Source organism: Apteryx mantelli, chromosome 21 (genome assembly GCF_036417845.1).
Source record: "Apteryx mantelli isolate bAptMan1 chromosome 21, bAptMan1.hap1, whole genome shotgun sequence".
Taxonomy (NCBI): Eukaryota; Metazoa; Chordata; class Aves; order Apterygiformes; family Apterygidae; genus Apteryx; species Apteryx mantelli.
The window spans coordinates 11,206,580-11,467,471 of record NC_089998.1 but is presented as its reverse complement, the minus strand read 5'-3'; the positions used below and the strand labels follow the sequence as shown (position 1 = coordinate 11,467,471).

General features: G+C 49.4%; 5 protein-coding genes and 1 long non-coding RNA gene across 14 annotated transcripts; 5 read left to right on the top strand and 1 right to left on the bottom strand.

Moving 5' to 3' along the window:
* Nucleotides 1-682: 682 nt before the first annotated feature.
* NELFB (negative elongation factor complex member B) lies at nucleotides 683-12,852 on the top strand. The gene is made up of 13 exons (XM_067308934.1): nucleotides 683-814; nucleotides 1,014-1,177; nucleotides 1,370-1,469; nucleotides 2,273-2,503; nucleotides 3,958-4,143; nucleotides 5,553-5,665; nucleotides 6,374-6,476; nucleotides 7,461-7,556; nucleotides 8,932-9,074; nucleotides 10,038-10,144; nucleotides 11,084-11,225; nucleotides 12,047-12,155; nucleotides 12,412-12,852. Exons 1-13 carry the CDS (start codon nucleotides 713-715, stop codon nucleotides 12,547-12,549), a joined length of 1,734 nt encoding a protein of 577 aa, XP_067165035.1. The 5' UTR covers nucleotides 683-712; the 3' UTR covers nucleotides 12,550-12,852.
* Nucleotides 12,853-41,815: 28,963 nt separating this feature from the next.
* On the top strand, nucleotides 41,816-42,853 carry LOC106493024 (P2Y purinoceptor 2-like). Its single transcript, XM_013952981.2, has one exon. It carries the CDS (start codon nucleotides 41,867-41,869, stop codon nucleotides 42,851-42,853), a length of 987 nt encoding a protein of 328 aa, XP_013808435.1. The 5' UTR covers nucleotides 41,816-41,866.
* Nucleotides 42,854-59,193: 16,340 nt separating this feature from the next.
* LOC106493025 (glutamine synthetase) lies at nucleotides 59,194-66,719 on the top strand. Of its 2 annotated transcripts, XM_067308893.1 has the most exons (7): nucleotides 59,194-59,269; nucleotides 59,564-59,739; nucleotides 60,100-60,261; nucleotides 62,422-62,568; nucleotides 63,727-63,854; nucleotides 65,452-65,651; nucleotides 65,984-66,719. In XM_067308893.1, the coding sequence occupies exons 2-7, from the start codon at nucleotides 59,574-59,576 to the stop codon at nucleotides 66,300-66,302; spliced, it is 1,122 nt and encodes a 373-aa protein (XP_067164994.1). In that variant the 5' UTR covers nucleotides 59,194-59,269; nucleotides 59,564-59,573; the 3' UTR covers nucleotides 66,303-66,719. The 2 variants fall into 2 exon arrangements, with proteins under 2 accessions (XP_067164994.1, XP_013808436.2); XM_013952982.2 differs by lacking the exon at nucleotides 59,194-59,269 and having other exon boundaries at nucleotides 59,473-59,739.
* Nucleotides 66,720-77,261: 10,542 nt separating this feature from the next.
* LOC106493030 (uncharacterized) lies at nucleotides 77,262-81,516 on the bottom strand. Its single transcript, XR_010886148.1, has 3 exons — nucleotides 81,449-81,516; nucleotides 80,330-80,430; nucleotides 77,262-78,596 (listed from the first exon to the last, which is right to left on the bottom strand). It is a non-coding gene; the product is annotated as an uncharacterized lncRNA (long non-coding RNA).
* A 175-nt stretch (nucleotides 81,517-81,691) lies between these two features.
* On the top strand, nucleotides 81,692-122,308 carry ARRDC1 (arrestin domain containing 1). The gene is made up of 8 exons (XM_067309132.1): nucleotides 81,692-81,898; nucleotides 102,271-102,381; nucleotides 116,732-116,782; nucleotides 117,338-117,492; nucleotides 117,980-118,162; nucleotides 118,535-118,711; nucleotides 119,017-119,428; nucleotides 120,406-122,308. The coding sequence occupies exons 1-8, from the start codon at nucleotides 81,781-81,783 to the stop codon at nucleotides 120,468-120,470; spliced, it is 1,272 nt and encodes a 423-aa protein (XP_067165233.1). The 5' UTR covers nucleotides 81,692-81,780; the 3' UTR covers nucleotides 120,471-122,308.
* A 4,613-nt stretch (nucleotides 122,309-126,921) lies between these two features.
* Nucleotides 126,922-260,479, top strand: EHMT1 (euchromatic histone lysine methyltransferase 1). 8 transcript variants are annotated; one of them, XM_067308863.1, is made up of 29 exons: nucleotides 132,469-132,490; nucleotides 188,281-188,408; nucleotides 192,985-193,072; nucleotides 203,850-204,406; nucleotides 207,023-207,064; nucleotides 214,453-214,630; nucleotides 216,183-216,319; nucleotides 217,215-217,403; nucleotides 218,078-218,158; nucleotides 220,284-220,404; nucleotides 222,296-222,424; nucleotides 224,535-224,680; nucleotides 227,459-227,602; nucleotides 229,183-229,409; nucleotides 230,186-230,350; nucleotides 230,863-230,945; nucleotides 232,365-232,471; nucleotides 234,433-234,555; nucleotides 236,921-237,022; nucleotides 237,837-237,941; nucleotides 240,710-240,864; nucleotides 241,775-241,942; nucleotides 242,332-242,476; nucleotides 243,875-243,952; nucleotides 245,118-245,233; nucleotides 247,602-247,688; nucleotides 252,086-252,164; nucleotides 256,337-256,512; nucleotides 258,523-260,479. In XM_067308863.1, exons 3-29 carry the CDS (start codon nucleotides 193,027-193,029, stop codon nucleotides 258,704-258,706), a joined length of 3,870 nt encoding a protein of 1,289 aa, XP_067164964.1. In that variant the 5' UTR covers nucleotides 132,469-132,490; nucleotides 188,281-188,408; nucleotides 192,985-193,026; the 3' UTR covers nucleotides 258,707-260,479. The 8 variants fall into 8 exon arrangements, with proteins under 8 accessions (XP_067164966.1, XP_067164962.1, XP_067164961.1 ...); XM_067308865.1 differs by lacking the exons at nucleotides 132,469-132,490; nucleotides 188,281-188,408 and adding an exon at nucleotides 126,922-126,938; XM_067308861.1 differs by lacking the exon at nucleotides 188,281-188,408 and having other exon boundaries at nucleotides 132,455-132,490; nucleotides 220,284-220,395.
* The last annotated feature ends 413 nt before the right edge of the window (nucleotides 260,480-260,892 follow it).

Sequence of the window (260,892 nt, the reverse complement as noted above, 5' to 3'; positions counted from 1 at the left end):
TACGTGCAGAGCAGAGAGTCCAAATTCCAGAGACTTAAACTTTCCCATGCTGTCAGGAGGGAAAGTATTGCAGCCCGGTTCTGTGCTTAATGGACAGTGTGTAAAAATGAGTTGAAATTTCGGAGTGAATTTAGCCAGAGATTCCAGCCAGATGAGGAAGAGAAGGACCAAGTCTGGAGCACGGCTGCAGATCTTAGGAAGGCTGAAGTAGCCTAGCAGGAATTTCGTATCCGTTTTGTAACAAATACCCTGAAGTATGGGCTCGTGAAGGTCCAACGATGGAAGAGGAGAAGCTGCTTCGCCTCTCTGAGGGTTTGCTTGCATTTCCTGTTCTCATCAGCTTCTGCCGGAGATCAGCCAAGGGCAGCCCACCCTGAGCACCGGGCTAATACAGCAACAGCAGTACTAACGTTTGCGTGTCATACTCTCTGGCTAGCGCTGCCCGCCGGCTGGAGTCGCGGACCCAGGACGGGAGCACTGCAAGCACGAATCGTTCCCTGGGGGGGACGGGAACAAACTGTTCCCTGCGACGGGGGGCCCGGGCGCCGCCGCCGCCGCGGAACCTTCGTGCGGCGCAGCGGGTTCCGCGGCCGGGCCCGGGCGGGCGGAGAAGAGCGCGGGACCGGCTCGAGCCGGGGGACCCGAGAGCGCGACGGACCGCGGCGGCCCCGGCGAGCGGGGGGAGCCGGTGGCGGGAGCGGGCCCGGCTGCCATGTACGCGGGGCTGCAGGAGCTGGGGGTGGCCAACGGCGAGGACCTCAAGGAGACGCTGACCAACTGCACGGAGCCGCTGAAGGCCATCGAGCAGTTCCAGGTGGGCCGGGGGCAGCGGGCGGGCCGCGTGGGGGAGAGGGCCGCGGGAGGCCCGAAGGGGATTCCTGGTTTCTTTTCTCCCTTCCTTGTTTGTTTTGCTTTCCCGTAACCAGCACGGCTGTAGCGCTCCGTGCTGTCGTTTGCGGCCGGCGGAGCGAGCTAACGGAGCCCTCTGCCCCGCCCGGTGTTTGTGTTGGCAGACGGAGAATGGAGTCCTGCTGCCGTCGCTGCAGTCGGCGCTGCCCTTCCTGGACCTGCACGGCACCCCGCGGCTCGAGTTCCACCAGTCCGTGTTCGACGAGCTGAGGGAGAAGCTGCTGGAGAGAGTCTCGGCCATTGCTTTGGAGGGGAAAGTTGAGGAAAGGTGCGTCAGCAGTCCGGTCGGTTCTTTGGGCTGAGTTAGAAATTTCATTTAAAATCACTTACCGCAGGCGAGTGACTTCCGAGTGAGAGCTAGGTTCCTGGGAGCACAAGTTCCGGTGGCTTTGAGATGAGTCACTTTGGTCCTTTCCTGCTAAACATTGCTTAGAGTCTTTTTAAATGTACCCATTTTCAGGTACAAGAAGCTGGAAGATCTCCTAGAGAAGAGCTTTTCCCTGGTCAAGATGCCTTCCATACAGCCTGTAGTAATGTGCGTCATGAAGCATTTGCCCAAGGTAAAAGCACTCCTGTAGTTGGCCTGTTCCGTCACATCTCCGCTGGGTAGCTCCCCTTAGCTGTGCTCTTGGCTGGGCTGCATCTCCAGACGTGCTATAAGTTTGTCGTTCGCTGTTAGGAAATGAGTGAAGATTTATTTCATTCTTGTATCTGTTAGTAATTTAATAGACCAATTCAAAAAGCATTTTATGTTTTCATAATTGGAGAAGACTGTTTCTCTTTTTTATTCAATACATGGAGCTTCCTAAAAGTAGTCAAGTTCAGCAATAGGAGAATTTTTCCATAGCTGACTTAAATACTTGTCTATGGCAAATGGAAAATAAGAGTTGAAGAATGCAACTAGAAGTGGACAGGAGTGAGATAAAGGTCTATGAAGCAAGACTCCTAGAAGGAGCAGCTTTGTTAAAAGCATCATATTGTACCTAAGGCAATGGATTCAAAACTGCTACTAGAATTTTTAAAGCTACTGAGATTTTAATCATCACCCTAAAACTCAGTTTCCTAGTTTTAAATCAAGCCCTTTATCCTCTTTGGAGAGAAAAAAAAAAAAAAAGATGAAAAATTTGGTGCATTATCTGGTTGTATAAGAAACTAAGTGTCTTAGGACTGGCTTACTGCTACAGGAGTAGGGAAGGCAAAAGACGAGTCTGTGATATTTCCTTTTATTAAATTGCATTGTTGTGTAAATTATGAGACTGTCTCAGACTGTGATTTAGATGTCTTCTGTAGTCAGTTACCTGTCGCTTGGACAGTCAGGCAGCTCAGCTGCTCTACGCTTTGGTAACTGCTCTATTGATTATAGGTCCCTGAAAAGAAGCTGAAGTTAGTAATGGCAGATAAGGATTTGTATAAAGCGTGTGCTGTGGAGGTAAAGCGCCAGATCTGGCAGGATAACCAAGCCCTGTTTGGTGATGAAGTATCTCCGCTGCTGAAGCAATACATCCTGGAGAAAGAAAATATTCTCTTCAGCAATGATATTTCTGTCTTGCACAACTTCTTCAGCCCATCTCCCAAAACAAGACGTCAGGGAGAGGTAAGGACAAGGAAACCTCTTACAACATGTTCACGAATGGAATTTGTTAGCTTTATTGTCAACTTCATCAAATAATCGAGAGTCCATTTCACCTCCCCAACTTTGCTACTAACTTCAAGTTGATTGAGTAGACAAATTATTTACAAGAAATGCCAGCTCATTTTTGTCTCACATCTTGATCAAAGCAGCAGGAATTATTTTAATAGTTACTCAGTGCTGTGCGATAATTGGATAATGTTCTAAGCTTCCTTTATCCCTCAGTCTGGCTTTAATATCCCTCAGCTATTCTGAAGACTGAACATCTCTATCAAATCAGTTTGGATATTTTAAATTTCTTTTTTTTTTCTTTAGCAGGACATAGCCCAACAATTTTTTTTTTTTTTTTTTTTTTTTTGTAAAAATGATTGGAAAGAAGCATTGAAAGTTGTAGCTAAGCTGGCCTTCAGAAAAGATGGATAGAATTACATGAGGTGGCTGAGCTGATCCAACGCTTTCTGCCACTGGAAGGGCAGATCCTGCTCCTCTCCTCCCTACTTCTAGCTCTAGCAATTATCAGACCCTTCCATGAGCTCATTCAGCTCAGTAAATGCCATAGAAACCTTAGCAAATAAGAACAGAAAGTAGTTTTACAAGTTAGTGAGTTGAACCTGCTCAACGAAGAGATCAGCAAGCACCAAATCTGTTGCAAGGAGGTGGGCTAGATCACGCAGGTGGGCGTGAGGTGGGGTGGAACAGTGTCACAGGTGTTAGGAGGAGTGGGTCTCTCCCCTTTCTGGCAATAGCAAACTATTAGATTGGCTCAACTATAATATGTCCCATTACCTCAGGGGGCTTTTGCTCCAAAAGGGAAATGCTAGTGTTTCTGTAAGGACCTTCAGGATGCTAAGAAATCACCGTGATAAGACAGTGTAAAGCTCTAATTTCAGAGAAGGTAACGCATCTGTTATTTGAGAGATTTGGGTTGGATCTGGTTTGCTTTCAAAAGCCTACCTTGAATATAAGTTCACTGGCGCAATTGCTTGAGATTTTTATGCTGCAGATTTCACCTTCATTCTCATGATCATCATCTAAAGGTAGATAGAAATACAAAAAGCCTTCCAATGAAAGTGAGTTTCTTTCCATGTTATAATAATTGTAAATTTTATTATTCAGTGACAAGTATTGCTGCTTACCCTTTTACATAGCTGAACACTTTACTAAAAGAAATTGAAGCACTTGTAAAGAGAGACATTTTTTTTTTAAATTTGTTCATTCATAATGGCCGTGAAATATCTGGTGAACATCTCTTGAACAAACGCTCTTGGAAATTCTGGTGTAAAATATCCTTTTAAGGAACTCATTTCAGTGTGGAAGTTTCAAACTCAATAAATCACATAGAAGAACTAACTTCAAGATTTTTGTGAAATAGCAGTGTCTCTTGGTACTGAGTGCACTTTTTTCCACTTTGGGTTTAGGTGGTTCAGAAGCTGACCCAGATGATTGGGAAGAATGTGAAGCTCTACGATATGGTGTTACAGTTTCTGAGAACTTTGTTCCTTCGGACAAGGAATGTTCATTACTGCACGCTACGGGCAGAGCTCCTGATGTCGCTGCATGACCTGGATATCAGTGAAATCTGCACCGTTGACCCATGTCATAAGGTATTAAGCATGTGGGACAGATAGGAGTATTACCGGACAATTTTCTGTTTCGCCCACTGTTGTGCATGCCTGCTGCCCTGCAGGTCTTCAGCTCAGAGAAGATGACTCCTCTCTGTGAAGAGAGTTCAGAACTTGAATCCAAAAGTCATCTTATATTCCTTGGAACTTCAGGTGAAAATTTCATCTTGGTTAACCAGCAGCTTGCTTTCATTTCATAACCCATAAATCATTCAAATTTTGGGTACTTGCACAGTGTTTAAAATAGTGTCTAATCTGACCTATGTAGATGCTGCAAAAATAATCAAAATCATTAGCTAGTCCCAGGTTCTTAATCAAAGTTTGCTTCCCTCCCTGTTTTGCCTAGTGTGATATACTCTATCTGTCAATAGACTGTGTGTAACTGATTAAATACTTTGGATCTTGAATTATAAGAAATATTAAACTATTAAAATATTGGGGGACGGGGAATTAATTTGACATCAGGATCTTGTTACTGATCCTTTGTCCATAGTCAGTGTCATTCTGATCTGCAAGAAGGCTTTTTCTTTAAGTAATTTTGCTAAGTTTTGTGTGTATTCTACTTATAGAGAATAGGTACTAAAGTGATGATAAATGTTATTGCCTGCTCTTTAATGTTCTCTGGTCAAGAGTCTCAAAACTAGTACACGCACCCTGACTGCGTAGAAGAGGGCAGTTCTTGTTCAATTTACAGATCATTTTCAGTGACCTCATTTTTCCACTGCAAAATGCAGTGACTGATGTGAGGAAAGTAGGCCATGATGAAAGCATTTCAGAAAACTCAGCAAGGTTTTTGTTTGTCTTTTTTTTTAATTTTAAAATGACAGCTGAAATGTTGGGGAATGTGTGTTGTTTTCTTTAAGGGAAAACACTTAATTTTAGGCTGAATAAAATGTTTCGCTCAACTGTCTTTTTCCATTTTGATAATGAAGTTATAAAGCAGAGGCAGCTCTGCTTTCAATATCCCCTTCTTAAAGGGTAGGAGTGGTATTGCCATGGCTAAAATATCCCGCGTTCTTATTGCTAAATGATGCTGCTTCTGTATGAGCCTCCTCCTTGTGTAACTCCTCACTGATCAGATGTACTGGGCAGTTGTATATTTTATAGATGCCTGTTCCTTAATTGCCAGGGAATGCCTGTTTTGGGAGGGGAGAAAGTGATACCAGTTGAACTTACATCTCGATCTCTGACCTTCTTTTGGGAGGCTTGTATTTTTGACCTCCTCTGTATTTGTGATCAGCTTGCTACCATACTTTAGTATACTAATAAAGTGTACTAATTCTGGAGATTTGGAGGTCATTCTGAGCCTGTTTTCTGTGACATTATGTGTTTTATGCCAGTTTAGATGAGTTTTTGTGGTTATTGTAAAGCTTTCTCTTTTTTTGTAACAGTTCACCTGGTGCCTTGATGCCTGCATTCGGGAGAAGTTTGTGGACAACAAGAGAGCTCGGGAGTTGCAAGGGTTTCTGGACGGAGTGAAGAAAGGACAAGAACAAGTGTTGGGGTAAACTATTCTAGGCTGTTTATTGAGAAATCGAAAATGGATTCCCAACAGCCACAACATCTGACGGGTATTTTAGGTGTTAGTTCTTCCTTAAAGCCAAGTAACAGCCAGTAGTTCTTCCACGTGGTCCGATTCAGTACATTCATCAGCATTACTGTGCTAGGCACACTCGGGTGATGTAGTTTGTACTGCTTACGTTACCACCCTTGAGTGATTGTTGCAGTTTCCCTCATGACCTGGCAACTGACTGTGTGAGGTCTCCTGTTTCATTTCAGTGCAAAAGACCTTTAGTGGTTGTTTTCAGAGAGCTTCCTCCTTCAAGTCAAAAGAAGTAATATTCATGGTGTTTTTTGAAGATTGGAGAGGTTTCATCAGGTTGATACCTAACAGAAGACAGAAATTCACATTTTTGCATTATTACAGTGAGGTTATTGCTACAATATTTGCCCTGTGTCTACCTCCCTTCTTTAACACAGCAGTGTACTCTCTCTCTCTCTATATGTACTATAACTATATGTATATAGTTGTAAAAATAGAAAACACACACACACACACTGCTTGCTACTCCATCTGATACTTGACAGACTCACAGTTCTCATGCTGGTGTAAACATTTTCTCTAGAAGCTGGTGTCCTACAGCTGGATACAGAACTGGATTGTAAGGTTAGTTGCTGTGCGTGACATGTATTTGATTTTGCTTCTTTTTAGGGACTTATCTATGATTTTGTGTGATCCCTTTGCCATTAACACCTTAGCCTTGAGTACCATAAGGCACCTACAAGACCTGGTTGGGCAGGACACCTTACCCAGGGTGAGTATGGGCAGCCTGTGTGCTTAATGGGATACTGCTAGAGTCTTAATTGAATGGCTTTCATCAGCAAAGCCGGAGACTGGCGCAATGGAGGTAGTACAGCTAAGCTCTCAAATGCATGTGTGAACTGAAATAGGGGAAAGGTAATACTGCCTTTGCATTCGTAGCACTTCCCTTAGAGCTCTGCAGGTGTGCTCTTCAGAGACAGGCATTTTGGAGCTTTCCAGATTGACAGCGACTTCTTTGTCTGGCTCGTTCTGTCCTAAGAGTTGTCTATATGCATATCCCTGCTTTGTCCTTACAGCAGTTTGCCTTACAGCAGCAGCACTTCTTCCCTGCCGCGGTAAACGTGATGGGTTAATTTACACTGTTCTGGTCTGTTGGCTCTGGTATGGTACAGTTTCTGCGAGTAGTATCTGCAGGAGGTACTTAAATGTTAGAGGAATGAGCCTTACAGGAGCCTGAACAGTATGAGGCATTTGCTGTTTTTCATCCCTGAGGTTTCTAAATTTCATTGTTGGATTAAATAATTTCTTCATGACAGTTTAAGATTGAAAATTGTTTTGGTTTCAGGGCACGATATAAATGCTAAACCGTTATCATTCTTGCTCACTCTTTCTGTTACTTGCTTCTGCTGAGATGCCGTGATTCATCCTGTCACACATTGTATTTCATTATGCTGATTTGGCTGGACACCTTTAAAAACAGTGTCATGATCAGATTGGCTGCGTACCTCGTGGCACATTATAAAATCTTATGAAAAAAAAACCTCAGGTGTGTCTGGTTGTGCTTGCAGCTATTTGAATTGCTTTGAGCAATCAGTTGTCAATTAAATCGGAGAACTGGTTGCCTCTAGCAATCTTTGACAAAGCAGTTAATCCAGGAGAACTTTGAATCTAAACCACTACTTCCAAATAAATGTCCATATATGCAACTTGTAGAAGATGAAAAATAGCTGTTTTTTTCTTCCTCTTAAAATTCGAGGAAAGCCCAGATCTGCTGCTGCTCCTTAGGATGCTGTCTTTGGGACAGGGGGCTTGGGACATGATTGACAGCCAAGTCTTCAAGGAACCAAAAATGGTGAGTCTTCTTTAGATTTGTTTCTTGTTTTCTTTGTATTATGTTTCAATTTTCAAGTCAGTTTTCTGCATACCTCTCATCATAGCTTTCCTGGAAAAAATATGCAAATTTTCACAGAGCAACAGGTCAACTGGACACACTGTACGCTTTGCTTACGTGCTTTTTCATTTCCATGAACATCTGGCCCTCACTGTTTTTAATCTGATCTCTCACTCTATTAAAATTCTCACTGGTTGCTTGTTATTCCTGGGACATTCTACCCAAATGACAGGTTTGTAAAGCAGATTTGATATGGGAAAGCAGGATTTCAGAGGCTGGTGTGAAGCTTTGGTAAGAGTGTAGCAACTTCTCATGGACAGGAAGAATATTTTTGCCTTCCAGATCTCTGTGACAATAAATTTATGTGTCACATTCAGCTGCTGAATTACTGAATGACAATTTTTCTGTACTGTTCCTTTGGTCAATATTATAGGCAGCCCTAGTGAGCTCTGGGAGCGGATATATTCAGCTGATAGCAGGGAGGCTAACCTCAATGTTGCACAGTAGGACAGTTTCTCAAGAGAAATTTGGTGTTTCTGTTCTGGACTGTAAAGCATCAAATGTCTACCTCGGGGGACAGTTGAAGTCCCCAAGATGTATGTTACTGGCTGATGGCACATTGAAATTTACCACGGGAGGAGTGTGCGTTAATACTCAGATTGTAACGGTAAAGGTGACTGACACTCCAGGAGTTAGTGCTATGATTATCTTGCAGCTTGTTGGAAGTGTTCCCATGAATCTTTTGGAAAGAAATTTTGAAGCTTTCTTCTAAAGGAAATCACATCTGTGTTTAAAATCTGTTCTATCTGTGATTTCACAAGCAGTAGCCTCCCATTCTGTGAATTTGGTACAACACAGGCTGATCTGCCTCTTACAGAGCCAGTGTGTGTGGAGGGGAGATGCACACAAACTTTCTTTTGTTGCTACTCCAGCTGTGTGTTGGCCCCTGTCGGTTTAGGGAATGAGCAAAAGAATTTACAATTGTTGATAAAAGCAGTTTGGTACCATCCTTTATATGCAGTGCTTGCAGAAATATTGGAAAAGATGTCTCAGAAGAAATACACGTTATGTAATTGTCAGTTCAAAGAATTTGAGCAGGAGTACATCGTAGATGAGGTGATGTGCAGTTTTCCTAATTACCACTGGAGCATGTGGAAATGAAGTTTTCAAGCAGGTTGAAAGGAACTGGATGTCTGAAAGGTTGTTTTCCTAAGTTTAGAATGGGGATCATAATATTGGCTCAATATTTGTTACAGTGCTCTGGGACCTTTAGATGGCATGAACTGATTGATGCAAATGTTTTTTTTTCCCCCCTCTGTTCTTCCCTCCTTCTAAGGAAGCCGAGCTGATCACGAAGTTCTTGCCTATGTTGATGTCTTTCGTGGTGGACGACCACACGTTCAATGTAGATCAGAAGCTGCCCTCAGAAGAGAAGGGGCCAATTCCCTACCCCAGCACGATCCCTGAAGCTTTCACCAAGTACGTGATCTGCCTTACCAATTTGGTACATATTAGTCATGTCGCCAAAGCAAAACATCAAAGAGCCAGCTGACGCTGACAGGAAATAACAGTGGATGTGGTAAAATGCAGATTTTCTTGGGGTATGATTTTAGCTCTAGCTAATCAAGGCTGAAATTATCCATTAGCAGAACAATTTTCCACCATTATTTACATAAAATAATAATGTCTCTTGATATGACTGTTGTTTCTGCATGGTGTGTATGAAAGTATTTGGTACTACTGCTTTCAAATATGCTGCTTGTGTAGCTTCCCAAGCAGTGCATGTTGAATGTTTGAGTGATATCGTTTAACTTGGGTGCAGCTTCCAGTGCTTGCTATCTAATGAGTGCTAGTGTAGATTGTAAGATTTGCATTTTATCACAGAGACTAATTCTCTGTTGATAACCTATCACTCCAGGGACTTCAAAAAGATAAACAAACATCCTCTGTATGCTCAGCTGTATTCAGCTCTTGCACTAATTTCCAGCAAAATCCTTATCTGTACGTCAGAATCCAGAATATTGTATCCCGGTAGAGTCGTACTTACAACTGTTTTATTGCAGCGTTGGTATTAGACCTTTGGTAAACTTTAGAACAAAACAAAATTGGAATTTGTATCATGTTTGAGTTTTTGGGCCTCTTTTAAATCTCATTTTGAATGAGAGCTTTTATCATTAATACTATCTTAAATGCTCATAATCAAATCTGATTGTTTGATTATGAGACAGCGTGATGTTTGTTGAATAGTAGATTTTTTTGGACCATGATAGTGGATATAGTGATCTACTCAGTCACCAAGTAGCTGCTTCTCATGAGGTTTGAGGTTAGCTGTTGCAGAAACTGTTTGATTCCTATCCAGTACTGGATTTTAAACCTTTTTAAAATTTGTTTTTGGATCCATACTTGCTTTATTGACTAAGAACCTTTTTTGGATCGTAACAGATTCTTGCAGGAGAACAGAATAGCTTGTGAGATTGGGCTATATTACATCCTTCACATCACTAAACAGAGGAACAAGAATGCTTTCCTTAGGCTTCTGCCAGCACTAGGTGAGTTTTGTTCTTGTCTTCTATTCTATAGCTGTTTGCCTTGTGTTGGAGAGCTAGGAGGCGGCAAATAAGAACCTGAGGTGAATGTGATTTTAGAGTCAAAGAGATTACGTTCTGGTTTTTGGCTCTTCTGGTAACTTAGTTGTAAGGCCCTGTAGAAGGATGTGCTTATTTCTGGCTGCAATTGGGATTTTTCTGCCGTTCCAAGAATTTAGGCATATTGATTGAAGGTCAGTAATTCTTTATATCAAAAAATGTTTTAACAATGGGATTAGCTGAGAGCTATTTGAAGTGAAGCTGAAAGATAAAACAGCAGGTGGCTTAATTCTTCTGCACCTCACAGTAGTTGCACACGGCCTGAAATTCTTGGGACTCAGCAGTGCGGTGAAAAAACTTGTAACAAAACAAGACCAAACACAGCTCTAAACTTCTCCCTGGGGTTACCTTCCTCACAGACTTCTGTGGGTTAAGTTTAATAAGAACTCTGAATTAATCTTAAGAATTGTTGCTGCCAGTAATGGGGGGTTTCACTTCCCCACTCCCTGCCTTGCCCCAGCTCTGGTGTTCTTTTGACCCTTTGCTGAGCTCACTTGTGCTGGTGAGTTTTCCACCAGGTAAGTGGTTTGCATCTGCTCACTATGGGGTCTGAGGAGCACAAGGAGGTGGACGTGGCTATGAACAGAGGATTGTGGAGAAGGTTATTAGTGATTAGTTATTTGTGATTTTTGGCAGCAGCAAGCTATTGTGTGAGACTTCAGTCTTGGTGGAGACATGGGTTTTCCACAAACTCTTCTCACGCCCTTTGCTCTTAATGTTTTATGTCTGGAAGGTCATAGCCACCTGCATGGATTACCTCTTGCAAAAGCCAGTGAAGGAAATTTCACTGCAAAGTTTTTGGCAGGAACCCAGTCTTAATCTCTTTCTTTTTGTGTTGTATAGTTGAGACGTTCAGTGACTTGGCCTTCAGTGATATTTTTCTGCATTTGCTCACCGGTAACCTCACGCTGCTGGGTGATGAATTTGCACTTGAGGAGTTCTGCACCAGTCTCTTTGACGGCTTCTTTCTCACTGCCTGCTCAAGGTAAATCTGATGTTCTTCAACAGAAGTGAGTTTACAAGACAGCTGAGAGAGGCTGTGCTGCTTTGATCTATTGTTTAATCTTTCAGCATATAGTGGAAATATTAGCCCGATAATAATTTCGCAGTAAAAAAATAAATAAATCACAAAACATAAGCCTTTTCTTAAAGAAAAAATATTAAGTGTTGATTATAAATTATTACCTAAACTGTAAATTCCTTGTTTGCAAACTGGAGTTGCAAAAGATAATAGTCTTTATGGTTTGTACTAGCTGTGAATAGGAAGAGTTAACATCAGCTCTTTGCACTATCAGCTGCACACAGAAAACCTGTTTTTATCTGTTAATTCTGTTAAGTCGTGTGGTTCAGCTGGTGGCCTTCAGAGTAAATCTAACCTCCAGAATGCTTCCCCAAAGGTGACTAGAACTGCTGTTCAAGCATAGCAGCATCTGCTGCTGCTACCACTTCCTCCACATGTGCTGAGGAACAAACATTCTCCTGAATGTGCATATGGCCTGGCCAACAGAGAGACCAGCTGCTGCCACTTGCTACAGTCTGTGCTCAAAATCTCTCCTTCCTTTCTCATAGCTGCTATAGTTAGTCCACCCCTGTTGAATGATTATATGAATTGCTTGGAAATCTAAGGCAGGCTTAGCATTTTGTAGCGTGCAGGCAATTTTGAGGTGTTTTGCCAAATTATAACAAAGCTCTCAGTCTCTGGGTGTGTAAGGTATCCTCATGATACTATTGCTGTAGCTTTCTCTTTCTCAAGTAAGACTATGTTTGTTTATATCAGTTACTCTGCTTTGAAATTGCTCTTTGCAGAAAGGAGAATGTACATAGACATGTCCTAAGACTGCTGCTTCATCTCCATCACAAAGTGGCTCCTGCCAAGTTAGAGTCTCTCCAGAAGGCTTTGGAACCCACCAAGCAGGTAAGAAGAGAAGCATGAGAAAGGGAAAATTAATTACAAATGAAGCAGCTGCCTTCCCAGACCTTACTTAATGGATCATGTGCTCTGCTCGGATAGCAGCTTTCCAAGTATTCCAAGTTATGTCTTAATTACCTTGTAACTTCCTCTTTGTACATTGGTTTGTGTTAAAACGTTTGTGGTAATTGCATATTTAGTGCTTTAGCTAGAATGAAGTATGACTCTTCAGTTTCTCCCCTCCCTGTTTCTCATTCTACAGAGCGGAGAAGCTGTGAAGGAGCTTTATAACCAACTCACTGAGAAACTGGAGCTTCGCAAGCCTAGTCCAGCTGAAGTGACTGAGACTCCCTCCATGGAACTGCCCTTGCCCACTGTGCCCACACCAGCCTCACGCTGAGCTCTGGCTGGAGCGCAAGAGTGAGACAGAAGAACTAACCTAGTGCCCTGCAGCGTGGAGGCATTGCACTGCCTTGTCAAGTGTCTCTGCCTACAGGGTGGAAACTAAAAAAAGCCACTGAAGCTCTTTCAGGAAACACTGCAAATTGCCCTGCTCACTGGCTCTGGCTGGTTAGAAAACTTTGTATGCAGTGCGTTGCAAAGGTTTACTTTTCTTAAAGATAGCTGAGTGTCTTCTTGTAGATCCACTTAAATCTGACTGTACTTTTTTTTTTTTTTTCAAAAAGAAAAGGCATATTTTTAAGCTTGGTATCTTGTATTTTTAAACTCAATTTTATGAACTGATAAACGAGTGCTAAAGTCCATTATGAATGCACAGATAGCTCATGTGAGCATGGCTTTCCCCTGGCTGTTAGTTTGCTTCTCTGAGTCGTTAGAGAGGCTTAACAGAAGGAAATGTCAGAGGAGGTTACCTCCACTGATGTAATTTCCTGTTTTAGTTTCTAGCACTTTTGGCACATGGTGAGATGTGCTGCTTTAGATTCAAGTGCACCAAGAGCTGTCACTAGACCAAGAAGCAGTGAGCAGCCATCTTCTCAACTAGGCTTTTATGAAGAAGGTCAGAAACTGAATCATTCTCTCTCACCTTCCTTTTTCCCTACTTTTCCCCAAAGGAGTAGCTTGAAATGAATCTCGGAGCCACTAAAGAAAACAAAGGCTAACATGTTCACTAATGGCAGTAGAGTATGAGGGTAGGCAGAATGAAATTCTGTCTTTGAAAAGACAGCCTGTTCTTCATGTCTCATCTGTGTTGCTCTCTGTAATGTTACAGTTAATTTTTTTTCTGCTGTCTCAGTGTAAGCCTCAGGCAGAGTGTGCAGGAAGATGGGTATGAGAGAAGAGCGAGTCATGTGAGTTTTCAGGTGACTTGCATTGATTTCAGCAGATGCAATGAACCTGAAAAGAAAATTTGTCCAATCCTCTGTAACCAGGAAGCTGCCTACATGTAAATCACAGAATAATTTAGGGTGGAAGACATCTCTGAAAGTCTTTAGTCCAACCCTTGACTCAGAATGGGGCCGAACTACATTAGGTTGCTCAAGGGCAGGACTTTGCATTTGCCTTTGTTGAGCTTCATGAGGATTTTGTCAGCCCATTTCTCCAGCCTGTTGAGGTCCCTCTGAATTGCAGCCCTGCCCTCCAGTGTATCAACTCCTTCCCACAGTTCGGTGTCATCTGCAAACTTGCTGAGGATGTGTTCTGTCTTCAGGTCATTAATAAAGGCATTAAGCAATATTAGCCCCAAATTGAGCCCTGAGGAATGCCCTTAGTAACCAGCTGTCAGCTGGTCTCTGTACTGTTAATCACAACCCTTTGAGCTTGGTGGTCCTGCCACTTTTCCATGCACTTATCCAAACATAGTTCAACAATTTGTCTATATGGATTCTTCGGGCAGCTGCGTTAAAAGCCATTTAAAGTCAATGTAAACAAAATCCACCACTCTCCCCTCATCCGCCAAGCCAGGCATCTCATCACGGAAGGTTATCAGATTTGTCAGGCACAATTGGCCCTTGGAATTTGCCTCTCCCTGCTGGCTGTGGCCAGTCAGTTTCTTGTCCTTTGTGTTTTGGATGTGGCTTCCAGGATTTGCCTCATAATCTTCCCAGGAAAGGTTGTCCTGATCTTATAAAGCATATTTTTATTTCCATCCCCCCTTATTTCTTGGGACTGGAGCGCTCCCAGTGCCCAGTCGTGTTAATGAGACTTTCCACTCCTGAAGCTGTGTCAAAAAGAAACAGAAGCTGGCTAAGTAGAGGTGGAAATCCCTTCCAGATGTTGCTAACTTCCTCTTTGCATGGTTTTCTTCCTTCTGAGATCTCAAGTGCTTCGCAAGGAAAGTGAACATCATCTCTCTTCATTACCTCAGTGCCTTATTTCTCCCTTTATGCAGTGACTTGTCTGTATCTTTTGAGAGAAATGGGAAGAAAGGCTGGGTTTCTGCATGAGTCTAGGTCTCGGTCCCCTAGTCTGCAGTGCTTTGGTGTACCTCTTCTCCAGTCCAGCTCCTGGGGTCAGTATTTGGCAGGCTCTCTGCAGCTCTGCCATTGAGCTCCTTGGAAACAGGAACTGGGTTTAACCATCATGTGTTTCTTGCAGAGTTTTGTTTTTCTAACTGTTAAAACTGCCATGGTAACTTACGCAAACTAACATCACGCACTGCTGGTGAACCTTTCGCAATGGAGCTATTCAAGCCCATGTTTTGCTCAGACAGGTTATTTTAGCCTTGTTTCAGGATTCTTTTTGTCACAAAAGGTTTCCCTTATGCTGCAGGCTGACCTTCTTTTAATTCAGGCTGTCTGATGCTGGCTTACTATCCGCCAGGTAGGAAGACCTCTGTGTTTCAGCGTGTATCCACAGTCCTGAGAGACACGCTGGTGTTGATTTTTCCAGGTTTTTAGATTCACAACGATGACGCAAAGAAATTGAATCCAAGAACACAAACTGGCTGTTACATGGGTTGGTTGTGCTGGTGGTTGCTTCAGCTGAGGAGAGGAAATCTGTAGGCAGGGGAAAATGGGAGTGCTGCCACAACTGATGCTCTCTTGACCTAGCTTCTTGCAAAAAGGTGATGTGATAAGTTAGAGCAGACACAGCTTTTTCGGAAAACAACGTATTTTTTTCAATTGGTCTGTTTCCATTCTTCGTGCACAGACTGAGACGAGACTGATTTCACTCCAGTGCCAGAAATTATGCAGACTTCTGCTTTATGGGTTAACCTCTGCACAGCCTGAAGCAGGCTCCAGCTGTGGGCAGGATGCTTGTTTTTCACCTGATCCAGAGTCCAGACATCTCTGGATACTTCTCTAGAGTTCCCACTTGCAGCAGCTCACTCTTCTGCTCCAAATGCTCTTTTGGCAGATTGTACTGTCCTGTGACAAAACTACCGGGTGAAGTTCGGTCGGACTGTAGCAGGGAATTCTTTTTTTCCTCTTCACCTTTTCGCAGTGCCCCCCTGTGTAGCCCTTTGCATTAATGGTGTCCGCAGAGATGCAGAGTAGAGCATGCAGCAGCTGTGCACTGCTGTCGATGCACACTAGAGGGTGGTGCACACCTAACTGTGCCTTGCCTTGCTTGCCATTAAGTCACTGCGGCTTAAAATCCCTCCCAGTTTGGCATGGATTAGCTGGAATTGCTCCCTATTTATGGTTGGATGTGATGCCTATGATATGGAAAAACAGCCTATTCTCACCAAACCTGCAGTGCCTGACTGGAGAATTAATTTTTACAATGAATTCTAATTATAGTGAACAATTTTGTCCTCTCTAATCAATTTTTCCTGAAAGATCATAGTAACTTATAGTACAGAGAAGTTCTTCAAGCTTTTTGGATGGCTAACATTTAACTGAAATTTTACATTGAGCTGTGAAGCAAGTTGTTTGTGTTGAACTAAATGAGCAAGTTGACAGAGCACCGTAACTGCAGTATTATAGTCAGTAAGAGTAGCTCTAAAATTCAGTAATTGAGGCCTCCACTAGCAGAGGAATCAGGTTTCTCTTATGCAAAATTAGTGGAAAAGATGATTACTATGGTGAAATATGATAAACTGCCTGACACCCAAAGCATGCTTAGCATCATTTCAAAACACAGCCATATTCCATTTGACGTAACGATTTGATGCAGAATAGCTCTTCGCGGACTGAGATAAAAGGAGACCAAATGAATCTGCTTGGACAGAAGAAATATGAAGACCCTCTGGATACCCATCAGCTATTGTGAGTCCTGTCTATTTTGCTAGGAACTGTTTGTTTTTAGGTGATTTTTGGCCTTCTCTCCATGTGGCAGTATAAAGGAAACCTGCTGTAGGTTTAAGTTTGAAGACACTTTTAACTTTCATGTGCAGTGCTGATCGGGCCACTTCTGACTGAGAGCAGGAGCATGTTTGGTTCAGGAGTCTGGTTTCAACTCAGCATGATGGTCAGAGGTGCCTCTCTTCTGCTCTGTTGGGTGTGTGATATTGGAAACCTTGGTGTGTGTGAACATCAGATCCCAAAGGAAGTTGGGGCGGGTTGAAGTTCCAGCTCTGGGACACAGGGGACGACTTATCTTAACTCTTTTGAAAGCATTTTAGAAAAGAAATGGCTGAAATACAGAGAAAATCATTTTTCTCTAATTTCTCTGCATTTAGGTGCAGTCCAGAACAATGGAATTTCTTCACCAAAAAAACAGAGAAAGGTGTTAGCCCAAACTCAGAAATTGCAATGGCGTAGGAGCTGGAAGGGGAATTCACAGAAGCAGGAAGCTTGTGCAGAAGAAAGAGGGACGGGCTTTCATAGCAGAGAGGCCTTTTTGACTGTGGGATCAGGTGAGGAAGAGGGACACTGGCCACACAGGACGGTGAGTTTCTGATTCAAGAGAGAGACCAGGTATGAGTGAGACAATAGAGGTTTCTCTCTAAAATGAAAAAAGCACTCAGGCAGTGAATGAAGTGAGGTGAGGAAGTACGCAGTATGCGTTTTGTCTATATCCGCTTGATTCCTTTCCTGAACTTCAGTGGCCAGGTTTGGGAACACACATAGTCTGTATGTCTGGCCTGTGTTCTTGAAGGGGTGAATGGAAAACTGGGGTTGTCCTGAACTTCACCTCTGCAATTCCTGTGCATCTGGCTCTGGAGCACAGGCCTGCCAGGAAACCGGCTGGAGCTACTCTCTTGTGGTGGATTAACAAGTTACTGCTGCCAGCTCCCTTACCGCTCTTAAGGCGATGTGGTTCTACCTTGCCAGTGGAGTGACCAGTTCTTTGACATGGACAGTTGCCAGCAATTTCCAGGGATCCGCTGTTGACTTTTAAGGCTGGGCAGATCTCAGGATAGCCCTGGCATTGAGGAAACAATGCTTTACAGTCATCTCCCCTGCCTTAACTCAGGTATAAGTCTCAGGCCCATCATGTCTTTCATGTTTAATGCTAGAAGCAAAAATCAGTCTCTTTTGTTTTTCTAATTTCGTGTCTCAGCCCACTGTGATGCCTCAGGTGAAGCTGAACATTTGGCTGAAACAAGGAGCAGGAGATCAGACTTACGAGTGACTGGTCCTCTGCTCCTTTCCAATGAGACTATTGAGTGGCAGAGGTGAGTTCCTGCAGGGAGGCTCTGTGCTTCCCCAAACACTATCCCAGTATGTTCTTTACCAATGTAACTTCAGGGAACGGGTCTGGAAATACATCAGAGTGAGCCTGGTAAGAAAAGTTATTGACTGACAAAAATCACAGCATTTCCTTTCTCGAATATTTAAAGCTTCAAAAAACAATCACGTTTTCTGATCTTAATCATTTCAGCAGCCCATAGCACAGCAGAGAAGCATGCACTATGTTTTCCTGTGATGTGGTGTTCTCTACCTCATCTGCTGTACCTGTTCATCATGAGACTATGAAAGGAGGACTTCTGGTCCTGATGGATTCCACGGAAAGGGACAGAGGTTGTTGTCCCAGAGAACATACACCTTTCCTGATCTTTCTCATTACTACTGAAGGGCCTTGAAACCCCACCAAATTGTTCTTGTTGTGATTTTAAAAGTTGGCTACTGGGGCTGTGTGTTGTGGAAGCAGGTACACCCATCTTCTCAGCCTGATGAGACTTTTGCCATGAAGACACTGCAGGCATTAGTTCCCAATGTGTGCCTTCTTCAGGCCTGAGTGGAAGGTCAATCTGGGAATGGTGCCAGCATGACCCTGGTTGCCCCATGCTGTTGAGGGGTCCTGACCATCCTGGCTTTGTTTGCATTTCAGCAAGTCTTTTGCTGTATCCCCCTGTCTCAACAAACATTTGGGCAATGTTGATTCCTGCAGTTGTCACAGCAGTCAAGCAACTTCCTGTGGTATTTTTCTTATTTGGTGCATTAAGAGCAAGGTCCTTTGATGATGGCCTCCTCCTCTTGATGACTTTGCCATCAGCAGCCTGCAGTGTCTGCTTACCTGAACATACTGCTGTTAGGCTCAAACTGAACCCTTGCTCCTGCACCTGCTTTTCCTTGCCTTCACCTCCTTCAGCTGCCCTGCTTCCCTGGAGCTCCCTGAGGCTGAGGTGACATCTCTGTCTTTGCTTTATTGCTCCTTTTCAGGGAAGAGCATAGCCTTTCCCTTGGTGCACACACATCCTTTCACTGACCAGCGCTAACTTGGTGGCCTTGTGTGTCAGCTCTGGCATTCTGTGTGAGATGTAAAATGTGCCTGACCTTGAAAAATCTTCCAGCAGCTCACCAGATGTGTTGCTCAGTGGATTTCTCCTGGAAGGCAGAACAGAGAAGCAGTGGGATAGCAGCATGCTCCCTGCTTGCAAGAGCCACACCATAGCCTGACACTCAGAAAGAAAACACTCAGGTGGTTCTTGCTGCTGCCATTTCAGTGTCTTAGCAACATCTATCTAAGTCCTGCTCAGCTGGAATGTGCTCATAAAAATTAGAAGCACTTTGCCTAAAATGAACAAACAAAAAAACCCACACATGAACTCAGATCCATTAAGGTATTTTAGTACCTCCCTACTATATAGGCTGCTAATTTCCCACTGAGATCCATCCAATTTAGTCATTTAAACCTTGGCCCTTTGATGAGAGGCCGTGTGTGTCCACTCCGTGCTTTAGGAGGAATCTCAACAATTTAAACAGGAGCCATTATCTCTCATGCCTTCCTCACTCTGAGGTAGTGGGAGGACAACAGGAAAACTGAGGAGCTTCATGATGGACAGAGTATTCAGAAGTTTTGTGTTTTTTTTTTTTTTTTTTTTTTTAAGATTAAGAACTCTGGGAATGTTAAGGCCTTATTAGGATCATTAAGAGTGCAACAACTCCCTGTTGCACCCTTTCCATTTCCATTTTCCACACGCAAAAAGAAGCCTCTTGCTGAAAAGGAGGGCTGGATTCTGATAGTCTGTAACTCCTGGACTTCTCTGGGTTAAGCCTAAACTTGGCGGAAGAGAAGAGAAAATCAGACTCCTAGGGAGTGCTGGCTGCCAAGTCCTGATTTCAAACCCATTGACAGTATTTCCTAAATAGTCCCACAAAATCGCATCTGGGACCATTATAAGGAAAGGCTCCATCAGGCTGTAACTTAAAGGATAAAAAGAAGTGGGGACCCAGCAATCTGAAGGCATTGTCACACATCTTTACATATCTGAAGGCTCAAAAGCATCTGCTTGTTGGCAGAATACTCTGTTCTCCCTTACTGCTGTGGGCAGTAGATCCATTTGAAAAGTGGTCGGAAACAATGGGTTGTAATGCAGATGGCTGGAAGGAGGCGTACATTTAAAAGGAATGTCTTAACAGCAGATGCCATGGAGCAGAAAATGCTGAATTATCACTCTCCGAGATACTTTTCTGGAAGAGCTGCTGCCTGGTTTGGGCTTTGCAGTCCACCTAGAGGTTAATTCTGATGAGTTGCACATGGTGGGAGATGTGGTATGTGATTTTCACTGTAAGTGAGGATCTCCTTACCCAGCTTCCCTTGAGATGAATGTCTTTGACTTTGGAAGAGTTGTATCAAGCCCAGAAAATTAAACGATGTGAACAATCTTGCTAACTCCTTTTTCATATAATTCATACTTTTCAGGATGGAGGACAGCACAGATTTTGCCTGTAGTATAAATGTATAAATGTGCTTCTAAATGCTCTAAATACTATTTTAGATCTACCTACGCTGGACCTGTGTCTCGGTCAAAGAAAAATGGTGTTTGGAAATAACCAACAGTGGTACCAGCAGTGCTGCCAGCACTGTTTAGGACAGCAGAGCTGAGTGGGACAGGAGCTTTGCAACAGCCCATGCGTGAACACTCTAGATGTCTTCCAGAAGCAGAGAGGTGAATGAGCAGTGCGGGGTGATTTAGGTGGTTTCTGACCTTTCTTGCAGTTTAGATAGATGGCATGCAGATGCTACTTTGTTTTCCATTGTGCAATGGTAAAAGGTCTGTCCTGGAATACAAGCACAATCATTAATGCAATTGTCTCTCTGAAGAGATGTCTCGATGGAGCAACTTTACATAAGGAGTGAGTATTTCTGCACAGGTAATTTTGCAGCTCTGATAGATCCCACTGCAGCCTGCAGAGATCTCTGTATTCTCAGCCTAGCTTTCCCACCTTTATTTCCCAGTCACGTTATTATGTTAACAAGAGCTGAGCCCAGTAGGGCTCATGGGCTGGTCCGAGCTCCATCCCTGTGACTGTGACCCACAAACATGTTCTGGGCATCCTTGCTAGTGTTCCCCTGCTACTAGAGTCAAGCTCAGCAGTAAAAACAAGGGTCGAGTCAGCTTTGAGCTTCAGCTGGCTGCAAGACAGGCACTAGGGGCAGCTCCACCCAAGTTCAGGTCACGCTCAGTATTGAAGGCACCTCAGATAGGGTTTCATATCCATGGTTGCTCCAGACTCTGCCATTCATGGACATCCTCTGCATCCACTGCTCTTTTTTAGTTCTTCTTTTTGCCTCTTGCCCTGGGGAGCCTCTTAATGTTATAGCCATTGTCTGCAGTGCCATTGTCTCCCCTCCCTTATCTGATCCCATAAAACAATGCAGTGAGAAGAGATCTCTTCCATCTAAGTAAGGTCAGACGGCTTAACCTTTTCCTCTAGCGGGGTTACTAAGAGAGGCTGAGACATCATGGTCTTAAAGCCAGTGTAGCAGGATATTCTGCATTTGTCCTAGCTTCTAAACTGAATCCAATAGGAACCCAGGCTCCTGCAGCCAGCATGTGAGAGCATGGATTCTACCTGGATTAAATGAAATACAGCTGCAGATACACTGCATTACATAGCCACAATGAATTTGGCTAGGGAGACGACATTTTGAACAGAAGTTGTTTGTGTGTCTCTTTGTTCTTAGGTAGAGAAAGGGGCTGGGGTAACTAGAGATGCTCTTTCTATATGTGAGCCTTTCCTCAGAGCTGCTGACAGCCACGGTTGGTGTGAGAAAAGCCCATCTGCCCCAGCTGTGCCTCACCTAGGCCCTGGTTTGGCTGCTTGGCTGGGCAGAGGGGTGTTATGTGGTTGTGTGCGTGCTCAAGCCCTGACTCTGTCTGGGTTGCTCTGTTTACAGTTTGGTGCTCTCTGCTTGGGAGTAAACCACAGTTCAACTTAGGGTGTTTAGGGGCCTGGGTTTCATGAGTAGTTTGTATTTGCCTATTGTGGTTTTTGTGTGCTGGGAATTCACTTACAAACTACTTTTAGTTTTGTGCTAGGTTCATAGGTCAGCCCCTAACCTGGTAGGAAACACTGACATTGGAAAGTTTCTTGCTTTCTAGGGGAATCATATTTTAAAACGTGGCTAATACCATCCTCTGTAGTGCAAGAAGGACCATCAATGGATAAAGAGTTATCTATCAGCATTTACACACCATCCTAAAGAACGAGATCAGTCCAACTTGTCCATGGGATAATTTCACAGAAAGCAGCTAAACAATCTGTGCGGCCAGGTTTTGGCCTGCCAGATGTGCAAGGGGAGTTTGCTGGGAAGGACAAAGATAAACAATTGGATACAGAGAAACCAACTTCCTTTTCTCGTAAAACAATTGCACGTTGGGCAAAGGTATCTCACCTGGGATTATAAAATGGTACAGTGAGATGACCTCATATCACTTCTTTTCCTGATCAGCAGGGCTCAGCCTGTGCTCAGAAAAGAGCAGTGTCAGACCACACCTGCTGTTCTTCTTGTGTTTGGCTGTGTTAAAAGCAGCTTCCCAGAAGTGAGTATCAGTGTCTTTCCTTGTTTATCAGGTCCTGCAAATGACTATGGTGAGGAAATAAGAAAGATAATTCCTGTAACCACCCATCCAGTCTGAGTCAAGCTAAACTCTGTGGTTCTTACATTGTTGCCATAAAATAATCCAAAACTCAGGAGACAATTATTTTGGTGTTTTTTTCCTCAGACTAGCATCAATTTGCTCTTCCAAAGCTGCGTTGGCTGATCAGGGTTAACAGAATTAAAAAGTGGTGAAATGTTGATAAAATCCTAGTGATGACTCATAAATGTACAAAACAATCTGATGATTAATAATGCTTGTTTTATATGACTACTTTTTCAACCACATTTGTAGGTAAGGTCAGTTAAAATCCTCAAAAGAAATACAGCTCAGAATATCTGTTCATTGTCCTTTAATTTATCAACTATTGACTCGTTCAAGGTTACTGAAGGTGCTGACAGATAGTGCAGCACCTCTTTTAACTCTCTGGAAATCATTTTGCCTTTCCACTTGTGGTGGCCTGCTGTCTTCTGGCTATGCTGGCAGTTTTATCTCCACTTTTCTCTGTGTTTCTAGATCTGTTTGACTTCTCATGAGTTTGGGAAGGACACACGGGATGTGAATGAGAAAGGAAAGAGTCAGACATGTCTGCAGGTAAAGTTCATTCCCCTGACCTGAACTGGAAGCGTCATTCAGGATGTCAGAGTAGCATCTGATCCAGTAAGTTATAGCCAGATTTGTTACCAGCCCATGGCCTACTCAGAATGAGTGCAATGGTCTCTGTTTAATCTCTAATGGACAATCATGTAATTACAAAGGGCTTGTTACAAGGAGGTTCCCATCTGGCCTGTACTGGTAGAACTGCATTCATGGGCTTTGGCTAAAGAAAAGCGCTGGAGATGCAGGAAGCCCCTCAGTAGGGAGCTGTTCAGGGGATATTTGAAGACATCAGATTCTAGGACCTCAGATTCACCTTCTTTACTAGTACTGTGTCTAAGTGGAAGTGTTCACAGTTGCAGATGCTTGTGGTCTGACTGCTGGCTGTGGGGGATCACCGTATCTTCTCGACTCCACAGGAGTTTTGGACTATGCCCTGTGACCTGTTGTAGGAGCTGCTTGGCCTGATCTTCTGGTTTGGCCTATGTGGGGGAAGTCAAAGGTTCCCAGTCCTTGACTATCCTGTTAGCTAGATGAATCCCTGCAGATTTTGGGGCCCCCTACAAGGGGAATATAGATCACTGTCCTTTCAGTGAAGCTCAGAAGTTTCTTGTAAAAAGCCAGTAATTGCAACAAGTCAAACACACAGTTTAGGTCATCCCTGATCTACTGCCCCAAAACCATTATTGCTGCCTTTTTGTGATGCAATTTGGAGTTTGCATGAGTTCCGGGTCAATGGCCAGCCTTGGAAGGGCGGGTTTCCCAGCTTGTTTGTCAGTTGTGCCACCTTCCAAGTGCAAGAATTGGGAGAGAGGTGCTTCCAAGGAGCCTGAGGGAAGGTGATCTTTGGTGTTGCAGTGGGCCCTTTAGGGCTGGAATGAGTATAAATACTGACTGGCTCCTACCAACTCCCCCCCCTTTTTTTTTTAAATCTTTTTAGCTGTAAAGAGGCCCCAGTTATCATCCAACAAAGAGGAAAATAGGCCCTGAGTAGCAGGATGACAGAGTCCTGCTCCTCAATCTCTTTGTTCTAACAATATACAACCCAGAAGAATGGGATGCTGCAGCAGCGAGACCAGTGGACATGCTCCTCGGAGCCACCACTTGCAGTGCACGAAGGGCTCGGTGATGGCTCACGTATTCTGGATTTTTCTTTATGCCCAGCTAGCTGGAATGAGCATGTTGGGCAAAGGAGCCTGGCCTCATTTCCATCCTGGCTTCACAAAGTAATTGCAAACTTTGACATGCTACTGCTGCTGCTTCCATTGTCAAAGAATGAGATTTTGTCAGTGTATCAGTGGCTTAGCTATGTTGCAGGACCTGTTGCTTAAATGTGAGCTGAAAAAGTTGTCCTCTGAGTGAGTTTCTGCCCTGCCAACCCTGAGGCAGGTCACTTTGCATCCCAGAGCCTGCTCTTCATTTTCTTTTGTTTTTCAGAGCCTGCCTGAGTCCCAGACTCTCTGATATTCTCTCACAGGTCCTGCTCCCCTCTCATTTCAGGCTTGGAGAACTCTTCTTTCAACCCTGCTTCTTTCATACAGCCTTTAACCATTTTTGCCTTATTTGTCATTTTTTGTACAAGCAGAGTTGTCTGAAAACAAAGCAGAAGAGAAAGATGATGCATCTGAGGACCTGGCTCTTCATTAAAAACATTTTGCAGAACAGTGGACTACTCGAGAAGCAAATCAATGCCCTAGCCTGCAGGTCTGTTTCAGCATGCAGGTACCTATGTTACATGGTAGTCTTGTGTATGCATTTTATTGGCATATCCATCTCATAGTCCTGACTAGCAAAGTGTGCAATAGCCTAATTAACTTTCCAACAAAACCCTTAGGAGTCCCCAGCACTCTTGCTAACTGCTTCTTGCCTTTTTATGTGGAGATTATTTGTCCTTAGTGGATTGAAGCAGGACACAAGCAGGTGCTTCTGCTCCCTCCTAACCTAGGCAGGAGGGCCTCAAGGCTATGGATTTAAGCGCCCATCTGGGGAGCTACTGAGCTCACACAGATCCCACAGACCTCACTGGGGGTGAGGGAAATACTCCATCTTCATGGGGACCTGGGCAACCAGCAGGGTTAAGGCCTCACACCCATGTCAGACAGGCTAGGGAAGAGCAGGGAGCTGGGTGGCCTAGGGGAGGGGACGCAGAGGGCAGGATCCTCCCTGGGAATGTTGGGACCCCAAGTGGTCTGTCCTCAGAGCGTTCAGCATCCTGGCATGCCGGGGGCTGTATGCTTAGTATCCCAAGGTGCCGGGGTGGAAGGCTTGGGGCAGAACACTTGATGTCCCAGTGCACCAGGGCTTGGAACACTTGGTGGCCCAACATGCGAGGAGTGGAACGTATGACCCTTTGCTGTTCCAGGGATGGAACGTTCAGTGTCCCAGCATTCCACGGTGGAATGCTCCATATCCTGGTGTTCCCATGTGGAACACTCGGTGTCTCAGCAGCCTGCTGGAATGCTCGGTGTCCCAATGTGCCAGGGGTGGAACGCTCATTGTTCCAGGGCTGAACGCTTGGTGTCTTGGTGGGATGCCATCCAGAGGGAGAATGTTCAATGTCTCTGCGTCGCACCATTCCCAGGGCTGAACGCTTAGTGTCCCAGTATCCCAGGTGGAATGCTCGTTGCCTCTGTGTCCCGGTGTTCCAACGGGGGAACACTGGGTGTCCTGGTGTTCCCGGGGCAGAATGCTTGGTGTCTCTGCCTCCTGGTGTTCCAGGGGCGGAACGCTTGGTGTCTCTGCCTCCTGATGTTCCAGGGGGCAGAACACGGGGTGTTGCAGCATTCCAGGGATGGAACACTCGGTGTCTTTGCGTCCTGGTGTTCCAGGGATGGAACACTCTGTGTCTATCCCGGCGTTCATTCCAGGTGTTCTGTCCCCGCCGCCCGCCGGAGGGGCCCTTCAGCACCACGGCTAGTTCCACGCCTGCGGGCCGTTGTGGACCCTCCTGCCCTGCCCCGGGCCGCTGCGGGGCTGGTGCCGGGGCCGGCAGCTCTCTGGCAGGTCCTGGGGGCTGCTCCGGACTGCATTCAGTGCTCCCTGTTTAATAGAGTTGGAAGGGAGCTAAGCAGGGAGAATAAGAAAGTAGCCTGGTACGCACGAGACCGGGCTTCTATTCCTTGTAGGCCCAAAGCCACCCTGGCAGCTCTGGTCCATGGTGCAGCGCTGGGTGCTTGCAGGTCGCTGCTGCTTCTCTAGCCCCCAGCTAGCATGCATGGGATAAAATACCTGATGAAGAGAAATAATAGCCAGGTCTTTTCTTCTTCTATTCCTGAGGACTGGAGCAGATTTCCCAAAATCCAAATTGGCATAAGCACACTTCAGTCAGGCATGGCCACTGTCCCCCATGCACACTCCCCAGTGTATTTAGTGGTGAGAATTCGCATACAATCCTGCACATAATCCCTGAACAAACATAACTGTTATTCCTAGTGGCAAGGTGAAGCAGATCAAAGGAGAAATATTTCATTTGCCTGAGATAGTTCTTTGGAACAAAACTAGCTATGATTCTCAGTAGAGTTGATCAAATTACTCATTGGAAGTATTATTCTCTGTAAAATAAGCCTTTTAGTTCCCTTTATGAATCATATGTGAATTAACTTATTGCTTGTGACTATTCACTAAGCTGTTTGGAAACCAACTGTCAAATTAAGAGTTCTGATAATAACTCCTGGATTATTGGCTTTCTACCTTACATAGCATTAAGAATGAACTGGTGAAATTTTGAACTGGAGTCTAAAATTGTTTTAAAATTCAGGTAAATTTTTAAGGACTTAAGAAGATTTTTCAGACCTGGACAGTTTTTGCTCGAATATTCCAGGTGGCAAAGAGCAGAGGCAGAGTGGTTAAATGTACAGTCTGTTGGGACTTTAAAAGGAGCATTAGTCAATGAAGCTGTGATGTTTGGCAACAAGCAGGTCTTTTTTTTTTTTCCATTTTTTTGAAAGTGCGTTCATAAGATGCAGCACCTAATATAAAATTAGAATTCAGTTGTAATGTGTTATTCAGCCAGTCTCACCCCAGTAATTTCTTTCCTTAATTATGCAGAAAAAGCTGCTCTTCCCTGGAACAAAGGAGTCACGTTGTCTTTATTCATTCAAATTGCATATGTATAAAATATCAGTGTTGTCTTTGGTCTAAAATCCCTCATTGTATGGCTTGTACCGTACATCAAAACCTATCTCCTGCAGCCTGGCAACTGTCTCTGTTGCTATAGAAACATGGTTCCACTATCCTTTCATGGTGAACTTCAAGTATTCCCATTTTTGTAGTTGCTAGAACACCTCCAGTTTTTGTTTGTTTCATTCACTTACTCACACACATCCATAAGACCTCCTCCTAAATTAGGGGGTGATTCAGCTCTTCTGGATCCATAAATGAAAGAAGAACATTAGTTAGCTGAAGAAAAGTCACACAATACTTTGAGCTGCAAGTCTGACTGGGACGTTGTTACTAGCATTGGGTTTATTTAACATGCAGACATATTAAGTAAGTAGCATCCCTTAATGTGCATTAAATTTATCTTTCTGTATTTAATGTAAAACTATCAAATACATGGCTCCTGTGCACTTGTCTGCGGTTATATTCAAAAGGGCAAAAGTTTCTGAGGAACCTCTCATCTCAAGTGTTGAACCTGCAGGTAGCATAACCTGAGTTAGCTAAGAAAAAACTTCCTCATGGTAAATTTATTGCAAAATTGTGTATTATGTGACTGTTGTGCCTGTCCTTGAAGCATCACACTGACCAATGTGTCAGACGACATACTGTGTTACGCTGCAAGCCTAGCAGTTTATGTATTTACATAGGTGCTGTAGAGTTAAGGGTCACAAGGGTCGCTGTATTTGCCCCTCCTCTGGGCCTGCTCTTCTGTACCGAACTGGCACAGCTCCGTTAAGCAAAGGTAGATTGTTTGATCTGCCCTCTCATTTCTAGATAACCCTGATATTTAAACAATCATTCAGGGCTTCCTGTTTCACTCGTGGTAAAGTTTCGCTAAAATAGCACGAATTTTGTGTAAAATGTTCTTAGAAACAGAAGATAGATATAGATTAGGCTTGATTTTAAACAATGAAATAAGGGTGGGGTTTTTTTGCTCCTTATATACAGGTGTCTAAACAAGACTGGGCTATGGCTTTATCCTGCTAGAAATACGAGGTAAGTGTGTAGTACAGAGTCCTGAGGCTCTCCGAGGGGAAGGGAGGGAGAGGCCTAAACATGCTAGTGTCACGAACAAATCTCAGTTGAACAAGATCCTACACTGCTAAAAAGAAAGAGGTCAAGGGGCTGGGAGAGGAGCTGGAGTGTGGAAAAGACTGGAAGCTGTGGCACCAGGGCTTTCTTGCACATCGTGTACCCCTCCAGAGCTTTACCATGGGGGAATAGCCGCTGAGGAGCTAGATAAGGAGTGATAACACAGGGAAGAAAATAAAAATGTGAGAAAAGCAAGCAGAAGAAAAGATTTCCCAGCTGCAAAATACTCAGTAACACTCAAAATTGACATTGGCTCTCTGCAGCCCCAAATCCTGAGATACTGGGAAGAGACAGCTAGGAGAATCCCTAGTCATTGACTGGGGGCTTTAATTTATTCTTTACAGCTAGACAGTGCTCCCGTTCCAGGCTTGCGGGCACGGCAGCCAACTCTCCCCCACCGCAGCCAATCAAAGGGGCGCTGCCGAAGCTGGGCTGCTCCTGTGATAAAAGTGTAGGAAGCTCATGGCTGCAGAGTAATGCAGACAAAGCACGAGTGAGAGGGAGACAAAAAGAATGGAGTCCCAGAGGATGTAATCCACCCTGTTAAAGGAAACGCCGTAACCTCTACAGCTGTGTTTATGCTGCTTCATGCAATAGGCACCAGCCTCTCATCCCTCGGGAGATTTTTACAGCATTAATTCGTTCTGCACGAACCCAGCCAGCAAGGCTCCTCTTCAGCAGCGAGCTTTTCCATCCCTCCATCTCCCCCCGTTTTTGAGAGCCCTGCCAGCAGGAACTGCACCCCTCTGGCTGACCTTCCATTGCTCTGGATCAAATGTGTCCTGTACCCAATGAAGCAGATCCCGAAGTGCCACGAATGGACCCCAGGATTCTTATTTTCCTCCTGTACGTGATGATCCTCCACGAGCTGGTCAGTGGCTGGATGGAGTATCAAAAGCAAGTAGCCAAGCCGAAGAAGCAAGCGGGTCCAGTTTGGTCTTCTAGGTGAGTTAATGCATATTATGTTTTCAAAAGGTGAATAGCTCAATTCTTGATGCAGGTGTGTTTTGATGGGCATGATGATTGCCTTTTGTATACATATATCAGTCCTTACGAATGTGTGCATGTGTATATCATCTGTTGTGTATTAATGTACAGTGGTAGGATTAGATCTGTTCATGTTCCGAAGCTGCACTGTCTGAGCATATCGTGGATTGGACACACTCACAGATACAACATATACCTGCGAATTGTTATTTTACAGAGACATGCTGTAACTCAGCATATTTCTTGTGACTCAGGTTCCCAATCAACTTATCTTGAAGAGAAAATGTGGGTAGCACAGCAGCTGCACTTCATGCATGATATTCATCAATGAGACACAAACCTCTAGACACTCTTCGTAATTGGAGTATTTCATATTAAATCACTACAGTGTATGTCACTATCTCTCCATCTCCTCCCACCCCCCGGGCTGCACCCACTACACTAATCTCTTTCTTGTTTCTGCCCAGCAGCAAAAATAGGGCATAGAAATAAGGATGTAAGAGGAAAACCCAGCATGTCCTTAAAATTTAAATATGTCTCCGCAACTATTGTTCAGGTATTGCGTAGTCTAAGATCGTAATGATGTTTGGGGTAACCGTGATCTTAACATTGTTGGGTTTTTATAATGAAAGCGATTTTTGACAGCTGTCCATCAGCTGCGCGGTTAAAGAGACTCCCAGCCAGGGATCCACAATTCACCTCATGTCAGATCTCAGGCAGTAGCGCACCAACACCTCCTAGCTTCGGACGTAAAAAGATGCCTGTGACCCAGTTTCCTACAGGTCTGACTGCTGCAGCGCTGGTGAACAGCACTCACTATTTATCCTAATCCTGTGACGTGTAGCAGTCCCAGCAATAATCACAGCCCCAGTGCGTCTCCGCAGATGAGACTTCCAAGGGACGAGACAGAGAAAGCAGTGGTGTAAGGATGTACCCACATCTTGCTGAAAATCAGTACCTAGACCATGGGTAGCAACCAATCTCTTCATCTGCAATTCAGAGCTAAATTCGCTGGTTGATTTTTCTGACCAGCAAAGCTGAACTACACCTTGCACTGGTTATAGCTACAGGTGAAATGATTTGCACTGGGAACACAGCCATGGGTGGAGACAACCCAGGTAGAGGAATAGCTTAAAAGCAATAGGATGGTTGGATTATAATTGAGGTCAGAGACAAATTTCCTTGCTGCCTTCAAGTAGGAGCACAGGAAGGCACTGGAAAATAACTTGCACTCTAGGTCTGAGGGACCCCAATGCTGGCAAAATGATGTAATGCAGAAAACCTAGTGGAATCACTTTATTCACCAGCAGCTATCAAATAACTTGCATTCAACAGCCAGGATAATGTCTTAGGCTGGGATTTTCAAGGGAGCCTAAGGAAATTAGATACTCCCCATCAGAAAACAAAAAAATTCTGGGAGCTGGTATCTAACCCAGCCTCATTTGCACTCTTCCACCTTACCCTGGGGGAAAGGCAGGACCAAGCAGGACAATTTGTGCAGGGCCCAGCACCCTGAGGGTGTCTCAGACTCTTCAATCTGAGCTGAACGTGCAGCCCACCCTGACTGCTGTCACAGCAGGCCTTACCCAGCCCACCTCTGCCCTAACTCTCTGTTCCTGTTGTACCTGACCCAAGGAAGTTGCTGCAATTATATTTGGAGATGCTCAGAAGGTTTTGCTGTAGCAGTAGGAGGGACTGCCATGATGGGGAGTGATGCAGCAAGGATCCAAAGCCTCATCGTGCTGAAGCGTAAGCCTTAACGTGAGCCTGGGGAGAGTTTGCACAAGATGCACGCTGTTTTTTCTGGTGGTTGGGGAAAGGGCATCTCTGAGCTTCCCCTGTGCTCTTGCAGAAATACTAGCAAGGCCACTATTTTGCTCCAACAGCTAACTCCAGCCAGTTTGGGAAACTGGAGCCACTAGGTCTGTCTATGTGCGTGTCTGGTGTGTGTGGTAGTGCTCAAGATGTTCTTGGTCATACAGGTCATTCATAGATTGCACCTTGAACAAGTGAAGCTCTGCTGCCCAGAGTATTTGAAAATAAAGGGATGAAATGAGATCCTTTCAGTGGAATTAAGATCGCCCTGCATGGACACTGTCATTCTGGTGTAGCCTGGGCTCATCCCACCTGTGAGCTTGCTCACCTGAGGAAGGGGCTAAGGAGAGTCAAAACAAGCTGGTCATGGGTCAGGGTGAGAGGGCGAGCAGGGGCTGTGTGGCTGTCCTCACAGCAGTCACTACACCCCCATTACGATAATGCAGTACCTGGAGAAGCTTTCTTAGGTGGTGAGTCCTTGAGACCAGATTTCCCAGTGCTCACAGAGTGCAGCTGGCGCCAGGTGTTCACACAGTGTAGGCCTGGTTCTACAAAATCCTCAGAAATGGTTGTCACAGTTGTAGCCTGGTTCTCCAAAGAGTTCAAGCCATGGCTCAGCAATACAAGAAAGCTTAATCACGCTTAGCATCAGGTCAGGAATACCACAGCCCAAGCCAGCTCAAAAGTGAATTTCCTACCAGTTGATTCAAGGCTGAGCCGAGTACCAGCTATCCATGGCTGCCTAACTTTCTGCTCGCTCAAAAAGTAATTCTTACCTCTCCTCTCACAGCTGATAAAGAGCTGCCATTAAAGCATAAAGACAGCGATAATATCTGCCTTGGTTTAATTGATAGAAAGCGACTGTACGCCCACATCTGAACTAGACTGAATGTAGATATCTGGGGCACACAGCAGGGCTCAGCCCTGGTGTCAGAGACGGTGGACCACGCTCGCTGCTCCCACTGTGCACGCAGCCCTCTGAGCTGCCGCGCAGCGCTTAATGCCTCGGCGCTCCTTATTACGATCTCATGCTGGGAGGAATGTGAGCGAGCGACTGTGATCTGAGTGTGATCTGGGTGTGATCTGAGATTTGAGGATTATTTAATTTTAGGAAGGATTTGCAGACATTGCCAAGGAAGTCACCCAAACCTTACCGTAAGAGCTTAGCCCTGAGATAACAGCAAGCCAGACCTTGGGAAAGATGGATGTAAGGCCATCTCGCTTCCCAGCATGATCTGGAATTGGGCCAGGGCTAAGAGGTGAAGCTTCATCTCACAAAGCCTGAACTGCCACTTCCCCAGCCTGTTTGTTTGTTTCAAGTAATTAATTTGAAAACCAATTAGGAAATTAAGTTATAAACCAGAAAGCTAATTAGGACATGGCAGAGCTGTCTCTTGACTGTGCCCTCAGCAGAGACAGGGATTTCAGGGATCTTCCTCCTTTTGTAGATATTGAATAGTAACAAGCTCTGTTGTAAAGAAGCTTTTTCTCACATTCACAGCTTTCCCCCAGCTCTGTTTTCCTCTGCTCCTGAAGTGGCTCACGGCTCCCCCACTCCCTGCTTCCATTCATCAGCCGCTTCTGCAGTCCCACTCCACTTCCACTCGCCTTTCGTCACTGTCGCCCTCCCCTGTTTGTGGACAAGCTGTGAAAGTATATCTGGATGACGTTTATTGACAAAACCACTGGGGATCACAGAAGGAGCAGTTCCGAGCAGAACCTAGAATGGCAGGAGATTTCCAGTAGCCAGCCCCAGGGATCGCCGTTGCCCTGCCCCGCATGCAGGGATGGAGAGGGGACTCGCCTCACCCCCTATGATTTCCACTGCAGATTCCCACAGCCTCTCTGTTGTGCTCCACGTCACCCTCCGCACTGGCAGGAGAATATGCACACTCACTGTGCCAGCCTATTTAGATGCTGCCAGGAATCTTTGAAAAAAATACCGTCTTCCACTTCACCCAGCTATCGGAGCCAGAGCTGTCTCGCACAGGTTTGCAGCAGCAGCGAACGCAGCCTACAGCCTCTCCGCTAGCCAGGCCAGTGGAAGTACAGGACAATTCAGACAAAGCAAAGATACTGGTAGTGCAAAAGCTATATAAAAACAGATAACAAAGGGGTTGGTGGGGGTAAAGACAGAAAAGCCTGGCACAGAGTGTCTAGGGAATGTAGAGATACTCAGGGCAAAGTGGGCCTGAGCCAATAAGTCAACCCAAACAGCCTTACTTCAACACAGCCCCGCTGCTTCTGAAGCCGAGCCAGCACTCCTAGACTGTCCTGGCTGTCCCTGCACGTGGTGTGGTTGATCCTTAGCCTGGATAATCCACTGAGAGAACCAAGAGTGGACTGTAACAAGGATAGCAAAAGCCCAAAGAAGTGTTAGGTTTGCATGATGTTGTTAGTGGTTTTAAGGAAAACTATGCTTGAAAGCATTTGAGGTGGAAGCTCTGAAGAGCCAAAGGGCTTGGTTTCAGTGACTGTCTGCTTTAAAAGGGGACAGTCCTCGGGGCTCTGACAAGCTGTTCATGGGGTCCTGAACTCACAATATTTGTGCACCTGTAGTTTAGCAGCTGTTTCCAAGACTGCCAACAGCTGAGGCAGCGAGGGTCTCCATCTCCGCTTTAGATGCTCAGACTAGAGCTAGGAGAGGCTCTCCCCTCTGTCTCTGCAGTCCAGGCACCTTGAATGCTGGGGAATGCTCACCCCATTCCACGGGGATCCAGAATTCACCCTTCTCTTGGCAGCAGCAGTGCTGAAGCCACACTGACCCCTTTGGTGGCCAAAATTCTCTATTCTTTCAGGAGTCTCCACTAGATGTAAGAGATTTGACACTAGCACTGACTCACACCAGTAATAATATCTCACTTTGTGCCTTGCTAGCAATGCTTCCAGATCAAACCACCCCAGCTTCTCCAGGCCTCTGGTCCACTCTGTGCGCCGGGAGCGGTACAGGGACTGGAGAAAACCAGGAAGAATCATCCGGAAGGCATGAGGATGCATCTGAGGTCTGTCAGGAGCTTGCGGAGTGCTTACTGAGCCAGACGCGACCATCCCTCATGAGGTCTGTGCCGACTCGTTGCCTTGCAGTAGCCAGCGTGAAAGCATCTTCCAGGCACCATGATCTGCACCTGCAACTTTCTGCTTTTTGCTGAGCCTGGCATGACTGAAAAGGAACGAGCCCCTTCTTCCTCCTGGGATCCTGGTGCTGTGTGTTGGGGAGCCAGGGTGGAGACGCCCCCAGCCAGCAGCAGGCTTGCCTAAGGTGGGATGAGGTTTTTGCCGCAACACAGAGAAGTGACTTTTCTTTCTTCTTTCCAAAGGGTCAAGTAGATAGAAAGTAGATTTCTCCTGAGAAGAATGAAATTTGCTCCTGCATGGGTAACCCTGGGAAGCCTTTGGATGGTTTCGGTCTCCTTTCACTTCCGCCTGACAACTGCATGGCTGGTAAGCAGCATTTCCAAAAGTGACTGGAGATCTTTGGTGCTCAACTTGTGACCACTCCCAGGAGCCTGTTCCTAGGAGAACTTGCCTCCACTAGAGCACCCAAAAGTCATGACACTTCACTTTGGAAATGCTGGCTTCTTGTTAAGTCTTGCCTGCTGGGAAACTGTAACTTTCTTCTGCTTTTCTTCACCATTGCTATATTAGTTACATTGGAGTGGAACGGGAAAAGTGCCCTGAACCAGTGACTCAGAGTTATGCCACTGAATGCAATTTACTACAACGATCTCATAATTAGGTTACTTTGGAACAATCCCAGCAATGGAGCCAAATATAATAGCAACTTTCTAATGAGCAGATAGATGGGAAAGGAATATGCTATGGCTCTTTTATTAGAGTCTGTGATTTAAGCATGAGATTAGATTTCAGAGGCAAAAGTCAGTTCCTACATCCTGCCACCCCCCATAGCAATCATATGCAGAACTGGGAAACTCTGAGTGCTGGAGGGAATCTGTCGCTGAGCTCCTAACAGCAAATGTTCATGGCAAAACTGACTGCCTTATTTGCTGAACATAATGTTTGGCTCAAATGCGGCCTGTTTTTCTTGCTGCCAACCATTTACAGACCTGACTCAGGCTCACAGATGCATTATCCAGACCTAGATAGGGAAGAGAGTCTGAATAGATTATATGTTTGTTATCCAGAAGCAGCCACGAGATACAATTACACATTTGTCTGCTTCTCAGTTGTTTGTAAATTGTTCACATCGGTTGACACTGTGTTTGTTTAGTCACCTTAGCAGGAACCACCTAGCAGAAGGTAGATGCCTACATCTGAGCTAGGCATCCAGACCCCCTGTACTGCCAATAAAGAGTAACAGGCTTGAGAGGGGCTGTCGTTGACCTCTTTCAAAGGTAGACATCAAAAGAAAGCTGGATGGAGTGGGCTCTAGAAGTGTCCAGTCCTCTCTCCTAGGCAGGCTGGATAACTAACTCCAGTGGAGATCTCCACTGTTAGAGGAATTGAAGTTTATGCCTTGTGTTCTGGTATTTTTTAAAAAGGAGATAGGAGTAGCAAGTAACTTGCTTTCTGCGCAGTTCAAAGAATAAACTTTCTTGCAAACATGTGCCTCAGCTCTGTGACACTGTGGCTATTTTCCCAGGCATGCACTGCCTATCCCAATACATGCAAGTACATCCACAAATAACAGGGCGAATGGAGAAGGTGTTAGGAGGAAAAATATCAGGGAAGCAATTCTGAGGGGGAGTTTGCTTTCCTAGAGTTCAGTCTGGCCTAGTCTTGTGGGGGACATGCAGCTCGATGTTTTCCCTGCTCTTCAACTGGAGTGTGTGTGAATTTACTGGGAGCACTTGGTGTGCAAAAGGTGTTTGAATTAATTACTGAGCCAGTGCAGGAAAAGACTGATCTCACTGCACAAACCGGGCTCCCAGACTCAGTGGGACAAATGGACCTGAATGGGGCAGGCAGATGTCCCGACTGCTGCATCCTTAAGGAACCATGGATAGACAGGGATGCCTTGCTCTGCTGATCACATGCTGGATTTATTGCTGTAAATATCTTCCTATTTACCTCCAATAAACTCTTTTACATATATGTTGTTTAGACTGGCTCCTTTCTCATTCAGTCCTTGCATGTTTCTTTACAGGTTTGGGCTTTCCCATCCTGGGAGCCAGCACAGGCTGTGGCTGCAAGCCATCCTCAGAGGGACAACTGATGGTGTAAGAGGTGATCCTGTGATAGGACTACACTCATCTTTGCTGCTGAGTTAATAACACATTTGTTCTCTTGTCCTGTCTGCAGAGGAACATGTGACTGCAATACAGGGTCTTGTTTTGTTTGGTTGTAGGTTTTGCTTTGTTTTTTGTAAGTATCCAAATTGTTCTGCATCTATGTTGGAGAAGGTTCTGCCAAAGAAATGCACCCGGCAGTGGGAGCTGGCGGTGGCAAAGTGCTCTTGATCCACCAGTCTGGTGGTTTGGATCCATGACGACCTGAGCCAGCCCAGAGTGAGCAATGTAATGCCATGGCCTGAGTCAAGACAGTCGCAGGGAGATTACCTTCAAGATGGTATTTGCAGAACTTACTGGCTTGGCCAAAGGGCCAGGCTAACACGGCTGCACACAAGGACAGTGAGCTCGTATCTGTCTGTGGGAGGGCTTGGGTCTGATTTGGTGCTCTCTGGGAAGCCAGGCAGCGGGTTGGAGGCTCGACAGGCACTCCAGCTGTGTCTGCAGTGCCATGCAGCTGTACTGCAGTTCCTTTTCCTAGTCTGCCTTGGGTGAGTATGGCTGTGAATTTACAGCACCCCAGGAGTTTCTCCACAAGGTGCTCGGACACACATTTACCCCTTCGTGCATGGGAAGGGGGTGACTCCCCAGGGAGGAAGGGCTGTGCCGTGGGGATGGGTGCATGCAGGCTGTTACTGTAGGGCTGCTGCCACCCAAGCTCCCCTTGCAAATGGCTGATGGGATTAGTTACTCTCAACCAGCAGCATTTAAAAGGTCAGATCCCTGTTCCAGGAATGTCTTCTGCTTCCCCGAGTTCATGTTACACAAAAAGTACACAAAAAGAAGGCTACAGTGCTTCTAGAAGAGGGTGCCAGCAACATCTTCTACACAGCACCAGCCACAGCCACTGCACTCAGCTGTGATCTGTATTATAAAAGAAAAACAAAAACCAAAAAACAAAGAAGAAATGTATGAAGCACTTGCTGTAAACCCTACCACAGACCCTCACTCAGGGACATGATATGCAGCACTTCTCATCAAGTACTGCAAAATGCTATAAAAGGAAGTTATTTTAGGTGGCTTAGATCAAGTTAGATAAAGTCCTGAGACAGCAGATTGTGTGGGCTGTAGCCTCTGCTCTAAATAGACTCCATGGGCTGTAGGATATATTCTAAATGACATTCTTCTTAGCAATTTCCCTTTTGTCTTGAAATGGTTTTAAGAAGTACTGGCACTTACAAGCCAGGCCAGCAAAGGCCCCAGCTACTCCAGTGCTGGCTGGTAGCAGAAGCGTTTAGGGAGGATTTAAAAGATCAAATTTTGACCAGAATAACCTTCTCGTAGGGACCATTTCCATCTGGCTCCATAGAGTTCCTTGGGGTGGAGCATCAGTATTTCACCCTCTCAACTTTGAGTCTCAGTTATGGGTATTGTCCTGCCTTATGAAGCAAAGGTTTCAGACAAGTTGTCCTCAGTTATATCTGACAGCAGTGATTTTCACTATGTCTTGACTTGGATCAGAAAAGCACTGGAGTCAACATAGCGGAGATCTTCCTCTGAATATCTCAGCAAAACCCTTTGTGGATTTTGATTTGCCTGGGAAAGAAACAGGGAGCTGGTTTCAGAAATTCACTTTTCTTGCCTTAGAGCATGGTACATACTGGGTTTTTTTTCCCTTCTTTTTCACACACACTATGTTGGTGTGAGTAAAGGTCACTCTCTCCCATCTGAATTTTATGATCTCTTTGAGTCTGCAGTATTTACTGAGTCAAAAGGTCAAACAGCACCCCAAACCCACTGAATTTAAATGCAGCAGATCTTGGCTGGGTTCTACCAGAGAGCTGAATTCACCCATCTGAGGTTAAATTCTGCCTTTGAGGTTACTGTTACTGACATGCTTCTATTTGTGCCTGCAGTATCTAGAAGGCCTGACCGCTCCTCCTGTGCTCACCACGAGCAGCCCAGCAGCTGGGTCTGCTGGCCTGCAAGCAGCGCAAGCTCAGCCCTGCCAGGCTCTGCACCCCTTGACGCTGCTGCAGGTGGCTGGACCCCGCTCCCCGGTGCCCTTTGGAGCCAGGTTATGTGCTGCTTGTCAAAGCAATCGCTTTGCCTGTGTTGGTGACTTGCAGGAACCTTGGTTCACTCCCAGTTGCCTCCCAGGCGCTGGTAAGAGCAATTCGGAAGGCTCCCAGTTTTGGAAGGCTTCTAGCAAAGCGAGTTGTTCCCATAAATCAGCTTCATCTTTTACCGTGTGCAGTTCTTTGAATGCTTCAGTTTCACTACTGAGCTCTCTCTTTTGTCATACAACTGGATGATTGCAGAAGCCTCTTCCTGCTCAGCATTTCTTCTTCTCTCTGCAAGTCCGAATGAGCTCGGCTGCCACTGCCTCTTGGTTGCCGGCCATAGCTCCATGGCTGGCTGACTCCATGCGGACGAAGGGGGTAAGTCTCCCACGTGGCTGGTGCAACATTTTATTAATATGCCATTTTCACAATCAATGCATACAGGAACCAATTTGCAAGGGCAAAACTATACATGAATGTAAACCTCTGCAATGCTGTAGAGGTTTCATAGGGGCTAAAACAGGAGAATTTTTTTACGTAAAGAGAGATCAAAATTCCTGTTGTGTTCAGAGATGCAGGGCTGGATCCTAGTCTTGGTTCCTCTACTTCAAATCCAGATTAGTTTTAACTTCTACTGCTGTTCCTGAGATAAGTGTATGGCTAACGGTTTGCGTAATTCACTTTCAAGTTAAGTGAAAATTATGTCTTTTTGTGCTTTGCCTTGTTAAGTTAAGGCTGATTGCAATTTTTTGAGTAATTCTTAGATGTTTTCTTCTTATTGCTCAATTTTTCCTCTTGCTCAGAGTAGAAATTCCCTGCCTTCTTCATAAAGAAATTGTCATATGTATGAAAATTAGCTTTTTACAGAGTGGGGTCAACCCATGCGTCAAACCCAGATCCTCACTAGCGTAGAGAAAATGAAGGCGATGGTCCTGCAGATTCCCATCACCTTGAGAGCTGAGCTGCTCAAGCCATAGTCATTCTACTTTGGGAAGAAAAGAAAGAATCTGCTTGTCGCCAGTGAGGCTGCTCTCTGCAATGGGCTGGCCCTAATCTGGATTTTCTGGAGGGATCAACTGGAAAGCTTTGTGGATAACGGTGCTAGAAGGTAGCAACAAATCTTTATAAAAAGCCCTTAGTTTGGAAAGACTCACTTTTGGGGCAAAAGCAGTGAGAGACAGAGGCAGATTGCTAAGCAGAGTGTTAATGGAAACATGTATGTCTGCAATATCGATACACCTCTATGTACTGGAAGCCAATCTCTTTAGCTGACAGTTTCTCAAATAATAACTAGCACTCCCCTACTCCCTGCCCATGGCTCAGACTCCTGGTTTAACTGAAACGGAAGTTAAAAGCTAGAATGAGGAAACGGCACCTTGTGTTCAGCCAGTCTTGGGGAATCCCAAGTGGAGAGGAACGCTGGAGCTGTTCGAGCCAGGTTCCTTCACCATCCACCACATTCAGTTGTCCTGGAGCAAGCAGAAAGGTGCATTTTAATTGCAAGTTTCTACAGCTGACAGAAGCCAGGAGAGAAGGAAGGTGCCCATGTCTAAGAGCACTTCAGCTGTGAGCAGGTCCCAGGTAACTCCTTCAAGCCTGTTCTCTCCCATATAGTCAGTCTCAGCAGAGTCCTGTCCCATCACTCAGGATGTGGGTTTCGGAGAGACAACCTGTGACCACTGCTGCTACAGGGCCAAGCAGGCCAGCTAGTCATTGCTGGGGCCTGCTAGGCAAGCTAATAACAGTCTTCCTGGAAATGGCTCATTGCAAAGAGCCATTATACCAAAGTGGCCGTGAGCAGTTTGGGGAGATGCCTGGCTGCAGCATGATTACATCCCAAATGCAGGGAGAGCAATGACTGATATTAGAACCAAGGTGTAAATCCAATTGCTTAAACTTAGGCAAAAGAATGGTGACCGATTTCAGAATCATCTAGATACAGCTGTTAGCCTCCAAATGGCCAGGTAAGTGCTTTATTAAGGATGTATTTGCCTAGCATTCAACCTGCTAGTGAGATGCCAATGGACCTATAAGCCGTGCCCAAAAAAGGACAGGGCCTGGTGCCTGTCAGGCAGAGCTCAGTGCTGGCTGTGATGGTCTCACTCCTCGCCTCTCAGTCGCTCCTGCCAGCAGGAGCCTGGCTCGAATTTTGGTCACTCTGTAGTTATAATTCTGGAGAATTTAAAGAGCAACTTTGGGGCAGTGTGTATGCTCACTGCAAACACAACCTGGGGCTGTCTCACTGTGTAGACTCTCTCTTATTTTAGCTGTAGGTACCCTGACCTTGCCTAACTGGGAATATCACTCTTAGGCAGTCATTCAGTTTCTCTGCTCAAATCTTCCAGAGGTTTTGCCAGTTATGGACCCACAGGAACCAGGCCAGCAGCATTCGTCACTGCGGCTAAGAGCAGCACTCAGATGACGGCTGACCAAGGAGAGCTTTTCAGGAGCACTCCTGACCTGGTGCTCTGGGATGCAGGAGGATTCCCAGCCTTGCCTTCCTAGCCAGGAGCTAGCAAACAACTCGTATGGGCCCCAGTGAAGGTTAGAAACGTTATGAGCAGAGCTGTAATAACCCAGCACCTTTGCTGGGGAGACAGGGGTATGAAAAAACAGGAGGCATGCGACTCAGTTCTCTAGCCGCTCTGCCTTGTGCTCCTCCAGGCATCACAGATTAGGGTGGTGGCAGGGCCATTTGTTTTTCCAAGCCCATTTGGAGTCGTCTTCTCCTTAAACAATTGAGATAAGAAGGTGCCTGGCCAGCCTCACAGCTATTTGTGTGGCCGGTAATAAAGAGCTAACTACAAGGCACTAGCCAGTGCTGGTAGAGGGAGCAAGCAGCAGCCCAGCCCGTGGCCTTCCCTCCAGGAGAGAGGCCCAGCTCACGCAGCAGAGATGCTCCCTTCCCCAGGCTGTGAAAAAACAGCAGCACCTTGTACCCGAGGGGGTGTTACATTAGTAAGAGGTCTGGACTTGTCAGTGGAGCAAGGAGGACTGAGGGGTGCATGTGGACTGCTCTGTCTGCAGAGCTGTGAAGTCTGACAGTGGACAGGGAGTATTTCAGGGAGCTGCTTGCTAATCGGGTTGTAACAAAACCTACCAAAATCACTGTAGTGTGGTGATGTTGGGATCCTACAAATGATTTGAAATGCAAAGGCTTTTGGAGCCAAGCAGTAACTGCATCATTATTTCATCTTCTCCCCTCAGGAGTTAGCAGTGGTGAACATTTAAGCTGCTCCTGTGGTTCTTTGTAGCCCTTTCTCTTTCTTTTGCTGCACGATCAGAGAAAGCTAAGCTGAGCATAGCAAGTTTGAGTCTGATTCCCACTGGGTTGTATTTGCTTGTGAAAAGCAAGATATGGCCTCTTGCATTTGCCAGGTCTCATTCTCTGGTGGCTGGGATAATCAGTGGTTGTCTTTTGGCCATAGATCTTCAGGACCAGCAATCCTGTTTGAAAACCTGCTTCTGCTACTTGCACTGCTGTTGCCTCCAATCAAACTCAGCCTCAACTTGCACAAGGCAAGAAGATGAGACCTGGTAGTTTCAACGCTTTCTCTTTTCCACTTCATCCTTTGTAGGTCAGGTCTCAGCAGTGCAGAGATTTCTCCTAAGTCCTTAGAGCTGCAGGCCTCTCTCACCATCATGAACACCAGCATGGACTGCATGTCCCAGGGGCTGCACCCTGTCATCCCTGCCCTGGGGACCCTGCTCCTCCTGGGCTGTATCCTTCTGAACGGCGTGAGCTTCTGGGTGTTCTGCTTCCACATCAAGAAGTGGGATTCAGGCATGATCCTCCAGTTTAGCCTGGTCCTTGGAGATATCCTGATCATCCCTGCTGCTCCATTCAGGATTGCCTATTTCAGCCTGGGCAACCAGTGGCCATTTGGGCAGTTTCTCTGCCAGCTAGAAGTGTTCCTGCATGCCATCCACATGTACGGCAGCATCTATTTCCTGATGCTCATCTGCATTCACCGGTACTTTGTTGTTGTACGGTACAAGAACAAGTCCATCTGGAAGAAGAAGACCTTCTTGAGAAAGCTGTGCTTGTTTGTGTGGCTTGTTGTCTTTGTCCAAGGGCTGCCTTTATTCTTCCTCCTCAAGACTTCACTTGTCAATGGCTCACCAAAATGCCTGAATATTCACCAGTCAGAGTTGGCCTCTGTTTACTTCTTCTACAACATGGCTATAAGTTTCTTCTCTTTCCTCCTCCCCTTTGCCATTTCCTTGGCCTTTGGTGCTCTTTTGGGAGCTGCCATTGCTAAAACGGCAAATAAAAGCTCCAGAGGCAAGAGGATTAAAAAAAGGTCTTTACAGATGATAACAGTGTCTCTGGTGATTTTTGCTCTCTGCTTTGGGCCTCTGCACATCTGCAGGACCGTCGGCGTAATTGTGAAGTACTACGGCATGTCTTGTGAGCTTTTGCACCAAGTGGAAGTTGCCTACTATGTCTGCTGGATTTTCACTACGGCAAACACCTGTCTGGATCCCCTGATCTATGTATTTGCTAATGAGAAGTTTAAGAAGAGCTTTGCTGACTCCTTCCGCAAACACTGGGGCACAAAGCATGAAATGTCTGGGAGCCATTCAAGGCCTTCCCAGGGGATCCATCAGGGCGGCTGTTTATTCTAAGAGCCAGATCCCAAGCTTCTTCCTTGTTTTGTGCTGTCCCCAGAGTCCCCAGAGCCGCTGGTGGCAATTCAGTCTGGCAGAACTGCAAGAGTTTCAGGGTTTCTCTGTGTTTCCCCAACATCACTGAGAGGTCGTTCCTGCAGGTGGGGACTCCATGGTACACAAGAAAGCTCTGACTACTTGCTTCTCCTGGTCATACCCCATAAACTGGCAGCTACAGGAAACCAGTAACTGGATGTCCCAGGTGTAGGTTTCTTTACACTGTTGAAGTGGTCAAACCTTGTTGGAGGCAAGGAGGAAACAGGGAGAATTTACACCTGAGGTCGTAAATCAGGAGAAAGTCCTGTGAAAATGGCCATCCTGCAAAAAGAATTTCCTGCCCATGAACATTTTGCTGTGCTTTTTCTTTCTCATCAGGAGCAGTGTCTCTGTGAGAGGTGAGCTGAGGACTCTGAGCTCAGGACCCAGGCACAGGAAAAAATAACCCACTTCCAGATGCCTGGTTTCTCCCTTGGCAGCACAGCGGTCAGCAGCTCCCCAGTCCCTGGAGTAAACCCTGACCTGGGTGCTGTTGTGACAGGGCCAAGCGCAGTCTCACTGGTGGCAAGCATTGAGCCATGGATGAGTAGTACAGAAGGGAGATGCATGGGTAGGGGAAGTTGCTTGGGGAAGGGTGATGAGCCCCTGAAGCCTGGTTTTCAGGAGGCGGACAATACCTTGTTTCATTTTAGAACAAAAACTGAATTCCTGTAGAAAGTGGCCTGACCCAGGCCCAGCATCACCAGAAGAGGTGCTATAATCCTTGCTGATCCTGACCTTGCCTTGCTGACTTGACTTTCTGGCTTGACCTTGGACCTCGTCTCATCATTGCGGACTTGTCTGGCAACCTGAACTCTGGCTGCCCCCAGTTAAGATCCTTGGACCTTCTCTGCTCTCCTTGTTTGGCTCCTGTGGGACTGCGCCATTGGCGAGGAGGACACAACCCATCCTGCCTTGCTGCCACCCTTGGCTCCAGCTCCCCTTCCCCTGTGCAGCAGCCTGCTCTTGCAGCTCCTTGACAATTACGACATCAAGGATGACCCAGAGATTGTCTGAGGCTTTAAATCTTGAACTGTGCCAGTTTCTCTGTGGGGCAAAGGTAATATTTACTCTGTAGGCTGCCCTGGGAAAACAGGATAGAAGGTGGGGCCGAGAGAGGTGGTGAAAAGTTCCTTCCCCTCCCTGGTATTTCCAGGCTGACGCCAGCTGGGCCTGAGCTCTTGGGCTGTTTCTACCAACAGAAGGATTATCTTGAAAACGATGCTGCTCAAACCCTGCTGTGGAAGATGATGATGATGATTTTGTTATGAAAAACGTTGTAGTGCTCATTATCATGGTGTCATTACAGGGCTTGCAGTGAGGGAATGCAACCTCGGGTGCTGTCTCTGCCCCTCACAGCTTATCAGCCTGGTAGGAACCCTGCATTTAGTCTGTTGGAAAGGCCTGGGAAACAGGGGTATGCACACGCCCTGCTCAGGAGACTTTCTTGTCCTCAGAAACTGGGTTGAAAGCATGCAGGGATCTACCTCCACTGCAGTGCTGGGTGGCAGCCCGGGGAGACAAAGGCCTTTTAGGAGAGAACAGGTGAAGGACGCAGAAACCTGGAGACCAAATGCAAAGCTGGTGCCTTATTTTGTTTTGGCACTTTGCCAGGTTTCCATGAAGTCGAAGGTGAGCAGGCCCAGACACCTGTCGGCTGGCTGCTCTCATTCAATGGCCCGTACACCTTGCAGCAGTGAACTGTGTTTTGGCACCTTCTCCTCCCTCCCGCACCCTACAGAGATGGGTGCCTGGGCCTCAGGGAGCCCAACAGCCCGGGGACAAACGACTACATCTCCCTGTGCCTCTGGAGTGGTGGGAAGTGGCTGCTCTCTTCTCTGCTGCTCCCTGACGGGAAGAGGGGAAGGAGCCCAGCAGGAGCAGAGGGAAGTGGAAGGGACTGAGCTAACGGGGACAAAACCAGTGAGCTGGGAGCTGGACTGACTGAGAGGCAGGAGGAAGAGCTGGGAGGCAGAAGTTCTTGTGCTGGCCAGGAGGACTGGGAACGGGGTGCTGATGAGTGGCAGGATGAGCACAGGGATACTGGGCTGACATGGGAGGTGAACAGACTGGATGGAGGAAGCAGATTGGCCCTGCAGTACTGGGCTGATCTGAACTGGGCAGGAGGTAAGAGCTCTTTGGAGCAGCAGACAGCTAAAACAATCTTTGCCAAAAGCTTGGGAGAGGGGGCGACACTTCCTGCTTTGCACATACTTTAGATTTTGTGGGGTTTTTTTGCAATCAAGAGACAGACCAGAAATACAATATAACTTGAAAAAAACAACCTTATAATTCTGTGGGAGAAGGGTGCCCTTGTTACCCTGAGTTCCATGTTTGAGGATGTGAGGAGAGCAGTGCTGGAGGCTCCAATTACGTGAGCTCCAAACTAGATGGAGGAGAGCAGTGCTGGAGGCTCCAATTACGTGAGCTCCAAACTAGATGTTCATAATGGAAAGTGAGGTGCAAAAATTGTTTTAAAAAGAGTGGGTGGGCAGAGCTGTAATGACATTTCCTTTAGCGTCATGTGCTCCAGCACTTCCCTGTGCCCTGGCTTGATTCATCTCTGCATAAAACAGAACCAACCAAGCAGAATTTGTGCTGAATAAATGACTCTGCATCTCTGAGCGAGTTTTCATGTCGCCATAGGGTGTTATGGTGTTGCAAACTATGGGAAAGAAGGCAATAGAACAAGCATTAGAGATAGGAACCAGAGTGGCAGAGAACGGAGATGCTCTTCTAGTTAAGGCAACAGCTTGGAAGCTCTGGGTTTATTTTTAGATTTTGCTTTAAACTTACTCCATGAGCATGAAACAGGTTTCAAGTTTCGCTTCTCCATCTCTGAAACAGGACTGATTGTCCTTCCCTTTTCAGTCTCGCCTCTTTCAACTGAAAATCTTCTGGGATAGTAACTGTCTTTTGCTACCTGTGTGAACAAAGCCAGACACAGGGAGACCTTGATTTTGTGCGAGTTCTCTGGAGGACGCTATAGTAACTCCTGTTATTAGTACCATGGTGAGAACAGGGAGGTAGTTGCTGTCTCCAGCTGGGTTGTGGAGGGGATTTTCGTAAAGGTTTTGTTTCTTAGCACTGCAGTTCAGCCCTGTGAGGTCCTTGGAGGACACCAGAGCAGGCTTGCTTGGGCACCTCAGCTGTCGGAGTCGCCTCTGTGCCCACTCCTTCCCTTCAGTAATGTATCACTTGCTATCTGCCAACATAACCCAGCAAATACTGCATTTACTCTTGAATTAGATACTGAACAAAAACGTATTTATGCTAGAAACTGGTATCAAGAGCAGGGTAGAATCGGTTGAGAGACTCATGTTTTAACTTGGCCTCTCTCTAATACCTGCCCCCTGGCTTCACATGGGGGTTGTTGTGAATTTTAATTGAATTTGTGTCTTTAATGTGCCTTGCAAGATCAGTCAAAAGGTGTCATTCCCTGCTGTTAGTAACATTGTTGTTGGATAAATCGCATTGCAAAATTCAGGTGGCCTCCAAAGTCCTGCCTCATGTGGGCGGCATTAAACAGCAGCTTGGATTTGGGCTCTCAGAAGTGGAAATATTTTTGTGTTATTTCTTTGATACACAAAGAAGGGGACATTTGTACTTGTCCATGGAAAAGGTGACCGTCTCTGCTGACAGCATAGGTGATTAGTTGCCAGCTGCCAGTAACTCATTCAGTGTGGGTATTTGCCAAAGTGCCAAACAATTTTGAAAGCTGAAGCCTAATATTTCAAAACCTGGGTAAGCAAGTATCGGGGAGGAGCTGAACCAGGAAAATCCCTTCTTATTCCACCAGGGAGCATAACTCTAATAATTTTGATGCTAAATGCTTTCCAGGTCAACATTTACCTTTCTATTCTTAACTAATTGACAGTTAGTAATTCATCCAGAACAACTGGCTTTATAACCAATTGTTGTTCACTCAAGTATAGATATGGCAAATGTTCAGGAACCAAAATGTGTCTGCAGTCTTGCAAGTGAATATCATATTTCACATTTTAAAAACAGAATCTACACCAAGCACCACCACAAATCTTATCAAATTTACTTCCTTTGAACAGTTATTGATTATTATAGTAACTCTAATAAAGTCAGACATGTTTGATCTTAGGGAACTTTTGGGAATACAGTCCCTTTTCACTTGCTATGAGGACAATGCTTTTAAGCAACTGCTTTTCACTTTTTAAGGTTATTCTTATGCCTCGCTGAGATGAACTCATGCATGCTTATAAGGAGCCTGGCCATGACATTACTTAGTTAAATCCAGACTCTCACTGCTTGCTAGTTGCATCTTTGTTGGATCCAGAAGATGAGCATCCTGGATGTTTTTGGAAGATTGACCTCTGCCATTTTCCAGTTTCTGGATCTCACCAGCCTTTTCCAAACTAGTTTAAGCTCACATTGATTCCCCACCTCCCACCCCTGGTTCCCTCCTGAAACACAGTCAAGGACTGAGGAGGCAAATGGGGGCTCTCCTTCCACCAGCTCCCTGTAGGTGTGCAGAAGGGGACAGGGAAGCTCGAGCCCAACAGAAGCATTACAGACCTTGACCAGTGATTAACGCTCTTCTCCAGGCTGGTTCGCACGGCAAAGTCGCTGCCCTGGACTGCCCCATCCTTCACGCATACCAAGAGATGAATTGCTGGTGGCCTGGTCTGCGCAGACTGGAGCATGTGAGCATGGCAGGGGCTGCTGTCCCTTTTGCTAGGTCATGGTGTGAGATGCCTTTTGTTAAAGGTGCACAGAGAAAGCTTGTGGTTATCAATAATACTGCTTTTTTTTTTCCTTGTTTAAGGCTGGGAAGAACTATCAGGTCACCGCTCACTGGGCACACGGCAGAGCTTTAACAGGCCTGGGTGAACAGAGTGTAAAGGGTTCAGGTAATGACTGAGCTCATGTGAACAGTGGTGACCAAGGGAACAGGCTCTGTAATCTTATTATTGGTCTGCTAAATCCTTCTGACCCTTTAAAGAAGTGCTGTCAACAGCGCTATGATGGATCTCACCTGAGCTCAGCCTGGGAGCCTACTGTAGACGCGGCTGCGGGAATGCGTGCGGTGTCGGTTCAGTGCCCTGCATCCTCCATACAACTGTCATGCACTCCGTAAGGGGCAGGAGTCTTTCCACTCGGAGATGACAAACAGGCAAATAAACTTCCTAATAGACTGAGTGTTACAGCCGAGTTTTTGTAGAGCATGACTGTCCTCTGGAAAAGCTGCTGCGAAGCCAGGCCCAAAAAATCACCACTGCACCGAGTCCTTCTTTAAGAACAGGAGACATGGAGGTCCTGGTTCAATTTTGACCCACCAGCTTTTATTTCATCTTCTGGTATTTAAGCTCACCAAATAGCACAGCAAAGACGATGTATCAACTCTTCCTCCCCCAGGGAAATGTCAGCCCAATTGCACATTGAACATGATGAGTAGAAAAGATGATGGATCAAACCCATGGTGTAACGAGCTGTCGGGTGGTTTTCTTATGATGTCGGAGTCCTTCCAAACATTCGCAGCACTTTCCTGTGCGAGGAAGGACTCCCTGGGGACAGCTGACGTGTGGCTTGGGAATGCCCTCAGATTTGCCTCCCTGTGTCCTGTGCAGGGCTGAGGACATTTAGATATTTAATTCATTGCTTTAGGATTCTGTCAGCTTTGGTCTGGTGTGTGGGCAACCCAGCGTACCAGAACCTGCCTGCCTGTATTTACTTGGAGGAATGACGGTCACTTGCCCACATTTTTAATTGGTGACTTGCAAATGTGCTTCCTGTTTATGAGATGATAAAACATAACCACAGCCAGGATGAACATGCCACGCCAAAGATCAACTCATTAGTGTTCTTGTGGCATTAACTGGACACTACCTTGACTTGGTGCCTACCACGAAAGTGTCCTTCCTCTTCCAGCAGCTCAAAAATCAAGAGTTAGGCCTCCAAATCAGTAAACTGGCTTTGAAATGATTGCAAGACTTGCAGTCACTGTGCTCTAGCAGCTAATTTTGGCAAATACCAAGGTGAGGGGAAGAGTTATCTCTGTGCCCCAAACAGTTAGGACTGGACTTAGAAAAACTTGAAAGTTGGTCATTGGGACATGACTTGCATGAATCCAGAGGTTTGAAATGTAAATGCTGTGTCCTATGAGACCTGCAAACTGGAGCTGTGTTGGCTTCTCCTGTTTCTGATGACCAAAAAGCTGGCTTTGAAAACTCCTCTCCTGGTGAAGAAGATCTTGAAATCTCCCACAGATCTCCAGGGCTGATTATGACAGAGACTCCTGCAGAATAAATGTTTGCAAGAGGGATTTGCATGAAGAGGAGGAAGCTTTTTGGCTTATGCTGGGCTGGGAAAGCAGGGCACATAGATGGGAACTCTGGGAAGGTGACCAGGACTGTGGTGCCTTATGAGTTGGACAGAAAAGGCAGCAAATGGGATCTGGAAATTGTTAAAAATCAATGTGAGTTGTAACTCCTGCCCCCACAGGTGCCTTTGAACGTCCCAGAAACCATTTCTGGTAAAAAAAGCACTCACTGAAACCTGCTGCACAGGCCTCCTGTTCAGTCGCACGCCAGGCTGGACTGAGTACCAGCAGAGCTCTTAGCCGGGGTTGATCCCACCAAAACTAACACAAGGGCCGGAATCCACTTGGGCTGGGAAAGGAACGCTCTCTCATTGCCGTACAGCTGAATTTCTTCCTAGAAGAAGCGAACGCTTATTTCCTCCCCATTATTAAATTAAGCTGAACCCTATGAACCCCTTGGGTGCCTCTGGCTGATCCAGCTTGGTGTGAGCTCGGGTGCAAAACGACACTGCTGTGACGATCACCGACCCATGCGATGGCCAGTCCACATCAATGGCACAAGCGTCGGCCTCCCCGGGGCTTTGCTGGTCTGACCCCCGTGAGCAGACCTCAGCGGGAGGGCAACCAGAGAGACCCTTTCCCTCGGCTGCCTTGGATCCGGTTTCCATGGGACACGGACGATGTCCCTCCCGAGCAGCGGTGGGACGGTGCCACCACAGCGAGGGGACGCCCCGGGACACTGAGCCAGCTGGGGACTGGGCAGCGATGTGCTGCTTCTCACCTGCTCCAAGGAGAGCCGGAGGGCATCCGTCGCGCCAGCCCAACGCTGCAATCTAATCCGTGCCGCGGCACCGATACGGCTGAAAAAACCAGGCTGTGCCAGCGGAGAAGGAAAGCGGAGGAACAATAGCGGCTCTGTTTGCACCTGGCCGGAGTTATTTGCCTAACGAGGAAATAACAATGAAACGCATTTTTTTAACCGCACCAAGGAAGCGAAGGAGAGCGAAGTCCAGGCGGGCGCTGAGCAGCTCCCGGGCCGTGACGCGGGCTCTGTTCGCCCTCGGCTGCGGTTCGGCTGCTCTGAGTCACAGCGCGACGCGCTGCCCCGGGCCTCTCCCACCGCCGGGAACGCGCCGGGGCGAGCGGCCGCGGGCAGCCCCGCTCCCGCCCCGCCGCCTCGCACAGCGCCTGGCTTGGGTTGACCCGGGGGGCGACGTGCAGCCGCCCCGGCGCGGCTGGTCGGTGCCACCCGGCGTCCTGCCCGGTCCCGGGGCGAGTGGAGGGGACCCCGCGGAGCGAGAGGAGGGAGGCGGGGGGCTCCGGCCCTCGTGGGAGACGCGAGTTTTGGGGCGGCGCGGCAGGAGGCAGCTGATGAAGCTCCCGGGTCACCTTGATCTCTCCAGCTTGGTAATTTATAGCCGTGCATTGGAGCAATTAAACCGGTTTAAAAGGAAGTACTAGAAAGTCAGGTTGCAAATCCTGAATTGGGCAAAGAGGACTTCGGAGGTTGCTGGTTCAAAAAGGCCAAAAGCCAAAACCGCAAAAATCCAACCATCTCGGCGGACCGGCCTTCTTGCTGTTTGGCCGGGAGACAACGGGGCAGGCGAGGACTCACCGCTGGCCGAAACGTCGCAGCTGAGCGATGCTGCTGCAAGTTCTCCCTCCGCCCGAGGAAGGACGCGGGGCTGGAGCTGGGACCCCGCGCGCGGCGCCGAGGGGGCTCCGAGGGGCAGGCACACGCGTGGGGGGGGGGGGGCGTGAGCGTGTCTCAGCTGCAGCGTGGCTCAGGCAAGCGCCGAAGCACCTGCGTGGCCAAGACGGGTAAACTGAGGCACGGTTACTCGCTTAGCCCCGGTGGCACCGTATGCAAAAGGCAGCGGCTCCGTCCGTGGTGTCCCGTGCGCGTCCTGCCTCCTCTCCCCGGGGTGGGGGGGCTGGCACCGCCTCGAGGACGTCCCCGAGGGGGCCGGGGCTGCGGAAGGACCCGCGCTGGGGGCTCGCGGGGAGACGGGCTGCGAGGTGCAGGCAGGGCGCGGGGGGGCCGCACGGCCCCGGCACCCGGGCAGGCAGCCCTGCTCCTGGCACAGCTCCCCGGCACGGCTCCCACATCCCGGATCCTGGCTCCCAGTATCGATTCCCTGCTCCTGGCACATCTCCCCGGCATGGCTCCCACATCCCGGATCCTGGCGCAAATCCTCCGGCTCCCGGTATAGATTCCCTGCTCCCGGCACAGATCCCCCCAGCACAGATGCCCCATGTCCCGGTGGAGATGCCCCAGATCCCAGGGCAGATGCCCCCAGATCCCAGCGGAATGATCATCCCGGGGGGTTAATTCGTGGGCGCTGAAAGCCCCGAGGGGGACGAGCCCCGCAGGGGAGGGTGCCCGGGCTGCGGGGAGGGAGCTGGGCGCCAGCCTGGGGCACGCGGGTGCTTTGGGGGGGGGGGGGCAGCGCCCGGCCTGGGGAGGGCTGAGCGCTGCCTTGTTTGGGCTTTTCTGCTGGGGCAGGTGACGGGGGGGCGGACGGAGCTCGGCGAGCAGCCCCCCGGGATGCTCCCAGTCGGGTCCACCGCAGGGCCAGGAACGCTGGGGTGTCCCCCGCGGGGTGGCTTGTCACCCTCGGGCAGGGACCGGGAGCGCGGAGGGGGGGGGCCGGAGGGATGCCGAGCCGCGAGCTTCCCCCGTAACCGCTCCCGGCCCCTTCCCGCAGCCCTTCCCGCTCGCGCCGCGCTCCACGAGGACGGCGCCCGGCCTCCGGGGACCCCGCTCCTGCAGCGCCCCGCAACGCCCGCTCCCGTGGGGACCACCGGCATCCCCCCCTCTGCCCTCCGGCGTCCCCCCCCCCCCGCCCTCCATCCCCGCGGGCGTGTGGGCGGCTTTGCTGCCGCCTTCACCCTGGGCCCTCGCTCCGCCTCGGCGGATCCGGGTCAGGCGCCGGGAGCGCATCGAGTGGGCTGCGACGGACGGGCCGAGTTCCTCGGAGCTCAGCCACGGCAGCCGCCACGGCAGCTCCCCATCGGCGCCAAAGGGCCTTTTGGCAGCGCCTGGATTCCCATCAGCCAAGCGCCGCAGGGCTCCTCTCCCGCTCCCAGTAATTCGTCCCGCTCCGGGCGCGTAAAAGAAGCAGCCGAAGCTCATCTCGGCAGATGAGGCTTGAAGGCGGAGTAGGAAGTCAAAAACTTATCCTGCTCATTTTTGCCTTCGCCTCGTTATCCCTGGCCCAGCAAAAGCCCGCTGCCGCCTGGCGCCGTCCCCGAATCAGCGCCGCGCTGCGGAGCAAACGGGAAGGGGCTCCTCGCCGCCTGCGATGCCGCCGTCCGGGCCGTCAGCGAAACCTGCCCTCCGTATCCCAAACCCCGCGAAACGCCCGGGGCTGGCACGCGGTGCCCCGGCGCGGAGGGAACCACGCTCTGCCTCCGTCCCCCTCTGCCAAGTGCCCCCCAAAAATTCCCCCTGCAGCGGAGCTCTGCTCCACAGCCACGTTTCCTCGCTCCCCGCGGGCGGATGCAGCGTGTGCCCGGGCATTCCCGGATCCGGGAGTCGCTGCTGCCAGAGCGAAGCAGCGCGGGAGGCAGGAGGTCGGGCGCCAGCCCCGTTCCCGCGACGTTAGCGAAGCCTAAAAACCTCCGCGAGCTTTTCTTCGGGCACCTCGCCGAGTCAGCGGTTTCTCCGCCCGCTCCGGGGAGGTTTGGCTTCCCGCAGGGATGCGGGAAAGAGGAATTCTCTCTGCGGAAAGGAGTCCATAGCATGGGGCAACGGGAGAATCCCCTTTCTTTTCCTCCTCTTTTAAAAAAATAAATAAATAAGTTTCCGTCCTGCTCGGTTTCGCTGGGGCGGCTGCGCGAGCTCGCCGCGACGGTGGCGGGAGGGAGGATGGACCCTGACCTTCCTCCTCCTCCTCCTCGCCCTGTGCCGAGAGGGTCGGGACGGTGCTCAGCCCGAGCCGCCTGCCCGGGATGCGTCCGAAGGGCGGATAACTCCGCGGGTTGGCCTTGTCACAGAAGGAGAGACCTTGCCTCAGCTCAACCTGTTTCGGGAGGGGATTAAAGGAACGAGGCGCTTTGCCGGGGAACAAAAGCGATTTTCATCAAATTGGTCTAATCTGCTCCCAAAATGTATTAAACCAGTCCGAAATCAAGGGATTCGTGGGTCTTTCCCCCAGCACCACCAGAATAAGGGATTTTTTTTTTAGGTCCCCAAATTTGGTTTTAAACTCATGCTTGATCCGACCCGGGACGAGGCTCCGGTGCAGCCAGCTCAGCGGCAGGGCAGCGACTGGCCCAGCGGGTGCTGCTGATTTTGGCTTTGCATCGCTGGATCCGAAACACGTTACGGGCTGTGGCCCGTCGACGTGCTCTCCCGAAGCACTCGAGCGCACCCGGCCGCTTCGCTGCGGGTTAATTCGAAGGCGACTTTGGCCAAAACGTAAATGCTCATGCAAAACGCTGCAAGGAAATGGCCTTTTGAGGCAAGGGAAGAAAAAAAAGCTTTTCTCGGAAAGCTCCTGCCAGTTGCACCGGTGGCCTCCGCTTATTATACGGCAGCCTTATCCTGTGTCTATGGGGCCGTATCCTGCAAGCTCTAGGACCTGCCTTAAGGGTGCTTAGATCATTTGTTCCTTAAGCTCCAGGTCCTGAAATCACACGACGGAAGGAGGTAACATCACCTCCGCAGCGAAAAGCGCCGTCTTTGGGAAACGCTGAAGTTTCAAAACAGCGACGACAACGACAACAAAAAAAGAAAGCGCGCTCCTACTTTCTTCCAAAAAAACCGCATGACTCTGGCGAGCAAAGTCACGCTGCTTCAGAGGCCTGGGCCGGCAGAAAGGGAGGCTGGACGGTGGCGGTAAGGGAAGTGAAAAAGCTTTGCGCTGGGGCAGGGCTGCAGAATAGGGTTGCTAAACAGGATGCACGCCGGCGGAGCAGCTGCGTGCCGGGCCGCGGCGAGCCGGCCGTGCTCGGCTGCACCCCTCGGAGCCAGGCTCCCCGCGGCTGCTGCCAATCCTAACTATAGCATCACAAATATTGCTGTTCCTCTTTTCCGTGGCTCGCTGCTCGCCCCGAGCGCTTTGCCGGCACGGCTCGGCCGGTTGCGGGAGCGTCGCCGCGTGGCCGAGGGTCTTCACGGGGCGGCGAGGCAGCCGCATCCCTTTTATTTGCTCCGGGCGTGGGAAACGTGCTGAACTCCACAGAGGGTTTTATATCCAGGTTTTATTCTCTATGTCCCGGAGCCGCTCCGGCTCCCGGCTGGAGCAGGGACCGCTGCGCAGGGATCTTGCAAGGACCCCAGCGAGCTCAAGGCGGCCACAGCAGGTCAATTCACACCGGGCGCCGACATCCCCAGGAGCACGAGCCCTCGCTGCGCGCACGTTGTTTACGTCGCCGGTTTGGGAGCGAGCTTACACCAACGTGCCTGTCCCCAAGGCTGCAAACAGCCTCCAAAATAATTTGTAAGAGCTTCCTGCGAATGGACCCTAAGGCACCTTCTGCGAAGCGAGCAAGACCAGACCATTAGTTACACGCTAACCCGGGACTCGGCAGGCTGCAGCTCAATCGCTGGCTTTGCAACAGGCTTTCTCGGTGACCTTCAGCAAGTCTCTCCATCGTCAAAGCGGGTCGGTGTTGCAACACGTTGTCTCCCCATCACCCTGCTGCAGGAAGGAGTCCTCACCTCCCGAAGCAGGCGCCGGCCGCCTGGGGAGCGTTCAGCGCGTGGGAGGGCATCCTCCGAAACAGGCTGAGCGAGAAGCTGCCGAAAGCAGCCCAGGGTGACAGGTGGAGGAAGGGGCAAAGCTTCGCTGGGAAGGTATCGGACTAGTCCGAGACAAGCGCTTCATCTCTGGCGGCCAAGGGGGAGGTGGAGAGACAGGCTGCTACGCTTGCCCCAGGCCAAAATATCCCCTTGCTCGTGCTTGGAGGTTGAAGGACAAGAAAAACCTGGCTTCAACTCCTTCCTCGGCCGGTTCAAAGCAGGGATTCAAGCCGCAGCCTCTGCCGGGCCAACGGGGCACCCTAGCAAGACCGCAATTCCCGTGCCTGGACCCAGCTGGCTTAGGCACCCCTGGAGGCACTGATTGGCTTCCCAGGGAAGGAGATGAAGGAACGCCCATCAGAAATCCCAGTTTGGGGTTTCCCTAGGGTAGGAGCTGAGCAGCTTGCTGGTTGGCCTCTCCTGCCCTTGGCTTTACTATCGCACGCTGGTGAAAATCGGTGGGATTTAAGCCTGAGTGAGAGACTCCCAGCTTTACAGGAGGAGCACAGGCGAGGTGCTGGGCTGCCAAAAGAGCGTTGGTGGTCGCCAAAGTACTGCTTGAGTTGGGGCTGTGGGTTCCCCAGGTGTGAACTTCCAACCACATGAGACTCCAGCATGACAGACACAAAGAATTACGGGTGGTAAAGAAAGCGGTTTGGGTGCAAACATCTAGGTATAAGGGGTTTTGCTGTTGCTTCAATGTGTTTTAACTGCAAGGGGAAATTTTCAGCTGGTCCGTAAGGAGAACGTAGAAGCGAACGTGTAACGGCGACCGAGCAAGGCCAGCTCATCCCAACCTGAGCACGTTGCCGATGTTTTTGGACGGGTCCCAGCAGGCACGCTCGTGCCCGACGCCACCAGCGCTGTCCCTTCTTAATGCATCGGCACGCCTACGGGAAATGCCGGCTAACGTTACGGCACGCCGTTTATCACCTTAAACGGAGGGGAAGCAAACATCGGGGTGAAAAAATGGACTCCTCTGTTTCATTAAGTGCTCACGCTGTGCCCGGCACTTCTCATGCCACGGGGGTACGAGACCCCGAGCCCTGTTCTTCCGGGTGAGCAGCCGCCGGCGCCGCGGTGGTGCAGAGGGCAAGAGCCACCTGTCTGCAGCAGGGCTGAGGCCTCCGCGGCCCCGGGCGTCCGGCTCAGGGGTCAAGGCCTGAACGGCGCCGAGAGATTGGGTCGCAGAGGAAAAGGCTACGGCACACGGTGTCACACCGCCTGGGCGGCAGGGCCAGCGCCGGGTCTCGCTGCTAAACCCTTAAGCGCCTTATCGGACCCACCTTTGAACATCTCCTGCGGCATCCCAGCAGCAAGCGTGTCCCCGGCGAGTTATTCCGGATCTGCTGGGCTTCCTGGCCGGGGGAAATGCACAGCCTAATCTCAACGCTTTCTTCACTTCCAGGCCACGGCTCCTCGCCACCTCCGCTCTTATCTGCCCTCAACACGCCCCCCCCCCCCCTCGTATTTCCTTGGATATAGAAAACCTGATGCACCTCTGCGCAGCGAAGGTCCCCGAAACTCCCCTCCCGGGTCATCGCGCCCTCTAATCCCTTTACGATGTTTGTGGCTGGCTCCCCTAGGCCGACCCTGCTCTTTGCCTTCCCGCTAATCTACCTGCCGAGCAGTTTGGGAAGGCGCCGCCGCGCGGGGCACACGGCGTTCCTGGGCGCTGCTGGAGGAAACGCCGTTGCCTTGGGCTTTGCACTGGCAAAGGCTTTAGGAGCAAAGGCTTTAGGAGCATCTTCGGCGGCTTGTGCGGGGCGTGCGCCCCCCGCGTCGCGTCTGCACGGGCGGCCCCGCCGCCGGCACGCCGGCGAGGGCTGCAGAGGCCCCAGCGGAGGCGTCCGTACCCGTTCGCGGCCCTCCCCGGCTGCAATCGCACCGCCGGCCGGGGCTGCTGGGGGCTCGCGGGCAATGCGGTTGGGTGCAGAAGGTGCTGGTTCATGGCCATCACCCAAAAGCGGTGCTGGGGAAGGGGGTAGCAACTCAGCAGCGATATCTGCTGCAATTCCTCTTTCCGAATCCTTTAGCTTGGGAAAAGCCCTGTGCATCATGCTGTGGCTTTAAATACAGTCTTCCGCGTGGTTCCCTGGAGATTTAATCTGCGACCTTTTGCTGATACAAGGACATCCCTGCTCCGTTCCTGGCTGCGTCTCACCAGTCTGCGTCTGACCTTGGGCAAGTCACTTATTCCCGTATTCGGTTGCCTCGTGGTGGTTAATATTTACTGTACCCGTCTCGGAGAGGAGCGGGAAAGAAATCACTGTTTGCAGAGAACGCTGAGCGCGGTAGATGGGGCTCGCTTGCGGGAGAAAATATTACGGCGTTAACCGTTCCGAGGGTGATGTAGCAGCAATGCCACCCAAATTGGTGGAATTGGCCCATGATAAGATAAGACTTGATCCCAAGGTGAGCAAGAAAAACAGGTCCCGAGCATGGTATGGTAGAAATATATATTTTCCCACCTAGCGGACTTTCGACACCAAATAACGATACCGCACCAGTCGAATATTTGATCAGCTGCCTCGTTCGGGAGGGTTTGGGGGGGCAGAGCTGGGCTCTGCCGCGCGCACGCAGGTCGGAGCTGGGATCCCAGGGCGCTGCTGCCCTGAAGCCCCCCCCCAAACCCGCCGCGTTTGCCTTGCTGCAGCTCGAGCGGGCTGTGAACGGGGAAGAGATTAACGGTGCTTATTCTGCCTTCCCAGCTGGGATATTTTTGGCCGGTTCCAGACATTCAAAAAAAGGCGTTAGCCTTCCCCAGCCATGAGATTGCTCATAAAAATGAACGCGGTCTGAAGCCCGTGCGGCTCCTCGCTGTGTCCGAGCCCCTTGCGCTCACGCTTTGCAGGTTATTTCTGCACAGGCGGCTGCGCTGCACAGGGCTGGAGCTTTCCTTTGGAAATCTGAGGAGGATTTTCTGGAAACGGCTGACTCGAGGAGGCGAGGAGCGTGGCTAAACCCTGGGATCACTCGGCTCGCGGGGAAACGCGCTTGCTGGCGATGCTGGCTGCTTCACCTTGTTGGAGCCGGTTCTCCGGAGCCGGTCCGTGGTCGTTGCCTGTAAGCGCTCGGTGATTTCTGCCGTCCTGGTCAAGACGGGCGGCTGCAGTCCCGGCACTGCGTCTTCCCAGCCTGACTCGGCTGCGGCCCTGCTTGCAAAGAGGAAGCGGGAAGCGGATTCATGGGCACACCCCAAGGTACCGGAGATGGCGGTGGCTGATCCACACCGGGACGCTCAGAGGGGGCGATCCCACCCGGTGTGAGTCACCAAAGGCGACCCGGCCCGTCGCTCTCCCCTCCGGCACGAAATCCCCCCAAAGGACCGTGGCCCCGGCCTCCCCGGCGAGGGCGCCCCGGCGAGGGAGGGGACCGCGGTGGCATGGGCGACGTCACCGGTGCCGGCAGCCCCGCGCCGGCGGTGTCGCAACCCGCCGGCCCAAACCACCGATGAGGTTTTTGTCTCTGCCGCTGCCAATCTCATTTCCTGGCGCTTGTGCAATCGCGGAGGCTTTCGCGTTTCGTCCCTGCTGTTTATGTGCCAACAGGCTCAAAACACCTTAGGAGGAAAAGCCGCCGGCGCGGGCCGCTGCGCCGTGACCACGTGCCTGGGTAAGGTCTGACCGCGAAGGCTTTGGTCGCCCGGCTGCCTTCGAGATGTTTTGCTGTTTAACAAACGGGACCCCGTAACGCCGTATCTACGGAACGCTAAAAGCAGCGACCTGCTTAATTAATCGAACGGCGCTTTGGTTTCAGCTCGCCAGCTGCGAATCGCCGCTCTGCCAGAATAATCCTCTACGCGGGGATTCGCACCTCTTTGCCCAGCTTTTCAGCCGACCGTAAATCCAACGGCGGCCGTTGCTGTACGGAGACGGTTCTTAAAAAGGCGAAACGTTGCGCTTTAGCTGCACTTCATGGGGCAGCGGGGCAGCTGGGGGGGCCCCAAGTGGAAGACTTCCCGCATCGGCAGCCTCCTGCCCCCCCCCCCGAGCGGCGCCGGGGGGCCCGATGCCCGCTCGCACCCCGGGGGAGACCCTACACTAAACACAGACGCGCGGGAGGAAACACATGTTGCAAAGGGGAAGGAGGCTGGAAATCATGTTTTTAATAAGTGACACGGATTTCCCCGGGGGGGGGGGGAGGGGAGGCGCGCTGTCACCGCCTGCCCGGGGCGCAGCCCGGCCCCGGGGCGGAGCGCGCCGCCGCCGCCGCCCCCGCTGCCGCCGCCCGCCGCGGGCGCTTATAAGGGGCGGCGGGAGCGGCCGGGCGCGTCCGCGGGCAGCGCGCAGGGCCGGTGAGCGCTGGGGCCGCGGGTTCGCGCCCCGCGGGGGGACGGCGGGGGCCCGGCGGGGGCCGCGCGGTGCCGCGGGTTCGCGCCCCGTGCCGGGTCGGGGGTGGCTGGGGGCGGCGCTGCCGGGCTCGGCTCCGTGTGCAGCGCCGTGCACCCCGAGGCCGGGCACGGCACGGCGGGGGCTGGGGGCTGCTGCTGCCTGCTTTTAAAATCACCCCGGGGGAGGAAGCGCCCCGAAGGGCGCTTGGGGGGTGCGAGGGGCCCGGGCTCACCGGGCGCCCCGTCCCGCTCTCGCAGGGCCGTCGCCATGTCGGTGTCGCACAGCTCCAGGCTCAACAAGCTGGTGAGGGAGCAGTACATGAAGCTGCCCCAGGGGGACCTGGTCCAGGTCACCTATGTGTGGATCGACGGCAGCGGCGAGGGCGTGCGCTGCAAGAGCAGGACCCTCGAGAAGGAGCCCAAGAGCATCGAAGGTAACGGCAGGCCTCTTCCGCCGGCGCCATGGCGGGACGCACTGGAGGGCCCAGAGCATCGCCGGGATCGAACCCGGGGCACGCGGGGTTGGCGTCACTTTTCCCCAGGGCTCTTGCGGCCTCGTTGACGTCAGCCCAAACCGTCTCTCCAGGTTATGCAGAGCGGCGCTGTAAATACCCGGCCTCCTTGGGCTGTGGCTCCCTTAATCCCTAATCCCCGTCATTAGGGCTGGGTGGGACGGGGCGGACGAGATCCTGCCACGATCCTGCCACGCAGTTCAGCTCACAGGGCGGTTCGGCGGGGGACCGCGCGGCCCCTGCGTGGGATGTTGCTTTCAATCCCCCTTTCCCGCCTCGCAGATGTGCCGGAGTGGAATTTCGACGGCTCCAGCACGGCGCAGGCGGAGGGCTCCAACAGCGACATGTTCCTCGTGCCCGTGCGCATGTTCAGAGACCCTTTCTGCCTGGACCCCAACAAGCTGGTGTTGTGCGAGGTGCTGAAATACAACCGGAAACCCGCAGGTGAGCCGGCCCTGCCTCGCTGAGCGCCGCGTTCGCGGCACCCGCAAACCCCCTGCCTGCTGGGGGCACCGGCGTTGCTATTCAGGATCCCCTTTTTTCCAAGGAGCCGATCACCCGGCATCGCTCCTTGCCGAGGAACGGCTTGGCCAGGACGAGTCGGCAGCACCGAGTAGTTGGCCTAAGGCGCCAAAATGCAGATGCTGTTAGAGGCTGCTGTTTGCAGGAACCTGTTGCAGCAGGTGCTGCGAAGGGCAGGGAGAAAACTAGTCGAACGTGGCCAACGTTCTGCGTTAGCCCCCGTCGCTAGCAGGGCGCCCGGAGGTCTTGCGAGCTAGCCCGTGCCCAAGGAGCGACCTGACTCGTAATCCTAAATACACAACTTCTCAGGGCCGCGCGGTTACAACGGCAGCCCTGCAAGACGGCCTTGGGAAGCCTCTGGGTCAGCGACCCCGCGCTTAGGCTCCTAAGTAAGGGAAACTGCAGAGCAAGGGTTTGCTCAAGGCACTTGGGTATAGAGATGGAAGGTCATTTTAGCGCGTTGTGTTTGCGGCTGCCCTCCTCGTCGGTGGGCAGCTGCCCGAAAGGAACCAGAAGCCGAGAGGAGCTGGAGCAGTGCAGTCTCGCTGTAGGATGTTCTCTGGTTGATGCAGCCGAAGCGCCCCGGAGCCTTGCGCTTATCGCCGAGGGCAGAAGTCTGCAGTTTGGGCATTGATTCCTGTCTGTCTGATAAAGCCCTGGACCAAGGAGGGGGAGCTGGTTTGGGGGAAGGAGTGGCTGGACGTGAGCTGGGTGGCTCCCGGCGGCGTTAGTTGCCCGAAGTGTCTTCTGGCTGGCATGAAAGCAAGGTGGGGGCCAGGGGCCGGCGGGTGGAGTGGAGAGGGGATGTTTGTGCGTCAACACGCAGCATCTTCCTGGAAGAGGGGAGGTCTGTGGGTAGCCATGGGGAGAGGCGGAGTTGTTTCCTCTTAAGGCAGCGAGAGGCGTTTCGGCTATGGGGGACGGGGGACGTGCTTTGGTGCTCTTGCTCCGTCCCCAGCTGGCCCAGAATGATTTTTAAAGGAGGTCCCTTGTCTTGGGAGCTTGCTGTTTAGCGACGTGGTGTGAGCAGAGCTCAGCCCCAAGGCTCTGCCTAATCCCGCGCCTGGCTCGTTCCTGGAGTTGGGCTCTGTTTGCATTAAGGGGTGCGTGGGCTTGGCAGAAACGCTTTCCTTTTTCTCCCATTAATGCAAGGAAGATGCAAGATCTTTAGTCCCAAATCCTGGAGTTTGTCATAGCTGCTCCGGGGTCTTCTATTGTGATTTGAAGGTAGAATTTGCAGCCAAGGGGCTGCTTTTCCCTGTGGCACAGGGAAAGCAATTTTTCAGCCTCGTCTCTCCCTTTAGCCAGGTGTTTTGGTCTGAATTCTCACTCCCCTTTTGTGGCACTTTCTCCGGTTTCTGGATCGCTCTCCGATACCCGCATCTGCTCAGTAAAGCCCTGGATGCTCCGAGCCCTCCTGCTGTGAAGGGACAAGCCGGGGCCAGCTGGTTTTCTGCAAGCCAGATTGGATGCTAGCCAAAAACCTGGAGCAGTAGAAAGATGTGTCTAAGGATAACCAAGCTGAGGATGGTACCAAGGGTTGCAAGGTGATGGGAGTGGAGCAGGGATGGGAGATGTGTAGTTGTTGCTGTCACATCTGCTAGATTCTTTGTAGGACCTAGGTTCTTCATGGGGTGTGTCTCCTAATCTCTTGGTGTGCCAGAGGAGGTGGAGGACACTTGTGGACTGGAGGCAGTGGTTTTGGCAGTAGCCTAATGAAAACCTTCTTGGCCTGTAGCCTGATGCTGTGGTGATGGAGCTGCTCTGCATCAGCCCTGCAGCTGCGTAGATGGATGTTTGGGGATCCTTTATGAACGCTTCAGTTGAAGGGTCTGGCACCTCTCAGTCCATAAATCTCACCAGACTTTGCTGCAGTGCCCGTTTCCATGGATAAAGGAAACTGGTGAGCAGAAAACATCCCAGGAAGGGGGAATTCACTTCACTAGTTTCTTTAAGGCCCTCTGCTTCTGTGGGAAACGTGTTGCAATGGTTGAGGGTAGACCTCCGTGACCGGGATTAAATGGAGCGTGGAGGATGTCTGCTTGCGGCACATGGGTCTAATGGGGGTTTCTCTTTTCTCAGAGACCAACTTGAGACACACGTGTAAGAAAGTCATGGACTTGGTTAAGGACAGCCACCCCTGGTTTGGGATGGAGCAAGAGTACACTCTGCTGGGCATCAACGGCCATCCCTACGGCTGGCCTGACAACGGTTTCCCAGGCCCCCAGGGTGAGTGCCCCTCTCCCCTTCCCCACAGCGGGCTTCCTCGTGCGTTTGCCCCGTGCCCGCAGTCCCGCTCACTGCGACGCCCCTGGGGGTCGGTGTCGCGGCATCAGACCGAGCTCCAGCTCGGCTTGGGGCCAGGTGGCTCTACCAGCAGGCTGCATCCACCTGGGACCCATCAGCGCTGGGACCCCGCAGAGGTGCACACCACCGGGGAGAAGCCCCATGCCAAGACCCTCGTCCAAGCCTGAACGCCGGCGCTCGGCTGGGCGAGCTCGGCTCTCCCCCCGGCCCCGGCGGCAGGCGTCCCGCCGTGCTCCCCTATCAGCCCCGCTCCCGGGCGGCTTGGGTGCAGCTTTGCCGTTGCGGCAGCCTGCGGGCGGCCGGCTCGGGGCCGGGGAGGAGGTTAGGAGGTGTTTGCCGAGGGCGCTGGGCGCCCCGCGGCTCACGTGAGCCAGCCGGCAGCACCGCTCCTGCCGGACCCCCGTTACACAAACAGCTCGGCTGCAGGACTTGTTTGTCAAGGGCTGGAGAACTCGACCGGAAAAATCTCTCCGTGGCTGTTCATTAAAAGACCGGCCGGGTACTGCAGCGCAGTTTGCCCTCCCGGAGCAGCAGACGGGTCTCCTGGGAAAGGGCCAGGGGGTTTCCCAACCCGACTTAATCAGCCTTTTGTGTAGACGGACTGTTTTCAACATCTCCCTTCCCCTAGGCGGGGTGAAGAGCTTCATTTAACTTGCTTGAATGAGGAAGAGCCGGATAAAATAACAGCGAGTTGAATTTTCTAGGCATGAACAATGTTAGCTGTTGTCAGAACAATCTCCAAAGCCTTAAGTGCTCCAGGGTCAATGAAGCGCCCGTAGGGCAGGCCCTGCTTTCCTTATCTCCCGGTCACCTCCCAGTTTATGCGTTGCAAGTCCTGTTTACCTGCATAGATAAGGCTGAGGCTGCACAGCTGCAATCCCCTGGATTTCTTACGCTGCTGGCCCTTGGAGTAGGGGCCAGTGGCCACATGCACCACGGAGGCCAGCACAGTTTAATTTCCTATAAATCCGCTGCGGATGATCGCTGGTTCCAATATCTGTGAGTGGTGGGATTACACTGGAGTGCTGCTGTTGCCCCCCCAAAGCTTTACGTGGGTGTTAACTTCTGTTTCTTTTCCAGGCCCCTATTACTGCGGCGTTGGAGCCGATAAGGTGTACGGGCGTGATATTGTGGAGTCCCACTACAAGGCATGTCTCTACGCAGGGGTGAAGATCTGTGGCACCAATGCGGAGGTGATGCCCTCCCAGGTATGCGCGAGAGGCTCTTCGTGGCCCCTTGGAGAGCTGCTTGTTTCGGCCGGAAGCCAACAGGAGACACCGCATGTGTCTTGGCGCCTGGCAAGGCCGGGAGTGTGGGCTTGGAGATGCTGACCATGAGGATCTTCCAGATCTGTGTCTCACAGATCTGTGCTCACCAGCCCCTGTTGCCAAAAGCAGTTGCAGCTTTTGACCCTCTTTCCAGGAGAAAGGGAGTTTTGTGCCCTGGGTATCAGTGGCCATCAGCAAAACTGCGTGGAGGCAGCAAACACTTTTGCTCCTGGAGAAGAGGAGCCGTGTGTTTGTGTGGTGCCTGGTCTCCAAAGACAGAAACAAGTCAGAGTGAGGCCAGGCTAATTCGGTAACTTCCAGCTCCTCCAGGATGCTGAATCCAGCGATTCCCCACATCAGGCTTTGTCTAGATGAGAGCAGCTGTGCTGCTAAAGTGACGATGTGTGCGTTGACTTTCTTCTAACCCACCCCTGTGTGCAAATCCATGGTCTGGGGCAGGCCGAGGGAAAGCCTGGCTGTGCGCCAGGGTGCAAAACTGCAGCAGAGCCAAATTGCAGCAAGCTCTTTGCACGGCTGCAGCCTGGGCTTTGGCAGCCTGTGAAGAGTTGGATGCTTTTCTCTGGTTTCCTTCAAATTCCTGAGTAGCCAAGGCAGGGCACCTTAAAGCGCCTGCTGAAGGCTGGCTGGAGATGGGAGGCCAGCAGAAGAAAGCAGGGGACCGTTGGGGGGGGGGGGGGCAATGCAAGCCAGGCTGAGCTGCAGGAGGAATAAGCGGAGCCATGAGCGTGTGGGTCCTGCTCCTCTGCCAGGGGAGCTGGGAAACTTGTGTAGGGCACGACCTTGGGGAGCGGTTGGAGGGGACGTTGCCAAGCTTGATTTATTTAGGAGTTTGCCGAAGGAGTCCCTGATTGCATTATGCAGATGGCCAGACTGACCGGCTGCGGTTTGGCCCTGCAGCCTGCGAATCGCTGACTCTCCTGCTGCTGATCTGGCCGGCGATAAGCGGAGGACTTATCTGTGGTGTAGCTGAGGCAGGACTTTAACTACCCTGATATCTGCCCGGACTTTTTCAGGGTCCTTCTTTGCTGCTTGCTGCATCCTGTGCTTAGTCTCCGCCAGGCCATGCCAGCAGATACCATAAATGTCTCTCTAGTCCCTACTTAGTCACCGTGGGTGGCGCAACCCTCTCCCTGGATGGGGAGGGAGCAGCCGAGTGAAGGCCTAACAAGGACCTCTTCAGTCCCGTGCCCCGCTATTGCACTGCGGGTCGTGTAATCCTATTAGCCGGCAGCTCGAGCACCGGCTTCAGAGGAGGTGGGAGAGCCTTGTTTGCCTCCGCTCTGAAAGAAACCCTCTGATTTTCTGTAATTAGTCATAACCACGTTTTTTCCCATTTATCTTGTGCCAAAACTGTCCTGTCACTTGACTAGATCCTCTCCATCCCCTTGTTCATTCCTGGGGGGTAACTTGTAAAGCTTAACCAGTTCCCACCTTTCTAGTCCTTGCTGACATGGGTGATGGCTGGGGAGGCTCAAACCTGCCCGTTATCATCAGCAGATCCTCTCTCCCTTTCCAGTGGGAATTTCAGGTGGGCCCGTGCGAAGGCATCGAGATGGGGGATCACCTCTGGATGGCTCGCTTCATTCTGCACCGGGTCTGCGAGGACTTCGGGGTTGTGGCCACTCTGGATCCCAAACCGATGACCGGCAACTGGAACGGAGCTGGGTGTCACACCAACTACAGCACAGAAGAAATGAGGAGAGACGGTGGCCTCAAGTGAGTTCCTGGGGGGGATTTCCGTGGGCTGAAGGCTGCGCTCAGGGCGATCTACCGGAGCCAGTGGGGAGGTTCAGCTCGTGGCTGCTTGGTGGCCTGCCTTAGGGCTTGTGTCTCCACGTCTGGATCGCTGCACCAGGTGGGACAGCCGTGCCTCAATCAGGAACATCTTATTTTAAAAATAATCCATTCTATGTAGTGTCTAAGGCAAGCGTTGAGCGTGTCTCCTGGGCTGTGCTCCTCCCGGGAGCAATGGTGACAGCCTCCCGGAAGGGGGAACGCTCTTTAAGCAGATTTGGTGGCAATCCTGACCCCGTTCTCCTCCCTTTCAGGCACATCGAAGCTGCTATTGAGAAGCTGAGCAAGCGACACGACTACCACATCTGCGTGTATGACCCCCGGGGGGGCAGAGACAACTCCAGGAGGCTCACCGGCCACCACGAGACGTCCAACATCTTCGAGTTCTCCGCCGGCGTGGCCAACCGAGGCGCCAGCATCCGCATCCCCCGGCAGGTTGGCCAGGACGGCTACGGGTACTTTGAGGATCGGCGGCCCGCGGCCAACTGCGACCCCTATGCCGTCACGGAGGCCATCATGAGGACAACGGTGCTCAACGAGACAGGGGTGGAGACCAAAGACTATGACAACTGAGGCCATGGGGTGGGTGGAGGTTTTTAAGTCTACACTAGCTTCTCACGTGGGATTCGTGCCCGTGCAATATCCTCGGCTCTAAGTTCAGACTCTTTAGGAACCTCGCTTCTGGTTTTGTGAAATGTCAGCCTAGAAATATATATTTTATAGCAAGAGGGAGGGGCCAGCCTATTTTCTCAACCACTTTTTCTGGTTCCTGGTTTTAGATCAGATGTGGGGAGTTTTTTAAAACTTGGATTTAAATTTTTTTCTGGTGGACTTTATACTGTGATGTACAGAGATCCCTACGTGGAAGCTGCAGCTGCTGCTGTTTGAACCTGGGGAGGGTGGGTGCTTTTTTCCGTATCTATGTTGCAAGGAAATGGTAATAAAAAGTTCTCCTGGCTGCATGACAGCCAGGTTCCACCATGGCAGATACATTTGTCTGTAGCTCCTGGTTTTGGGAGGATTTAATTTGGGTCTTGCTGATGGGTTGCTGCTCGGGGCAGCTGCTGGGCAGCCTGCACTGGCCCTGGGCGATGCCATAGGACCTGAGATGCTGTAGGACCTTTCATGGCAGGGGTCTGGACCAGCAGTTTTAACTCCTTGGCTGGAAGCTCTGCAGAAGACACTTATGGGTACTTGCGACACTGTCTCCTGTGCTTGGGCAGAGCACCGGTCCTGCCTTCCCAGCGCGAGCGGATTTAACCAGCTGCTCGGGGTGCCCTGCGTGGCTCGGCGCAGGGGCAGGAAGAGCCTCCTGGTGCCGAGTGCTCGTGAGCTTCTGGCCCTGGCCTGAAAGGCCATCTCCCTGCGTCGTGATCCTGCGCAAGGCAAACAGAGCGGCCGCGGGCTGAGCAAACAGCGGCCGCCGGAGCAGCTGGCCGGCGTTTACACAGGGCGGGCGCCGCTGAGTCAGCACCCGGCGCCGCGGCGGGAGGCGCGGACACGGATCCGTGCCGCCGGCATGGCCGCAGGGGAGCTGGTGGCAGCGGGCGAAGGGCAGCCCCGGCGCAGCCGTCCGCGGCACCCTGGCCGCCGTCCCATTAGGTTTCAGGAAATAGGGGCCGGCTCCGTGGGTTGGAGCCTCTTCCCAAGGAGCCACTCGGGGCTTTCCTTGGAAAAGCAGAAAGCCCAGGTGGGGTCACGTCCGCTGTGTCAGCCAGCGTGCCCGCATCTCCCCGTGGGATGGGGTGGACGGACCCCCGGGCGGAGGCGGCAGCTGGGAGCGGGAGGCAGGCAGCAGCCTGGCGCAGAGGTCCCCTCGGTCCCGCGCACGATTTCTGGGGGAAAAGGCCTGCTGAATTGTCAACCTTCTTCTCCAAAGCTCAGTGCGGGTCTTGCTTTCTTCTCACCTCTCTGATGTGTTTGACCGGTGGGACGGCGACTGCCAGATGCAGCTGGAAAAGCAATAAAGAGCCAAATGTGGAGCCCAAAGGACTTTCGTGTTCTTCTCCTGGAGCGTAACCGTGGCTTAAAGCACTTCAGCTGTCAGCGTATAGCGCTGCATGGCCCTCGCTGAATTTGGAAGTGTTTGAATCCGCATCTCCAGCCTGCAGCTCTCTGGCTGGCTCCCCCCAGACCGCCGCGCAAATGCTTTGCAATCGTCCCTGGGTTTCACCCCTCAGGTGACAAACCCTCTTTTTTGAGGGAGGAAAAGGAATCGCAGAGGCGAGCCAGGGACTCGCTGAGGTCGGAGCCGGAGCTTTCCCCGGAGCGGGGACCAGTCCTGGCCAGCCTTTGCCGGTGTCCTTGGGGGCCAGTCCCCATGCAGTCGGAGCTGCTGCACAGCTGGATGCTTCCAGGGTCCCTGAAATCCTTTGCTAAAACATGTATTTTCTTCCCTGTACTTTTTTTGAGGTCAAAATTGGCCAGAAACCACACGTCCAAGCTTTTTCCTAATGCAGGAGAAGTGATTTCCAGCCTGGGGCCTGCACTAGAGGGGAAACGCAGCCACCGGCAGGCTCCCACCGGAGTTTTTCCCACGCTCTGGCCGTTGGCTTGTGCGGGGTGCCCAGCTGTCCATGGGCTCGGTGCAGACCAGGAGGGATCACCACAGCCATGTGGGTGCCGAGGTGCCCAGAGACCCCCCCTGGGAGCTGGGGGAATGCGCGAGCAAGGCGCCAGCGTGGTGGAGACACCCGGGAAAGTGCCTTCTGCAGGGTTAACGCCGCGGCTGGACGCAGGTGCTGCCGCAGAGCTGAGCCCTGGGTGCACCGAGCGCCCATGAGCTGGGCCGGCAGCGCTCAGGGGCACCCGCTGGGTGCGCCTCGGGGGGGCAGCTCCTTTCCTCCAGGCCATGTGTCCCCCAGCGGGGGTGCCGGACCAGGCTCCAGGATGGCTTGAGCTCCATCTTTACCAGGATTTTTCACTGTAGGAAGCACCCCAGGAAGGCCCTGCTCTGGTTCCCGCAGCTGGCCAGGAGTGGGTGGGCACGGGGGTCCCGGCGAGCCCGGGGCCAGGCCGGAGGGACTCACTCCTCGGGCTGGGGAGCACCAGGGTTATTTGGGGTCTGGATGTGCTTCTTGGGGGTTTGCTGCCCTCAGCAGGCTCAGATGCAAATAACACATGGAGCAGGCTGGAGCCTTGCCTGGATGCTCCATGCTCCCACTGCCAGCTCTCCCATCCCACTGCAGTCCCACCGCCAGCTCTCCTGTCCTACCACAGTCCCACTGCCAGCTTTCCTGTCCCACCACGGTCCCACCACCAGCTCTCCTGTCCCACCGCGGTCCCATCGCCAGGTCTCCTGTCCCACCACGGACCCACACTGCTTCGTGACCACAGAGCAGCCAGCGCCACGGACAGCCCAGCCCGGAACAGTCCCCAGGCACCTTTCGGGGCGACAAGTGCGCTTACAACCCCTGCAGAACCGAGGGTTAAACTTGGGGGCTATAAAATGCCCTAGATTAGAGGAGCAAGAGGAACCCAGGGTGACAGCAGCTCTGGGGCTTCTCCAGCTTAAATCTTGGCTGAAGCAGAGCAGATGCTTGTAAAAATATTCCCATTTTGCTTGTAGAAGAGCTGCAGGTGGGCAACGCCGTGCACCTCATCAAGAGGAACGCCTCATTTCTGCCCTGAGTGGGTCAAACTCGCCCCCTAGGACCAGCTCGCCTCCTTGCCCGCTGCACAGACAAGCCTATCTTGGGTTTGCACGCGAGCTTGCACTGGTGGTGGCCCATTCCCCTCCCCTGCCCCGGTGCGGGTCTGCGGGGAGCAGATCCCCGCCGATCCCCGCTCGCCTGAGTCCACCGGTCAGACGCGGAGTGTGAAAATCGGGTCTGCGAGGCGGTATCGCGGCGATCCCAGCCATGGGCCATCCCTGCCACCCGCTGCTCAGCCTCACTTCCCTCCCGAGAGCCGCCAGCGGCTCCTGGCAGGACAGAGCATCCCGGGGCAACCCCGCGGCTCAGGGAACCCCTGCGCCAACACGGTGGGATGCCCGGAGCAGGCAAGCAGCACGCAGGACCTGGGGAGAGGAGTCTACCGGTTCCTCTGCCTTCGGGTCTCTTCTCATCACTCCAAATTCCATTACTTTGCATTCGATTGAGGCCTGGAGGATTTGTTGGTTTTTTTTTTTCCTGAGCCAGTTATAAAAAGGCCATTAGAATTGCAATTCTGGTGCTAACAATAGCATCGCTCAAAGCCGCCGGCCAGAAGTGAGGCGTTCTGGGTAGAATAAAAAGCTAAACTAAAACGTCAATAATAGTTTCTTTTTTCCCCCCCCTCCCTGTCTTCCAGCCCGCACAATCTGCTCAGGTGTCTCCATCTTTAAGCTGCACTTAACGAGCATTAAAATGGTTTCAAATTAGATCTATGGAAAATTGAATTTTTCCCTCAGAAGCGGAGGCTGGCCTTTAAAGGCCGGCGATAATATTTTGGTTTCATACGAGAGCCTCTTTGATCTCGGAGGCGCTCAGCTCGGGAGGAGATGTATCTCATTACCAGCAATTCACTGCTGTCGAAACGCAGCCGCAGCCGGAGGGGCACAAGCATCGCGCGCGGGCGCCTGACATGCATTAGGAGAAGCATTAGGCAGAGCTCGGCCGGGGTATTTTCGGTCTCCGAATACGGAGGAACGAGCCGGCGAGCGTCCAGGCGCCTTGCAACCTGCCGCCAGGTTCCTTCTACAAATTCCCCTGCTGGATAAAACTTGCAGGAAAGTTCAAGTCTGCAAAAAGGCAGCTGCCAGCACCAAACTGCTCAAGCCAGGGATACTAGGAAAGTCTCCGGTGGATTCTTGCTTCCTCGCTGGTGCATGCACAGCCGTTCGACGGGAGCTAACCTGCGTGGCGGCCAAGCTGGCGGCTCCCCCTGCCCCGGAGAGGACCATCACCATTGCCCTGGTGGCAAGAGACCGGCCGGCAGCTGGGGGTCCAGCTCTGCACGTCCGCGAGCGGAGCCGGGGCGCTGCGAGGGGAAGGGGGGGACAGGCGGCCCCGCGGCGGGCAGCACGTTAGGGCTGATGCTTTGCATGGTCGAGGCTTTTTCCTGAAACCGCTCCGTAAAGCCCGTGGCGGGAAGTCAGGGCTGGGTTCAGAAAAGGAGGTCTGCAAAGAGTCCAGCTGTCCTGGAGCAGCCACCACGAATGGGCCCTCAGTGATCCCCAGCGGCCACCTCTGCCAACCCTGGCCAGTGGCTGTGATGGCCAGCACTGGTGCTGAGCGCCCACATCCCCACTGAGCACCCAGCATCTCCTCTGAGCACCCAGTATCCCTGCTGAGCACCCAGCCCAGGACCTGCTCAGGACAGGCCCAGCCACCAGCACCTCGGGCAGACCTGCAGCAGCAGGGACAACGCAATGACGTGGCTGCGCAGGGTGTGCTGAAGGGTGCCAGGGGCTGGGGTGTCTTGGTGACGGCTGAGCAGGGCTGCAAGGGCAGATGTGGGGCTGTCGAGAGCCCCCAGCAAGCTGGAGGCTGGAGCTCCGCATGGGAGCCCAGGCTAGGGTGGGACCTGCACAGGGTGCCAGGGTGCAAACAGCCCTGATGGCCCTGACCAGCCTCACCTGGGTCTCCACCCCCACCCTCTGCCCATGGGCCCAGGAACCTATTTAAGCTCAGCCTGGGGTCTTTAGTGCCTGTTCTAGCTGTACTGTAGGTCCCTAGCTCAGCTGCTCCTTGGCTGCCTGGGTGTGGGGTGAAGAGGGGAAAGCTGGTGGGCCTGGCTGTGGTGTGGTGGGGGTCTACATGAAGGGCAACAGAAGAAAAGAGCGAGGTTGGAAGAGGTGGGTTTTGGGAGCTGTGGGGTATATGTACTACAGGACAGATCTTCTGGGGAGGTGGGTTGGAGGGTCTCCTCCGCTGTGCCAAGTGCAGTGCTTGCTCATGCATTTTCATCATAGGGTCCCTGGAGGATGCTGTCACCATGGCTGGTACCAGTGACTGGGTGTCTGGTGTGAAGGAGGGAGACAGAGCCCTGTGTTGTGCGGGAAGGGTCAAGCTGCCACATGTGCAGCTGACTTCATAGCTGGGGGAGCAGACTGAGCACTTGTGGCTGTGGGACCAGGCTTGCTGTTGGTCTCAAGCTCTCTTGTGCTGCCTCTCTAAACATCACTGGTACCTGTCTGGCTAACACCTGCTGAGGACGTGGCCTTGGCATTTCCCAGGCTTAGGAGAGGGGGAATGATAGCCTTGAACTTCCTCTAGCTGCTTTTGGAGGCTGGGGGGGGGGACACATGCTCTGGATTGCCACTGTGACAGGTCCCACAGGGCTGCGCTGTGACACTGAGAGCAGCCAGGCTGAGATGGCCACGTGTCCCGTGGGGGCCAGCTCCCCATGGTGACACCTCATGCACTCGTGCCCATGGGGGAGCTGGGAAACAGGGTGCTACTGCATCCACATGCTCGTGCCAGAAATCCCCCCACTGTGCGTGGGGACAGGCAGCGGCAAACTGGGGCCAGAGAGTTTAGTTTCTCTTCCAAACCCCATTTTCTGCAGCTGCCAAAATGCTGAGAAGCGAGGCTGGTAATGGGATGCCACTAGTGGGAATGTATTTGCAGAGGATGATGAGACACCACTGCCATGGTCTTTTTCCTTTTTTTTTAAAGTCTATTTCATTTAAGCTCTTTGCCCTTTATGCAGGCGCTCGGGTTGCAGCAAGGAAGGCAAGTATTAAAATTATAAATTATAAAATTATAACAGCAAACTTTGATAAAAGTAGGAGGGACGGGTTGAGCTGTAGCTGCGCTGCAGTCAGGCAGGTGTCTGGTGGGGGCACGATTCAAACAGAAATGAAGTGACTTATCCTGGCGCCACTTTAGCCTGGCAACTTTGATAATGCAAATCATAGTTCACTGGCCTTGGTTCACGTTTGCAAGTAGGTGTTTGCACTGGTTTAGCTATACCACTGGCTGAAATGTCAATGTGTGCAAAGCTTTTAGGAGGACTTTGCAAATAGCTGGAGGTAGGGCTGTGGTGGCAATGTTTGCACACTCCTGCGAGCCAGCTGAAGGCGATAGGTGCTGTTGGGAAATAGAGCAGCTAGCAAAAGAATCAAATTTTGTCCTAAACTCATTTCAGCTCAAGTTCACAGGAAACCAGAGAAAACTGGAGGAAAAAGTGATGTTGAAGTTCAGGGAAAGAGAAGGAAATTCTGACGAATCTGGCAGGTGCGGATCTGCAAGGTGAATTCCAGCCCTGAGGAAGATAGTGAAATGAGATGAATCTAACTTCTCTGTCTTGCAGAGGACTAGCTAGGGTGGCTATCTTCTCTGTGGGGCTTAATCCAGGACACTGACCCACACTGTGCTTCCACCCCTTTCCCCCCCGCTCACAGGGAGCAGAAGTGTGTTGTTAATGGGCTCTTGGCCATATTAAATCAGGCACACCATGTCCTTGCCCCTCTTGTCCTCAGCCAAGGATCCCATGGCTTTGTTATGCGGCTTTTCAGTGCCTTATGTGTCCTTTTCCCAGATTCCCAACCTTTTGGGGAAGGGCTGGGCAGTCATGCTGTTCCCTGCTCTGAGAGATGTCCTTGCTGACTGTACGTCACCCGACTGTGCTGGCTCTCCTATGCTGGGCCAGCTTGCTCCTGAGCTCGCCTTGGCTTCAGAGGGGATTTCTGTGCCTCCCCAGCATGCTGCTGGTTTGTCCTCCCTGGAAATGGGGTGGTCTTGCTGCAGTCCCCCAGCCTGGTTTGTAGCAGTCTGATTTTGTCATCCATCATGTGAAGACAAACATTTCCAGGTTTTCCTGCAGTCCAGGAGGCAGGAACTGAACCAGCCCATTCCCAGGGCATGTCCCTGGGGTGGCACGGTGGTTTAAGGACACCCTTTCCCTGCAGGAAGCTTGGGATGATGGTAGCTTGGCAGGTTTCCTCTGCGGAGGTGGTGTCGGGAAGCAGACGTGTGAAGCTCTCCAAAGCTGTGTTGCGCTCGGCTCCCACCAGCACTGGGGATGTGGAGATAGACAAAATAATGAGCATGTACAGGCAGGTTTTGCCTTTGTTCACGCAGTGGTGGCAGCTGCCGTCTGCTTGCTGAGAGCACGGCTTTGCCCCCAGCCCTGGGCCACCCACCCCAAAACCTGTGTGGTTTTTTCCCTTCCCAGTTACCTCCTGTATCCCCAGTAGGACCTGTGCAGTTGGGCTGGCCAGTTGTCCCCCTACAAGAGCCAGTTCTAGGAAGTTGCTGGCAGGAGCAGTGTCCTAGGAACTACTCCTAGAGCCTGTCACGAGCTGCTCTATCCCCTGCTTGTGCCACCCCTGGGACAGCAGGGCTCAGTTTCCCTGACTGGTCCAGTGTGAGGGCTGCAGAGCTGCTGGCTGCAGAAGCACTGCTTCTGCCATCATTGGTGGAAATGAGCTGAAAACCCCCTTAGCCACTTTGGTTGCCACCAGCTCAGGTGGCCTTGTCAGAAGCTGGTAGGAAATTATGAGTGCACGTTTTTAGCGTGGGCAGAGCCTGTTGTGAGCGCAGGGTGCAGCTCTGCATGGTGAAGGTGGCTAGGGCAGGCATCACTTGCATCACGGCAGCGGAGTCGCTTCTTCATGATGCCTCCTGCTCAGGACTGTACGGGTTTGTCAGGCGTGACTCACCGCCTCGTGATGCGTTTGGTTGGTCTCGAACCAGTGCCCTTTGAGTCTTGCGTATTAGCTCATGGAAACTCGATCAGTGGTGATTGAGGCAAGAAAAATGTCCCATGGGGCAGTCCCGCTGTGGGCAGGAGGTGAGGAGCCAGGGATGACCCAGGGTAGGAACTGCAGGTTGCAAAGGGAGGTCTCTGCCCTTCCCATGGGGCCAGCCCCTCTGCTCTCCCACCTGGCGCCCACTGAAGAAGCACTTGGCAAGCAAAACTCCTCTTGGGAAGAGTTACTTCATGAAGAAAAATGAGTGGCTGATTGTGCCCTCCAGGCATGATCCTGTAGAGCATTATTCTAGCAGCTCCCAAAAGCAGCTTGAGTTGAGAGATTAACTCTTTCCCCTGCAAGCGTGGGTCTGGAAGTCCTCTGGTCCACCCCACAGGGCATCCTTGGGGTCAGAAGTGCTGATGTGTGAGTCTGTCCCTCACCCAGGGCTGCTGGCCCTGCCTCACGGGGAAGAGCTCAGCATACAGGCTATGGAGGTGTGCTTTTTTTTTGGGGGGGGGGGGCGAGAGCCCTGAGCAGCTATTAAGCTGGTTTTGGGCTGCTCAGGCAACCAGAGCTGCTTGCAGCAGCAGGTGGAGGTGGAGTCAGCGTTGCCCTTGGCACAGTGAGCCCTGCATCCTCCAGACGTGCCTGCCCATGCGCTGAGGCATGCTTTGGCTCTGACGTCTCACCAGCTGCTCCGAGTGGTGGTGTTCTCTGTTCTCATTTCCTTGGGAATGGTCTCTTGATAGTGGGAGCAGTGAGAGAGGCTGCTGGGACATGTTTCTCCATGCTGGGGATTGATTTTTGTCTTGGACACATGGAGCGAGTGATGATGAACAGGAAAACAAAGCGCTTCTCTTGGCAGAGTGAGGGAGGGACGTGTGCTGAGAAAGGGATTTCCATATGTCTGTGAAGCCCAGCCATCCCTGGGAGAGGGAGCGCAGGGGCTGTAGGGTGCCCTGATCCCTGAGATCTGTCTGGGGTGCTGACATGATCCCTGGTGCCTGATCACCCCTCTCCCAGATGCTCTCTTCTGGGTTGCACAGAGCGTTGGGGCAGGGTTTTTTCGGTAATTTTGTCTCTGACATCTAAGGCAGGGTCCATCCCCCAGCTTTTGCCAGCTAGAAGTGGGACACCTGGCCTAGGCTGCCTAAGCAAATTAATCCTAGCGGAGGGCTGCTGAGAGGCGCAGCAACCCCCTGCTCTAGCAGGCAGCTGTGGCGGGCTGAGATATCACCACTGCTCCCTTCTGTCCCTGGCTATCTGCCACTGCCTCGCTGCTGGAGGTCCTCATCTCTACCAGAGTCAGTGGTCAGCAACGTGGGAGTGATCCTTGGCCATTGCTGGGTAAAATTCAGTGGATTTTGGTGAAAGTGCTGCAGCAGGTGAGATGCTGGACTTTGCATGGAAGCATCTGATGAGCAGTCCCATCTTTGACAGTGAATCCATTGCAGGGCAATGATTTTCAGCAGGACAGATGGAACCAAGCTTCAGGAGCAAGGGAAGGGTTCAGAGCAGCGCGGGCCGCGGCTGTCGTGGGTTGCTTTCCCGGCTGGCTAAGCCATACTGTGGTCAAAGAGGAAGCTGCTGCTGGGGAAAAGGGAAGAGAAGGATAAGGCAGTGAAGGGAAATGAGACTTGAGGGCTCAGTTCAATGCAGGATGGTGATCAGGTGGGGTCAGTGATTTCATTGCTGTTGGACTGTCACCTCTCCATGCTCAGGATGATGAACACAGGCATGGAGCTACCCTGCTCATGTTGTGCTGCATTTCCCCACAGAAACCCTATAGGGTCCCCCGAGCCTTCACCCCAGCCTGCTCATGCCAGCTAAACAGCATCTGCTGCCTTTCCCTAGGATGGTGGTGAACCTGAGCTCGCAGCAAAAGCAGCTCTACAGTGAGGGAGCGGTGCAAAATGCTGCAGTGGTGCTGGGGGAATTGGAGTCCAGCTCTTGATTTCTTAATTTGGCCTTGCCTTTCTCAGGCAAGGTCCCTCTGGAATTGCTGGGGGAGTAAGTAAGTCCTCGTGTTCCCAGAGCCTGTGGGCAAACACAAACAAACTGCACTCCCAGCTCTGCCTGCGCTGAGATGCTGAACTTCATGGGAAAGGGAGGACGGACTTCCCACCAGCCATTCTTCCTCTCCAGTCCCACACTGAGTAACAGTGTCTTGCAGGGAAGGCAGAGGTCAGAAATCCAGCTAGCTAGATTAGAATTATAATAACAGTAATTAATGCCTTGCCTCTCTCTAAGGATTTTCTAGTGAGGATTGCCAGGTGCAGCACAGGCATTACCCAATTAAAGCAATAGCACCCACGTAAGCGGGACGGGTGCCAAGGGTGTAATGGGATTGCAGCAGTTCAGCTGGGGGCTTGCTTTCTGTGCTCGGATTCTTGTCCTGGCTTGGAGATAAAATTAAAAGGGAGGAGCTGGCTTAGGAGGGATGTCCCTGAATTAGCCTCCTTCCCACAGGGGTGAGGGCTAATCTGTGTGGGAAGAAGCAGGTCAGCAGCACCTGGTGTGTTACCTGTGGGGACTCATCTGTTCCTAGCTAACAGAAAAGGGTGAATTTGCAGCGGGAATGCACTTGCTGTCAGCATGTGAGCTGCAGGGCCTGCACTTACCTCTGCGTGTGCGTTTGGGGTCATAACAGCTAGTGCATCAACTCCAGCATGTGCACGTGTCTGGGCGTAGGAGGCTGTTCCTGCACACAATTTCCATAAACACACAAACACCAGTACGTGGGCTTGCATAGACACAAGCCAGCATAACAACATGAAGGCTGGAGAAAACGCTTCATGGGGAGAGACTTAAAGAGCGCCGACTGTTTAGTTTCTCAAGAAAATTGAGAGGTGTCCTCACTTGAGCGTGTAAGTACTGTCACGAGGAGAAACTGCTTGGTGCTAAAGGGCTCTTTAATGTCAGAAAAGCAAAACAAGGACCAGTGGCTGAAATGGAAACTTGACAAAGTCAGACCAGAAAGCAGGCGTGTGTGCTAGCGGCAGAAACGATGTGCAATTGAAGCAAACTGCCAAGGGACATGGTAGATTTTTTTTTTTTGCCTCTTGGTAAAGGGCAGCCTTGTCTCATCTCCCTAGCAGAGATGCCAGAGCCAAATTATACTTTAGTCAGCTGCACAGTATGAGGCTAAATAGATATTTATTATGCTATCATGCATGCCCCTTCGATTTTGTTTATAAACCCCTGAATGAGAGCTGGGACACTGTCTTGGGATACAGGATCTTGAAGCATCCACATGGTGGCAGAGGGACAGTACCTAAAGCTGTGGCCTGGGACAATGTCTTGCTGGCTGTGAGCTGCCCTGGAGACCCATACAGTGGATGGAGGACCTTGGCTGTGACCTCCTGCCAGAGAAGAGAGGGGTGTGGAGGATGGTTCAGCAGAGCAAGTACCATGTGAACCCTGGTCCTGATAAAAAGGTGTCAGCCCTGTACAAATTAATCATAATTGCTGCTGTTATTATCGGATGGTATGGTCAGCTGGCTGGGGCATCAGCTGAGAAGTGGTGAGGTACTGAGCAAAGCAAGACAAATGATACAGAAAAGGTTATAAACCTAAATATGACATAAATATATTAGTATTATGTATTTTATATCCATATGTATGGATATAAAATGTAGTTATGTACTATCAGTGATACATAGTGTAAACATATCAGCAGTGAGCCCTTCATGGGCTCTGTTTGAATACGTGTATTCTAATTTGAGGGAAGCTTAAGAAATTTAAGGGCCGAATTCATTCCAACTTTCTCGGTTTGGCATATCTGCTGTTATCTCTCCTCCTCACTCCCAGGGGCTCCAGCGCCTGGTGTAGTGGGAGCTTCGCTCTGTCATCACGCTATAACAGAGGGACTAGAAAGCAGGGGAGGCCAAGAGTGTACCTGGGGTGCCGGGCAGTGTCCTGCGAAGATCGCCAGTCTCTCCAGGACCCACAAACCCCTGAAGCTATGGAGCAAGGGGAAATGATCCTGCAAATGGCAAATTGCCCTGGAGATAACGTGCTGCTGCCTCACCCAGAAGTGCTCACGTAAAACAAGCTGTGTATCAGTCACTGCTTAGTTATGCACAGGCATTTCCCCCAGCCTCTCCCCGAGGACTCCTGGGCTCCTCGCAGGCTTCGGCCCCTGCCAGGTGGAGATCATGGCCTCCAGCCCATGGGGGTGAAGCTGAGGCACTCTCAGGTGGGTCTATGCCTTGTCCATGTCACAGGGTGCAGCTGGAGGACAACACCTGGAAGACCAAAGAGGAACAAATTTAAGTCACAGGAAAATGTCTGACTTAACCATGAAGCCTTCTGCATTGCGTACGGCTTATGCACATAAAGCAGCACAAAACTTTGCAGTTACAGCTGATCCCTTGGTGTGTTTTGCCCAAGTGTGGGAATACTTACAGCTGTTCCCCCAGTGCCTGCTGTAGAAGCTTGTCTTGTGCTGTGAGCACAGTGTGGCTCAGGTGCTAGTGGTTTTTTAAATAGTATATTTGCAACAAGTACATTCTTTGTAGAAAAATTCCTGTTCCTTAAAATTAGTGAAGTTTGACATCCCAAAGGAAAATTTTGTTCTAAAACTGGGGTTGAGATTTTCTTCCTTTTTAAATTTCCCTTTCCTTAATGAGGAAAAACGGAGGAAGGGAGAGTCTGAGAAATAAGAGGAAGTGAAAGCTCCCACCATTGGAACAAAACATCCAAGACTTTTTTAAAACAGAACAGTGATCCACCATAGCAGAGAAGTGAATCTTTGACAGCTTACCTTATCCTTAGCTTTTTTTCCACCCACTCTGAATCTCTGTGCCCATGATTCTGTGTGCAATTAGATAACAGGGGTGATTCCAGGGCACATGCAGATGAGCAGGGAGGCAGGAATGTAAATAGGCATTTGACTATGATGAGTAAAATCCTCCTCGACAGCACACTGCCAAGACATGTACAGGTAGGTGCACTGGCATCGCAGGGACCAAACAGATTGAATTATGCCCACTTACTTATATCTTATAAATTGCTAAGCGCAGCATAGCAGTGGGGTGAGGAAAGGATCAGTGCGTGACATCGCTGCTGGCCATGTCACGAAAACAGCTCTTGTATTCCTGTAGAAAGGTGTCCACTGCTTGTCTTGCAGCACTGTGGCTGTGCCACCGAGAGCACGCACCAGCGGCGGCGCGCCTTTGTTCAGCTCCCGGCTTAGGAATCCTTTTGATTTGTGCTGTGACCTTGGTGAGCATCTTTAGCACGGTTAAGCCTCCTTCCCTGCAAATGAGGCGCAGAAACCTTTTTGCTCGAGGAGTGCTGCAGTGCAGCAAAGGGGCTCAGCTTTGGAAAAGGATTTTATGACCCCAAGTTGTCACATGCGGGCTCCTGGTGGCACTGCTCATGTGCCCCCCAGAGCAAGCATCGTTAGTCCGTGCTGCTGCTGCCCCAGCGATGGGGCAGAGAGGATCTGCGGGTGCAGCGGCTCCTGTCGGACAGCTGGTCAGTGGGAAGAGCCCTGGGTCCGGAGCCACTTTCTGCTGGGGAAGCGGAGTCAGGGAGACCTGCCGTAGCCACAGAGGGCTCTTGCTCCCCTCTTGCTTGCTGTTTTTGCTGGCAATGGCAGGCCAGAGAAGCTGAAGGGGGACTGGGCTGGAGAGACTGAGGAAAAGGGCTGTGGGCCCATCTCATGAGGAGAGACTAGAAAGATGGGGCTTATGTAGCCTGACAAAGCAAAAGCTGTGGGTCAGGACAAGGAGAGTGGTGTATAGGTGTATCTGAGGACATCTCATCGGCAGGAGGAGATGAGCTACTTAAAATATAAGTGTGGGTACAAAAACATAAGGGTGTTTGTTGGCTGTGACTACGCTTAGGCTGGAAATTAGAGGGCGGTTTCTGAACACTGGAGCCCTGGCAGAGCCTGCCAGCAGGAGCTGGTCTGTGCTGGGAACATGCAAGCTACTTTTCAAAGGGAGCTTGGGTCTTTCACGGGGGGTTTTACCTTGAGATGGCAGTGATTCCTGCAGCCCCGTGCTCCCAGGCTGGCGTCACTGCAGGTCTGCCGGAGGACGTCTGTCCGGTCGCGTCCGTGCTGGGTGTGCTCTGCGGATAAACGGCCCTTTTTATACTTATTCATTCTGCCCGTGTTTGCAGTCTGCCTGTCATCAGCCAGGAGGCCTCTCGGGGAGGTGCCTTTCCCCAGCGCTACGGTCGGTGTTTATCTGTGAAATAAAGGAATTGCAAAACGGTGTTTTACTGACTTTTTTTGTATTATTAAATCCCTTGGCAATGCAGGAGGGGTGCACGCAGAAAGGATGGAGGGCAGCCTGTTGCTCGCACCCCAGGAGCCCTGCAGCCGGGTCAGAGGCTTTGCCCAGCCGGGCCTGGAGAGGAGCACGGGGCCGGTTACTTGTCAACTCTGGTCCTGTGCGGTACGTCCGTACCTGTGTACTTGCTTCTTGCTGAACGTTTAGAGCGACGGGGGGTAAAAAATAGGAGCAGGGGGGGTGACAGGTGGGCAGGGAGAATTACAGGGAGGCGGATGAGAGAGGTAGGAGGCCCTGGGGCAGGGAGCGGGGCAGCCTAGCCCTGCCCCACGAGCTGCTCCTTCCCTCACACGGTGCTGGGCCCCACAGCGCAGCCCTTCCCTCAGAGCCTGGCCCTTCCCTCACACTGTGCCTGGCCCCATAGTATGGCCCCATGGCACACCCTTCCCACTGTGCCCAGCCCCATAGCCTGGCCCCACAGCGCAGCTCTTCCCTCAGAGCCTGGCCCCACAGTGCAGCCCCACAGCGCAGCCCTTCCCTCACACTGTGCCCAGCCCCATAGCCTGGCCCCATGGCGTACCCTTCCCTCACACTGTGCCCAGCTCCATAGCATGGCCCCACAGTGCAGCTCTTCCCTCAGAGCCCGGGCCCATAGCCTGGCCCCACAGCGCAGCCTTCCCTCACACCGTGCCCAGCCCCAGCGCAGCCCTTCCCTCGGAGCCTGGCCCCACAGCACGACTCTTCCCTCACACCGTGCCCGCCCGCACAGCGCGGCCCCACCGCGCACCCTTCCCTCAGAGCCCGGCCCTTCCCTCGCACCGTGCCCGGCCCCATAGTGCGGCCCCACCGCGCACCCTTCCCTCAGAGCGTGGCCCCACAGCGCGGCTCTTCCCTCGCACCGTGCCCGGCCCCATAGTGTGGCCCCACAGCGCGGCTCTTCCCTCGCACCGTGCCCGGCCCCACCGCGCACCCTTCCCTCAGCGCCCGCCCTTCCCCGCAGCGCGGCGCGGGCCGGGCCGGGCCGGGCCGGGGCGGAGAGCGGGCGGGCGGGCGGGAAGAGGCGGAGCCGGAGCCGGAGCCGGAGCCGGAGCCGGCCCGCCGGGGCAGCACATCGCGGCGCTGGCGCGGCGGGAGCGGCAGGTAGCGCTGCCTGCGGAGCGGCCCGGGGCAGCCGGGCGGCGCGGCCATGGGGAAGGTGCAGCTCTTCGAGATCCGCCTGGGCGAGAGCCGGGTCATCTACAGCCCCGGCGAGCCGCTGGCCGGCACCGTCACCGTGCGCCTCTCCGGCTCGCTGCAGTACCGAGGTGAGGCGCGGCCTCGCCCCGCCGCGGGGTGCCCGGCCCCGGGCTGGGAGCCCCCCGTTCCCCCCCCACCACCCCGGGTATCCCGCCCCGCCGGGACGGGACGGGCCCCGCGGGGGGCTCCGCGGTGGCGCCCGGGCCCGGCCTCTTCCCCGCCCGCCCGAAGCGAAAGGAGCCTCCAAGCCCCCCCCGCCGCCGGGCCGGGCGCTGCGGGGCGGCGGGAGCCTGGCGGCGCGGGGGGAGGCCGCCGCCACCCCCTTCCCTTCCCTTCCCCTTCCTTCCCCTTCGCCTGGGGCCGGAGCGGCGCCGCGGCTGCGCCTCGCCCCGGCGGCCGCGGGGCTCGTGCTGCGCCGCTCGCCGCTCTGCGGCTCGGGGGTCCGGGCGGAGGAGGGAGGCGGCGGTGCTGCGAGCAGCCTGCCCCATTATCCCTTCCTCCGCTTCCTGCTACTTTTCCCTTTTTTTTTTCTTTTTTTCCCCCCTTCCCCGTAAAGCCGGGCAGCACGGGCTTGTTTGCACAAGTGTCCAAAACCGCCTCGTGTCTCGCTCGAATGCCAAGTGGAGCGTGACGGCGAAGGGAGGTGACGAGCCGGGTGACAGAGGCGAAGACCGGAGCAGCGCGGCGCAGCCTTGCCCCCTCGCCGCCTCCAGCGCCTCCGCGAGCTGCGAGTTGTGCCCGGGCCGCGGCGATAACCCCCAAACCTCTATTTCTATGAACACCCACTCACGGCTCCGGGCCTGCGGCTGGCTGAAGCCGCGGTGAGGCTGGGGGCCCGGCGCCCCGCTGCCGCCGGTTTTGGGCAGGGAGCTGCGAGGAGGCGCGCAGCGCGGTGCCCGAGCTGGCCGCTGCCCCGTGCCCGAGGAGCTCCGCGCGGAGGGACGCCTGTCCCTTGGCCAGCACGGCGCGCTAGCATCCATCGCTAGCAACAGCTGCGTAACGTCTTAAACGAACTCCAGCGTTTTGAGCTGTGAAACTACCGGCGAAGCGGGAGACTGCTAGCCTGAGCGCGTGGCCCTGCCGGAGTCGGGGGAGAGGAGGTCGGTAGTGCAAGTGGCTCCAAGCAGGCAGGAGACCTTCCTGCTGCTGCTGCTGCTGCTGTTTCGGCTGCGTCCGTGGCGCGAGAGGTATCTGGAGCAGGCGGGCTGCTGTGCCTGGCCGGGGGGGTGCAGGCCCTGTTGGTGGCTGTTGCAGTCAGTCCGTCAGGAGATGGCGGGGTGAATGAACGGGGATGGACTAGGGGGAGGGCAGCTGCTCCTTGAAGCCCTTCCAAACTGGGAAGGGGAGGATGAGCGAGTGGGCTGCAGGGAATTACAGGCTCCAAACCCTTTCTGCTCTGCCCTGACCTCTCGGATGAGCCAGCTAGTTAAGGGGTCGCTCCCATGCTTACTAGCTCCCCCACCCTGGAGAAGACCTTAACACTTACGGGATAGTTTTGTGCTCAGCACTGTGGAAATGCAGACTTATTTCTTGCTTTCGCCTAGGTTGTCTTGCTCGCTTCTCCTATATGAACGCTTCGTCCTCTGTAACAAATTATTGGGGGGGGGGTGCGGGGAAAGGCCAAAGAGCTTAAAATGCAAAGTCTCTTGAACACGGACATTAGCCTGGATGATGGTGCCTGTGCCAGCCAGGGCTGGGATATTCTTGCTTTTGCAAACTCCTCTCCCAGTTTTCTGCAATAGCTGTTTGGAAGCTTCCTCAGGAAAAAAAAATATCTAGGACAAGTGCAGACTTGCAGGCTGTTTAACTCCTGTCACAGCAAAACAGTTGCACATCCAGAGCATTTATCTGCTTGGAGGATACTTAGAGCAATGTTTTGTTTTCCAGCAAAGAAACTCTTAGGCAAAGTGCTTGCTGAGTGCCATCCTCCCTTTCCTTGGCCTGTCCCCTCCATCCCTGTCCCTGAAGGGGCCTCTTGGGCGAGATGAGGGTGTTTGGCCTTGCAAGGCTCAGTTGTGCTAGTCCCTCGCGTTGCCAGCTGGCTGGGGCTGGCTATGGTTACACCTTGCTGGTGCCCCTGGGGAGCCTGTGGGCTCTCGGGTTCCCTTACGTGCCAGGTTTTCCTCTTTTGCCTCCCGGTGTGCTGTAGCTGGTTGTTGCGGGGCAAGGAGGAGGGTGTCTTTGGACCCTCTGCCCTTCGTTCTGGAGATGTTCCTTATTGCTTCGACTCTGGGAAACTTTAGGGTCTGGCATAAGAATTGGTTCTAGAGTCAGGAGAGGTTTTGCTGTTGGATCTTTGTGTATAATACCAATGCAGTAATTTTGGTAACAAGCTGCGGCAGTTGAGCAGGGCTTTAGGAAAGCTGGCTGAGATCCTGGCGCTGGCAGCAGCATCTGGCCAAATCTGAGGCGGACTGTGTGTGGCTGTTCCTTCTCCTTCTGTGCAGAGGTGATGTGGGCTGCTACTTTGGGCTGAGGTCTGTGCAAATTGGCTTTGCCAGCTGGGACAGAAGGGGACCTAGGAGAAAGTTCATGGGTGGTGCTAGCTTGCCATAACTGGTGTCTGAATCTGCCCAAATAAGCAGTCTGCTTCGAGATGTGGTGACAATATCTGTAAAACACAAGGTGACTCTTTGCTGTGTGTCTTTCCTGTTGCTTCATGTCTTATGGTCTCTGGTGTCTAGCCAACCCTAAGCAATAAGGCTGGGGACCTCTCTCAGGTGGGCACCTTCTTCTTTTGTCCGGCTAAAGGAAATGTCCTACCTTCAGGAAAAGAGGAGGAAGCTCATGTATCTGCTGAAGCAACCTTCTTAGTGTGACAGCAGGCAACTACCTGCTGCAAAGAGATCTTAAGACTAGGCTCCTTTGAGGGCCTAGCACTAGTCAGCCCTGTTCAACCTTACAGGTCCAGCAGCGAGGGATCAGACACCCTTTATTATGCTGTAGCTTTCTGCTGGGGCGTGGGGAGAGGCGGGTGGAGGCCTCCCAACTGCGTCGCCTTGTGAAGTACGCTGCTACACCTGTGACCAGCTATAACTTTTCGGACTAGTAAATATCTCCAAGGAAAAGACCTGAAATACTTACCCCGTACAGGTCTGGCCCACAGCACCGAAGTGTTTCCCAAACTGGACCAATCTGGTGCAGCTGCTTGTCTCGCTATTGTGATTCCTGAGCTCCAAAATCCAGCACAAATGCAAATAAGGCTGTAGATTACTTCACAGGGTTTTATGGCTCTTGGAAACTGCACCTATCAAAAGGTGAACAATAGAGACAAACAAGGTTCGTTCCGTACTGCTAAACGTGCTAGAAATCTCAGGTCATAGGAAAGTATAATTCGAGACACACCTTTTAGGATCATAAATGCTCTCTTCTACATTAGCTTCCTTGCCGGTCCCATGAACCGGCGATGATGGCTGTTCAGTAACACCTCGTCCTCGGCTGACCACGCAGCAGCGTCATAAATGATGGCTCGCCTTTCGTAAACCGTGCAGACCCCCCTGAGCCACGTGAGAGGAGGCGCGCTCCTCTGCGTGCCTGCGCCGGGATGAAGGTCCTTCTCTGCAAACTTTGAGGCCTCGGGGGAGAGCGCTAATGGAAATGCAGAGCTCCTAATTGTTGTGCCTGACTTACTGGGTAAATCATCAAACACGTGTGTGCGAAGAATAATTAATCTAACAGGAAGCTGGCGCTGGGCCAGCTGGATATGGAGTTAATTTGGGGGGAGGGAGGAGAAGCAGCAAGTCCAGAACATGGAAGCCAGCCTTGGTCGCTGGCAGGAGCGTGCTACAAAGGCATGCTGGAACAAAGGCTCGCGCCGCGCGCCTATGCCGGAGCGCTTTCCTCTCTGCTCGAAAGCTTGCAGGGGCAATGCAGATCGTTTCAGTCCTGCTGCCTCCCATTCAGCTGGGCTTCTGGTGGGCAGACGTGTAATGTTAAAATAACAGTCCTCTCTCCCAGGTCACTAAGAGTAAAGAAACTGCAAGTGCTTTCCAAAGCAGATTTCAGCACTGTGTTATTCTCCACTCTGTTATTTAGCTGTCCAGGTTTATGTGCTGATGACTAGACTTTAAAATCAGTCTCTTGAACTGCAAAGCTCCAGATGGAAGTACCTATGGCTGTTCGTGCTACAGAAGTATCCAGGTACATAATTCCCATTTCTTCCAACCACGCAGCCTGTGCCTCACTCTTTCTTTCCCTAAATGTAGTCAATATTCTCATTTCTCCTGTGGAGAACTGAGAAAGCTGGTGGTGGCGGGTTGAAAGCAGCTCACTCAAATCCGAAGTGATGTGCCCAATCCAGAAGGTCAGTTCTGCTTCCCTAGGAAGGCAGTAGGAAGAAGTTTAAATGTGGTTAAGGTGGTTCCGCTATGCATGTAGCCTGTACCCTATTTAGGGGAAAGAGGAAACACCTGAGGACTCTGTCCATTAGCCAGGATTCTTCATACATTAAAACTCCTGAAACGGAGGAAAATTTGTTCCAGCAGGAAGGTTGTGGCTTGATCTGCTCAGTAAAGTGATGTTTAAAGGATGGATTCAATCTCCATTTAGTAATTTGAAGTGTGCTCTCTTCTGAGACTGAAGTTCGTCCTCTGTAAGGGTGGATTTTAAATTCCCATGCTTGACAGCATAGGTCACCTCATCTCATCACATCTATAAATCATCCGGGCAGCGGAGGTCCTGTGGCTTGTCTCTGCTCCAGGATTCAGTCTGGCGATGGAGCACGGCTGCTTGAAGCGCAGAACTGGGCACGACCGCGGCGGGTTCGGTAGGCAGGGAAGGATCCACAAGCTGTAGCTGTCCCCAGCGATACCGGCAGGGCCCGGTGCGGTCCTCGAGCTGGCTGGCGTCCTTCAGCTGCGGCGGGCGCCAGGATGGGGCGCAGGAATGCTCATCTGTCGTTCTGCGTCGCTCCGGCGGGCCGGATGGCTCCTGCTACAGTGGAAGTGGATTAACTTTCTTTTCTCATTGTCTGGAGCGAGACAGCGATGAGCTGTGTGGCCAAGTCTGTCCGAGACTGTGGAACAAAAGAGGGATTTCTGCTAAGACTGGCTGGCTGCTGCTGGAGCTCAAACTCCCCCGGAGTCAGTAACTAATCACAAGGCTGTTGGTGTCTCCTGTCTCTGCAGCGTGTGTTTCCCTTCGCTCCCCACCCTGCGCGCACACCTCTTGTGCTCATCCAGAAAGCTGTGTTTGCTGCCGTCTTCGGAGAGGAGACGTGCCGTAGCCTTCCCTCCTGGTTAACAAAATGGGAGAAGGAGCGGAGTGGAGCTGTGGCTGTCTGATTCGCTTCCAAGTGTGACAAACGGGGTGTGAGTGCTTATTCTCTCCCCGGAGCAGTGTGGAGCTGGCAGAGGTGTAGTTTGTCTTCCCGAACTGGAGTCAGGTAGGCTGGAGGGAGGCTCCCTCGCTGGGAGGAATAAGTTTGTGTTTCCGCATCCATCTTTTTTGGTGGCAGCTCCCCGCGCCTTGCACGGGCCCCATGAACAGGCCCGAGAGAGGGGAGCAGCCAGGGAGAAGAACGGCTCAAGCCAGCTTTGCTGCCAAGGGAGCGTGGCAACATGGACAGTCCTGCTCTGCCCATAGCCGCCTTGGGGAATACCTTGCCCAAAGTCCTTCTTGGATGAGAGGGGGACGAGGAGGAAGTAAATATGTAGAAGTGACGTAGCTGTCCCTTGATGTGTAACTCTGGCTAGAGGCTTTCATAGGCAGGGAGAGTGGATCGGACCTTCTGTAGACCTGACCTGTCCAAAAGCGCAGAAAAGGTGCTCTGCTGGGAACTGGGGCAAGTCTTTCCTCCTCCTCCTCCTCCTCCTCCTCCTCCTCCTCCTCCTCCTCCTTCTCCTTGGAGTGGCTGCTCCTGAAATGGCCTGACAAGCACATTAGGAGCTGGCGCTCTTTTTATTTGGTGTGTCTTTTTTTTGAGGGCAGATTACTGAGATACCCAGCATATAGCCTTTAGGCTACTGCTGTGACCTCTTAAGTCTGGCTACAGGGATTGCTGTGGAAGTTAATTGTCTCTTTCTGCCACTCTTAAAATCTGTCGCTCTTAAAATCTCTGGTGTGGAAGTGCAAAGCGCTTAGGAGAGGAAGAAGTGCACAAAGGACCCAGGCTGCTGCCAGTCAGTGGATTTCTCTCCTGTGTACAGTCGTACCCGCACATGCTCTTATTCCCCATTTCATTTCTAGGATCTGAAACTGGAGATGAAATGGTTTCAGACCATGAAGACGTTCTGGTTTTGTTCTGCCTGTGAAGGCTTTTAAGAAGCAGCCCCACATCCCCTGAACTTGCTTTGATGGCCAATTAAAAAATAGGTGATGGTGTGCCAGTGTCAAGAGTGAGCTGGGGTTTTTGCTGTGAATAAGCTTGTGAATAAAGGCTTTTCATCAGAGAGCGCTTAGCCGTGGCTGGATACCACTTTGTCTAGGATCAAATATGGCCTTTAGTAGGGTAGTCAATCCCATGTGGTTGATTTGGATCGTCTGAGGAAATGTCCGTAGATGTATTGGGACCCTGAGATGCCAGATGACTGCAGAGAGGGTAGAGGGGTATCCTGAGGTTAGGATGGACATTGCTTTTTACCTCTCTGCAAGATGAGAGTAGAAAGCTGATATCAATTTGGAACTATTTAGAGGCCTAGTCTAAAAACGCCCTCAACTTTTGAACTCTCAGTAACACCTTAGTCTTGGTTTTAAAATTGGAGTTTATCAGATACCCACAGCAAAAAGCATTCTGGTGAGTCTGTTTGCAAAAAGCATGAATCATTTCTGGAGCACCAGCGCTCCTGTGTGTAACTTCCAGTCCTGCGTGCTTGTTTATGGAGCCCTGTTCTCAGTCTGTCTGGCTCCAGCACCTCATGCCGGAGGTGATGATACCACGGTGGTTTGCTGACCGTCCCTCCCTTACGCACCCTCCTTAATCCCAAATGTTCCCCACAATAAGACATGAATCAAAATGGCTTGGAAGGCCACACGTCCAAGGAGGAAGTCTCAACATGTGGGCATGATTTAGTGCCTTCTTGATGGGGACTATCAGCCTAGGACTGAATGTCAGGTCGAGGGGCTCAGCTCTCAGCCCTGAATACTACGTCTTCTGTCTGCTTGGACATCTGCAGGTGTCCAGCCTGACTGTGGGGAGTGAAGATTACCTTATGAACTCGTACCACTCCTGGTGTAGTAGGGATTTGTTATGTATCTGGTGCTCTGGTAATAACAAGAACATAAGTCATCTTTCCAAACTGATGATCTTGCTATAAATAGAGAATCCAGCTGCTTGCATTGTATGGCATCAAAGAAAATCATAGGAGCAGCTCTTATGCAGAACAAACCGGATTCTGGCTGTTTTCTCCGAAGACACTGGGGCTGGGGGAGGGGGTATTTCCTGACAACTGAGACGTGTGAAAGCAATGCGTGAGAGCTCAGTGTGGTGTGTGAAATCTTCAGGAGCGCGCACGTGACACAAGGTGGCTGGGATCTCCCGTGGCGCCATCCCACGCTTTGTTGCCTCCCTGCCCCAACAGCAGAACCTAGCTACACACGGGTACACGCGTATAATGAAGACTCACTAAGTGCAAGCTTGCTTTATTGCTTATAAATAGGGCTGTTCAGGAAAGGCCACTTACAACCTCCTCTGTTAGGAGGAGGTGAGCTGGCTCCAGGCTCGTGCTTGGGAGTAGCAGCAGTGCTAAATCATCTGGAGGTGTCTCAGCAAATCCTAGCTGCTGACTTGTGAGTCTGCCTGGAGGAGCGCAGCAGGGCAGGTGAACGCAGAATTTTGTGCAGTTGCTCATTGCGACGCTGTTGTCGTCTTTTCTTGTACATGAGCTCCAACCTCTCGCATTGAAACAGTTGTTTTCAGGATGTCTGAAAAGTCGTGAACTTGCTTCTTTAGTCCTTCTCACCAGCACCCTGGAGATGGAGGCCCACTCAAGATGCCTGGTTATAGCAATATTGTCCGTGCTGAATTATTTCAGTCCAAAGCGTGTGTGTGTGTTGAGGGGGGGGGGTGTTCAGCCTGTTAGAGACCTTTCTTTGGCCAACTGAGTATTGAGCTGACTTTTTGTCAGGTGGCTACTCATCTCTTCAAGCACAGGGAGAGAGTCCTGGAGAGTTCAGGACCAGGAGTGTCCCTTGAGCTCCAGGAGGGGGTGGAGGACCGTCACCTCCCCTCCTGAGTGCCTGTGTTGCGCCTGCAGGACCGATTGTTGCTGAGAAGACCTGGTGACCTGTGTCTGCCAGTGTTTTGGGTGACAGTGAGGATGTGCCGAAATGAGCATCAACCAACAGGAGTTGCTCCAGCCTCAACTCCTGGAAAAAGTGTACCTGAGAGTCCCAAAAGAAAACAAGCCAGATTCGGTCCTGCAGTGGAGTCTGGCCCAGAGGAGCTGTTGTGCGCTGGCATTACAGTAAGCCTGTTAAGCATGAATTTCCAGAACTCTTTGAAGCCTTTATTTAGAAAGAGCCTGAAAAGGGAGTAGGCCCTGGTGAATCAACCTCTTTGTGGTAAGCGGAGAAACCTGATCAGGCAGCCGTTTATCTGCCTGCAGTGGCTTTGCGCCGAGCTCGGAGGGGGGACGCTCCCGCGACCGGAGATGCAGGTGAAGAGTGAGTGTCTGAGGGGGAGAGTTCATTAAACCTGCTGCAGGGTGTGGGAAGAACAGAGCGGAGCTGGCGGTGGTCACGAACCAGCGTGTGTTCCCAGGACATCAGAGGGCTCTGCCTGCCCGGCTGGTTATTGCGGATCTCTTGGGCTGGGTGAATAGCTGGCTTGTTCTGCCAGGTAGATGGGATAAGGTGTCTCGCTTTGTGCTTGCAGGGGAAAAACACTGAAGGGGTAACGAGTTTAAAGGAGCAGTTTGTTATGGCATGGACCTGACCGGTCTTCAAGCACCTCGCAAATGTCTCCTGAGACCTTTGGTGTGGTTAGAATGAGGTGGGTTTTCCTGTCTAGTTCTTCCTTTTTTAGACGGGGAAGTCGAGTACATCAGAATATCTTAACTGCTCTGGCTTAAAGTAGTGCTAAGTGCCGGGTGGAAACCTATTTCTTTCTGGGCAAGCTATAAAAAAAAAAAAAAAAGTGGTTCCTCTCTTCTGTTTTAGCACTGCTCAGACTAGTCAGCTAGGCCACAGTCTGCCTCAAAGTGTTGAGTGCTGGCAGGTCCTGGCGTCTGTCAGCATTCCCGGGAGCTTGGGCGAGCGCTGGCTCGGTGCCACTTGTCTGGCTGTACGTGGGGCACGTGGGACTTGCGTTTCCCTCCCACGGGGCTGTTCGAGGGGCCAAACCCCGAAGCTTGGGGTGCTCTGACCGTTTGTGTGTGTGCAGCCCTGTGCTGCTTTGAAGAGCATGGGTTACTTAAATGCAGGCTGCCCAAAGCCCACAGAAGCCAGTTTAAGTCGCCCAAGTTCCCCGAGAAGTAATGACTGTAAATTAAGATGTACAGGGGGTCACAAGTATATCTTGCCCAGACCTTACTGAGATCCTAAATATGAGGCGTCTCTGCTCCTGGCCATATTCCCAGCATTCGCCGCTCAGCGGTGCTGGGACTGGAAGGCGACGTGCAGCCCAGCAGAGGCGGATGTCACGTGCTGTGTCTGCTCCCGGCAGCAGGGCGAGGGTGAGACGAGGAGCTGGGCCATACCAAGCTATACGGAGCGTTATGCAGGAAGGAGGGCGAGGAAGAGCGAGCCGAGGCACTGGCAGCGGACGGGGTGCTTCCTTAAACAAGGTGTTGTGATACTGGTGCCTTGCAGCACGTTTGCCTGGGGCCTCCTGCTGCCGAGCAGACCTCAGTCACGTTGTTTGCTGGGATCGGCTGGGTAACGAACTGAGCAGCTCTGACCCGGCGCGTGATTCCTGTTGTAAATCACAGGAAAGCCCTACCTGGAGCTCTGTCTTGTCGTGGTGGAAACAACCTGCTCCCTTCTGGATGGGGTGACAGAAGGGACTCTCAAGCGCAGCTCTAGAAGGAGAGCAGGCGTGTTAGTCTCAAAATAGATCAGAATTTACCTCTCTGAATTTCTGGCCTGATAAGTAGAAAGGAAGATTTCTTGAGACTGGAAGTTGGCATTGCGCCTCGGAGCGGAGAAGTGCCTGAAATGACTCCGCTATCCCCTCCAGCCTTCTGCTCATCTGCAGCTTCTCTGTGTCTCCTTCCCGACACTCAGCGCTGGGTATTGGGAGAGGAGGCTGCAAATCCTGGCAGTGCAGCCAAAGTGGGTGGCTGGCAGGGAGATTTTAACAGTGAGCTGTGAGAGCTGTCTCTGAAAGCCAAATACTTAACTTTCTGCAGTGCCTCCTGTGCTCCCGTCTGATCCGACTGTTCCCTGCATTCAGGGGTGTCTGCATGTGTCGTCCTGGTTCAGAAGGAAGAGACGCGTCCCTTAGGACGTGGTGGTTGGTGCCCTGTCACTCTGTGCATGAGGACTCGAGTGCCAGGATGGTGGGCTCCCATCCCATGTGCTGCAGGAGGTGCTGTGTGCAGCCCACGCATCTGCTGGGCCATGCTGTGTTTGAGATGGGGCACGAGGTTGGGCTTCCAAAATTGGTCCCAGGTACTGCTTTCCTCCTTCCCCACTTCCTCGTAAGCCATGATCTAGGAATACTGCCTGTCCCAAATCCAGTCGGGGCTGCTGTTTTTGGCTGTGAGTGTGCTGGTTGCAGGCCTTGCGCCTGTGCACCCAGCAGGAGGGTTGGAGTAGGTGCATGGTAAGGGGGGAGCTAGTCGTGCAGCTGGACACCCACACCAGACCCACGTGCGCGGCCTCCGCGCTGCCTGGGTGTTAGGGTATGATTGCCCTTGCAGTAGCCACGGACACCCACTCCTCCCACCTTCCTTCCCAGTCTCTTGGGGTGGCACAGCAGCGGGAGCTACGTCCGCCTGCAGCTTAAAAATAAAAAAACTCGCTCTTTTTTGCAAGAGGTGGTTTGGGGGAAAGAGGGAGCTGGGGGAGCCCTTTCTGCAGGGTGTTTGCTGAGTAGCGAGATGGCTGTGCCAGGGCAATTGCGCAGGGCTCGGGGCTGGCCGGAGCCTCCGCTGGACCCGGTGTGCGGATGCGGCGGCGGATGCTGCAGCGTGCTTCGTGCCTGTTGCTTGTGTCTGTTGCTAAGGAACTGCGGTTGCCTTTGGCAGCAGGGCGTACAGAGCCAAAGCACAAATTTTGTGGTATGCTGCTGTTCCCCCCCCTTCCGCAGTCCGTGTGGCCTTGTTCACTCTTGAGTTTTCCTCCCCAGCCCGACGTGTGCAAAGACAGACTTGTTAAACACGATCAACCAGGGGGATTTTGTTCCAGATGTTCAAGATGACCCCCGTCCTCCGAGGGCAGCCTGAGTGCCGATAAAACTCTGTGATGCTATAAATAAACCTGTCAGCTTTGTACAGGAGAAAAGCCTTTGGTTTAAACAGAAGTTTGTCCTAAACAGGAGCCCAACAGTTCACTTTTTCCCTTGGGATGTACACAGACTCCTGATTTTGGAGAAGGGGTGGAAAATGCAGGTTTCCCTGTTGCTCTCAATCTCTGTGATAGAAGAAAATGCTTGCAGATGGGAGAGGATCAGCCTGCCTGGGAGAGGACTTGGCCAAGATGCCGTTCTGCTTCTGTGCAGGCACACAACCTGCCAAGTCTCTCTTCTGAGACTTCAGCATTTGCTGAAACAAGAACATCCTTTTAGCATGGAGATATTACCTGGAAAGCTGACTCATTTATTTAGGATTGAGGAAACATGTTGACCTTCTCGCAGCAGTGTCGCAAAGAGCAGAAATGGTGAAATGGTCATGATCTGTCTCCATGGCAAGGGCGATTTGAGACTGCTCCAAGCATGGAGCACCTGCTGGGTCTGCTAAGCGGGACTGTGGAGGGCCCTGTCTCACGTGTGTAGCCACAAGAGCACATGTGCCATCCTGGTTCCCTCCTGGGCATCCCAGGTGTGTTGGCCCTTCCAGCAAACAGCTCTTCTGCTCCTTCCTGATCTGAGCATCTGATGCAGTTCTTTCCCCAGCCAAAAAGATGGAGAGGACAGAGTTGTTGGTTTGTCCCCCACACCCATAACCCTTCGCAACTGGGTTTAGTGAGTGCTTTAGACCTCTTTTCTTCTCCTTTTTCCTTTGCTGTATGTGGACAACAGGGATTGTGTGCTGGCCACATCTTGTTCATGGCATGACTCTGCCTTATCAGTTCTCCTGTCTTGGCTTGATAGCAGGCCAATACAGCCCTGTTGCTACAGCCAAGAGGAACAGGCAAACCTGGCTCTCGGGACTGGTCTTGCTGAGCTTGGGAGTACAGGACTGGCTCTGCTGCCTTGGAAACTGGCTCACGAAAAGTTCAGGGCCAGGAAGGGAGGGATTGTCCCTTCCAGCTGCTGTGAGTGATTTGGCTGGTTCAGTCTATCACAGGGTGCAGATGGTGAGTGCCAGCCTGGGGAAGGAATGATTGAGCAGCCAATCTCACTCCTGGAGACTAAATGGTAAAGTCCTTGTCTCTCCCCACTCTGGAAGGAAGGGGCTGCAGGGGTGGTCCCAGAGCCTGACCTGGGCTTGTGCATGGGGGGAGCATTGCCCATTCTGGCCAGAAGTGATGAAGCAGTGGAGGGGCAAAGATGGGTCGGACCGTAGCAATGACTGTGTTGTCACTTGGAGCCTGTCCACAGTCTCTGAGGAGAAAGCGGCGTTTGTGACTTGTGTGATGGGCTGGCTTGGCGCGTTGGAGACTTTCCCCCCAGGTTGCGAGGAGCTGTGTCCGAGGTCTCCCATGTGCCGGAGGCTGTTATTGGTGTGGCAAATGCTGCTAGATATGTGTCAGCTTCAGACAAGTCAGCTCCTGGGACCTGTTTGATTTGAGATGGGAAGCAAGATCTGCATTTCTAAGGAGCTCTGGAGAGTACAGGGCTTTGCTTTTCTCCCACAGTTAGAGGCTTAATTCTCTTCTTGCCCCTGCACCAAACTTCGGGGAAGGAAGAAAATAGAAACCTCTCCAGACAATCCTTAACTTTGTGCCAAATCCGCTGCTGCCTCCAGCTTTTAATGTAAGCTGACCTCTTCCATCACTGTCTTGTGAAGTGCCCAAGACAATTTGTGTCTTGGGAAATGACAGGATAGACCTCAAAGGATTAGGACAGCTGAGAATTAATTAGGAGCTGTTGGTTTAATTAGTAGCATCTCAGTGTATTTACACATGAGGGCTGGAGGCCAGAGGGGAGTAGCACGTCTTGTGACCTAGACTTCCCTCGTGCTTTTAGAGGAGGAGGGCATGAGCCTTTTGTGCCTGAGGTTGTACCAGTGTCTGTCTGCATGAAAGCAAATCAGTACAAAGGCCTCATCGTGCCCCTTTTGTGCTCGAAGCTTCCTTGGCGTCTGCTTTTCATAGAGCTTTTCTAGGAATAATCCTGTCTCCACAAACTGGTTGAGGGTAACTTGTTCTCTCTGCAGGGCTTGCTGCCTCTCAGGCTTTCCATCTAGATTCCAGGCTGGAGATTAATGGGGCCAGAAGGTCTTGGGGCATGACAAAATGCGTGATCTTCGTCTCTTGCACCCAAAAAGAGTTGCTCTGAGGGGAAGTTGTGGTGCTGCTTGTAGAGGTGGTTCTGGGAAATGGCCTTGAAGCAGTGTTATCTCTTCAGAGCAGACTTTTGTTTTCTGGAACCAAGGACACTGGCTGAGGGGAAAAGATCCCTCCTGAAGCAAGGTCTTCAATGTGAGCTGGTGGGCATGTGGGTCACAGCAGAGCTGTTTGCACTGGTGGAAGTCAGATGCAGACTTTCCTGAGGCCTGGGCTAAATGTGACCTGTCTTCCTCATCCCCTGCCCAAATCCCGTACATGTTAGCCTGGTGAGCACTTGCCCCACGACGGGGACCATGCCACACCATTGCAGCTTCACCATAGCCTGCTGAGCCTAGCGCAGCTGGGAGAAGACCTGTGCTTCTGACAGCCCAGCCTCGAGGCCTGAGCACCCGCCTCGGTGGGGGTGGCAGACTCGTGCGCTCTTGGCTGGGGCCAAGAACAGGGAAGGACTCTTGGTCGATGGCTGTGGTCAGCTGTGGACCTCACTTCCCCTCCCTGAAGCGACAGGACCCAGATGCGCTGTTGCCTAGAGAGCGCATCGATGCAGGGGGAGCTGCTGCCCCCTCCTCATTGATTGGGGAGTGGCTGGTGCTTAGGGCTGTTTGTCACCTCTTTCTCGTGGGGCCTTGGCTGAGGCTATTTTTGGCCTCTCCAGCTTGCTGAGCAGGAGAAGAGGGGTGGTGGGTTACCAGCGCATGGGAGGTTCTTGGGCTCTGCAGCTTGAGAGAAGCTAATTAAAACATGGTGATAGCTGCCTGCCGCTGCTCTGATGGAGAGGGGTGAGGAAAAGGGGCTCCAGCTGATCTTGGCTGGTTTCCATGAAATGAAGACCTATCTGATGCAGACTTGCTAGTCTCCCACAGCACTTAATTCCCTCATTACTCCCCCTATTATCTGGATCCACACATGCACAAGTCCTTTTGCAAGAGTCTAGCGGGAAAGTGCTGCTGCATGCTGGTACTGGAGCTCTGGACCTTTCCCATCTCCTGCAGGGAGCTGTCCTCAATGGGGAGTCTTGTGCACTGTTACCTCGTTTTTGATACCATAGCTGCCTTGCTAGGAGTTGGGTGGCCACCACCAGCAAGGCCTAGAAACAGCTCTCGCAAGAAATGCGCTTTTCTGAAGGACGTCTCAATCTCTGGGGTATCCTTTGAGCCCCTTACAAACGCGTGTCCCAGTTGCTGTGTGCAGTCGGTGTGGACAAAGTGGGGTAGCTTTGCAGTCCATCTCGGCCTGCGCTCGCAGGGCAGGACACCCGATTCCCTGCAGCACGGGCAGCTGAAGTCTGTGAATCTGCTCGAGACACGGTTGAGGCCGTACGCTGGCTTGGGTAGGCTGCAGCTGGCAAACATCCAGGGCTGTTGTAACGGACTGTTCAGAGCTCGGTTGTCAGCTCTTCAGCTGCCCTTGCAGCAGTGGAGGAAGGGGAAACTCCAGGACGACGGTGGGGACGCGCTAATGGGCCAGCGCCCTCGTCCTGTGTAAGCCACCACCAAATGCAACAGCCGCCGGCCCCAACTGCCGCAGCTGCTTTTTGTTGAGGGGTGCAGTGCTTAGACTGCCCCTGTGCAGCACCCCATGGGCTGCCTTCCTCTCCTCGCCCAAGGAAACCTAAAACAGCCATGGTTTGTCATCTTCATCCCTCTGCTGCCCATACGTGTTGCAGTAGGTGTGTGACAGAGATGGGACTTGAACCCAGACGAGTCACTTGTGCCTGGGGCTGGTGCTGTTGCCGTTAAGTAACGGCAGTCTCCTGTGCCGGATGGTAGGTGACACTGCTTGCTCAGCACGTGACCAGATTTTGGGAGCAGGAAGGCTCTTGCCCTTCTGGAGGAGACGCGCGTGTACAACCCGTTGCTGACGGGGAGGGGGACGCGTGTCCTTTGCTTTCTTCTTGCCAGCTCCCCTGAGGTAGGCAGCTCCCTGGATCAACAGAGAAAAGTAATCCGAGGTCTACGGCTGCTCTCCTTAAATCACCTTGAAGAAAACGGACGTGCCCAGCTCTTGGCATCTCTATTTTTACTTTAGTGCAGAGATGGATGTGGCTGAGCTGTCTCCTTTTATTGCCAGTGTTTGGCGAGTGCTGTAGTGCATTGCTAATGACGTGTCTGCCTGCTCCCATGAACACAGTGGCACTGCAGGGGTTAAGGGGCCTTTGCCTTCTGTGGGGCTTCTTGATTCACTTCTCCACTTGCCTCTTTTCCCTTCCCCCTTTCCAGTGCTTTGGCTTTTCTTTGTTTATTCAAAGCAATCCAGGTAAATGGAGAGCAGGAATATGGTAACTGGGGCCACTGGTGGCATTGGATTCCAGAGACCTTTTTTTCTTGGTGGGTTTCTAATAACTGGAATTGGCCTGTTCTGATGCAGAAACCTTTCTTATTTGCTATATATGCAACTGTGCACAGAGATTGCCCGGAGGGAGGCCTTGGAAAGGCTCAGCTTGTGCATTTAGCTTCCTGACAGTGCTTCAAGCTAGCAGGCTTTGCACCTCACGTGGCTCCAGTTGCAGCAGCTCTGATGGTGCCAGTTTGCCAAACCTGCCCTGCCGACTCCATTTTTAGCTCGCAGCTGCCCCCAGGACCACGCGGCTCGGTTCTGCCTGTCAGCAGCTCCGTGTTCCTTCTCCTCTTTGTGTATGGGAGCCCAAAACCCACAGCCAGGCAAATTCCTAGCATCTTGCTCTGTCCAGCTCACAGGATGCTTGTGGGGAGGCTGATCTTATGGTGAGCTGCTCCAAAACCTAGTTAGGGATAAAATTAATGGTTTGACCTGTTGAACCAGGCGCCTCTGAAACCTCCTGGATGGATTGGGGGAAACCTTAGCCCTGCAGCTGCCAGACTGCAGCTGCAAGATGGACTTGCTCTGACACTGGTGGCTGTTGGGATGAAATGGTGAGGGCTCTTGGCACGCTGGGTACCCTGGACACGCAGCCCACAGCTTCACCCAGCCTGCGGGGGCCTGGGAATCTGCTGAGTCCTCCAGCTCCTTCCTGGAGTCTGGAGGATGCAGCCAAGGCTCGAAGTATCTGTGCTGTAGCTGTTGTCAGCCAGCCCTAACCCCGTGGGGGTGTCACGTCTGCTCAGACCTGTTGTCCGCCCTGTCTCTCCGTCAGTGAGGCAGAGGGTGGAAGTTCACGTTTCTGGAGAACGCTCAGGGAAGGCATCCCATGGTGAATCCTCTACAACCCGAACTGCTCTGAGTCTCGTCCTGCGTCCCAGTGATTTGGTGTCCCTGGTAACGGTACGCTAACAGCTTTGGAGAGTGTAGAGGAGAAGGGAAAGTTTTTCTGTTGCTGTGAAATTGCCTCCAAGCTCTTCTGCCTGGAGCGTAGGAGTTCTTGGGTGCTTTTTTTGCCCCTTCAGTTGCCCTAATGTATCTGGAACGGCAGCACAGGGCTAGCGAGCAGGCCATCAGGAAAGCACTGCACCCGGGGTGGCCTGCCAGGCCTGCAGTGCCGTTCCAGAAGAGCACAGGGACTGCTGAGGGGTTAAATTGCTCTCTTGTGACCAAGGCATGAGATACCTGGGTTAAAACCATGCCCGCAGCGTAAGTGGGAATGTGCTCAGCCCCTGCGGGACCTGGTGGCTGGACCCTATTCCTTCTTGGCTTAGCTGGTGTTTAGCAGCCAGAACAGGAGGTGTGGGGGATTTGAGAGCTTCAGATAAACTCTGGGGTACCTCAGGACCCTGTTGTGTCTGTGCCAGAGGGATGCCCAGAGCACAGTGGAGATTAAAGTCTGTAGTTCCTTGCTGATAATCCCTTAGACAAGAGTCCGTGACAAGAGCAACCAGGAAAGACCTACTGGAAACCCACGTTCACAGCTATTGCCATGGTCTGCCTCAGGGTGAGTGACCATTAGGAACGTGGCTAGAGAGGGCTGCCCACGAGGGTGTCCAGGATTAGCACTGTTGAGAGCCCCAGCGCACTCCCTCCAGGGAACCGGGCCTTCCCTCCTCTTAGATGCTGTCTGGCTGTGCCTGAGCTGGTTTGGATTGTCCGTGGTTAACTGCGATGTCTTGGAGCTGGCAGCTCCTGTGTCCGAGGTGAAGGACTCCTTAACTAGCTGTAGTAAGACCTCTGGCTGTTAGACATGGTCCATTTGTAGCCCTAATGGAAGGCTATAGAGGAGCCCACCATCACAGCAGGAAACAGCAACCAAAGGTTGGCACTGAGTGTTGGCCAGCTGGGCTGCAAACCTGCCGCCTTTGAGTGTTGGGATACCTGTCTCCTGTGGGAAGGGAAATGAGCCATCGTGTGTGTATGTTTTTGAACATGTACAACTGCCTGCTTCCTGGAAACAGGAAGCCTGGGCACTGCAATGCAGCAAACAGGCTTGAATTAAAGCCCATCATCCCTTTATCTGGGCGTTGCAACAGACAGTGGCATTCTATAAACTTCTCTGTGGCTGTTGCTCCTTGAGGCTGTAAATGTTTTCCAGTTCTTCACTGGACTTTTCTCACTCACATCCCCAGTATGAAAATGTGGGAGTGCTGGAGCGTGGGGACATCAGAAACCACCTGGGTGGGAGAGCCCTGGGCATGGCAGCAAGGCATCGCAGGCACAGACAAGGGAGCCAACACGTCGGCCTCACTACCGCATGTTTGATTAATGAGAGTTGGCATCTGGAGTTGTTTATACCTTGCCCTTAAATATGAAAGAGCACTTTGTGATGGGCTCTGGTGCTCGAACTCATAATTGGTCTGTGCATGTGTGGCAGCAGATCTGATGGAGAGAGGCTGTTCTCCATAGCAGGGTCAGAGACTTTAAGCCCTAAGGAGCCAATTTGGTCTGAATGCATGTAGTAAAGCACGTATGAAGGCAGGAGTAAGTACTGTGTGTTCTCCCTGCAGAGAGGGCTGAATCTGGGTTTCTTGAATCAGCGTGGAGGACATGGCCACACTGGCAAAGCAGGTGCTCTGGAGAACTGTTTCAGGTAGTTGCAAGCAGCATCACTTACAGCTCTCGGTGTTTGGATAGGTGGGTGGAGGTGGCAAGATAAGCGTGGTTGAGAAGGCTTGTGGAGTAGGGGTAGGGCTCTTAAGCCAAGGCAGATTGGCCACCTACATTCCAGGAAGAGACCTGTGAGATGCTGCTTGAATGCAGGGAAGCAGAGCAGATGGGAGAAATGGGTCTGCCTAGTAGTTCCTGGTACCTTCCTGCAAGTGGAAATGTTCACCTGGCAAATCCAGTGAGGGAGATCCATTAAAGCTGTTACAAAACCTGGTAAGAATCAGAAGAGGAGGCGTTCACGCTGGGATGACCCTGAAGGCCCAATTTGTGCCAGGGTAGGTCTGCCTGCCCTCTCCTTGGGTGGAGTAGCAGCACAGAGCATCCCTTGCTGTGTAACAAGGCCAGTCTGTCACATTTGTTTGCCCCTGTGATCCAGAGTCATCACCCGAGCTTGGACCTGTTGTGAATTTACCAAGACTAAGCGAAAATACCTTCTGGGCAGCTCATCTGAAAGCCACGGTGAGAGGGTGCAGAGCGAGCTCTGGGATGATTTTCCCAAAACAAGGCCTGAAGACAGCTCAAATTCCCTCCTTGCTTTGGGAGGATCAGATGGCATCTCAAATGCTTCCAGGCCTTGCTGCACAGCTTTGCTGTGAGCCCTGTATCTCTAAGAGGAAGAGGAAGGCGCTCGCTTGAAGTGCTCTCTGGCTGCTGAGAAGCAAAGGTCTTACCCACGCGGTCAGAGCTCTTGATGCAGGGCAAGCGTTAAGGGGCAAAGTGCTTCTGCTGCGATATCCTCTGAAGCAGAGACTGATCCTGGGCCGTGGGGACAGGCTCCCACGGGCTGGGGGTATCGTAGGGGGGTGGGTAGGCTGTGAACTCGAGCAGCAGCTGGGCTTGTTAATGCTTGTGCAGGAGACCAACTCCCCGCCGCTGCTGCGGACAGGGCTATAAACCTTGTTTAACCTGGCTAATGCCGAATGGCATAGCCCGCCCAGCATACATCCGAAGCATGAACCTTCGGTTTTGGGAGAGGCCGGTGTAAAGAGCACAAGCAGTTTTATTGTTTCTGCTGTTGTTTTCTAGCTGGCTGAAATGCTGGCGTGAGGCAGGCGTAATGGACTCTCAGGGAAAAATCTCACTGCGCTTCAGCTGCCTTCCAGCAGACTCTTTGAGAAAACCAGTAGAGCAGGACTTAACAGCTTTTCCTCTCCTCGCTGCACTCCTGCGAGGGTGGATGCCTCCCCGGGATGCGCTGCTTCACGGGCACTGCTGTCTCCAGCTCTCGCAGCCGTAGCAGTGGAGCGGAGCTGGAGCCCACGTTCTCCCCAGAGACGCTACCTGACTTTAGCCGCTGTAGTCAGCCAAGCGCAACGTCGCCTGTGCCAAATGCATCCCTCCTCCCAGGGATGGAAGGATGCCCTGCTTCTTGTGGGGTGGGAGGCTGCAGAGCCGTCTGTGCGCTCATCGCTGTCTGCCCAGGGACACCTGAATGTGTAGGAAGGCTTTGCTGCCACAGATGTCCTCTGCCGTCAACCTGAGTGCAGGGGCTGGTGCGGAAGTTGGGAGGATATTGCTTCATCTGGGAGAAAACTAGGGAGAGGTTTACGTCTCAGGGAGCTGAAATTGCTGCCGTTAAGGCTTTTCACGGTGCAAGGAGGCCAACAGAAAGACTTTAATGGAGATGACAGCTGGGAAGAGCACTAGGGTAGCAGAGAGTGCAGCAGTGCTGAGAGTAACAAAGGGGAAAATGTGCCTCTGAACTGAAAGCGTGACCTGGTTTTTCTACTCCCTTTTTTCCACCTTGCGTGTGTTTTTGTGCTCCCATGGGAGTATAGCTCTGTTCCTGGGCATAAGGCCCACATACAGCACTCGAAGCAAGTCTGAACGTGAGCTTTTGCTTTCTCCCAGTGTTTACATGTGTGCTTTCTCTTAACAGCTATCAAGGTGAGCTGCGTTGGATCCTGTGGGGTGTCTAACAAGATCAATGACACAGCATGGACCGTGGAGGAGCAGTACTTTAACAGCACGTTGTCTCTGGCAGACAAAGGTAAGATTCACAAGGAAGCAGTAGAGATCTGTGGCCGTGCTGTTTCATGCTGGGAGATGGGCGCTTCTAAGATGGTCTGCAGAAATGCATCACCAAGACTTGAGCATCTTGTTGATGTGAAATACCCCTTCGCAGGCTGCCTTGGCCTGCGCACGAAGGATGTGAGCCAATATTAGAAATTACAAGAGCTTAGAAGGAGCTGTGCAGAGAGGCATCCTGAAAGGCTGCAGAACTTGGCAGCCACCTTGCAGACACTGCTTACATCCTCTGGCCCTGGTCTGGCTGAAACGGGGCTATCGGCAGCAACTTCTCCAGTGCTGGTGGGTGTCCACAAGCGCAAAGGCCCTGTGGGTTCAGTCTGCTCCACTTCCTGTGCATGTTGTCTCTGGAAGCCGCAAAGCCCTGCTCAAGGCTGGTCAACAGAAGCCAGTTGCAGGCCAGGAGTAGTTTGACTGCACCGAAGGGGATGTGGAGGTGTTGCTTGCTCTCCAAGAGAAACGTTGAGACACCCGCCTAGAACAGTTACCAGGGCACACCCTGCAAGCCGAGATGCCTCGAGATAGCGACTGGGTTGTATTATGCCACAGGGTAAAGTGACACCAGCAGCCTCTAGGGAATCTGGACTCAAATGAATGCTGCCTTTCTGCTGTTAAATAGGTCAACGTTACCACAAATAATTCATGCTGTGCTCTGGCTCCCGCTGAAACCAAGAGGTGCCAGTATTCACCTGCGGAAGGCACTGGCTACGGTGGTAACCGTACACCAAGTGTGGCAGAAGAGCAGGCTAATAAGAGTTCAGCGTGCCCTCTGATCCTGTTTCGCCTAACAACAGGAAACGGGTAAAGCTGAAGTGGCAGCTCCTGCTTGCTCAGCAGTTTTTAAAGCAGAGCTTTCAGCATCAAGGGGAGACTGACCTCATCCTTACAGCACTCGGAGAGAGCGCTGCTCGCTCAGGTCCCGGAGAAGGGAGACAGCTGGCTGGCTCACGCCGCGGCTTGGCTCCCAGCCCGCGGGCTGCAGGAGGAGGCTAGACTGCCTGGGAGGGCAGCGAGCAACGTTCCTGCCTGATTTTGGAAACGGTGCTGATCGCAGCCGAAGAGCCCAGCTGTGAATGGGAATGGTAGCAAAATCCTAGCGGCTTTATAAGGTGCTCCGGGCAATTGAGCTTAAATGAGCTGAGAGCTGGAGGCTGTGAACTTGGATTGCGGAGTTTTGGAGAGCTGTAAACCTGCAAGTGCACTGAAAAATGAACCTTCCGGCTTTGTTTTGACTGTTTGATCCTTTGTGGGGGGAGAAACCGTGATATTGTGGTCGGTTCAGTTCTGGTAAAGCTGAGCTGTGGCAAAAGTGAACCTTGTAGTGGGAGTGGGAAAAGCCAGGTGTGCTCCTTCCTAGTTTTGCAGTCCCTGTGAAATTTTAATATCCGTTTAGGCAGTCAGTTCTTGTGAGTCCTTGGGAGCCATCGCTGTGACTACTGGGGCAAATGTGGACTGCGGTTCTGTCCTAGGCTGGGAAGGAAGGAAAATATATTGATAGTTACGTACTTCCGTGATGCTGAAGTGACACCTTTGAAGGCCTGAGGTTGAAAGACACCCCTCCCTGCAAAATTTGCTATTCCCAACTCTTAAACTCTTCACGGAAAGCCCTGCTCTTTTTGCTCTTAATCTTCCGGGACCCAGATTTTTGCGTCCTGCTCAGTTCAGTGTGGATATTTGTCAACTATCAGTACCGTGAACTCTGCCAGAGCCTGAGACTTGAGCGCGGTGTGTTTGGGGTCGGAGCGTTGGCGTTGGCCTGCTCCCGCCCCCCGGGAGCGGGTCTCGGAGCTGGCAGCTGCCCAGTTGCGTGCCTGAAGTGTGATGGAGGCAAAGCAGACCGGCTGAATAGGCTTCCAGAGCTAATGCAGCTCCAGGCAAGCGGGAGTAAAAAAATCAGTGGTGCATGACTTATCGGAGAAGTAATGAATGCAGCGAAGGAAAAATGTGTCCTGTAGGACTGTGGAGATCCCTCACTGTGCTTAAAAGCTGAGGTGTCTTAAGTGCTGTTACTGTCCTGCCTTGCAAAGTTAGTGTAATTATGGTGAAAAGCCTAGTCCCTGCTACCAGAAACCCGGAGCAGCGTGCCGGATACCTCTTCTGCTCCTTGTGTCAAAGCTGCAGCGGACACAACCACCGGCTCCCTGCCAAGGGCAGAGCTTGCCGGGTATTTGTTGATTGTGTGACTGGTACAAACTTAGGAGTTATTGGCCTGTTTGACCCGTGTCCTTGTTTGGGCAGGATTGCTTGGCCTCCGCAAGGACGTGGAGGCAGCAAGCGATGGTGTCCTTGCGTGCGTGGGAGCGGGGTGGTGTCAGCGCTGCCTTTGGGCCCGAGTCCTCCGGGAGAGACCGCGTTGAAGCCGTCCCTTGAAACTGCTCTGCTGCTCTGTACAGATTCTGAAATAAAAGCCCGCCGGCTTGGCGCCGATCCAGCCTGCCGAGCAGGGGAGCAAGGTAGCCGTCTCCTGTCGAGCGGTCCTCCTCGTGAAGATGGTGTCTGGGCCGGGCGGCCGAACAGCGGCGCACGGCTTGACGCGGCCGCGGGCTGCTGCTCGGCGTCTCTCCCGGCGGGCGCCTGTCTCGGCGGGAGGCTGGCTGTCTCCCCCGATGGGTCCTGGCGCAGCGGGACGGCGGCTGCGATTCGTTAGGGATGTCAAGCGGTAGTCTCGTTGACAAAAACAGCGTTGCAGGACCCTTGGCACCGACTCAGCTGTGCCTTTTTTGGGCCCCTTGGGAATAGCTCTCAGCTGCCGAGGCCTCCAAGGGAACGTGCCTTTCTGGGACGGGGCATGCGCGAGGTCCGAGCTGGCGTGCCGGAGAGGACGGGAGCAGAGAGCCGCGACCGTCCCTCGCAGCAAGCGGTTCGGGTGCCGCAGCCGCCGGGGAAACGTGCCCTGAGCTTTTCGGGTGGGTGACTGCTCCTGGGGCACCTCCCTGTGCGCCTTGTCCCCGCTTCCACGCCCTGCGGGTCTAAAGCCCAGCTTAGAGGGGAAACTGAGGCAGGCCTGTGCTCCTGGTTCTCGGGATGGAGGGTGTTGAGCTGGGCAGTGCTCGCTGATGGGTGGTGGCAGGAGTCCTGGGCGCAGGTGAGTTTTAATGCTAAAGCTGCACTGTGCCTGGCTCTGGGCGAAGGCGACGGGCTTCCTCCTGCCTGGTGCAAAGCGAAGCCTTGCCAGCACTGCTCCCGCCCCACGGCAGCGTGTCTCGGGGCTGAGGGAACGCCGGGACAGCGCCACAAAGTGCTCCTGCCATAGCTGGAATAGCAGCAGCAATCCCGGCCTTGGCAGGCCGGCCGTGCTAAAAAGGGAGTCGGAAGCGTTCCCGAGTGAGGAGCCCCGCGGGAACGCGCTGCCAGCACCGCCAGCCCGTGACGTCTCGGTCCCGGCCGGCAGCTGATGGCCGCAGGCTCAGAGCGGCGAGCGACGCGAGCAAAGGTTATTGCAGCCATGAGCAAACACTGCTGCGGCGCAAGGGACGGTCCTGCCGCGCGTGGAAAAAATATGCGGAAACCCCCAAGGGCGAATACATGCCTATGCCCGCAGGTAAGAGCTGGCTCTCGTCCGCCCTTCTTCCATGCTCCCATCCCTGAAAAGCAAACAGGAGGGAGGCCGAAGGCCGCCTGAAGCGCCGCGGTTCGGGTGTAGGGGGCTGCGGCCCTGCGTTGCCGGAGCAGCCCCTTATCTGCCGAGCAGGACGTCGCGTCCCGGCAGCGCCAATGCAAAAGGAACAGAGGAAGCGGGGGGGGATTTGTTCCTGCCTCTGACGACTTTTCTGTCCCCGCACGTTGTGCTCTTTGAAACATGGTGTCCCCCGTTCCGGCTGCTCTCCCGCCGCGGCGGTGCCGTTCCCCCTCCGATTTGCACGGGCACGTGCGGGAAAGGGAAGAGCGCTCAGGGCTGGTCTCCTGCCGCAGCCTCACCTCCGAGTCGCACCGGCTGCAGTTTTTTCCCCCCTCCAGGAAAAGCCTGAGCCGAGCAGCTCGCGGAGGGTCCCAGGTGCCTCCAAGGCCACGCTGCCGCCGCCGCGTCCCGCGCCTCCCCCGTCTTTGGGCCGGCGGCTCGCGCTCTTGGCCGGGCCCTGGCGTGAGGCCGGTGCTCGGGGGCGTCTCGGGCTGAAGAACGCAGCACCTCGCTCGCTCTCTATTAAAAAATAGCGACCTGGGATCTCTCCAAGCAACCGTCTCTAGTTGGGCTTCGAAGCAGCTCGAAGGAGACTTTGAGCGCGCACACGTGTGCCGGGGTGCGGGGGGGGAAGTCTTGCAAAACTGTCGAAACTTGGATTGCTCTTCAGGCGTCTAAAAGAGCCTCTCCGCGCTTCTCCACCCACGCGCCCTTGCGCTGAAATAAGTGAGGGGGCCGCGAGTCCTGCGTGGCATCAGCTATCGCTTGTATTACACCCGTGGTTGCTTTTTAGGGGTGTAAATCGTATGAGAAAGGAGGTAGGTAGGCCCCAAAATAGCGACCGCTTTGCGATGCGAGGCGCTTTTATAGAGCTCCGGCTATATCCTTAATTCCCCTCCGCTCCTCCCCACCTGCCGGATCAAGTACACCGGTTGCAGGGAGGACAAAATAGCACCGCTTGTCCCCGCCGCGCTCGGACAGAGATGTTTCTCTTGAGCCGGAATAAAGGCGTAATTCAGCTCTGCGGAGACTCCGGCTCCTCTCCCCCTCCCCTGCCGCAGCTCCGGCCTTGTTCAGCCGGAGAGGAGCAGGTCCTTCGCGCGCCTGTACCCACGCAGGGCTCTCTTCCTTGGACATCCCGTACTTCAGACCGTGCACACAGCCCTTGCCCTGCAGATGGGTTGTGCATGCAAAGGTAGATTTATTTTTTTCTTCTTTTTTTCCCTCAATCCTACTTGCACCTGAGCTGAACCCCTGCTGGGAGCCGGTTGTAATTTCCAGCTGACCTTGCTTTTGGCAGCACGTTAGCGAGCTACAAGGCAGCAAAGGGAATTTTTGGCTGCTACGTGTGCTTCCTCTGCTGGCGTATTTCTCGCACAAAGAGCTAAAAGCGGGGAGCTGGGCCTCACCTCTTCCCTGGAGCAGCTCTCTGCTGGCCTGGAGCAAGAGCTTCGCAGCCAGCAGAAGGCGCAGGGTGACGATCCGCTCGTCCAGCCTGATTAAAATAAATTTAATGATCTGACTGAGCAGGCGCTGAAAGACGTGGACCTCTCGTTCTGTTGGGCGCCCAGGAGTCACTCCGCAGGCAGGAGGTGGCAGGCCGCGCTCCTAGCCAGCCTCGGGGTAGGTCGGAGCAGATGGGGACCTGGGGGCCGTGACAGGCCATAATAACTCGCGGGCGCTGTCTCGTGTCCGTGCTGGGCTGCTGAGTTCAGGAGCAAAACTCCAAATTCAGCCCAGGCAAACCACATGGAAGGACCTGCAATTGCTTTGGATCACAGCAGCTTCCTCAGCAGTTCCCGGTTTCTTGCCTCAATAGATCCCTGTTAATCCTCGGCGGTTTTTGCAGCCTTGCTGTTCTGTCAGATCCTGCGAATTTATTGAAAATGTTGCTGCAAGCTGCTGATGCAGAGATTTGCGAGCAGTGGAGCCTTCCCCCCTCAGGAGCCACTGGGCTTTCTGGCGCGTTTGCTCCCTCTGCACGTACCTCCCGCGTTACGTCGGGGTTTATCTTGGCAGTGCTCGCCATGCCGGAGCGCCGGAGGTTGTTCCCACTTTGCGTTCTCCGTGCGTGCAAATCTGGTGTGAGCAAGCTGCTGCTTTGAACCGGAGCTCGGAGCCTGCTGGGTGCCCTGCTCCCGCGCTGCTGGTGCCGCCGTTCACTCTGCTCTCCTGTAGCCCCGGAGCTCCTGTTTGGACAAAACCAAGCAGAGCTGGATGCTGAAGTCTTTCTCTGGCCGGTTTGGCTGTGCTTGCTGTCAGCTTGCTGGCTGCTGCTCCCGCCGAGGGCGCCTGCGTTCGTTACAGGGACGGTACAAGGAAATATTTGCTCTCACCCTCGTTCGCTGCAGTTTGTCATCCCATGTATTAGCTTAATCCACTGGGGACCGAGCTGGAGTCCTCACGCTAACGCTGCAACGGCCCTGCATTGCCCGAGGTGCCCTGGCGCAGGCAAAACTAATACTTCCCATCCAACGCCGCGGATACAGCCTCCTGGGAGCAAGGAGAGCTCTGACCTCCTTGTTTACTCCTGATATTCAATTTGCTGGGCTGCAAGGGTAGGCGAGGGGAGGGCAGGGTGCCGACGGACCGTCGGGACTGCGTCGAGAGCGACGCTTCTCCTTCCCAGGGCTGAGAAATCGGTATCCCGCAGCACAGCGCGGAGGCAGGGACATCTGCCCGGGCTCCGCTCGAAAGGAGCAAGACACAACCCCGCTTGTTCCCTGCTCCCTGCCACGAAGCAGAGCCCGTTGGGCTCAGAGGGAGGGAGCTGAGCCACGTGTGCGCAGCGCTGCTGCTGGCCTGGAGCCTCCGAGGAGCTCTCCCTCCCCGGGGAGAGGGAGGCCACTTGCAGGCAGCGGGAAGCTTGTATTGCTCCGAGCAAGGGGCAGGGGGACCGGCAGGCACCAGGTACCTTTCCTTGCTGGAGGATTTGGCCGGCGCAGTTAATGCATCGCCTACCAAGTAGCCCGAGAGAAGCTGCCATATGGCTGGGCCTGCTGTTCCTCAACTACAAAACCCAAAAAGCGTGCGCTCCAAGGGCTCGCCTCGTTCCCGCTCCGGAGCAGCAGCGCATCTGCGCGCGCAGCAGGAGGGAGCGGGCCGGCTGCCTTCTGCTCGGCGGGTACCAGCAGGGAGAGCTGGTGGTCAGGGCAGGAGCCTGGGGTGGAGCGAAGTCTTCGAGGCTCCTGGTTGTGGCTGCATAGCAAATAATGCAATATTACCCTCCTCTTCGGGGGATGAAGGGGGTGATACGCAGAGTATATATTTTTTTAGCCCTAGTCTAACTGTGGACGAAGCCTGGTGAGGCAGAGGTGGAGGTGTGTTACCTTACGCTGCCGCTGCAGGTGTCTGGCCCTGCAGACTCCTGTGGGCTCAGACGTCTGGACTGTCTCTCCCAGTGCATCGGAGCATGAGATTCTGTTGGGGTGAGTAATAAGGCTAGACCGAGTCTGTCACGTCTGTGCGTCAGTGACCAAGGCATCTTCCTACCCCATTCTGGCTTCTCTCCAGTTCCATGCCCCGCTGGCACCGACCTGGGGGTCCTGGCTCTGTTTCGGTCACGGTCAGCCTAGCCTGTAGCAGAAAGGCTGCTGGGCTGCGTGGATGTGCATGTGTGTACTTCCATGCATGGAGCTTCAAGCTCTTGCAAGGATTTTGGAAGGAAACGCTGGGGCTGGGTGTGCAAACCTAGGAGGAGACGTTTGGCAGCCGTCTCTCTGCTGTGGCGCTGGCTCAAACTTGTGGCCCAAGTAGATCTGGCCCTACCTGTATTGTAAGACTAAATGTTTTGCAAGGGACCCTGCGTGACCAGGAAGGTTGCAGAGCAGCCCTGTGAAGCCAGCTGTGGATGGCAGGTAGGGCCTGGCTTCCTTGTTTCCGTGCAGTTGTCTCCTGATCCTAATCCAAAGCCCTGCCTTGCTCTCCTGCGGGGACGGAGGCTGCTGGAAAATGACATTCCCAGCCTTTGGCTGGCTGGCGTTTAGCCCCGTGCTGACGCAGGTGGATGTGGGTAGGTGGCTTCCCTTTCGCGGTGCCCTTGCCCGCCAGCTTAACTGGCGGTGTTGTTCTTGGAGGAATGGCGGTGCTGAAGGGCTGATAAATTCCTCTTGCCCGTCTGCTCTGCCTGGGCAGAAAGTTGGCAGCGTTGGCTGGGGAAGCTGGGCTGGTGAGAGAAGAGCTTAAGCCCTTTCAGCAACTGAACTGTAGTTCAGTGGAGTAATCTCTGCTTAGCTCATTTGTTTAACAGCATAAATCCGGGCGAGTGGTAATTTCTGCCACGCGTAGTTATAACGGTGTCGGGTTTTCCCATGCCGCTGTGCCTTGAGCGGGATGGTGGGAGCAGGTGCTGGTTCGCAGCGAACACCCGCAAACCTTCGTGGCTCAGGTCCGACTCACCTTTGGGGGCGAGAACGGCATATCCAGCTGCATGGCTGCCTGGGGTGCATGGTCAACTCGAGCTTTGCCATGGGGACCCCATGGGACCCCGAGCAAACCCCCAAATCTCCGTCCCTCCCCTGCCCGTGAAGGTAGGCAGCGTGAGAGCGAACGTGCCCAGATCCTGCAGGACGCCTGAGCGCACTACCAGCACGCCATGGTCTGAGTCCTCCCCTTGTCCCCCATGTCAGGGAGGCCAAAACATGGGTACAAGCAAACAACCCCCCTGTCCCAGTGTGGAATCGAGAGGAACAGCCGAGCCGGGAAAGGGAGAATCCTTTTGTTTCCAGACAAATCGCCACTGGCAGCAAAAGCAAGAAGGGAAATCTCCAAAGTCGTTCTTTGCTCTGTGCTGCGAGACGGTCCTGCCACGCTGTTAGCTTGTCTTTGCTGTTCCTACTCTCTGGGTGTTTTAATTTCTTTCTTTTTTTTCCAGGCTGTGGCAGACTGTCTGGGGCAGCAACTTCTTTCCCTTTAGGAATTTGCAGGGAGGATGTTTCTAGAGGCCGGGCGGGGGCTGCTCCCTGCTGGCTGGGCTCCTATCTGGAGGAAAGGCTGGTGCAGGTACGTCCCCATCGCGGAGCCCTGCTAATCCGGCTGCCTCCGCTGCCTGGTGGCTTGCTCAAGGTATTTTTAGCCGCCTGTAAACTTCAGGAAAAGCTTTTGTGTCTGAGCACACTGTGGCCTTTGTTCAGGCTTCTGGGAACCGCGAGGGAATGGCTCAGCAGGGCTGTGCTCGCTCGCACGGCCCTTTCCCCTCGCAGCGAGCTGGAAGCGGCTCTCGGGAGCGCTGCAGCGTGCCGCGCGATGCTGTCGGGAGACCCCTCCGGTGCGATGCTGAGCCTGTGCTGACCCATTTCAGGGACTCTCACAGTACCTTTCTTCAGAAAAGCTGCCGGTTTGGGAGCAGCTCGAGAAAAGGTTGCTTACGCTAGGCAATGTCTGCTTGCTGGAGTGGCCATCCCAGGAAACCTTTTTGTCTCCGTCTGCTGCCAACAACAAAGTTTCTTTTACAAAGTCAACTTGGGTGGGGAATTAGCACATTAAAAGTCCTGAATCTTTACTTGGAGCCCTCAGGGCTGGACGACAGAAGCAGTTAGTGGCTTCCCATGGGCTTTGCGTCCTGCTTGCACGAGCCCTGGTTTGGGGGATCTCTCCAAGGCGCGTGTGGCTCACTGGACACATGTTGCCCTGTCCTGCTGCTGGTGTGGTCCTCTACTCGTTCTGCACGCTGAGGGGACCCTCCGGTGCGGGATCCCACAGTGAAACCAGCGGGACACTGCAGGCAGCGTGGGGCACGTGCCATCCGGGTGGCTACGGGGGACAGGTCGCACAAGTTGCAACACAAGTCCCAGCTTGCGAGGGCCTGGGCCAAGCTGCCTCCTCCCGGGGCGCCGGGGCGCGGGCGAGCGCCGCACGCCTCCCCTCGCAGGGTGGGAAGGTGCCTTTCTGTTGCCGCTGCCCACACGAGAGATGCCGGGGTGTCGGGGCATGGCCAGCCCGCGCCCCTGCTCAGCCCATGCTCGCAGGGTGCCTGGGACAGGGAAACTGCAGATCTTCCCCATCATAAGAAAACCAGTCGGTACTTAGAAACGGAAATGCAGCCTTAGGAGTGGAGTTGCCAGCAGGAGAGTTTAAAAGTAGTTGCTGCCTCTTAATCGAGCCCCTGTTTGTTCCCTTCCCAGCGGAAGGGGGGACTCTGCTCTGAGCTCTCCGGCTTTGCACCTGCCAAAGGCATCAGACACGTGGCAGAAGCCCGAAACGGCTTTGTGATCCCCAGCAAGTCGAATGCGGAGCCTCCACTGTGTCCACCCTGTGGAGGCGGGGGCCGGAGGAATTCCTGCCAGGAGAGGCAAGCAGGAGCTGAGGAAAACGGCTTAGCCTGGGGCTACTGCTGAATATCTGTCTCTCCCCCTCCCTGGTAGAGGACACGGGCAGGACCCGGGTTTCCCTGCAGAATGTGCTGGCTTGTCGCACTGCCAAGTGCTCTGGACCATGCCCATGTTTTCACAGGAGCTTTCCATCTTGGTCAGGATCTTCTGGTTTTGCTCATCTATTTTTATTAACCCTTGTCTCAGAAATAGCTCTGGTGCTGAACTACCACACCCGTCTGCTTTCCTCGCAAACAGGCTCCTCTTAATGTCTGCTTCGGGCTGCTGAAGACTCCTACAGCTTGGGTTGGAGCTCCCCAGCTGGACCTGGGACTGAGGGTACTCCCACGTCTTGTGCTGCTGTCTGCCTTTCCCCCAGACCATGCTGGGCATGAGTCCCCCACCAGAGACCTCACCGGCTCAACCAGCCTCTGCGCTTGCAATAATGGCAAGAAACGCAGGCGTTCAGCTGGCAGACTGGTCTCCAGGAGCACTCGGCTGTTGGTGAGCCGTGCTAGCAAACGAAGCCATGTGGTGCAGTGTCTGCGTGTGTGGGTAGGACCCGGATGCTTGGCTTTTCCAGTCCCCTCTCAGCAGCCTGCTTGTGGGGCCTGGGCCAACTTCTCCAGCCTGCCATGGCCACTGGAAAATTCCCAGTGCCTAGAGGATCTCTGAGCTGGCATAAGACTGCTCCTCCCTATTTGGAAGAAGGGGGAAGGAGAGTGTGGGTAGGAGGGAACAGGTCTGAAAACAGGAACCACTGCTAATTGCCTGCAGCATTTCTGTGCTTAATGGAGTGGAGAATAGAGCTCACTGCGATTTCCTGGCTGCCTGCTCAGTGCTCGATGCAGGGCTGAGGTCTGGGCTCTGGTGGCCATAAGCCAAGCCCTACTGTGTTGCGCAAAGCCTGTGTGAGCTGCAACCTTGCAACAGGGGACACGACTTCTTCAGCCTGCGGTAGCTCGCCTTGGAGCTCGTACCAGTCAGTTAAGAGCAGGAATGGCCTTTTACAGCCCTCGTGGCAGCTCGTTGCAGGGAGGAGCTGCAAGAGGGTTGCAGTCTAGGAGCCAACTGTTAATGCTGGTGTTTAGGCTTGGTCTGAGCTATTGGGGGTGGTCTATGCTGATTTACAGGTAGGTCTGATCTTGTGACTTATTCGGATGCTGGGCTACCAGTGCGGAAACTGAATCAGTGCCACAAAGTCACTTGGTGGCTCAGAGAGCTGACCTGCATCCTGTTCGAGAGACACTGGCCCAGTGCGTTGCCCGAAAAGTGTACTTCCTCGCTCTGTGCTGCGACTGAGCACTCCTCATCTCTTGTACTGTGCAACTCTAAGGAGCCCTGGTTTTCTGAAGAGGGTTAGTAACTGTGAACATAAAGTATGTGCAGGTTCACTTCCAGCCTGGCTTTCTGATGGTGCACATAGGCTGGACTGGAGGTAGCAGGCTCATCTCCACCTTCAGGCATGGCATCCTGTCCAGTCTTTGGCCTACAGAGCTAGGGTTTGCGATGGCAAACTTGGCTGTGGATCGAACACAGGGAATTCTTGCATTTAACTTCTGCAGTTGGCTCTTCCCTACTGGGGGCAGATGAAACAGCTGTAGGCTTGGCAGTGGGACTCCGTAGGTGACAGGCTGCAAGTAAAGCCAAGGGTTAACTGGTCTTTATTTGACTGAAGTGATTTGTTAGATCTTGCTGCCTGTGCTGTAGAAGAGGGACTTTAACTCCGTGGATCTGTGGGTTGTTTCTAAGGAGCCTGGAAAGGCTGCTAAGCACTCTCAGCAGGAGACTGAGGTTCACTGCTGGGTGTTCGGCTCCTCAGGCTCCACAGGCCGGGCATCCGGAAAGTCTCCAAGTACTGGTGGAAACTTGCTAGCCGCAGCCCTCCGGGCCTACCTCTCCTGTCCAGGGAGGTGGAACAAGTCCTATTACTGCAACACAGAGGCTGCAAAGGCAAGTTAATGTATTTCAGCTTATTGGTTCGCTTCCTGAGAATGAGGATACTGGTGTTAGATCAAAGTTTTGAACAGCACCTAATGAAAGCCACAAATCCTTGGAGCAGCAAACAAGCATTTGGATAGCTGAGTCATTCAGATTAGCAAGGCTTTACGCTGTAACCAACAAGTGAAGGCACCTGCTACACCTCAAACTACCCCACGTTTCATTGGAATGAGACTGTCCCAACAGGGAATGGGAGAAGCTGCCCCAGACCCCTGTGCCTGTCCTAGCTCTGCAGGGCACCAAGCCTGCTCCTGCCGGGCAGTCTCAAGGCTGGCAGCAAAGGCTTTGCATTGGTATTGAATTGCTTTATGCCACCACCTTGTGACAAGAGTGGGTGTTGCATTTTAGCCTACATAATTTGGTTTGTTTTGAGGGACGGGGAGGGAAATCGCTGGGGGTATGCTTTAGGTGTGGTGACGGGAACGAGCAAACCTTCTCCTCTCTTTAAGGACAAGGTTTATAGGCATAAATAGATATCTCTTACTTTTCTCCTGACTTGCCTGTGTAGGGATACGAGATCAGACGCTTGTCACGTTGTTTATTCTGCCTGCCTTTATGCTGAAGGTTGGCTGCGCACTCGCTGAGGTGTCCGCAGAGCCCTGCGGCATGCCTGAGTGAGCAGAGAGGGCAGGGGGGCAGCATCTCACAACGTGAAGGATGGACTGAATCAAACACCACGTAGTCCAGCTCCTACCTGGAATCGCGTTGTAAATGGGGGGGAGATTTACTCTCCTCTCTTCCTCACCTCCCTCTGTCATGCAGTCTGCTTAATCCCCTGACGAACGGGGCTCTCTTACTGTCGGCTCTGCAGCGCCAATATTGCCAACAGGCAAGCTGTCTCCTCCGTCTTGCATCAACAAAATAGCAAGCCAAACTTGGAGTCTTGGTACCTCCAGCAATAAGGCAGATCCTACAAAGCAGAACAAATACAGCTTGATTTAATAGGTATTCAGGTCTCCTCTCAGCCCTGCCAGTTTAAAAACAAAACCTCTCATGTTTACACATATCTAACAAATGTGTGTAGCCTTGTAAATCTTAATGCTTTTTATTGAAGGCAACTTCAGCAGCTGACTGATGTTGCTGGGTCACACTGGGGGCCCACTTCAGCAGTCGCTGCTGCAGTGGGAGGGAAATTGGGTGGGAAAACTGGAGACTAGATGGGGTCCGGCAGCCTGACCTTGCAGTTGTTGCTTCAGCTGTGCACTGAGTCCTGGCTCTGGTCTGCTTCCTTAAGGCTGCTGTTGTAGAGTGAGGTAAAGCCTCATCACTGGTTTTGTTCTGCTGTAACTGCCACCACTACTAGAAAGCCGGGATGCAGCAATGGGCTGGGGAGCCTGCAGCCCTCCCGGCAGTGCTCTGCTTCGCATGCATGAGTTCACTCCCTTGGGTTGCTAGCACAGACCCCTCTCCTAGCTGATCGAATCCAACTTCTTAATGCTTGTTCTTGGCTCTGTGGCTCTGCGAGGAGAGCAGGGGTCTCCTGTTGAAAAGGGACTTCAGAAGGTGGAAGATGGGACGGGGAGTGAGTTCTCAGATCTGCCTAGGCCTGGAGCATCAATGCGGCTGGAGCTGGGATGGGGAGCAGTGCCTGGGAGCTGCTAGCGTCACAGCCGAGGCAAAGAGCACATTTCATCAGCATAAGCGCTTGCACGCTCACTGCTGTGGTGATACAACTCTGCCCAGGGGCAGAATTCAGGGACTTTGTGGAAATCTTCTCATCAGCTCCTGTTGTCTAGGCAGCTGGGCTGAGGTATTGCAAGTCACTTCTTGGGACCAGGATTTGAAGGGTGGATTTAGGCCTGGGAGTTTGCCCCCTGGTCGCAAAGGGGCTCCCTGGTTCCAGCTTCTGAACACTGGGCAGTCTGTGCGGGGCAAACGAAGCTTGGTGCATGGCAAAGGTTAAGACTATAACTGTTTGATGCCCACCAGACCTTCTTACTACCCTTGGACAGTGCTGTACTTTTTCACCTTTCCCCTTGCTGGCTGCAGCTCACTTGAGGAAAAATAAATGCTCAGCATCCCTTCTCCAGGCCCTACATCTGGGGCCATCTACTTGCTCTAAAGCATTCTATGGCACTGGGATCCCTTAAAGTCTGCTAAAATCCACCTTATTTTGAGAGTATCCTAACCTGGAACCACTCATTGGGAATGGAGATGTCTCCTGTCCCAAGAAAAGGTGGGTGCCAGCAGATACCACTTTGACTCAAGCACTGCTGGTTGGATCTGGAGGATGAGTATGGTGTTGTGCATTAGGTGAAGGCAGCTGAATGAGTTGTGTGCTGTTCTCCAAGCAGTTGCCTGTCTCTCCAGAAGATCGTGCTCCACATGTGCCATTTCTGAGGTGACAAGCAGTCCCACTCACTTGTTACTCTTGTTTCCTGCAGGGGTCCTGACAGCTGGAGAGCACACCTTTCCCTTCCAGTTCCTGCTGCCAGGTATGACACAGATAACAAACATCCCAAGGCTCTTTCATGCAAGCCTTGGCTTTTCCAGCCTCTGGAGCTGGGCAGGGACTTGGGCTTTACCGCAAAGGCAGGCCGGCAGCTTTGCTTGGGGACGCTAGAGGGAGTGTAAGGTCAGCCACTGACAGCAAAGAGCTCAGACAAGCATGAGACCTTCTGTGTGGTGCAAAGCCATGTTGCTAACACTTCTCTGAGCTTGACCCTGGGAGCACCGTGGGTGTGTGTGAGGAGATCCCAGCCTAGCCAGCCCTTCTGAACCATGGTGCAGTCAGCAAGAGGATCTCTGTTCTTGCACTCATGGTGTGGAGGATTTTTCTGTAAGGAGTTTTGCAGTGAGGTCTCCAAGCAAGCCAGGTGTTCAGCTCCATGTCTTTTTGGGGGAATGGCAGTGTGCTCTGTCTCTAAGGTACTTGCAGAACTCTTCAGGTGAAGAGGAAAAATGTTTCAAGGGGCTATCTACTTCCAGTTCAGAGATGTTTGGCATGACTCAATCTTATGATGCCTTTTCCTTCTCTCTCTGAACTCCAGCCTCCGCTCCTACATCGTTTGAAGGCCCTTTTGGCAAGGTCCTCCATCAGGTGAAAGCTGTGATAGACACACCTCGCTTCTCCAAGGACTACAAGTGCAGCAAGATCTTCTACGTTCTCTGCCCACTTAACTTGAATGACATCCCTGATATTGAGGTAAGAGCAAGGATGAGCGTGTTGGGAAGTGCTTGGGCTTGAGGCACTTGTCCTCATCACATGTGCTGTTTGTGGGATAATTGTGCAGTCAGACAACTTTTGGACCCCGTGCCCTGACTGTGCAAGGGCAGGATGAGGACTCCTGCTTCTCATGTGTCCTACCATGCCACCTTGACTCTTCCATATATCACTTTGAAAGATTTATGTGAGTTTTCAGCATGCAAAGAGAGGCATCTGCCAGCAGCACCAGGTGCTTATGGAGACCTGGGTTTGGGGAACATGCTCTGAAGGGAAGCGAGGCTAACAGGATAGCAAAATCAGGGCTGTGGAGTAGTGAGGCCTGTCACCTGTGGCAATGCTGTTATTGGTTCTTCGTGGAACCAAAGAATCAGATATTCCTGCTTGCTCGTTTTGAATCTCTGACTGTTTTCCTGGAGGCTCTCTGGCTCCCTTGAGCCAACATCTTTGTTTTTCTGTTGTCCTGCAGCAGCCCAACACTATGTCAATCACAAAGAAGTTCAACTACAAGCTTGTGAAAAGTGGCAACATTATCTTGACTGCCACCTCAGATCTCAAAGGGTACGTCGTGGGGCAAGCAATTCAGCTTCGCACGGATATAGAGAACAAATCAGGCCGCGACACCGGGGCTGTGGTGGCCAGTCTGCTCCAGGTAAGCATCCAAAAGGGCAATTTGTACCTGTGCTGGTACTTCTCTCAAACCGATACAAAACTGGTGCAGTGCTAACCACAGCGCACGTCTCTGCTGTGTGCGTCTGGGAGGTAGTAGCGAGGAGTCCAGACCTCTGGCTGACTTTATTTCCTCTACCTTCCTGGAGAAAGAGGCAGTAGGATGTGTCTTGCTTACACCATCTCAGTGTATCATATAACCGTAGATTATCCTGCCCTGTAATATGCATATTAGGTTTGTACTTGTGCTTATTTGACAAAGCTGTCTGGTGGTTTTATGTCCTGCCTCGTGTTTTTGGGAGATACTAGATGTCTGAAAACCTTCTGCTAGTTGTTCTCTCTCTTGTCTGCACAGAAAGTGGCTTATAAATCCAAGCGCTGGATTTATGACTTGAGGACCATTGCAGAGGTGGAAGGCTCAGGAGTGAAAGCCTGGAAACATGCAGAATGGAGGGAGCAGATTCTTGTTCCAGCATTGCCCCAGTCCATTCTGCAGGGCTGTAGTCTCATACATATTGACTACTACATTCAAGTGAGTACCTTGATGCACCTGGGGGAACTGGCGCTCCGGTGGGCTGCGCCGCAACAGTGGGGTCTGCCTTGGGAGACTGTGTCATGCAGCGTATGGGGGGAGACGCTGCTTTGATGAGGAACTCGGTGGGACCACTTTCCCCAGGTTGGTGCTGATGGCTGAGGCTGTCCTTGGGTTTCTGTGTTGAGCTCTATCCCTGAGCTCGGTAGCTTTGTGGCACGAGTGGCCCTTGTATCAGGTGAACCTGGCTGTGTCCACTGCAATGTATAATGAAGAGGATGCCATTGTTCCTCTTTCTCTTCCAGGTTTCTCTGAAGTCGCCAGAGGTTTCGGTTACTCTCCCCATTTATATTGGTAACATTGCTGTGAACAGGGTCCCTCTTAGTCCCTCCCGGTCAGTCCTGCACATACCATCTGCCGTGGTACCCAGTGCCCCACCGGAGGAGGAGGAGGCTGCCAGCGGTTATCACCCGATGGACAATGTTTCGATCCCCACCAAAAGCCATTCCCAGCAGCAGCCGTTCAGCTATGCCCCAGGACTGAGCTTCCAGGAAATAAGGCTGGACTCGGAGCAGACAGGCTCCCCAAACCATCCCACGCTCTGCCTGTCAACGGGAGCCACTGTCCCTTATTATGCCGAGGGGAACGTGGTGCCGGTTCCCACAGCCAGCTCTCTCATTTTGCCTCCGGAGTACAGCACGTGGGGCTACCCATACGGTGAGCACTCCTCTCCTGAGATCTAAACAGTCTGGTGGTGTGATAGTGCATGTCTCCTATGAGAAAAGTACTAGCTGCAAACCGAGTTGGAGTATAGGGAGGTTAGCTTGCCAGGGGACTGAAGTCAGAGAGGAACATGAGATTGCTCGGTCTGCCTTAGCTTCAGGAGGAGTTCCCCTCTTACAGCTGTAAATGCCGGCTGTCCGTTCCCACTTCTAAACCCGTGCTGCCTTGGGCTTGTCCTGAGAGGATCTCCCTGTTCTGAAATGAGCTTTCAGCCTCCCACTGATAGAAGAACTTCTTGGCTTGTGGTGAGGCTGGCAGGAGCAGAGCCAGGAAAATGATGTAACTGAAATCTTATGTCTGACTTGGAGTGGGCCTGGATTTGGTCTGAAGACACAAGTTGTGGGGGTGGAAGCTAAGAAACTGTCCAGGATGGAAAAGCTTGGGGAGATCCCAGCCCACTGGATTCCTGGAGCAGTGTTTGTCCCAGGTGGCTGCTGGGGCAGGGGGGGAACTAGTGGTATGACTCAGTCCTACCTGAATAAACCGATCTGTTAGCACAGGGGTAATGCAATGTTAACTCAGATGTGTAACTTCACCCCTGGCTTGTGGCACACGGAGCACAGGTCCTCTGTGATCTGGAGGTGTTAGTGTGCATGACGATGCTCATGAAAGAAGGGGACAAGCAAAATAGGACTTTGAGGTGCCGATTATAACCGCTGTAAAGATGAGGACAGGGATGGGACTGGCTGGCTCAAATCCTGTGCCCCCAGGCACGAACACACTTACTTCAGCAGGGTAGGCTAGGTCCTGATGGCTCCCTAGCAGGAGCTGAAGGGGAAGGAGTACATGCATGCATTGCACGTGTGTGTGTTAGCAGCTTGCTTCACCCAGCACTGAGTTAGGTAGTCTAGGGTGAAGGGAACCTTGCAAACACCCGCTATAACCGCTCTTATTCTTTATTTTCCATGCAGAGGCACCTCCATCCTATGAACAGAGCTGCAGCAGTGCCACCTCCAGCATCAGCAATGGCAACTAGCCTCCCCTGCTTCGAGTCCCGTTGGTGCTGCCCACCCTCAGGCACCACGGGTCACCTGCCGACTGCGAAGTCTGGTACAGCGCAAGGCGTCTTTTTATCTCTGTGGCTGCTTGGCAGGGTAAACGGTGCATCCCAACTTGGGCTTTTAAAGTCTCTTTCTTGGGAGGGGAAAAAGAAAAACCAAAAAGGGCAGCCAGAGCAGCCTGTGTGCGCGCGTAGGAGAGGTCTGGGAAACGGAACTGCCTCCTGCTGCTGCACAGAGTGCTGCAAAGCTGGTTTTGCCCCAGGGATGCCCTGTGCAGCAGCCTGTGTTTAAAGTACTGTAGTCAACACTAACTGCTTTACTATCAAAGCACCTGCGATGCCTTATTTGAAATGCTCCTGACTTGGCATGTCTCCACTGTAGGCGAAGGCTGGGCTGTGTGGACTTTCTCCTCTTTTTTGTGGGCCACATACTCCAGAAATGCTTTTGACAGCCTCCCCCCTTGTCCTTATAGGTCTTAAAGGTAGCTGAAACAGGAGGTTTCTTGGAGTAAGCAGGTTCAGAAGGTGAGGGACTTTTAACAAGCCGAAAGCACAAGCCCTTGTTGATATACCTGTGTTGTGGGGTGAGTGACTGGCAGCCTTCAGTCCTCTAGCAGTGGGCTGGACCGTTGCCTGCATGCGGTGAGTGGAGAACAGGCTCTGGTGGCAGGGAGCTCGCTGGGGTACTTCCTAGCAACCCAAGAGGCCCTGATGTGCTGTGGAAGGAGAGCCCCATGCTGTTAGCATGGGTATCCATCTGCTTGCTTCTGGCCTTCTTTGGCAAGAGCAACTTCAGCAGGTCTCCTGAGGTCTCCATCCTTCCTTGCTGCTAGACCTGCAGCACACAGGATAAACAGCGCTACTCGTTTTGCAGGGGTGGGGGGACTAGATCCGTGATGTCCCATCTCCCACGCCTGCAGGGTGCCCTCTCCCTCCCAGCTGCCGCTGCCTTAGGCAGGCCAGAATTATGTGACAATCAAGCTACAAAAGTCGGTCTGATGCTACCTCTGAGTCTGCCCGAGGACCCTGTCCGTGGAAGCCCTTTCCTCTGAGGTGACCCTCCTTCAAGGCTCAGCCTGGCGTCTCTTGCAGGAGCAGTCCACAGTGCCAAGCGAGGGCCCGAGGGCACTTGGCCTGGGGACTGTCCTCTCTGCGAGCCGGTACTGGTTTACTGCTTGTCTCCTGAGCCACTGCTTAAGCCACAGCAGGATGTGAAAATGAGTGAGAAGGAACACAGACTGCTATGCCTCATTTGCAACCTCTGCTGGACCTGGCAGGTCAGGGGAAGAAGCTGGTGTATTTAAAACAACATTTTTTTTAACGCTTTTTCTCTTGTTGTTTAGCTTTTTAGTATTGACTGCCCAACCTGAGGAAACCACAAACCAGATACTTAAAACTATAGGCATTCAGCCAAGGCTGAAATTGTGGGCTGCAGAGCTTTGGCACCTCTGAGAATTGGTCTCCACGCTGCCTCGTGCTGGGCAGGCAATAGCTAGCAAACCTTTTATGAGCGCTACAGCCTCTGCCTCCTTGTTTTAGCCTGCCTCCGCACACCCCTGGCAGGCAACTGCGGACAGCCCTGCTTTGCACTCTTCCTTTGCAAATGCTTTCTTTTTTTTAAAGTGTTAAACTGCTTTAAGGATAGTGTAGAGGAGGTGCCGTTCCGAGCAGTGCTAGCACAACATGCACCAATGTTGATAGAATGATTGTCATTGTCCATTAATATATATATATATATATGAGATGAAGTTTTGTTTTTAATGATTGAATTCATAAATACAAATTTTAATGATGTATTTAATAAATTATTCTAAGAGAAATGTTGTGCTCTTTCATCCATTTCTGATACTTACCCACGTGCCTGTTTATGCCAAATCCAGGAATGGACCTTGCTGATTTCTTACAAAATTAAGGAAATTTTTTGCTCTCACTGGAAAGATGGTGACTTCTGCCAAGACAGCTGTGGGAAACAAGTATTGTATGGCCTGGCTGACTACAATGCTGCACCCTTAGTTCCAGGCGACAGGAGGGAGTGTGGCACCATGTGGGCTCAGCTCAGGAGAGAGTACCCGCTGGACTGCAGCGTGCTGCTTCCCTGGCCCTGTGTTGAGAAGCCACAGCTTGTCCAAGTGGCCTCTTACTCAGTGCTCTCTGCAGTCTTAATTCAAGCCGGAAAGGAAGAGGTGGACTGGTGGGGAGGAAGGGGAGAGCAGACTCTCCCTTCAGGAGGATGGAGATGGGATAGCCAAAGTCTGGCTGGAAAGGCTGGAGCCCACCACCCCATTGCTCTCTTCTAGGAGCTGTGCTCCTAAAGAGCCATTTGGAAGAGACTCATTAAAAATGAATGAGGGCTCCTCCCAAAATGCACAGACTTTGGTGATACCATGTCTGAAGTGTGTAGATGTGCAAGGGTGGGCTCTGGATGCTGCCACTGCAAGTAGTCTGAGGCTTAATCTGTATCTCAGACACAAGGGTCCTTCTTTACCCTCTGCTCGACTGGTGCTTCTTCCCAGCTTTTATTATTTAGGACTGCCCCCCTTGCCTGGTGGTTTGGGCCTGCCACGAAAAACGTTCCTGATATGCAGGGGGTCAAAGGCAGGTGCTTGTTCCTTCTTGAAGGTACATCTCTTTGCCTGTGCTCTTCCTCTTCCTCCCAGTCAGTTGAACCTGTTTTGCCTGGCTCAACATGTAGGTCCTGTGCCCTTCCTTGGTCTCTACAGTTAGTCTGTAGTTGTGCTGATTCTCCTGTTAAACCAACAGGACAGACCCTTTTTTCTCATTCAGTGTTACCTGTGCTTCTTTCTCCTTCCAGGACACATTTTTGTCTGCAGCCTGTATTCTTCCTTTCAGGCCCGAACCCAAATCCCTTTCGTGCCTCTGGGAAAGGCCCTATGAGCTCTCAATGGTCCTGGGCATGGCAGGTTTGGGCTACAGCCTCCTGAGCCAGCTGAGGGTCAGGGAGAGGCAGCCTGTGCTGGGGCTGTGGGTTCCCAGTTCCTTGTGCTGCGGCGTTGCAGCCGTGCTGCTTGTGGTGTGTTCAGCCCGTGTGCCCACGGTCCCGGGCTGGAAAACTTGAATGCTTTTTGGCTACTGTGGCTCAAGGCAGTGAGATGCCCTTCTAGTTCCCCAGCCGGTGTTTGTCCTCCTAGCTTAATCTTTGCAGCTGGGAATGCACATCTGTGTTGGAGACTCTGGAGAGGAGAGACTTGCCATATCCTACACAGCCCTTTGGGTTGTGCCCTGCATTTCTGCAACGCTCCAGTAGATTTGAGCTTGCTGACCCAAATTATTTTTGCTAGAAAACTGGCACTTCAGCACCTTTTCCTTTACGCGGTGTCCCCTCTGCAAAGCAAGGAGCAAATGAGCATGCTGCTCCTTGCAAGTGTCCATCTCCGCAAGCGGCTGTGGAGGGAGCAGGAAGGAGCGGAGGGGTGCAAGTACCTCTCACGCTTATCACAAGCACCCTTTGCTACGCCAGTCAAGTCATCTTGTCTGTCTGCCTGGAGGGAAGTGGTAAAACTGGAACTTACTGTCTGCTGTTGGGTGACCTGCCATCAGGGCTCTCTGACACAGCATCTAAGTACTATCTTAGTAGGAACTGCAGAGTCAGAGCTAGACCTAGTAGTAATCCCAGTTCTTCTTCTGGAGGCTAGGGCTGGGCATGCAGAGGTCCTGCAGGGGAGAGACCTTTCTGAGTCCCGCTGGCTGGCTCTGGCCAGGGTGCAGTAGGGCATCGTCCTGTCTCAATTTGGCTCTGTACAATCTCGCTACTGTGCAAGATGACAGCAATATTTGCAAAGTGCTGTGGTCCTCAATGGTCCTGTCCCGGTCTTGCTCCCTGTGCCTGTTCCCTAGTGCTGCGATAGTGAACTGAAGCCTGAGGCGCAAGAGCCTTCCTAATGCTTCATGGACCCTGAAGAAAAGGTCCAAGGCTGCAGGATGAAAGACACCCATCTAGATAGTCCACCTCTTCTTAAATCTTAAAGCTGTGACCCCAGGATGCCATGGTAGCGAGGTCCACTGGGTAGATGAGTACTTCGAGCGAGTGTGATGGGGCAAAAAAAAAGAAAAAAAAAATCCTGGGATTTGAGTACGTTCCCTTCTGGAAAGGGTGAGTGGACAGTCCCTTCTGCTCTCTGCCTTGCTGCTCTCTCTCTTCTTTGCAGCCTCTCTGATTTCAACCTCTTTAAGTTAAGGGAGCTCTTTAAGGCCCTTGGTCATTCTTTTCTCCTCTTTCTCAACTCTGTAATAAAGAGGAAGAAAGGCTGTTCTCTGAGCCCAGCTCTGGGTAGAAAACTTTAGTGCATAGGAATTCATTTAAATTCTTGGCTCAAATTTTTAAGCAATTGTTTTGGGGGTTTTGTCTGAAGTGGGGAGGGGAAGTGGCGGGGCGGGAGTGAAGCTTGTGAGATAATTGTTTCCAAACTCAGCATTCAATGGAAAATACCAAAAATATCTTCTGTCCTTTTTGCTGCTGCTGCTTTTTTGTCTTTCGTGTTTTTGTTCTTGTCCTGCTCGCCACATGTGCAGCCTCCGTATTTCAACGTTATTTGCGTTCCACTAAACACTGCTTTGGCACCTGTCGTTTCGCCGTGTGCCCAAGCTGGGGAAAGGGCGGGTGGCGAGGGACGAGGCGGCTTCTCGGCCCCCGAGCTGCTGTCCTCCCTCCTGATGGAGTTAGTTGTTTGCTCGCTTCCCCCCGCATCTCGCCGCTGCCCTGCTTCTTCCCGTTGTCTATTCATGCTGCAGCCTCTCTCGAGACAACTAGTTCCCCTGCTGAGGTTTTGATTTCATCAGAAGCCTTTGGGACGACAGGGTACGCTCCAATCATCCGAGCTCGAGCGGAGGGAAAGCAGGGAGGAGGGCTTTTGCTCATCCTTTTCTCCAGCTCTTCTTTTTGGTGGACGCTGAGTTCTTTTTAGCTTTCTACTGAGCTTGCAGTAGTTTTGTAAAAGTAGATATTTTCTGCTAGTGAGCGGAGAAGGAAGTTTTCCTATTGAGTCAGCACAAAGTAGAAGATAAAGGGTGGTCTGGGGTCTGTTTGGTTTTTATTCTGTATTTTAAGATATTTCCAAACATCTGCAACAGGAACATCTGTCCTATTCATCCTCCCCAAGAAAGACTGGTGGGGAAAAACCCTCAAAACCCATGCCCTTTCTTGTACCAATACTCGTGGTTGTAATTCTTTACTCTTGTGGTTCTCTTTACAGTTTCTGGGGTTTTATACAACAGTATTTCTGATGGCTCTGTACAACCTAATATTTCTGTGCATTTTATTACATGGTTTTAAAATGTAAACTAACAGTTTTACATGTTTACCACAGCTTCTGGGGAGGTTTTTTGTCCTGGATTTTAAACCACCAAATGTAAAGAGCTGCAAATGTAAATAAAGAGCTCCTTTTTTAAGATCACGTGTGCTTTCACTCAAGATAAATGTGTGACGAGTGTGGAGCTGCTGGCTCCGTGTAAAACACTGCTGGCGATGCCAGGAAGCCCTGCACAGTGGATGAGAAGTGACTCCTGCCTTTCAGAGGAGGTATCTGCTTCTAAAGCTGAAGCTCAAAGTCCAATTTATAGCTAACGCTAAAGGAAAGCTTCTCCCAACATAACGGGGGAAGAGTTGGGGTGGACAGACAGCAACCGGCTGGTCTAAACTTTCCCTTTCTCCCTCTGTGATGAGCAGGTCGGTCTCCTTGGTAAAAAGTAGGCTCTGCGCCTGCCTGGCCTGAGGTCTCCTGGCCGGAGGAAACCGAGGGGAAGGTTGGGTTTTTCTCTTCCTGCTTAGCAGGAATCCCAGGATGTGGAGGTTTGTCACTGCTCGCCCTGGTCGGTGCGGGAGAGGGCGATATGAGCCTTGCTGGATCCTTCATGAAAGCAGGGGCTTGAGTTGCCATGAAAAAGCTGGGGCTTTGCTTTCCGCAGAGCCGTCTGGCGCCGTGTCAAGAGTGAGCCTTTCTGCCAGGTCCCTGGGCTCTGTGGCTTCTCTTTGGGCTCACAGCTGCTGCTTGACGAAAAATGGAGAGTGTATTGCAAAAGAGAGCTCTTCCTTGCCCCACTCCTGTTAATTAGCACTTGTAGCTGAGCTTGTTTTTGCAGCAGGTGGAGCTGCGAGTCTCCAGGTGGAATTGGAGCTGCAGCAGGCAGAGATGGGTTATGAGGGCTCTGCACATGCCTGGGGATTTTCTCGGCTTCCTGCAGGAGCCTCTTCCCTGCCTGGTTGTGCAGAGAGGTTTCTGTTGGCGACTGGTGTGTCCCCAGCTTGAGCCGAGAAAGATGGAGCCGGAGCAAAGACAGCTGGAAAGCTGGTGCCAGACCAACAGCCCTGATGGGCCCGTGGGTTGGCAGGGGCCCAGCTGGCTGCCCAGGCCGGAGCCCACCAAAAATCAAATCCTTGAAGAGGCCGTGTTCCCGCAGACCAACCTTGTTCTCAGCCCTTTCCCAAAGGTAGGTGCGAGGGCCCCCATGAGTCCTAGGACCTGTGTGCGCACAGCGGTTTAGAGGGTCGGGGCCAAAACGTGGTGACCCTCCACCCCCCAGCAGTGGCTGAACTTCCCTTCCAAGATCAATGTCCCTCGTGTAAAATGGTAGCGATATGCCACATCTGAAGGTTAAGAGCTGTCCTCGCTGGAGCTGGGGCTTTCTTGCCACGCTGTTTTAAGATGCTGATGTTTTTCCTTGTCTCACTAATCGTGGCTCAGCTCTGGGGGGATGGGAGGGGAGCCATCAGGAGCAGGCAGAAGAGCAGCTGGGGCTCCGCCATCAACAGCCTCAACTGGCTCAGCTCCTTCCCTGCAAATCCAAACAATGATTTAGGAAACAACTTTGCCTGGACGGGACTGCGGCGTTTCAGGATTAAGTGCACAGACGCAGCGCCGCCTCCCGTGACCCATCCGGAGCCAAAGCTGTGCCGGGGGCCCCCAAAGAGGCCGGTGGCGCAGCGCGGCAAGGGGAAGAGGTGAAGCTGGCGAGGTTCCCTGCAGGAGCCCTCGCTGCCTGGGAGGAGCCGGCCCCGGGGCCCCGCGGGCTCGTAATCCGGGAGCTGCCGCTGAACTGGAGCAGTCGCTACTCCGATGGGATGAAGCTGCCGCTTGCGGCTCCCCTGGGGAGCCGGAGCCCGGCGTTGAGACCACGAGAGCCAAACCTTTAGTTCCCCCTTTTCAGAGCTTGCCAGTTCAGGCCTCTTTATTTACCCCACTGGAAAACGCCTCGGTCCCTGCGCTGAAACGCCCCTTTGACAGCGCGTTGCTCAGCGCTTGGCCGATGGCCGCGGGGACAGAGCCGCTGCCTCCCCGGTGCCGTCCCGGGCAGCCGACAGGCCGAGGAGCGGCACGTTACGGGGCCGGGCCGGGCCGGGCGAGGGAGGAGGCCGCAGGGAGGCCGCGGCGCGGTCTGCGCAGCGACGAGCCGCCCCCGGCCGCGCTCGGGCTTCGGGAAGCGCCGCGGGCCAAGCGCTGGCGAGGCCGGGCCGGGCCGGGCCTGCGGGGGCGGCGGGGAAGGGAAGGGAAGGGCCGGGCCGGGGCGGCGGCGGCGGGGCCCGCCCGCCTCAGGGCCGCTCCGGCGGCGGGAGCGGGGACTCTTATTTTGACCGCGGCGCCGCTCGGCCGGGCGGGGGCAGCAGCTCCCCCCTCGGCGGGGCCGCGGCGCGGAGGCCTGGCGGGGCCCGGCCCGGCCCAGGCGGCGGCGGCAGCGGCGGCGGCTCCGCGGCCTCCGGGCAGCCAGGCGGCCCCCGCGGGACCCCCCGGCGCCGCCGTGCCGAGGCGGCGAGGCCCGGCGGGGCCCCCCCGGCTGCGGCTGCGGGGGGCGGCAGGGCCCGGTCGCCGCGGGGCGGCCCTCGGCCCGCGCCCCCACCGCGCCACGGCGCCGCCGAGGGGCCGGGAACGAAACGGCCCCCTCGTTTTCTTCCTTTCCGCCCTGTTCCCACTTAAAAAGCAGCGGAGCCGTGTGGTTCGTAGTCCCTTGGCGGCCCTGCTGTGCCTCCAGGGCCGGGGTGGGAGCCGAATGAGCCCCCCTCGCTCCGCCGCCGCTCTGCTCGGTTTCGGGGTGCCGCGGGGCTCGGGGAGCGGCGGGACGGCGGCAGGGCTTGGCGCCGTTGAGGCTCCCCCGCTCCTCTCTTTTCCTCCTTTCGGCGCCCCGGTTGGGCTGTGCGGACCCGGGTGAAGGGTCTCTCGCGTGCTGAAAAGGGCCATTGTGGCGCTGGCACAACTACGCCAAGGAGCGCTGAAATTGGGGTGATTCAGCCCGGGAGGTATATTCACGGTTTTCTGCCTCCCTCTGTTTTGGGGCCTGGTTGAGAGACGCTTAGGTCTGATTTGATGGGATCTCTGCACCTCCCGGCCCTCCAAAGATCAGACTCGTGGTTTGTTATTTGGGAAACTGGAATCGCAGCAAGCCCAAACGAACGGCCGTGAAAAATCCGCCCTTGGGTTCAGTCCGAGGTTTCCCAAACAGTCTGTTCTTTCTGGGAATCGGGGCACCATTTCCTGCTTCGAAAGCGCCGCGACCTCTCTCCAAGTGGGGCAAGCAAGAAGGGCTTGTGGTTGAGTGATGAGATAAATTACCAAGTGCCTGATCTTTGCTGGTCTCTCTGCTCTGTTTCATCTGACAAATTTACAAGCGCGAGTACCAGCGCAGGTCAGATGTCCGCAGTCCCAACAGTTCACTTTCTTTGCAAAACTTGGGTCCAATTTTGCAGTTAGCTGCATTGGGGTAGATCCAGAGAGTCTCTGCTGAGGGTGAGTTACTCCACGCTCATGCAGGTTTAGGTGGGAGTGGGAGCTATTCCTCTGTCAATGAGCATGATGTGTCATCCCAAATCCTGCTGCTTGAACTAAATTAGTTAACGATCGTGTCTTTAAAGACTGTAATCACCTCCTGCTCCGCGACTCCTAACACGGCTGTGCTGGGCGAGGTGAGGCCTGCCACCTCCTGCATTAAGAAGACGGCAATTTGTGGAGAAAGGCAAATCGGGTGGGTGGTGTGCCAGCAGCGGGGTCCCCGGTTTGTGCCTTCGGTGGAGGGGACACGCTGCGGGCGCGGGCTGGCGGCGAGTCGGGGTGCCGGGGTCGCGCGCTGCTGCTGGCTTCTGCGCCCAGGAGTTGGAGCCCTGCAGGGTAGCATTCTTGCTGCAAAACAAATAAAACCATATGGCGATGTACCCACAGTCGGGAACAAGGGCATCCGCGCAATTTTTTCTGCGCTTTACTTTGGCTCCAGGAAATCAATCCATCTGCGGGTGAAGGGAGGGGAATATTGTTCCTTGGGAAAGCTGATAATAAATGTGCAAACTGACGTCACTGGGCTCGAAGGCTCTCATCTTCCTCCAAGGAACGAGGGATTTGCCCGCCGCGGGGAGCTGGCGGAGTTGAGGCTGCCCTTCCTGCCGCTTGCTGGGGCGAGCCGGGGCCGGTGGGATGCGGGTGGGCATCCCTGGAAACGGTGTTGGGTCCGCCGAGCCCTTGCAGCCCCGACGGTTAAGGTTAAGGCGTTTATCTCCCCTGCGCTTTCCAGAGGCCCCGTCTGCTTTAGCTTTCCTGGAGAGCTGTAAAAGAGTTAATTGTTTTGCAATCATGGCTTTACAGTCCCAGGCATTAGGAGACGCCTCGTGGGTATTCGCAGGGTGAAAGCAGCTATTGTGGGTGTTCAAGGCCCCATTTTGGAAAAGGTGACAAAGCCTGATAAAACCTTCCAGGGAAAACCCCGTCCTTCCCTCCCCCCCTCCCTCCCTCCCCCCCTCAACAGGGACGTGTCTTTATTTAAGAAAGACTACTAATACTTTTCATGCGTTGTGCCAAAAATAACAAAAAAGTAGGAGAAGTTAAAAAAAGATTTTTTTTTTTAAGGATAATTTGTTGGCAAGGTGGAGGAACGCTTTCTGGGATCCCGCAAGAGACTTGCAAGGCCGTAATTTTTTTAGGTTTTCGGCAGGCCCAGGTACCACTATCCAAGGCAGTAACGAGCGCTGGGTAGTCCTGAAAGGTCGAGACTTTAATTATTTAGACAGTCAAGAATAAATGGCTCGCTTCACCCAACCAAATGCAATATTTACTGCTGGCCTTTTTTTTTTCTTTCTTTCTTTTTTTCCCACAGGGAATCTTTTGCATGTGAATAACTTTTCATTTGTAAATAGATTTTTTTTATATGAATTACAGACTAGGTTGAAGATTTTACTATTTTTATATGAAAAAATACTTAAAACCCTCTCGAACCTAGAGTCTAATATTGAGGTGCCCCCCTGCAACTAGATGCTATCACATGTGGTGTGAAAATACACCGATCTTTAAGGAACAAGTTAGTTTTTTTGCGTTTTGGTCTACCCGCATTATTCAGTGTATCTCATCATTTTTAGCAGAGCTATCAAGTGCTTATCACTGTTGGGGGGGAAAAAGTTTTCATGTTCACAGAATAACCTAACTACAGATGTGGGCGTCTCGGGGGAAATCTCAGTCTGAAACAATCTGGTGTGGAGAGACAAAGGCGAGAGCAGCAAGGATGCGGCATGTGGAGCCAGATAAAAATCGCTTTACGGTTAAATACTATGGGCTGGCCGCCTTATGAAAGGTAAAACGAGTGCAGCTCGCCGGTGAATGTCAGAAAATTTCACGAGACACGTGACTACTTAATACTCCGGTTGCATATTCCTCCGAAATGCCCTCAGTGACCAGGACGTGTAGAAGCCCTGTGCTTTTATTATATGTTTGCAGTATTCTCAGCCCTGTCATGACTTTCTTGTGGGTTGATGTGTTGGCCGGAATGCTCCTTCTGCCGTGGCGGTACAGAATCCAACCTTTTTCTGCGGGATGGGGGCAGCTTGGCCGTCGGCAGGGCCGCGTTTGGGCACAAGGGGAACCGAGTTTTAGGCCGCCCCGATCTGGAGCTGCCGCCCGACACGCCGTGCTGGGCGGGCGCCCCGTCGCTGGGGCGGATGGCGGGCGTTGGGGCTGTTTCGAAAGCGGTGCTTTTTCCTCGGGGTGGCACATGGGCCGGGGATGGGGGCCCGCGGCCTCGACCGCCTCCTCTTGCTGGCCCTTTCGCCTGGCCCCGGTCCCCCCGTTTGCTCGGTGCTCCAAAGCCACAGTCTCTAGGTGGCTCTTGATACAAAATGATAATCGAAAGTATGTGATTTCACAGGAATTTCAGGGGTGGCTGGGGAGGCTTCGGTGAGACTGCGTGTGGGGGAGGAGGAGGAGGAAACTCCTGGGTAAAACTTAATTTCTGCTCTTGCGCGGCGCTCTGAAAGGCACGCAGCCAAGATCGTGGAGCAGCCGTTTTTAAAACACTCCTCAACTGTCTCCCCCGATACAGGTTTTTGCATGATTATGTGGATTATTATCTTAATAAGGGCATCGGCGAGAGGCGTCCCGGTGTGCTGGGGCGCAGCCAGGGGGTGGCGGGCCCCGTCGAGACGCACGTGCGCCCGCACGCCATGCTGGCCACTGGGGTGGTCACGACGCCCCGCTGCGACAGCGGGGGGGCGGGTGATGGGTCGCTGCCCTCCCTCCTTCACCCCCCAAAAGTGGCACAACTTCCTGATGACACAGGTGCTGTGAGCGAGCGGGGAGCGCAGTGGCTGCCATGGCAGAGGCCTCCTCCATCCCCATCTCCATCCCGCCCCATCCCTGTCCTGCCTCATCCACGTCCCACCCCAATCCCCATCCCATCTCCGTCCCGTCTCACCGTCAGCCCCATCCCATCTCCAACTCATCTTCCTCTTGTTCCCATCCCATCCCCATCCCCCCCTCACCTTCAGCCCAGCCCCAGCCCCACCCTCGCAGCCTGGCTCCGGCTGTACGGCGCCCTGCTAATGGGCGCCGCCATGGCCCTGTACGGCGAAAGGAGCCCCGCGGGGGCCGCCATGCTGCTTCACGCATGCGCTCAGGCCGCCGGAGCGTCTCCATTGAGAAGAATGAGGGGAAAGGGGAGGAGCCAAGGCGTGAGGAGCCGCCGAAGGGGCGGGGCTACGCTCCGGGGCTCCGGCCATGGCCACAGTGGATGCCGAGGTGAGTGAGAGCGGCGGCGTCCATCTACCCCGGGCGGGGGGAAGAAAGATGGGGGAGCGTGGAGTGGTATCGCCCAGGGCCAAACGGGTTCTGTCTGAGGCCGGGAGGGGGGCCGTGCCCCCGCCGCCCCATGGTTCAGTCCAACTCCTCTGAGGGGAAGAATGTGGGAGCTGCTGCCATTGTGTGTAGGGGGGCCCGGGACTCTGTATAAGTAACACCCCTCCACAGTTATTCAGTGGTATGGGCCATACAGGTTCCGGGGTTCCCCCAATGGGAGCGAGTGTGTGTGGCGGAGGCGGAGGGAGCGCGGACGGCGGCATGCAGGTTCCGGGGCTCCCCATGTGGCGGGGCCCCGGGCGGCGCTGGCATGGCTCCATCCAGAGTCCAGGGCCGGCGGGTGCGTGGCTGTAGCCGGGCCGCGGCTATGAGCCATGCAGGGTCCCGGGCGGCGGGCACGCGCCCGTGCGGGGGCAGGCATGAGGCATGCAGGGCCCCGGGCCCCGCGGGCGGGCGGCGTGCGGGGCAGGGGCCGGGCCGGGGCCGAGCCGGGCCGAGGCCGCCGCCGGGGCCGCGCCGCGCCCGCTCCCGGAGCGCCGGCGACGCGGGCGGGCCTCGCCCTGCCGCCGCGACCCGGCGGCCGCCCCCGGCGCGCCTCGCCCGCCCGCTGCTTCCCGACGGCCTGCGCGGAGGCGTCGTGGCCGGCCCGGGCCTGGCCCAGGCCGCCCGGGGCCCGCGGCGGCGTCCGAGGCCTCGGGGCCGGGCCAGGCCCGTGGGCGGCGGCGTCCCGCCTGGCCGCGGCGCCCCCCGAGCCCCCTCCGCGGCCGGCCCCGGGTCGCGCCTGGCTGGGGTCGGTGGCGGAGCGCGGCCCTGGGCCGGTCCTGCCCGCTCGGCCGCAGCGCATCCGCCAGGGCTTCGGCGGGGCGCGCCGGGAATAAACGCACAGCTTGCGCTCAAGGATGGGCAAAGCGTTTTTGTTGAACACCCTGTTCCTAAATCCCGCTGGGGGAAGCGCGTTCATAAAGCGAGCCAGAAGTTAGGCTCCTGCTCCCTAAGAAAAGGGAGCTAGAAACAAGAATTAAGGAAACAGGAGAAACGGGGTGAAGCGGTTGTTGGTAAGAGGTAGCAAACTTCTCTTCGGAGAGAAGAACTTTCGACGCCAAGGACCTTTGGAGGGTTCCAGGACGGCGACTGAATTTCCACTTTGCTAAGCATGCACTGCTTGACTTTCACTTTTCCTTTGTGTGGGAGACAAAAGTAGGCGCAGAAGCCTCCACGGTAATAAGTTGATCAGAAAGAGTCACCACTGTCGGACTGCTGGGACAGTGTTGAAGACTGCAGGGTTGCAGAGGAGAGGGGGAAGTGGCGGTGTGTCCTCTGGCACGTGGACCGTCCAGTAGCGTCCCAGCAATTTGTCAGTGAATCTGGATTATAAAGTTGCCACCCGTCACAGTGTTCGTATTTCTACTCTTGGTAGAGTGGTTTGAAATGCGCGCAGTGTGAGGCCTGAGAAAATATCAGAATCACATCCAAAATCCCCGAAGAAAATGAAGTTTGCCATGTAATGACAATTAGCCATAATTAGCCAGATCTGTAAATGTCCCCAAAGAGTACAACACACGGCTCAACTACCCCATAAAATTATGCAAGTGGCACACAAAGCTGAAATGCCTCTGTGCTTGCTGTGCTTTTTTTGTGCCGCTCTGAGGCTTTTCCCCTAGTTTTGTTACAGAATATGGAATATTTTTATAAGTCTGCTTCCCCTCAGGTGAACACTAGATTGCAGCATGCTGACTGATTCACATGCACAAAGAGAGCAACAAGATAATCAGTTGTACATTCGTATATGAGCTAAATAGAAATAAGTGCTAGAGATGGCTGGATACTCCGTGTCTGTAGCTAGATGCAGTTAATGATCAGCATCTTCTGACAGCTTGGTTGCACCTCACCATTCAGGTGTGTGAGAGTGTGTGCTGTAACCATGCCCAGCTTTTTCGTTTGAAATACTGTGTTCAAAAGGTTATGCGGTGGCAGGGGAGTTTCTGCCTTGTGTGGGATGAAGTTGGTAGCGTGGCTACACAGATGGCAACAGCAGTTCTTTGCAAAGTGCTGCAAAGGCAGAGCTTGAATTTACTACTCGGGCGAGATTCCCATTATCTGTGAGGGGAGTTTTGTCCAAGGCAGGATCCTTGCGCTTTCTATTCTGTCACGACTGCGTCTCAAGGCCTGAAGAGGATCAGGTGTTAATTTTGCAGTGAAATAGAAGAAAGAACCCGGAGGCGATTCCGTTATTTCATGGTCCAGTTTTGCCTTGAGCTGCCTCAGTGTGATTCCTTTGATGAGAACGGCTTGGCATGGCTGTAACCGGGGCAGGAGTTGGCTCATAACTCAGCAAATCCCAGTGTACAGGTTAGGCTTACAACTGCAGACACACACCTCTTATTTTAGGAAGCACCTCCCAGGACTCTCGGCTTGAGTCTGCTCTATATGTAAAGCATTAAGAAACACGGCTCTTAGAATCAGGCTTGATATCCGCAGATGTTGCAGTGGATCACGGGAAGGAGAACGGTGACTCATTTAGCGTTTAATTCCTCCCCTCCTCCACAAATTCAGGCCAGATTTGCCTTCGCTTATACCCCACTGAAGCCAGAGGGTAGGACGTTGGTGTAAATCAGGCTGGGATTTAGAAACTGGAGTAGATCCTCCTTGCTTACCCCGCGGTTGTAACAGAAAGCAAGGACTGACATTGCACAGCGGTGTTGTCCTGCGCCATGCGGGACGGAGCAGAAATGAGGGATTGCTTCACTTGGTGAAGAGAGGCGAGGAGATGTGCTCCAAGCAGACGATGTGATGTTTGCTCTGAATGAAGAGCTGGGTCGCAGTGCGGGGGCAAGAAGACTGCTGTTTGCCTGCCTCCGGGCAGCATCTGCACCAGCCTTTCCAAACAAAGCTACCGGCAGCCGGTTAACTCCAGATAAAAACATCTAGCACAGGGTAGCTCCTTAGGGCTGGTGGCTGAGGGAGAATCGCTCTTAGCACCAGGATCTTTATGTGTCTCGAGTGGTAAACTTTCTGCTTGGTGAGCGTGCTCTTCTGGCTGTCTTAGCTAAAGGCCGCCCCAAGCAATCTCTGCGTTGAGGCGTGGTGGAGCTCCGAAGTAAGCGGCTGTGCCGCTATCCTGTTGCATGCAATAGCCACGTTGCTGCAGAGGAAACGAGTTTGGCTGCTGATTTTCTTCCATCGATAGCAGGTTCTTCTATCCAGTCCAGTTTGGTGTTTTACATATTTTAGACCAACTGTGTATACAATACTAGAGTTTCAAGCTTAAGAGATCGAGTTCGCCTTGCCCCGCCAGCCTTATGACAGCGCAGGTTCGTTGGATTTGTTGCATTTACTCCGGTTTGCATCAGCGTTAGTGAAAACAGAATCGCTTGACCTTGTTTTTGTGCGTTTCCTAAAACGGTCAGTTGGTGTAAGCGTGGAAACAGAGATTTCAAGCCACGGTGTTTTTCCCCTAGCTCATAATAACCTCAGGAAAGCTGGTGCCTGCATGCTAAGCAGGAAGCAAGGTGCGCGTGTGGCTTTGAATGAAGTGGTTCTGTTCAGAAGCTACACTGCATTTTTCATCATTTTCCCCCCCTATCTGTTCTGATCTGTAACCTCTTTTTTTCTGGAGATGCCACTTTGATCTTTAAAGAGAAGCGACGACAGGCAAGCCGCACAGAGGACAGGTTTCCCCGCCGCTCAGCACCCTCGGTCGAGACCAGATCTGCCGAAGGATTCAGCACCCAGCAGCTCCCCCCCCGTTTTAAAGCGGAGGACTCAACAGGCTGAGCGGTTCTGAAAGTCAGTCTCGTGGCGCTAGGGCTTTGCCCCGGCTTTGATCCTTGCTCTCATCGCCTTGCCGGCTGGCGCCGGGAGCGCTCCGCAGGCAGCCCTCCGCCTGGTCAATGAGCTCCCCGCTGCATTAAGGGGCAGCGCTCGCTCGCGTCAAAGCGCTTCCTCCTCGTGGGTCCCCGGCTGGAAGGAGGTTGCCGTAACAGGCCACGGAGCGCGGGAGTGATAACAGGGAAAGGCAGGACCTAATGAGCGGTGCCTTTGAGGAGGGAACGCGCAGGTGGTTTCTTCGGAGTTTCCCGCTTTCTGTTTTGCGGGTGACGTGAAACCCAGGGCTTCTTTCAGGCCTGCCCTGCCCTTCCGCCTCTCTCGTTTGCTCCTGCCAGCCGGCGTCCTCGAGCTGGCTCGCAGGTGAGGAGAGGGCTCCGCTTTGCTTTCCCAGGGCCGTTGCTTTCAGTACGGAGTCTGTCTCAGTAAACGACAGTGGGAAATCTTACTGCGTTTTAAACCCCATCATCTTTTCTCCTTTGTGAGCTATCTGGAAGCCTGCGTGTTTTGATGGCTACAAGACAGATGTTTTCTTCAGTCTCGTTAGTGCAGAGAGATATGTTGATACCACATTGACGTGAGATCGTGAACACAGGCAAAAAAAGTGTGTGTTTCCAGGTGTATTAGATTTTTTTCTCCAGTTCCGGCTTAAACATGGTTTGCAACATTTTAGCTGCATCCTTGTCTCCAGTGAGGAAAGGAGTTCTTTCCTCTTCTCTGCTAGGGAACACCTAGTAAGGGCAGGAGAGTTTATAACTTTATTAATTAGAGCCTTTCCCGTCATGGTTAACTTCGTCCTGTTCATGTGTTAAAATTACAGGCTGCCTTGTCTGCGGTAGCATTTTACCCTGTGTTGAGCGGATGCGAACATCTTTGCGCTTTCCTAACGTGCATTTTCCCCATGCTACGTTAACCAGGCAAAGCTAACTATGGGCTAACAAAAGCTGTCTGGAAACTCATCTGTTTCTTCCACGGAGACGAGCTTTAAGTAATAACGGAATGGGCAGATAGGACTTCAAAAGCTTTAAAAATGCCCTTCAGTTGTGTTAAGCTAATCTGGTTGAGCCAACATGTCTGAAGGAAGTCTCTGAAGAAAAGTCTGTCAGTCAGGGCAGAATTAAAGGCCTGGTTTATACTTTAAAAAAAGCTTTTCCAATGTAATTATTCTGGCTAGAAAAGATTATTTTTCTTTTTTTTCTTTACTGAAATAGCAATACCAATAGATGACCTTGCTGTGGGCATAGCTATATTAGTTTAGAAGTGCTTTTAAACGAGGGTAGCTTATTTCTGCTTTCCAGACCAGAGGCTTGGTGTACATTTAAGAAGTTTTGCTGACATAGTTACCCGTCCATGAGTGGAGAGAAGTTGCTCTCCCTGCCACCATAGCTGTGTCAGCAGAAGTCCTGGTGGAGATGCAATTACCAGCAAAAACCCAACGACAAGAAGAGCAACAGTTCTTCTGTGGGGCGAGCTGATTTGAGCTGCGCTGGCGAATGCAGCTGGATGGGCGCTCGCCTTGCAAACAGCTGCGGCAGCTGAAGGCGCGAGCAGCCCTTAGCGGCTCACAGCCGCTGGCGGTGATGCACCGGTGGCGTATCGCGCTTCTATATGCGCGTGAGAGCAGCTGGTGTCCACGCGGGTAGGGACTGGTACCGCTGCGTTGCTGCTCAGCTGAAATACCAGTCTGGGCCCTTGCTTTTCATCACCTTGCCCGGCCTTTTGTCGTCTGTCCCGTCACTCGTTGGAGCTGGGGCAATGCCACCTGTGTGGCCTCTCTGTTCCGGAAGTGGGGACATGGAGGGCCTGGAAGTAGACTCTGTTCCTCCCGGTTTTCCCTTGCAGAGTGCTCTAGCAGAGCAGGTGCCTGTGTGTGTTGGGTCGTTGGGTAAGGAAAGGGGATGCGAGGAGATGCTAGAAGAAGAGGTTTCACAGTAGAGCAAGAGCATAAGGACCCAGTACTACATCCTTCTCTACCATCCGTGGTGGAAGAAAACTTCCAGGGACAGATCCTGCCCCTTTCAGCAAGATCAGATTGACGGGGAAGGGTGGGTGTTACTCATATTCCCCCCAGCTCTGAAGAGCTGTCCTCTCTGGTGGTGGGTGTTTCGCTGTGTTGTGAGAGGTTCAAGGTGTCTGTTCAGGTGCTTAGAGACACGTTTGCTGGAGATTTCCCCCTTCCGCAGCTTTGTCCCGGGAGCCAGAAAAAGTCACCAGCGAAAGGCTCCCCTCACTGCCTGCGTCTCGGGTGGCTGAGGGAGAAGTCACCGGAATCCGTCCTTCCTCAGCGTGTGGGCAGGCACATCCCGTAGGTGACTGCCGGTGACAAGCCGAAGTGGTAAAGGGAGTCTGAAAGGGAGTGAAAGAGTTTGCTGTAGCCCTGTTGGCTTCGCTTGGCTGCCAAGCTCTGTGAAACGCGTATAAATCCAGAATAAACTGTGCTTGTAAAAGCGCTTTGTACTAGTATCACTGTGTCCAAAATAGAAAGGCTTTTCCTGCTTTTAATTAAAAATTTCGAGCATAGGCAGAGTATCAAGGACATCCAGTGTATCCTCTTTTCAAGTAGGAAACGTTCTTCCAGGAGGATTCCTGTTTCCTTAATGCCAAGCCCGATGCTCAGCGTTGTCCTGCCGCCTGCCTCCGTACCAGCAGGTTTTGCCTGAGTTTACATTTAAGAATAGTTTTGCTCCGTGGAGGAATCGCGGTTCAAAAACGCTGCCTGACACAAAGCGCAGGCAGCTACCGAACAAGAAGAGCCGATACAGTGCTGGGCTGAGCTGCTTGTGCGGGTAAGGGCCTGGCTTGGGGGTTGGAGGTGGGCTATCAAATATTGAATCCATCCTTTTCAGTGCTGTAGCTCCTCAAGGGAGAGCTCTCCCAGGCAGGGATGAGCAGTGTCAGTTTAGGACAAGAAGGCAGTGAGCGGGATGGGTTGCTCGAGCAGAAAATGCAGGTCCACGTCAGCCTGCTTGGGGCTGATCATCCTGGAGAAACGGCACGCGGCAAAGGGAGGACGTTTGCAGGTGGCACGGCTAGGGAGGAAGTAAATATGGAGCAAGATAACCGGGCTGACATGGATAAACTCAGAATAAAGGCAGGTAAGTGACTTATCCCGCTTGTTACAGGGAAATGTAAAGTTATGCAAACAGGGATAAAAATGTCCAAAGGGATTATTTCTTCTTGGGTCAGATAGGCCATTGCACGAACCAGGAGAGGTTATGAGCTTGCAGTGGCTACAGCATTCGAAACTGGCAGCAGAGAATTTGGGATCTGAGCAGGTTGAGGTAAGTAGAAATAATGGTGTTGTATTTTAGCGTGTTGATCGGCGAAAGTGAACCCTGGTCTCCCCAGTAATATTGACCGTGACCTGCTGATGCGTTTGAACACAGCCTGCGAAAAGTCGTGATTTTTTTTTTTTTTCTTTTCCTTTTTAAGCTTGAACTCCTGGATTCCTGAGACTCTCAGACTCTTGAGACGCTCTCTTCTTCCTCTCAAATTACATTTCCAGGCCTTGCGATTTCAGAAGGAAATTTTAATATGCGATTTCTCCCAAAGGCTCAAAGCCAGGAGGCAAATAACCCAAAGATTTTATCCAACTGCAGTGGTAACTGGGGATGTTTCGTACTGCCGATCGCAAATGTTCAGAAGCTGTAGTCAGATCCTCTCAAAAATCATAAAATTGTTTCAAGAAATGGGAAGCTAAGCATGCACATACATATGTAGCAGACTTTAGAAGGATTAATGGGTTTCAAAACTACATGCTTCATCCAGTTGTTGATTTGGGAATTGAAGGTCTGTCTGTTGCAATATCAAGAGGTAGATACTGAAACAACTTTTGGTGGTGAGAAGTGAATGCAGATGCCCAAATGCCTTTGACGTTAAAGCTATGCCTTGCATCGGAATAAACCCAAGTTCTTGGTGCTGCGTTAGCTCAGCCCAGGTGTGGGCAGCTGGGCAGCAAAGCCGTGTCGTCTTTACTGTTTCTTTCCTGTAGTTTAATTTATCCTCTCTTTTTATCTAGATTCCTGGGGTTTTATCCCATGTGTTTTTTGTCCTGCTGCCCTTAACTGAAATTCATTCCCCATGAATTTTGCCTTAGACCCAAGGAAAGGAGCTGTGGGACGGCACTGGAGGCCTGTTAGTGCTGGCCGGCTGGTATCTGCCCTGTGTAGGGTGGGAAGTACCAGCCACGTCTGCGTTAGCTAGCCCACGCCGGCCGGGAGGTTTCTGGGGTTGGCACAGGCAGCAGGAGGGACGGTAGAGCTACACTAGATAGGAAATGGGTGTTTAAATCACTTGGATTTGGGGGGGGGGGGCTCTGAGAGAATTTGACATAAATTTTTTGATGCATTTCTTACGTCGAGGCGAGATAGCAAATCGTACAGCCATCGAGTGCGGTTTTATCAGCGTAAGGGAGAGGATCAGTATTCAGGAGACTGAAATGTTAACAGCCAGACTGCTAACTGGTTTGTATGACCCAATCCAGGATCCTGCCGGCCTATAAGTTTGAGCATAAAACTCCAGATTGCAAGAACATAAAGCACAACTCTAAATATTTTATTAATTGAGCAGCAGCGTTAATATTTGTGAGATTAAATCAACATCCAGAATGCTTTGAACTGCTAAGACATTTGGCGTTTTTAATTGCATACTTGTGCGTAATAGCCTTTGTCAACTAGCCTGTGTTTTAAATTTTCCGGAGCTGTGAATTCCATACGGCTGAAATGCTTTTGTTCTTTGCATTATTAGGAAAGGTATTTTTTTAGTACTGTTAGCATGTATTGTTTCAAACTGGTGCTTTAATGCCTCTTGAATATTCAAAGATGAGTGTTCGTAAGCAGGTGTCCCGTAGGATCTGGAGACATTGCATGGGATATTTAACCTTCTTTGCGAAACTTTGAGGATAAACAAAGAATGCTCCTTAAAAAAGAGGGACTTCACTGATAGGAAACGTGATGTAATATTTACTCTTGCTGTAATGCCAGATCCTGTAGCTTTTAGCGCGTGAGCGGAGCGCCGAGGTGAAGAGCTGTGCTGTCTTTTAATCAACTCCCCCCTTTACCGGGGAGACGCCACCGGTGAGCAAACAAACTGCTACTGAGCACATTTGCTGAAAATGTGTCTGCTTTGGCTGTTACGAATTTACAGTAGAAAGGGAGAGGTTAGCAGAACCTCGGGCTTGCGTCATTTGAAAAGACCAGCAAGGGGTGATCGTATTCTGTCCTGGTTATATCCTCTTTGTTTTCCAGGCACCGCAAGTTGCGTTCCCCATCTGTTTTCAGATTGAGACTCGGAGGCGGTCGTGCCTGGGGCGCTCGGTGCCGAACTCCCGCATTTCGGGGGTTCCTTTGGGGGCTGCCGGTGCTGTGGTTGCTCTTGGGTTTCTGAGAGCTTAGCGTCGTTCCTGGTGCAGCGTGAGGTGGAGAACACGCTGGCTTTAACCGTTCAGAGCTCCTCTTGAAAACCTGCTTGTTTGGTATCTTCTCAAATCCTCAAAGAGGTTCTTTAGAGACGTATTTTATCTTTTTCCCGCTCCTGTGCGACGGCAGACTAGACTTTTACCTGCTGCCGAGGATGCAAACGCCGCTGCTTTAGGCGTGTGGCCAGGTTATATTGCTGCTGCTGCTGCTTTTTGTCCTGGAGTTGGGGCTCGAGGCTGCCGTCGGGAACGGCACGCGACCCGGAGATCAGCTTGCCCCCCGGCAAGCCTGCCACCTTAAATCCGGCGCCCGGCGTTATCCCGGAGGCGATCTGGCTGCGGAGGACGAGGTCGGGAGGCGAGGAGGAGTCGGGTGGCTTTGTCCGCTCCAAGGCCCCGTTAGCCCCGCAAAGTTTTACCAGGCGACTTGCCTTTCTCCACCGGGCCTTTGTTCCCGGCCACGCTTCCGATGAAAGGCAGAAAACGGCAGCTTCTCCATTGGCTGAGGAAAACCACCTCCCTGCGCGACGCGGGCCCTTGACGGACGTGCGCTGCCGGCTGCGTGCCAGGGTGGACGCGCTCCGGTGGCATAGCTGTACCGGCAGCTGCGAGCCCCGGGCTCCTGCTCGTGGGGGGCTGTGTGCTGCCAAAACAGCCCCTCGCGATGGGGAGGCAGCACTGACAAAACCAGCTGGGACGGGGGATTTCCACCCTCTGCTGGGGAACGCACCTAGCTTAGCCATCTGGAGGATCACCGTTTTGAGCCGGTATTGCCTACTTAGTGGAGACAGGTAGGCCCCAAGGAAACGGTTCAGCTAGTCTGAGCTCGATGCCCGGAGCACCTAGGTTCAATACGGTTCCCCCCCGCAACGTGCTTGCTGAGCTGGCAGCACGGTTGTGTCAGCAGCTCGAAGCCAACGCGGGCTCTGGCAGCAAAACTGTGTGTTTTGGCCGAAGAGCCGATTGCAAGAGGCCCCCATCGTCTATGCGTATTTATGCATTGGATGCGCAGAGATATTTTAACTTATTTTTTAAACGACAAAAAACTCCCCAAGCAGAGGTTGGCATGGAACTGCTGAGAGCAGCTCCTGATGCAACAGTGTCTGCTTTTAAAGAGAAATGTAAATTGTGACATGCAGCCCTGTGGTTCCCGCCGTCGTTCCCTGATGAGTCAGATATCTTAGCTTGCACTGGGATGGTAGTGCTGATGCGCTTGCTGATTGCTGCCAAAGCGAGGAGTCCACGCAGGGAGATGAGACAACATTCCTTGCCCCTGCTGGGGGCTCATTAACATTTTCTTGCTGGTGTATTATTAATTAAGCTAATTTTTATTGCACTGTAAGTATACATGGTGCTTTGCAAGCCCAGAACATAACCTGCTTTTCTCCCAAAGAGTTTCTGATATATATGTCGTGCAGTGTGCAAAATGAGCGTACTGGAAAAACTGACTGGGCTGTTGAATATTGAAATAAGGTAAATGTGTTTTGATCTTTTTTTTTTTCCCCCTCACTTAGCAGATGCCCAGCTTCATGGCTGACTGGGGCTGGTGAATGTGGAGCTATATGAGGAGAGCGCTAAGGACTTGTAAATGCCCTGTACGCAGAATTAGTGCAGGCAGATAATGGGACTTAAGAGCACAGAGAATTTGCAACATTGAGCCCCCTAAGATAGAAGATTACATAGAATAAAGTAGAGTATTGCATTAAAAAGAGTCTTGGGACTTGATCCAAAAACACAGGAATCGGTGGGGGATTTGGTGTCGGCTTCAGTGAGAGCGGGTTGCCTCCAGCGTACCCAAGCAATGGGGCGGTCAGCAATTTAAACAAAAGGAGTTGAAGAGCTGCCCAAGCAAGGCTGGTCGTCTGAGTCTGCTTATGAGATTCAGAATCTGTCCCTGCTGAGAAGCCGCTGTGCCCGAAAGGGCTTGGTGGTCACGTTAAATGCCCTTGAATGAAATTCTCCTAGCTGGCATCACAGTGTGGGGTTTTGTCTACTGCAGACGTGCGGGACTTCCCGGCAGTCGGGAGTGCAGGATGCCCTAAAGGTGCAGCAGGGCGCTGAGCGGGGCCGGCGGGCCTGCGGATGGAAGGGTCCTCTTTGAACCTGCTGTTTCGGATCCGTTTGGGATCTGCGCGTTTGGAAGTAGCTGAGTCTGCTAAGGTTACGTATGCACCTGCCTGTGCTCCCTCCTAGTTCTGCGAGCTGCCCTCTTTACCCTAACATGCCCCTTCGGTGCTGGTGACGTCCCCCAGACGGAGCAGAAGACAGAGACTCCCATCCTTGACCGTCCCAGTCAATCCTGGGGCCGGATTCTCCAGTCTGTGCTATTTTCCAGGCTTTGTTGCTGGGATGGGTTGTTTGATTTCTTTCACCTAGTGATGCTTTTCCCATCTGGAAAAGGGAGGTAGCGATACAAGGTTATGAGGCCTGACTGGGCGATATCCTCACAATCCTTAGAAGCCTTTACCTTACAAGTGTGGTAGAAATGCAGAATGTTATTTTTTGAATATAGATGTTGCCTTCACTGGGTAAGAGATTGCAAGTTACCTAGGTCAAAAGTTTTACTGCTTTATATGTACTCTGGTTTCTGGCTTGCTGCCCTGAGATCATGGGTGGACCTGATTAAAAGCAAAAAGAAATTTTTTTTTTAGAAGCACTCTTTAATGTATGAAGTACTTGTGATCAGAGCTAGTATGACTCCAAACGTCCAGCACCTCTTTGGACTTCTGATACCGATGTTGGACTTTATTTTGAAACCATGATCCATAATCTTTCTAATGGTCTCTTATTCCATTCTGAAGTCAGGCTGATATATCGTATTCCAGCCTAATAGTTCTTGCAGAGATATTCTGGGGAGTAGTTAGCTTGTATCTTCAGATAGCTTTGAAGGAGAAAAGAACCTTGTGATAAGAACTTGTAACAATTTCTTAATGTGTATTTTCAAAAAACCCCAGACCAGAACAAACCGATGCAATTATGGTGTCTACTGTATGGTCATTCGGTGCCGCTTGCTAGGAGATCCACTTTTAAAAAACAAATCCACTTTGATAGCCTGTCACTGACTTTTCTGAAGCAAAATATTGTGTGGAAAGGTGTCACTTAGGGTAACTTCCCACTTTATTTGTTTACATCCATTTTTCTGACACTCTTTTTCCAAGAGCATAGCTGGAGATTCAGGCCTAGATTGGCGGTGTGGGTAAGTGGGGGAAGGAAGAGAAGTTCAGCCTTTTTTTTTTTTTTTTTGGAATAAGAAAAAGACCTTAATTATGGCACAAATTCACAACACTTCCTTTTATTCTGCCTGTGACAAAACCATGTGTTACGGTGTCCTGCTCAGCCTGGTAGGATTCACCACTTGGTGGGCCACCAAGGCATATCTTAGCTCCTAGCTCAACCTCATTGCTGGCTTTGTTTGGCTCTGGGCACTGGGGCGGGAAGCAGTATGTTGCACTGGGTAGCAGAAGTTAAATTGCAGGGAAAGAAGATCAAGCAGGATTGCTTTTTTCACTGCATCATCAGAGCTTTGTGAAGATTTGGCCATTGTAGGCTACATTTTCTGTTAACTGTCAATAGCCCGGGTTGTTGCATCACCTGAGGAGTAAAGGCGGGGAGGAAAGGGTCTCCTGTCTCTGCCAGCCGACGTTAGCTGTCCTTTGATGATGTCAAAGATGTCATATGATACGTCAGATGTCCTGGGGTAGACACACCGGTGTCAATAGACTGCTTTTTCTGCATTGGTGTCCAGAGAAAGTTAAACATAAGCCATCCCTGCACATAAAATTCCAGCAATACAGTCATTTCCCCATTTCTTTCTACAGGGATCTGTGAATCAAAGTTTTTGTTGTTCATCATGCGAATTCAGGTGCTGTTTCCCAAAGCTCGTTTTTTTGTCTAATTCTTCACGCAGACACTGTCATTATCTTGGTGACGTGTCTCCTCCCCTTGCAGTCATCAGCTGCATGATGGTATTAAGCACGTCTGACTTTTTTGACAGTAGTATGCTGTATCTCTTTGCTGTGTTCTGGGCTGGGCAGCGTATGGGAGAGAAGTAGTTAAAATCTGTATATTTTCCAGTAGATCCTGTGAGTTGCTTATATGATGATACCAGCTTCTCCAAGGATGTGGTACCCAAAATCACATAAAAAACATTTCCTATTTGGACAGCACAGCGTACTGCCTCGTGAGTGTGCCAAATGGCCTGCCGAATGGCAGAGGTTATTTATACAAACTCAGCTCAGTGTGGGAATAAGCCCAGGTTGTCGCTTGTAATGGTACATTGCAGATCCAAATTGGATAGAAGAGAAATGCAGCTGCACGCTACTGGGAGCTCTGTTCCGTAATTATGTAACCTGGATAGACAGGTAGAGTTTGATGTTGTACACATTTACATGTCTGAGTGGTAATTACTAATATGCCGTAGTATTCCATGTTTTAGGAAGAGCCAGGAATCAGGAGACGAGTCCTAGGTAGGGCATTTTAGACCAAGGTTGCTGGTTTTCAGCCTTCGGACTTGTAGAAATAACCATTGACTGGATGGTCATGACGGTTCCTTTGCCTGTTAAAGGCTAAGACTGTTAGTTGCATGGCCAGGGCTGCGCTGGGAGAGCTTGTTTACATACAGCTTTTAGCATGTACACGCAGAGCCTCTACAAATCCCGCTGTACAGGCAGTCAAAGACAAAGTTAGTACTTCTGTATCAGTTTAGCTAATTCATATGAAGACACGGGGCTTAGCCGTACCAATATAAGCATGTTTGCACTGGTTTAACTGTTACTGTGCTGCACGCCATGTAAGCGTATAGAGCAAGGTTGTGTCTATGTTAGTGCAGGAGCATGTTTATGTTCGTGTAACTTTGGACATGCTTTGTGTAGTCCAAACAGGACACGTCCTTCAGTTAATTTTGTTTTTTTATTTTTTTAATCATATTGTTTCAGCTTCTGTAATTCCATGCATTTTTATTTCTGTGTGTTTGTGGGCTTTTTTTTTCTTTTTAGTAAGTCAAATGAGGAATAAGATATTTCAAAAACACGCAAGTGAAAAGCTGGAGCTAGATATCAGTCAAAGTGAGGCTGGACCCTATCCCGTTGCTTGTTTGCTTTGCATACCATATGGAAAGCACAGCGTTGAGCAAAACAGAGACAGTCCCAGAGCGTGGCGGAAGCACGAATTCTCCCCGCGTGGTGAGCAGGCGCACTGGGCTTGCTCTCTCCTTGGCCTTCAGCGTGAATCACATGAGGGGATGGTGAGAGATGCTAGGAAGCGTCTGAACATGGATAATTGCCTGTTTTGGAAGGCTGCATTCGCAGTTCTGTGCTGTCCATAACAGCCTTTCAAATGATATCAGGGGCTTTGGATCAAGTTGCAGCCAAATCCTGCAGTTTTACTGAGGGCAGGACTCTCGCAGAGCTCCCTGCGCGTTATGGCAGGCTTCAGACCATAGGGCTTGGCCATCTGTTTCCAAAGCAAGTCAGTCTCTTCGTGCTGTGATCCTGAGCGATTTATGTAACTTCTCCACCTTTGAATTTTAGTCGAGAAAGTGGAGGAAATAATGTTTGTCTTCCTTATTGCTCGTTTTGTAACTTGGTTTGTACAATGTGTTTGGAAGGTGCCAGTGTAAAAGTGCAGGCGTTACAAACGGCAGGTAAGGCTAGCTCTGATCAGGCTTTGAGCCTTACTTTCTTGAAAGCGGTACTGCCTTCGTTAAGCCATCCTACTCGTTTTCGTAAGCCAGCGTGAGAATTTTTGCCCTTTCTGGCCTCGCTGAACCATTTGCCTGAGCTTTGAAAAGGTTTTTTGCCTTTCATGCTTAAAGGTAGACGTCTGTAGGACTTCCTTTCTGTTACTTCTGCTTTGTTTGTATGAGCGGTTATTAATCCCGTGCCAGTAGGGTGTAAATGTGTGTACAGCAAATATGACTACTGAAAGTGGCTTGCTTTCGTAGGTGCCTTTCAGCAGCCTTTTGGAAGTAGTTGTCACACCAAAGGTTGAAAGCCACTGGTGTAGGTGATAGGAAAGCCAGGCTTAGAGGGACAGCTTTCGATGACACTTCTAAATGAGATAGGATCAGCTTAAACAGTGTTTGTTTATCATGAGAGACAAATCAAAGTTAGTCAGGTCATTGTGAACAGAGTGGGCTAATCCATGTGTGTGTGAAGGACAAGGATCTTCTAAACCCTTTTAAAGTTCCCCAGTATCAAAACTGATGCTGCAGACAGTGTGATGCGGTGAGCACAAACTGCCGTGGATTGATTTTGACAGTAGGCTGTAATCACACAGAGGAAGCCTGCTGTTGACTGTCCTCCCCTTTCCCACACTCCAGTGGCTAATATTTATAATTAAAGCATCGTGCACGCATCTTTGGTGTAGTGTCTCCATGCTGAAGGTGTTAGAAGGGCCAAGGGAAAGTCCCTGAACAAGTCTGCTTTGAGGAGTACTGTATAAAACATCCATATTCATTGCAGCCACATGGGCCACTGATAGCCTTGAAAGATGACTGCAATATGGTGAGATCCCATGAAGAGACTTTTGTGTTCCCTCCCCAGTGAACTGCCTGAATTTAATCTGAATTGAATTTGTCCAATGAGGAGTGCTTTGGCTGGGCCTCTTTCTACAAAGACACCATGCTGAAAATACAGGTTGGGATTTACTTTGCCTTTACAGAACTGTCTGCCCCCTAATTCCTGCACCTGTGCACCTAAGCCAGCCTTAAGGGTCTCAGAGCATAATGGCATGTTCATGCTGAGCATGAAATAATAGATCATGAAGAGGAGCAGTGCTTTGGTCAGTCACGGGGCTCCTGATAAGAAATAGACATGGGGTTGAGCTGCCATAATTTCATATTGAGATGATGGATTTACTAAATTACCATTCTGCCCACCAAAAATATTTTATGTGGCAGTTTCCTTCTCCAAGGGAAGTGTCTTGGTCCCATTTTATGGTCTTGAGAACTCCTTGATAAAGTCCTCAGTGAGGCCATGGAGCCCTTCTTCCTTTTGTTCTAGTTTTCTAGTTCTAGTTTTCTAGAATTTGCTGCTGTAACAGTACTTTCAAACCCAAAGCAGGCGGGATCCTCGTCTGACGAAACCGTTTGATTTAAAACAAGGAAGCACGGCACAGTGGGTGATCATGAACTTCTGTGTAAAATGGTCACAACTCGAGACGAGAAGGAGGAATGGCAAGATATGATATCGTATCCTCTGGCCGCTGACATTGTTTTCGTCATAAAAGATCAGAAATACTCCTGCGTTGCTGCCTGAGTTATGATTTGTAATATTGCTGTATTATTTTCCGGTGGTGGTGGTGGGGAAACCCAGATTAGGCTGATCTTGTGTATCCACCAAAGCCAGGCCAATAGCAGGCAGGAGGGTCGCTCCCTAAATTGGGGGAAGGAACCATTTCCGTGGTTAGCAACTCCACCAGTTTTGCAGGCTTCTCTCTGCAGCTATACCGACCTTCTTACGGTCCGGATGCACTGCGACTTGCCATTCATTTGTACGTATGGAGGGGGAGCGAAAAAGGCACCGTATTTTATACCAGCAAAATGCAGGTATTGTGTGAAAATTATTCTGATAGGCTGCAAAACTTAGGAGCTCGCTGTCGCTCTGCAGTGCGGTTTGTGGGATCCTGTCAGCTGGTTTGGCATTTTGCGGCTTTACTATAAATGGTGATAGTGATACAGTATTTTGAGTTACCCCCCCCCCTTTTTTTTTTTCCCTGAGTGCTCTTCCATGCTTTGCCATGGTGTTGCATACTAGACTGACAGTATAAAAGCCACCTGCAGATGCTCTGTGGGTAAGAAGAAGAAGAGAAATCCTTTTAGATTTTGGGCATACGTTCCCACAGCTTCCTGCTGTCCCGGCCACTGATGAAACAAAGAACCAAGTGCGCTGCAGGTAGCTAACAGGTGAAAACCTCAGTAGGTTCCTCCACAAGGAGTGGAAACAGCTCAGTGTTGGACCCAGCCTTGGCAGGTATGATTGAAGTAATTCATTGTCTGCCCTCTTTCACTTGCCCGTCCCTCCCAAAGCTCTGAAAGCTGTTGAAAACTGAGGTGATTTAGACCATGTCCTTGGATGCCTGTGTTTTATCAGGCAAATGGAGTGTGAAGAGCGAATACCAACCAACTGGTTGATCCTGCTTCCATTGGGTCACCCCTTTTTGTTTAGATATCAAGCTCAAATTCTACTCTTTTGTTCTTCCAGCTAGATTCATTGAAGCTTCTCAGTCTGTAAGATTTGGTCATAGTCATTATACAAATGTGTGCCTTTGTGGGACCGGTGCTCATGTCAAATGAGGCCAGAAGCCCCGGTGCTCTATATTCTTTGGGAGTTGCCAATCCCCGTACTTAGAGATACTGTCTTCCCAGGGAAGATTTCTCCCTGGAAATTCTGTCTGTATCAAATGTGAGGATGTTTGCTTTTTATTATGTACTTGGTATTTTTTGACCTCTTGCAGCCTGCCTAGAAGGGGTCACAGCTACTCTGCAGTACCTTGATGAAGCTGCTCTAGGCTTTATGAATCTGAGACACTTCTACAGCACGGGCAGAAGGTTTCACAGGCTCCAGGGGTCTTGGGTTTACTGTGCTTGTGCAGCTTGTTGGTACAAATCGTGTGTGTGTATCTTGCTCAGAAAATTCTTTATAAAAATATGTCTCCAGTTTCAGGCTTCCCTCCTTCTATTCCAGCAGTCAACATCTGATTTGGAGGCTACAGCATCCTGTAGGCCACTTACCTCCTCTAGCAACAGAAGCAGAATAATTTAAGTGTTGCTGTGTTGTGTTGGTACTTGTATGCCTTTTCTATGACTTAGGCGAGCGCTCATGCAAGCACACAACATAAACAGTTATGCTGTCAGAGTTTCTAGATTCTACAGTACTAACTAGAAGGTTCCCATTGCACCAGGCTCATATTCCTGTTACTTAGTCTCCTGCAAGTTGTATAGGCAATTCTTATTTCTCCTCATACAAATGGATCTTTAAAAATGGATCTGCATTAAGAGCAGAAAATGGCTCCACAGGTTTTCAGCAAGGCTGATTTTTTTTCTTCTCAGTTGCACTGTGTTGGTACCGTTAGATTTAACAGCATCGCTTCTGGCTTGCACTGAAATGCACAGGAGAAGTCTTTGACCCCCATACTTGCATCATGTTTAGTCTGTCAAAGAACAAAGTGCATTTCCTAAAATGAAATGATTAATTGTATACCCAGGATGTGGAGGTCACAGCAGGAGTATTAGAAAGGCGCCTTCAGTTTGCTGTCATTGCGGTGCTAAACGCATTCATATTGCTGCTTTTGAGGCTCCCAATAAACAGTCAGGTGAGTCACAGTGAACTCGACTGGACCAGTGAGCACTTAATGAAGGCTACCTCATCCTGCTTGTTCCCTCCAAGGAACTGTTGGAAATAGAAGGGTTGTGTTTCCTCCTCGCTGTCTCATCTTCCTCATCCACCTAAAACTTTCATGTTGCTCATGACAAACGAGTGTCAGAGGTGGATTTCACCACATCGCACATTATCTCCCATTTGGTAAATTAGTAATACACAGACGTACCATTCTGCAGGCACCTCTCTGTCCTGGCTGCTTTTTCAGCCAGGTTGAAGGCCGGGTGGGCTTTTAAACGATGATATTTTAAAATCGAGAACAGCTTTGATTTATTGACCTGCTGCCTCTATGAATCGAGCTGTCTGGTCTGGCATCTGGAGATAAGAGGCTGTCGAGTAATTGCTTATTATTGACTGATTGCCAGCTTGGGCCCTTTGCTTGAAGAAGAATCAATAGCAGTCAATCTTCAAAGCCTAAACTCTTAGGGAGTATGACTAGTTTCCAAATTGGGAATGACAGGTCAGGGTAACTCCATATCTGATATCCCAACTTCGTGTTAGGGTGTAATCCTGCAACAGAGAAGGAAACGCAGAACGTGATCTTCCTGCATCAAGGCTTTCACATCTGCCTACTTTTCCAGCCTGGGATTTTTCTTTGCAGGGCTTTTCAGGGACAGCTGGCACCGTGACTCCAAACCTCCTTCCAAGGTGTTGGAGCAGTCCCAGCACCACCTGATGGCAGTGGGAGGCGAGGGTCGTGGCGAGGAGCGGGGTGAATGTAGGCATCCCGCGTTAAGTCCCCCAAGGCTTAAACAGGGAGGGGTGGCTGAACAGCCTGTGCTATGACACATCCAAACCAACCAGTTTGGAAGCTTTCTAAATAAAACAAAGCGTCTATTTTAGTGCACGGTAACAGAGATTTCCTTTCTGTGGGTGCTTCTATTTAGGTGACAACAGAACAAAATATCGAGTGTCACCATACGTTTTATCATCCCTTACGGATCCTGTCGCTATGGTGAGCATTCGTTTTAAGCAGCAGACATAGCCCTTATTTAACACTCTCGTGACATGTTGCATTTTTTTGTGGATTCACAGGTAGAGTTTAGGACATACAGTTGGATTCACGGCATCAGAGGCGTTTGAGCCTTTAAGAAAAATGTTTAGATCTTTGTAGTGACTCAGGTGAGGTCAGACAACTGGATCGGGACTCTCACATTTTTGGCTTTGGCTTACTCCGGATTCACCTCAGCTCTCGGAGGACAGTAGTCTGGTCTCTTGAGCGTCCTAGACCCAAGCAGGCATTTAAAACCCAAAATAAGAGCCTTTTAGGGAGGAGGGGGAGGCTTGCATTTCTATCAGCTACGAAGAGTAGTTAAGCGAGGGGACATAAAATAGATATATGGGAAAGGGAATGTCACTACAGTGGTAATAGGGGAAGAGGAAAATGGAAGAAGGGAGAAGAATATATTTTTCTCAAGAATAAATATTTATCTTTAAGTCGGGAGTTTTCTTTTAACCAGGAAAGCTCTGATCCAAGGTGCAGTTTGGGGTGAGGGACAAATACCTCCAACAGAGCAGTTTAATTATAATGCACAGTGACCGCGGAATAAATGGACAAGATTACTTGAACAGCCCTGTTTAGATACTGGATTTGTTGTCTACTAGCAAATCCTCATTTGCATGGGTCCTTAATCTGTAGAGTTAAATGGGTCTCGGGATCTGTTGTCTACTGTGCTGCAGAGTTGAGAACTAGATTTTTAAAGCTGTTGCTTTTTATTTGAACACTTCTCCCCCCCGTGCCCCAAATTATCTCCCCTGGCTTTTTAAAGCAGAGATGATCCAACAAGTGATACAAAGGAGACAAAAGAAAAATCTGCCCCTGAGAAGGAGCTATTTTGACTTAAGATTCAGTGGATGAACTGTCCACCAGCTTGTGGAGGAAAAAGTCAAGAACAGACATTTTAAACGTGGCTCACAGAGCAACCACTAGCCCCCCCCTGCCTGAAAGGGCACATTAATGTGAAATCTTTTAAAGTCATTGGAGGTAGAGAGTTGGACAGAGAGCCCTCCTAGGACTTTAGAAAGGGCTTAGCACTTATTTATGGGGCTGCTTAACTTTGCATGTAGTCCTGAAATGGCATTTCCTCGTGTCTGCAGCAGCCTTCATTTCATGAAATGGATGCAACCGCTGAAAAAAGATCTCGCGTGAGCATGCTCACTGGAAGATTAATCCTTTAGAGGGAGTTGGAGAGTTAAGCTACTGTAATTTCTCTGCAGTTGGCTGCAGTAAACAACTGCTCTAAAGACACGAGGAAAAAAAATTGACGGAGGTATATGGGATTAATGTACATATCTTTTTGTGTTTCTACTTGCTGGTTGAGGGCTTGCTGAAGATTTGTTCTAAGAGAGCTGGGGAAGAGGGAGCTGTGTAATGATTTTATGGGTGACCTTCATGTTGTGCTTTCTTTTTCTCTTTTTTTCCTCCAGGCCAAAGTAATCCTATTTCAGCGCAAGGCCATAGCGAGGTACCGGCTTGCTTGCTAGAACTGGGCTAGAGCACCATTCTGCCTTCACGTTGGCTTAAACGAATGTATGGGGTGAGGCCTGCTGCACATTGAGCTGTGTTGGCAGAAGGGAGCAGAAAACACCTACTACTTTGTAGTTGCGATCAGAACCCAGTGGGACTTGATATATTGTGCGTCTGTTGGAAAGAAAATGTGTAAAGGGATTAGCTTTGACTGTCTGCAGGATAATAGTCTTTTTTTTTTTTTGCTCCCCACTCCTCCCCATGCATGAGGAGCTGCAAACCCATGTCAGATGGGGGGGGGAAAAATGGGTGAGGTAATTTGGTTTTGCTTTAAAGGCTGAGCCCTTTCCGCTTGTCGAGGAGAGGCTGTCTTGTCAGCGAGGTAAGTGTTGCAGGCACAAGGATCGCGTTGAGGTGGAGCCGGGCTGCTTCCCTCCCACTGGCTGGTTTGCGGGGGCATCCTGGAAGAAGGAAAAACCACCGGTAGTTCCTAGTGAACCAACAGCTTTCTTATCTACTCACTTCCAGAGAGCGTGGGTGAAGGAGGATATTATTGACTGCCCTCGGTGCTTTGTAACGGCTTCAAACACTTAAAGCCCAGTGTTTGGCCAACCTGGGGATTCCCAGGAGTCCAGCAGTAACGTCCTGGTGACTTGCCTTCTCGAGCCCGGGAGAGGCAGAGCTCGCTAACCCCCAGCTTGCGTCTTCACTGCTTACAAACTTCTAACTACTCCTGCTGAATGACGAGGAAACCGAGGGGACGCGTCAGCAGAAGTTGCCTGGCTTTGAGGGGTGGGGGACGGCGTGGCGTGGCGTACCTAACTTGAATAAACCGCTCTCCTGCAGAGCTAGGGTTCAGCGAGATGCCTTCCCAGCAAGTCCCCAGGACTGTGTGGGTGGAAAAGGGACCCACCCTTCCGCTCTTAAGGAGTGAAAAATAATAGGTGCAACTGCTGTGCTGCCGGTGCCAAGGAAAAATTGGGTGTTGCATGGCTAGAGCATTAGTCCTGGTGTTACCCGTTGTTAATTTATGTCCAGGAGCAACAGGATCTGTTTGCAATGTCGTGTCTAGGAAAATGGCTTCGTGTTTCCTTGAAGTGGCGCGAAGAAGGGAAGAATAATGCAATCATTTTCAAAGGCCAGCGGCTCCTGCTAGATTCATCCTGTGACGGTTGTGAGCTTACGTGCAGGACCCAGGCGAGCGTTGCTGCTGGCGGCCGAGTTCAGAAGGGCAGTTCTGCTGCAGACTTTGCTGAGGCAGAGATGCTGTGTATTTGAAGAAAATTTTGCCACCCCAGTGTTGATTATTATTATTATTATGATTTTTTTAGCTTAATCCCTCCTTTTCCCCTCCTTTCCAGAAGCTCTGGCTAGCACAGATTGTCTGTTCTGTGGATGGTTTTAGGGAACATTGATGGGTGTGTGCGTAGGGGGAATAATTAGCTACAAAATGCAAATAGATTGTTTCTTGCTGTTCCCAAATCATTGTAATTTCTGTGAGGATGGGTTAATTACATCTTTGTTTTGATGGGTGTAAGGAAAATGATAGAGATATAGAAATATAAATCCATATAGGGAGGGGCAGTGTTTTCAGTCTACTGGTTTGGAATTCATGAGAACAAAGACGCGTCATCTTGAAGGACTGTGGTTCTGGAAGGATTTAGCAGTGTTACATGTTTCTTAGTTTTGTACGAGTGTTTTCTAATACGAATTTTCATCTCATGCCAGTGAAATATCTGTCACCACTACAGGGATTTTCAGTCTGAGGAAAACTGTGCGAAATGCTGGCGAAAGTACGTTTGGTTGAAGGGCTGGGCGACGGTTTCTTGGAAAAATAAAGGTGAAAGCAAGAAAATTAAAATAACCCTTACAACTTAGTTCTGGATGGGATATAGCAAGAATGCTTCATTAACCTGTGGTGGGTAGGCGGGGAGCTGCCCAAGGCCCCGTGACACCAGGACTGTGGTCCATACTGCTGAACTAAGGTGGTTGTCACTGATGTCTCTGCCCTTTTGCAGCGGGTGACCTTAGGGCGCCCGGATCCTTCCCTGCCATCCCTTATTGCAACCTCACCAGCGAAGAGAAAAGAATTAAGTTCATCACTAAAACAATTTGGACCAGCTTTGAACTTTTTCCTCCGGTCTTCAAAGCAGGCCCCTTCCCTTGTCCCTTAGGAAGGTAACCTGGGGCTGTCAGGTCTGGTGGCAGAACGCAGGGGAAAGACTCCAAAAAAAGGAGAAAAGTGGCACTGTTTCTTTAGTGCCCAGCCTGTTGGCCCCAAGCCTTCCTGCTCGCACCAGGGAGCAGGGCCCTGCTCCTCTCCTGGTTTTGGAGTAAAATAGGGAAAACAAGCTCAGGTGGTGGGGAGCATCCCCTAGCGAGGTGGGTGGTTGTCCTGGGGGCTGTGGCCTCCTCATCAGAGCTGCGCCCTGGGGAGAACTGCTGCTGAGAGGACGTACAGCTTCTCCACAGCAAGCTGGGCCCCGGAGGTCATGGAAAGCTGGCCACATCCAGATGTAATTCGTGTTTTGCCTGGTCTGACCTCTGCGGAGGTGTTCTTCGGCGCGTGGCACAAGCCCCAAAGCTGGCGTGCTCTTGCTGAAACAACCCTGTGCTGGGGAACTGGAAGGGAATTCAGTGCAGGTGATTCCTTGATACTTTTATGGAGATATGTATTGAGGGATTTCCAGGAGAAGCTGAGGGACTCCTTGCCTAATTCTTCTAAATTTGCAGGCTCCTATCTTTAGATTTCTGTTAGAAATTTCTGGCCTTACGTCTAGATGCATCTCTTGTTCCGTGTGCATAACTTGGTTCAGCGGAGGGACTGAAACCCAGATTTGGGACTTGCTCCCCTCTTTGCAATCACAGCAGCCAAGGGCTCTATTCCAAACAGAAAGAGAAGAAAATGGAAGTGAATCTTACAGGTGTGTCTAAGGAAGCCTTGTGTAGCCACAGCAATTATGTGAGGGAGAGAGTTACTGTGCTTGGTAATATATTTTGTTGCACCGAAGTCTCAGTCTTTAATAATCAAATAACGACCACTTCAAAGCCTGTTGTCTTTGCTTTCTTTCCCTTCTAATGACTTCGGCCAATCTTTAGGCAATTGGTAATGACTTTAAACCCAGACATTATGATAGAAGCTTTGTAATTATTTGTTGTGATGAATCCTCCTGCTGCTGTGAAGCAGTGTGGATGGGTTTCTGCAACGCACGGCATTTCTCCACATTGGTGCCTTACCCAGACTCACTTAAGAGGAATTTTATCTCCTGCTGCCCTGGCCATTTTGAAATGCAGTTTATGACTGCGTTTCAGCTCTCTCGAAATGTGGCCCGAGCTCCTCACTTCTGCAACGTTGCTTTGTTCCTTCGTGCCCTTTCGCTTGCAGGGGCCGTGTCCTCCCTCCGGCCGGCTCTCCCCCTCTGCTTTTCGTCAGGACCCAAGGGTGGTTGAACATCCTGCACCAAAGCAGCGTGGGGAGTCTCCGTGTCTCCTCAGCCGGCGAGGGTGCTGCGTGCCCCGGGAAGCTGGTGTAGCGCTGGTTGGAGAAGGGACCAGAGCAAGCTTGAAAGCAGTGGCTGGAAAGAGAGGATTCCCTATCCCCCTTTTCCCCTGCGGCTTGTTGAGTTGGATATGAGAAAAGAATAAGTTTGGGCTCAGGGGAAGAGTGTTTTTTTTTTAAACCTGGCTGTGAAATTAGTAGAATAGCTATGTTTCCTTGGTGGATGAGGCTTAATGAGTTAATGAGCATAGAGGACACACATTGATGCTTCTGGATGCAAAGCGTTACGGAAGCAATGCAACACGGCTAGGATTCAGAAGTTACGCCTGGGAACATGCGGTCTGCAGGGAAAGGAGGGACAGAAGAAAACGTGTGCTTTAAAGATGTTTGTCCTCTTGCTGGGGATCGATCAAATGAAACGGTGCAGAAAAAGAGCAGCAATGCAAGATTGTGGGCTGCCTGGGGAAAAGGAGGAGAGAACAGAAGCGGGAGACGGACAGGGCTGAGCCTGAAAAAGGTTGGTTTTGAAGATGGTATTGAAAGACCGGAAGTGACATGGTGACTCCTAAAAAAAAAAAAGAGGAAACGAACCGCAGGTGATTCTTTGAGCAACATCTAGTCCGTGACCTACTTGCTGTCACAGTGATTTGCAGTTAGAAAAGCAAACAAAAGAAATCAGTGTTCCCGGCAGAAAAAGGCACAGATGGTGCAAAAGTTCCTTAGAAGTCGCCTCTCCAGCTGCTGCGACGTCTCCGCGGCCGCGGGCAGAGACGGGCACCTGGACGTTCAGGCACCCTGCGTGGGAAAGCAAAGGGAATAGCCTCAAGCCATCTATTCCCCTCTGGTGTCACAGGCTTGGGATCCTGAAACCAGGCTCAGATTTATGTGCTGGCTTAAACACGTGGGCTCTTTAATGCAAGAGCAGCTTGTTCCTCCAAGTGATGCAGGGCACTACGTAATTGGCCTGTCTGGGGCTACGACTCACCAGGACACGTTTTGAACATTAGAAATTGTTCATCCCTAACCTCCTTAATAATCCACTGCAAACTAAAAATCTGCTTCCTCCTGCTTCTGCTCCTTCAGGAGCCCCCACTAACTTGATAATTCTTAATCTCCTCTTATTTTCCAGATCATCAATTTGATTTCTCAGTACTTTTACAGTCCTTAGTGTTCCTGGGAATCTGCGTGCCCATCAATTATCTCTGTTTCCTTTTTGAGGCTCTAGCAACCTTGAACCAAAGTTCCCATGCTATTTATAAACCTCACATTGCTTATTAGAGGAATCTTTCAGAAATAACTGTAGAATTATTACCAAAATATCCTGAAATTGTCTCGGTAGGTGATTATCTTTCTTGAGAATATGAACCTGAAGGTTTCCCTTTTCTTCTTGTTCGCTTCTGCTGTGGGGGGGTTGAGAGTTAAATGCCTTATCTTTAACTTAATTAACGTGTAGATATACATGTGTGTCATGGTGTATTGGATACTTCTTTAACCATATTAACCATGGTGCTGGGAATGTAGAACATAGTATCACAAACCGTCATCAGATAATGACATTGATTAGCCATTAACTTCTCTCTCCTTTGCATTCATCCGCAAGCATTATCACGCAACCTTCCGTTGCTCGATTTTGAAACCAGTTCTAATACCATCTACAGTGGCTGAAATCCAAATAAATTCATTAATCTCAATAGACTCAGCATGGATTTCCGGGGAAAGAGGTTTGGATGGGAGGAGACCCTCAAAAGCTGGGACCTCCTGGTGTCGCTGCTTGGTGCAGGAGCTGCTCCGAGTCGTGGGTCAAGCCTTCCCCGCTCACATTCGGACTGCGTCCGGCTGGGGGGTTACTTCAGATTTACATCTGTACCAGCTGCGATCAGGAAGTGGCCCTCGTATCTCCTTTTTTTGGTGTCCTTTCTAAGTTGCTGTATAAAAAAGTGGTTGTTCTAAGAGTGTCTGAAACGAGTCTTGCTCCTGCTGATGACATGCAGGGAGTTATTTGTGAGTTAGCAGCCCAAGGTTATTTAACTCCAAAATGACACTCGCCTTGCAAACTTCATCCAAGAAAATCTTTTCTTCGGAAATAAAAATGAAAAAAGTCCTCTATTTTTTCAGAAGTTGTGAATTGTTCTCTTGTCTAAGCTGATTATTTTATTTATTCCGATAATCTTCTCTTCCAGAATAAAGGAAAATTAATTGTCTTCCTGTTTCCATAATGATTTGCCCTTCAGACAGTTGCCAGGCAAAGTGCTTAAAATCCGAAATGAAAAGATGGTGAATGTTTAAAATCATTGAGCTACTATAGGAACATGTTTGTATTTTAATGGGCTAGTGTTCAAGTAGTCCCAGAGAGTACTCTTTGCTCGGTGCTCTGTAGGATTACGAGGTTTTTTTTCTTCTACATATTAAAATGGGGTCAAGCCTGCTGTGGTAGATAGTGCAAGTCTTATGTAGGATTTTGCTGGCAATATGGACTGGCTGGAACTGAAGCCTTAATATTAGACAGCATTAATGGGGCGTATTGTCCTTGTCTCACATTGTGCTTGTTTGCCGTCAAGTTGGCTTTGCAGCGGGTCAGTGCCTGGAGACGGATGAGGATCTGTGCCCTCGCAGGTGTGGTGGGACAGGGCTGTCACCGCAAGACAGTCTTACTGAGACCTGGCTCTTGGTTATTTTTAACTTTGTCCAACTGAAAAAAGGTTGGATGATTAATTTGGGAAAATGCTGGAGTGCTTCCTTAAAAGGATCAAAAATGATATAATATTCAGTGATGAATCTGAGAGTTAAATTAGAGCTTTTGCGTGTGTGTTGGTTGAGGAAGGGAATTTTGTATTTTATCACCTAATACATTCTTTTTTTTATGCCAGGCTTTGCATTCATGGCCTTCTCCTAGCTAGCTAGTTCTACTGGTGAAGCCAGTGTCAACCAGTGGCACAACTCTGGGTTTAGACTGGAGTCTAAGGGGAGTGGTGGATCTGCCCTTCAGTTTGCCTAGAAGTTTTATTCCTAATTCACGCTGTAATGTCCGGTCCTCTCTTGCCTCTGCTGTGACTCGCAGGCTGAACGAAGAGCCCTACTACTCACCAGCAAGCCAGGATGCTTGGGATGGAGATCTGCCACTAGGCCACCATGGACACGAAGTGCTGAGGCCTGCGTTGCCCGTCCCATTGGTCATGAATGTTTAGTTCCCATGCCAGCTGGGAATTAGAGGCATTAGGGCCAGTTCCAACGCTGTATTTCAACACAGACAGTTAGCAAGAAACCACAAGGCAAGAAGTTCCTTGTACCTGTCGTGTATTTGCCCCTTCCCTTGTTGGGAAGTTGTTCCACAGGAGCTGAACGTAACCCATCGCAGCAGAGAGAGGGGTAGGAGTTAATTCATTTGCATGATCTTTCCATAGCACTTAGTCCAGCTAATAGTAATTTGTCTTACTTGGCTGCTGCCGTAATCCCATAAGGGATCCACAGGGAGAAGGCTCAGCGCAAAGGATCTGTAGCCCCGGGGTATTTCCATTAGTCGAAGAGCCCATGTGACGATCTGTTGCATTCACATCCAGAATTTCGCACTGCCATCTCAAGCTGAAAAATAGCGGAGATACATTTATGGCACAAAACTTCAGGAAACTACCATATGCAGCTGAGATAGCAGTTTGTCTCCCTAAGGTCCCTTAGCACGAGGGGAGGGAGGGAGACTCTCCTGATTACAGAGGGAGCTTAGGGAACCTTAAACCAGGTGTGTGAATATCCTCCTAAATTTTCACCTGCCGTGCCTTTAAACATCGTAAACCTGGCAGGGGAATTTGTTAATGAGACTCCCAATAGACTTTGGTTTTGCCAAAGATTGATTTAGACTCGGTCTCCATACTCCTATTACGAACGAGGTCTCTCTCCTCCCCCACTGAGAAGTCCTCGAGGGGTAGACTGCGGCTGAAAACTCTCCAGTTTTGCTTAGTCTTTAGCCGATACGGCTTGTCGTTGCTTGCTGCCAGCACGCTTGGCACATCGTGCGTAGTGTGGAAGAAGTTCTCCTTGCCAGAGTTTGCTGGAAGTGCTTTTGAACTGGCAAAAGTTGGGAAATCCATTGCAAGGAACATGAGAGGGGCAGGAGCTTGACTGGACTAGAATACATGCGGATTTGCACATCCGCACAACAAAGGATGGAAAAAGTGGGTGTTAACGGCTAAATTTTGCAAGGCCCCCTTACTCATTCTCAAGACCTTTTATGTCCCATTCAACCACCTATAGGCCTTTTTCAAATGAGAAGTGTTTTTACAGAGTCTTTTCCCCTGAGCTTTCGATGGTGCTTTGCAGGAGTAACTGTGTTGGTTAGCTGGGTGCCGTTACCAGTCCTGTGAGAAAATACCATTTTTAAGAATTACTAATTTTTGTCATCACTGCCACTAATGCTGATAATCCTGCTCTGTCGTGTCCTTTTTTCCTCCTATTCTAGTCGTTTTTCATGCAGGTCCATGAGGGAGTTTTAGTCCTTTCTGGATCTGATTCTGATCCCTGCTTTGTGAATGTAAATTCGGAGTTACTGGTCAAGTCAGTTGTCCAATGCACTGCATCGCTGTGAGTCCATCTGCTGTGGTCTGTGATCATTTGTGTTGATTTATGATTGGGCAGAGAAGGAACGAACTGGTGCCCTACCAGAATAGTAGGGTCCGACCTTACTTTGTACACCCAGTCCTGTTGAAGTAAGAGAAGTTTATCATACTCAGGCCCTCAGGAGTGTTTTCTCTTGGTCTTGTGGTTAGATTTGATGAGAATGTGACCTTAACAGTCTTTCTTTCCTCTCCCCTCTCAGCCCGTCAAATGATTATGTGTTACACATGCATAGGAGGTGGATTGAAGGAACTAATAGATCTCTTATGTCATTAACAATGATGCTGTAAATGAGTGTGGAGTGATGTACCCGTGGCTGCATAATCTGGTCTTTCATCTTCCACAGCTCAGGGGCAGCAATATTATCCAAAGCAGGTAACTGTAGGTGCAGACTAACTTGCCTGTGCTGTCTGCTCAGCTCCTCTTGGTGAGCAACGCCCGCGAGAAACGCTCCTGTGAGTTCTGCATTTTGGTGGGAACAACCTGTTTCAACGCTCCTTCCCGCTAAGCGGTCCAGCCCCAGCGTTTTTGCTCGCGAGTGCTTTCCTAACGAACTCCCGGCATTCCTGCGTTACAATATTTGATAGCTCCGAAGGCATTTCCAGGTCCCGCTTGTGAACTTCGGCTGAAAGAGGAATTCACAGTGACTTTGCATCTAGTAGACTAGTCTACATACAAAAACAGATGTTCCTGGTATTTTTGTAAGAATGGTAACATTGTTTCGAATGTTTTATTTCTCTTTTTCCTGGTCGTGGTTTTCTTTGTCTCCCTGCACCTCTATGGTCACAGCGTAAGTGTTAGCTGCAAAATTAGAGCCATCTGCGAGGTCTGCGATTGGGGGTGGGGAGGAAGGGGAGGGGTTGCTTCCAAAATCTGGTTAAAAACCAAACTGCTGTGATTTTGAGTGGTTTTTCGGTAGCAGCTGCTTGTCTCGTGGCGCTTTTACTTTGGGTCTGGGAACCTGCAGGGCCCCATGGGCTGAAGCAGGCAGGGGGACACTGCATGGAGCTCGCTAGCTTATTGCCGTAGGCCCGGCTTGTATCTGTAAGGCTCATTTTTCCGCATTGCAAATTAATTTCTTTCCCTACAGAGCTATTGTCTGAAGGTTCACTGATAGGCATTTGTTATGGATTTTTTGGGGGGAGACAGAGCTGGAGTAATGTATGGATATATTTGTGTATGTGTCTATGTGCATATGTATTTTTACATGTCAGATGACTGAACAAACTTCCTTTTCTTTTTATGGAGTCCCTGCTGCGTTTGGAAGCAGGTGAAAACGTTGAAATGGCCGAGATGATGGCTGCTGGGCCTTTTCTGAGGTTTCTAGGGCTCAGAAAAAATGAGGAACGGATGGTCTAGACGAGGGCAGAAAACCAAAAAAATCACCCCCCAAACCAAAATCTTAACCAGGTTTCAAACCTCCCTTCTACCCCCACTTCCAAATGTGCTTTTTAAAGAATTACAAATGCTTGTTGGCATAGAAACTACAGGATCTGATTGAAGCATGCAAATGTAAAAGGAGCCATTCTGCATGAGCAACATGGACTGAGCCTCAGCAAAAGCTGGCTGAAATCTTTTTTTTTACGAGGCAAAGAAAATTGTCCAGATGTTGCTAGAATTATAATGGCACTAAATATTTAGGTTTTTTAATTTGCACTTAACTCCAAAAAGCCTTGAAATGTAGGGAATGCAGATATATTACCAGTGGGCTTTCATTTCTTCTTGAAAGAATCTGTAGTCCAAAAATATTGCTAAAATCTGCTTGGCTCTGAATAGTGCCAAATCCTCATTAAAACATGTGGATATTTCTGTGGCTGAGTCTGTTAGAAATGCATTCAGGATCCAGTTATGTTAAATTAAGCAACAACATTGGCCTGGGTGTTGCTTGAAATATTAAATGTGGCAGTCGGAACACCAGGCAAAATGTTTGCACATTTTAATCGCTCGATGAGTAATTTTTCATTTTACCCTGCACAAGGATGGGGAGCGGCGGAAAAGCCGCCCTGCTCTCCTCCGTCCCGCGAAGGCGCTTCATCTTCCCGCGTGTTTCTTGGTCGAAGCTGTTACCTGCCGCGTGGCCGGACTGGTCCTTCCCATGCCGTGAGCGCGGCAGGGCTTCGCCATTCCGAGTGTCGGTGCGCGCGGGCAAAGAGAGCCCTGAAATGCAGCTCGTGGTCAGCAGCGCCCTGGGACGTATTTGTGATATAGAGGAGGTAGAAAATATTACTGCTGGGCAGGATTTTTGATGGGATTTTGGGGGCTGTTTGTCTTCAAATTGGGCACGTTTTAAAAGTAGGTCCGTATTTTTTGTCTTTTTCATTGCTTAAGTTTAAAACTGAGGGTAGTCAGGCATATATATATATATATAAAAAAAATATAAATATATAAAAATATAAAATATATATTAAAAACTATATAAAAATATATATATTCACATAGTCTTTTGTTTTGGGGGCTTTTTTGTGTGTTGCCACCTGTGTTGTATTAAAATAAGCACCCAGCTGAAAAGTAAGAAACGGGCTCATGTTGCCAGTACCTGTCGCTGGCTCTATAGCGTTTGCGCCTCTCTGTTGTCAGACATAAAAAGGGCAGCGTGGAAGGGCGGCAGGCTCCAAATTCAACCGTGCTTTACTTCTTCTGCTAAAAAACAAAAAAAAACTCAAAAAAGAAAGTACGTACGTTTCTGGGGGATAGTTTGGATTTTTTAAAACTGATGCTTCAGTGCAATTTCCTGTATTATTTTAATTTGATAATCAAACGTGTGATGAAAACGCAGGATCGTTAATGATTCACCGTGGAAGAAAGCAAGGAAGAATATAAGGCGTAGTGTGATGGAGGTCATCACTGTAAATGTGCTCTGCAAAAGCAAACGGGCGTGCTGGGGCAGGGAGGCAGGGATCCAGGTTCGGAAGAGACAGAAAAATAAGCGCCAGCCCTTCTCTGGTTAGTTTTTATGACTGTGAAACGTTCAGTCCCTTGGGTTTGAGGCTCTGCTCACCTCTTGGGGTTAGAGCAAGGCCGGGTTCTGCGAGCCCCCGTCGCCGATGCTCGTCCTCCGTGCCCCGCACGTCGCTAGGTTGTGGCCTCTGGCCACTGAACCTCGCTGAGGTCTTAGGAGGGAAGGAGGAGATACGTCCATGCTGGGCAGCGCCAACGAGGTCCTGCGGAGGAGCTCCGATGGCCAGCTCCGAACGCAGGTCCGGTTGTCCCTCTCTTCTTGGCTTTGCCAGCTTTGCTGTAGCGGCCTCATAGCACAAATTGGCTTCTTCAGGCAGGTGCTTAGTTTACTTAAGCAGGAGTAACCGTACACTTAAACTGTGCTGCTGACTTGGACCAAAGTGCCCTGAAGCTTGCAGAATCGAGGGCGCAGTACCCAGGGGAGAGGCTTGCAGACACACTCGTCCGCCGACTGTCACGTGAGCTGTTCACGGCTGTTGTGCCTGCGCGGAGACCCTCTTCCCGGAGTAACGAGGTGAGGCTGAAGGGAGATGGTCTTCTTCACCTGAGCGACCTTCACTCTTTCTGAGTAAATATGACCGCTGGGAGGCTTGATTAAACAGTCAAGTTCCTCGTTACCAGGAATCTCCAGATTAGGAGCTTTGTAGCAGAGAAATGGGTGTCTGATATTGCCTGAGCCCTTGGCTAAAAAGCATGAAATTGCAAAACTGTACCCTTTTTGCAGGATCTAGACAGTCTGGTAGGCAGCCAGTGCTGCCAGCGGACTCTTTAGTGGGAGACTTCAGTTCCTGACCTTGTTCCAGCCAAATTTCAATTTTATTTGCAAAAGGATGTTGCTCTTCATTGTTTATAGTGGGTTCATAATTTCACTGCACTAATACTTGTTTAACACTTCACCTTACAAGTGGGATGGGTGCAGCTGAATAAAAGTTTTCCCTGTTTAAAAACTTAATTTTCAGACAGGAAGTTATAAGACAGCAGGATCATTATCCAGGCAGGAATCAGTAGGCTAATGTTGTAGAAGAACCTTAAATAGAGGATGGTAGAACAAGAAAACTGTTCCTTGTAGTCCCACATGCATGAATGCATGGACATACATGTTCAGGATACACGCATTATTATTTTTCATTTGTTGGGCATGAATGGAGAAGAGTATTTAGGTTTATTGCTAGGTGGTAATAGGATGCCAGAAACCACTCCTGTGGCCAGTAGAGTGCGTGTGTATTTTTGGAGTGAATTTGGTGGGTTTTGAGACCAGAGCAGAGATCTTGGCAGAGGTTTTTTTTTCTTTTTGGTTTGTTTCCATGTAGGCTCACTCACTTTCGGAGGGCAACATCTGCAAAATAAAGCAGTCAAGTCTCGTTGCTGTCTGCACCTCAAAGGTGAGCAGCCGGCTCTTTGTTTTAACACCTGCCCCAAAAGGACAGGAAGAAAGGATTAGAAGGAGAGAAGTGCGATGGAAAGAATAAATTAGAAATGGAGCAGAAAGAAAATACAAGAAGTACAAATAGGGGAAGAGAGAGAAAAAACAACGTGGACGATGCAGCTCTGAAACACGAGGAGTTGTGGACACGCGCGTACCAACAGTTACAGGTAGAAAAAGCACTGCTCCCAAAGCAAGGCTGAAGGGCAGACAGCTGAGTGTGTGGACAGGGAGATGGAGAACAGGTGAAGATGGCAAAACCAGGCAGAGATTCAGAGGCAAGGGCTGACCGTTATCTCTGTAGCAGATTGCAGAATATTTGCTCTAAATGTCCTTTATGCCAGTGATTAAAAAGTGATTAAAAAAAAACACAGAAAACCCTGAATATTGATACAGTGCTGAACTGGAAGGAATGACCATTCCCTTCTCCTCTGGAGCTCTTCCAAGGGTCTCTGATTCCCATCGTTTAAGAGAGGATAGAAAAGGTGGCCATCTACCAGGCTGAGAAGTGTTCTGCTTTTGAGGGTCTCCAACAAAACCTGTGAATGATTAAATGTAAAGAAAATGAAGCACGACTATACCTGGCTAATGAATGAAGAACTTGTGTTAAGTCATGTTTCCCAAGGCACAGCAATAATGTTTCTATCTTCTTATGGTTGTGGCCATATGGCTGTGGTATTACACTGGCCCCAGTGCTGAAAGTGCTATGGTTGCATCAAGATAGATGACTCTTTCAGCATCTCAGCCCGGTGAAGACAAAGCATAGGCTTTTTTGACCTCTATAGCTAGCTTAAGTCAATTTGGTATTTTGTCCTGTATTTACTTTAACTGGCTGTTTTAGGATAAAATTCTAGCAGAGGCAAGGTAATACCATTTTAACCGTCATGTCACCAATCTTCAGCTAGCCCCTTTAATATAGATGTGCATCTGCTTTTGCGGTGAAGATAGATCCTCCATTTAATAACCTGTTGCATGGAGCGAAAGGAATGAAGTGTCCCGCTAATAGACATTGCGAGTTATGAGCAGCTGCCAGAGAGCGTGACGCGGTGGACTTTCCTTCTTACCAAGAAGTTTGGCTTTCACTTCTAGAGGTGCTTTAAGTGTATTTGACAAAACCTTTGGTGAATTTTTGTAGCGAGGTACAGGCTGAGTTGACCTTAATTCTATAACAATCTTCTTGTAATGTAGCTGTGCAAATGGTCCCTTGGGATGTGACTTTTTTTAAGCAAAATGATGGCAGCACCCTTCTTTCTTCCCAAGCAGAGTGAGAGAGTTCTGAAGCCGAAGCTTAATGGATGAGTGCAAGGCAGCGTTACAGGGATCCGAAATGAGATATAAGGATGGGGTAAAAATAAAGGGAAAAGCCTCCCCCCAGTTACTGGGCGCAGTTGCTTTACGTGCACTTTGCGCCTTCCCCCTGTCATTTGGATCTGAGCAGAACGTCCCGTTTACCAGCATCCCTCGCTGCCGAGTCCATTTGGCTGTTTGAACACGTGGTATTAGCATTTCTTTGCAGACTGGTCTATATGAATTATGCTGTTTCAGGAAGAAACAAAGGTTTTATGTACTTGCGTTATTTATGAGCCATGTTTCTCTTCCTTTCTGTTTTGCTTTCTGTTTGTGCATAGCAATGGATGGAGGCTCTTTTTGCATTTTTCTAGTTCAGAATAAAATTTTGATTCATGACATCCGTTCAACCTCCTTGGGAATGGGGCATATTTAGATTAGTAGTGTGATAGGCAGGGCTTTACAGGAACTTCTGCAATGCTTTATTCTCTCCAGAAAGGAAGAAGAGGGTTAAATGCTGTTTGAAATGACAGGTGTCTTGGCTTGCTTTAAAACTGGTCCTTTACACTGTTCCTCCTAAAGATGGACTTAGAAAAAAATATTGGTGCTCCAGGCATGTCAGTGTATTGACCCGTAAATATTCATCCGTGCAGGTTTCACGCCAACGTATGAGGCATGTCAGGAAAGGGGAATATCAGAAATATTACTGTGATAATGGCGATCCCCAAGGGATTTCCCATTACAGCCATCTGAGCTCATACAGTTACAATGATCTGAATAGGCCTCCCCCCCCCCTTTCTTAAAGGGAGAGAAAAGGGGGGAAAAAAGGCACTTAGCAATCCCTCCCGTTCCTGTGGGAATGTCCTCTACCAGCAGGCCAGCTTTGGAAGCATCTGTGTTTATAGCAGATGCCTGCAGAGACCTTGCACCGGGTTTGGCAAGGGGAAGATTGGGGACAGACACATCCAAGGAAGCTCGTGGACTTCGATAGCGCTCTGGACTTAGCCAGGAAAAGCCCTTTTTTGCTTAAAGCCTGTTTTGTTTAGGCTTTTAGAAGAATGGTACAGGGTGCACGCTGCAGAAGAGGTTACGGAGGAGTTTGCTTCCTATAAGGGTTCACTTTGAACCAAGGTCTTGCAAAGGCTAGATGAGGGGACGTTTGGCTGGAAGCAGCTCCGTGCGTTTCAGCGGGGGCTATTTTTGGAGTACGGGTGTCGGGAGCGAGCTCTGTAGCTAAGCTACGAGGTGCTTTGCCAGACCAGCGTTGCAGTTCCCTTGTCAACGCTGCTTTCTAGCAAGAGCCGAATGCACACACACAAAAAAAAAGCTAAATGATGTTATGGCAGGTGATCTACCAGCGCTTAGCTTGCCTCGAACCCGTCTGGGGAAAGATCATCACACAGACTGCGCGCGGCTTAATGAACGTGCCATGGTAACGCCGTGCGAGACACCTCCCTGCGCCGCAGATGCGTCTGCGTTGGATGCTGTCTCTTGCCGACCGGACGGGAATCCCAAACATCTTCTCGGTGGGCCGTATTCTGCCCTGCCGGCTGCTCTTTCTTCACTTGCCGGGTGGCAGCGATGCCTAAATTTGGTTCCCTGAACACAGCAGCAGTAATTAATGACAGGCACACGGGAATAAGCTGGCTTGGTGAGATACTCGGGTTCTGGTTTTCTGAAGTCAGCGACGGCGATGCTCCAGCTACTGCTAAGCTTCATGCGAAACTCCAGAGCTTTCAGCTACTTACTAAGCGAGTGGCTCACAAAACTGCTCGAGGAAAGGCAGCTGGCTTAGGCAGTCCTTGAGTTTGTTTAATTGAAGCCCGAGAGCGATCAAGCTGCTGCCGAAGGCTGAACTCGGGCTTCCTGTCTCAAAAGAAAAAAAGCCTCATTTTTTTTTTTTTCCTCTTGACTCTGCTTTATTTGATTTTATTTTTTTGCTGCCGCCCTTGTGCGTGGTGTTACCAGACCAGAATGGCAGCACTTCCGCCTGCTTTTTCTCCGCTGTTCAGGCTGCCGGAGGCGGGAGGGGAAGTTGCCCAAGGTCAGGTCCGCTTTCGGGGCAGGTTCCAATTGGGGACTCGAGCTCCGGTAGACACCGTGGCCCGGAGGAGGGCTGAGCCCCTCCGTACACAGCGCTGGAGGGGTGAAACCCTGCTCCTTTCCCTTCCCTTGTGGAATAAAAATAGTATGCGTTCAGCATCCTCCCCGGTAGACTGCTTCTGCCTGCCCCTGCCGTGCTGCCAGAAGAGATTTTGGCTGCTCTGGCCAAGGGAAAGCAAAGACCGACAGCGGCTGTCGTGCTGAATCGCAGACGTTTTAAAACGCTCATCTTTCCCCACTCTCTCTAGTTCAGATCTCTGAGAGCTAGTAACGTTACTGCAACATCTTGTGGTTTTCTAGTGGTTGTTGCTGTATTTTGACACCTTCAGCTGAAAATGTTTAACAAAATCAAGCCTCCTTGTGAGGCAAGTAAACTGGTATTCTGCACAGGAAAAAAAGGTGGGAGCATTTGAGGGAAGGCATTTTTTGGCAGAGAGGTTTAAGTTTTGATGCAAAACTGGTGCTTGATTTTCAGGCGTGCTGACCATTCCCACCTTGCTCTGCAGTGTCACTCGAGGAGGAAGGTTCTTGGCAGGTTTGAAAAGCTCTCTGAGCTGACCACCCCAAATCAGTGTCTCTTAGTTTGAAATTTGTTTTTCTACGAGCTTTCCTTTGGGTCGGGATCAGAATTGAGCTCGTCCTTCTAAGGCTTGAGCTTTAGCTGCCATCCTTGCGTTTGTCCTCTGTAGCAGAGCAAGGCTTTGGCATCGTAGCTCGGGGAACGCAGTCAGGTAGGACTGTTTAGTTATCTGGGCTTTGAAGTAAATCCCATGATGATCTTCCCACGTTTAAATCTGCGTTCGGAAATCTTCAGAAATACTTGGGGCCCAAGGCAGAGGCTCTTTGTTCCTTGGACAGACGGGGTGGAGGGGAAAGAAAGGGAAGGGAAGCAAGAGTTAAATTTGTTAATAAGTAGTGTAATCTCACTAAAATTTCCACTTTTGCTTTTGTTTCAATACAATATTGTCACACAAGTGTTTGTCAGGTGTTTAATTCGTATACATATAAAAAAAAATGTAACGGAGCTCATTGCCTTTGCTTCAAATGCATTGACACGCACCTGTGCTATGCAACAGAAATCTTCTAGTAAGTAACTTCTCTGGATTTCTTGATCCTGTTGATCAATTTAGATCCTGTTGATCAATTTAGATCTGACTGACCTTTGATTGTGTCCTGATGTCACAAATTCACCCACATGACATCCTCCTGCTTCAAGACTTGTTTGACAATGAGCATAAAAAGCATTTCAGAGACTAAAAGTTTGCTGTTTTGGATAAATGTTTCCTCTCCCCTCCAAAAAAAAAGTTAGAGGGAATATTATGGGAAAAATGCTAATAAAATTGTTGTTTATGTTGATGTGTTTTACTTATTTTTTGTTTTTTAATAATGACGAGATTTTCAAGGGAGTGTAAAATGCTCAAACTTCACTGAAGATGCAAAGACAAGATGTCTCAAGGAGGTTGTCCCAAAACATTCTTTGAATGTTGTCCCATCTGACCTACCCTAGATGACTCAGTAAATCAGCAGCAGAGCATCTAAATCTAGGTCTACTATTTCACATTCTTCTGCTCCATACATTTGTGAAAGACCATTTCAGAAACTTTTGGCAGTTAGTGCTCTGTGCCTCAGTTTTTCCATCTGTAAAATGGGGGGGGGGGGGGACTAACGTTGTCTACTATTTCCATCTCTTATTATAAATGGCTTTATAAAAATCTAAGTATTTTGTTGAAATATATTTAAGCAAATAATGAAATATCTGTTTCTTTTTTCATGATGATTTTTAAATGCTTTTTTCAGTATTTCAGTATATGCTCTTTTGATCAGGAAGAACTAGATTTCTTTCTTTTTTTTTTTTTTTCCTCTTCTCCCAGAATTCATGGTGGCTAGAACACTGCCAAAAACTCTTAAGACCATGACATTGGTTGGGATAAAACTGGGTAATTATTATAATTGCTCACCAGAGTGAGGATGCATAGATTTGCAGAGTGTAGGCCGAGGGATTTGCTTCAAGGATTGCTTCATTGCAGCAGGCGCGGAAACCTGCATTAGTCCTGTTAAATGCTGTTCATCAACATTTGAAAAGTCAATGTACTGAGAATAGATTCATTTTTCAAGCTCTAGGGCAAGACCATCGTGGCAGTTTTGCTTGACGTTTGCAGGGGTGTTTTCCTTTTGTGCTTTTTTTATTTTTATTTTTTTACAAGATACCTTCCAGGTTACTGCATTGGTTCTACTGTGAGCGTGTCCAGGAGGACAGTTCTCTGGTTGCTCTCTCGGTACTGTGTCATTTGCAAGCTAAGAATCTCTTTGGCGTATCTGCTGTTTTGGAGTCCAAGGCCTAATTTTCAGCAGTGCTGAAGCATCCTGGATTCGCCTCAGCTTTAGTGCTGAACTAATGAAAATGGGATTCTCCGGGGCACCGCAAGGCTTTGCTCTGGGCATGGAGGAACGATCCTTTTCTTGCTCATAGCAGCTTCCGCAGGTGCAGCTCCATTGACTGCAGCTGTTTTGCTAATGGGTGACGCTGGTTTGAATAAAAGAAGAATCAGCCCTGCTCCCTTTGTGTTAAGGTAATCTTCTCAAGTAGAGACTGCAACCCATCTTGAGCCCAAGCGTGTTGGGAAATGAACTCTGTGCTGAGTCAGCCTCTGGGTGAGCCTCTCTAAGGAGCCATAATTTTATTTGCTGTTCTCATGTGTGTCCATTTTACTGCCTATTTGACAGATTTTTGAAAGGTGCTGAGCTCTTGTAATTCCAGGTGAAGGCTCTGGAAGGTGCAGGTACTGAGTGTCTTTGCAAATTAGGCTACGGATAATTCAGCTCTGACACTTCTTGCTCTCCCTCCTGTTTCTTGCCCACACTGAGAGGTTGTGTGTCATCACTCTGGGATTTATTGCCTTCAGGATGAGGACCTTTGATGTAAGCAGACTCTTTGGGAAAAGTTATGGCTTCAAGAAAGGCTGATTTTCCACTTAAGCCCTAATGCATGCCCTTGACCAGAAAAAGTTGGTCTTAAAATTGGCAAAGCATATCTAGAGGAGGCTACTGCTTTTTTTATTAAGCTTGTGTTCACTCTTCAGTTTGTGTTGAAAGCAGGTATGTTTTGAACACTACTAGTGTATTTTTGGGAGCTGTGTGTTAGGGGGCAACACACAATTTCCCTCCTCAATTGTTCATCCACTGGAAACAATGTACCTAGCCGAGGGTAAGCAAATGAATCCTAATTTCCTTCTCTTCTACCTCTCGCCAAGGAAGCGATATAAATGCCATGCCTTGAGCATACGTCTATTGAGGAAAAAGGGATTTTTACATACTGATGGACCGTGATTTTCCCTTAATGCAGCAAGCCAGTTGGTCATTAGTGGAATATATTAATAATTCTCTGAAGAACCTTGCTGGTATGTGAATCAGCCTTAACTCCTTTGTATCAATAAGAGCTGCAGGTATGTCTTCGTTATATTAAAAAAAAAAAAGAAAAGAAAAAGGAAGAAAGCAATGCTTGCAAATTGGTCTTTGTTTCCAAGGAAACAAACTTGACATGCTTGAGCTGTGCTAGATGCAAACACTGCTAGATTCAGCAGACATGCCTCAGGATTATATGGTCTGAATATTATTTTTAAACTTCCTCCAATTTAAAGGCAAGGCAGAGGATGAGAATAGAATTTGTCGGCAGGGTTTACCAATCTGTACTTACTGAAAGCGCGGTATGGTATCCTAGAGTCACCTAATGTGGTGTAGAGAGAATTGCATCCCGCACTGAAACTGGATGAGCCTAGTGACTGTCCCCATGGAATGGGCATCATGGGGCCAAATGGCTCCTTGAGTGTGTGAGTCCTGGTGTTTCGATGAAATACTTCAGGAGAAATAAAGGTCTGAGGGGAGATAAGCATACGCTCTTTATAGCAAATTATCATGCTTTATCCTGGGTCACTTTACCAAACGTTTTGCGCTCGAAAAATATTTTAGTGGAATACAACTTGCTTGTGCTGGGCTTGAAAGGCTGCCTTCCATTAAAAATCAAATGTGAATGTCAGCACTTTGCTGTCCCAAATAATTTGCTAAAAAGCTCTAGCTTGATGTTCAGTACTGGAATGAATTTAATGGGGAAGAGATGAGAGAACAAAATTATGAGTTGTTTGCATAGTGTATCTGTCGTGAATGTGCTGTAGATTGATTGAAAATTATAAATTTAACTTGGCTTATTGCATTTTAGAGAAAGTCTCTTAGTATTTTCGTGATTACCTTGGAAGCTTAGTTTAGGAAAAAAACATTTTTGGTGCTCATCTGTCACTCTGTTTCTGAAATGCTCTGTTTATAAAATATTTGATTTTTTTTAAATCTTCCCTTGAAGAATCAAAACTTCAGTATTGAAGCAGACACTGTACACGTATGAAAAAAATATTAGGCATGGAATGCACAGGAAACAAGTATCGGTCAACATAGTGCACAGACAATTCACGGATCTGAACATCCAGAGTTTGGTTTGGCTTGCGCCCAACATGAGGAATAGGGTCTGAATTAAAACTTCGTTGGGTTTAATGGTCAATTTTGTGCCCCGGCCTGCAAAGCTTTACTTCTGTAACAGCGTATCCTTGCCGACTGCTAGTAGTTCTGTGAACTGGCAGGGGTGCGCCTGTGAGCGAAGGGTCGGTACAGAAATAAAGTTTTGAAGGCACAGTCAAGTCCCACATGAAGAATAACTTGCAATATGCATGTTTATAATCCTTGGGCAGCGAAAATGCCCAGTGGACTTCAGCATTGTGCGTCTTTGCCTATTTTGTCATTTGGAAAATTGGAGAGAAAACAATCCTCTACCTATTTCTGCTGTAAAGTGTTACTGTATTAAAGAGAAAAAAATGTCATGATAGAATAATCTCAGGGCTGACTACATTAAAAAAAAATTCTCTTCAAATTCAGATTCTTAGGAAAACATAACATGAAATGTGTTGTACTTTAGTCTTCTTTTTTTTTTTTCTTTCCTCCTTTCATCATGCTTTTTAACTTTCTTGCAAATTGAGTCAAAAATAATATTCCGGGTTACATAGAACAAATTGGTGTAGGTTTAGCTTTAAGATGGATGGGAAGCACTACTTGCATTGTGAACTAAAAGCATCAGTTGAAGCCTGCTGCAAAAAAGAAAAAAAATATTAATGGCACGTCATGAAAATCTTGTAATTTGTGAAAGGCCTAGAGTGAAAAATGTGCTGGTTTGAGTGTCGCTGTGAAACGTTACTTTTTGCACAAGGCTTGCCTGAGACAGTATTTTCCTTGCTTTTGTTCTAAAACGCTATGCTGGCTGACGAAAAATGCCTGCGCTCTGCACACACGGAGATTCACCTTGTTGACAGGGGATGGAAGCAGTAAGGTTGGCTGGATCATGCATGATGAATCCTGCACCTTTTTTTTTTTTTTGCTAATGACACTTCCTTATGCTTACATTTCATTAAAGCTCTGAAATGGCTGAAGATCAGCCCTTACTGAGCATGCTCCAGGGTTGAAGCTGCACCCATAGAGTGAGATGGATTTGTGGCTGAAGGAGTTATAGGCCTGAAGTCAGGATCTGGAAGGAAACAGCAGCTCTCTTCAGACAGGACCAGAGGTAGGGGAATTCTGGAAATTTCATTCACATGCCATAGGGCTTCCGCAGGGAATCGGACTCGGGAATAAGGAGACCGGATGAAGTGGTTCTTGAAGCAAACTGTTGGAATTGATTCAAAAGCAGCATAGTTAACCACTGACATGAGATGGCTTCAAACTGCTTCGGGCCGATCAGCGCGGAGGATTTTAAAATACTGACCTTTGCTGACTTGCAAACCTATATAAAGAAAGGACCTGTCTAATGTTGGGGTTATGACATAAAGCGACAACAGGCTCAGGGGTAGGGCTGGCAGCGAAGGCTGCGGGGACCGGCTTGCTTGTGCCTTCATATTGGAAAGGCATGTGATCATGTCACAGTCGTGGGCTGCGTAACGCTGCCGCTAATTATTATTAATTTGAACACTTAGGGGGCACGGACCTTCTTTGCAGTTTGAATCTTAGATCTGTCTGTGATTGGGGGTAGGCGAAGGATTTTCAAGCTGCCTCCCTCTTTGAGGCTTATTTTGCATTCCGGGGATTACAAACAAAACAAACCTTGCCAAATCAGGTGCTCCAAATTTGCAAGGAGAGGAGGGAATCTGGACGGTTGTTCCTTTTGATGGGATCTTTTTGTGTTAGTTCCACCCGGAAGGAAGTGGGGTTTAATGTGTTGGCAAGTGGCTTTGAGGGAAAGAAGGGGACTCTGTAGCTCGGGTGAGGTTGGGCTTTTGATTTTGATGTGTAGTTGCCAGCTTTTTCCAAGGAATGTATAATCACCGGCAGGTATGTGCTGCATGAGGCGATTGACTCCACTTGTTGTACAAGCAAGCTGCATGGTAAAGTGCCAATAAAACATTTACATTGGCTGTCAATGTTTGTATTAGTGAGGTGTAGGGAAGATCTGACTTTGTGTAAAGAAGGGGGGGAGGCGTCAGTAGAAAACCTCAGCCCTTTCAGACTTTATGCCCTATGGGAAATGTGTTACTGGGTGTCCACACTCCTATCAGTCTGGCTTTAAATAAAGGTAAGGCAAGAGGCTTGCTATATTTAGGCACTGTGAAAACTGCAGCTTTGGTATTATAAAGTTATTGTGTTTAGCTTCTCTCTTATTAACAGAAATCTCTGCGATTACAGTCTGTCTTTAGCCTGCATGCAGTAGGTAGATTGGCTCTTTAGGGCGACTCTTGTTGCTTTTCTTAATGTAGTGCAGTGTGTGATTGGTTAAGAGCAAAACACAGATTTTTATTTTATTGCTCTGTCCCAGACGACTGTCTTACCTAGTTAGGTCAATCTGCATGATGAGTCAGTTTATTACTTAAACTAACTTGCATATTTATTGCCCAGTTCTGCTTTTCTTGCGTAGCCAACATGCCCATTGCATTTTCTGAGCTCTAGGATTGCAGGCAAGGCGGGAGCTAGTCATTACCTTACCTGTTTGATATGTCAGCTCTGTAGTAAGTTGGTGACCAGTTTGCTTACTGATGTAGCTTTTGCAGTTCCTGCAAAATGCCTGCTCCAGGTCTCAGGCTACTGAAGCTGTATAACTTTACACATTTTTAATGGATGCTGGCTTGTTTATGGTTGGATGAATGCATAAAGAAAAGCACTTATGTAAAATAAACTGCATTGTAATTGTACAGCGAAAGTAAAAGGTTTTGGTTTTCTTTGGCTCAGATGCGGGCTGCATTTATAGCTTTTCAGGATTGATCCTGTTGGCTTTTCCTCCTTGTGTGATTCTGGCATTGAAATAATTTCAGCCCCAAGTTTTCATGTATGGTCTGGCTCCCTTGATGAGGAAATTTCCCTTAAACAGTTTCAGATGCTGAAAACCACTCGTGATAATTTCCTATTGTGCTTGTGTGAAAGGTGTAAGGTAGCCTTAAAGACCCACTGCCACCTTATGGCAGTTGCTGAAAAGCAGTCTCGTTAGAGACAATTCTGTATACATATCATGCTTGCTTAATTTCTCTGCTCTTCTTAGCTTGTGATATTTGCATGAAGACGGGAGTTTTGTTTTTAGAGTTCATCTGCTCCTTCTGTTCCTCGCCGAAATGTATGATGTCAGCGGCATTGCTCGTAGAGCCATCAACTGTGATATTTCATATGCAAGTTCATGATTTGGGGAGAGGTAAAAAAGCATCATGAAATTTTGCTTCTCTTCAACTGAAGAACTTGTTTTCATGGGAACGCCTGTCCCTGATGTTAAAAAAAAAAAAAAGATTAGGTGTGAGGTCAAAGACCAGGGAAATGTTGGAGCATTGAGGTTTGTAAGCAGAAGCTGAAACGATCTCCGGTGTTTCAGTGAAGTGTCGCAGCAGAAGTGAGACTGCATGTAAGCAGCCATTTTTACTGCCTGCTTCCCTGGCAGAAGACTACTAACGAGCAGGAATGGCTTTGCGTGATGCACTGAAATGCTTCCGATTCCCACCTCATCTACCCTTCCAGAACGAAACAATAAAACATTTGTGTGTGGAGCACATTGTTAGTGTGGTTAAAGCAATAAGCTGGCTCCCTGGTTTTGAAGATGGGGTATGTGTGTGGTGTTGTATTTAGTACCCTTCGCAAGCGAGGCTGTATGTGTACAGTAGAAGCTCTTAATAGACGAGAGCTGAATGAAGGGGAGAAATGGTGTTTTTAGCTTTCCAAAATAGAAAGAGCCGTGGTTACTATAAGTTAAAGCTGAAGGAGTTTATAATTGGGAACTGTTAGGAATACAGTATGCTCTAAATTACAGCTGTCTGTCCAATATGGCTCTAAATAAAGTTCTAGGATTGCCCTATAAATGAAATACTCAACACGTATTCTTATCAAAACATAGCAACATCTTCCAGAGAGCTTACATCTCAACATCTGTCACAACAGCATCAGTTTTTTTGGTTTGGTTTTTTTTTGTGTGTGTGTGTGTTTGTGATGTCCTCAACGCAGTGTCCCAGGGAACATTTTATGTTTCCTATTAACTAAAAACAGTTTTAAGCTTTGCTGAGGAAATGGGGGGAGGGAGGGAGGTGGCTTGAAACCTTTGGAGAGAAGAAAACAGGTTTCAAAAGGTGGAGAAAACTGTAATTCCAGAAGCATGCATTAATGACTGACTGCTCCTTCAAAACTGCTGCTGGAGCCTGTAAGGGGCGAAGCGGAGGTTTCAGCGCTCTTGGAGGACACGGCGGGCGCTCAGAGTACCCCCAGGGCTGGGTGTTTGGTTTAGGATGCGTCCAGAATAGTCTCTGAGGAGGGAAGGGGCCCTTTTGAGAGCTTGCAGCCGCGCTGAGGAGTAGCTCCTAGCAATGGCAGAGCGCATGGGGCTTTCCAGCAGCGGTGCTTGTCTGCAAAGGCGCTTCACCCGCAGCGGCCTGGTCCATCGTGGTTTTGCACGCGATTCAGAGGAGGCCAAAAGGGAGCCTCGGCTTCGAGCGGGTCTAGGGGCAGAAGCGAGGGCTTGATGGAAATAAGAGGAAGTCCTGTATTTTGGAGAGCTGAATGCTGTTCCTCCTGTAGAAGACACATCTCCCCTTCCCTCCCACTTGCGTTTCCCCTGTAAGGGAGCTGTGAAAATGACGGCCGTAATGGTGTAATTAAGCAAAAGCCCTTAGGAGCCCCGTGTCCTTTGTGAAGGAAGGTGGTTGTTCTGCTGTCTTCCTCTTTAAAATGTGAGATTTTGGAAAGGATTTTCAAGCCTTGAATTATAGAGCTGAGGCCAGAGAGCCCGGAGTTTAAAAATATCTTGTAGTTTTATGGTCCCCGGTAGAGCATGTTTTTGGAAAAAAGCGAGTGCTACACTGTCTCTCGCCAGACAGTCCGCAGCAGAGACAGTTTGGTGGTGAGATTGCTGGAGAGTTAAATAAAAACTTCGCGGGGCAGAGGCTCGTTGTGATTTTACTCAACTGCGAAGGAAAGAAAATCCACCTCAGCCATTTTGGAGAAGGATTTCATTTTCCGGGAGCGGGGCACGGGCTCAGCTCGGTGCTACCTAGGTGACGTCCCCGAGCGGCTGAATTGCTCAGGCCTCCTGCTCTGTCAGCTTTTGGCTTCGCGCGGCCGGCGGGCGGCAGGGGCAGAGCAGGGCTCCTTTCCTTGCCCCGCGCCGGCGCCCTTGCAGCGTCTGACCGCCACAAAATGGCTGCAGGGCGGGGAGGAAATGGCAGCGCCGGCGTGGCCTTCCCCGGGCGCCGGGCCGCGGAGGGAGCCCGGCCACCCTGCGCACAGGCCTGGAGGAGGCCGGGCGAGGTGGCGGGGAGCCGGTGCCGCTGGGGCCGGCCTTGGGCGCAGGGGGGCCCTTTGCCACCGCGGACCCCCTGCGGGTGGCGGGGCCGCTTCAGGACACGGCCTCTGAAAGGCGGCGCCATGCCGTGGGCAGCATGTGTAATGCTGCAGAGGCTGTCTGGAAGCTTCTGTTTCTTTTTGGCTGCCGTAAATTTAGGAACTCGGCTGTTTCCTCGGTACTACCACACAAGCAGCCTCCACTCTGAGCGCGTCCCTGTGCAGAGCTCCTGTGAGGTGCTAATCAATCGCTTTGCTTGACTTGATTGCGGAAGCATCCGCAGTATCCTGCTTTTTTATTTTATTTTATTTTATTTTTTTTAACCAGGGCTTAGTGCTTTCCAAGACAAGAAATGTCTCCTGTTCTCAGTGTATTTCACCCTCACCAGTAAAAACATTTCCAGGGTTGAGCTGCAATAGGGAGTGCTGCGTTCAGGAGTAGGCAGAAGGAGCGAACCCCATGGCGTGCGTTTGGATCGCTGCTTTATCTCGGTCTGAAAATGGACGTGGACTGGATTAGTTCAGTGACTCTGCGTTTGTTAATATCTTTGTTTCTGTATTTTTGGTGAAAGCTTGGTAATTTTGTGCTGCGCAGTGAGGGTAATGCTTCAACTGTTTTAAAGCCATCTTTGGTTTGAACTACAGTAATCTCTTGATGCAGTGGATAACACAACTTCTGCCGGTGTAGTCAGGTTTTGTTGTTTTTATTTTGGGCTTTTGGGGGTTTGTCTTAAATGAGTTACCTCTACAACTTTTAGTGATTTTTATAAAGGCCAGAAAAATCTCATTATATATATTATTACTTAGATTGACATCAAGCAGAAAAACAGTGGGTGGAAGAGAGGTCCTGGCTTTATTCTGTCACCTCAAATATTCTTCCCTTATGAGTTTTAGTCTGATCACTGTAGCCTTGTGTGTTTTAACTGTTTAGTAGTGAAACTTCTCCAAAGTGTTCAGAGCAAAATAATGTCATTTTAGCTGAGGCAGTCCCATAGACGGTTCTTTTGCTCTTTTAACTCTTGCCACTTTGCAAGTGCACGTAGACAGGGTGGTGAAATAAATGCTCGGCCTGTAGAAAACGTGGCTTGATGGTGTTTCTGGTTTGGGATAACGTAGCAGCATGGCATACGCTGGTGAGGCTTTAGTAAAGGAGAGGAGGGGATGGGTGGAGGAGAGAAGGCTTCATGCTCGTGCTGAAGCCTTGAATTTTGAACGCCTGCTTCTCATGCCACGTGCAAGGCAAATAAAATCACTGGGCTCCTCAAAACCTCGCTATGGATTTTTATGGCTTTTTTTCCCCCCTGCCGGTGCAGGCTGTTCCTTTTCCCTCCCCCTCCTCCTCCTCCTCCTCTCGGGCCATTGAGAGGCAACGCACGGCGCCAGGGTTCGTTTTAACCTTTCAGCTTAAGGAGAACTGTCTTCCATGCTCCTGTTTTGGGGAGAATTGTTTTTGCTTTGGTCAAGAGCAGACGGGTGGGACTACAGTCCAGTTCAGATTTCCTCTTCCTTCTTCCCTCTTCTCTTCTCCTCCGTGCTCTGCTCCCCTCCCCCTTCTCCTGTGGGAGGTTCTCCAGAGAAATATTAAACACGGAGAAACCCTCGGACTTTTGCATTGTGATAAATGTCATTTGTGCATTTGAATCCATTCCAGCCGATCTCTGCTTACAGATGTTCCTGCAAGTTGCTCAGGCAGTTTTACTGGGAGCTTTAGCAGATACGGAGGTTGCCAAGAGTTTGTGCTTAATTGTTAAATGGAACAGAGACAAACTACTTTTATTTTGAAGCTAAAATTTCTTCTTTGCTCTTGCTGGCTGGGCCAGCTGTATCTTATGGTTTGACATAGGCTGAGCTCAGAACTACTGCACCTAGTAGTGTGCTATCAGTTCATTGTTATTTTGTTTTTTTCGTTTTAATGATTGTATTTGCGATATGCTTTTAAGGTTGGTTGTATCAGGTCATGTTATATTATAAATCCCTGAAGTGAAAAATAGCACCCCTTCAGCTCAGCATATCAGATCTCAAATTCACTTTCAGTTGGACACTGTGCACTTAACCAGTTTAACCTGCGTGCATTTATCCCACTATTCAAAGGTCGGGCGCTTTATTAAGCAAAATATAATTAGCACAGGGGTGCCCTCAAACTTAAATGCTATTGTGCAGCATCCCTCTCTCTTTCTTTCCCCTTTTCTTTTTTTGTAGGCAAGGGCTACTCTTGGAGGCCACTGAAACAGAACACATTATTACCTGGTTTTAAAAGGCTTTTGCAGGCTAGTGATCAGTTTTAGGCCTGGCACTAGGTCAGACTGTTGACAGATTATCTTTATTAACTGTGCATTGCACCAGGCGGACCGAGTATCCCCGCGATGCCTTAGATAATAGTTGCTCCAATGGAAGCCCTTAAGCCTGCAGGTTCTCTGTGAAATGGCTGCAGCTTGGAGTGAACAGTGAAATGGTCTCCACTGGGCATGCTCACTCTGTAGAGGGAGCTTTTATCACATGAGCAGAAACTGAATCACTGTTCATGAGGATCTGGAATATGCAACTCTTTGAGTCTTCATCAAAAGAAGACCACAGATGTCTGCAGGTACAGTAACTTGTAGTGTCCATGTTCCATATGTCATAAATAGCAGATTCCCTCAGGTTGTGGCCGCAGACAGACTGTTGTCAGGTAGGAAAGGAGAAACCTCTGAGAGGAGGAAGACAGTTAAGATAATCATGGCTGGATTTTTTTATTTATTTTTTGCCCTATGCAAGAGAGAACAGCACAGCAGAAATGTGGGTATTGCATATTGATGCAGCATGCAGGGTAGTGTGTTGGGGCATCTTTTGAAGAAGTGATTTGCAGAATAACCTGGACAGGCGCAGTTGCTTTTCAGACTTTGACTTCTCTGATCTTTTGTGTTGTTATTAGTGTTACTTTGTTTTGCTCAATGGACTTGTACATAGTTCTGAATCTGAAATTATCTGTCTCTGGGGAAGCTTGGGCTGTATTTCCACGCTTTAAGTCAGTCTTTTATTTGTCTTCTGTGTTGGGGAGGGTGTGGAGGTTTGTCTGGATTTTTTTTTTTTGCCTTTTTTTTTTAAGCATGAAGTCTTTTGAATATTTGGTTCTACCAGGAACCCTCCCTGCTTCCATTTCTTATAAGCAGGAAGAGAAAACCCTGGGGTCTTTAAGCTGTTCGAAGACTGAACTTTGAAAGGAAAGGAGAGGGCCTGTGGACACATTTCACCTGCTTGCTAGAAACAATTTTGACAGCCTTCAGTTATGTCAAGCAAGCCTACTGTTTAGTTTTTAGGGTGGAGGGAAGAGTGAACCTGATTTTATCAGGAAGAAGGGCTCTTTTTTGGGGCTGGTGGTTTGGGTTTTTTGTTTGTTTGTTTGGGGGTTTTATTTACCTATTTTCCAAGCAGCCTGCAATCCAAGAGAGCAGCTGATTAAAATGAAATGTCCGTAGTTGATTTCATGGCAGAAGGCCCATGTCAGCAATTTTTTAAAAGGTTGCCTAAAATTCATACCCCTGGCCCTGCCATGTTCTTTATTATTATTAATATTATTATTGTAATTATTATTAGTTTGTGTTATATGCACCCAGCTGTGATGCCTGCTACAGCGACCGGTCTGACTTGGAGCGTACACCCTGTTCTTGACCTCCGTTGTTGTCTCTTAAGGCTCTCAGGTTCCCGGACCTGTGGGTGCTCCTGGCACCCCCTGCCAGCATGCAAAACGCAGGCCTAAACTCTGTCGCTTGCTGGGTTTGAGGAAAGCCCTTAAAACTACCATATATACCTATATATTAAATTTTTAAATGACGGTTGAAATGTGAAGATACCCTTTAAAAGGCTAGGGAGCTTAGAGGAGAGTCTGTGATATCTAATCTAAATATCTATCATGTCTCCAGGAGCCTATAAATACGCTCATTATTTGTCATCTAGTAAATGCGTATTAAAGGCAAATACATCAAAAGAAGTCATAAGGAGATAAACAGGAGATTTTCTTTTTAAAAGTGAAGAGCAAAGGCCTTGAAATGTTGGCTGATGAGCTCCTGTCCAGCAAAAAATGTGTTTGGATTTTAACGAAGGCTAAGCAAACAAGCAACCAAAAAAATTGCTGAGACAACGCTTTGGGGTGCTAACAAGTGCTTGTGCAGAATATGGTGACCATGATGATGCTTGTGCGAGAGGCTGCCTAAAATGCTAAAGAGTCACTTACTGCTGCCTGAAATTCCTTCTGAGAGCATTTGCAAAATGATGCTGAAATGCCTGACCTACTTTTTGGAGGGAAGAGGCAAGTGTAAGGTTAGAAATGCCATGTTGCTTTTCAGCAAGGGTTAATAGCCCTAAATTTGGGCCTTTGGGTCTTATTTTATTTTTATTTTTTAACTCTGCATGCTAAACTGACTTTTATGTTACTTTAACTCCAGTGCAAAGGGCCTCAGCCAGCCATTGAAAATAACTGCGAGTATTTCCTAGCCCAGGCAGACGCTTCCTTTGCCTCTCCTTGGCAGTCGCATGTGAAAAAAAGCAGTGCTGTTGTACTTCCCTTCAAAGTTATTTTTCCTCTTCCCAAGCAAATGACTGGCTAGCAAACGGCTCCTCGGAGCTGCATCCCTCGCTGCTGTGCCTTGCTCGTGCCGGAGGGACATGGGACATGTTTTAGGACACCTCACGGGCTTAAAAATCACCCCGGCCCCTGTTAAGAAGCGCTGGCCCTCGCAGCTGGGCCCGCGAACGGGGAATGTTTCTGGCGGTGAGGCCCCCCGCTTACAAAAACAAGCGCCCGCCGGCTCCCGGGCCTGGTGGCGGGGCGGCTCGGCCGTGGCGGCGCGGGATCAGGCCCGCCGCACGAGAGCCCGGCCGCGTGCGGGTGTCCGGCCGAGCGGGAGCGCCGGGGCTGCGGCTGCCCTGCTCCGTCAGTGCTTTTCCTCCTTGGCCCGGCATTTGAAGCTGTATCTCGTTACACTGGTATGCCGCGGCGGTGCCAACGCCAGTGTGACCTCTCCCGCGCGGTGCCATCTCCTAATGAAAAAGGATCATGTGCTTTTTTGTACAATGGCAGGGAACTATTTCATTCAGGTAAACAAGGACATTTAAGGAGCTTCGCTATCATGGCCAGCTGGTGTGGACGTTTGGGGGAGGGACGATTTGATTCCTGGTGCTTTTTTGTTGTTGTTGTTGCTCGTCTCTCCTCTTTTTTTTTTTTTTTTTTTTTCCCCCCTTTAAAATCTTCTTGCTCCTTTTCCTCTTCCTGGATCTTAGAGAGGTCAAGGAATCGCTGCAGAGACTGCTGTCAACCTGGACGGAGGGAATTATCTTGCTTTTCAGTTCAGGCTAAAGACTTGGGGCTCTGGCAGCGTGCATTAACTGCTCTTGAGGCTTGAAGGACCATATGCTCCTGCAGTGAAACGCAGTGGCAGTTATTTAGAAGCAAATCTCGAATTTATAACCCTTAACTACCATTTTCAGAGGTGTGTGTTTTTTTGTTTTTTTTTTGGCTACCATGAATTTAAGAGTTTTGAAACCCACCCCTGTTTGGAGAGGGGAACCTGGACGTCGTAACGTGATCTCTCCCCTTGTGTCCTGTTCCCTTCGTTCGTTTACGGATTCATTCTCCCCTTCACTCCTCCCCTCCCCTCTTCCTATTCGAACTTCTTGGTCTGGCACATTGGGGCTGTTCTGTGAAGTACGAACTGTTTCGATTTGCTGTATGATGGCTGCATTGAGTTGGTTGTGGCGGGGGGCAGAGTGGGAAGACAGTCAGCATACAGCGCGGCACGCCAGGATTTACAGTAGCCGGTAAAGCAGCAGGAGCGAAGCTCGCACACTGTATAAGCTAATTGGAATGTGTTTAAAAAAAATAAAAATAATAATATTAGGAAAAAAATGTACAACAAGCTTTTATTTATTTATTTTTTAAATAAAATATTCTGGGATCCAAACTAACAGCCTTCTTCCCCCAGACCAGGTAATTTTTTTTGTTTTTTCTCTTCCAATTCCATCATAAGGGTGGAGGTGGGGGGGAAGCATGGTAGAAATGGTGGAGAAGGGCAGAGCCGGTGGGGGTTAAGAAGATCTGACACGCGAGCGTGTTCCCCGTAATGCTGCCATACTGTGTCTGAGCAGGAGAACGCCTCTCGCAAAGGAAGCTTTTAACAAATTGTCCTTGTTCCAAGGATGAGGAAACCTCCAGCTCTTCTGGCATTTTCTCTCCTTCATAACTCAAAGCTGCTTTCACCTGCAAAGGATGATAAGCACAGAAGGGGAGAGAAGTGGAATACAGAGGGACTCGGAGCAACCTTGCAAGGCTTTGCATGGAGCTCTTGGTGTTAAATGAGGAACTTTTCCCCTCCTCCTCTCCTCATTTCCCTGTGTGCCTGCAAAAATACTCTGGTTTGCATTTAAAGGAGAAAACTGTATGTGCTGGGACTAAGCCAACTTGTTTATTCAAGGAAAATACCATATTCCCAACCCTTTCTTTTTCAGAGGAAGGCTTGACACAGGATGGCAGACTGGGCTGCATATTATATTTTTAGGTGACATCGAAGCACGGTGGTGATTCGAAGGAGCTGAAATCATGGCTGGCATTTTTCATTGAAGTTTGTGATACCTTCCCTTCCCACGCCCCCCCTTCCCCCCAAAAAGGGTTAACTTGTTCCTGCCACATTGCATTTTTTTGAGCAGGTGGATTTTGACCTAAATCCAAAAAAAAAGCCCCCAACCAACCCCACAGTGTCACAATCTGCTGGTTTCCAGACTTTGTCATTTTCTCCTCCAAATTGGATTTTTCTTGCAAGCGGCGAAGTTGACTGCGTCCCCGTTGTAACGAGAGACTTGCTCGGAGCAGGGCTGCGAATTAGCCGCGGCTGCAAGAGGCACTAGTGCTACAAATACCAGCTTCTATTTTACTGTCAAAAAATGGCAGGTCACTGTGTGTCTGTAAACAATGCAGTTATGAAATGGCAGTGCAAGGCCGAGCTGAGCATGCTCAGGAGCAGCCTGTAGGGGGAGGTGATCAGAGCAAGATGATCTAATTCAGTGCAATTCTTGGGATTGAAGGAAAAGACCAGGCTCCACACTAATGACAGAGCAGAAAAAACACTTCTGGGACTAAGCCTGTAGGCCATGGAGGAGAGATTCTGAGGATCTCCTACCTTTAGGACTTCGGCTACTGAGCAGTGCCGTGTCGCTTTATCACTTTTGAGAAGAGTAAAGTCTTGGTGAGGTTTTTCTGTAGTTATTAGAGACAGGCCCTAGATTGCAATCTTTTTTTTTTCTTTTTTTTTTTCCTCCTCTCCCTGTCCGCTTTCCAGCTTGCAGGCGTCGATGTATTGCTGCTGGCCTCTCATCTAGCTTGGTTGCAGGTAACACAAAGTGTTGTGCGAAGAGGGTGTGATACCTGCGTGAGGTCTCCTACGTCCCAAGAAAGCCCCAAGCACTCCGTTGGGCTTGGGGGAGAGAGCGTGTTTTGGCGCGCGCCTTGTCTTTTCCTCATGTTCGGCCCCAACGTGGCTTTCGAAGTTGGAAACGTGCAGCGCGCCCTGCTCTCCTGGGATCGTTCGGAGGAGCAGGGGCAGGGAGAGGGAGCTTCTCGGCTGGATATGACGGCTTGGGGGAGGGAGGAAGAGGAGGACCTCGCAGGTCGAAGAGGCACCTGAGCGCGCGCCCCGGGAGGACTGCGCCCCAGGCTTCTCCCTTCTCCGTCGGCCTCCTTTGCGTGCCCTGGGCTGCCACAACCTGCTCGCTTTGGACACTTCTTCATGCTACTTTTTTTTTTTTATTATTATTATTATTCCTGTTAAGCCTTCATGGGGACTTGGTGTTTCTAAAATGGCTGGTTTGCTTTTGCTACAGATGATGGTGGGTTACCAGGCAGAATCTTCCTCTCCATTTTAGGGTTTTCTTCCCCCCCCTCCCCCAGTGTCAGGAGAAGGCAGGCAGCAGCTGTGAATAATGTGCCAGTCCTTCTTGTTAACCTCAGCAGTGGAAGGAGGAGATGCCTTTGTCTGCTCTGGATTTACACTTGTCTGCACATACAGGTTGTACTGGCTTTAACTCTGCTGGGACACAGTTAAATTGGTACAGCGCTTCCCAGTGTGGAGGCAGCGAAAAAGTAAAGCTGCCTCCACGCTATGGGTTGCAGTCGTGTAAGTAGTTTGGTAGATTGGTCTCACCTTTAGAGAAACTGCATGGAGCGCAGGCTCAGATAGCCGGTGGTTGCAAACCCCCCCTTTGCCTGAACACCATAATGAACTGTGCAGCGTTAGAAAAAAGTCATTTTAAGTCCTGTTATGTTTCATGCACGTGTCTGTCTGTTCCTGGCTTTTGCATGCAGGGACTTGCACCTTGTTTCTACCCTTCCCCTGCTTTGGAAGTTAATTTGTACAGCTGGAGTAGGAGAATGTCATTGACTTAGAGAAGGAAAGGTTTCTGTCCTTTCAGGAGGGAAGGAAGAGTCTGGATGTAAGGAATTCAGGAAACAAAAGAATTGCAGGTCTGCTTTGATTTGAGGACAAACTTCAGATTGCAAGGAGTGATTGTTACGAGCTGTGGCTGAAATTCCCTGTTCACATGATTGCAAGAGGCTTATAAGGAAGTGGCCTTAGCCAAAAAAAGGAGCCTTGAGAGTGGTGACTGCTTTGTAGGCCAGGTACCTTGATGGTTACATTTCTCTCCCTCTCCAAATCAAATGATTCTGCTGCTTCTAATGACAGACCCTTGGTCAGCGTCTCCCCATGAGCAGTAATCCCAGACCTTGCACATGGACAGCAGGACCGGAGTAGTGCAAAAATCTGAAATTAGCACTCTTCACATGCCTACAAAAGAAACGCTGTCTATCCAGAAGCGCTTCCTTAATCATTATTTCATGTATAATTAGCTGCAACATGTTTATCTTCTCCCTAAGCCAAAGGTTATTATGAGAAAGTTGATCTTTCTTTTTTTTTTAGGAGAAAAAGGGAGGAAAAAATGAGAGTGAATGAGAATCTGCTGCTGCTGGAGTTGCATCATTTATTAAGAGCTTTGCCTCTCTTTCTTGCTACAGTACATATTGCATACCTCGCCGCCGCCTTGCACAGTAGGTGAAATACTGCTTTGTTGAAGTGCTTGCTAGAGCTTTGCCTAAGAATTTGGTCTGTGAGGAAAGCCGGTGTTGGGGTGTGTGCATGAAGGGCTCGTGGGGAGAGGCGCGCTCGCGGTTTCCCGTAGAGGGGTTCTGCAGCCATCGAGGGTGAACCTTCTGGCTGTAGGCTTTGCAGGCCATTCAGGATCATTCCTCTGTCAGTCTTTCCTAGTCTGCAGACAGATGTGTTGATGCAGCTAGTGCCCTGAATGTTAAAGAACAGAATTTTCTCCAGTGTGCAGCCGAGTTGGAGAAGGGTCAGTCCCTCCTGCTTGTTTCCTACCCCAATCCTCTTTTAGATTGACCTGTTTTAACTGAATATCTCAAATTAGAATAATGTTGCTGCAAAGTCTCAGGTTCCTAGACAGTTGTTTTTTTTTTTTTTAAACCAAAAAAAAAAAAAAAGAACCTGGTGAAGGTAGACATCTTAGCACATCAAACCTCCGATCCTTTCCTTGTCTGCCTTTAAAGAACTCTGGTTCATGATGTAACTAACTGGTCTCTTGGGCTTGGTAAGCTACAATATGTTGAAGTTTTGCTATGCATGTATTGTCTTTTCCTATAAAGCCTGTTTGGACCAACTTGCTGCGAAGGGCACCCGGATGGCTAAGGAAAATTCCAAGGAGGAGGCTGAGAAGGTTCTTTCTGTGTTTTCCAGCTTTGCTCTCTCTTTTTTTTTTTTTGTTGGTGTTGCTTTAGGGGGGTGGTTTTGTTGCTGTTGATTGTTGTTGTTGTTTTAAAGGCACCCCTGTAGTTTCTAGTTGTCGGTTTGGAAATGCTGCAGACCCTGTCCTTGGACGTTCTGAACTGTCTTCCATCCCCTCCTAAGACCTGAAAGTCGGCAAGGAAACCTGCTTTCTTGTAAACAGAGGTGGAGAGGAAAAATTAAAACAGCGCTAGCTTCTCTCCTTGGATCCTCATGGCTTTTAAAGCCCTTGCAAAGACCTAATCAGTCTTTCTGAAGATGCAGTAATTTTTCTTTCCCTGGAAATCTAAAAATAAAAGGGGGGGGGAAATAATGCTTCACTGGTTGTGGCACATAATCTTTGTGGAGGCTCTCCAGTGATTGAAGATTAATAATCAGTCTGTTGTAGGCAGTGGAATGGAGGCGGACGGCTGCAGGAAAGAGGGGGAAAAAAAAAGAGGAGAGTGCGAGACTCTTATTGTGAAGCAGCCTGTGCTTGGCAGTTGGCTTTTGTTGGGACTGCTGTAAGAACAGACATTTCTCTGCTAGGAGGGTGGGTATAAGATTTCTCTGCCAATCAGGAGCCGGCAGATTGGGGCATGGTGGAGTGTGAGCAAAAAGGGAAGTTTGCTTTGAATTTAAGGGGAGGAAAAAAAAAATGGAGGTATTGACACTTGCAACAAAGTTGCTGCTAACTTGTTTGGGTGGATGTTGCGCTCTGGGTGGAAATGAATGGGCAGCTCGGCTCCCGCGCCCTGCAGCGCGTGGGTGGTGGTGGTGGTGGTGGTGGTGGTGGTGGCGTGGAGCGTGCAGGGCTCTGCCTCTGAATCCTCTCCTCAGCCTGCAGACGTTTGCCATGAACTTGATGCATCTGGCTCGGGATAGACCAAGAAGGGGGAGAGCCGCCTACCTGCTGGTGCTATGGGGAAGAGGCTTCGAATGCTTTGCAGCAGCTTCCTGGCGTAGCCTCCCTTTGGATAAAAATGCTTCAGAACTCACAGTCGTCTTTTTCTTTTTCTTTCCTTTTTCTTTTTTTTCCCCCCTCTGCACAGGGCTGAAGGTGCACTGTAGTGTTTCCTACCTTGCTGTTGAGTTGTTGTTTGTTTTGGAGCAAGGAGCGAAAGCGGTGCCGCTAATGTGGGCCGTTTGGATGTGGTTCTGAAACGGGGACCACGAGAGCTGGCCAGCAGCAACCTAGGTTAGCTCTGCTTCGGCACCGATGCTTTTACTCGCGCATGAAGAAGAGGTGCTGTCTAGCCTCTCGGAGCGTTGGAAATCCTGCTTAGAAAGCTCCTGTTTGCTGGCCAGGATCCTGGGCAGCTCTGTGCCCCTGCTAATTACAGGCGGTGAGGAGTGTGTTCGTTAGGCTGCGGTGGGCTGTTTGGCTTCAGGGCTCCAGCGGTGGCTTTTCTGCAGGCCTCATCGTTCGAGCAGCAGCCATGTCGCTGCGCAAGGGAGAGCGTGAATAATTTGTGGAGCGGGGGTGCCACCTGTGAAATAAAGAAAAAATCAAAAGTAGCATCAGATGAGTAAAAGTGGCAGATTTGAAAACCTGAGGCTTTTGGCTGGAATCGGTTTAATGGAGGGAGTATCAAGGCCTTTACTTGTTGTAACAAAAGTTGGGAAAACAAACTGGTCCCTGTCTGATGAACTGAGGCTCTTTATTTTATGGCAGTGTCTGTAGCGAGGGCATGGGGATTCATTCCCCATGAGTAAGAACCCCTGAGTCTGTGTGCTTGAATAGGTGCAGTTTGCATTAGTCTTACACCAGGATAAGTTCATAAGAAAAATGAAATTATCCCTGTTTACAAAAGATCTGGGTAGGGGAGAAGTAGCTTTTACATCTACAGGTTTGCACCAGGGATATGTCTTATTGGCTTAGCCAAAAAAAAAAAAAAAAAAGGAGAAAGTTGATCTGTGTTCAAACTTTAGGCTGCATTTTATGATCATTTCGTGATGGAAATTGTGAGCCAGCATCTGCTGGAAGTTTGTTTTGTTTCAGGCTGTCTGATCGGTTGGCTGAGCTGGGGTTTCAGATGCTTAAGATTTTTTTGTGTCTGTCTTAAAATCTGAAGGTTGTGTATTTAGCGTCTGAGTTTCCTCTTGATGAGAGTCTTCTAGCCTGGATATATTTGGCGTTTACTTGCACTCACTGAGGGGCACGTAGCCACCTAGAACATCCTTGTTGCTTATTTGAGGAACAGTCCTTCAAGGTGCCCTTAGCTCCCCATGGGGGAATCTGGCACGTGCTGGGGGGAGGTTTCCAAGAAACTTGGACCAAGCCACGTTCCCTGAAGTTGCCACCTATCCATCAGCTGTGGGTTGCTTTACAGATAACAGCGCTTAGCTGCGGTGCAGGACACGGTGGTCCTGCAATCGCCCCGGTGGCTGGTGGCCTGCAGCTGGTAACTCAGGCTGCTGCTGGTGGGTCTCCCCATGGCCCGGAGGGGGGCAGGCGTTGCAATGCAGAAAAAGGAAGCCCCCGTGCTGTGGGACCTCAGCTGTGCAGCCGAGTTCACATGGAAACAAAAGTTACCCAGCGGCTGGTAACAGCGACCCCAAAGATCATCTCCCCTGTTAGCTTCAGAGGCTTCCAAGGCAGCTGCTGCGGGGAAGGGCAGGCTGCCCATCCTTGTTTGCCGACAAACGCTTTCGAGGCCGATACGCCGGGCTGCGTATATATTCCTTATCTCTTTTGCTCGCTTTATGGGAGATGGGCAGGGTTTTCTTTCCCCTTCTTCTTTATCACTCAGCGCGCTTTAGACCATTTGATTTGCATGGCTGCAGGCACCATCTGCTCTCCGCGTTGGCCTACAACAGTTGGCTTGACCTAGGCGCGTTCCCCGCCTGGGCCGCGCGCAGCAGGCAGCGAAGCCTTCGCCCGGCCTTTCCCCGGCCCCGAAGGCCGGCTTCGCTGCTCGCCTGATTACAAGGCGGCTTTGCGAGGCAGTCGCCATGTTTACCTTTCAGAGGAGCTTGTCTCCTTGAACGCAGAGCTGTGTCAAAGGACTCCTCTTGTGTGTTTGGGGTTTTTAATACCTTTCTTCGTTCTTTTGTGTTTTTTTTTTTCTGTTAGCTTTTTGTCTGCCTCCTCCCCACCCCCCCAAAAAAAAGGTATTAAGGCTGCAAACCTGATACAGCAACATGATTCCAAGTGTGTGAAAGGCAGAAGAGATGAGCAGGTGTTCGCTTTTTCAAGAAAAAGAGGAAAAAAGGGAAAAAAACCCTTGATTTAGGATGCAAAATAGAACTCCTTAACTTTAATAAACGTGAAGGATGAGTTAGCTCCAGCTCACCTGGGCTGATGGTTTGCATTTTGTAAATCACATCAGAACAAGCTACAAAAATAGAAGCGTACTTGGGCCTGTTAACGTTGATGTATGTCATGCAAGGAGAAGTGTGGCGGATGAAAAGCCCTCCCCGCCCCCCCGAGACCTCCGAGGTTTGGGGGGAGCGAGGGTCATGTCCTTGGGATGCCTTTTATGACCGTTTTAATCCGTGCTTATACCGACGTGCTCAGCTGGATTCCCAAACTCTTTACATGTGGAAAAAATGTCTGGCTGCATCTTGACCAAAGAGATCTGAAATCTCAACCCTGCGTGCAAATCCAGACTCCTCTGCTTCTCGGAGGAGGTGGGCTGTCAGCGGTGGCAAGCCTTTGAATCTTTTATCTTTGACCTGTGCCTTGGTGGCAGTTTCCTGGCAGAGTTATTTCGCAGAATGAAGTTTGCCCATGATGTAAACAGGATTTGTCCCCGATTGTGTCTTGTTTTAAATGCAATGTGTACATGAACGTTGAGCTAAATGCTGATATTTTTTCCCTGTCCCTCCTCCCCCCACCTCTAGCGAACAGTGCTGAGTAAGGGAGAGACAAGGAAAGACGCCTGCATGAAGACGGAGCTGCTGAAAGACATCACCAACAATAAAGAGGAAGGTGAGCACCTGCTTCGGTTGAGGGCCAGACCTTGCCAGTGGGGTCGGCATGTGACGCAGCTGGGAGCGAAATCAGGGGACTGAAGATGTGCTCTGTCCCCTGAGGGTCTCAGATGTGCGCCCGTTACAGGAGCAGCACCGTTCTCCTGTGTTCATGCTGAGCAGGGCTTCTCCCCCCAAAGATGCAAACTTGCTTTTCAGTCCATCCCTCTCCACCCACCTGAAGAATTATATCTGATTTTCACTTCTGCTTTGGTGTGGCTATAAAGGAGACTCTAGTTACTTTGAACTTCCTTTGTATGACTGGTTTTAACTGAACTCTGATCCCCAACACATGATGACCTAGCCCTTTTCCTCCCTCTATTAAACTTGACTTTCTATTTTCCTGTGAGTTTCTTTGTTGCTCCAGAACAGGCACCAATTGCTCCAGGATGGCCGGTGTGGGGGAGATACTCTGCACATCATGCCGTTATGGGATGCTTCATGGCTTCTGCATTATTTCTGCTTACTTCTACTTTGCAGGAAGGATGCACTGCACTTGTTAATTTGAGGAAGTCTTTCCTACATGGTTGTCTGAGTTGCATGCATGCAAATCTGAGGACTTAATAAGTGTCAGTGAATTAGGAAAAAAACCCACAACCTTAATCTTTTTTTTTTCTCCTTTTTTCCCCCCCTCTTCTTTTCAAGGCTTCATTATTCCTTGAGTAGTTACTTCTCGTTGCTCTGCAGGGATTTAGTGTATTTTTGTTCTGTTCTCCATAATAGAGCATTAGAAAAGCACGAAACTGCCCTATCAAAATACCTAGTGTTGGCTAGAAACAAACTTTTGGACTTAATTCAGACCTGTGCGAGTACAGCCTTGCTTTTTCTTTCTCTTCTGTCCAGCATTATGTTTTTTGAAGCTCCTCCAGTTAGAAAGTAAAGCTCTGAACCAGCAAAGTATTGAATGCTTTGTTATATCTGGCCACAGTGCTTGCGCATTATCTGGAAGCACGTGAGCGTTGCTGTTGATCCCAGTTACGTACGCGCCTCTCATCTGGGAAAACCAGAGGTGAAGTCCGAGATGTCTGTGGGAGGTCACGTTTGAGAGACCTAGCTTTGATTATCTCGCTCGGATCAGGAATATTAACTTAGTTTGTTTAGCTCTGGGTGATCTCAAGGTAAGTGTCAAGAGTCTAGTGGGGTAAAAACCCAAGGTGATGGCCGGGAGAGAGACATTTCAGAGCCCTGTGTGTCATCACTGGTTTTGACTAAAAGCAAATGCTGTGTCTCAAAAAGAAGCTGAGAATCCTTGCTGTTCAGGAGCAGTCTCAAGGTGCTCAACTTTCAACCACTTCAGCTTATTTTACAGTTCTTTTGCTGGAAAAAAGGTCCTAAAATCTAAACTGCATAGTTTTCATTCTTGTGGTAATGTTCTGATCATATCTTTTTTTTTTTTTTAAACATACCACATGTGTAAAAAGGCAATGGTTTGCTTGATTGTTGTACTATGTGCACTCTTGTTAGCTGACCTTCATTAACCAGCTGTCATCGTCATAGGGCTTTAATTAGTTAATGTTCCTAAACTCTGTTAATAAGTGTTCAGCATTTGCATAGGAATTTACATTTTTGGGTGTTGCATGAACATTAAATCATTACAACAGACTCGCAAGATGGCATTTGGAAATCGTTTCTTTAAGCCCCGTTCCTGAAATCAGGGATGGAGGCAATGCGTGGAGGTGAGATGCAGGGTTTGGTAAAGCATCCTGAAGTCTGAGATTTTCTCTTAATGCTTCCTAGAAGAGTCGTTCTCTCTTTAGAGAGAAGGACACACGTGGGGATGAGAATCCATGCAAGTCTGCTGGTGCTTTTGTGTTCTGATTTAGGCAGAGCCACTGCGAAGCAGACTGATCTTGTATTTGATGGGAGCTGTTGTCTATAACACAAAACTAGGTTTGTCCTGGATTCTGTTCCCTTTGGGAAAATTCCCCTGGCAGGCTATCTGTGAATATTGAACTCAGGATATAAAACCCCGAGGTTTGAGCTTGCAGATCCAAAGCCTGAGTAAAGGTGCTGTTTGGGCTAGAGGTGTGATTTATAAGAGGGAATTGCTACGTTTACCCCCTTTTTACCCTCCTTTGACTCAGAAAGGTTGCTCCGAGTTTGCGAGGTTGCTATTAGAGCCCCATTTGAACAATATCAGCACGTATCACCATAGCTCTGCTGCTGCCTCAGGGAACGGCCTTTTGAGTTACACATCTGCGTATGGACTTGTGCTTTCTCTGTGTCCAAGACGCGATAGGAAACTGAGGACGCTGGCAGCTTTTTGAATGAGGTTTTGGGGGTCTGTCCCACAAGCACGTAAGGCACAACTGGCACTGCTGCGACTGCTGCCTGCCTCCGGAATTGGTTTTGGAGGTCCGGCTCCTGTTGCAGGGAAGGCGATGTTGTGAAGCAATAGCTGCACCGCCCCAGTGTACAGCCTGACGTTTTGGGGTAATGTGTGCCCAGTCTTGGTTGTCCTCAGTGTGCTGGTGCTCATTTGTGACAACTCGGGAGCTGTACACAAGGCAGTGAGCTGCCCAGGCAGTCGGGGTAGGGCAGAGTAGAGAGCTGGATACTGTTAGAGAGCAGTCTGGAGGCAAGGTGTCCCTGCATGGGAACTAGAGCTCAGCTGTTTTGTTTTTGGGGCTTTTTTTGTTGCTGTTTTGTTCCTCGAGTGAAAGGTATTGCAGAAATGCACTGTTACTGTCAGTTGGCACGTCCTCTTCTGGTTTCATCCTGGCACTGATGAAGAGAAATAATTAAACTATGAATTTAACATACATCTGTAGTAATGAGATCTTCAAGTGTTCCTGGCACTTTAATTTCTAGTTCTGGGATTGAGTCCCAGACTGTGTAAAGCCCAGTGCAAGTTGCTCACTAGACTTAATGTCCCCTTCTGCCTCCAGTTGCTCAATACAGAGAGGAAAAAAGCTGTGGCTGCGACTGGTTTTGTCAGCCATGGGGAAATGTTCCAGTGCAGTTTTACTTGTGGGTAAAAGTTGAGGTCCATCGTTCCCTTCGGTGACGGGGAGGGGACAGGGGCAGGCGGATGGAAGAGATGAACGGAAAAAAGGTGCTGTCACGTTTTATTGGGTCATGCTGCATTTGGTCTGACTCGGAGAGAAGCTAATTAAAAAGTGGTTTCTCACAAGAATTGCAAGGGATTTTAGTTGTCCTCCTGGTGTCCGCAGCTCTCAACTCGGTGCTGCATCTCACTTGACCTTTCAAGGCAAACTGCTCCTCTGTCTATTTATTTATTTATTTTTCTGTTTCTCAGCCCCAGAGGTGGAAAGTTCCAATAAAAAGGCAGAAGGAACGAGCAGGCGAGGGGAGTCGATAGCAAAGCTCCCAATTAGGCCCAGCGTTGCGGAGACTTCACCCGAGGCAGCCATTTTACAAGGCGACGGTGTCGGACCGTAGCACCTGATTAGAAGCACGCAGTTGATTTGCTCTCAAATAAACTTAAAACTGCTTTTAGAGAGTGTCAAGGTTTTAAATTCCTGGAGGGGCCTCTCTTGTTTTTTTGTTTTTCCCCTCTCCCCCTCTTATTACACATAGGAGATTGCGGCGGGTGAGGAAAGTGCTGCTTTCCGTGGAGCGGCTGCAACCTTTGCGTTCCCTGCTGTGGAGACGGCTGCTTTAAAAGGAGAAAAAGAATAATTTCCTCACCTTGACTTTCTCAGCGCTTGGAGTCCCTGCTGAGACCGACAGCCAGGAGACCCGATAAAGCAAAAAGCCACTTAGGGATCTTAGATGTATCCCATTCACCTGACCTGACTCATCCCAGTATTGAGCATTAAAAGCGGAAGTTCTTTTTCTTCCCCTCTGTGTTGCCTTTTGGCCTGTCCTGCAGTAGGTGGGAAGCAGTCTCCCACTTGGTGACTGCGTACCCCAGGCCAGCAGCGCATGGGGCCCCAACCCGAGCAGCGGCACTGCCCCTTGCGTTTTGGAAACACAGGGCCAAGTTCTCAGGTGGGTCTCATCTGCCTCCACTGATTTAAAAGAAAAAAAAAAGTGGGGGGGAGAGGTGGGGAAGAAAAAGAGAAACCATGAGTAACTCCCCCCAGAGAGGAACTCCGGCCTGAAGCTTTTAATTATCTTCATTTCTTGGCTTCAGAACACTCCGATTTTTGGCCTCAACGATAGCGGTGGTGCTTTCCTTTGAAATGGAGTACAGAACCTCAGTCTACTGTTTCATACTAGTTTGGACTCTTTCATCAGACATCTTTTCAGCATCTTTTTAATTTCAGCTGGGCTTTTCTCTGCTTTACAATTGTCTTTTTCCACTTCGAAGAGGAAGGGGTGGAAGGAGCTGTTGTGACAGAAGGATTATAAGCAGTTGCGTAACTCCCTTTTAAAAGTTTATCCTGCGGGACAGCTGGGTATTGAATAAATGCCTGATATCTGTGGTTGTTTTAAAAGATGCTCTGTAAAGTACTTAAGGCACAAATGTGTCAAATGCGTGTGTATATGTTAATGTATGCAGTACTTACTTGCACTGCAGTTCAAAATGTGCTTGAAATCACAAGCTTTTCATTTAAGTTCGTTCTTTGCTTACCAGGCAAATCCTTAGTTCAGAGCTGTGATATTTCTCTTGCGGCACCTGAAGGCCTGCCTCATGTTTCATCTGAAGAAGCAGAGCGCTCTTATCCTTTGTGCTTGAGGATGCCAGAAATACATAGAAAATGTCTTGCAAGACACAAACAGTTGGGTGTCTTGGCTCTAGCAGTGCTCAGTACCAAGATGTTTGGGAAAATGGGTAGAAGTCACAGATGACTCTGCATTCACTTGTAGGGGTCCCCCCCCCGCCTGCCAAACCTTGTGATGGTTGGATTTTGTCCTGGAGGATGAGGGCTTATACCACTTAACATATTTTTCTTAATTCATCTCCCTGAGCAGAGCTCCGAGTTAAAAAAATATATATTTTTAAGGTTTTATCTTCCAGGGAATTCCCAAGTTACTGCAGAGCTTTGATCTGGCTTCCTGCGTATGAAGAGTTTCTGGTGGTTCCTCATCCCTTTCAATCTCTGTAGAGGCAATTCAGTTCCCTCTGGCTGTAGTCAGAATAGCTGGCATGGACCATGTTCATCTCTTGTACGCCTTCGGCTTGAGGGCAGTTTTTGGCAGGCTGACTGAGGGCTCCCACTAGGTCCATAGCAGGACAAGAGCCAAACATGCCTCTGCTGGAAGGGCTGGAAATCCAACGCGGGCAAAGCCGGTAGAAGGGAAGCTGCGTTACAGGCATGTGGGCTGGGATAAGAGAAGTGGGTTTCATTTTTTCTTTTAAATATCCAAATTAGGGAATAAAGTTCTCTCTCTAATTCTGAGCCTGTCCACCTCAGTTCTGCTTACACGTGGTAGATGTATCCAGGTGGTGATGGGTTTATCCAAAGATGGATGTAGGTCTAAAGTAAGTCAGACAGATCATGGTTTTGAGCTGTTGTCTTTTCTCTGCTGGTTGTAAAGGTGACTTAAGGACACTAGCTTTTGAGAGGTCTTTGAGACATCTAAACTGAGGTGAAGCAAACTCAGCCAAGCTGTTTTAGCTTCTGCCCTCCTTTGTCAAGGTTCTGTTAGGTTCATTGGAATTTTGATTTAATTTTAGATAAATGTTTTTACTATTGAGAAGAAAACTTAAACTGAGTGAAACTGATGCCAAGGGGCCTGTTTGTAGAGAGGTGGGAGGGGTGTGAACTCTTGGTTGCTCTCAGTGAGTTGTTAATTCAGAGTGCTGATTTAACTATATTACTGATTATTTTATTCTTTGCCTTGGGGAGGTGCAGGGATAACATATCTGCATAATTTTGAGTCTTGAATTCCTTGTGTTATTAAATTGTAGCCAACTACTGGAAGATACATGTTCATGGACGTTTGTTTGAACTTGGTAAGAAGTTCAGCTCCATAGCTCGGTGAATGGACAGCATAACAGAAGATTAATCTCTTGAGTATGTTACCAGTCATACACATTGCTGGATTTTAAATTAATTTTGAATACTCAGAAAGGGATACATACTGCATCATGGATAATGTGACAAGCTTTTATTGGTGGATATGGCATAGGGGATGCAGAAGGCAACACTGAAAATATTAGGATGCTTCTAGTAATTGAGGTTACACTTCTGTGGAATTAGTTTATATCTTTCATTTTTAATTAAAGAAAGAATGGTCGTAGATTAAGGACAGAGTTGGAGGGAGAGGGGAATATGGGGGAACTTAGCTTTGTTCTACGTAGAGAGGAAATAAATAGAGTCAAATAGTAGAGATTTAGAGAACTGTCGATTTTAGGTTTTTTATTCACTTCCACTCGTAGCACAAGAGCAGAAAAGCGTTCAGTTAAACTGAACAACATTTTAAAGAAAAATAGAAGCCTGTAGGATGTGCTTTGTTTATGTTGTGCCTGATTAACCCAGGGAACTCATTGCCATACATTTGCCATATTTTTAGCAGGTTTGCAGTGAAACATCTTTTTTGGATAATGAGAAAGGGAAGACGAAAAAAATCATGTAAGGAACAAAGTCATTTCTTTAACTCTTCGGTGCTATCGAAGAGATTTTATAGGCTGTTTTATTCCATATTTATCCATTGTAGGGTTCTGCCCTCTCTGAGGTTTGTGTTTACATCCCCTTCTACAGGCCCTAGTTCAGCAAAAAGACGAATATATGTTGAAGTGTGTGTGTTCAGCAAAGCACGTAAATGTGCACTAATTGTAAGTATGTACCTGACACCTGTTGAATGCGGCCAGACTTGCAAACATGTCCTGTTAGATGAAGGTGAAGCTCTGAATTACAGGCAGAGCATGCAAGGGAGTGGACCAGCAGTTTAGTCTGGTATTCCTATATTCCTGTCACCAGATCAGGTGTTTTGGTTAGGCTAGCCTAATTAGGTTACCTCATCATATTAAGCAGTGTAGCTCCTGACATAAACTAGCTCTTAGTGGGGAGGTCTTTCTAATTAGCTGCTCAGATAGGACCTGGGCCCCAGGTAGGACCTGGGCCCCAGCCATCCCTGACTGAACCCTTGCAATTGTTAGGTTTGCTTATGGGGTTTCTTACAGACGTTCTGTGCTGTACGTGAACTCAGTTTGTAGAAAACAACTTTATTTCCAAAGTAATAAATTCATGAAGTTTTTAGTGCCCCTGGAAGGGAGCAGGAGGATGGAGGTGATCTTTCCCCAAACAAGCCCATCCCAGCAGCTGCGGGATGGTGTTCCCCACTATGTCTCACACTTGTCCGAGGTAGAGAGAGAGATTTAATCTCTCTTCACATTCAGTCCTTGGCCTCTCTGCTGATTTCATTATTTATTTATTTATTTTTGAGCAAGAAAGCCAAGTGATGACAATTGCAGTAGCAGCTTTTCTCACATGGACATGTGTATGTTAGAAACCAAGTTGTGAGACCTTGCAGTGCATTTTGCTCAGCCACCGAATGGCAGCAAGCAGATGGGCACTGATGGTCTGGGTTGGAATCGAATGTGATTTGGAGCCAGAAGCTTTAGGACCTTGCTTTGCCATGCAGCTTGTGCAGTCATTTACAGCAGGACACAGTGGGTGCATAATCCTGTCAAGTCAAAATGTTACCCCTGAAAGCTGTTGTCAAGTTCTACAGTTCTGTGCAATGTTAGGGACTATGAAATTTTATTTCTCTGTTTTGTAAAATTTCTAGTAATACAGATTTGGAAGTTTGGTGCATGTTTATAGGGATTGATGGCACTTCCATAGACAATCAGGCTGCATTTTGCACACTTAATAAGAGTGGGCGAAAAACTGTATGTGGGATTTTAATTTCAGCCTCATCGATTTTTCATAGAGTCCTTATGCTTTTTGGAGTAATGCAGTTATGCAATGCTCTAATTTACCTTGTTTTGGTTGCTTTTATGGCAGGTAGAACAGTTCCTGCCCCCTGCTTATTGCATTTATCTAATAACCAGCCACTGAAGTTACTTGACTGCTCTAGTGGGAGTGCACAGCATTTAAATCAACTAATATTGAAGGCCTCATTCTGCCATGTGGCTAGTGAAACCTCCATCAGTGATGAGTGATCCCATTTTTTGTTTTCTTCCAGTGCTACCTTTGCTGAAATCATTTTTTAAAGGTCATAACATGGTCTTTTAAAGATACCAAAGGTAGAACGAGAAAAATAAAGGTTGAAAGAAGAAGTGTATGACCGTTTGTTGCGTTCTCCCCTGCCCAAGATTTCTCAAATAGTTAAATAACAATGAAAAAAAAAACCAAACCACCTGGTAGCACTTTGTTTTCTCCTAGCGAGAATCACTGCTTTTAAAAACAAACCCTTGTGCCTCTTATCAGAGCTCTCAGTACACAGAAAGTGGTCTGGGTGGTGTGAGATGGCAGCAGATGGAATTGCTGACTTTGAATCATGCTTGGATACCCATGAAACTGCCTAACTGAAGTGTGGTTTTTGCCTCTGCCCTCCTGCAGACATTGATGAGCTCTTTTTAAAAGTTACTCGACTCTGCCTGGTCTGAGCTGGCAGTGCCCGCATGGGAGGCAATCGCCAGCTTGGCGGCCTTGGCTTGGGAAGGAACGGTCTGCTTAATGCAAGTTCCTCATCAGGAAAAACTGTCAGAGGTGGACTCTAGGGAAGAGTTATGATTCATCGTCAGGTTTTGAAGACGCTTTCCAATAAGTTGCTGAGCACCCAACCTCTGTGGCTTTTGGTTTGAAATAAGGGACAGAGTTTTGAGAGGCCGTGTTGAGACTCCGCTTGTCATTTATGGTCAGGACGAGGGTGGAACAAGTTGAGCATTGCAGCAGGTTGTCCAGAGAGGTTGTGCAGTCTCCATCGTCGGAGGTTTTCGAGACCAGCCTGGTTTGAATTGAACACTGACTGTGCTTAGGGCAGGAGGTTGGATTAGATGATCTCCTGAGGTCTCTTGTGTGATTCTAGGTGTATTGCCCAGCTCTAAGGTGGCTTCGAATTTGATGTTGGAAATGTTTTTCTTTAAATCCCAGATGAGCACCAAAAAAGCAGGAGGTTTGGGGAATACTACAGTTTCAGGTGCTTGAAAGCGTTGGTTTTAGAGACTGTATCTGTGAGTGCTCTCTCTGCATAAATCAGTATCAAAATAGATCTTAGAGCTTAACCCAGTCATAAGCAAAGATTGCCTGAATGAACACATTAAAAGCAGGGGGGAGGCAGAACCTCAAATAGTGGGTTTTTTTCTTTCTTTTTTTCCCCTCCAGTTGCCACTGATCCTTGTCACAAGATGGTAAGGGAATTTGCTGCTTTCTGAGGAGCAGCAGTTGCCAAGGGCTGGGCCATGCTCCTCCTCCGGACTCAGCCGGCCGTGCCTGGTGTTGGCTTTCAGCTGCCTGTGCTCTGCGGCCCCTGCCAGCCTGGCAGAGCTAAGCTGTGAAGCACTAGCCCAGGGATATCGAATTCGACGTCCTGGATCTTGGTTCCTCGGTGTGCTTTAGACTTGCACCAGGTTTTGCCAGATCAGCAGAGGCATTCAGATTTTTTAAAATTTTCCTCGCGTGTTCAGGCTTCAAAGCCGTGTGCAGCGAGGTGCAGTTACCCGCTGTGCTGGCCTGACCTGGAAAGCTGGCCTCTGGTTTGACTCCAGGCCCTTCGGAATAATCATGGCCAAAGTGACTTTGATTCGAGCTGGTTATAAATCAGTCCTACCTGCTTTGACAGCCCACTTGGACAAAGCTTTAGCTGATACATTTTCTGATGCTTTTCATATCTGTCTGGCCTCTGGAAGGAAAACAATACAAGGAATCCCTAACAGCAGGTTGATTTAATCATTCTACCGAACGTGCCAGTGAGTTGTTATCACTTCTGGTTGCCTGGGGAGCTGCTAGTTTGTCTTGTTGGAAACATTTCTGCAAGTACATGTGAAGTTCATATTTGGATTCTTTCATCTTGGGTCTGAAATCTCTGATGGGACAAATTTATTGGTGTGGGGGGGAACAGAGGAGTATTTGGGGAAGGGAGAAAAAAATCTTTTCACATGGCCCCATCCCTTTGTTTTTTCTGTGAGTGAGCTTTTAGTTCAGTCTGCATTTGAATCACATAATTGTTTTTGTCTAGAACTGCATTTAAAGTGCTTTGGCCCTGTGTTTCCTCTGGCTATTGCCTCTGAAACGTCACCGGGAGTCCTGATCCTGGGCTGCTTAGTCCTGGCAAAAGGGTGTTAAACTGGTCTTTGCTGGACAATATTGCCAGGAGGGCTACGTCTGTCAGGGAGTTGCTCCTTGTGATGCTTCATGTAACAGCAAAGCCCTGATGTAGATATTTAACCACTGGGCTATGTCTATCCCACAGAGGCTTACCGGTACAGCTTTACCAGCAAGCTTTTCTTGTGTAAATCTGGCCCTGTAAACAACTTTGCCACAGACTCGAATGCAAGATGGGCAGAATTTTCTTTGACAGGTGAGGTTTTGACATATGTTCCAGTAAATGCAGTTACTGGAAAAGCTAAAAAAAATATTTACCTTGAAAAATCCATAGCTGGGAATAAATGGCCACATCTGCAGCTGAGATAAGTCAGAATGAGTGTACTGGTTTCAACTGACTACCCCAATTTTCACCATCTGAGGATCCAGCCCAAACCAATCAGGTAGGTAAATAGGCAGTCTAATTGGATATATGTAGCAGGCAATTTGCTGGGGTTGTTACTTGCCCTTTGATAGCCACCGTGAGTAGCTGTACCTTCTTTATGGAGTTTTGATAACACTTGTGACTCTTTCTTTCTCCCCTCTTCCTCCTTATCCTCCCTCTTTCTCCAGGATTTAATGCCATGGCTGCAGATGAAAGTGCTACAGAAAAGCAAGCAGGGGAACCAAAAATGGCAGTAGATGGTGAAACCAATGGTTCCTGTGAGCACAGCGAAGCTGGTAGCCACCCAAACCCAGCTAAAAACACTCAGGACAATACGAAAGTGAGCCAGCAGGACTCTAGTACTAAATTAAATAGGATAGCAGAAAATGGCATTTCTGAACGAGATGGTGAGACTGGGAAGCAAAACCATATGAAAGCTAATGACTTCACACAGACTTCTGTAACAGGGAGCAATGGATATATTCTAACCAAGCAGATGGCACAGGAGCAACCTCTAAGGACTACCAGCACCTTTGCTTCTCTCACCGGCCATGCTGCAAAAACCCTTCCAGGAGGAGCAAGCAAAGGGAGAACTGTGGGCACCTTTTCTCAGATGCAAGCCACGATGCCAACCAAGCTCGGGGAGGGCAGTAAGGACATGGATGCTAAAAAAGCCACCGCTGCTAATGCTGAAGTCAAGGTCCACAGAGCACGGAAGACAATGCCTAAACCCACCCCTAGCCTGGTAACGTATATGCCCAGCAGTCAATGCTGCTGCTGCTGTGATCGGTCTTGGCTTTCTTTGTGTGTGACAGGGATACCTTGCTGCATGTGAACAAGTATAATTTGGAGGTGTCCACTGAGTGGATTGATTTCCCCCCACCCCCTTCTCCTTCCTGCACGGAGGCAGAGGTGTTAAAATAGAGTCACGTGGCCACCATCAGCTCCCTTCCCCAGTGTGTTTCTGAATATACAGTTGATCAATTACCTTCTCCAACGGATCTATGAGATGCACTGAATGGCCTCTCTCTCTCGACTGTGTTGCTCATCAGCCGTCTGCTGAAATCCAGAGCTGCTCGTGAAACAAATTAGATTTCTTATCAGTTTGACCCAAAGGAAATTAAGCATAGCGTGTTAACTTGAGGCTTCTCCTAGGCTTGGAAGCTGTCAAGAAGCTGATATGTTAGATAACTTGATTACTTTGCCATATCATTAAAATAGCAAACCAGATGATGTTTGGTCCTGCTCTATATGTTGCCTTTACTGATGCAGCTTGTTTAGAAATCTTCCCTCCAGAGTCCTTGAGGGTGGATTTACCATCACTTAATAAAAACATGGAGATCTGCTTTTTTGGAGAGGCAAAATGGGATTTGAGGTGATCTGGTGTGACCAAGCTACAGGAGGTTGAACAGAAATGGGCCTTCTTTTATATCTGAAACACTGGCAAAGTTTGGTTCTTTTGCAAAATGTTGGGGTGTAGATATTGGAATAGACAGAGCTCCGCTATGAGCACTTGATCTTGAGCCCTGTGACACTTCCTCTTTAGATATGATGAGCTAGATCATTCCATCATGCTTTGTTTAACGATGGAGAGAGACAGGCCTTTGGGTATCTCGTACCTAGGTCAAGGAGAGAGTTGTGAGCCACCCTTGGCAATGTGAGCCACACCCAGAAATAAATTGGTGAAGGTTGGGTAATGGATCACTGTTAGCTACCACCACTTTATCTACAGGCAAATGCAAAGTTATCCTCCCATGTCACCCATGTGTTGCAGCACAGGAATAATACGGTATAAAGCTCTCAAAGCTGTGAATCACTGTGGTTTGGAGCAGGGGAAGGAAAAAAAAAAAAAGGTATTTGGCACCTAGCCAGACACAGATGGGGGAAAGGTGCCCTTGGCTGCCGGCACCACCTGTGGCTCCGGAAGCAGGTGGGAGTCCAAAGAGCACATGAAGACTGCGAACCTCCTGGGCACATGGCCTCAGTAGTGGGGCAGAAACCACGCCTGCCACGATTTCACAACCATTCCCCCAAACCGCTAATTTCCCCTCTGTCTTCCCCGAATTGCATTTGAATTCTCTCTCGTGCGCGTGCCCCTGCTGTGTTTTTTGGCTAGAAACCGGGGAAGCCCAGATGCAGCCCAATGAAAATCTCACTTAAGGTTTTTGCTTACCGAAACACGGTTTTGCAAGCAAAACTGCCTTGCAGCTTTCCTTCAGCAGCCTCTTGTTGTACGCTTAGATTAGGCAGGGCAAACCCTCAGACCCCTGTGAATTTGCCGGGGAGAGATCCCTTGGGGCTGGGGAACTGAAAGAGGCAATTCCCTTTTAAGAGACGAGTGCCACGTTGGGAGAGAACGTCTTGCCCAATGTGTTTCTTCTCGTTCATATTTTATGATGCATCAAAAGAATTTTTTTTTTTTAATCAACCTTTTGGGGTTTAAGGTTCATCTCTAGAAAGCCGCGTGCAACATTTGAATGTTGCCCTTGCTGAGTTACACAGGTTACTGTGATTGTGCTGTTTATCATCATTTGCTCACGCAGTAGCAACAACTGCAAAAACCAAAGCCTGCAGTTGTTCAGCCGTTCTACAAATTGCATAGCCTGTCCTCAGCAGCTCTGTCCATTTCCCGTGGGGTTAAAATTGGGAGAGAAACAAAATTCACAGAACCAGTGGTAAGAAGAGGCTGTTGTAGCATTCTCTGCACAAGTCCCTCTAGCTGAATGTGAACCTGTGGTCTTCAAGATTTGATCTCATTTCTACAGACAATAAAACATCTGTTTTGTTCAGCCTTCCTGATAATTGCTACCGAATTGCCCCCATTGTCTTCAGAATTTACATACTGTTTTCTTTTGAGTAGCAAAGTCCTGCAAGTTGTCGTTTTTCTGTGTCCTGTGTGTTTCTTTGTTGAGCTACTTATAAGAGGCTCATCAACACAGCATTGCAGAAACTTTTCATGCACCAGCCTCCACATTCACACCTTTTCCCCTTCAAAAACTACGTGGTAGCAGATGATGTATTCCAGGAAACAAACTGTGGAAACCACCCAGAAGTTGACGTTACAGGAGGCAGTAGTTTTCATTGTTAATCTTTAGAGCATTGGTGTTTTCTTGGTAGACTCTTCTTGCAAACCTGTGCTGCCTGAGCGAAGGAGGGGAAAACAGTGTTTTGTTGCCTGCAAAACTCTAAAGATTATTTCCTTTATGGTTCCTGCAGAAACCCACTTGGGACCAAAAAATTGTTTTCTCCAATCTTATAGCTGTCAGGGGACCTTGGTGGCCTTTTCCTGTATGTGTGGATTGGTCTTTGAAAGGAAGAAGATAATTTTCTCATATATTTAACCAGCTTTTTCTCTGTTTAGGAGTTGCTTCCTGAATTGGGATCGAAGCTGATTCTGAAACAGGTGACAATTTTAATTGATGTTGTCCCATTTAAAGGTTGTTTTTAAGCAGAGACCTCAGAAGAGTTTTTGACAGTGTCATTTTTGCTCCCCTTTTGATTAGTCAATGCAGTAACACAAACCCTGCACCTTTGGAAGCACTACTTTCTTTCCTTCTTAATCCGTTTACAACCTCATTAAGAACACAAAAGTTTCCAAGGCGAGACAACAGACTGAAAGGCAAGTGCTTGTGTGTCCTGGGCTTTGAGAATGCCTCTCCTGCTCAGAAACTCCAGCTCTTGCCTCCTGAGCATAACTATGTTGTGACATGTCTGGAAGGGATAAAGGATAGTGGAACCATCCCATAGTTATCTCTTGAAATGGGAGGGGCAAATGGCTGGATTGGGAAACCCAAGTTACGCTCCTGCGCATTACTTGGTAACCATGAGGCCATAGATGGAGGTGCATGCCTTGGGCTGTATTTTTTTATGCTGTGCAGAGGAACCAGGCCAGGGAACTGAACTGTCAGAAAAAAATTATGCAAAATCAGTGAAATTAGTCTCAGTCTGTTTCACAGTGTGAACCCCAAATGCAGGTGCCACTACAAACGGGGGGGGGCACAAAGCCTGGGCAGGAAGGAGGAGCTGGGAGCAGAGGTGGCTTATGCTGATGCTTCTGCCCTGAGAAATGTTCATGAATGTACCTTTGAGCTGCACTGCTGCTAAATGTCTGATCCCAGGACCAGTAAGCTGCTTTCCCTCCAGGTGCACACAGGTGCTGGTATTGCTGTACAGTATTATTTTCTATGTCGGTGCCTAGTGTTGTTTGGGCGTTGGGCTAGCGTGGCCTGTGGGTGCTCTGCAGGACTCCCCAGATACCTAAGGACTTCTCTGGTTCACCCCTCTGGGACAGACGGGTAGCGGTTGGCAGCTAGCGAGTGTCTGGGATTGCTCAGCTGCCTCAGACTCTCTAATATGCAGAAAACAAAGGGCAAGTCCTAATTGGGATCTTGATGGGGATATTGTCTCCTCAAGATAAAAAAGTATAAGAAGAGTAAAGGACATAGTGAGGTGGAGCTCTCCATCGGATCTGAAATGCTGCTGTCAGCTTGTCTGGACACAGAAGATGCACAAATTCCAGGCCCTCTCTCCGGAGGGGTATTCATGTGTGGGTGTACAGACTGGATGTTTGAAGTCCACCTGTGTGAGCTTGGGCACAGCTAAATGTGGAGAATCTCCTTCAAGAATGAAGAAGTTTTAGGCTACTGTTAGTGTAGGACTTCTTATATAGTGAAGTTCCTGGAGAGTTATGAAGAAAGTGAATTTATGTTGTGCAGTACCTTTCATTCCATGCTTATACTCATGCTGTCACATGCATTTGCTGCTGGCTCCAGCTGTGCTGGTTGAAGATTGCTGTCACAGCTGCTCATCACTGCCCTTCAAAACTAACCTTCCCAGGCCCAAATCCCCAGCAGACCTCTTTCTCTCAGAAGCTTTATTACTGAAACTGGTTTGAGCTACTGTGTCTCATTTCGACTGAAGTGTGAACGCTTCCTTCCCTTCAAGCTGCCCTGGTCTAGGAGGGGATGGTGGCAAGGGATGGGGTCTCTTCCGGTCCACCAGAGCGCATACTTCTTAATAGCATTAGTTCCTAAACCCATTAAATGCAGTTTTGTTAGCTTGGTTTATGAACATTTACACTTAGCGTAGTATGTGTGGCAGCCTAAAGCAGTATAACTTTATGCAGGTACGTGACCATGCACAAATCAGTGCAATTATAGTCAAATTGGGATAGAATCACGCTTTTAATGTGCAGTGGGTGTTATCTTCAGGTAAAAGGTCATTAATAGATTAGTCATGTGGCTTGTCTGATTTAAGATTAGGGTTTTTTTTTTTGTTGTTGTTCCAAGGTAGCATTTATGCTGCGGTCAGGATCCCTCTGCAGCTGGTGTGAAATTTGGTAGTGAAAACTCTAATTCTGTAGCAACTGTGGAGGAAACAGAACGTAGCAGTACTACAGCGCTTGTAGGTATTGTTATCTGCTTGTGATAAATTTTTTATAGTGCATCAGTATTTCTTGCTTAAATATCATTCACCAGTTGTTAGAGGCAGAAACCCTTGGGAGCTGCTTCTTTGTAATGTTCAAAGGCAGCACGTTGGTACAAATCTCGTTCCCCCGCCGCATCCCCCCAACTGATGGATGAAGAGCAGAGGGTTGCTCCGTGACAGCTGCCTTGTTGCCTGGTGGCAGCGGCAGTTAGTTTAGTCCTCTGGCTAGTTGGCTTTGTTTTTAAAAAAACAAAACTGCCTCGTACAGTGCTGGAGATGAAAATCTTTAAGAGAAATGAGACAGCTCATCTTTCTAAGCTGGTGTCAGATGTTGAGAGTGAATGGCAGTCCTTCTGGTACGCTCTTCAAAGCTGCCCTACTCTGAAACACTGTGTACAGGAAGCTTGCCAGTGCGTTTGCACCGACCCATGGATATAGTTCCTGTCTAGTTTTCCTTTCATCGTTGCTCGCTTGCTTGCTTTGGTAACAAAAGACCTCTTAATTGCTGGGCGATGGGAAGAATGCTCTGTGCGGTCTGTCAAACCGACACGCAGTTCAATTAGTAAGGTTTGTTTGTTCTTCATTTTTGCTTCTGGAAAAAAACCATGCAGGATATTCTTTGCCATTTTTAGTAGCTTCTCCCTACTGCTGTAGGGGACTTCTGTGCCAATAACAGAAACATGGTTGATCTCATTGAAACATAGAAGGTTCTTGAGTTTGATTCTTATAAACACATAAAACAATGTGTTCTTGTCCCAACCTAAGCAGCTTTCTTGACTACTCCTCTGACAGTGGTGTTGAACGTACGTGTGGCCCCATTTTTGCTGTGTCCAGACACAAGCATCTCTGGAAATAATACTCTGAGCACTGGAATAGCTGTCTTCAGCTTCTTGACTCTTCCTTGCAGCGCCCAACGTGCAATAGTGAATTTACAGCCTTTTACATAGGATTAGCCGATACCACATGAGAAGTGGCGAGAAAGACAGATTTTAGCAACGCATTTTCTTTCCATATTGTTTTTATTTCTCTCTTGGCCTCCAGTGGTCTGAATTAGTGTGGTGTTTAGGGCAACATGGGGACCACAAGGAGCTCAAACTGTGGCCTTGAGTTGCCTTTGCACAGAGGTGTCCTAACCATACATCTCTAGAACTGCGATGGTTAGATTAGAACAGAATCATGCTTAGCTTTCTCAATTATGCTTTAAAAAAACAAAACAACCCCCCCCCCGAAAACACAACTGTTTTGCACAAGGATAACATACAGCAATGGAGTTTATTTACGGTCAGTAATAGTGCTTCTCACCTCTGATTTTGCCATTTTCAGTGGAGCCTATGTAGGTGTTAGAGGTGCAGGTGTAGACAGAGAGTCTCTGCTCCCTGAATGTTTGTTGGTTTAAGTGAAACAAGATGATCTTCATCCAATTTCTGAGTGTAGGAGTCTGCTTAGTTAAAAAAGCATGTAACTTTGAGTGTACCCTAGTTAGTATTCTTAACAGATCGGTCCATGTCCAACAGTTCGTGGAAAGCCATACTGCCCTTTTCCAGCATGGTCACTTCTAGTGCAGCCTCCAGCATTGCCAGTCTGGTGTTTTCCATCCTTGGCAGAGAGTCGCCTGCCACATGAAGAGGAGGAATCTGGATCTTCAGGAGACAAAGCAGTAACGTGTTAGGATTTGTCATAGCAAATTGGATGAGTAGATGCCGACTAGCCATCAGCTCTGCTGGGTTTATTGAAATGCCTGTTATTTGAAAACCCCTTTGTTTGTCCTTCTCCAGCACCAGCGTGTGTAGTTCTCGCATCCTCTGCCAGGCTGGGAAAAGGTAAGAGAGGCCATAAGCCAAGAAGCAGGAGTTTGCTCGGATTGATCCTGGGCTGCCAAGCAGTTTTAGAGGTATCTGCTTGATATTTTGCCTTATGGATCCGTGCAACCTCCAGAAAAGGCCTCACGAACGTGGAAAAACTTGCAGCACCTGCCAGGAGTGTTAAGTGTGCTGAGCCGTGCCGGTGACCGAGCAGCCCATGGAGATGGAGGTGGCTTAGAGCTGGCTCCCCCCAAGCCAGGCCTGGGTCCTGCAGTAGAAACCTTCGTCGTTCGAGGGCTTCCCTTGGACCAGCTTTTGCCTAGCAGTGAGCCTGCTGTAGCTAAGCAGGGCCACAGCGTTTTGGAATGGCCTCTGCTCGTGCTGGGGGCTTGCAGGCAGATCTGTGAGCTTCGTGCTAAAATAAGCTTGAAACCGGAAGGGTGAGAAACGTTTTTCAGAGTCTGAGGCAGTGACTTCTGCGGCGTCACCTGCTCGCGTGGCCTCGCACCGGCACTGAGAAGCAAAGCGCTGTGGAAGAGAAGAGGACAGCCCTTCCTGAGGGGACGTCCCACACGTGTTTCTGCAAGGAAGGGCCCAGCTAGGCTTGAACCAGCCCTGGGGCAACTTGGTGGGATTTAAGGAAGAAGAAATTTCTTAGAAGGCTGGTGTGCTAGACTAGGAAAGCCTCTTTTCTGGAAGTGTTTCAGTTTGGAGCAGACAGAGGAGAACCTAAGAGCTTGCTCTGAGAGACCACTGCGGACTGTATCTACAGGCTGGGTTGAGGTACTGACAATTCAGAGACATTGGAAGCAGGAGAAGAATAACGTGCAATCTGCTAAATACACTTAATATTCTTACTGGAGGGGTAAACTTCAATAACAGCAGACTGGTAACACTGTCTCTTTTATCTGGCTAAGAATGAAGAAAGGTGGTGAGGAAATTGTTCATACTTTCAGATCGCTAATTGTTTTTTAGTCCAATCCTTTGATTTAGGATTTTTTGTTTTTTTTTAATGCTGCCCTAAGCTTCCTGTGCCATGAGGCTTCCTGAGAGATCCAGTCACCTCTGTTGTTAAAATCTTGCTCTTCAGTTTTGCTGTATATGCCTCCAAGTAATAATTCAGATCTCACGAGACTTAATTTGATTTAAAAACTGTTTTATTGGAATTGCCATGAGAAAGTCGCATTTAACAGTTGTCATGCAGCCCTATTGAAGAAGTTTCTTTTATTTCCGTGTTGTAATTACAGGGGCAGAGGAAAAACCCCAAGCTAATAACATACCACTTTTTCTTTTAAAATTTGATTCTTTATGTTCTTCCAGACAGTCTCCCATGGTCTGGATGTGAATTCTTAATGTGTATGAATAATAGCACATTTTATCAGAGGCCAGTTGCAAGAACCTGCATCTAAGGGCAGAGAGCAGAGGCCTTACATACACTTGTATAGTTGCAGGCAGCTCTGCAGGAGATCTGTCTTTCTCAAATCTTTTTCTCTAATTTTAAGTAAAATATAGAAAGCAGATGATGTTCCAGGGGACTTGGGAATTCTCAGAATAATTCTAATTCCAAGAGTTAACATTAACCTTTGGATCTATAAACCAGGGACTTTTTAGAGGTATAAATAGTATTGTTGAGGCTATTATTAGAATACTGTGCCCAGTACTCTGACGTATGTTTTTTTTAAGGGGTAGGAGAACCGGGAGCGATCTCAGGCGTGATCTGATGTGCAGAAAATCATCCTATAGATGCCTAATGTGCTCATTCTATTAAATTTATTGAAGAGAAAGTTCAAAAAAAAATAGCTACTTGATCACAGTCTAGAAGTATCCACTTGGAGGGAGAGTTTCTGATGATACAGAGCTTTTTAATTTAGGGGAAAAGGCGTGATGCGTTTAACTATTTGACAGAGCAATTAACCATTGGAACAACATATCAAAGGATATGGTGGATTTGTCATCTTTAAAATTGTTAATTCAAGACTAGATGCCTTTTAAGAAAAGATGTAATTCAGCCAGAAGTTTTGGGCTTGATGCAGGAATCATTGGAAATTTGATGGCCTCTTTATGCAGGTCAATTTTGATTATCATTATAGCTTTTCTGTCTGTGACCAGTTCCTCACTTTCTGCCAGCAGTGTTCACATGGCAGAGTTGTAATGAGAAGAAGCAGTCACTTCCCCGTTTGTTCACAAGGTCACATTACTCGAAAGCAGTGTCTAAGGGTACCTGTCTGAACCTAGATTTTAAAAAGTGTCTTTATTGCTCGTGGCTTTGGTTTTTTGTTTTCTTTCTTTTTTTCCTTTCTTTCTTTCTTTTGCCTGGATTCCTCTTTCTGTTTTGGTGTTTCAGCTGTTGCTCCAGGAGTCCCATAAGAAGAACTATTTTCCTGCGAGTGGAGCAGCACTAAAACATTGCCACCACAGAGCTTGTAATCTGCTAACTGTGCTCTTGATTTTCTGGAGCATCTCTTCCAAAACCTGCCTCCTACTTGACAGTTGAGTGGACAGATGCATGGAGGGGTGTGGATGTGACTAGGTCATTAATTAAGGATGATGTTAAGGACAGGAGAACGAAGCCAGTGTAAAATATTGTCAGATCGGAATGGCAGCATTTACCCCCGCTCTGGGCTGTTAGCCTGACTGCTGCAAAAGGTGTAGCACTATAGGAAACGCAGCAGCAGGAGTCCTGGTTTCACAACTGAAGGTGCTAGATGAGACTTTGTTTTGAGTACAAGCTCCAACTGCATCGTGCCCAAGCTGAGTTGGGGTCTGGAAGCCTTTCTCCAGCAATAGGGAGTAGGGTAGCGAGTACAAAATTCTCTTGAGTCTCATCAGCTTTTCACTGGGGTTTTGTAATATGCACTGCATTTTGTGCTGCAACGGCTAGGCTGGCAGTGCTTGAGCTAGCTAACTAAAAGTAAGCTTGGACAGGTCTTTGCTATGGCAGAGGCGGCACTGTAGGTGAACCTGCAATGTCAGGCAAATACCTCTTCCACCCACGAAGATACCTTCTTCCACCATGCTTTATTGCTCATTAAGCTAGCAGGTGGGAGACCCAAGCCTTTTGTAAGAATTCGTTGCGCTAAATGCTGTCCGAAAAGAGAGGGGTCCTTTCCTGTTGTTGCCCACTCTTCTGAAACGTCTCTGCAACGTGTTCCTTGTGCATGCTCTGACGTGATAGCCAACGCTCTGGATACATTTCAGGGAATAGGTGTACTTGTTGCTTTCATTCATCTTCTCCAGAGCCAATCAAATGCCTGTGTAAATAGTGTCTGATACTTTTCATTATCTGCAGTTGCTTTGGATCTGCCATCTCTGTCTCTGCGATGTAGTCTTTCACCTTCAAAGGGAACAGTCTTCAACAAGTGAAGGAGCAGCAGGCTGGGAGAGTTTTGCAGTCTTTAGGCAAAGTAACATTATGTGCTAGAGGAGGGGCTGTGTGCTTTTGCTTTGAATGTGTGTTCCTATCTTCAAATACAGGTGATTATGCTTGAGAGAGAAAGGAATTAAATTTATTTTCTTGTTTTTTGGATGCCAAGGCTCAGTTTAACTTCCTTTTGTTTTCCAGCATGCAAGTAAAGACCCCAAAGAAGGGAGAGACAGCAGAGATCAAAAAGAATCCAAGGAGGAAGGCAACAAAAATGTCTTGGAGTTTGGGAAGCCATTGCCGTTGCCCTCTCTCCCGGGCCTTCACCAGTCACTACCTCAGAACCAGAGCTATGTGGCCACCACAAAGTCGCAGACGGGTAAAAAGGACAGAGTTAAAATCCCTAGCAGCACCCACTGGCAAAATGTGTGTGCGAGTGAGTGAATGTGGGATGAGACAGGCTAACAAGGACTGAAACACCCTCTGTTCGTACTTTTTTTTTTCCCCCCCACTGAATCTCCTTTTAGATTTTCTTTCCTGCTAACATCAGTAGAACTGCTGATGTAGACCTCTTTTGAGAGGTGCCAATTCATTTAGCCACTTCTCTGCAGCTGGCCATTTCACTGCAACAAGATACTTGTCCTCTTGGCTTCCTTGGAGCTTGTGTGCTTTGGGTAGCACAGGGTATATCCTTGCAGTCCTCTATTAAAGTAGCCTCCAGATGAAGTCCATCAGCTTCCTGTCTCTGTAAGGAGGACTTACCATTCAGTCCTTACAGGAACACGTTGTTTCTGTGGGGTACAGGTTTTGTGATGGGATGGGACCGAAGCCAGGAGCAGTTTTGTGTAAAAAGCCTGAGTGTAGATTAGGTGAAGTCTGGTGTCTTGTGCTTCTGCCTGCAGGTGCCTTCCCTTAGCAGTGTGGGGAGGGAACCGTGCTTTGTCGGACACCAGCCAGACCCAGGATAACAATTTGCTCCTCTACTAAAACTGTTTGTTGGAGGGGCCATTTTTATCCCATCTGCATATATGATATTCTGAAGATGTTCCTATCAATTATGAGGGACTTTGTATGTCAGTAGGACAACTGCTTACCATGAGCTACAGCTGTGTAAATAAAATTAATTGGGTTTGCAGAATTCTTTTAGGAGAAGACTCTTCATAGATTTTTTTGATGAAATTTCATTACAGTGAGAAAGGAAGAAATGTTTTCAAGGAATAGAGACTTTACAGCTGCAAAGTGATATTGCTGATGCTGAAGTTAGCTGTTCCCTGCTGTATGCTGTTCTTAAAAGAGCTGACACTAAGTATACTTCTGATGTGTGTTCTCCAAAGACAACATCAGGCTGTGAGGTGTGATGACTGATTTGATTAGAAGGCAGGAGGGAGATGTACCAAATTAAGACCTGATCAAAGTACTGAAAGGAATCAAACTGCAACTTTTGTAGGTGGTGTGAAGTGAGGTTAAATGGCAAACACCTCTTTAAGGTGGCTTTTCCCTATGTGTTATTCAGTTATTGTATGATCACCTTCATTGCAAGCCCGTATTACTAGTCTTGCAGTATCTGTTTGAGCAAGTTGGATTCTATTCAGCCTCCTACGGCATCAGCTAGACTGCCAAACACAGTCTAATTTAAGGATTTTGATATTATGTATGGTGATGTAGGGGCCAGAAGGAACATGGAGAGGATACTCAGAATTTGGGTGAGTTTGCAGCAGTGGCAAAAAGCTCTTGTGTGTTCACATGCATGTGTCTGTCATCTTTTGGTTGACTTGTAAATAACTAGTTTGAGTGGGAAGCCTTTTTCTCTGTCTGTTCAGCATTAGTTCCTGCCCTCAAGTGTGGTTTCCCACAGTACAAGCCTCTGCTTTCTATCCCTTCTTCTTTTCATTCCTGAATCCACTTTGGGTTTATTTGCTTCTCTTTTCCAGCTGCTGCAGTATCTCGGAAGAAAAAACGAAGAATGGGAACCTATAGCCTGGTTCCCAAGAAAAAGACCAAAGTGTTAAAACAGAGAACAATGATTGAGATGTTTAAGAGCATAACTCATTCCTCTGCGGGTGCCAAGGTGAGGGGTGCGCTGAGCCTGCTGGACATGTTTGTTGTCTCCATACACGTCCTTTCTACTGGCACGCCAGCTCCCTGTGTAGATTTAGGAACATGCTGTCTTGTTGCTGTCGGCATTTTCCGTTCTGAGTCTACATCTTCTCTCTGGCGACGGCATCCTGCCCTTAAGAGCCTCACTGGAGGGCTCTGAGGGTGGCTGTTCAGATACCAGCTCTTAAGTGTTTTCCAGTGAATGTTTACCTTCTGTCCCGTGAGTCCTGTGAAGCTGGGGAGTTTTCGGGAGTACCCGTGTGGTAACCTTTTTGTTTCGAAGTCCTCAAGGTAACTGTCTAGTGTTCCTGCTTGAGGCTGTAAGGCAAGACAACCGATTACTTTAAAAAGCTTAGATTGGGATTCCTGCCTGATCAAATTCTGCTTCTGCTGCAGTCCAGGCCCCAGTATTTTGGCCTTTGAATTCAGCAAAAACAGCACTGGGCCTTCATGGAGTGGACTGAAAATCCCTCTTGGTTTTAACTTCCCTTTCCATTCCTAGAAGCCTTACTTGCAAGCTTGGTATTGCACAGCGGAGCTGCCCTTTCATGCTTAAATTAGGCTGCGCTGGTTTGCCTGAACTCATGACCAGCAGCCCTCCCCATGATGCCTTCTACAGCCACACGAGTCTAGAATGACTCCGCTTGGCTCTTCATTCCCCACATTGACAGCATGTGGTGACACATGGCAGGCTCTCTGACCAGGTTTGCTGGCAGCATTTGAGAGCTCTGGAGGGAGACATAGCCAGCTTTCTCTGTCAGCTTTAAGGATCCAAACATGCAGAGAGGTGGTCTGGGTTAGCTTCAGTTGCTCTGCGCTATGAATTGATGTTGTGTTTGTGGCTCATGTGCTTGGTTGACTTTCAGAGTGAAAAGGACCTAGGTGATGCCAGCCCTCATGTGAATGGGGAAAGCATAGATGTAGACTCTGAAGAGGAAGACTCTGATGAGTTGGAAGAGGAGGATGATCATGGAGCAGAACAGCCAGCTGCATTTCCTGCAGATGATAACAGGACCTCTAAAGACAGTGCGTCTGATGCAGACAATGCCAGAAAGGTATTCGCATGCCCTGTGCAGGACTTGAAGCAGTGGGATGAGACACTTTTATGTATGTGGGATAGGAAAGAAAGGGGCATGAGTTGAAGAAACTTCTAGGACATTTTAGCCTGTGAGATGGCAGAAAGCACTGCAGTGGAAGTGAGGCCTTTTGATGACCAATTTCTGCTCCCCGCTGCCCCCCAGGTTCAACACTGCTACACAAAACTCCATGGTTCAGTGTCCTGGTGCAGGACTCCCACCACATTCAGTTATGGGGTTCACTGAACCAGTAAGAGACATCTTCCTAATCTTGCCTATTGCAGGCTGGTAAAACACAAAAAATTGCTTTAAAAATGAATCTTCCCAAATCATGAAGCAGCACCGTCATGCATGGTGCAGGCATGAGACTGTTTCTGGATAATCACAGAAGTTAAGACTCAGTTGGAAAGCTTGTTTCTGGGATGGAAATTTTTCCCTGTACCTTCCTCATGGATGTATCATTATATGGGCATTAAAGGCCTTAGAGTTCTTCTTCTGGAAAGGAACTTCTGTTAGTGTAGGCACAGGTTGGGGCTGGATGCTGTGGTGGGTGTTGCAATGGGATGACCAGAACTGGAGCAGGGCTGCGAGGATGCTCTTGTTTGAGAAACCTGACCTGACTGACTCTGTTCTTGGGCAAATGGTGGCTGCAGATTGATGATGGCGAGTCTGAAGAGGAACAAGAGTCTGGAGAATCTGGGGAGGAGGAGGAAGATGGAGATGAGTCTGACTTGGTAAGCCTGACTGCTAAATGCATCTTTCGGCCTTTGTCCTGTTAATAATATTTTCCTCTTTGGCAGAAAGAGAGAGAGACGCACTGTAGTTTCATGTCTCTTTGACAAAATTCGCTCTCCGAAACCACCCACACATAGAGTATTGTTTTCCACAAGGTGCTTAACCCTGACCTGTGATACAATTAATTGCTTTCTGATGCTAATTAATGGGCTTTTGTTGTTTTCAACAAGGTGTTGACTGCTTTTAATCATTTGAACGTTAGTGGAAATATTTAAGGGTGCTTAAATTCTTTGGAGGCAGACTTGGCAAGTGGTACAAGCCAGCGATGTTTTTTTAACAACCTGAAGCTCAGTATGTCTTTTCAGAGTCCAGGTGGAGTTGTTCCCAAATCCATTGGCCCAGCCCTCTGCCTAAATTCACATTGATCTGACATGCCACCTCACAGTACCAGAGGAGCCAGCAGCCCTCATCAGGAGGGAGACTTACAAATGCCACAAAGAAAAAGACAGGCACTCTCCCAAGAAACTTGTCTCTTTAGTGTTAGGGCAAGACTTTCACCAGCTGCTGGTGATTTTTACTTTCTATTTTTTAGATGACCAAGCTACAGCAGGTGAGGGGAACCTGATTTTTTTTTTTTTTTTTTTGAAATTGCTGTTTATTAATTGTCTGTGTCCTCCCACCCTCCCCTTTACTTTAAATTTTGCTCCCTTTCCACAGCATCTCAAGTTGAGGAGCCAGCATTTAAGGCACCCCAATTCTCCAGTCACCTTGAGAAAATTCTTGGCTTCATTTTCTTGATGTTTTGAGCTGAAGGTAGAAGTGAATTTAACAAATCGATCATTGAAGCTCTAGAGAGTCTTGGTCCGTATTCTCTGACACTACAAGAGCCAGAGAAGACAAACCAGCAGGTGTTGTAACCTGCATCTTTTGCTGGGTAGTTGAGGAAAGTCTGTTGTTAGCTCAAACTGAAGGTTGATCTTACAGTCAAGTCCAAACTCCCAAGTCGTATCTACACATCCTAGACGTGGTTTTTACTCTGTTCATAGCTGAAGTGAGTCAGTCATCTCCCCAGGCAGGGACTGGCTCAAATGCAAACCTCTCCCCCACAAGCAGCGTGATGCAATTGGTTTAAGCCACGTGGTGAGGCACAATCGAGCCCACATGCAGGCACGGTTAACAAGGGCAGTATAGACACGGCCTTAGAGCTACCTCGGAGAACCAGGGCTCAGCACCACCTTTGCCTGACTGCAGTCACTGTGATAACAGGGCATGGTGCAGCATCGGTTTCCTGCCAAGGTAGGCCATGAAGGTAGGGCTTGATGCAGCCTCTGTTGAAAGTAGCAGGAGCTTTTTCATAGACTTTGCTGGGAGTTGGATAGCCTTTAATGAACTATCAGTTTCAATTTGAACATGAATGTTATGATTTGAACTTTCAGGCACCCCAGCCCTGGAAGGCAGTCTTGATTCCCCGTTATGATGTTATCTGGGAAAACCCACCTCAGACATCTGTATGTTCTGCATTAAAAAAACAACCAAAAACCCCAAACCCTGTTTAGTTTCATACATGTGACTGAAAAGGCTGTTACTGTATGATTTGGTTGTGTTGACCTGATACCTTGTGCCTTGCTTAGGGAGGGGGCTGGTCTGATACCACGGAATGAAATTCCCCAGGGTCTGTGCCAATGCCATACGCTACCTCTTCAGGTACCAGACATATCTATTTGGCATTCTGTAGCCTAACTGTGGAGCAATGTTGATGTTTGGGGTGGGGGGAAAAAAAGGATTATCTGTGGAGAAGCTAAAAGTGTGCCTGTGACTGCATACTTACATTGCTGAGTGAAGGTGCTCAGATACTACTGTGATGAGTGTGGTATAAGAGCCTACGTGGAAGAGAAAGTGAAGCATGCACTATTTAAATGACAGGAAATACACCCACGTGCGTACTCATGTTTCCTTTTCGGAGCTATAAAGACATCTTAGCACCACTTGATTTCAAACCCCCAGTCCCTAAGGCCTTTTCACACAACTCGAGCCGTGTAAAGGGTCTTTAGCATGGGTGCGAAGGACTGCTGGGCCGCTGATACCAATATGCCTAACGTGCAAATGGCCTCTCTGGTTATTCAGAGTTCTGAGTCCAGTGTCAAGAAGAAGCTGCTGAAAAGGAAAGGAAAGACGGATAGCCCATGGCTGAAACCCACCCGCAAGAGGAGACGGAGGAATAAAAAGAAACAAGCCGGTATGCTAGGTAACTAATTGTGTTTGTTCTTTAACTACCCAGAAATTAGCCTTCCAGGTGGGGATGAGAACCTGAGGCCCATAAGGCAGTGACTGTCTTCAGAGCTCTTTCTTCCTTTGTAAGGATAAGCTGTATAGTAAACCAGGGGCTGAACCTGCATCTTCCCTGCTCCAGTAACTGCTCATACACATATTTTTACAGCAGAGTAAATATGAGGTGGCTTTATCCTTCTCTTGTTGGCATGCCCTAGAGATATCCTTTGTTCATGAACCCATGTCCAAAAGAACCATTTGTTTTTTCTGAGGTAATGGGGCAAGTATGGAAACAACCTCCTGTTCCTGTTTTCACTCAAGATTTGTTGTGTTTTGGGTAGAAAGCACTAGGGTCAGCCTAACTCCTGCTCATTGCAAGTATCTTCCAAATAACATATTTCTAGAGTTGTTCTCTCATCCCTCACTCAACCAGAGGTTGTACCAGATCCCTGGTAAGAGATGGAGTAAACCTTTGTTTCGGAAGATCCAAAAAAGACCTGATGGACTCATATAAATTATGAGCTAAGGGAGATTGGTTAGATGGAGAGGGAGAGTGAAGAAACCACCCTGGAGTGATTTGTGATTGCTTTGTGTGGATGTGTGTCCAGGTGAACGGAAGGTGCAGTTGTCTGTTTATTCTGAAAGCACCACAGAATTTGTAATTAGCTACCTCTTGCCATCTCATGTTGTGGACATGGTTCAGGTGGTCGTTCTTCTTTGATCTAAAAGACATAGCACTCTATAAAGAAGTTGCAGTGCCTTTTGACCTCTGAAAGCTGTGGGGTGGGAAAAGCTGGGAGGGGAAAGTGGATCTGATTCTTCGTCTGTAGGAAAAGTAACAAGATGGTAAAATAGTTGGTAGTCTGTGGAAGTGAAGCCATGCCTTTAACTTCATTATTAACATTTCACACTTATCCATTGCCATCAAGAAGTTTTTCTGTGTTTGCTAATTCTTTGAAATAGGCTGTTTTTATCAGCAGATCTGCAGATCAGCTGCTTCTGAGCTAAAGGACCACGTTTCAGCTGCTGGGCTCTTTCTGGGGTTTTGTCAGTCATCTAACTTGCCTCAGTTACTCATAGACCCTTTCTTAGGAAGAGGTGGGGGCCACTGAACCCTTTCAGAGCAAATAGCTAATACTTTGTTTCAGATGCAGGCTCTTTTTCAGCCCCTTAAATAAAGGTGGCAGCTGATCTCTCAGGCTAACACAAGTCTCTTGGCCAAGCCTGAGTGGGAGAAGCAGACCGGGAGAGAAAGGGAAGCCAGGCAAATGTGAAGAGATTCACAATTCCCAAGAAGGCTCCGAGGGATCCCCCATGCAATCTCTTTCCAGCAGCAGCTTTGTTCACGTAGAGCCAGAACTTGGCTTTTATGTTTTCTCCTCCCATTAAGCTGAATGTCACCTGTCTCGTCCTCTTCACAATGTACATTATTAGCCAGTTCGCTCTGCCTGGCCTGAGTGTACCTAGAGCCCTTTGCAGCAGGTTGGAGACGGGAGAATGCGCTGAGCCTGGGTGAGCCTGGTTTCATCCCTTCCTCGTGCCATTTAAGCTTCTGCTGCTGATGCAGTACGGCAGCAGGCAGATGTGCCTTTCAGAGGCAGAACTTATTTGTCTCATTTATTTTTTTTTGTTACCTACCTAAGTGGAAGTGGAAAATCTCTCTGATCAGACAGGAAAGGAAATAAGAGATAAGAGATCAATTGTGCCATATATGCCCAGATGTTGCATTTTCATAATTCTATGTGCATCTGTACTCATAGTCTCTCTGAGGAGCCTGCATACAGCCTGCTTGGTTGAATGTGGCCTTTATACACATGCACACTTTTTTTTTTTTTTGGCTACGTAAATATACGTATATTTTAATTTAGGTGCTGAAGCCTATAAATCATTGGGAGGCAGAGAGGGATCTGTCCAGGAGAACAGTATGGAGTACATGGAGGTGTCTCTTGATTCCTTGGATCTCCGAGTGAAGGGAATTCTATCTTCACAGTCGGAAGGTGAGTGTCAGCTTTCTAAATATGGCCATGTACCATTTTGGTTCTTTGTTTCCCTGGCCTTATCCTCTGCATTGAGTTGATGCCCCCTGGTGGCTATTAATGCCAGAATTTTGAAGCAGTGCCTCGCCGAAGAGGCAGCTGATCACACAGAGCGGAAGCGCGGGTGCTTTGTTGTCCTTGGGCCTGGTGGCCTGCATGGTGGGGCTCAAAGAAGGGAGCCCAGTTCGGGTGGGAGCCGTGGAGCTGAGTCAATATTTGACTTAAAAACGCTCCTGATGATGGATGCAAGCTCTCTCTCTCTGGTCTGTCTGTCCCGTTCTCCCCTCCCCTTCTTGGACAACACTTGTTTAGCGTCCCCCTGAATCATTACCTTACCCATGCAAGCTGGTGCCCTGAGGGTTGTCTTGTTCAGCCCTGAGAATGTGCCGTGCTCGTTATAAGACGTGGTGGGGTGGTTGACGCCGATCGGTACTTAGAGAGGAGGAACAAATGCTGCCTCCTTGGGGGAGGAAAGTGAAGGGAGTGTGGCCATAGGCCTGTCTGGCCACCGGCTCTGGGGACACCCCTGTGACGAGCAGGCTGCTGTTCCCAGTGCTGAATTTGTCCCAGCTCCAGTGCTTTGTCACTGAACCAAATCCTGTCAGTTTGTCCCCCATCATTCTTTCACTTTCAAAGGTTGTCTGGCTCTTTTCATAGAGGTGCATCAAAGAAACGGTGGGAGTGTTCACCACCGAGGGAGGGTCAGGATGGACGATGGATGCTTTCACCAGAGCCTCTGGATGTCAAAAAGATTATGAAAGTGACAGCTTGGAAGGCGAGGAAAGAGCTTTGTGATTTGTGATCCTAGAAAAAGCTCTTACATGTTTAAGAACTTGACAGGATTTTACATGAAAACTGCAAGGACCTTCCCTCCGCTTTGTGTGTCTTGAAATATCCCATCCCTTCTCTGGGGTTGGTCTTGCAACTTGTTGGCTAAAGGAAACTCCTTACACGATGAAGAGGGATTGTACTTGGTGGGTAATCATATCTATGGGCAGATGTCCGGGGGTGGTGGTGGGGAACGCTGCCTTTGCCAGGGTGGCTAAAGAGGAATCTCCCTCAGGAATGGAGTGAGTCTTCGAAACTTAGCTGCAAAATAACTCCCCTTTCAAAAGCTTCAAAAATAGCAACACGCTTCCTTCTCGCTGGGACTCAATTGCATAGTAGGCAGGGGCAGAAAAAGCTTGGGACGCTCCATGGTGAGCCAATCCAAAGGCAAATGTTTGGGGGTTTGCTTTGGGTAATTAAAGTATTGCAAGAAATGTTACAGCTATATGGGATTAAAATAGGAGTGTGGGATTAAAAGCAATCCCTCTGTCATGCCAGGGTTTCGTAATCGTGGGTAACCTAGAAATTGAGTTGAATCCAGAGGGCCTGCAAGAACGTTCACTCTGTGCCCCCAAGTCAGGCTTCGAGCCCCCTTAAAAGCCTTTATCAACCTTTAAAAAGGTTTGTAAATGTTAAAAATTGAGAGTGACAGGGAAAGAGATGAGGAGAAAGCAAGAACATCTGAACATCTTGCTTCTCTCTTGCCCTGGTTTGTTCTCTTTCCAAAAAAAATATTTCTTTGTTGGCTGAGACCAAATAGTCCCAGGAATTTTTTTTTTCTCCATCTGTGTAATAAGCCTCTGCAAATAGAAGTTTGTGCTTTCCTGATCTTCTCTATTTATCACTGCAATAACTATTCAGATTTCAAACTCCAAGTGGTTTCCTACAAATTTCCTGGTACCAGAGCTCAGTGTTGTGGGATGGGTGGGGAGGAAAGTCAGACTGATGATCTTGTACTTCATCATTGCTTTTCTTTGTTGGGGTTTTCTCAAGATAAACTGTTCTTAACTGTGTTCTCGAATTCCATGCTGAGATCTGTAGTGTGGCTGAACTTAGCAAAGCACATAATGCTTTTGCAAACTCCATCCAGTGTAAGCAAGAGAACTTTTTACATAGTTTAGATAATGCTTTTAAAGCATTTGAGAACATAGAACGGGAAGATGCCACAGGTGGTGTTGACAGACTGTATCCTTTCTCCTGGAAGAGAACTTCAGAGTTGATTTGCTGTTCTTTTGTGCTCTAGGTCTTTCCAATGGCCCTGAAGCAATGGAAGTTGATGGTCTCCAGGAAGTGCCCCTCTGTAGCTGTCGAATGGAAACCCCCAAAAGCAGAGAGATTACCACGCTAGCCAACAACCAGTGTATGGCAACGGAGAGTGTGGATAATGAGGTAGGAGCCTGTCTTTCAGCTTCTTGCAGACTTTTCTCCTGTGGAGAAAGAAATAAGCAAAGCTGTGCAGCTGCCCAGCAAGGTGTTGTGCTGGGAACGTGTCAGGTCATGCAAAAGCTCTGTGAGCCTGCAAGATTGGGAATCCCTTGATGTATGTGAATGGCAAGACAAGCACCTCACTCCTGCAGCTGGAGGCTCCAGCACTCTGCATGTGTCACACAATCAAATTAAAGCCACTCTAAAGTGAGGAGGTAGTGCTTGTCTGCAGTGCTAGTTGGAGAGGCATTGGGTGGATCTCTTCTGCTTGTCCTGGCCTGTGTGGCTGGATCAAGTTGGTGTAGCAGACATACTTCAGGCCAAGTGGACTAAAATACATTAGCATGCATCAAAGTGAGAAAATCCAATCAGAGCAAGCTTGGAGCTGGTTTCCCTTGACTACAAAGGAGCTGATGCAAACCTTTCCGTAGCCAGCTCTTGAGCTTCTGGAACTTGGCATGCTGTCCGCCAGCTCAGTATCTCCCAGCCTTCCTCTTTCCTCCTCCCCCGAAGAGGCTTCTGTTACAAAGCTTCCTATGTCCTGGAAACCCTGCACAGCCTCCAGGTCTGGCTGACTGAAAACGCTTGCACTTGATGACTTTCAGTCGATTACAGCTGGGCTGATTGGGCTTTACTGGTTCCAGAAGTGTGGAAGTAAGTGGCAGAAGTGACTCCCTCCTAGAGTTCGGAAAGTAAGACTTCAGGACAGAAGCAAACTCTTTTGATCTTCCTTTTACTGGAATGCACTCGTGTTTCTTTTAAGCTTCAGCTGAGCCACAGTCGCACTGTACCACTCTGATACTTGCTGGTAGTAGGACAAGGAGTCAGAGTCTTCCTAGTTCTTCTGTAGGATCCCAGGAGAAGGGTGGGTGGATGGTGGGAGGCAGGGAGGAAAGTAATGAAATTTAGAGCCCGGCTCTATTTCTTTTAGTATGTGCTGGTATCCTATAGAGAAAGGAATTTCCAAAGCATGGCAAGCAATATTGATTTACTAAAGATAGAACATCCTGGAGACTTGGAGAGAGAGGGACTAGTGTCCCATTCACCAGGGTTTCAAAATAAACAAAATTATATGAAAGGGTTTCTCTTGTATATGGTTGATAGTTCTTTCCCCAGATAAATTAGAGAGAGGAATAGCAAAGGCCATGCTCTGTTAGATTCTTTTTCATAGAGGGGTATTAAGTGACTCATAGATGTTATAAGGATATTATATGTATGAATAGTAGGTTCTCCAGACTGTCATGTCCTTGGATAATGTTATAAATAGTTATGAGCGCCCTGCTGTACTCTAATGGTTGTAAAATAGCAATTAATCATTTCATACTTTTTAAAGTTTCTGACAAATAATATAAAGTGTAACATAATAACACAGGGAGGACTTCTTCACACAGACAGTGCACCTTCTCACGCGTTCAGTTCAGAATTTGCTCAGTTCGTAAGTAAAGGAAATGGAATTGTCCTCTTTTCTGCCACTCCTGCGCACTCTGGGGTCTGCATTAACAGGGATCACTCTAGCCAAGGTGTCACAGCGACAGGTAGACCTTGCAGCTGGAATTTGGGTAACTTGGATCAGAGCCACAATACGGGTGAATCAGGAAGCTGGGTTAAAATCTGTTCTCTTCTCTGCAGTGGTGTTGGTTCTGTAGGACAAGTGGAGTTTAAAAAAAAAAAAAAAAATTAGGGAGAGAGTCTAGTTACGTTGAGACCAAGCAGCAGGTAGAAGCTCAGCTGGACAGAGAGGGACAGTCGCAGTCTGCTAGTGAGGAGTCGGCCCTGTGTTTGTTACTGACTCTTGGATCACGGTTGCAGTGCACAATAAACCTGCACAGATTTTTGTAGGGACGTTTCCTTGTAACAGCCTTTCATGTTTAAATTTCTAGTTCTCTAAAATGTCCTTTGTTAAAGCATCTGGGAGAAGCAAAGTATTATAAAGAGGAACTTAGAGAACCTGAGCAGCGTTGCGTCATGCTAGCAGGTGGCAACTAGGGTGTGAAGGTATTATAGAGGTATGAATGGGGGCAGTGGAAGGAAGCACTGATGGTTCTGATGCAGCAGAGCGCGCATCACCAGTGGGGAAAAGTGGACCCCAATTATAGAGCCTACTGTCATTAGTAGAATAAGGTGGCGCAAGAGAAGACAGTGTTTTAAGCCCAAAGTTGTACATCCTTTGGTGAAATCCTTTGGAAAACGTACTCAAAATGTGACTTTAGTTGGGCTCTGGTGAAAGCCTGGCTGTTTGTCCCTGTGGTCTGGGCAGGGGCCAGTGCTGGAACCAGCACAGACGAAAACTTAGCTGGCAACGAAGAGCTGTTATTTTCCCCTTTATCTTCCTGTGACTTATACTTTTGAACAGTAACAAGATTTAGTGCATATGGTCTTGTTCTCTTGGTCACTGACACCCGCTCTTCCTGGCGAAATAAGAGCGTATGCTGGGTGAGTCAGGCCCATGGGACTGCCCAGTCTGTGGCTGCTTGACTGTTGCGTGTTTCCAGTTACGATTTTTCTTGCAAGGAACAAACGACTCTGGGCCACATGCATGTTAGTTAGTAAATGATGCATTTCTTCCTGTGAGAGCGGCTTTCACAGCTTCCTGCTGCACTGCTAATGCTATCTGGCACACATCTGAATTACTGTGAAAAAGCCAGGGCTCATCAAGGCAGTGTGCAAAATCTTCCTCCGCACAAGCACAGAGAGTGTTTTGGTCTCCAGTAATTTCATTTCCTTTAATTTCTCCTGTTCCAGCTGGGCCGATGCACAAACAGTGTGGTTAAGTATGAACTGATGCGCCCGTCTAACAAAGTCCAGCTTTTGGTGCTGTGTGAGGACCATAGAGGGAGGATGGTGAAACACCAGTGTTGCCCTGGCTGTGGATACTTTTGCACTGCAGTAAGTCCGTGCTCTCAATCTAGGGAAGGGGGTGCCTGTCACAGTAGTTGAAAGAGTCAAAGGTGGAGATGTACCTGAAGGGGTTTACTGACTTCCTGGCAAAGCTCCACCTCTTTCCACAGCAAGTCAGACGGTGTTTTGTTCAAGAGGAATGTGTGTGAGGGTAGCTGAAGTTGTTACCTTTAACTGCCTGGAGACCCCAAGAGATGTTACTGCCTGGTTTTCATTGTGATTTCCCACAGTGGACGTCTTGCCTTAGGAATTTCTTTGGAGTGAGGGTTTTTTGTTTTTCTTCCTCTGCACAGGTCAATCACATCAAAAGTTACGTTAGCCTGCTTTGTAAATCAGTCCGTGTACGCAAGGTGGTTCTGTCCCGTGGCCCGCTCACGAGGGTTTAGATGGGGAACCTAGGCGACGGTGTTGGAACAAGACAGTGTTTCAGATCTCCCGCCGCTTCTTCTTCTACCTCTGCCACCGAGGCTTTTAATAGCTTTGGTCCAGTCCTTTAAGTCATCAGTGTCCTAATTTCCCTGTTGGTAAAGCTGACAAAACACCAGTTCTCTGCCTCATAGGGTGATTGGGAAGCTTAATTGTCTGGTGTTAGTGAAGTGCTTTTTAAGATAACTCAAGGAAAGATGCTACAGTAGTCTCAAGCATTATTGTAATAAATGGAGCCATCATTAGTTTTCATGCTGAGTCAAAGATCATTTAAAAGATAAAATCCTCAAAACCCTTAAAGGTATTTTGCAAAGCTGAAATAGAGGTAATTAGATTTCTTTGGAGGACTGTGAATTCAGGAGAAAAGAGTTAACTAACCTTTCCTTAAATGCTCTTACATCTCTAAATGACGTGTCATAGTTCATAAAGGTGAGGCTAGGAGTGTTTGAGTCTGTGCTGTCCGTCACTAATAACACAAAGCACAGGAAAGCTTTAGGTAACACTAAGGTCATAGAGTAATGAATTCTAGGGTACCTTCAGTTTGATTCAGAGGACTTTGCTGGAAAGGGAAGATAATTTTAAGAAATGTTGCTCAAGTCCATTGAAGGAGCAGTTGGCCACCTTATTGGGGTTAAGCAGCGTACAGATCCTTAGGGCTGGTCCAAGCGTAGAAGCTGCATGCTTTTGGTTATGTTGGTTTAACATCTGGTATAATTATATTAGCGTGGTTCCCTTGAACGGTTTGAGTACAGCTTTGTTAGGTAGTTTTAATGCTGGCTCAGCACACAGATAAAAGTTTTCCTTTGCAGTTTTGGGGGAGTCCTTACAGTACACTGGCACATCCAGAAATGTAAGCAAGACCTTCAAGTGTTAGAGGAAAGAGCTGGGAATTGGGACTTCTTGGTTCTGTTTCCCGAGTGCAATTAAAACTTGCTTTGCGGTCCCTAGCTAAATGAGTTTTGTCCCAGTACCTTGGTTTTATTCTCTTCTAAGGTAGCGGCAGTGTTGGCTTACTGTATTGGAAGAGGAAGGGACGAGAGTGCTGAGGAATGAAGTATTTAAGAAATCTGCGGATGAAGCACGTAGAAGCGGGAAGGCATGTAGTCACCAAGGTGTGAATTTCTTCTCTGTGATTTTTCTAGGGCACTTTCATGGAGTGTCAGCCTGAGAGCAGCATCTCCCACCGTTTCCACAAGAACTGTGCCTCCCAGGTCAACGACATGAGCTACTGCCCACACTGCGGGGAAGAGGCCTCGAAGGCGAAGGAGGTAACAATAGCAAAAGCGGACACAACTTCGACAGTGTCACTGACCTATGAGCAGCAGAAACCAGCAGCTGTGGAGGGAAGGGCTGACACCACGACGGGGAGGTGAGCTTGGGAGCACGTGGCAACCTCAAGCCTTGCCCTGGGCTTTGCTTTGCGTTTGAACCCTTGTGCCCCTCCTGACACAGCAAAGTGTTTTCTTGTCCTGCTCTGACCGGCCAAACTCGGTTGCCATAATCTGCAAGCCTGTTCTTTGTTACTCACTATGTCTGAGAGGAACACAGCCATGCAGGGAGAGCTGGGATAGCGGGGCTGAGGTGGGTTATTGAGGTGTGAAGATAGGAAGGTGTGGAAGTTAATACAATTCCTGCCTCCTGTTGTTAGGAATGGAGTAATAGTGGAATGGCTTGACATTGCCAGGTCTTGTAAAAAGGTAGGGAAAGGTATGTGGTACCTAGCATGGCATGTGACTCAAAGCAATTGGGACGGGTATAAAGAGAGAATCAAAACACAGAGGAAAACAAAAATCAAGCCATCCCTCTGTTGAGCTGTTTTCTGAGAAGTGCTTTGACCTTCCATGTGATCTGATCTTGTTTTGATGGCGTTTATGACTTGCAGTAAGTGTGACAGTGCGCTCAGCCCTATTTTCCTACATTTCCAGTTGCACAGGGTACATCTAAATGTAATCAGAGGGCAGTGCAACTGCTGTTCGGGGCAAGTTCTTACCGAAAAGGCTGTAAAATATATTGGTTTGTGTTGCAAATTTGCTTAAGCTATCTGCATTTAAAACCCATTTCCTTTCCTTCTTTGGCATAAGATATACATACTCTTGTCTATTTTTAATGGTTATGCTTTGGCTGTCTCTCACTTCTTCACTTCAGTGGCACTGGAACGCGGTTGTCAGAGGAAGATAAGCCAGAAAGTTCAGCTGCTGAGGTGTTTGACATGGCTGGGTCTTCAGTTTTTCCAAAGCCCACTACTAGCCTCACCCAGGGACCAGTTAAAGAAACTTTGGAAAGTGCCCTGATTGCCCTGGATTCTGAAAAGTAAGAAAAGGCCTCTGCATCTCTCCAGTTCTAGCACAGCTGCTTGACCTAGAGAAAACTGAGATGTAGTCTCTTTGGATTTTGGCCCCCCTTAGACCCAGAGTATTTTTGTTCACTTCAGTCATTCATCACCCCCAACAGATTACTGATTCAAGAGAACAGTTACAGCTCTAAATGTCTTACTGATTTGTCTGGAGGAATTAGTTTTTCACTGGCCCTCCAATCGCAGCTGTAACTGCTAGGAATTCCCATTCGCAGTATTAAAATCCAGAATTTGTTAATTAGCACTACCGAGTAGATACAGCCCTTGACAGAACAAGTCTGTCATGGTTTGAGCTGCAAGTCTGAAGGTACCCTTCTGGAGAGCTGATATTCTTGGGTTTTGCTGGCATTCTGGAGCTGTACCCTAGGAACAGAGTTTGCCATGCGCATGGGGTAGTAGTGGGGTGTGGTAAAATGCTGGGAATGTTCTTCAGTGAGTGTTAGTTACACCTCTTTCCCCACTCTTACAGACCCAAGAAGTTACGGTTCCATCCGAAGCAGTTGTACTTCTCTGCTAGGCAAGGAGAACTGCAAAAAGTCCTGCTTATGTTGGGTAAGTGGCTCTTTCCCAGGACATTGTGTGTTTGGCAGTACTCCCAGCTCCTGCTAGACAGTTGCCGGAGTCCAGTTCCCAGCATGGCAGCACGTCGTATTCCCATTGCCCCTTGTGAGTGATGTTGGAGGAGAAAGACACTTTTGCAAGTAACGTGTCATTTGAAATGGCTTCATCTTTCCCTGAAACGTGGACTTGCTCCCAACTTGCTTCTGCATTTGGACACAGTTTCAGCCAGAGATGCTGTCTTCCGTCCTCAAGTGACCTACACGTGATTTTCTAGTCTGACAGGACTTTGCCTCTCCATGTAGTGGGATAGTTGGGTTTGTGCATCCAATAGGGATGTAAAAAGATGGGAGTGTGTTTAAGTTAGGACCCATCAGCAAGAGAGCAGAAAGGAAGAGATCTTCAGTACATAAGGCTTAAATACATGTGGCTTTTTGGGGGGTCTGTCACCAGATGACTTTGAACTGCTGGGATTTCTTTTATCAACAAATATTCCCAAGGAATCTCCCCGTTTGAAGGACACAGCATTTCCTTGCGATCGTTTTCTTTTCGCTCCAGTACTTTGCAGTATGTTTTTTTTGGACATTTTCTGTTTTTTTTCTGCTTATCAAAATCTTCTTTTTTCTTCTAGCGAGTGATAGCTTCATTGTTTGTGTCTTTAATAGCACAAAAATGTTATTCATTGGTGTTTAACTATAGCTTCATATGCAACATATTATCATGCCCAGACATCTTTGTCTGGCTGTCATCATCATCTGTCAGTCTCTGCACAGCTGTGAGAATTGCTGGCCAGATCCCTAGCTGGTGGTAATTGGAGTAGCTCCATCCACTTTGGAGCCCTGTATTCACAGGGATACGAAGAGGGTCACTAATACTAAAAGCAGCTAATATTGGTCCTGAGGCAGAACAGGCCAGGTGGTACTGACTCCTCATTTTTTCCAGCTTCCAAAGCAGCAAATGTTTTGTTTTTATCCTTCTCCGTTGTTGATTGTTTTTGTTGCTATGAGTAATTGGAAATTGCAAATCTGAGGGAGATGGAGATGGCCTTTGCGCTAACAAACAGCAGATACCTGCCTGAGCTCTACAAAAGTAGTGGTTGTTTTTTTGTTCTCTAGATGGGTCATCACACTGTGGATTTCACTACAAAGTTCTGGTAGAAATTGTAGTGCCTTAAAGGTAGTAAATTCCGTGTTGTTTCTGAAGTCCTTGGTTTGAGGACTGCTGCGTATCGAATGTCCATCAGACTACCCTGAGGGCTTTATTATTTGGGTGTGTAGTGAGTCATGAGAAGTGCTGAATGTGGGCTGGGAACAACTCCTTTAAAAGCCTTTAGCTGAGACCTTTGAGTTCTCCTGTTACATTTTTCTCTAATCTTTGAACTGTGGTTGAAAGTGTTTCTGTTCTGTTTTTCAGTGGATGGAATTGACCCTAATTTTAAAATGGAGCATCAGAGTAAGAGAACCCCTCTTCATGCTGCCGCCGAGTCTGGCCACGTGGACATCTGCCATATGCTGATTCAGGTTTGTCTCCACTTAACGTTTTTTGGGACAAACAGCTTTCTATGGTTTTTGGTCTCTTGCCCCGCATGACTGAAGAACACTTGGAAGTTAACCCTGAAACGTCCCTCCTATAAAAACTTCTTCATTCTCAGAGTGTGCTGAGGGTGGAGAGGTAGAGAGTAGCGTGAAGACTTGGATGACGTGACTGAAGCTTTCTAGGCTGTTCTCCAAGTGAGCTTCACTGTCCACACAGTGAGCGTGCAAAGCATTGATGTAGGGCACCGTGGAGCGCGTGGGAACTTATATGCCTAACACATCCGGCAGTTTAGTACGCTGCCAGATGTGCCAGCACGAGCTGTCCACTGGCAGCCTGCAGGTGATCTGCAAGCTGCTGCCAAAGTTACTCTTTGTAATGAAGGTGGTTAGGCTCTGGAGCATGCCTGCTAATAGACTCCATCTTCCTCTTCTGTCAAAAACTAAGCAACCCCAGCAGGATTCTCCTTTACGGTGTAAATATCCTGCAGGTCAAAATGAGAGAAAGAAAGACGTACGTATGGCTTACTGTCCGAGATTTGGACTCGAGTCAGTTTGAATAAGAGAAGACAGTCAGAAAAAGTAGGGGTGTTCTTGCTGAACCTGCTCCAAAGTGGTATGAAAGAAAAGGCTTTTAAAAGATTCTGAAAATTTATTTACGTATTTTTGTATTGCCATACATCATCATGAGTGACTGGCAGTAGGTTTTGTTTGCCCAGTGTGACTGGGAATCCTTAAAGGGACTTAGCGATATTGCCACTTTCTCGATCTCTGAAAATGAGCCTGCTGAGATGCTGGTTTGGGCATTCAGAATCAGAGTTTGAAGTGCTACTTGAAGACGTAGCTATGGGCCAGCTGCTGCTTTCACCCTTCAGAGTCGCCGCATGTGAAGACAATGGAATGACTTGCATGATTTGCAAGAGGTTACAAGCGATTTGAATTGAGTATCGGAAGAGTTAGTTTCTTTCCAAGATCCTTCATCTTCTGGTCTGTTCCCTGATGTCTGGCTACTGCAATTGCGCAGTATTTGGCTGGGAATGTCCCAGCTCGTTAAACTTGAAATGCCTCTTCTCTGGCCTGAATTGTTGCAGCTATTTAAAAGTAATCCAAACAAATGCATTCAGTGGGAGGCACCTGGAAGCAATGGGGCCATCTCCTCATGCCAGGTGAGCCTGAGTCAGCATGTTGGTGCTGTAAACAGGTCTTTGCTTCGCACACAGACGCACGCTCAACCTGCCAAGAGTTGTGCTGCCTCTGAAGCAGAGGGTTTGATATTTTCTTGTGTTTTTTAAGTGTTGTGTGAGTTACTGAGCTAAACCAAACAGTTAAAGCAGTCAAGATGCTTGACACAGTAGTGTTTTGGAAAAGAATAAGATTTTTGTCCAAGGCACTCCACATTGAACTAAATGTATTCTCAGGGAAGACTGGAGAAATGTTATCATTGTTTTCAACAGAAATAGCCAATCGCCAGAACTTTTTTTTTTAGAACTCCTGCCTCGGCTGCCACCAACAAGTTGTTCCAACTGCTTGTGTCAGTGGGAAGAACTGGTTGTTTTGTTCCTCACGTCTGTAGAAATGATATATCCAGGAAAACAGAGCTTCTGGAATAAGGAGGAGGTTGATTTTTCAGAAGTGTTGCACGTACAATATCCGGAAAGCAGCAGTCCAGAATGAATTAATAGCAAGAGCTGTTTCACACCAGCAGTTAGCTTCATTATGCCCTGGTTATTGGCTGTTGAAGGCAGGAGACAGGGCAAGCAGTGTGTATTGCTTTCCGGAAGAGGTGAAGTTCGACTGCCTTCTTTCCTGTTTTGTTTTTCTTTTCCTTTCCTGCTTTATATGGCTAAATTTCAGAAACAACCTGCTGCTAAATCTATATTCCCACATCCTTCCTCTGCTAAACAGTAATGATTGTAATTGTTCTTGTATCTGCCTTGGCCTCTTAACAGGCTGGTGCTAATATAGACACCTGCTCAGAGGACCAGAGGACTCCGCTGATGGAAGCAGCAGAAAACAACCATCTGGAAACTGTGAAATACCTTATCAAGGCTGGAGCGCTAGTAGATCCTAAGGTAGCAGTTTATTCCTTATCTTTTCCCCTGGAGGAGCCTCTCTCAGCTGTTTATTTCTTGAGAGGTTTTAAGTCTTGGGTGGAAGTGCACAGGAAGAGGGGAGATGCACTCGTCTTGGGCGCGAAGGCTTGGAAAGGCTGTGGTTGTTGGTAGTGTCATTTTAATGATCCAGTGGGCTAGCTGTGAGCAGTTTGGGGCAAGTGCTGGCACTTGCTCCATCAGTTTACAGCACCCAACGTAGCAGGCATTTGATCCCATATGGAGTCTCTAGATATTAGTGTCACAAAACCATTGCAATGATTTTGGAGTTCACTGATTTCAAGGCTTCCTTCTCTACATACTCTAATGAGATTTTGGGGGTGACATTTTAAAATGTGCTGGTAATTAGGTGCTTGCAAAGCCAGCAAAAATGACGGAGGAAGCTTTGCTTTCCAAAGGCCTGATGTGTGGTTTTTTGCAATCACACTGCAGTGACAAAATTGGACACCGTCTTTAAACTCTCTACCCTTTAATTTAAACAAATACAATAAAATGCAGCTGTCTGTTTGCCTTTAACATGCTGTGGTTGCTTTGCAGTCTTGGAAAATACACCAGTCGTTTATTAGTCCCATAAATCAGATGCTATTTGGAGTACAGGAACCCTCCCTGCGTGAACTTTGTATTGTTACAACCTGCCCCTCTTGGCTCACTCCTCTGGTATTGCTGGGGAGAACAGCAGCAGGGATGGGATGCTCTGTTCGCTGAGGAGCGGGCTGGGGCCAGGAGGATTGCACGAGCTATTAAATGCAGTCCCCCCATGAGCCTTGGAGAGTTCCTCAGGAGACTGGTTCCTTGCCGGGAAGGGGGAAAGGACAAACACCTGCAGGTTCACGCTAGCCACTGTCCTGAGCATCCTGGAGCAACCCAGACGTCTCTCACCTGATTTATTCAAGTCAAAGAGAAAAGAGATTTTTCCTTTATGAGGGTACAGGGAAGGAAAAAATTCTGAGCTTGCAAAAGCAAATTAGAAGCCTGAGATCTGTAATAACTTCTGAAGTCTAGACTAGTTTATTATGTTAATCAGTTTCTTGTAGCAAATTAGTCATCTTTTGAAAGTAGCAACATTGCAGTATAAAATCGGCTCCAGCCCTTTCTCTGAAAAACCAGAAAGTTGACTGCTGAGTATGTTCTGTCCCCAACCTGGAGCAACAGGACTGTTGGGTGGATGGGGACAGTGAGAACAGCAGGATGAGGGGTGGAGGCTTCTCAAACCCCTGAGATGAAGGTGCTGATCCTGTTAGTAGGACATAATAGCCCCACTCAGGAACTTCATTTTAAAATACGCCTGCTCTCCGGAGGGTTGAGAAGCTGCCCTTGTCTCATACTGGTCTAAGGGGAAAGCCGTGACATTATTCAAATGTGTGTCTGGCATTTAAGGGAGAGTAGAAACCCCGTGTTTGCCGCAAGGAGCTCACTGAGTATAATCCCTGACCTGAAACTTTCCGTCCTTGCTCAGTGAGTTGCTCCCTCTCTGCTTGGAGCAATGTCCGAAACAGAGCGATCGCATTGTTTTCCAGTCTCTCATTTCCTGCTTTTATTTCCTGGTCTTTGGGCCTTCCTATATGCTAAGCTCTTAGGATATAAATGTCTGATAAAAATCAGACTCCAGCCAAGATTTTTGGTGTTAGTGTGGGAGTGTCTCCATCACGACTCAGAGCCCCAGCCTGTCCATCTACACCAGCCTGTATTCAGAGCTCCCAAAGGCATTTTTCTTTTCAGCCTTCACTATTGTGTTTTATCCTTTATCTCAGTACATGAGTGCAGGCGTGTTGGGGACTTCGCCCTTCTGTCCCTGTGCAGCGCACCCCTGCGCTCCACTGCTTGCGCGGAGCATCGGTGCTGGGATAAGCGCACATGCTAACAAACACAGCAAAACCTGTGTAAACGTAGCATTTTGGGTAGAAAAAAGGCTGCTTTTCTGATGTGAAGTGCAGTGCCCACTGCAGGCCCTGCCTCCGTAGAGGAATTCCTCTCTCCCCTTGGATCTCCAGCATGCACCGCAGCCACAGAGGGTCCATCAGCCAGGGATGGGGTGCTCCCTCCCCAGGCTTGGCAAAGGAACCTCTTCCCGTGATCTTTGCTCTTTCCTCTTCCTGCTCAGCGCTGGTCGCATGTCTGAGCTTTGTGTAACGCTCCCTACGCTCAGGGCTGGTGTTGGCTGCAGCTGCTCTCTAACCGTGTGGCAGCAGGCCGGAGGCTTTTGGAGTCCTCTGCTGTGGCCGTGAACTTGTCTCTCTGATGTTGCTAAGCATCATTATTGTTGCGTGGACGTGAGAAGTGCTGAGAGGTGATGTTCCCTGAACGTTTGTTCTGTGATTGTGTCCAGGACGCGGAGGGTTCCACGTGTCTGCACTTGGCTGCCAAGAAGGGGCACTACGATGTAGTTCAGTACCTTCTCTCCAATGGGCAGATGGATGTCAACTGCCAGGTAAAGACTTTCTACAGGTCACAGAAGCTGCTTTTCTTGGGTCAGGAACCTGTCAGGGTCAGGATGCTGTCTAGACAGTGGTTACTCAAATGCAATCCTGCTGCTGGGAGAATCTGAGGAAAGTTGTAGGCTGACAGTGCCATGAGCGTCCAGTCCCATTCTGCCTCGCCAGAGAAGGCATTCCCCTCTACTGACCTCATGGAAACTTGCCTTCCATGTGCCTCCATTTGCAGTTTCTCCTTGACCCTGAATCTGACTATGGAGCCTGTTTCTCCAGGGTCCTTGGGTAGCTGCCCTGCCTTCTAGCAGAGGGGTGAGATTGCTGACCTGCTTTGGGGACCGGGGTCTAGCCTGGCACTGAGGTGGCAAGCCGTCATAGAGGTGATCCGCTGCTACGGGGTGAGGCAATGCTGTCTTAGGTATTGCTCATTCTGGGGGAAGGCCAGCTCCCCCGGGCTGCTCAGTGATCTTTTATACGAGCTTTTACATAAGCTGGATGTTCGTTGTGCCTTTTGGTCAGTCAGCTGTATTTGAACACCCTGGAGATCCATTGGCAGTGTGTTGAGCTGCAAATAAACTCAGAGTCTGCTGAAGTGTTTTGGTTCAAATCGTGCTGGGCTCTGCAGGACCCTGAGGGACCTTTCTCTGCAGCAGTGTAAAGTGCAAGAGTGTGATGAGTTGGAGGAGGGGAGGGAAGGGGTCTGTGGCTCTTAAGCAAGGTGCAGCCTGCTGTGGCTGCCAAGGGGCTTGTGGTACTCAACAAGAGACCATCTTGCCTATTCTGTGTGTCTCACCCTCTCCTTTCCCTCCCCAGGACGACGGAGGCTGGACGCCTATGATCTGGGCCACTGAATACAAGCATATTGAGCTGGTGAAGCTGCTGCTTGCGAAGGGGTCGGACATTAACATTCGAGACAATGTGAGGTTCTTCCTGGAATCCATTTCAGAAATAATCCATAATCGCTGTTTAAAAATCAAATGAGGCCAAGAACGCGGTTTGCAGGCTCAGTGCAGGGAGGCACAGTGGTCCCTTGACACAGGTTGTTTAGGGGCGGCGAGTGAACAGTGTCTGGTGGGAGAATATTCCCCCATGTTCTAGGAAGAAGCCTTACGAGTTGGTAAGAAGGCCTTTCGCTCCAGCTCTTCCGGCATAGCACCTAAAGATCCTGTAGCTCGTGCCACGGTTTGTAGTTAGCTCTTTGCCTAGCTGCTGCTAATCCACCTGGCTGTGCCTGAGCTGTCACTCGGACGCAGGGCAGACCCTCCTCAGGGCCAGACGTACCTGCTCCGCGTTGTCCACAGGCCGGTGTGCCCTGGGCTTGGGTTGAGCTGTGCAGGAGGGGCATCCGGCGTGCCTTTGGGAGAGTGCAGGCTCATACTCGTTCAGTCTGCATAGACTGGGCAGGTACTGCAGCTAGTCTGCCAGCAAACATGCCAAGCCTGTTTTTTCCTAGGTGTAATAGGTGTGTAGCCACCAACGTGGACAGAGCGTGCCCAAGCCAGCAGCTCAGCATGCTTTAGCTTGCTCTTGGCCTGCTCTTCACCTCTGTAAATCCTGCTTTACAATGGGAAATACTCCATGCCTTAGGCAGTCTGACTCCAGGTGAGTCTGACTCTGCTGGGAGCTTCATTGGCCCAGCAGCTTTGAACATCTACTGTGCTGGCCGTTTTCAGAGGAATTGTTTCCAGTAGACAGAGATAAGGTACGAGGCAGTAACAAGGGAGATGACTGGGAAGAAAGGAGAGAGCATCCAGGCTTCTATTTAGGAGATTCATTATATCAGCACTGCTGCTTTTCTTTTTTCCTAGTAGCATCTTCCTCATTTTTTCCACTTTGGCTCTAAAGTTATTGAAACCCCAGAAGTACCCACAAGGTAAGCTTGGGCGTGAACCAGGGTGTGATGAGCTACTCCAGGCTTTTGCCTGAAGGAGATGTGAGATAGTTTGATAAATGAGGGGTTACTCACCTCACTGCTTTCTGCTCACAAAGAGTTTGCAGTGAAGTACCTCACCCGCCGTAAGTTCACGCTCCAGCATGCCCCATGGCAGTATGTTCTCTTGTCCAAGGCTGCTGGTCCATTTCTGAATCCAATGGATATAAGCAGCTGGTTTGTATTTGTCTCCCCAAATGCCTCTCTCTGTGTCTGTTGGATGCTGGCAGGAATAGGTATTGGCACGTTTATCTCATTGTGCTCAGAAATGGCTCCAACTGTTCGCAAGGAGTTGTCTTCCCTAGCTGGAAAGTCCCTTCTCTGGAGGAGCCTCCATTTCTTGGTGGCTTGAATAGTTCCAAGGCAGGTCTTCATCTGGCACAGTTCATAAGAGCAAAAGTCAAAGTGGGACGGGGCTTTTTGGGTTGTTGCATTACTGCACAGCCCTAACGCTGACTCTGAAAAAGCCCGACTCGTCTGATCTGTTCCAGAAACCCGTGGCTACCAATTACTAGATCGTACATTAAATGGTGGAAATCAAATCATCTCAGTCAACAATTTACTTCCTAGAAAAATATCCTCTTAGCAGGTGTATGTATCGCACATCCGTTACTGTAGTTACAGTTTGGTGTCTCCTGATTGCAGTCATTAAGAAGCAGCGTTACTTGGCCTGAGAAACATCCTACTCTGGGAGAAATGCGTTTGATTATAATTATGCTGCTGTTAGGCAGTAGTTGATGTAGAGCAAAGTAGGGGAATCTAGACGTGCGCTGTGTGTGTAACCTGTCTGAGCAGCAGCATTTGGTGTACAAGCCACTATTTTTTTCTTTAGATTGGTACATAATACCGCTTAGGGTTTTTCTCTAGATGTTTTTGTAATGGGAGGCAGAAGCCCTATAGAAGAAGGTCACCCCCACCTCCCTGGTATGTGCAAATAGCCTCCCTGTTTAAGGAAAGATCTGAGTTAAGTTGCAATGACTAAAGGACGTGCTTTGTTTTTGCCTTAAAAAAAAAAGAAAAGTTACGTGATCATTACTATCACCGCACTGTTCTAATCGGCATCTTTAGAGCTTGTCATGTGGAAGGATTCTAAAGTGTGCTGCAAATTGCACTGTAACAAAAAACAGAGTATCATTGCTTAAAATATCTCTTATCAAAAAGATGAGTGTTCAGCTATTTCTAGTGCTGCTAGTGAGAGATGAGTACATGCAGTATTTAAGAGATGCCTGAAGTCGGATTGATTGCTTTCCCTGTGGCTGCTGGTTCGCTTTCTAGCACCTTCATATACCCTACAGCTTGCGTTCTGCTCTTTCTCGGCAGGCTCTTCTTTTCTCTTTTCAATTTTACAGCGCAGGGAGACATGCTAGCTTTGCTGCACGTCTGGGCTGGATAGCTCAGCTCCTAGCCTCTTCCAGCGTGTTTGTTCATGTCTGTCACCTCTCTTGTGGATTGATCCAGATTGTTCTGTGGCTTAGAGACAGACGACTTGCCTGCATGTATAAGGGAAGCGATGGACTGCTTTGTGTGCAGCCTCCCCATCCTCCGTGCGTGGAGGCGGCTGGAGCGAGAACTCCCCGCTTGTCTGTGCAGAGAATTCCCTGCCGCCTCTGTAGTTCCAGCTCGAATGAGCAATCTAGTGAGGGAGAAGTCAAGGCACGTGTTGAATGCCCCAGATGTAGAGCGAGAGATGGTGAAGTCCCAAAGCAATCGGATTTTAATGCACTAAACAGCCTCTACTCTGTTTTCTCCCCTCCAGGAGGAAAATATTTGTTTGCACTGGGCTGCTTTTTCTGGCTGTGTTGACATAGCGGAGATATTGCTGGCTGCTAAGTGTGATTTACATGCAGTGAATATTCACGGAGACTCACCCCTGCATATTGCAGCCAGGGAGAACCGCTATGAGTGTGTTGTGTAAGTACAGCTCCAGCTTCGCCGCTTCCCTTCCTTCCTCTGGTCACTCCTTTGTACCTGGGTGCCGGCTGACGAGCTCCGGAGAGACTTTGAAATGCTTTTGCATTTAAACACGAACCAAAATTGGGATGGAGAGTGTGTTTCTCCATTGTCCTGCCCTGCTCTTAGGTGTGGTGGGTCTGAAGTACTGGAGATCTGATTCTTCCTCGCCCTAAAGCTTTTTCTCTCCTCTCAAAGCAGAAATAGGTCTTCAGTTGGATGTTACTTTAATTCACGTTCACTCCAAGATTGCTTCCTGCTACTAGAGCTGGTGTAAAAAGACCAAGAAAGTGTGGGGTAGGCCTGGAGTCTTGAGCAGACGGCTTGAGGGGCTGAGCCTAGCGTGGGCGTCTCAGCACAAAGGCGTCAGACACCCTAGATCAAAGCTTTTTTTCAACTAACGTGGCGTAATAGGGTAACAGGGCTTTTCCTCTGATCACTGCTATGAGTAAATTCGGTATGTTTACTCCCAAGAGCTGGTGAGTATAAACAAGGGCCAAGTCCAATACCAGTTTCCGATGGGACTCTTCTGTTTCTGGCCTACTTTTCCCACACGTGTCTTTCCTGGCCAGAGAGAGTTTCCAGTCTGTTTGAAGTTAGGCTGGTTACCAGCAAGCCACTTGTCATGCCTGAAGCAAGGTGAGATTTGCCCTGAGCCCTCTGAGTGCTAGAGCTTCAGTCTCTTGCTTTTGCCAGCACCTTCAAGGAGAAGGATCCAGTGAACCATGCCTAATAAAGAAAACTCAGGTGATTATTCACTATTACAGATTCTTCCTAGTCCCTTAAGGACTGGCTGGAGAATGTGATTCAGCTCTTTTTCCCCTTGCACACTTTCTCTTGGGGATGATTATCCTTTGTTGCTGTTTTGCAGTCTCTTTCTTTCCCGTGGCTCGGATGTTACTTTAAAGAACAAGGAGGGTGAGACTCCACTCCAGTGCTCCAGCCTTAACTCTCAGGTCTGGGTGGCTCTACAGATGAACAAGACTCTCAAAGAATCATCTACTGAGAAGCCTGCCCAGATAGAGAAGGTAGTGAGCAGGTGAGAATCCAGCTGGCTTTGCTTGTGGGTCATAAAAATACAGCTCTTCCAAGGGAGAGGCTGAGAGCCTGGTTTAAGAAAGGACTGTAAGCATATGCTTAGCTTTTGGGACTGGTGTGAAGGTCAGTTTGAGCTTAGCAAGAGTTAGACGCATGCTGACCAGAGCGTGGTTTGTAAATTCATCGTCCAAATGGAAATATTCAGAAGCACAAAGAACATTCTGTAGGGCAGGATGGTGACTCAGTTTTATTCTGACTTGCTTTCAAGCTTTGAATGTTCAGTGATTGAAGACGGTAATTCTGCCCCAGGATAGCATTTGAATGGTCCCTAGTTTGGGGAAGCTGTGCTTCTTCTGTGTAAAGTGACAGTTCTCTTTCTCCCACTGACAGAGACATCGCCCGGGGTTACGAGAGGATCCCGATTCCCTGCGTCAACTCAGTGGACAGTGAGCCTTGTCCTAGCAACTACAAATACGTTTCGCAGAACTGTGTCACCTCCCCAATGGACATTGATAGAAACATCACTCATTTACAGGTGAGGGATTGGGTGTACACATGTTCTTTTTTTCCTGTCCTGGTGTGTGCGTTTAGAAATGTTGTAGTGCGGTGCTCAGAGATCAGACGTTCCTCTTCAGCTCTCGGAGCGGGGATGTTTGGGGTGTTAGCATTAGGACAAAAGAGGGATTTCAGGATACTTCCCTGCTTTATATTATTAAGAAGTTGGTTCTGTATTCAGAGTGGGAATGTCTAATCCTACTATTGCCATCAAATTCCACTTAGGTTCTACTCCTGAACTCCTCCAGCTCTTGCTCTAGAAGATAGGATTCTGCTTTGCTTCCTTTCCTACGCTTAAGCTAACCTTTGTGTTTGACTGTATGCTGTAGATGTAGCATCAGCCATCTGGTGCTGGCCAGAGTGGCTCCCGTTTATCCCTTTCCTCTGTTCTGGATATAGAGAGTTAATGAATTGTTTGGAGACCATCTGATTACAGAAACTGTAGGGCAAACGGAGAAGTAGTCTGTGATAGTAATAATGCAGTGTTGCTCATGGTTTTTTTTGCTGCGATGTTTCTCAGATGCCATGGAGATAGTCACTGTCTGCAGCATCCTAGAATACTGTGCCACTGCCCTGGTGGTCAGCTAGGCATAAACCTGCATACCCTGGAAAGCTTCAGTAGGACAAAATGCAGCAGCCTGTCTGCCGAATGACACAGTTGCCATAAACCCTTCACTCCCGTGGCCAGTCCCATGCTGTCTTCCTAGTGATTGCAGTGTCTAGGTCAAGACCTTTATTGTGATACTGAAAGTCCTCAACAGGCCGAGCTGTGAAAGCGGAGGTGGGAAAGCGTAGAATGAGGGTGACCCATCTCTGGGTGCAGCTCTCAGGGAGCTGAATGAACTTCCCATGGCCACAATCTGTTGTGTAGCTGGTGGTGGGACTATGTCAGCTTGGGGACTGCTGGGGAAGAAGCCAGCTGGAGCACCCATGTGGGAAGAGGCAAGCAGCCGGGGATGAATGAGACGTATCATTGCATCATCTCCTACCTCTGGTCCCTTCTCAAAGCTTTTCTTGTCCTCCACAGCTCACAGGGCAGGGAGGAAGGTTAGTAGAACTAGAGGACTCCTGCCCATGAGAAATGATGGCTCTGCATCTTCGTATGCAATCCCTTCCTGCCAGCTGGAATCCTTTGATGTTCAGTCCATGCAGAACTAAAGAAATGAGTAAAAATCATTGGCACTGAATCATTAAGGCTGATTATCTTGCTGGCCAATGAGCTAGAGCAAGGGCCTCCTTTGGAGGTGCTTGGGAGGCACTCCAGCAAGAGGTAGGAGAAGGTGAAGACCTGTAGTTTCCTGTCTGGCCCAATTACAGGAGTTACTCTTTCAGTTATACTTGAATGGCTTTGATTTAATCCCTTTTTCATCTCTTTCAGTATTGTGTATGTATAGATGACTGCTCCTCCAGTAACTGCATGTGTGGCCAACTCAGTATGCGTTGCTGGTATGATAAGGTGAGGACATACAACTTCATGTTTGGTTAGGCCAATGTTTGTAAACTGGATTTTGCAAAATTCAGTATTTGTAATAGTACCTTAAACACAGTTCCTTGCACAACTCCTCATTTTGTTTTAAAATGCCTAACATTGTAGTCTCAGCTTCGAGACATGTGTGATAAAACAACAACAAAATGCCTACTCGGAGAAGGTTTTTAATGTTACTTGTTTGTGTTACTGTCATGCCAACTGAGCCATTAATTATACCCGTGTGATAGAGAGTGTTTAATAATCCATGCGTGAAATAAGCTTCCATTTCAGAGCAACATAGGAAATGCTGTAATATGTAAACAGAGGGAGGGTAGTAGGGAGATTTTGCTTGCTTTTTATTTATTATGATCCTTCCTGATGAAGGAAGAATAAATATGTTTTAATTGCAATATCGCCAGAAGGCTGCTTTGTTGTGGGTAAATATGCTTGAATCCTCCAGGGAGGCTTTGAGATTAGTGTTTGGACAGGTTCTACTAAGATCAGAAGTTCTGTGAATCTCTGCAAGTTTCTCCCAGGGGGAATATTGGCATCTTTCTTTGTTTTGTAGCCATCTTATTTACATGTTAATAGGCAATTGCACCATTTGAGCCCTTAAAGCCAAGTTCGTTAAATATGATGAACTGTGACTGTCACTTTCTTAATCCTTTGTGGTTGGTGCATAATTGAATTGTAGCTTTTTTTTGGGAGGGCTTTTTGGGAAAGAAATGTGTTTCACAGAACTTCGGTGTACTAGGTAAACTGGAAGTTTAGGCCTTATTTTAGAGACAGACTAAATGTCCAGTTCTCCCCTCCAGTATTGCAAAACAATAGTAATAATAATGGCCCTGGGGTTTTGCACAGCACTATAAGGTGTTTGTTGGTGTGTAGGGTGATGCCAGGCAACAAAATCTAGTCAGTCTCTTGCTGTTTGTCAGCTGTTTCTGATGGCAATGAATGCGCCACTGTTGAGGCAGAGCAAAGCCTCCTCAAGTAGTTGAGATCTGACTGTGTTTGGGGAGGTTGGGGCATGCATCCACGTTATGGTTGTCTGGCCTGTTTTACGCGTGGGGGAAATCTGCTCTGGCCTGCCTCTGGTTTGGAAGGGTCACAGGAACGGAAAACTAACCCGGTCTTGAATGCATCTCCTCTTCAGGATGGCCGACTCCTGCCTGAATTCAACATGGCTGAGCCACCACTGATATTTGAGTGTAATCACGCGTGCTCGTGCTGGCGAACCTGTAGGAACCGGGTGGTGCAGAATGGGCTCAGGTGAGAAGGAGGATCCAAACGCAGCTTGTCTTGGGAAAAACAACACAAAACTGGAGCGCTTCTTGGCTCTCTCATCTCAGCTTGTCTGTAAACCCACAAAAGCCAGGACTTCCAAAGATGAGAGAGAAGTGGGGCAGGTGCCACCACAGAGTGGTGGGAAGCAAAGCGAGTTCCCGTGCACTGCTGGTGCGAATGAAGCAGAAGCAGGTTGATGAGATCAGTTAAGATTTCCACTCTGCCCCTGCCCCCATTGCGTGGGAACTGCGGTGTTCTTTAGTCAGCCTGACCATAAAACATAAGTGGCTTGTGGGTTTGCATGAACAGCCTACGTGCAACTTTTCAGATGGAGATCTCTGAAGGAAAAATAGTCAGGAGAACAGAAAATCCAAAACCTTAATTCTGAAAATATTTATAAGTTTATATGAGAAATATGGGCCAGCATACACAGACTTAGCTTCTCAAAGTTCCCAGATGATTGGCCTGATTCCCTCGGAACTGGATACTTGAATACCTGCTGTCCTTACTGCTGCAGATTAGGCAATTATTATTTTGGTGCAAAATTACAAATTAAAATGTTTTGTTTTGGATCTTTAATACAGTGGCTAACTTCTCCAAAGTAAATATAACAGGACAATTTCTACAGAATCCTACTGGAAAAATGACTTTTTCAAAATTTTTTATAGTACTGACCACACTTTTCTGCAAACTTTGTAGTTTCAGTGACATTTTACAATGTTAAAAATAAATTAGAAAAAGGGTTGATGTGTTTGCACAGAACTTTACCCCTCTCTGGTTTTCTCTGCCAAGCTCCTCCAGTGTATATGTGGGTGTTTATTTAGGAGCTGTATAATTAGATCTGTTGCTTTTGCATTTTTTTTGCTTCCTAAAGTTTTTCTGTGAAAGACCGGAAAGGTTGGAAACCCAACCATGAGCCCAGGAGAGCAGGTCTGTCAGGAAGCTGGTGGTAGGGCCAGTTGCCTGGCAGAGCTGTGCTGGAGGTCGCTCCGGGGGGAATCGAGGAAACCTCCTGGTGCTTGGCCTGCAGCGTGACACATGGGAGCTCCTTCTGCATTTTCAGTGCTTCCTTTATCTGATTTGCTCCAAATTAACTCTGCGCGGCTGCGCACACGTTTCCATCTGGCAAGCTGACCCGGCTCAGCCTGGAGTCTGAGAAGCGAGCCACGTTCCCTCTGCTGCGTCCCTCGTCCCCGGCAGCAGAGCCTGAGAACATGCTGGTGATGAACGAGGCAGAATAGAGGGGAGCTTCCGCAAGCCCGAAATACCACGTTATAACCGGTTTCCCCGAGAGGGATCATTCCCATGAAGCCATGTGTGGCCCTGGTTAAGGCTGCAGGAGCTGTGAGCAAGCATGGGAGAATGGCGCAGCCCCAGAGAGTAGGGTGGTGTGTGAGCTGACAGTGCAAAGAGGGGAGGAATGGGTGGGAGGAAGAGGAGAGAAATACTGGGAAAAGCAACAGGGTGAAGTTAAGGTGAGCATCAGATGTCTCTTTATTCCGATAACTGCATTGCTGAAAGTGGGTTTTGGTTCCCTAGGGGGGAGAGAGCATTCCCTAGCCCTGGAGACTGTTCATCCTGCACTTAACTCAGGTTCTGGCTGAGCAGGAGGCAGAATGACTTACAGGATTGTTTCTCTGCCTATAAACTATATCAGTAAAATTCCATAGAGCAGCTATTACACCAAGAAGTTTCAAGTTGCAGCATTTCTTCCTTGTCTTTCAGCCAGGCAGTTGGATATGATGGAGCTGCTAAATGCACTGGCCTCTGCAGAGGGCAAAGGGATCAGAGCACTTAGCTCAAGGTGTTCTTAATTCACCTTAAGCTCCCTGCCTTCCCCCTGCAGCACGCCTCCTTTTAGAGCTACGGTGCCGTAGTTTCCTTTCCACCTTCCCTTCCTTCCACTGAGTGCTGGGGATGGGTGTGAAAGGGAAGGAAATATCAGGAGCCTGATTCTGGTATCCCACAAGTAAATCATCAGAGGTGTGACAACACGGCATCCACTCCCGTAGCCTCTTCCCCAGCCTTTAATTCGCCCAGGCGCTAAGTGCACACACGCATGAAATACAGCTGGGATAAAGGCTTAGCAGCGCCCGTCCCTTGCCCCAGCCAGTTCCCCTCGAGCGTGTGTCTGCTCGCCGAGGGCAGCGGTGGGAATGGAGCGTACAGGCACGTAGTGGCGCCAGCGGGAGATAGTGAGATAGGGGCTGCGTACTGAAATCATCTTTAGAACTGAGCTTTTGCTGCTTGAAGGTTGCTATTTTCTCGCCCTTCCCTCTCCAGAAGTCTGTTGTCTTTTCTGCGGAGTGCTGCACCTGCTGCCGTTAATGGGACTTCCCTTCCTGTTTTCCAGGACTCGATTACAGCTTTATCGGACACAAAAGATGGGCTGGGGTGTGCGAACAATGCAAGACATTCCACTGGGAACCTTTGTGTGCGAGTAAGTTATTCGGCTTTCATTAGCTCGCGCAGAGACATCATTTCCCAGGGGCTTGGGCGGTCTGTGCTTCGCTCCTTTTTAAGGAGAGGTTTTCATGCAAATCAAATTGGCATCAAGCAGAGCTGTCTACCCTCAGTAAGAGTTTCCTGATTCCATTTCCTGCTCTGTTTTTTCCTTTTCCTCGTGTCGTTAAGCTTTCTCCACCCCTCTCCGTCTTGCTGGGATCTGCAGCCGGCTTGCGTTTGTGGGCTCTGTGTTACCCCTGCGAAAGACAAGGAATGGGGAAAAAAATGCATTGTTTGTGCTGAAAATGTCGTGTTCAAGCCGTGTGTTCGCCATGGTTATGGGCCACTTAAGAAGTCAAAGGAATTTGGAACTGTGTTTTTTTACTGGACCTTTTTTCTTTACAATACTGACTTATCAAGAGGTTTTCCAGTGTCACAGCTCTGGTTTTAGTTTGATTCAGCAAACCACTAAAGCACTTGGCTTTCAGCGCATGCCTAGGCCCTGATTCAATAAAGTACTTAAGAAAAAAATGTTAAGATTTATGTCAAGTGGAAAAAACTGCTGTTGAACCCCCACGGTTTCTTAGGCCTTAAAGTGATATCTGTAATTTATTAAATATTTTGGAAAGTGTTGTCTTCATTTGGATATTACAGTCAGTTAAGATCTTGAATAAGGCCAGACGCTTGCACTCCACATGCAGATGTTTGTCAAGGGTGGGGATAGAGGGGAAAAAAACCTCCAGAGTAGATCAACCAAGTATTTCTTCCATGAGAACTCATGTTAGGAGCTGCAAGACCATTAAATGTTTTTTTTCAGAGGCAAAGCTTAAAGCCAAGCCGTTCGTGGGGAGCATCCAAAACCTGTCTTCAGGTGGAGCTCCCTGTTATGTCCCAAAAGGCCTGTGTGTCCTGGTACAGCCAACTCTGCTCCTAAAGAAACAAGGCGCAGACTTTACCCAATCCCACTGGAATGTTAACAGAAAAGAGGAATAAACACTTTTACGCAGGCAGCCCGAGGAAGCCCGTTCTGCGCGACGGTGTAATTAACACAAATGGGTGCGTTGTACATGGCGTCAGAGCTGATGGGGTTCAGATACCACCAGTGCACTTAACTCTTCCCTTCGCGCTTGCCAGGAGCTGCTGTCTTCTTCGTTACCTAAATGAGCTGGGTACTAACAAACTGAGCCAGTCTGGGTCTTGCCTGGGCACATCCTTTTTCCCTGTCCCCGTTGCTCTCACGCACATACACATCGCTTGCACAACTCACCGGCTCCAAACCTTTCCTCCTCTTCAAGCTAACTGCACTGATTTCCTAACTATGTTTTTTTTTTATATGCAGCCTATAGGCTTCTTTCTTCCTTTCCTCATCTCTGTTAAAGAAACGCCAGTGTCTGCAGCGCTTGGGGGCTGTTTGCACATGGTAGTTCACAGGCTCAGCTCTTGGGGTGCAGCATTTTGCATTAACTGTCTGGAGCAGCGCCCTGAATGGCTGGTTGTTTTCTACTGGAAGTATTACTCTGCTTTTGGAAGGATGCTAACTGTTTTGGCATAAGAATGACTTTTTATTCCATAATTCTATGCGTATACCCACGTGGGGAGTAAACCTGGAATAGTCGCAAGGGTTGTGTTTTGCAAAACTCCTCTGATCCTTAGCGCTTGTGCAGACAGACCTGGCGTGTGGGTAAATGCCTTCCTTACACACCTACTGCTCACATATTTGCAGCCTGCCCTCTACTTCAAACGCCTTTCAGCTTTTCTTCGTGATTGCTCAAAAATCGTTTCCCTTCCCGTTCCTGACTGCAGCCTGTCCCTCTGGCAGGGCCCAGTGGGCGCTTCTGTAGGAAGCATTTAGAGGTGCTCAGGAGCCGTTTGGCAGCAGGGAGCAAGGCGAAGCCAGCACGCTGCGACCAGCCAGCCCTTCACCACTTGTCTCAAGGGCTCCCCGGCCGCAGTGTGAGCCCAGCTGCCATACACCCCTCCGCGAAAGAGCTTCTGCTGCCTTGGGTACGGTCCCCGCGGCAGCGGTTCAGCCTGGGGGATGCAGCAGGGTTGGCCTCTCTGCCCCTTCCGTGCTCTCCTGCTCGCGTACGCTCAGGAAACCGGTATGCTCAGGGCAGCTTTTCTCCCTGACCCCAGTCTGTCATTACACAGGACTTGTTTTCTCTCATCTGGTGCTTTCAGAAGTGGTACAGCTGGTTAAGTACCGTTATTGGAGAGCCTTTGAATTAGTGGGATGCAGAAAGCAGAGGTCCGTGAGGTCCTGCTCCGCTCCTTATCCCATATTGGTGGTTTGTGCGTTGCTTGTGCACCCTCTCAGAATTCCCTGGTTCCCGAATGTATTGTTTCGGTACAAAACAGGGATGTGCTAATGAGAGACCATGCGAATCGAGGCAGGTATTTTAGCCACACCTTCCATCAGAGAAGCGCCAGGCTTACCTTCTCCCACACCAAATGAAGAGAAATGCTGGAGCCTGCGCTAGGGACTTCTTGTTGCTCTTGATTTTTGCATGGAGTGTGCTCAGAGCTTGCAGTGATGAGAGACAGCGTAAAGCTCTGAGAGATGTAGTTACTTGCCATCAGCACTTGCGCTGAACATCTCTGCAGAGAAGAACGCTGTCTTGACTTCAGGAGTTCTTAAATGAAGGGGCTGATGCTCCTGCTCTGTTCTGCAGTAGGAACATGCAACTCTTGCAATTCCTTCCATAATTTTGGACCTTGGAAATAAGGGAACTGTTTGTATTTGTAAGCACTGCTGGGAAGGAAGATGAGTTGCAGGAATGGTCTTTAAAGGAACATCTAAACAGCAACTTCTAATTAGATTGTGGGTTTTTGTATCAGTGAATTGTAACCTGGAGTGACTCTCCCTAAGCAAAATGCCTCTCCATGCAGCATTATTCAGCTGTTTCTTAGCTGCCGTTGGCTACTGTGTCATGCTACAGCTATTTCCTTCTCTGGCCGTAATCTTCCTATTGCTTCAGGTCACCAATGAGTGTGTGAATTCCAGTAATGCTGCAGCCTTACGGGAGTGCTTAATAAATAACAAGATGCAGTGGGGGCAAACAGGAGGTTTACACACTGAAGTAGCAGCCTCCTGGTCTGACGTAACAACTCTGGAAGATTGCTCGGATTTGGGAGCTGCAGCCAACTGATCCCTTCTCACAGAGCGTGTTATGCCTCTCCGGGTTAATGTTTCATGGTTCTCCTCTTCCTAAGCCCTGGAGATAATGCTGTCTTGAGGCACAAGGGGAAATGGATATGGTTGGTTAACACTTCTAAAATGCTTTGAAAGCCAAAAGAGAATGCTGTTATAATGGCTACTGTCATGGAAGGCTCTGCTGATGCTACAAAGAATATTTATTTGTATTGTGAATCCTGTGCTTATTATTAATTAGTGTGCGTTAAAGCCCAGGAAGACTTCAGTTATGTGCCAGAATCTACTGTGCTGTTGCCTCTTTCTTGTATTCCTCCCTCTGACTCTGTCCTGTCCTCTTGTGCCTCACATTTTGGTTGCAAGCTGAGCAGGGCAGGAAGTGTTGAGTAGAAGACAGTCTAAAGCAGTCAAGCTGTTAAGATGGAGACAGACAAATGTGGGAACACCAGTGCAAGAGGGACTCCTCTGTAACCAGGGCTCCTACAGATGACATCTGGCTGGAGCATGAAAGACGGTGCATGTATTTGGTCCTTCTCAGCAGGCCAGGCCAAGAAGCACGTGCTTCATGGTGTTTGGAGGGCCTGATTATGATCATCATTGCACCTGTTTTTACAACACTGTGGTTGTTACTCAGGTCACAGCTCTGATTTAGACTGGTTTGAAAGGGGTGACAAAGAAGCCTAGATCTTTCAAGGGATGCTCTCAAGTCAGGTTAAAGCTCACATTTAAATTGCATTAAAAAAAAAGACTTTTTCAGGTAAGTAGCATATGTAACCAGTCAAAATGTCCTGGAAGAACAGAAACAAACCGTTTGCTTTGGGACGTAAACAGCACAAACATTGCAGTATTGTTGAGGAGAGCCAGGGCATGAGTCTGACGGTGAACATAAGGAGAACTGGTTTATTCTGTTGTTTGTGGCCAGCTAAGAGAATTGCAAAAGGAAACAGAGTCCTTGGGAAAAGTAAAATTTTTTTGGAAGTAAAACCAATTTTTAATATTAAAAGTGTTGTCCTGAAAAGACTTTGAGTTTGGAGCCAGATTTTAACTGCTGTAAGCTGGCAAAGCTCGGTTTGCCTAGGTGGATCGGAAATGGCCTGCTCTGCTGAAGTTACAGGTTATGATTTATAACTGGACTGTGTCCCTTTCTTTCCCTCTTAACTTTGCCTGTAAGAAAGAGGTGTTTAAAGCCAAGTCTGTGGTCGCACAAGCATCTTATTTCTGCATTTCGTGTTTATCTGCAGGTATGTTGGCGAGCTGATATCTGATTCCGAGGCAGATGTCCGTGAAGAGGACTCCTACCTCTTCGACCTTGACAACAAGGTACAGTATCTGAAGGTGCCTGGTAAGAAAAAAACGTGGTCCTGCTGCTCCGAAAGAGCAGAGAGAATATTTGCCTCCATTTTGATGTACAGCACAATCTGAAAGCTTGCAAAGAGGAGGACCGTTTCCTAGCTGCTTTTTATTCAAGATGTAAAAAGGTTGAGGTGAGGCTTTGGGGTTGTTAAAATAACAGAAAGTCTGGCAGTGGTAGGCCACTGTGTTACAGCCTGCCCGCAACAGTTTCCATTGCAAGGTCCTCCTCTCTCAAAACCATTTGGACATCCTGAGTTTGGCTTTTGATATTCAGGTGTGTGTACAGGAGAATGCAGGCTTGCAGCTGACTTGATTGGCAGCTTTGTAATTTCTTCATAACACGAAGTTGATGAATGAGCTCAAAGACTGAAAAAAAAGTTCACTTATAAAGGGATCCATCAGATACCCTGGCAGGGACTTGAAGCGTGTTCTGCTGCTGCTTATCCAGCACTGCTCTGCAGAGAGCTTTCTCATAGCAGAAATCCTGCTTTGAAAAGTGCAATCTAAAGCTTTTAAGTAAGATGATTACTTTAGACTTTCCTTGGGAAAGAAAAGTGAGCAGGGGACTCAGTGGAGTGGGGTGGCTTCCAAGAGGAATTTTAGACAGTTTTTGTTTTACTTTTGTTGTCAGCTTAGTGACAAAGAAACTTTGTTTTTAAAAAAAGGGACATGCATGTTCAACCACTGAAAAAACATATGATGAAGAGTCTTGTAATCAGTCTGAAAACAGAGGGATTGAATTGTAATTAACACCCAGAATCATGGCTGGACCAGCTCCTAGGTACATCCTTCTCCTTCAGAGAGCAGACGTGCAGTCATTTCCATGGCATTTCAAAGTGGTCTCAATTCTCTAAACAAGGTCTGGAAGAGTCGTGCAGACTGAGAGCTGCTCAGACATTTGCCATCTCTGAAGTATGAATATAAGCATGAGGAAGAGTCTGAGTCCAAAGCTAAGTGGTAACTTGTGCTTAAGGAAGGGTTGTTTATATAGTGATCCCTGGGATGAACCAGCAGTCAGCATGGGCCAGCAGGGCCTGAACTAGAAGCAAAAATTTGGGGAGTATTTTACATCTTAATCCATTGGGTTTTGCTGTATTGACGCACATCCTTGTTGACTTCTGAAGAGTAGATATTGGTTTTCCCATCTTCAGCAATCTTCTGTAAGGGATAAAAGATGAAGACCTCTTAAGGTGTCCCCTACTACCACAGATTGGCATACTTTTTAATGGATCCGTGCCCTGTTGAGATAGGGAAGCTCTACTAGCTTTTCTGTGTTCCTGTCCCCCAGAGGTGAAATGGGAAGAGCTGACCTGGAAAGTTTGAAAAGCAGCAGGGACTTCAACCTGAGTTGTGCAGTTGGTAGTCTGCCTGGGCCTTGCCTTGCCTCTCAGGTTAGTCTGTGGGTAGCAGCTTTGAGGGAGAACCTCTGGATTGTATATTTATGGAGCCTGTAGTGAAACAAGGAGAGAGACCTAAGTACGGTAGCAAGAATGTAGTCTTTTTCAGGGTATTTTCAGATACCTGCTCAAAAAATACCTTTTCAGATGCTCAAAGTGGAGCATCTGTGGAATAACAGGCACCCAGTCAGTCAGTATTCATCAAAATAGACCCATCAGCACAGGGCAGGCTGAAGAGGGCAGCAGGCAGTGCTGTGAAGGCAGGGGAGAGCGAACCAGGTCCTCTTGCCTCCTGAGTGATGGGAACATAAAAAGGATGTGAAACCCAACCCTGAGAGGGGGCAGCCTTGCAAGGCCTCTGCGTGTCTCTGAAGAATGGCCTGGATGGAGTTTGTGCTCTGAGAGTGATGGGGACGTTATTTCTGATGTCCCTCTTCCCTTGAGAACTCAAGGCCGCGTGCTTTGTGAATCATCAGGCAAACGTTGAACAGCCAAAACTTACTGCCACTTCAGGGCTTTCAGGGAGGAGAACATAACACAGCAGATACTGTCTGGGCTTCCTCTGATTGAAAGGATAGTTCTCTCATCACTGTACTAGAGAACTGGAAAACATGTTGTCTTTGGGAAAGCTGAGACTGAGTTTTAGCTGCAGTGGTTACTTTCTGTTCAAGTTGCCTGCTCTAATGCTTTTTAGCCAAACTTTTTCATGGCAAGGTCTAGAAGTATTTTGCAAACACTAATAATGCGTTTTGCCCTGGTATTGCCCCAGGGTAGAGCTGGGATCTCTCCTTTATGTAAATGGAGGAAGTTGGGTGAACATATGCAGGAAACCATGCAAAATTATACCCAGCTAACATTTTAAATACAGGCTTTGTGATTACTGGACACTTTACACAGTGTTGGTTCAGCTCTTCCAGGTTAACGGTTCCTGTGCATACAGACACGTGTCGGTTAAGGAACTTGCCTAAAACATTGATGGACTGCAACGAAGCCTGGGCTTAGACCTCTTGTATTGCGATGGTCATTCACTCTGCTGCTAAGTTAGGTTTGAGTTAAGCCAGCCTTTCCCAGGTGCAGGCCCACCTTCTGCAGTCCTTGCTCATGCACTGGGTCCTGCTATATCCGGTCAAAGAGAAGCTCTGCTCAGAGCTGCACCCTGATGTCTTTGTGCAATCTCCTGCTGCCTGCGAGGCAAGGACGGCTTTCTCTTGGCTTCCCTCCCTTCTAAGAAACCCCGGTGCCTTCCCATTCACCATGTTCTCGATTGCCTTTTGACACAACTGCTTACCCAGCTCTCTGTGATGCCGATAAACTCGATTAAATGGCAGTACTGCAGGATCACTGACCCGAGGATCTTCGGATACCTTACCCAACTGTCACTCATCTGTGAGAGCCAGTAAAAAGCCACGTATGGAAACCCTTTGCATTTCACCTGGCAATCTGGGTCATTAAAGGCCATTTGAAATCATAATGTCCTTCCTCTTTAAGCACTGAAGTTTTTGGTGTAAGAGGTGAATACAACCATCTTCCTTATAGGCCTGTCAGAGCCCTTTGGCTTTCTGTTCTCTTGAGAATGAGTCTCATCTCACCCCGGAGCAGGTTTGCGATTGCTGCTCTTCCTCTCTGCTTGCCACTGTGTGACTCGTCACTTCCCAAAATCCTTGTAGCAAGATGGGAAGCAGTTTGCTTTGGGAGTTGTCCTCCTCAGCAACTGCACTGTGAGGATGCTGCTTGTGTTGGTTAACGCAGCAGAATGCTGGCTCCTTTCCTGAGAAGCACATCTCGGCTTGTGTGGTGGGGAGCTCAGATCTTTCTAGGTGGTCACGAGATACGGTAGTGGGTGATGCTGTCTTCACCCAAGAAGGTGGCATCTCCATGGATAAAAGTGAGGGGGTGATTAGGATTACTTGCCATTAAAATTAGAGCCTGTAACACTCTGGCGTGGTGTGGGCCCATGTGGATGACACCTCCCCCAGCCACTGGGAGATCTTTCCCTGGGCTCCTGTAGCAGTCGGACGGTATAATCTGGCACAGCTCATCCATTAAAGATTGCGAGGTGCTTGCCCAAAAGGGAATTTGAGCACTGCTAATGGATCCTTTTGCTTTTGGCCTCTCTGCAACTGAAATTAGCTTCTGTAATTAAAGTCTCTGCTTTGCACAGTCATTCTCTGCTGGAATAAAAAAGCCCTGAGGGAGTTTCTTTTATTTTCAAGGAAAACAAAATATTACTGCTCTCTGGGCACTTGGGAAAGGGAATTTCTGTGTTCTCACTTTCACTTTTATCTGCAGAAAACCATGTTTTCTCCAGGCTCTGGCTTTGTGTTTCCTAGCTGTCATGTTCAATTAGGAGGACAGAACAGATGCTGGTCCCCCTATCCAGTGGCTTTTACCCATACGGTGTTTGACTGCACAGAACATAAATCCCACTGTACCAAAGCGGTGCTTTAGCAGAGCATGTTTGTGGAGAGCTGATGTGCCAGCTAATGTCCGGAGCATTTTCAAAGGGCTTGGGGCTTGTGGGGGCATAGTGCTGTGTGGAAAGAAATTGTATTTTCGGGGTACCGTTTAATATAAAAGTATACGTGTTCAGTGATTTTAAGCCTGCCCTGGTCTTTCTTCTTCTTGTAGCTCTCCAGAGTATTAGTGGAATGACCTGTAGCTTGGTTGTTTTTTTAAATAAATAGCAGTAATAATATTAAAAACGGCTTCACATAATGAAATGTTCAACGTTCCTCCCTGTAGGATGGAGAGGTGTACTGCATAGATGCTCGTTTCTATGGCAACATCAGCCGCTTTATAAACCACCTCTGTGAGCCAAACCTCATCCCGGTGCGGGTCTTCATGTCGCATCAGGACCTCCGCTTTCCCAGGATCGCCTTCTTCAGCACAAGGCATATAGAAGCCGGAGAAGAAATCGGGTAGGTACTGCCTTGGTGTGCCGTTCCCACCGGGGCCTGGCCGCCTGGCTTAGGGGAGAACCGAATGGACGAAACAGTTCTTCCCAAAGGGAGGGAGCTGCCTCAGGAGCAGCAGCTCACGCTAGGAACTGGAGCACAACGTTACATGTGCGCTTTAAAAGAGTTGGGAAGTAGCGATGCTGGTAACGCAAGCGCGTCTGCAGGAGTCGCGAAGGGAATTCCTCTCCTGGGTGTCTCCGCTGCCTCCTGCAGGAGGGACTTCAAAGCACTGTGCGAACCAGTAGTGAAGAGTTTTCTACCAGTGTGAGATCCTGGGGTTTGTCCTTTTTACGAGGCAAAAACACAGCAGTCCGTGGGCTCCTCCTTTGCTGCCGCTGTCATCCTTCATGGCAGAATGAGCAAAGTGCTGCCCTGTAAATGGTGTAAATGGTAACCCGAGGTGCCAGGGCTTCGGGGACCACTGCTGTGAGTGTGCCGTGGAGTCCTAGGAGCTGCGCTGAGGTAGTGCAGAAACCCTTAAGATGTCCTGGTCTGTATTTTAGATCCAGAGCACAACGACTAGTTGTGTCGCTGACTTTGTACTATTCCAGTTCCTTCTGTTTTTTTATGACGTTTACTAGTTTTACCTTCCTTTTTCCCCCAACCTTTTTCGAAACAGCCTAAGGTTGGGATCACAAAAAACTACAAAATCCCATCAACCTAAAAGCTCTAACACCAGCAGCAGAGCTACTGTTTCGCGTAGGCTCTGTCACCTCTGTGAGTGCTGAGAATGCTTCTTACCGCTTGGCAGATCACTATGCAAGGATGGCTGGATCTTTGAAGGAAGATGTAGAAGAGAGGCTGGTTGAAAGGACCATCTTCACACCCACTGGGCTGGTTCAGTTGAAGGGGGTATGGACAGTGCGGTGGGCAGCACATCTAGGATGAAGCACAGACAAAGTAGCATCCTGTGTGCTGCGCAAATGTGACTCACTTGGTGCTCTGGCAGGATCCAGTTCAGCCTTGACATGAGACGTGCAGCTCCCTTTAGAGGGCCTGGCCTGACTGTGGTCCGTCCTTCTCTAGTTGGTGTCACTGGGAGGCTGCTTATCAAAGTAACTCCTAATCAAAGCCACAGAGAAGGGTGGCCCTGCTGTGGTAGGGACCCAGAGGTGCTGGGAAGGGTGCAGGTTGGGGTTTGCAACCTCTCCTGCACACGGGCATGGAGAAGAAATCCTCTCTTCCCTCTGGCATGACAGAGTTTTGTTAAGAGGGCAGATCCCTCTGGTGTCTTTTTTTCCATGTATGGGGAGGTGCATGTGTTGTGATTGTCACCGTGTGTTTCTCAGATCGATGGGCAGGTTTTAAGATCCAGGTCTTGAACTGCTTTTCCCCAGTGGACCAGTCCGAGGTGCAACTTTGTGTCGGGATGCTGTTCGTATGTGGGCAGAGTGTCAGTGTAGGGAGCCTGCACCTTCCCCTTCGGAGTGAGGACAGACCTTGTAGGTCCTTTTGCAGCGTTTCCTACCAATACAAACCCCACGGCCTGTGTGTCCCCAAGGCTCACGTGTCGAATTTCCCGTTCTTTCCTCCTCCTCTGTTTTTTTGCCCCAGGCTTTCTGCATTTACGGCTAGGAAGTGTTGTGGCATGGTAGGGTTAGAGAAACTCTTGCACAGCTCTGCTCACTGCGAACAGGCCAGGGCTGGGTGGCTTCGGTGTCCAGCGGTGGGATCAAAACAGACAACAAAAATCGGTGTGGATTTGGCCCAAGGTGGACCTGAAAAGCCTGACGGAGAAAAGGGGAACCTTACCAAGGTGCCAAGGCTGCGTGCACCTGAATTTTCATCTCTCGAACCCGTTCCTCTTGTAGAGGGACAGAAGCTCCGATGCTCCTGGACTGTTTGGCCCTCTCCCTCCGCCTGCCAGGCGGTGGTGTTCCCAGGGTGCCCCCGGCATCCCGCAGAGCGCTTCCCCCTTTCCCTCCGGCCCCTTCTCCCCAGTGACCCCCTGTTTCTGTCTCTCTCTTCCAGCTTTGACTACGGAGACAGGTTCTGGGACATCAAAGGCAAATACTTCAGCTGTCAGTGCGGTTCACCCAAGTGCAAACACTCGAGCTCAGCGCTGGCCCAGCGGCAGGCGAGCACCTCGTCCCAGGACACCCAGGAAAACGGGCTCCCTGACACCAGCTCTGCCACGGCAGCCGGCCCCTTTTGAGGCTCCGCTCCCCAGAGACTGACTTGTTTTAACCCTATAGATTCACATACTGTCTGAATTTCCATTTTAAAGAGAAAACCCGCTCAAGGAAAGCCAAGGGTTCGTGACACTTAGGGCTGTGCCACCGACTGTTACTTGAGGAATAAGTAAAAGCAAATCCCGCCTCCGTGATGTTGTTCTCCCCTCCCCGGTCCTGGAAAGCTGCTGGTTTTTACAGTGCGTGCGGAGGGGTGGCTGGTGCGTTTTTTCCATGCAAGCTGTCCTGGCCTCCGTCTCTTAATGTGCTAAGTGTTGTCAGAGCCAAGGGAGAGCTGCCCGTCCTCCTCGGAATATTGTTAATTGAATGGATCGCTCATGCCAAGTCATCTCCAGTTCACTTGTAATAAACTTTGAATACTTGATGGGACTTTCTTTCTAAAAGCAGGGGGGAAGCGGGGAGGGGGGAGGGAGGTGCTGGCGTTTTGGTTTTCTTGGCACAGCCCTCGGGGCAGGTTCTGCTGGTTGTTTTTGTTGGTTTGTTTGGTTTTTTTTTTCTCCTCCCTAAACCATTGAATTCCTCCCAGGTCTGGCAGGCTGCGGCGGAGCGGCCTGTCCCTCTGCCGCCCCTAGGAGCTAGAGGGCGTTTCCGACAGATGCCTCTCTGTTACCAAATCCAGCGACTTACTCTTTTGCTCTTCTCGTGAGAAGAAACCCACCGTCCGTAAATCCCTTTGGTCCTAGCCTCTCTCCCGAGCGGACCGGAGACTCTTCCCCCGAGACCCTGTTCCCTACCAGGCTTTCTCCGTTAAAAACCAGCTCTCGTCTACGCCTCTTGGCCATGTTACTGTTTCAGTGTTCGTTTCAGCAGTGGAAGGATTTTCCTCTCCTATCACATTAGCGGTTTTAGAGAGGGAAGGTGGAAGGGGATTGTACAAGACACTAACTTCTTCAGAAAATCAGTTTTCTTTTTTTTTAAAAAAAATAAAGCGAATGATATATATATTATAGAGAACCTCGACTCACGTCTGCCGGCTGGGGCGAACAGCAGCCAGGACACGTCACAGCGAGAAGATCCCGGATGCCACCAGCTCATCTGTTCCCATCACTTTTCTCAACGCTGGGCACCTTCGATTAACTTTTAAGCCACACGCTATGAGGTTTAAATAAACTGATTTATTTTTTACCATTACTGAAACATTGGGGACTAGCATTAAAAAAAAAAAAAGAAACAACAAAAAATAAAAAAAAACAAAACAACAACAAAAGGAAACCACAAAACAAAAACGGTGCTGATTCTGGTGTGATTTTTTGCTCACCACGTGAATATAAACTATCAATTGTATAAAAAGAACAAAGTGATTTTAGTATAAAATGCAGGAAAAAAAACACAAAACTTTTTTTAAATTGTTAGTATTGTAGTGTGAATAAATTTGCCATCACCTTTTGTGTGATGGCTGGGCAGGTCATTATCTTAATTTTTTTTTTTTTTGCATATATCTTTAAATACTGTAATTAGTGCAGTAACAGTTTTTTGGGTTTTTTTTCGTTCATCTCTTCTAGAACATTCATAATGCCGTCATGTTTATTATTATTTTTTTTTTTCTGTTAATGGTTTTGACAGTTTTAAAGGAGCAGTCTTTTGGCTCTGATCATTTTCTTGTTCTGTTTTCAATGAAATCAATAAAAAAAAAAAAAAGTGCTTTAAAACGAGTTTGGCCCTTGTTTGTCTGCAGCGTTGCCAGCTCGCTCGTGGCGATCCCGCGTCCCGCACGGTTTGGGAGGAGGAATTTGCCACCGAAACTCCGGCTCCGGGGATGAGTTTATCTTTAGGAGGGAAAGGAAAATTAAAAAAATATATATAAAAATCTGGAATGTTTCCAAGGGGCTGCAAAGGAGCCCACCTCTATCATCTTGGGTTGGTTTAGTTTTTAAATCTCGTGTGATCTTTAAATTGTAAAGTAATTCCAGGCTGGTTGGGAGCCCGGGCTTTGGTTGGGACGTGCGACGGGCAGCGCCAGCGCGGGACCCTCGCGGCCGCCCGGAGTCCCGGAAACTCCCCGGCTCCTGCACGGAGGCAATTTCCCTTCCGGAATTAAAAAAAAGGCGAAGGAAAGGATTTAGGGGGAAGGCGCGACTTCGCTCCCCGCGCCGCTGCCTCCCTCCGCCTTTGGAGGCGGCCGCGCTCCCCGGCTCCGGCCGCCGGGCGG

Excerpts from the sequence above, each read along its gene's own strand:
- LOC106493025 (XM_067308893.1), top strand. The coding sequence starts at position 59,574 with ATGTCGGTGTCGCACAGCTCCAGGCTCAACAAGCTGGTGAGGGAGCAG. Across the intron at positions 60,262-62,421 it reads ATACAACCGGAAACCCGCAG|AGACCAACTTGAGACACACG; the intron begins GTGAGCCGGCCC and ends CTCTTTTCTCAG. Across the intron at positions 63,855-65,451 it reads CGGAGGTGATGCCCTCCCAG|TGGGAATTTCAGGTGGGCCC; the intron begins GTATGCGCGAGA and ends CTCCCTTTCCAG.
- NELFB (XM_067308934.1), top strand. The coding sequence starts at position 713 with ATGTACGCGGGGCTGCAGGAGCTGGGGGTGGCCAACGGCGAGGACCTC. Across the intron at positions 9,075-10,037 it reads ATCCCTGAAGCTTTCACCAA|ATTCTTGCAGGAGAACAGAA; the intron begins GTACGTGATCTG and ends GGATCGTAACAG. Across the intron at positions 10,145-11,083 it reads TAGGCTTCTGCCAGCACTAG|TTGAGACGTTCAGTGACTTG; the intron begins GTGAGTTTTGTT and ends TGTGTTGTATAG.
- EHMT1 (XM_067308860.1), top strand. The coding sequence starts at position 132,470 with ATGGCCACAGTGGATGCCGAG. Across the intron at positions 247,689-252,085 it reads CTGGGAACCTTTGTGTGCGA|GTATGTTGGCGAGCTGATAT; the intron begins GTAAGTTATTCG and ends GTTTATCTGCAG. Across the intron at positions 256,513-258,522 it reads GAAGCCGGAGAAGAAATCGG|CTTTGACTACGGAGACAGGT; the intron begins GTAGGTACTGCC and ends TCTCTCTTCCAG.
- ARRDC1 (XM_067309132.1), top strand. The coding sequence starts at position 81,781 with ATGGGGAAGGTGCAGCTCTTCGAGATCCGCCTGGGCGAGAGCCGGGTC. Across the intron at positions 102,382-116,731 it reads GTTGTCTCTGGCAGACAAAG|GGGTCCTGACAGCTGGAGAG; the intron begins GTAAGATTCACA and ends TGTTTCCTGCAG. Across the intron at positions 117,493-117,979 it reads ATGACATCCCTGATATTGAG|CAGCCCAACACTATGTCAAT; the intron begins GTAAGAGCAAGG and ends GTTGTCCTGCAG.
- LOC106493024 (XM_013952981.2), top strand. The coding sequence starts at position 41,867 with ATGAACACCAGCATGGACTGCATGTCCCAGGGGCTGCACCCTGTCATC.